This window comes from Myotis daubentonii, chromosome 7 (genome assembly GCF_963259705.1).
Source record: "Myotis daubentonii chromosome 7, mMyoDau2.1, whole genome shotgun sequence".
Lineage (NCBI taxonomy): Eukaryota > Metazoa > Chordata > Mammalia > Chiroptera > Vespertilionidae > Myotis > Myotis daubentonii.
The window spans coordinates 30663191-30915698 of record NC_081846.1 but is presented as its reverse complement, the minus strand read 5'-3'; the positions used below and the strand labels follow the sequence as shown (position 1 = coordinate 30915698).

Sequence of the window (252508 nt, the reverse complement as noted above, 5' to 3'; positions counted from 1 at the left end):
TAGCTCTCATTCTCCCTCCGCTTGTGAAACTGATAACGACATGCCTAATGGACCATTGCCTTCTTTGCCTCATGAAAATAATACGGAGCAAAAAAGGAAAGATTTTGAAGAGAAGTTGGAGGGATATGAAGATATAGAAGGGACTGATAAAGAGGGCATCCAGGATTTCTCAGAAAGTGAAACTAGTAGCACTGATTCTAGTGGTAGCGAACGGAAGAGATTATTAAAAAAGAAAAGCAAAACAAGGGATGACAAACAAGAGTTATTAACAAATTTGCTGATTCATATGAAGGCTTTAATATGTGGTATCCCACCGCCTCATGTTAAACCCACTAATAAGTTACAGGAATTAATCAAAAATGCTTTTCCAGTTCAACAGCCACTGTTAGAGGAGCCCGGAGTAACTCCCACGGCTCCTCCTCCAGACCCACCACATTATTCCACAGGGGCACATCGGCAATTCCAGCTGCCCTTGCCTACTGAAATAAGCAAAATATTATTAGATTTAGTGTGGGGATCCTGACTGACCATACTGAGGATGGCCCTGGCGCTAGGGTTGAGCAAGGGTGCGGGGTGCTCCCTGCCTGCTCCCCTTGAATAGGGTTGAGCAAGGGTAGGGGCACCCCCGCCTGTTCCCCTGGCACAGGTGAGTGGTCCTCAGGAAAGGTCAGGAAAGGAGTTGACGTAGAAGAAAGTAGGAAAAGATGTCAAGGAACTTTGAGGATAAAACAATGTGTATTAAGATTGCTTAGTCGGCGTGACTCCCAGATTGGCTTGCAGCCACATGAAGTTGGAGGAACTCCCAGAAAGAATTGTATAAAGGTAGCAGCAAGCGAAAATAAAATTGCCATTAGCCATTAGCAGAAAGCAGTTATGGTCCTCCCAAACCCCGCTGTTCTTGTCTTATTTTTCTCTGAAATCTGTCTTGTTTTTTCTTAAACCTCTCAGGGAGAGAGAGTTTTTGTACTTATCTGAACTATGCTGGACTCAAGGCTGCAAGCTGCTACTAAGCACAACAAGTTTCACTCTGCCCCGTTTTGTTCTCTTTAACCCTTCCTAAAGAAAAATAGAAGCGCTACACCAACTAATTAAAGAACAATTAGACCAGGGTCATATTGAATATTCCTCTAGTCCCCGGAATTCACCTGTGTTTGTTATTAAGAAAAAATCTGGCAAGTGGAGAATTTTAACTGATCTACGGAAAATTAATGAAGTTATACAACCAATGGGACCCTTGGGATTCCTAACCCCTCGCTAATTCCTAAACATTGGTCCATTGTCATAATTGATTTAAAAGATTGTTTCTTCACTATTCCTTTGCAACCTCAAGACTGTGAGAAATTGGCATTTACTGTCCCAGCTTTAAATCAGGCTCAACCCACTCAACGGTATCAATAGAAAGTCTTACCACAAGGAATGTTAAATAGTCCCACTATGTGTCAGGCATATGTGCATCAACCTTTAGAAATAGTCAGAAAAAGATTTCCTAGTGCTCTAATTTATCATTATATGGATGATATTTTAGTAGCTTCTGAAATTCAATCACAATTACAAGAAATATACCAATACCTCCTTGAAAAACTCCAAGACTATGGATTAGAAGTAGCCCCAGAAAAGGTACAATGGCAGGAGCCATGGAACTATCTTTATTTTTTGTGTGTGTGTGTGCATTTTTCCTTTTTATAAGGGAAGTGTCACTTTTCTGTGTGTCTATTCAGTACTTTGGTGAGGGAAAGTTAAGGGATAAAAATTTCGTCAGCTTTCGTGGTAAAGTGCTAATGATCAAGATTTCTATACCGAGAAAATCCTGTAAATCTAGTTAGAACACTAAGAAGGAATCATTTTAAAAATCCAGAATTCCCCCACTCACTTTTTTTTTGCTTTTGAGTTTTTTGATTTTTTTTGTTTGTTTCTTGTTTTGTTATTATTTTTGGTTGTTTGTTTTTTAGTTAATATATTTTGGAGACGTGTTTTAAATAATCTAGTTGACCAAAAGAAATTGGTTTCTTAAAATGAAAGGTCATCCCTTTCTTCAAGCAACTGGCAGCCACCTGGTTAGACTATAGGTTTGGGAGGGGGGGAGGGGGGAGGGGAAGGGGGGGAGGGCAGATGGTGTTGGTAGCAGCACCTTTTAAGTCTGAGGCACTTTTTAAAAAATACATATTCAAATTTTTAGCTGTTGCTAGGACAGACCGATTATGGTTCTCATTTTAGGTTCAATAAAGAATTTATATTTTTAACTATGACACTGATTTGAAATCACTGTGTCTTTTTTTAGCTCCAACATCTATTTAACAAAGTTTTCTAATGGCTTTATAACTGTCACATTCACATCTGTATCGACTGATTTTTAAAGGTGTAGTGAGCAGTTCTCATTTTATATGGTTAATACCATAGATTCAAGAAAATAGCTGGAGAGGTCATTCACAGCTGAACACGGAACGGGAGAGGCGTCCCAGGTGGCGTGTTCCTCTGGGGCTCGGAGCCTCCCGCGCAGGTCTGTTCCCGCTGAAGGGCGCCAGTGGGTGTTGGTGTGATGCCCACATTTCACAGATGAGGCAGCCGAGTCTCGGGTTTCTCATTGAAGGGCGCCTGTGGGGTGTCGGTGTGATGCCCCCATTTCACAGATGAGGCAGTTGAGTCTCGGGTTCCATTTTACCTGGAGAAGTGATGAAGTTGGAATTAGAGTGCAGACTCCACAACTTGAGGCCCTGATGACCCGACTGTGCCACCTTGCCATGGAAATATCTTGGGTAAAAATTAACAGATGTCTCCATTATTCCACAGAAGGTTCAAATTAGAAGAGATAGTTTAAAGACTCTAAACGATTTTCAAAAGTTATTAGGAGACATTAATTGGTTGAGACCCAGCCTTGGTATACCTACTTATCAATTGACTAATTTATTTCAAATCCTAGAGGGGCCATCTGAATTAGATAGTCCCCGTGTTTTAACCCCTGCTGCAGAAAAAGAATTAACTTGGATAGAACAGCATGTACAACAAGCACAATTAGATAGAATTCTTTCCATGGACAATTTTAAATTATTAGTTTTCCACACTTAGCATTCTCCTACAGGGTTACTTGTTCAAGACAGTAATGTTGTTGAATGAATTTTCTTGCCTCATAAATCACAGAAAAAATTACAGACTTATATTCAAAAAATTTGCCAAATTATTTACAAGGGAAGATTAAGACAATTATGTGGTTTAGATCCAGAAGAAATTATAGTACCTTTTACTGTCAAGGAAATTCAAGAATTGTTTCAAATATGCGATGATTGGCAAACTGTTTGTGCTCATTTTTTAGGGAAAATACATAATCATTATCCTACAGATAAAAGGTTACAATTTCTTAAGAAAACTCAGTGGATATTGCCTCGTATTATAGCTAATGAACCAGTTCAAGGCCATACTGTTTCTAGCGATGCTAACAAGCTAGGAATAGCTGGTTTTCATTCTGAACAGCTAACAAAGGTAATTCAATCTCCATACACTTCAGTGCAACCGGCAGAACTATTTGCCATTGTTTTATTACTGCAACATTTTCCTCAAGCTGTAAATATTGTCACTGATTCTCAATATGCAGAATTCACTTAAAAATATTGAGACTGCCACTATTCCCATTGATGAGTCAGAGCTGCATGGTTTATTTCAACAACTCCAAACTTTAATTAGAAATCGCGCTTTGCTTATATTCATTACACACATCCGAGCTCACACGACCTTACCTGGTCTTATGACTAAGGGTAATGCTTATATTGATTCTCTCATAGGAATTGTTCAAACTGCACAACAGGAGCATCAACACTATCATACAAATGCTCGTAGCCTAAAAAACAGACATAACACTACCTGGAAACAAGCTAAAACCATGCTGCCTTCTTGTACCCAGTGTCAATCTATTCAAGCTCCGACTCTTCCATTTGGAGTAAATCCCAAGGGTACATGCAGAAATGCTCTATGGCAAATGGATGTAACCCAAGTAGCAGAATTTGGAAAACTGAAATTTGTACATCACTCTGTGGATACATATTCACACTTTTCTTGGGCTACTGCAGCGACGTCTGAGAAAGCAGATGCAGTAATTACTCACTTAATGGAAGCTTTTGCACTGATGGGAATACCTCAAAATATTAAGACTGATAATGGTTCTGCACATCTATCTACAAAATGTCAAGCATTTTTTCAATTTCATCATATCACTCACATCACTGGCATCCCTGGTAACAGTATAGGACAAGCTATTATTGAAAGACAAAATCGCACCTTAAAAGAAATGCTCAAAAAACAAAAAGGGGGAGAGTCCCCTAAACGATGACTATTAACTGCTCTATTTACTTTAAATTTTTTAAATCAACATGAAACTGACAGCACTGCTGCTCAGCGACATTGGGTAAAGGAGGTTTCACAAGAATTGAATCAACCTGTGTTTTATCATACTGAGTCCTCTCAGTCATGGGATCCTGAATGGGTCCTACGGTGGGGGTGAGGTTATGCTTATATTTCCACAGGTAAAGAAAAGTTCTAGGTTCCTGAGAGGCATCTTAAGCTGAGACATGGGAACCAAAAGGAAGTTCTACCTAAGTGACCTGACCAAGGATTTCTCAGAAATGACGTTGATGGGGCCTCCTCTACGGTCAACGCAACGTTCATCTCTGAGAAATCTGTACCAACCTGGGGTCAGGTGAAGAAGCTTGCCCAAGAGGGAGAACAACTGGTTCGGCATCATGGTAAAGAAGTGACGCCACCTACTTTGTTCCTTACTATGCTTGAACTAATAACCACTCAGGTAAATGCTGAGAATCATACATACTGGGCTTATATTCCTAATCCCCCACTAAATAGAGGTGTTTCTTGGTTGGATTCAAAGGTTTGAATTTATGTTAATGACTCAAATTGGTTACCCAGACCTTATGATGATCGAGGTCCATTAAAACCAGAAGAGGAAGGTAGAGTCATAGAAAATTATACCATTGGAACGCAGGGAGTGCCAATATGCTTAGGTCAAGGAGACCATTGTTTAACAATACAGGCACAAGCCTGGCTGAGCATTTTGGAAAACACTACTACTGAAACAAAAAACAGGCATTTGTTTCTTCTGAGTGCCCATGGGTTTAAAAATGTTAGTTGGGATAACAATAGTACCTCTCCATTACTTCCACCATGTCATGTTCCTACATTTATGCACTTGTCCAATTGGGTCCATTGGGAATTCTGTCGAGGAGAGATGGTTCGGGTTTTATCTAATACTTCCTATGGAAGTGTCATTGATTGGGGCCCTTCAGGTTCTGCCCATTCCAAAGCCAATGGAGCTGATCTACGATGGCATAGAGGAGAGAACAAGTCCATGTCCATGCCCAGGACAAGGCACGGGACACGTCCATCTATATCGCTGCCATTTTCCCCCTAGAATTTTTAATCTTGGCAAAAAAGTTCTTTCTGTATAGTGTGGCTCAGTTGGTTGGAGTGCTGTTCCTTGCACAGAAAGGCTGTGTGTTTTATTCCTGGTCAGGACACATAACTACGTTGCAGGTTTGGTCCTTGGTCAGTTGGAGCCCATACAAGAGGCAACTGATTGATATTTCTATGTTTCTCTTACACATGGATTTCTATCTACTATCTATCTGTCTATCTTTCTATCTATCATCTATATCTATATATCTACATCAATCTATCATCTATCTATTTTCCTCTCTCTATAGAAATATCAATAAAAAATTCTTTCAAATAAAGGCAAATTTGCACATATAACACTTAGATACCCTCACTAAAAGAACCAAGGATTTATTCAGCTAGACCAAGGTTGAAACCAAAAAAAGAAACAATGGTGAGGGCATAAAATGATGAAAAATTTAAGTAAATGATTATGTTTTAAAATTTATAATGAGAAGAAAATTAGTAACAAAATATTAAAATACAATAGCTAAATGATTGAGATGGGATGTTGAATTTGAGGGAATCCATGATAAGATTTTTTTCATCTGTTGAGATTATGGCATGGTTAAAGAAATTTTATCTCCAGTTTCCAAACCAGTGGGGAGAAAAGGTAGAATATAGAATTCTATCTCAATCATTCAGAAAGTAGGAAAGAGACACAGAAACACACAAAAATAATGGTTAGCAATAATATAGATGTATAAGTCCACATATATCAGGGATCATAATGAAAATACGAAATAAAACATAACTATTTAAAGATGAGGATTGTCTGAGAAAATTACAAAAAAACTGTGTCTTTACAAGAGACATAAAACAAAGCTGCATGGGGTGGCTTATGAAAAGGAGTAAAAACTATAGAAGTTAATGTAGCAATATTAGCATCCTGAAAAAATATTTGAAGGCAAAAAGCATTAGTAAGGATAAAGGGGAAATATAAAATAAGAAGGTATCTAAGTTATAACAATCATAAATGGCATCAAAAATTTTAAAGTAAAACAACAGAACATGGAGGAGTTGGCAAATGCAATCATTTGGAAAACTTAACACATCTCTATCCAACATGATGGAACAAATACAACCTAATTTGCCACTGATCCAGTAAATTTAAACAGTGTGCTTGATAAAGAGCACATATAAAGGGAGAAGCCAGAAACCAGCAAGGAGTTCAAATGTACATATTTTAAAGTGACCTAGAACATTTACAAATATTGGTTACAGAGGTTCCAAAGGGACTTTCAACACATCTTAAAGAGTTACTGAAATAAATTCTTCATGTAATGTTCCAGATACCCATTTTAATTCCTAATTTACTAACAGAATATCTGCATTCTCAGAGATGTCAGAGTCCAGACAAAACACCATAGTTCATAACTTCCCTAAGAGTTGGCAGGATCACCAGCTTAAGATTTGTTGAGTAAGATGAGAACAAACTATTTTTGTGGGATGAGGGAAAATATAGGAAAGCTTCACACAAAACGGATAGCATTCTGCAAGAAGATATATTTTGCTTTTCTCTATTTATCTTTGGGTGGCCTAGAACAGTGGTCAGAAAACTGTGGCTCGTGAGCCACATGTGGCTCTTTGGCGCCTTTAGTGTGGCTCTTCCACAAAATACCGACTTCTGCGCATGGGCCATGAAGTTTCAATTGCACTGTACATACGTGCCTGCATGTGATATTTTGTGGAAGAGCCACACTCAAGGGGCCAAAGAGCCTCATGTGGCTCGTGAGCCACAGTTTGCCGACCACTGGCCTAGAATATAGCCACATGGTGGAGCTCAGTAGGCACCTTAGAAAATGATGTGATCTTAAAAGTGGCTAAAATGGCCCCAGCCAGTTTGGCTCAGTGGATAGAGCATTGGCCTGCGAACTAAAGGGTACCAGGTTCAATTTCAGTCAAGGGCATGTGGCTAGATTGCCGCTCCATCCCCAGTAGCGGGTGTGCAGGAGGCAGCCTTCAGTGATGCTCTTTCATCATTGATGTTCTATCTCTCTCTCCCTCTCCCTTCCTCTGTGAAACAAATTTTTAAAAAGTGGCTAAAACTAAAGATAGAAGAACCTTACAAATGCTCAGAGCCTAAGAGAGCTGAAAGCATTTTGAAAAAGAGAAACAAAATTGGAGGCCTTTTTACCTGATTTCAGGACTCATTATAAAGCTACAGTAATCAAGATCCTGACATAATGGTAGATATATAGGTAAATGGAACAGAAAAAGAATTCCAGAAATACACTCAAAGTCATACGGTCAATTTATTTTCAAATGGATGTGAAAGCAAATTAATTCAATGTAGAAAGGATAGTCTTTTCAACAAATGCTGCAGTGACAATTGAATATCCCTATGCCAGGAAAAAAAAGTGATTAGCTAACATCATAAGCAAAAATTAACTTAAACTGGATCATAAAGCTAAATGTAAACATTAAACCATAAAACTTCTTGAAGAAAACAGGATCTCAAATTAAGCAAAGATTTCTTAAATAGAACCTCAACTTACAGATTATAAAAGGAAAATATTGTTAAATTAGACTTCATCAAATATTAAAACTTTTGTTCTTCAACAGATAGTGCCAAGAAAATGAAAAGGTCTGCTTTTTCAAACTATAAGACATAACCAACAAAGGATTTGAATCCAGGACATATAAGTAACTCTTTCACCTACAAAAGAAAAAGAAAAGAAAAAAGAGAAATAGCTCAATTAAATAAGGGTAAAAGATTAGTATCAATAGATACTTCATCAAATGGGATCTGTGCATAATGGCAAACGAAAAGATACTTGCCATAGACCAATTCCAGCATGTCATAATTTTAAGAGTTTCATCAAAAGGTTGATGAAACTTGGGGACTCAACAGAGTTGAGTCACACATGTAGTCATCTGTTGGGAATGGCTAAAGGCATTCCCCCAAACCTGAATAGGAAACTGATTGTGGCTGCCAGACAGTTAAAGGGCATCTTAATCTACATGTTACTGCCTTCTACTGGCCAAACACCTGAACAGCCGTAGACTATTCCCCAAACTGACAGTGGTTCTGTACCCTTTGAAGTATATTATCTCCACCTTGCCTTAGGACAAATTGTGTTAATAAAAGCAAGGGTCCTAGGCAAGGAGGGACTCTTCAGTTCCTTTAGCTTAAGGTCCTCTGACCCCCAATGCCTTTCAAAATTATAACTCGTCTCGGGACTCTTTATTAGTCTCTGGATTTCTATGTCATCTGTGCACAGCCTTTTCCAGATTCCTGAACCCTTCTTGATGCTGGGACATGAACCCCGGAATAAATGGTGTCCCGAACTGGGGCTTTCAGAACCCTGGAAGCACCAACAGATGCTCAGTACCATGAATTATTAGAGAAATACAGATTAGAATTACAAGAAAAACCATTATATGCCTACTAAGAATAGCTACAATTAAAAAAACAAAACTAACAATACCAAGTACTTGTGAGTGTGTAGAGAAACTGGAACTTTCAGACATTTCTAGTGGAAATATGAAAGGGTACAACCACTTTGAAAAATACTTTGGCAGATTCACAAAACATTGAACATGCACTTATGTTCAATTAATATGACTTAGTAGTACTTCTTTTAGGTATTTATCCAAGAAAAATTAAAAATATGTCCACCCAAATATTTGTATGAACATGCTTCTCAGTTCCCCCCGCCCGAAACTGGAAATAGCTCAATGCCTATGAACAGGTGAATAGATAAATCAACTTCTCAGTCATACAAGGATACTTCTCAGCAATAGAAATGGAGTAATTGCTGATACACACAGTAATATCAATATGTCTCAACAGCATTATGCTTTGTGAAAAAAGAACAGACATAAACTATATAGTGTATGAATTCATGTATATGAAATTTCAGGGAGAAAAATACAGTGATAAAAACAGATCCACTATTTCAAGATCAGGGGGTGCAAAGAGGGACACAAGTGGATATTTGTGGATGATGGAAATGTTCTATGTCATAATCATGGTGGTTTACATAACTATCCACATGTGTTGAAACAATTCAATTAAACCTTTAAAGTTGGAATCTATTGTATATAAATTATATCTCAGCAAATCTAACAGGAAAATTAAAAACATGCACAATCTATAGAAAGAAAACTATAACATTTTGTAAGAGCAAAAAAGAAGACGAATAAATGCATAGGTCATTATCCTTTAAAAATGTTTAATTTCTACCCCAATTAATCTTTAAATTCATTGTACTTTCAAATTTCCAAAGGAATTTGGAGGTTTTATATTAAATTCTTGATTAGATTCTGAACACACAGAGGTTCAACATCACTGAACCTCTAAAATCTTTGTCTTTTCTATGTCTCCTCAATGTATCTTTTTTTTTTTTTCAACAGAAACTATAGTGGGTAGGAAAAGCAAATTTTACTTTAAGCCTTTGTAATTAAGCCAATTTTGTACTGAATTAAAAACAGACTAGTTTTTCAGAGTAGAATTCTATTCACAGGTCCATGAGTACAGGGAAAATCACATGAAAGGGCATTTCAATTCATGAAAAAAAAGTGTTGGGGTAATTTCTTATAATTACTATCTCACATCATACACAAGGAGGTGAATGCTGTGTGAACTACAGATTAAGATCACCCACATTCACTATTCCCTTCCTCCATCTTAAAAAAAATCTTTTATTGATTTCAGAGAGGAAGGGGGAGGGTGAGAGACATAGAAACATCAATGATGAAAATCACTGATTGGATGCCTCTTGCACGCCCCCCCACTGGGGATCAAGCCCATAACCCCGACATGTGCCCTTTACCATAATTGAACTGGGACCCTTCAATCTGCAGGCTGACACTCTATCCACTGAGTCAAACTAGCTAGGGCCCTTCTTCCATCTTCAGAACCACAATATTGTGTCTCTCTGACCATTCTTCCTCTCTCCACACCAAAGAAAGATTCTCCATTTTTTTAAGGACTAGGGGAGTGTATTGGGGCCACCCTGGTAATCCAGGATAATTGCCCGAAGCCAGTCCACCTTGCTGCTTGACACAGTTGCTGCTGGGAAGAAACATCTGCACAGCTTATGTTTCAATGGACCTGGCATATATGGCATATGTTTGCTCCCCTTCTTAGCGCCATGTGTTTTTACCAGGGTCACCTCTCCGAGAAAGGTTGTTTCCCCAGGTGGGGATTTTGCCCTGGAGTTGGGGATTAACAGGACTAAGGAAGGGAATAAATCAGTAAAACCCCTTAACTAAGTGCCAGGCCGGTAATTAATCACTTTAACTACGAACAATCAAGCTTAAGCTACATAATCTTTACTCCCTGGAATGGAGATAACACACACCCTAACCTTTGGAATAGAATGGATAGGATTAAAATCAACTGGTATAAATACAGATGTAATAGGACAATAAAGAGAACCTGGCTGGAGAACCTGGAGAGAACCTCGCTATGTTGATCAACTGAAAGCTGTGCCGGTGTCATTCCTTCTTCGCTGACTCCATCCACACCTTTGGGAACCCCTGGGCCTGCTGGGGCTGGACCCCAAAAGATGGTGCCCGAACAGAATTCCCCTAGGTAAGCCCCCCCACATTGAGAACCCCCACACTCGGGACGAATAGGACCTCACCAGGGTGCTGCAGATGCCCCTATAGAGGATAAGTAGGGTAAGAAGGTGGATAGTACAGAACTTAGATTGAGAAGATGTGCCACACTTAGTCTAAGGAAAAAAGACTCCGTATTGATCTTTTAACACATATGCTTGCTAGCAGAGGAGTTAAGGTTACTCCCAGTCAGACGGAACATTTTATACAAGAAGTGTGTCTATGCTTTTCTGAGGAAGGAAAGATAAATGTAAAGGCATGAGAGAGGTTAGGCCCAAGGAGCCGTATCCTTAACCCCACTGCAGCCTTTCTACTCCGGGAAAGTTCAGGATTGGCAAGCTCTCCCTGGGGTGATAGATCAGGACTCAGGTAACAGCAGAAAGCGCCAATCCTACTCTTAAAATGGATATAAGAGAGCATTTGGGGTTTTTCTTTTTAATGCCTGCTTTGGATTGAGTAAATGCATTTTACTTAGTTTTAACACATCAAAGTTAGCTCTTGACACAAAAAGAAAAACTGACAATTCCATTAATATAAATCTTTTCTATAAAAACAAAAAGGGGAGAAGAATGTTATATGTTAAATTTTTAAAAAATACAATGCAGAGGGTTGTACAGCAGCCAAAAGGCATCGGGCCTCCTGTACAATAACCTCTGTTTTACTATGGTTGCAAAGGTCAAAAAATTTTTATATGTGACATGGCACCAGAGTTCAGTTACGGTTTTTCAAAATACTGACATGCCAAGCTCAAAAGGTTCGCCATCATTGCTTTATAACGTATTTTTATATATGGGTGTATGCAGGGGGCAACCAATTAATGTATTTCTCTCACATCAATATTTCTCTCTGTCTTTTCCTCTCTCTTCCACTCTCTCTCTAAAAATCAATGGAAAAATATCTTCAGGTGAGGATTTAAAAAAGAAAAGTTAGAAAAATGGGGCCTGGGAGACAGGTCCAGGGGGTTAGCCCAGGATGAGCTGCCATTTCCCAGGGCTCCCCTGGTCACAAGTCTCACGGGGCCCCTTAGAGTTTAGGAGAAAGAGAACAAAAGAACATGCCCGAGAAAAGGAGGAGTGTGGGCATGCTCCAAAGAGGAACATGAGCTGACCTCCTTTATCTTGAGGGTTTTTATGTTTTCTGAAGGTGGCAATTTTAGAGAAGGCCTCAGGTAAGGATCTCAATAAGCTATCAGCTTCTAGGTGTGCCGTTCAATATGCTGATTCATCAGAATGAGTGTATAAAGAGATCTGGGTCATTCTCCGGTCAGTTTCACCTTCAAAGAGCATCACGGAAGAGGGACCAGGACCAAGGTAGGTCTGCCCCTACACGGCCTGGAATGTATAAACCATTTGCTCCTAAGTGTCCTTGGTTTGGGAAGAGAAGACCTTGCGATTTTTTAGCTGGCTGACTAATTTGTTCAGCTATCTGTCTGTTTCCTCATTCCACTTGCCAAGAAATACTAGTATTCCTAGCTTCTTACTATCCTACCTCATGTCCATTGTTCTTGTGCATCTAGGATAACACATCTTTGAAATACCAGAAGTAATATTCTCAAAGTGGGTCATCAGTCAGCAAGAGAGCACATAATGCATAACTTGCTTCCTCCCATCTCCATGTATGCTCCTTCCTTAATTTCAAATGCATAAAATAAGCTGCAAAACTGTTGTTCTCCAGAGCATTTGAGAGTTTGCTTCCTGGTAATGTTGTCAGTTTGGCTCAATTAAATACTTATAAAAATTATCTCCAGGTTTGGGCCTTTCTTACATGGACAATGGCATCCGAGAAGTAGCTGCCCCCTGCCCCCTGTCCCCTGCAGGGCCACTGCCTTTGCCCTATGTTGTGATTCCCGTGATCGTGCTAACAACATGGCTCAAACTGGCAAAGTGCACAGGATACTTAATGCATTTGGCATTGAGAGGTTTTATCTGACATTCTCTTTTATGGCAAGATACGCTTTTTTTACCCAAAATGTAGATATAGTTATATTTCAGTAGTCTCACTGCTGTGTAAGCTGGCGAGGACATGGCTCAAAGCCTCTAAAGGGTGGGTGACTGTGGAGGATAGCAGTGATGACAGGGAGCATCAGGCACAAGGGAGAAGGCAGAGAAACAAATAAGGACAGTGTACCAGGTAGAGGGCACAGATGGAGCGTTTAGCAGAAGACAGTCCAATGGGAGCAAGAGAGAGAGGCTGAGATTAAAGGGAGGCAAGGAGAAGCTGGGACAGAGTGAATGAACCTAGGAAAGGAGAGACAGTGGTCTGTACCTTCCCTGACCAATTGAGTTCCCGAGCCCCGTGGGAACTGGCTGGGCTGCAAGCAGGAGGACTTGGACATTCTGAGCAGTACTGCCCCCAGGGACAACCCAAGCAGAGTGGATTCCGTGAGCACAGGGCACTGCCACCGCCCCCCACATCCACCCTCCAGCTTCTCAGTGTTCCCAGCAGGATGGAGCCCCCAGGGGTCCACTCCCTCCGGGCCAGGCCGTTTGTTGGCGTTTTCTTCCTCCCCTGTCCCACATGTGTGTCCTAGTCCGTCTCTCAAATAAATGCCTTGCCTCATTCCCAAGCAGGGGATGCAAAACCTTACCTCTACCACCTTAGGTTTTAAGCTGGGGCTCTTTCAGAACAGATTAACGAGAGCAAAACCGCTTGTTAACTCATGCAGTGCCCATCATCCTGTGGGTAACTAACTCAAGCAGGTGGCTTAGAACCCTGGTTCCTTAACATCTTCAACAAAGAACAAAGATCTGCAGAGAAATGACAGGACGAAGTGCCGGGGTCCAGCCCCAGCGGGTCCAGGGGTTCCCAAAGGCGTGGACGGAGTTGGCGAAGAAGGAAGGGCATGGAGACAGTGTTCAGTTGATCAGCACCCTAGCCAGGATCTCTAGCCAGGATCTCCAGCCAAGTTCTGGTCTGGATCTCCAGAGAGGTTCTTCTTCGGATCTCCAGCCAGGTTCTGTCCAGGTTCTCCAGTCAGGTTCAGTGTCCAGGTTCCAGTCAGGTTCTCCTGCCAATCTCTGTAGTCAGGTTCAGTCCAGGATCCCTTGCCATGTTCTCCCGCTAGGCTCTGTCTCTAGGCTCAGAGGCCAGTCCCTCTCCAGGATCCTCCGGCATGTTCTCTCCAGCAAAGTTCTTCTGTCTCTAGGCTCCGTGTAGATTCTGTCTTCTTGATTCTGTTCTAAGTTCTGAGTGTTTCTGTCTTCTGAGTTCTGTCTCTTTCTGTCTTGTTACAACTGTATTTATACCAGTTCATTTTAATCCTGTCAATCTCTATTACAAAGGTTAGGGCGTTTCTTATCTCCATTCCAGGGGGTAAAGATTATGTAGCTTAAGCATGATTGTTTGTAGTTAAATTGATTAACTACCCCCCTGGCACTTAGTTAAGTAGTTTCATCCCCTCCCTAACTTCAGGGGAAAATCCCTACCTGGGGATTCAACCTTTCTCAGAGAGGTGACCTTGGTTAAAACACAGCGCCAAGAAGGTGAGCAAACACATTAAGAACCGTATGCCATATATGCCAGGTCCCTTGAAACAGCAAGGATGGACCGGCTCCCGGCAACGAAGGAAAGCAGTTTTTAACTTCCAAGGGTGGCTACTGCGGGGAGGTAAATGTAAAGGAGGCAAATGGTGGAGGAAGGTTTGTTTGCAGGTTCCTCTGGTGCAGATAAGAGTCTGCGCTGATAAGAGCCTGTTTCCAGTACAAGGAGAATTTATATCCTGCCTGTAGGCAAAAAAGGGGAGGGTAAAGAGAACTTTTCCTATGTTTGCCACTTCTTAATTATCTTCAACTCAAATTCATTTTTATGTCAAAGATATATAAGCAGCAGTTCTCAGCCTGTGGGTTGAGACCCCTTTGGCAGTCGAACGACCCTTTCACAGGGGTTGCCTAAGACCATCCTGCATATCAGATATTTACATTATGATTCATAACAGTAGCAACATTACAGATATGAAGTAGCAACGAAAATAATTTTATGGTTGGGTCACAACATGAGGAATTGTATTTAAAGGGCCAGAAGGTTGAGAACCACTGGATATAAGGATTCCGAGCGAGTCACCTAAAATGGGCTTCTGTGATATGTGGATAATTTTGAGTTAAAGGCAACCGAGACCCTGTGGACTCAAGACCCCTATCCCCTTTAACTACCTGCAAGAATTTAAATTAGGGGCCTTGCCCATAATAATAGTTATTACCAGAAATGACTTTTTATGACCTATACTGGGGGTGGGGCAAACTACTAACTTCTAAACATTTGCTCTTCTTATCATCTTGCAATGACCTTCCTCCCCTCTGAAGTCCCAAGGCATCTTACCTCATCCTTAGCTCAGAATGTCATATGTACCTTGTGGACAAAAAAGGGGTTTTATGGAAAATCACCTCACAGGGTCATCTGACCATAAATGCCTGCCTGGGGAGGTAATGGTTGGTAGTCATGCCCCAGGCATATAACATTTTTAGTAAAAAAGTGATCTTTGCCTTAACTTCAAGCACATAAAAGAAACAGCAAACTTATTCCTGGAAGCATTTTCCTCAGTCTGTTGAGATCTTGCTTCCAGGTGTACCCTTTTTTTAGTTCAAATAAATTTTTAGTGTTTTTTTTTTAAATGTTCTTATGTCTACACTCATTTTCTCTTCTGTCTCAGAACCTCTCATGTACCTAGGATCTCTGATTGTCTCCTGTATGTGGGGTTCCCGTCTGTATGTATGTAATTAAATTTGGTTGTTTTCTCTTGTTAATTTGTCTCATGTAGATTTAATTATTAGTCTGACTGAAAGGACCTAGGATGGCAGAGGAAAGTTTTTGCCTCCCCCACAGTCGGTGCTGTGAGCAGGTTATTCACCGGCTGGGCGCTGCTCACCCCCCAGCTGCTCTAGGAGAAAAGTCCTGGGACCATTAACCTGAGCACGCAAAGATCGGAATTCTTGCCAGGTGAGACTCCCTGGTCTGTACCCTGTGGAGTTCAGTGGAGGCAGAGTGATGAGAGTCCTTTCTTTTCCCTTTAAAATTTAGGTTATATGGTTAACAAGGGGTTCTGTAGTAAAGCTGACTGGAAGTGCAGTGGTGGGAAGTCACCTCACAGGGTGATCTGATCATAAATTCCTAACTGGGCAGCTCATAGTGGGTAGTCATGCCCCAGGCAGGTAACTTTTTTTTAGTGAAATGTTAACCTCTGCCTTAAGCAAGCCCTGCTCACTGTTCTTGTGCATCTGGGTTAGCACACCTTGGAAATGCCAGCGTAATCCTCTTTTTGAAGCTTCAAGAGAGCAATTAAAATATGTTTTCTATTTGTCCTGACTAATTTTATAGCTGGCGTGTTTGCTAATTGTGCGGACAAAAGATTAATTTAGGAGTATCAAAGAATTCTCCTCTTGGCCATCTTATATTAATAGGAGGCTTACTGTCCCGGTGTTTGTTGGGCTCAGAGGCACAATTCCCTGTGCTAATTTTAGTTTTTCCTTTGGGATCTGTAGAGCCTGAACAAACTTCTAGAGAAAACCAGCCTTTACACACACGTCTCTGGAAGAGCCAAATGTGGTGGAAATCCCTAGGGGATTGCTTCATGCCCTAGAGCAGTGGTTCTCAACCTTCCTAATGCCTTGACCCTTTAAAACAATTCCTCATGTTGTGGTGACCCCCAATTTCATTGTTACAAATTGAACATAATTAAAGCATAGTGATTAATCACAAAAACAATATGTAATTATATATGTGTTTTCCGATGGTCTTAGGCGACCCCTGTGAAAGGGTGGTTCGACCCCCAAAGGGGTCGTGACCCACAGGTTGAGAACCACTGCACTAGAGGAAATTTTTCCTTAGGCAACTCCTCAAAGACTCCTAGTCATCTAAAAAGACCCCAGCAAGGGCCAGCGAGAGCTTATGCTTGGATGCCACCAGAACCACGATGCTTTCCAAGGCATGGGCCCCTCTTTGGGGGTGCCCTGCCCTTCACAAAGAACTCTTTCCGAGGAGGCCGCTGGCTTCAGAATTGTTTGTGTTACCTCACTGGATGCCCGACAGCACCCACCTCCACTACTCCGGATTCTGGACTCCACAACAACTATCGTCACCCCATTGGCTATTTGGACTGGGAAAGCAAGTGTCCTTCCTTTTGGGGAGCTAGAGTTTTCTTTCTCATTTGACCAGCAAAGATTTTGTTCAGACCCTCAGTAAGCGATCCAATTAAAAAACTGAAATTAAAATCAGCCACCCATTTTTCTTGTCCTTTCCCTTTCTCAACCCTTACGCACCTTAAGCGATTTTCCACCCAATGTGAGGCCGGGAGCCGGTGGGGCACAATGGGGCCATGCTGGTACCTAACACTGGGTACCAAGGTGGTCCTGGGTGGGCTGACTCTGCCAAGTAAATGCTGATTTTGTTTTTCTCTGTTTGTCTGGTATCTCTCCTTTTGTCTTGTTATGTCCTAAGAAACATCTGAGACTGTAAGAAAGTTTTATAATATTTTGTTTGAGCCAAACTGACAACAATGCAGGGAAGCAAAATCTCAAATGCTCCCAAGAATGACAGTTTGTAGTTCTTCTACACATTTGGAATTAAGGAGGGGATGTAAGGAAGCTTAAATGAAGGTGGAAGAAAGCCAGGTGAGAACTGGATTATAGGATAGTTAACTCGATTATGTGTTCTCTTGAGGATGGTCTGATTATTCTGGCATTTCAAAGGTGTTTTTACCAAGATACACAAGAACAATGAATAGGGCTTGTTTAAACAAAGATAAAACTTTTACTAAAAAAGTTATAGGCCGGGGGCAGGACTACCCACCATAACCTGGACAGTTAGGAATTTATGATCAGATCCCTTACAAAGTTACTTCTATTGGACTTGTCAGTTCTATTACAGAATCACTTTTTTGTGTGTGTTCACAATTAGCAGGAGAAAATATTTGTAAAATTAGTTTCTTGGTCTTAATGATTCTTGGTTATTTGGTACTAGAGGCCCGGTGCACAAAAATTTGTGCACTCGGGTGGGTCCCTCAGCCCACCCTGTGCCCTCTCGCAATCTGGGGCCCCTTGGGGGCCCCTTCCCCTGGCTGCTGGCACCAGTTTTCCTCCGGTGCCCGGAACCCAGGCCTTCGCTGTTCGCTGGGAGGGGCCCACACGGTGGGCGAGGGGCTTAGCTCTTTTAAAAATACTTCTGAATGTTTGGTAAATAACCCTGTAGGAATCTACTTTCTGAAACATGCTGGTTGTTAAGGGCTGATTTGGGTAATCAACAAAATGTATGTTAAAATCCTAATCCCCAGAACCTCAGAATGTACCTGTATATGGAGATAAGATCTTTAAAGAGGGGATTACATTAAATTGTGGCAGTTCCAGTGGGACCCTTAGCCCATCTCACTGAAGTCCTTATAAGAAGAGGAATGTTGGGGTCCAGCCCCAGCAGGTCCAGGGGTTCCCAAAGAAGGAATGACACAGAGGCAGCGTTCAGGTTATCATCATAGCCAGGTTCTCTTTTTATTGTCCTGTTACATCTATATTTATACTATTTGATCCTATAAACATGCCTCTATAAGCTTTTTTTTTTTTTTTTTTGCATCGGGTCCATTTATTGGGGGGTCAGTCAAAGGGGGAGCTGGCTAGGGTGGGGTAGGGCAGCAGCTTGTCTGGCCCCCGAGAAACCCAACTTAAGTCCAGAGCCTCTAGGGCTTAGAAGCCAAAGTCTTCCTCCACCTTTATCTGCATGGGGGCCAGCTCCCGAGTCAGCGGGACTCCTGCCCAGTGCCCTTCCTATGGCACTCGCCGCCTCTTCCAACTGCTGGGCCCCTCGCCAGGGGCCGGGCTGCTGGCTTCTGTGGGCGCTGGCGTCCTCCTGGGCGGGGACAGCCCCTCTTTCTCTGGAGGCTCGTTCTCAGCGTTGCCTGGGTTGGGGGTGTCTCTGCCCTGGCTGCCCTCCTCTTCCAGTAAGATGGTGAACTGGCTGGCCCGGTAGTTGTCACCGTAGGAGTCCAGCACCTTCATGAGGAACCTCCGCTCCTGCTGGAGTCTCCATGTTATCCTCTATATCTGATGGAGCCTGTTCAGGACCCGTTCCTTCGCCTGCTCAATCTCCCTGCAGCGCCGATCCAGCGCCTGGTACTTCCTGCGATTGAGTTCCTGTTGGCGCCGCCCTTGCTGGCCTCAGGCTGCCTCCTCCTCTTGTCTCGCTCCTGGAGGCTGGAGCTGCCCAGACCCCCAGACACGAACTCCACTTCGGTCTCAAGCTCGCTCTCCAGGATGTGACCACCGAACAGTGGAGGCAGCGCCAGCTCCCAGGCGGGAGGTGCTGAGAACTCCTCAAAGCCCACAGCTGCCATGGACCCCTCTCTCTGCTCCAGCTCCATTTCTCCCTGGCTCCCGACGCAGAACTTCCAACCTTGCAAGCCTCTAGTTTAAAGTGGCTTGCGAAACTACAGCCCATCCGATTTCACAGCCAGGCACCCAGGCCCTGGCCGCTAAGCCTCCTGGGAGTTGTAGTTCTCTATTTCCGGCTTGCCTCCCTCGCCCCACCCCCACCCCAGTCCCAACTGAAAGGCCCTGCTGGCTGGTCTAACCCTGTGGCCAGGCATCTGAGTCACCTCGGGTCTTTATTCCTGTCCAGACACCACGCCATCTGACCATGGAGACTCTCCTCTTGCGAGGCCCCTGGGTCTCCTTCTGGGTCTCCTCAGCCCAGGTACTGGATCATGTGCCCCAGCTGCGACGCAGCCCCGGGCCCTGGGTCTCCTCAGCCTGGGCACCGGATTGCGTGCCCCAGCAGCAAAAACAGCCCCGGCGCCTGGGTCTCCTTCTGGGTCTCCTCAGCCCAGGCACTGGATTGCGTACCACAGCTGCAACTCAGCCCCTGGCCCTGGGTCTCCTTCTGGGGCCTGGCTGCGTCGCCCCTGGGGTCCAGCTGGTGTCCCCAGGCAGCTATGCAGCCTGGCCTCTGGCCCCGCCTCTGGGTGTTCTCCCATCACTGGTGATCAGTGATCTGAGAAGCCAGGCAGACATCCGCCTCTTCCCTGCCCCACCCAGCTTCTCCCATTACTGGCCCAGGGCCGGCAAAGGCGGCCAGGTTCTCTTATCACAGAAGCCGGCAAAGGAGGCCTGGCTTCTCCGAGCAAAGGCAGCTCGGTTCTCTGGCTCTTGGCTGCCGCCTGGGTTTCCGATTGCAGTCAGCAGCAGGCAGCTTCTTCCCTCCTTCCCCTTTCGCCTCCCAGCACTACGCCTATGTTGGCAGTTAACTGCCAATCTTAGTTGGCAGTTAATTTGCATATAGCCCTGATTAGCCAATGAAAAGGGTATCAATGTATGCCAATTACCATTTTTCTCTTTTATTATATAGGATGAGTTTTGTTAATTTTGCTTTTCTCCTGTCTCTGTCTAGTATCTATGCTGTTGTCTTGTTATGGCCTGAGAGCATGGTCTTTATGATCAAAACCATTGATAAAGTCCTAATGGGACTGTAGTTAAGAATTTAAGAGCTGATGGAATTAAGATAAACATTTACAGGTGAATTGGTGTACTCTGGGTAGGCTTTCTAGGCAGTGATTGCATCTCTTTTCCCTGGTTGCAATGTGGAGTAGACATTGTGTCTCCCTGGGGAACATTCCCTTGACTAATACTGTAAACAGAAAACATAAATGCACCCTTCAAGCAATATTAATCAGATATGCTAAAGAAAAAGCTAAATAGTTTCATCCAAAGATAAAAAGTATCTAAAACAGAAGACTGTAAAACTGATTTACAGGTGATTGTCCTAGGATATCTTTCACTCCTTGGTCCAAGGCCAACTTCAGGGCAATAATTAAAGTATTTCTTCAACCCAGGGAAGACTCTGCCTCCTCCCCAAAGTGAAAATAAAACTATACGCCCAGAGGAAAGAAAGCAAATGAGGGATTGTGTAGTTAGACAGGTAGGTCAACTTATAATGTCAGTAAATTACAATCCGATTTTGAGAGCAATTTTACAAATTTTTGCAAAACCAGAAATGTGGCTCTAGGAGCAGTTCAAACCCTCCCACCTCCATCTTTATCATTCCCAATTCCTAAGACTAAAGAAAAAAAAGGAGACGAGGGTTATTTTGAAAGCACAAACTGCTTCTCTGGCTCCAAGTCCCCCTCGCCAAGAACACATACAAATCCTAATTGTCTTCTCCACAAATATTAATATGAAAAAGCCTTAGCCATCTGAGTGGATAAACAACTTATTGCTCATCTCACAGCAGCAATTTTTATTTTTTAAAAATATGTTTTTTTAAGTTGATTTCAAAAAGAGAGAGGGAGAGGGAGAGAGAGAAACATCAACATCGATTGGTTGCCTCCTGCACACACCCCACCTAGGGCCTGGGAATCCAAGGAGAGGATGCTCAACCAACTGATCCACAACTAACCAGGAATCATGCAGCAATTTTATTTATTTATTTATTTATTTATTTATTTATTTATTTATTTATTTATTTATTTTTATTGATTTCAGAGAGGAAGGGAGAGAGAGAGGAACATCACTGATGAGAATCGTTGATCGGCTGCCTCCTGCATGCCCCTCACTGGGGATCAAGCATGCAACTCGAGCCTGTGCCCTTGACCAGAATAGAACCCGGGACCCTTCAGTCTGCTTGCTGCCGCTCTATCTACTGAGCCAAACAAGCTAGAGTAATGGCAATTTTAAAATGAAGGCCAGGAGGTCCCTGTGTGTCTGTCTGTCTGTATGTTCATGTGTGTTGTATAGTATTTTATACCTCTGGATGACAATGCTAACTTGCTAAAAAGCTTCATTTAATTAGCTTAAATACAAATGCATATAAAAATAATCTAAAAAAATATGACAGAAACTAACCTAAATGCTTTTCAGGACCATGTAATCTAGGTAAATATATATTATTAAAGCTGGTTTTGTTAGCAGAGAGAAACATGTAGGAGTGGGGTTCTTGTGATATTCTGAGAACAGGGATTTTCTAAGACTCACATGGGAGGATATGATATGGTAGACAGCTTTATTTAAACCCTGGGTTTCCGAAGTCCCATCTCCCTTAGTCCAGTCATAGAAGTGTAGCTGGGGTTTCAGCAGGGCTAAAATCAGAGCCAGTGTACAGAGTTTCCGTTCCATGTTGCAGCTGGGCCCAGTACAGCATCAGGCCAGCTGCAGTCCCTTCGTCCATTGTGTGTGGGGGGTCTGCATGGCTGTGGGCCACATGGGAGAATGCCAGGAAACCAAGGGCGAGCAATGAGCCAAGTGTGCCAAGAGGAACCAAGGGAGTAAACTTCTTTGCTCAGGGGATTATACAGCCCAAATTTCTGAGCACTTGCAGTGGCCATGCTCATTCTGGCTAACCATCTCTATCCCCAGGTGTGATTGACAAGCAAATACCTTCCCTATGTCATCCCAACTTTACTCAGCATGTGTCTATCTTCCCTTTGTTGGATCCCTCCCCCAGTGTTTTGCAGGGAACATGGCCATGTGTGGATCTTCCCTGTGCTCCTTTCTTATTATTAATAACTAGGGGCCCAGTGCACGAATGTGTGCACCTTGAAAGGAACTGTGGGCCATGAGGTGGTGGGTCTTGGCCCATTCTCTGCGTCCCTACCCAGCCCCTCCTGCTGTGACCCCCGTCCCCTCTCTGCTGTCAGCCCCGCACCCACTGCCGCTGCTCCCATGTGCTGACAGCGCCAGTTGCACTTGCACCCCCTGACAATGCCTGAGCCGCTGCTCGCACCCACTGCCAGCACCTGGAGCTGGTCCCGATCGCTTGGTGCCGACAGCGGTGTGAGAGGCGGCTGCTGGCCCTGATTGACCCTCAGGAGAAGGTGGAGGTGGAGAAGCCCTGAGGGGCTATCAGGACCGGCAGCTGCTGCTTGCACCCGCTGAGCGATTAGGACCACCACCAGGTGCTGGCAGCAGGTGCAAGTGCCGGGTGGGACTGTGGTGCGAAGGAGCAAAGAATTTTCAGTAACCACCAGAGGCTCACCCTGATGACAGTGACTGGTGCCCTGCCTTGGTCTGGTGCCCCCGCTCACCTGCTCCACCATCCCGCCGCGGCCGATGCCCACCATGTTCTGTGCATGCCCCCTGGTGGTCAGTGCACGTCATAGCAACTGGTTGTTCCACTGTTTGGCCTATTTGCATATTAGCCTTTTATTATATAGGATGAGTTAATTACAATGGTATCAGTTTGAGTTTGGTTTTGTTAAATAGATATATTTTAAAAATTAATTTTTAAAAAAATATTTTTATTGATTTCAGAGAGGAAAGGAGAGGGAGAGAGAGATAGAGACATCAATGATGAGAGAGAATCATTGATTGGCTGCCTCCTGCATGCCTCCTACTGGGGATCGAGCCTGCAACCCAGGCATGTGCCCTTAACTGGAATCAAACCCAGGACCTTTCAGTTCCCGGGCGATGCTCTATCCACTGAGCCAAACCAGCTAGGGCTAAATAGATGTCTTTAGAGTTATGACAATTAAATATAATACTTTTATTCTACCTAGTTTTATTAGTTAAATAAATTCTTATCTGTGTTTCAAAATTTGCCATCAGGAAAAATACCTTTGAATAATAACTGACTTTGATGTCTCATGAAATTTCATAAGTAACCTAAACATAATTGTTAAGGACTAATGAATTAAGTAGATGTAAGTAACCTAAACATAATCGTTAAGGACTAATGAATTAAGTAGATGTAAGTGGGATAAGAGTTTTTTGGGTGGACTTTAGCAAATTATATTTTATTATATGTATACTTAAAAATAGTTTCTAAAATATTTTGTAATCTGAAACTTTAGAGTTTTGCTAAATTAAATGATAGAAATATATTACATATCTAGAACATTTCCTAAAAATATAAAATGGAACATTAATTATTAAATGCAAATTTATATACTTTTGGTTCCCTACTGCCAAAAAACAACAACAAAAAAACAAAAAAATGAAACAAAATACACACACACACACACACACACAACAAAAAACTAAAAATATACATTTGGATCTATTAGCAAACATGTGTTATGCCATGCTGAAAAATTTTTCTGTGAAAAAGCACTTATTTTTAGCAATTATGAGTAATATTTATAAATTTGCTAATGTAAAGACAGTTCATAATTGCTTACTTTTTAGTTTTTGCTAGAATTTGAGGTTTTTAAAAATTCTAATATATTCTACTGGAAATAAGAAAAGGGGGCAACTGTATGTGAGGACAGTAGAATGTGTTTTTAACCAAGAAAAGGTGCGAGGAATGAAGATGCGTTTTTGCTAAGGAAAATGAGAGTAATTATGTTTGAACTAGAACTTCTGGTTTTTAAGGGCAAACTAAAGGCCCATAGAAAGTGGGAGAGAAAATTTTACTTTGTGTAATGAAGCTGACTACAACTGAAGTGTTATTATAAGGGTTTTAAAATTAATCTTTAATATCAATGGTGTGCTTATATAAAGCTAATACTTGGTTTTCTTGTACCTGCTAAAAGATGCTTCTTTTCTAGTCATCTGCTGAGAAAGCAATGATTTTGTGTTTTATGGAAATACATTTTTTTTTGGTGTGTTTTATGTTGTCTTAATCAGGTCTTTGTTTACTTAAGAAAACGAAATCTCCTCAATAGGAAGAGCTAAGTTTTGCTTACAATTATGTATTTGTTTTTAAAATCTTTGTTACTTTGGTAAAATGGGTAATTAAGCATTTTATAATGACATGATCCTAATTTAGTCAATTATCCAAACCTTTTGTTATATTTTGATAAATTTCCACAAAATTCAAATTATAAATAGAATCTTTTCTTGACCTAGAAATAACTTTGAGGAATTCCAGAGGGCCCCTGAAATATCTCAAAAGATTTGTTTTCTCTCCTTACAAAAGAGAAATTTAAAACTAATTAGACTTGCTCTAGCTGGTTTTGCTCAGTGGATAGAGCGTCGGGCTGTGGACTGAAGGGTCCTGGGTTCAATAGCAGTGAAGGGCACATGCTCGGGTTGAGGGCTCCATTCCCAGTTGGGGGTGTGCGGGAGGCAGACAATCAATGATTCTTTCTTATCATTGATATTTCTATCTCTCTCTCCCTATCTCTTCCTCTCTGAAATCAATAGAAATATACTAAAAAAGAATTAGGCTTATTAGGTATGTTAAATTGCATGGGAAGAATTGTCAAATCACTGGAGGCTGTCCATGATGATAAACTTCTAGGGTATACAGGTTGGGGCAGAAGTACATTTACAGTTGCTCATATAGAAGCTAATACAATAATTAATCCTATTAATAAAAGGCAAATATGCAAATTGACCAAATGGCAGAACAACTGGTCCCTATGATGCTCACTGACCATCAGGGGGCAGATGCTCAATGCAGGAGCTGCCCCCTGGTGGTCAGTGCGCTCCCACAGGGGGAGCGCTGCTCAGCCAGAAGCCCTGAGCTGGGCTCCCAGCTGGTGAGGGCAGCGGAGGAGGCGGAATCTTCTCCCACCTCTGTGGCAGCACTAAGGATGTCCAACTGACAGCTTAGGCCTGCCCCCTGTCTAAGTGGTCAGTCAGACATCCCCCGAGGGCTCCCGGACTGTCAGAGGGCGCAGGCCCGGCTGAAGGACATACATTCCCCACCCCCCTCACCCTGCCCCAGTGCACAAATTTTGTGCACTGGGCCTCTAGTAAAGAATAACACAAGAATAAACTCTGTGTTTCTTGTACTCACAACTGTAAACCTACTTTTGCCCCACCCGTATTGTATGGGTAAACAATGGCTGTAAATTAAATGAATAGCTGGGGCAATGGGAAATCCAAGATGGCCACTCGCATCTTCCCCACTCCCTAACAAACCCCATATTTAGGTGTTTGGGTTCCTTCATCCACCATAGTGCATTTAAGCTGGAATGCATTCAATGCCACTCAGTATGGGCTATCAATATGTTCTCATTGTTGCATGTATGTTTTCCAGATGGGTTGAAGCCTTCCCCTGCCACAAGGCTGATGCCCTCACAGTGACAAAGAAACTGTCAGAAAATGCATTTCCCACTGGGATATGCCTTCCTCAGTCTCTAGTGACTGAGGCACCCTCTTCACGGAGGAACTCATATGAGCCTTGGTGGATAGCCCTGAGAACTTCTTGGGATTACCACATACCCTGCCACCTTCAGTTATCAGGCAAGTTCGAGAGAACTAATGGACACCTGGGTTTGAGGCAGTGGAGGGGACTTTCCTCAGGTCCTGACCCTGGGAGCATCTTCCTGTTTGTGCTTCTGCACAGGGCTCCAGCTGGTAGGGTTGTTGCTATTCCCCTTTCTTTTCTTCTCCATCAACTGCTTCTTTAAACACTAAATGTTTTCTTCCAATTAATCTCTTTTCAGGCCTGCCAAACTAAGCTTGGAGACCATCGTTCCATAGCCAAAAACTCACTAATGTATTTCCTTACCCTAAAGGACATCTCTGCTCAGCATCTTCTAGCATCTTCGAGCATTGCAGTGCACCAGGAGAAACCCTGAACTTTTTATTTTTATAGTGGGCAGGGTAAATTTGTTGGCAGACTTGCTGCTACGATTCCCTCCTTTGTACTCCTCCCCAAAAACCTTACACATCTTAGAAGGCAAAAATGACTTCAGTGAAGTTATTTTTTCTTCACTGAAAGGAAAAGTCTTTTCTCACAGGAAGAAAGAGTGTACACAGGTGGAGAAAGAGACTTGCAAAGCCGCCCCTGGGGATCACATTGAAATGACTCTACAGGTTTGACTGCAAGTGTCTCTGGTTAACATGGCTGTCTTACCGGTAGATATTACCTGGAGGGTTTTCTAACTCAAGACTTCAAAAGAAAAAACAAAACAACACACACACACACACACACACACACACACACACACACACACACACACACACCACAATGGACATGGTGAGGTTGAAAAGAACTTCTGACTCCTCTTCTTGCGTGAAAGCTTCACTGAACAGGACTCTGGAAACCAGGCCCCAGTTGGATTTCTCTTAGGTTCTGTTCCGGCTCAGCCAGTTTTGTCTGTGTGTCCTACTGGGATAGTGTCCTGCTGCATTCTGTGCTGTGTAGCTGCTTCCCTCTACTGGGCACTTATTCAATGGCAAGAAAGCCTCAGTCTCTTTACCGGCACCTGCTCCAATTGGGCAGGGAGACGAAGAGTGTTTTGCTCCAGTGCTCTCTGCAAAAAGACTTGTTATTTATAAATTTGAAAATGATTTACCCCCTATTTATTCCTTTATTTTTTTAAAAAACCATAACATATAAATACAACCTATTCACCCCTCCACGATTGCTTCGGAGTCAGCTGGGCAGAAGGTAAGGAAGATGTGAGCTAACAACATTTAACATGGGGTGGGGTGGTGGAACTCTTCAAAAAGCCATATGGAGAGAGTACTGGTAATAAACATTTGAAAAGGTCACAGTATTTGTCCAGTAAAACATTTAGGATTTATAAAGGCTTCTCAATGTTCGTGCAGAGGAGGAACATATTAAGGGTTCCTTTGTTCCTTGGGATTTTAACTTTCAGGAACTGTGACACGAAGTTCTTTTGTTTACCGACTGCTTCCCCTTCACGAGGCAGGGGAAATGGGCACTGCTGCATCTGCTCGCAGCCCTTGGTTGCCCCTGGTGGGTGCTCTATATCAGTGGTTCTCAACCTTCCTAATGCCGCGACCCTTTAATACAGTTCCTCATGTTGTGGTGACCCCCAACCATAAAATTATTTTCGTTGCTACTTCATAACTGTAATTTTGCTACTGTTATGAATCGTAATGTAAATATCTGATATGCAGGATGTATTTTCATTGTTACAAATTGAACATAATTAAAGCATAGTGAGTAATCACAAAAACAATATGTAATTATATACGTGTTTTCCGATGGTCTTAGGCGACCCCTGTGAAAGAGTCGTTCGACCCCCAAAAGGGTTGTGACCCACAGGTTGAGAACCGCTGCTCTATATAGATATTGTTTCCTGGGGCCACAGCCATGATGCCATCTTCGTTCTGGTTGTCAGTCCGACAAGAGCCACCGTGTTCTCTGTACGGGACCCTCATGAACACACAAAGTTCAGGTCTGTCTGCCAAATACACAGGTCACAGAGAGCTCCCACTGGCAGAGAGGGCCCTCGTGCTGTTGCCTCTGGTGTGGAGCCGCTTCAGTACCCGTCACTTCCAGAGCAATGGTCAGGTGCTGCGCGTTAACTCACGCTGGAAGAGAAGACAGTGAGTGATGCCCTTCCCATGATGATGTCCACTTACAACAACCCACCTCCGGTCTCCCCTTGCAAGACAGCTGTCTGCTGTGTTTATGCTCACTGTGATGCCCAGCCTTCCTTCTCTGTTCAAGCCACCTTGCAGGAAGCACTCACAGAGCGCAGAATCTGGAGGGGCAAGCCATTGGAAGCCAACAGGCTCTGCACGCCGGGGAGGCTGTCCTGGTGGGTGTCCAGGTGCCACCTCACCGCTCTGCAACCTCAGGCCACTCCAGCCTGTGGGGGAATCCAGAGGGCAGATGCCTTGACCTTAGTGAGACCTATGCCCAATGAAGGCCTCAGGTACCTAGGAAATGGGACAGCTCAGAAAAGAGGTAGAAAGAGTCAAACACACAGGGCCTCCCTCACAATTTGTAATACAACTTCTTTGTCTAGGACTAGGTCATAAACCCATTTATGGGCATATGAACTGCCAAACAGGACAACCATGTCATGCACCAATTGTTTATGTTATTTCACCCTTCATTGTAAGGAAATATGGTACTTCCGATCTTAATTTTGAACTATTTGGTTAAAGGTTTGAGATGAGAGTTCTATTTTCCCCCACCACAGGACAACAGGATGAATTCAGAGGGGAAAAGGGGCAAAATACTTCTACAGGGGACTTGAAATATCCACACTCTGCCACCAGAGGGCAGTGTAGACCAGTGTAGAACCCGGAGAGTGGCCTGGCTACAGAGAGAAGCAAAAGTTAAAAAGCAAATTTAAAATGAAGTTTCACTTGCTAAAATTAGAATAAAAAAAAACCCGGTGAACACTGGCGAACACTGATCCTTACCGAAGGTTGTTGGATCCGGTTCCCGGAGGAACCCCTGCCATTAGCTTCCTGATTGGGGTGGTCTGTGAGGTAGGGGTTAGGGGGGATGGACCTGTGGGAGGCGCTTGTAGGGTCTTGGGGCATCGGCTCTTCACTATCTGGGTCAAAAGCATGTTCATACTTTATCAGTAGTATGGCTGTAGTAGAAAGAGCGTTCTACTTGAGGTCAACCCAAGAGGGGAGGGTGCTTTTGGAAGTGGCTGGGCTCTCAGCCAGCTGCCGGGGCCAGCAGCTGAATTCCCGTAAGAGCCCTTGTGCAAGAAAGAGGAGGCCGCCCGGTTTTTTGTTTTTTTTTGTCCGGCGTTGACTGGCAAACCCCCTCTGCCTGACTTTTGTGTTACCAACTGCTGCCTGGGCTTCAGTCAGTGGCCCAGCCCAGGTCCAGGAAGGGACTGGGACAGATAAGGTTTATGTCCTTTGGGGAAGAGTGAGGAGCTAGAGGACAGGACGTCCTGCTCAGTTTGAATCTCTCCCCCTTTGTTTTCTGTCAAACTATTCAGTTTAAGAGCCAAACCAGGATGTGGCTGAATTTAGGGAGGGGAGGAGCAGAGGCTGGGAAGCCTGGCTTCAAGCTGACACCCAGTGCCTTTTGCCACTGGGTCTTTGCACACAGTCGGAACATGCAGAGTAAGAAGTTCAGATGTGGCTCTGAAAAGTTTCTGATATTCTTCATGAATATCATACGCGTTATCTACAAGACCACATTCACCACTAAGCTGAGAATTCCCCCCGCCCCTTTTTACTGTGTGTACTTATCTTTTGGATATGTAGTTAGAAGGGAAATTGCTAGGTCATATGGTAGTTCTGTTTAATTTTTTGAGGAGCTACCAAGCTGTTTTCCACAGTGGTTGTACCGCTTAAAATACCCACCAACAATGTCTGAGGATTCCAATTTCTCCACATTATCACTGATACTTGTTACTTTTCTTTTTAAAAAGATGATTTTATTGATTTAAAGAGAGAGGAAGGGAGAGGGAAGGAGAGAAACATCAATTCGCAGTTTTCTGCATACCCCCTCACTGGGGATCCAGCCCAGAAACCCCAGCATGCGCCCTGACATCTCAGTGCATGGGAACGGCACTCAACAAACTGAGCCACACCAGCCAGGGCGATACTTGTTCCTTTTTGTGTATGGGTTTGTTTAAAAAACTAAAAAGTTTTTTATTATAGCCATCCTATAGGAATGAAGTGATATTTCATTGTGGTTTTGATTTACATTTCCATCATGAGTAATGATGTTGAGCATCTTTTCATGTGCTTACTGGCTATTTGCATATCTTCTTTGGAAAAATGTTTCCTCAAATCCTTTGCCCATTTTTGAATAGAGTTGTTTGTTGTTACTGAGTTTTGGGAGTTGTTTGTAGACTCTGAATATGAATCCCCTATCAGATACGTGATTGCAAGTATTTTCTCCCATTATGTAAGTTGTCTTTTCACTTTCTTGAAAGTGTCTTTTGCTGTACAACATTTTTAATTTTGATGACGTTCAGGTTATCTAATTTTTTTTTTTGCTGTCTGTGCTTTTGGTGTCACATCCATGAAATCATTGCCAACTTTAGTGCCATGAAGATTTTCCCCAATGTTTTCTTCTAACGGTTTTATAGCTTTGCATCTTCATGTTAGGTCTGTGATCAATTTTGAGTTAATTTTTGTATGTGGGGTAAGGTATGGGCCTAAATTTATTCTTTTGCATGTGGATATTCAGTTTTTTTCAGCATCATGTGTTGAAAAGATTATCCTTTTTTCATGGAATAATCTTGGCACCCTGGTTGAAAATCAATTGACTATATGCATGAAGGTTTATTGATGGTTTTTCTATTCTATTTCATTGATCCATATTTCTGTCCTTTTGCCAGTATATACTGTTTTAAATACTGTAGTTTTGTACCACATTTCAAAGTTGGGAAGTGTGAGTCTTCCAACTTTCTTCTCTTTTAAGATTGTTTTGGCTATTCAGGGTCCCTTGCAATTCCATAGGAATTTGAGGATCAGCTTTTCTATGTTTGTGAAAAAGGCTGTTGGAATTTTGATAGGGATTGTGATGATTCTGTAGAGTGCTTTGAGTAGCAGTGACTTCTTAACATTGTATGTCTTCCAATCCATGAACATGGGATGTCTTTCTGTTCACTTAAGCCTTCTTTAATTTCTTTCAAGGATGTTTTGTAGTTTTCTGCATGCAGATCTTTCATGTCTTGGGTAGATTTACTCCCAAGTATTTACTTCTTTTAGATGCTATTGTAGATGGAATTGCTTTCTTTTTGTTATTTTTTCAATAGTTGAAGAATATCTCTGTGCTGGGGATCAGCTGGAGGAGAAAGCTTAAGTTCTTTTCCTATTTTTTTTTGAGCCTGCATCTGTCTATGGGCATGTGCAATTGTTTTCTAAATTGCCTTGTGTATGTGGTTGATTTTGAATGTCTAATCTTACATGTCTGGCTTTCAAAAGGGGAGAAAGGGAAAAAATAAAAATATAATAAAACAAAGAAATCCAGGTGCAGCTCCTTTAAATCCCCAGAAAACCACCTCAGCCAGTGGGATTGCAATAGTGGCTGCCTATCTCTGTGCCTGCACCTCAGAGACGGAAAGCAGTGAGCAGCAATCAGAAAACAGACCCCTGATGTTTGGGGGACTGGTTCCTTATTGTCCACTCTGGCTCTAGCAAGCCATATCAGGAATTCGAACACAGCTGCCTGCCACTAGGCTAGGGGTGGGGGGTAGGTACCAGTACAGCACTAAAGCCTGAAATTAGCCCAAATCAATCACACTTTACCAGTCACGCTTTCTCCTGCAAGTTAAAAGCTTTTCAACAGAGTTCCAAAATTGTGACTTCAGACACTTTCTGCTAGTACAGTTGTTGCCTAAATGGAGAGACAGATTCCTGGTGTTTCCCATTGGGCCATTTCCCGTGACGTCCCCTCCCATTATTAAGCCTTGATATCTAACACCTCTTGATTTCCATTTGTCCTTTGAGCTTCGTGCTCTGGCACACCAATGGTGAATCAGTGTTGGACCTGTCTAGGGAGGTTTCATTTATAATAGGCACCTCTCTGAGCAAAGACTATAGCTACATATCTCAGTTGGTTTTTGTGGGGACTCAAGGAGGGCCCCACAATAACACCTTACATGTGCTTGATTTTAGAGCCACTTAAGAGAGAGATAAGAAGTCAGGTAGTTGGAGATCATAATATCTGTCTTATTATTAATCAAAACGACAATGGAGGAAACCCACCCCGGCCAGGCAAGGCCAGCTCTCACAATGACTGTACCTGAAGCATCAGTCTAGAGGCCTACTCTGTACCCCCAGGCTGGCTTCTCTTAGCTTGTGTTCTTTCTTCAGAAACATCTAAGAACTTACCTCTCATGGGGAGGAGGAGGGTGCAAGGGAGAAACCAGGAGTGTCACACTGATTGATGTCTTCTCGCCCCCTTCCTCTCCCAGGAAGAAAACATTAGGAGCTGGGAATGAATGTTCCCACCTGAAGTTCTCAGGCACCTGTTCTTTGCTTCCAATTCTCATTCACAGGCGAAAATCTGTGAGCAGTGCAGCTGCCACTGACTCCTGTATTTGAATTCAGGCCCAGGAAGTCTTTTCCTCTGAATGATAAACTGCTGTCTCAGCTCACCCCTCAATCCTGAACTGAAGCCATTTTTGGTGAAGCTTACAGAGACGACTACCTCAGTGGTGCTATCCCCAGTTGTGAATCTTTCTCTGCTTCGGAGGGTTTGAGGCCTTGAACAATCTACTCTGTTTCTGTGGGGTCAGAAGCGTCACATGTCAGTTTTGTTATTACATACTTCCTTCAAGTTGATCCAGCAGAATTTTTCAGAGTTAGTTCTGCCTTTGTCTTCTACATGTGGGTCTGATGGGATCAGAGCATCTTTTTCTTTCCCCCTCTTCATGTCTTGATGACTAGACCAACACCGATCTCTTTTTATTTCTTCTAAAGCCTTTTTTCTTCGCAAATGGAATTCTGAAGATTAAAAAAAATTGAAGTATAATTGACCTACAACATTATATTCGTTTCAGGTCTACAACATAATACTTTGACATTTGTATACACTGTGAAATGATGACCACATAAGTCTTGAATCTTAACATTTAATTTTCTCATTCTATTTTTTCCCTTAGGATGTTTTCAACAGTTCAGCACAAAGAGACAACTTCCCATGAAATTTTTTTGACTCACTTCAAGAAAAATAAGGCGGAGATAGTGAATGCAATAACAAAGCCATTTCCTTTCTTTGAGAGCCTCAGAGACCACTCCCTCATCACTGAAGAGCTCTATAATGTAAGAGAAGTGAATTATATCTCTCCATGGTACCCTAGCCTCACATTAATTTGTGTTTGGCATCCTAGATTAAAAATCTAGCCCTTTATAGTTTTCATGGCAAGACTCTACTAAATTAGTAAATCATCCTGTAAGGTTGAGGGTGACAGGGCAAGAAGATATCATTAACAATACTTCTATTCTAATTGAAGCCTTTCTCTCCTTTTAAAAAAAATGTATCTTTATTGTTGAAAGTATTACAGATGTCCCCCTTTTTCCTCATTGACCTCCTCCATCCACCCAGGCCTTTACCACACTATTATCTGTGCCCATGAAGCCCTTCTTGTCTGTGGGGCATGTTGGGGTATGTGTGTGGGGTGGAGGGTAATGCTGAAATGGTTGGATTGAAACGGATATGCTTTGCAGATGCATAGCAATTTACAGGGTATAGCAAAATGAAATAAAATTAAAATAATTGAAAGAATTGGGACAGTATTTCATCATCATATCCACTTATTTCAAATGAAATCCACAGGGAATTTGTGCCATTATAAATCAAATTTTGGTCTTGTGGCTGTCTCCTCCAAAGTGTTTAAACTTTATTAGGTAGTTTGTGAATCTTGGAATTCAATCAAATTTGATTAGTGGATCCTCTTGGAGACAGAGAAGGAATTTAACTCGTCACCATGTGATTGTGCGTTGTGCATCTCCCTGCATCCTAAAGTCTTATCAGGACTTCTCATACCCGCAGTTGCTATGCAAAGATCCATTATTGAAACAGCCTAGGCAGGATGAAATTTCGAAAGTCAAGAGGAAGGCTCCATTTGTGGTCTTAAGCAATTGATCAAATATACTAGAAGTTCTAAAATATGACATGGAAATTATAATCTACACTGAAAAGGTAGACTGAGTTTCTATGCAATTACTTCCTTGATGGTTGTTTAACTTTAAAACTATCACTTTATGTCGAAACTGGTTTGGCTCAGTGGATAGAGCGTCGGCCTGCGGACTGAGAGGTCCCAGGTTCGATTCCGGTCAAGGGCATGTACGTGGGTTGCGGGCACATCCCCAGTAGGAGATGTGCAGGAGGCAGCTGATCAATGTTTCTCTCTCATCGATGTTTCTAACTCTCTATTTCTCTCCCTTTCTCTCTGTAAAAAATCAATAAAATATATTTAAAAAAAAACTATCACTTTATATATTTTTTTCCATTGCACTGTTTTAAAGGATTCTCAAGAAGCTTGTAAAGACTTGGTTCCTGTAGGAAGAGTGGTGTATCATATTCTCTGCCACCTTGAGAAGATGTTTGATTGGTCACTTCTACAAGCTCTGTTCAGCAGGGTTCATCTGAAGGAGTATCCTGATTTAATTCAGGTTCATAGAAGCTTCAAAAATGGTAATCAATTTTCTTCCCTCCCTTTTGGGGTCCAAGTCTACTTTACATTCATTCATTAACTCAGTCACTCATTTAACAAGTATTTATGAAATGTTTACCACATCTCAGGCCCTATGTTAGGCAGTATGAATGGAAGTAACTGTGAACAAAACTGCCATGTAAAATAACCTGCCAAGTGACTACTGTACTAGGGCTTAATTTGGGCTTAATAATGTCCTTTTTTCTTCTTCGGGAATAACTAGCTCTCTTAATGAGAAAATTCCTCTGTTCTTCTCTAAGGTTTGTACAGTTCACAGAGACATTCCACTTATAGAATTTATATTGAGAATGCTTTTACTCCTCTCTGATTATCTTGTTGGGTGATTAATTACTTTAGTAACTTTTCCAGTTTCACCACCATCCTTAAACCCAAGACTCATTGCCATAGAATTTCAGTGTTGTTTCTCCCCACCCCGTTCATTGCCCCAGGGGAAGGGATAAGCAACACCAAGTCAGGAGCCATTGAGATTCACTGACCCAAGGGCCAGAAGTCCCCCCATTGAAAGACATGGATTCATTGGTCACCTAGACACGTAATTATGAGTTGGTGTCCCTAATTACCTACCTGCAACCTGTAATTAATTTCTTTCCTTTGTTCAGTGATCCAAGACAAACATTTTTCCTGGGAAAGTGATAGAGAAGAGACACACGAAATGTCCAGCACTCAGCCAAGCTGTGAACGAGGTAATTATGAGAAGACACAAACTTTGCTGTCTTATGACTAAGAGGAAAAAATAGATAAAGGAACCGAAAGGAGTCGGTGGTGCTGGGGAAGGAATACCAGGAGAACATGGGGTGGTAGATGACTGTTACTTTGAGTTGATTCCAAAATGACCTGATTCTGTGTGGAATCCAAGGGTATTAGCAAGAGGTGGCAGAGAGAGACTCTTTGCCCAGTAACCTGGAGGGTGGATTAAGATCCCAAGTGTAAATTATGAGTTTCCATAGGAAACCGTCACTGTGAAACTGTGAAGGGCTAAGAACTATGGGCCCATAGTCAACATCAACCTTGAGGATGGAAGAAGGGACAAATTTAAATGTGGGGGATGTTATTTAAGAGCAGAAATATGCAAGAAGAAAGGACGTCATATAGAAAAAAGAGGAAGTGGTAGGGGTGTGGGGAAGGAGATGTGGGCACTGAAAGAGAGAGAGAGAGAAAGAGAGAGAGAGAGAGAGAGAGAGAGAGAGAGAGAGAGAGAGAGAGAGAGAGGGAAATGAAAGACAGCAAGAAGGTATAAGAATAACATTATTAAGAGCTCATTTGATTGAACATCTATTTGGTAGTTGTGGGTTTAGTGCTCACACCTGCATTTAAAGGTTAGTATCACTTACATGTCTATCATGCACATAAGACAACTGAAATCTCAAGAGACCATATACGCAATTGGCCTGGGTTCAAATAAGCAAGGATGAACCCAGGCATTCTGAAGCCAGAGCCTCTGTTCCTTTTTCCTTTTTAAATGGAGGTAAAAGTCACATAACATAAAATCAACCATTTAAAAGTGTGCAACATTGTGCAAGCATAACCTCTATCTAGTTCCAAAATAATCTGAGCCCCTCAAAAGGAAACCTCATATCCTTTAAGCTGTCACTTCCTATCACCCTCTTTCCACTGCCAGAATACATTGATAAAACTAAAAAGTGCATCTTTTGTTTCTGTGGGTTAAGTGGGGAAATCACAGAGACAGAGAGAACAGGAAGGGAACCCGACATATAGGTGGGGAGGTGTAGGGGAAGAGAGCTGGGAAGGAAAATAGAGATATCAAGGACTGAGCTGGAGAGCATCTCCAGAAAGAAGAAGACAAAACAGGGGACAGGAGAAGTCAGGGAGACAGAGGCCAGTGGCATCCCGGATGCAGAAATACCTTCCTAGGTAGAAGCAGCAATGCCTGGAGATTGGACCCTGGTAGAAAATTGAAAAAGGGAGAGAAAGAGGTAGAAGGGGGTTTGGTTGGATTTGAGGTGGGATTCTTGGAGCGGCAGTATTTCTTTACAAGGAGCAGCTGACTTTAGTTTCAATCTCAGAGCTCAGGATGGTCACACCTTAGCCTTTTTCCTGGTCACTGGCTCTGGTCTCTCCTTTCCTTTGATCTCTCTTAAGTGCCTGGTAAATCCAAAGCTCCTGGAATAAAAAAGGAGAGAGAGTCAAAAGAGTTGCTGAGCTTACTGCTGAATGGTGAACAAGGTAACTGTGATTGATTCCTACATTTTAAATAACCAGTTACCTGGTTAAGTCATGTGGAGGGAGGAAGGGACACACACACACACACACACACACACACACACACACACACACACGCGCCCAGTCTCTGGCTACTTTCTAAAGTGTGAGGGAAGCAAGCAGGCTGAGACATGTGAGAGGCTTAGGGCAATTTTTTTTTTTAAGTTAAGGAGATTATTTTACTCAGACTATTGCAATAAGGAGAACATTCGTTAATGAGGACCATCTCAAAGAAAAAGAAGGAAGCCTGGGGTTTTATAGAGGAAGGTAAACAAGAGAGTCATCTTAGAGCCTTATGGGTGTTATGAGTCAGAATGGAGATGAAACTCTGAGGAGAGTGTTAGCTGGTTTGTCATTTCTGAAACACCAAAGGGGGGGATTTCTTAACTATTACTGTAACAATCAGACTCCCTGTTTCTTCAGCATGAATATTGTTTGTCACTGAGCAACTCAGGGGTAAGCATAAGCCTCCCAAATGGGATGAAGCAGGGCCTAAGAAATAGTCTCTCCAGGATTCTTGCTGCTGTTGTTCCTATAAAACTAGTTGAGAGGTGGTGGTGAATGACATTTGTTTTAGGGTCCAAGAGATTAGACATCTTAAAAGAGGGATGCCTGAAATAGAGAAATAATAGTACAAATGTTGTATTAAAGTCAAGAGCCAGGAGTTGAACCTTGACAATTAACCAGTCCAGTCCTGGCTAATGTGGCTCAGTTGATTGGAATGTCATCCTGTACACCAAAATGGGGGGGGGGGGGTTGATTCCTGGTCAGGGCACATAGCTAGGTTGCAGGTTCGACCCCCTAACTGTTGGGGTGCTGAGGGGAGGCAACTGATCAATATTTCTTTCTTCCGTTGATGTTTCTCTCTCTTTCCCCGCCTCTCTCTAAAAATTAATGAAAAACATATCCTTGGGTGAGGATTAAAATAAAAAAAGAGAATTACCTAGCCAGTGGACACAGATATCAGCTTTAGAAAATTGTATAGCACGACTTCTTGAGTTCCTTGTTTTATGTTTGTTTGTTTGTTGTGGTACCAAGTCTTCAAAACTCAGTGTCATTTATGTTTACAGAACCTCCTCAAATTCCTTGAAGTTAAGATCTCTATGCTCTTGGTGATTTGTGCATAGTCTTAGTTACCTCCCATCCAAGGGCATGGGTGGCCCATTTTTTTGGACTTCCTTAGTGTCCATCAGCACTTGTCCAGGGAGAATTGCAACTTCATGCATGGTCTGCTGCAGTGCTGGTTCCTTCAAGGTCAATGCCAAATCACCAGTCTTCAGTTCACAGTGCTTCTTTGGACTGTGAGGGAAAGACCACCTGCAGAACAACCTGGAGTCTGGTAGGGATCTGAGCAGTCAAGTCTTTAGTTCTTGGTGATGCTGAGTCAGGCAAGTAGAAGAAAAATGTGAAACATTCGATTGGAGGATTGTAGTTGGATATCGAAGAAAACTGTAAGGTTGGAAACTTTGTAAGCCAGGTACAAGACCCGTTCTCCCAATAAGGCTGGTACTTGTTTCCCATTGGCTCCATAAAGTCAACCTTAGTTCCTAAAAGTATAATGTCATTTCTGATTAAATGAGCATTATTCTCAAATACGATATTCCAGGCAAAGCCTTGGGTTTGTAACCAATGTTTCCAATTACATCGTCCACTGCCTTCATGTTGAAACTGTCTTCTTAGGGTACATAATTTAAAAAGATATTCACTTGCACAACCTAAGAGTAAGTGCCTTGGTGTTAAGTTTGGCACTTTAGGTCCCTTCGTTGTTTCACCTTAGTCCTGACCCAGAGGCAAGACAGAAAAGAAAGCTGAATTCTTCAGTGGAGGAAGGTTCTCTGGGTAGGAATGTGAGGAGAATAAATATAGAAGAGATAGATAGAGTGGGCCATTGAATCATGAGTAATAGGAGTGAGCCCAGCCTAAAGGGACATGAGATCCACAACTTTTCCAGGCTGGTGAAGGGTTGGCAGGGAGCTAATTTTATTTGTAATTATCAGAAGTTGTCATAGGAACATGCAAATAATATGTGTGATTGTCAGATTGACAAGTAGGAGAGATGATTGTGGAAGACCTTTAGATGGAGAAGGTAGGGGGAAGGGGCTCTGGTGGTAAGGCCAAAGCCAAAAGAAGAGACTTGTAGTCATGGAGGGATAAGGACAGTACATAGGAAGACAACAATTGGGAGAGTAGAGACAGACAGAGTGTCAACATAAACCTTTGAGAAACAGAGACAAAGGGGAGGAAGTGAAGGAAACAGCAGAGAGGAGCTAAACTGACAACTCTAAAGAGGGACAGTGACAAAAATTACATGGAGAGAGAAACATTGGGGGCAAAGTAAATACCAAGAAAAGAGAAAGTGGGGGAGAAGCACAAAGAAATCATGAAGACAGAGTGTTAAGTGAGGGTGAATGAAAAAGTGGAGAGGGCAATGTGATGAAGGAGAGAGGAGACATTGAAATATTTAAAATTTGAGGGAGAGTCACTGGACAAGCTGCTGATACAGGAGGTTGTCCTCTTTAACAGTGAGTTTTCAGGATAAAGTGTCCCCACTTTTCAAAGTGACATTTGTAATCTGTTCAGATTAAATAAACCTCCCTTCAAACTGCTATGTCTTCTGTCAACATGTATAGCCATGACACCCAATCCATATGGCCGGATGATCTGTCTTCTCAGCTTATTCGTCTAAGAGCCTGAAGGACATCTCACTGGGATATCCTTCAGGAACCTCAGATTTAATGCTTCCAAAATGGATCTCATCATCTTCTTCCATGAAACCAGATCCTCTTCCTCCTCTTCTTTTGCCACTCCTCCCCCACCTTTTTTTTTTTTTGTTGTTAATTCTCATTTGAGGATACTTTTCCATTTATCTTTTAGAGAGAGTGGAAGAGAGAGGTAAAGACAAAGATAAACATTAATGTGAGATAAACACATCAATTGGTTGCCTCCTGCATGCTGGGACCAAGGCCCAGGCTGGGGAGGAACCTGCAACCAAGGTACGTGCCCTTGACTGGAATCAAACCCGGGACCCTTTGATCCGCAGGCGGAGGCTCTATCCACTGAGTCAAACCAGCTATGTCCACTTCCCTTTTTAGTAAAAGCGTCATTCCTGTCTAGTTTTCTTAAGCAGGAAACTCAGGAGGACTCCTCCCAAGTCCTCCTCTCCTTTAACCCTCATACCCCATCAGTCACCCAGCCCTGAGACTTGACCTTGGCAGTATTTTCAAACTGACCATTTCTCCATCGCAAATGCCATGATGCTAATCAGATCTCTGAAAACTTTCCTTTGACCATCAGCTGATGAAGGTAACGAAAGTGTGGATGTGTTCATGCCGTTGTCCTATCTAAACTCCAGTGATAGGACACTTGAGATTAAGTCACTCTCCTTCCTGAAGCTTCCAAAGCCACAGGCCATAGGATTCTCTCCTGTTTCTTTAGCCTCTGTTCTCTCACTCCAAGTCTTAGTCATGCTGACTTTCTTTATTTACTTGAATTGCCTTTGCCCATGCTCTGTCCTCTATTTAGGTCTATTTCCCTTCTCACTCCCTCCCTAAACTGGCAACCTCCTTGTTATATGACACTTTCTTCAAAAGCCATTTTCTGTTTCTAGGATGGGATTCATTCCTCTGTCTGTATGTTCTCAGAGCACTTTGTACTGGCTGTGGGATGACACTCACACTTCATCGTGATAATGCAGTTAGTTTGTGGCATCCATTGTAGACTGTGATTTTGAGCCAGGGACCTCATCTGTCTTGTACTTGCTGTGTCCCTGACCTGAGCATGGTGACTGGCACATAATAAGAGCTCAATTAAGTCCAGCCAGTGTGGTTCAGTGTTATGTCTTTTTTTAGAAATATATTTTATTGATTTTTTACAGAGAGGAAGAGAGAGGGATAGAGAGTTAGAAACATCGCTGAGAAAGAAACATCTATCAGCTGCCTCCTGTACGCCCCCTACTGGGGATGTGCCTGCAACCTAGGTACATGCCCTTGACCAGAATTGAACCTGGGACCCTTCAGTCTGCAGGCTGACTCTCTATCCACTGGGCCAAACCCATTAGGGCAGTGTTATGTCTTGACCTATGAACCAGGAAGTCATGGTTCAATTCCCATTAGAGCACATGCCCGGGTTGCAGGCTCGATCCCCAGTAGGAAGTGTGCAGGAGACTGCCAATCAATGGTTCTCTCTCATCACTGGTGTTTCTATCTCTCTCTCCCTTCCCCTTCCTCTCTTAAATAAATAACAATAATTTTTTAAAAAAATGCTCAATTAACATTTTTCAGGAAAGGAAAGTCCTCATGTTTCTGTGCTCTAAAGGGGATCAGATGTTTTGGCAAACATTACATTACTGATATATTTATAGGAAAACTTTACAAAATAGTTCTCAAAATTACATTTATATATGTGTGTAATAAGCTACCTTTGTGGAAAAGAGCCTAACTTACGAATAAACACAAATTCAGCCAAAATTATTATCAGTTAGTGAGTGAGACTAGCAGGTAAAGGGAAAAGAGAAAACCCAAAAGGTAGATTCAAGGTAAAAAGAAAAGCACTTGAGAAATGGATAAGGAAGACACAAATACAGAGGTAGGCAGTAGGTGAGAAGATGAGATTCCTCACGAGAGTGAGCCTCTCAAGGGACACGGGGAGAGTGGGAAGAAAGGGAGCTACAAGGCTCTTTGAGGGGGACAGAGGAAGATTCCTCCTGAATCCTTATTTTAGGGGCAGAGCTATACACACATGAAAGTCTAGCGCAATCTTGTGCTGTGGGTCTGATGGATATGCAGAAGACAATTTCATCGTGTCCCCCCGAGATGAACGAAGGAGGCCAGCAAGCAAGGCCAGCACGTGACCAAGTACCTGAAATAATTGGTAAGGCTGGCTAAGGGAGTCTGGCATGTGATGGCACTGTGTATGTCACAGCAGAGGTGACAGGAGGTGGCCGAGGGAGCACGGGGGTGGAGTGGGGTGAGGTGGTGGTGGTGCAAGAGAGGGAGACTGTGGTGCTTAGTGCAGGGAGCTTCTACCAGTGCGAGTGACTGAAGCACCAGGATTCCCTGGGAAGACAGACTGTCTGGTGCAGGGACATTCCTATCTAGAAATTCTGCAAGCTGCTGGGTCTTTCCTGGAGTCCCTTTATTATGGGGTTTTCTGCTGCCTCATGGGCCCCACACTGAGACTCCTTAGGGGTTTTGTTCCTTTGCGCAGTGATCAGCAGTGAATCCAATGGCCAGGAAGTGCCTCCAGAAGCCCAGAAATCAGCACCAAGATGTGGACCTGGTGAGGAGTGTGAGGATGGCCAGCCTCAGCCTGCAGAGCACCTGGCATCTGAATTCAGAGCTCCTGTTTCTTGACGTGATTTACTTTTAAAAAAAATAATAGTTTTTTAAAATTGATTTCAGAGAGAAGAAGAGAGAAAGTATCATCAGTGAGAGAGAAACATCAATCGGCTGCCTCCTGCACATCCCCTACTGGAAATTGAGCCCATAATCCAGGCATGTGCTCCGACTGGGAATTGAACCAGCGACCTCCTGGTGCGTGGATCGACCCTCAACCACCTGAGCCACACCAGCTGAGCTTGATACATTTCACTTTGAGTGCACTCCACAGACCATGGTTCACTTAATCCTGGGAACCCATTCTTGGGAAATGTGGGAGGCAAGGCTCTATTTATTGCACATGGGTTCATATGTTGACATCGGAATAGAAACAAGATAGCATGCCTATAATAAAAAATACGTATTTGGCCTTTGTCTCTAGTTCCTGGCACAGAGCTCCCCCAAACCCAAAGTTCACTCCTGCAAGTGTTCTCTGTTGTTTTCAGTACCAAATAAGTCAGGACTTGCTAGCTTGTGTGGTGACCATAAACAATGTTCAGTTCCACTGGCTTACACAAATAAGTTCACTTCTTGCTTACTCGAAGCCCACGGTGCATCTGGGAGCCCCTCTGAGGTGGCAGTAAGTACATGAACGAGGCTGTTTCAGTCTTTGGGCTCTGTCCTCTCAAAACCAGGCTTCCATAATCAACGTGGTAGGAGAGAGGGTGCATGGAGAATTCTCACTGCTCTCCTATGAATTAGTTTGCAAATGACACATGCCACCTCTGATCATAGCCCATTGGTAAGTGTATTAGTCAGTCCTAATGCAAGGAAATGGAAAAATTTGGAGGATATATGCAATATTTGGTGAACACTACTATCTCTGCTACAAATGAAAAATGATAGACTGGAAAAACCACCAATTCTAGATAATAATGATGCATCACTGAATCCCCCTAACCCAACAAAGCACACAAAAAGAAGTTAAAAGGGGGAAAAACCCCGAGTCAGAATTTAGACTGCAAGCCTAAGTGAAAAATATAACTTTTTTAGGAGCTAAAGTATTGAAAATAGAATATGCTACAAGAAAGAGCTTCAAGGATAAAATATTTTGCTTGGTGTGTGATGGAATTTATCCATTTTTCTAAATAACTGTAGTCCCAGAAAGAAAGTTTATTCTCTGGCAGGAACTCTGAACATTTTACATATTTAGGTGACCTCCTTTTACAGTTATGACATCAGTAAAGGAAGACAGAGCTGCAGACACGTTTATTTTTGAATCATCCCTAAATTATTCCATCAATTGTAAAAAGAAATGTTTTTTGATTAAATCGACCATGAGATAGAAATTGCATTTAACACCTAACCTGTTCTGCTAGGTCATTATGGCATTTCGGCCTCTAGAATTAGCTGCGGATTCTTGTTCAATAATCCTTTAAGGATATGGGTATTTTCCTTTTTCCATTAACTTGGAAAATAGACATTGGTCTCTTTGGGAAGGGCTAGGAAACGTGTCAACCTTGGTTTTCATGGCCTCCATTTGTTTTCGTTTCCATCAACTAGCTGAATGGACAATGAGAACTGCTGTCTTTTGCTTGAATTAACATGTTGAATACAGAATCCCTACTGTGTGTAGCCACGATGACACATTCATGTATTTCAGACATGATTTTGAACATTTGACATTTATAAATTCATTTAATCTTCAACATTTTCTATTCCAATAACAAAATCTTATTATTGAATGGTGACGTGGTGCATTGGAGCCAGCTGGAGACAATAATTCCTGAGGCTGAGGTACTTTTCTGAATGGTATAATGTAGTGGTTCTCAACCTTCTGGCCCTTTAAATACAGTTCCTCATGTGGTGACCCAACCATAAAATTATTTTCATTGCTACTTTATAACTGTAATGTTGCTACTGTTATGAGTCATAATGTAAATATCTGATATGCAAGATGGTCTTAGGTGACCCCTGTGAAAGGGTCATTCAACCCCCAAGGGGTTGCGATCCACAGGTTGAGAACCGCTGGTATAGTGTATACTCTGAACCAGCTATCAATATGTGGTATTCTTTTTCCTATAACCGGAATATTTTGGGTCTGAGAACCTGTCAAGCAAAGCTAAAAGATTTGACTGGTAAAGAAATGATGCACTCTTTTACTATTCAGACAGTTTGATACTTACATAGACAACAAAAGCAAAAAAAGCAAAGGTACTAGCTTCCCATGTCCTCTGTACCATAGGATGGTACCCAAACAAAAGGATTGTGGATGCCTTATGGTGTGACATGAGTGATGGTCCACATTCATGTTGCAGCCAGCAGTTGTATAGCCTCCAGCTGTGCCCTAAATAAAGCATCAGAAGGCTTCAGACCTCATCAGAACTTGGAATGAAAGGAGAGAGAGTCATGATAGCGTCTGGAAGATAAGGCGATGAATGGAAAATGGCTTTGTAGCAGCTCCTCACAAGTCTCCCATGCTCTCATGTTTTGGAAAAATCACCGGGCATTCTTCCAAGGCCTAAATCAGATCAGTTGCATTTAAGTCTTGCCTATGTGTGCCGTGTGGAGACATGCAAGGTCACCAGGATGTCATGGCAGAGCTATTCCCCAACAGAACCAAGAAGCGTCAGAGGTTTTAGTGCGTGAGGGACGCTTTTTTTTTTTTAAATCAGCTGTACCAATTAGGATTCTGACCCTATGAATTAAATGTTGAAAACAGTATGCTATGCTATGTGGGTAAAAGGCAAAAAAGTACTCAGAATGGTAATCAGTAACCAAACTATATAAATAACACTGGCTTTACCAAAATATATAAGTAACAGTAGTTTTCTATAACAGGCAACAATAAGTAAGAAACTGTAATAGGAAAAAGGTCACTTTCATAATAACAAGAATTAGTATAAAATACCTGACAGTAAAAAGAAAAAGCAAGAAATGAATAAGTTCTATGTGGGGAGGAGGAGAGGAGAGAAAACGTTACTAACAACATAATAATTTAAATAAATGGAAGCACATGATATGATTCTTTATAGAAAGACTCAATATTTTTATTGTAAATTTCACTCCAATTTATTTAATAAGAGATCTGGACAAAGCAATTTTACATTTTCTATTTAGAAAAATAAATGAGCTGAAATGACGACAAAATAAGTTTGAAAAAAGAAGTGTGATATGATTGTTTTCTCATATCATTAGGCAGAATGGTCAGCGGGACCACGTGCACTTGACCATGTACTGCTGGAGGCTCTGAAGGGGGAAACAGAAATGGACAAAAATCACAAAGTAATGGGCTCAGACTGAGAACTGTTCTTGCTGATTTACTGAATTCCAAAAATGTCTTTGAAGTTTTTCTCAAATTCGGCCTCTATTTGAATTCCCAGCATGATGAATTTCTGGCCCTGAAAAAACGAAGAGAAAAAGAATTAGCCATTGCCAATTACCCAAAGTTTCAGGTAATCAAGATCTTCATTTTAGGCCACCCTCAAATGTTAAGTGAGACTTCATCCAGTTAGGAATAGCTAATGTTCTCTGATAGCTTGATCATTTCTCTTTATCTGGAAGACAGAGAAACAAAAATAGTACTATCTTGCAGCCTAATTCTTTACCAAAAATTGATTGATTTAATTTGACAAAATAGAAGTTATTTGAGTTTTGAGCACAGCACATATTATTTGCAATAATATAGTAGTATGGAAATGTCTACAGTAAATTCATTGTGCCTTCCTCTTCCTTCATTCTCACCCCTTGAGGCAATCCTTGTTAATGTGTGTGTGTGTGTGTGTGTGTGTGTGTTAATCCTCACCGGAGGCTATTTTTTCGTTGATTTTTGTTGTTGTTGGTTTTTGGGAGAGTGGAAGCAAGAGGGAAAGACAGAGAAACATAGATGTGAGAGAAACACATTGATTGGTTGCCTCCTTCACGAGCCCTGACCAGACCCTGGGCCTGCAACTGAGGTACTTGCTCTTGACTGGAACTGAGCCTTGGACCTGTTGGTCCACAGGCTGACGCTGTATTCACTGAGCCAAACCGGCTAGGCTGCAGTGGTCTGCAAACTCATTAGTCAACAGAGCCAAATATCAACAGTACAACAATTGAAATTTCTTTTGAGAGCCAAATTTTTTAAACTTAAACTATATAGGTAGGTACATTGTAATTAACTTAATTAGGGTACTCCTAAGGCTTAGGAAGAGCCACACTCAAGGGGCCCAAGAGCCACATGTGGCTCGGGAACTGCAGTTTGCCTACCATGGGCTTGGGCCTTGTTAACTTTTTGACACAGCACTAGGGGATTTGGATATAAAGAAATCCAAGATTTTGAAATTTGAGAAATTTGATTTGGTATCTTCCTTTAGAGAAGAGAAACACTGGTTGCCTTTAAAAAGCACTTCTGTTTCCTGTGGACTAGATCTGCAGTCTACTGTTTTCTGGGAGAAAATCGGCTATCTAGCAGTGAGCAGACTCTGAGGTCCTAGGACAGTGTTTGCAATGATACCTCTGGTTGATTATTACATTTTCACCTCTGTAGACCACAGGGCTTTTAGAATCCTTCTTGAGTTTTTACTTGTGTGTGCTTGTCGCATGATGAGGAAAGTTGTAACATTTACCTGATATGAGAAGAGGAAAGGCAAAGTGACTTAATCGAAAGAAAAAGGGATGCAGGGACAGCCACTTACCTCATAAATTTTCCTGTGGTTCTGAAAGATGAGGCGCATGTCCTGCACAAACTCCTTCACTTGGAGGTACAACTTTGAAGCCAATGTTTCTCTGATTTTGTTTAACCACATGCACTTCGTCAGGCTCTGAGATCGCTTTTTACTCTGTGGATGAAAGTGCCAAAGGGCAGGCTATTGGCATGGTTCCAAGTCTACTTTCTATAGACTCTCACTGCTATGACTGTGTATGTCCCTCCCCCCACAAACTCAGATGTTGAAATTCTAACTCCCAATGTGATGGTATTAGGAGACGGGGCCTTTGGGAGATAATTAGGTCAGGAGGGTGGAGTGCTCATGAATGGGATTAATGCCCTTTGTAAGGGGACCCCAGAGAGCTCTCTCCCTGTTTCTACCATGTGAGGACACAACATGAAGTTGTCAGTCTGCAACCTGGAAGAGGGCTCTCATCAGAATCTGACCATACTGGTACTCAGATCTTGGACTTCCGGCCTCCAGAACTGTGAGAAACAAATTTCTGTGGTTGAAGCCACCCAGTCTGTGGTACTTTGTTATAGCAGCCTAAGCTGCTAGGGGCTGACTAAGCTGACTGAGACATCCATCAACAAGGCAATGATAATGGCAACTTGTACCTATTGCATTCATATCACAAATTTGACAAATGCCAGTTTTGGGCTTTGTTGCTATTACTTACATAATATGGTTTTTGGATAAAAAAGGAGCTTTTTGACCAGTGACAGACCTTCAAGAGGAGGAACTCACATTTCTGCAAAAGATAGAGGAGATCTTAAGTGAAAAGCAGCTTGGAGAGAATGAACTGCTCTGCATGTTCAGGCAGAATGCACAACGCCCAAACCCATGGACTCTGAAACAAACACAGAACGGGGATCTCCTTTGGATACAAATTTCGGTGTTAGGTGTGATCAAAGCACAGAGAAAGAAGCACAGATGCTTGCCTCGGGGCACCATTCCTCCAGCCCCTGCAAGACTGCTTCTTCTCTCAACTGAACAGAAAGGAGGAGGCTTCAGCTTCCCCTTGCAACTCACCAAGTACTCCTCATGCAGCATCTTCCTTTCTAGGATCTCTGACTCCTGATGACATGGCTGACTTTCTGGACACATTTTCTGAATAAACTTTATCTCGCAGAAGATGCAACTCCATGGGACCCTGAGAGGCAGGACATGAAGTGAGCAGGGCCGGGTTCTCTGTGAAACAGCCGTTGTTCCTGCAGCTGTTGAAGTCCTCAAAAGGACTGTTGGTTACCACCTTGAAGCCAACTTTTCTCTGGAAAACCCCTCTGCACTAGAGTCCCATTTAGACTCAATTACCAAAGACACCCCTCCCATAAGTAGACCGTTGAGTTAGGTGCCATAGTGGGTGATGGACTCTCATTCACCTCAACACTTAGGGTTTCTAATTGAGCCACTGTGAGTATGGTAACGATCCCTGTCTGCCACAGTTGTGTATTGGCAACCAGTACCATAAAGACCAAAGTATTGGGCCTTGATGAACCATCAGGCCAGAGGAAAAGTTGGAAACAAGCTCTTGTCTCCCAACTTTGCTGAATAAGCACAGAGCACAAGCCATGGGCATCCTCCCCTCTGGCATTGCCATATCTATACCTAGAAACTGTGCTGCAGAGACTTCTTGGAAAGGAACCCTACCAACAGAGTGTCAGAAATTCTATTTTCCTTGAGAGCCCTCTCTCCCAGGTTCTCTGTGCTGGGAGGCTCTCCACAATCAGGTGGAGACAATGATTCATCTTAGAGATATCATTTAGCTTCTCCCCAGGGCCACTTCAGTCCTTTCTCAGAGGCCCATTACAAATTAAGACGTACAAATTGTCAGTTATAAAAACAGTCATGGGGATGTAAAGTATAGCATAGGGAACATAGTAACATTATGTTAACTATGTATGGTGTCAGATGGGCACTACACTTATTGAGGACATCAACAGGTAAATTATATAAATGTCTATTGACTATGTTATACACCTGAAATGAATTATATAATGTTGCTTGTCAATTGTAATTGAAAAAAAGAAGCCCATTACACAGTGTCCATGGTTCAGGGATGGGGACTATCTGTGGGTTCAACAATAAAGTGGATCTGTCTTCTGCCTCTGCAGATTGCCTGACCGACCAGAGAGGTTTATGCCAAACCCCTTAGGTGGCACCACTGCCTGGGAGCTACCTGAGAGCAGCTGGGTTACGTTAGATTCCGCCCATTATGGAGGGCAATGCTCTGTCCTCATGGGGATACACACATTCCTGGTAGCCATCCTCTGCCCACACCACCACTTATAGATGCTTTACCAATCTCGATGTTAGCCTGCATACCATCACCTCTGACCAAGGATACATTTTACAGCAAAGGAAATGTAGCAGTGGACTCACCCTCAGAATTCATGAGTCTTATTATGGACCCTGTCACGCAGTGTCAGCTGATTTGGTGGACTGTGGGGATGCCTTCAGAGGACTCACCACAGCCCCAGCTTTGCCAGCTTTGAGATGTTCCCAAGGCAGGTGGTTTATGCTTCCAATTGGCAGCTAATGCACGGTGTCACCATCCCATCAAAGTGTATGGTTAGGGAACAAAGCAGAGGAGGTGGTGGTGACACCTCTTTCTATTCCCCCTAAAAACCACTTGAGGAATTTTCACTTCCCATGAATCTACTGCTGCCAGCACAGTTAAATAGCTCTGGATCATAATTCTGGATCCTGATACTTAAGGGCCCTGCTCCTTCTGCATCAAGACACATACAACCAGATAAACTTTGCAGGCTGAGTGTGCATGGTGGGAAGAGCTCTACCACAAGAAGGAAGGGTAAGAGGGGACCAAGTGTCACTAACCTGCCAGGATCAATATGACGGATGTGGCATGTCTCATGAAAGGATCTTGGACAAGTATCACAGCAAAATAGCGTTCCTCCTTTATGGCACATCTCACATATATTTGAGTTTTCTGGCTAGAAAGGGAGATAATGTAGAAATCACTGGGATCAGTGAGATTCCAGAAGGACAGTGAGATTTCACTGGACTCTAGAACACACAGATTTTGCTTGTACCAAGGTGAAACTTGTAATATTAAAGAATAACACTGAGCAGAGATATTTATTTATTCATTATTATTATTATTATTATTTTTTAATCTTTATTGTTCAGATTATTACATTTGTTCCTCTTTTTCCCCCCCCATAACTCCCCTCCTCTCAGTTCCCGCCCCACCCTCCGCCCTCACTCCCCACCCACTGTCCTCATCCATAGGTGCATGATTTTTGTCCAGTCTCTTCCCGAATCTACCACACCCCTTTCCCCCCCAAGAATAGTCAGTCCATTCCCTTTCTATGTTCCTGATTCTATTATAATCACCAGTTCATTCTGTTCATCAGATTATTTATTCACTTGATTCTTAGATTCACTTGTTGATAGATGCATATTTGTTGTTCATAATTTGTATCTTTACCTTTTTCTTCCTCTTCCTCTTCTTAAAGGATACCTTTCAGCATTTCATATAATCCTGGTTTGGTGGTGATGAACTCCTTTAGCTTTTCCTTATCTGTGAAGCTCTTTATCTGACCTTCAATTCTGAATGATAGCTTTGCTGGATAAAGTAATCTTGGTTGTAGGTTCTTGGTATTCATCACTTTGAATATTTCTTGCCATTCCCTTCTGGCCTGCAAAGTTTCTGTTGAGAAATCAGCTGACAGTCGTATGGGTATTCCCTTGTAGGTAACTGGGTTTCTTTCTCTTGCTGCTTTTAAGATTCTCTCTTTGTCTTTTGCTCTTGGCATTTTAATTATGATGTGTCTTGGTGTGGTCCTCTTTGGATTCCTTTTGTTTGGGGTTCTCCGCGCTTCTTGGACCTGTAAGTCCATTTCTTTCACCAGGTGGGGGAAGTTTTCTGTCATTATTTCTTCAAATAGGTTTTCAATATCTTGGTCTCTCTCATCTTCTGGCACCCCTATAATTCTGATGTTGTTACGCTTGAAGCTGTCCCAGAGGCTCCTTACACTATTCTCGCATTTTTGGATTCTTTTTTCATTTTGCTTTTCCCATTGGGTGTTTTTTGCTTCCTCGCATTTCAAATCATTGACTTGATTCTTGCGCTCCTCTGGTCTGCTGTCGGGAGTCTGTATAATATTCGTTATTTCAGTCCGTGTATGCTTAATTTCTAGTTGGTTCCCCAATATAACATCGAGGGTCTCATTAGATTTCTTGAGGATCTCACAACATTTATCGGCGGTCTCACCAGTCTTTTCGAGGGCCTTACTAAGTTTATCGGCAGCTTCTAGACAGTTCTTAAGAGACCTTAAAAGTGTGGTTCTGAACTCAATATCCTCCATTGACAGTTTTGTCCTGTTTCTTTGTCTCCGCATTTTTTATGCTTTCTTGGTACACACCCTAGTGGTCTTTGTGTGCAGTCTTGTTGCCTTTAAGCCTTGATTGATGTCGGCAATACCGGGGGTGAGTTGACCTCCAGGCTAACTGGCTATGAGAGTCCGCTGGGTCTGCAGTGGGAGGGCTTCTGTGCTGGATCTCTAAGGTGGTGCTAATCTAGCCTTTGCCTGAGGCTATCCGGCAAATGGTTCTGCGCAGGGCTTGGGCGGGGCGGGTCCCAGGGGATCTACAGGGTTGGCCGGAGCGAGCAGTTATGGCTGCTCTCAGTTCCTTCCCCAGGGGCTCTGCCTCTCAGAGTCCCAGCAATGGCTGCAAACCTCAGAGAGAAAGCTGCCTTCGAGTTCCGACCGAAGCCAGACAGTCCCACTTCTCCCGTTTGAGTCTTGCTCCCCAGAGACTCGCCCGGATCTGGAGCTCAGAGTCTGAAACTCCCTCCCGATTGAAAACAACAACCGCGCCCTCCGCCACCAGCCCGCTCCGCCCGCGCACTCCGCACCTGAGTATTTCACTTCAGCACTGCGCCTCCTCTGAGTCTGGGTATGATATTCTCTTTCCTCCTAGTTGTAGAATTTCCACTCAGCCAGCCTTCCTGTGGTTTTGGATGATGTCCGTTCTGTCCTTTAGTTATATCTCTGAAGTGGTTGTTCGAGGCAGCGATCTCCTGCGTTAACCTACGCCGCCATCTTGGTTTCCCTCCATTATTATTTTTTTATTGTCTAAAGTTTTACATATGTCTCCTTTTCCCTCAATCAACCCCCCCACCCCCCGCCCCCAAGCCATTCCCGCTCTGGACAAGCTCCTGCCACCCCAGTGTCTGTGTCCATTGGTTATGCTAATATGCATGCATACAAGTCCTTTGGTTGCTCTCTAACCCCCATGCCCTACCATTTGTCTCTAGATTGATCTATTCTTGTTTATCAAATTATTTAAATCATTATATTCCACATATGAGTGAGATCATGTGATATTTATCTTTCTCCGACAGGCTTATTTCGCTTGGCATAATGCTCTCTAGTTCCATCCATGTTGTTGCAAATGGTAAAAGTTCCTTCATTTTACAGAGCCATAGTATTCCATTGTGTAGATGTAGCACAGTTTTTGAATCCACTCATCTGATGACGGGCACTTAGGCTGTTTCCAAATCTTATCTATTGTGAATTGTGCTGCTATGAACATAGGGGTGCATATATCCTTTCTGATTGGTGTTTCTGGTTTCTTGGGATATATTCCTAGAAGTGGAATCACTGGGTCAAATGGGAGTTCCATCTTTAACTTTTTGAGGAAACTCCATACCGTCTTCCACAGTGGCTGCACCAGTCTGCATTCCCACCAGAAGTGCAGGAGGGTTCCTTTTTCTCCACATCCTCACCAGCACTTGTCATATGTTGATGATAGCTATTCTGACAGGTGTGAGATGGTATCTCATTGTCGTTTTGATTTGCATCTCTTGGATGATTAGTGACTTTGAGCATATTTTCATATGTCTCTGGGCCTTCTGTATGTCCTCTTTCGAAAAGTGTCTATTTAGATCCTTTCCCCATTTTTTGATTGGATCATTTATCTTCCTTGTGTTAAGTTGTATGAATTCTCTGTAAATTTTGGAGATTAAACCCTTATCTGAAATATCATTGGAAATATGTTCTCCCATGCAGTGGGCTTTCTTGTTGTTTTGTTGATTTTTTTTTTCTGTGCAGAAACTTTTTATTTTGATGTAGTCCCATTTTTTATTTTATTTTCTCCTTAGTCTACATTGCCCCAGGAGCTGTGTCTGTAAAGATATCTGAGTAGAGATTTTTAGAAGACATTTTGGTCTGCAGCGACGTTCAGGAGGAAGTGGCTATATTAGGTAAGGAAAGTTTTTCCTATGGAGACAGAGATTCGGCTCGCAAAAAAGAGGGTGAATTAAAGATAATCTGAGATATTTATTATTCCGTTGGAAAAATATGGTTCAGAAATACAGTGTCTTATCTGGTTGTTTATATTGTCCCATCAAAATTGACTCATCAAAGAGTGATTTACTGAGAATTTAATATGATGGAATAAACTCCTGAGATATCACTGCACCTCATTTTTTCAACCATAAGATCCCCATGAGTTTAAGAGCCTGGGAAGGTATTACTGGATGATGGATTCTGTGCCTGGAGGGACTCTGGGCCTGTGACAGTACCTCTTGGTTGGAGAGACCCTGGGCATAGATTATAGGTAAATGCCAGGCTAGACTGAGCTCTTTAGCTCTGAGAGGCTAGGGAAGATATCCTAACTCAGCTTGGCATGAAAGGTGTGGAGGTGCCATCTCTGAATGGCCAGAGAGTATGGTAATGACAACCATTGGGTTCATGGATGATATGGTGCTTTGTTCTATATAAGGAAGATGGAAGAACCTGCAAAACTGAATGATGCTGGGTCTTCCACAATTTTAATATGCAGGTCCTTCAGCCAGATTTACTTTCATTGAGTGAAATCAATAATTTGACAGTGTTTGCATCTAAGTATTGTGGAATGAAAAATACACAGTGAAGATGGTAGAAATTATAGACAAAAGTAAGAATTGGCCAAGGAATGAATCCATTGGGCTGTGAGAAAAATCATGTTTTTCTTTATTTTGTGTGTGGATGATAATCTATGTGGCAATAACATGTGAATCTCTACATATTACATTTCTATGTATGAGGGTAATGTGTCTGTGATGGAGAATTGTCCAGAAGTTTTTGGCTCCACCTGAGCAGATAGATAACTGTTTGAGGAGAACTCTGTGGTGGGGGAATGTCTCACCCAATGTGTTGGTAACAGCTCTACACTTAGATGAAAATATCTTGTCTACACAATGGGTTAGAAGGAGGAATTCACATTGTCGTGTGATAACGTAGGTACAAAATAATGCACAGACTTGAGGACTGGCTCACTCAGTGATGGGCGGTTGAGATGCTGGTGGGTGATGAGGAAGTGGGGAGGTGACAGGAAGTGCCATTCCACTTCTTCCTTCTAGAAACACTACGCTTTGTTCTCTGACTCTCTACTCCCTTGGATTTACCCCCATAAAACTCTGCCTCTTCTTGAAGGCTCCTCATTTAGAATGTTGGAATTCCTTGGTGCTCTGTCCTACATCCCCCACTCCTTCATGCTCCCATGACCATGCTTACCTTACTTACCCTTAGACTTTAAAACTTGTGTCTCTGGTCTCCTTCTGAGACCCTAAACCTCCACACTCTACTTTCCATCTTCTCCAGTTAGAAGTCTTTCATCAAGTCTAAAATCCACCCTGTCCCCAACTATATTCCTTGTCTTCCTGTCTGTAATCTGCTCCTCTTTTAGCTCCCGTCTCACCAAGGAACCCATAATTCACCCAGGAGCCCAGAATTGAAGACGGATTCTGCTTTTCTCCACACCTAGATATCCAATCCATCAACAGTGTTGCAAGTCCAAATTTTTAAATATCTCATCTCATTCTCAGTGCTTCTGTGATTTCCACTGCTACAAGAATGTAGAGGCCCTAATCGTAATACCATCTTATTAGGAAAAAAAAAAAAGGTCTGCTACTAAAGTTACAAATCATAACAGTCAGAATATCATCTCTGGGTCCAATGAGCTTGGGTGAATTGGACTATACCCCAGTTTGTACATTCTCTTCATTTATAAGTTTAATATAAGAAGAGATACAAAACTTACATACATGTATGAGGAAATTCTAAGCTGCAATGTGTCTCTTGCCCATGTTCTCCCTTTCAATAGGAAAACTTGTATAATGCCTCATTAGGGACATCCTTGGGCACATCCCCACATGGGCCTTGCTGACTCTGGCATGGGGCCATGTAATTGTTTATCCTTTTTGTCAGAACAAATGAGACTCATGGATGCTGACCACCTATTGTTAGGCTTTTGGGTCAAGGTTTCTGAACCTTAGGTATTGTTAGAATGAATTGATGTCCTTCCAGTCTGGAACAATGACTGCCTCAGTTTTTACCTCCAGCCCGGAGCAGAGAGGCCATGGACAAACTACCCAGTTTAATCCAAGGCATAATGACCTGAGAGGTGACACCACCAGCCTCTCTGAGTGTCCTAGGGCCCCCACCCACCCCATTAGTTATTTCCCCATGTTACACAATTGGGGAACACTCAGTACATTTCTCTGCAGGACTCATGACAGGATGTACACCTTGAACTCATCAGCCTGGTGAGGCCTATTCCTTCTGTCTGATGTATGAAACCATCTTATCACTGCCTGAACCATGGAGTGGATGTTTGAGATTTTCCTTCTCTTTCCTTCTGCTTTCTTTAAAATTCTGTTATCCTCTTGAATTTGTTCCCTACCCCTAATCGGCAGGCTAGTCCTGCCCATTTCTACTTCAAGACCCATCTCTAGAGACCCCAGTGGTTTAGAGCTCTGCCTCCCATACTAATGGGAAAATAGGAAGGTTTCCACCAAACAAATGGAAAGGATGCTTTCATATTGAGACACCCAACTTCAGAACCATCTACCTCGCATGGGTGATGCATCTGCTGTTCTTTACTCATCACACATCGCGACATGTTCTAATTGAGTGTGAGCATGCTTCAGGGAAAGACAGCATGACAGAGATAATGTATTGAAAAGGCCTAGATTATTCTGGGGTTACAGGTGGCAATACTTACATATGGGTCAATAATGTTATCACTGTGAGAATCTGGTACTATCTATAGAAAACAGAGAAAGATCGAGTGACAATATTGAATACGAGTTTTCATTAATCACACATTTGAGCATACTTTTTATGCAAAGGATTCATGCCTTCCCTTTGCTTTACATCTGCTTTTGTGAGTCTATATATCTAATTGGAGAATAAAAAACATTAAATTATGTGTCAGTGATGGTTTGGCACAATGCAAATTCCATTCTGTGGATCTTAGACCCAAGGTGGCTTTTGTGAAGCCATGTAGTGAGGGAGGCTGGCCCTGGTTTTCACAGATGCAGTGGGAACTTAAATGAGAGACTCAAACTGAGGACTCATCACCCACAGCCCCCAGTGACCTCAGGGCCCAGAGTCCTGGGTGCCAAAGAAATGTTTCTGCAGACTCCACGGCCTTCTGAAGCTCTCCTGGGATACAGCGCTAAAGATAAAATGGGTAAAAAGTCCCAGTTCTGCATCTTTTCTTGAAGGTGAGTACCTCTCCACTGTCTCCTGAATCCCAAGGGCTTGCATTGACCTTGGGTATCTGTGAAATGACTGGGCCTCCTTTCAGTCTGGGGCAATGACTACCTCAGCTCTTACATTTAGCTGGGGCAGAGAGGCCATAGAGAAACCACCCAGTGGACCCAAGGCATAATGACCAAAGAGGTGGCCATATAACTGCCTGCATCTCTGGGTGTCCTAGAACCCCACCCCACCCCATGAGTTATTCTTCCATGCTAGACAATGAAGTTGAAACAATCATATAAGGTCAGCTCTGTCTCATTATCTATTTTAAAGGATTAGTCTCACCTCTATCTCTTATGTTTTAATGCTTAAAGAAGTTCTGGTCTCTGACACTGTAATGTTTGAAAGCAGCAAGTACAAAAATCCCCATATTATAAATCAAATTTTACTAGAATTAATGAAGTTAGGAACCATAGAATAAGGCCAGAGAAATGGAAAATCCACAATATTATAGGTGAGATATAGGCAGAAAGTCATGCGATAATTACCTTTCTTGTTCTTGGCGGGTCTTGTAGATATTTTTTCTGAAAGAGAAATGAGATTAATGCTATGAGGAGTCTTTGTGTCCTCTTTATACTTCTGTACTTTTTCTACTGTTTTGAGCTTGGTATTTCCAGCTGCCTCCCAGATACATTACTATGCTACTTTATTGGTCCCCAGAGCCTAAGATGGCCTCCTCTGCCCCCCATTCCCTAATTTAAATTATTTTCCTGTGACCATATTACACAGTGGCAACTACTAGTGACAGAGTCAAGGCCACAATTAATGTCTACCTTCAAAGGGAGAAGAGTTCAGGCACTTAGAATTACACTGTGATAAACTGGTCAAGATAACACCGGAGTGGAATATTAGTAATAGCATGCATTGTGACCTGCGCAAAGGAAGTCATGATGGTTTTCTGAACATCGATAAAGCTTGGAGTTTGTGAACTATGACACTCCATCCTTAATGGAAGCCCTTTGTCATTAGGATACCTGAATCAGGTATTTCAGGGGATATCCACCGCAGCGCACACTCAGCCTCCAATTCTTGGACCTTCTGTGGTTTCCTTCAATTTCAAATTCCTTGAGGGTGAGCTCCTTCCCATCATTTGTCTTTATACACTTTGCTGAGATTCCTGTGAGACCGGGCAAGACAGGTTGAGCTCCCTTTGTTGCCAGGGAGTGTCCCTGACTGTGAAAACCCTAGAACTTGGCCTCTTACCACCCATTCTGGGCTTAGAATCAGCAACCCAGAAGAGCTGAGTTCCCTCTCAGGGGCCCCACAACAACCTGAAGGGCGGTGGTAGAAGGGACTTCCTGCCATGCGTGCACACTTTCCTTTACTGTGCAATGAGAAGGGCAATAATTATTACTAACATTTACTTTTAAAAAGTATTTAATTATATTCAAAAGAGAGAGAAAAAAGTATGACTCTTAAAAAAAAAAAAAAAGACCAGGATTCTTTCCCTTCCCTTCTCTGAGACTCAGGATAGAGCCAGGCTGAATTTCAGAGAGGGCAGATGAGGGCACATAGGTGGCCAAGTGGCAGCTGTCACCACAGCCACATCTGTGTAGTCTTGTGCAATGTTGATAATCCATTTAATGGCAGCAATTATTTCTCATATTTTGGATTCATGGCTATTTTATGTGGAAAGTAATTATGGAAATGTTATGTAGTAGGAGAAGTTAAATTACTCATATGCAATATAGTCCTAGGGCACACATTTATACTTGTTGGTGCCTAAAGAACTCTATTTTGGGAGAGGGAATCAATCCTGGCTGCCAAACATTTGTGCTGTACTTTAACAATTGTAATTTGCAAGTTATTTTATATCTGTTATTCCAATTTTTCCTCATAATAATATGGTGAAGCAAGTTTTATTACTATTCCCATTTTGTAGAGGAGGAGTTTAGGATGAGAGAGAAGAATGGCTTGGTCCAGTTGCAACAGACACTCTTGATATAGCTGAAACTCAAAGCCAGGTATCCTGATTCTAAAACCTGTGCTCCTGGCTAGCATAAGGTGGTACAGGTGCCCTAACCGGTTTAGCTCAGTGGGTAGAGCATCGGCCTGCCGACTGAAAGGTCCCAGGTTCTATTCTGGCCAAGGGCATGTACCTTGGTTGTGGGCACATCCCCAGTAGGAGGTGTGCAGGAGGCAGCTGATCGATGTTCCTCTCTCATTGATGTTTCTAACTCTATCCTTCTCCCTTCCGCTCTGTGAAAGATCAATAAAATATATTTTAAAAAAAGGTGGTACAGGTGTTGCAGGGAATGGGACTGTGAAGTTGTTGTTGTATTTCTCCAATGTGTACATTTCTACCTTGATATTGAAGCACTTGTTCTTGGGTTGGGTGCTGGATGGGCATTACAGGGACCTTTTCCTTGGGGGAAAGGAGAGATGGCCTGGTAGGCTAATGTTTATGAATTTGAAAAGTGAGGAAATGTAATCTTTCCTCCAGTCTATTTGAGATGCTGTGCAGAAAAGATCTAAGAGAGCAAACCTGAGACAACTACCTTTAGAAATGTCTGCTTCCAAGGCTGATCCTTGGCTGACATCTGAAAGCCTGGATTTTGGGAGGGGTCCCACCGTTCCCATGGGGCATGCGCTGAACACTTGCTTTCCTTCTGGAAGTCTGGAATTTTGGCAGATGCGAGGTAAAGTGTACCTATGTGGCTAACTCCTGGTAAAAACCCTGTGACTCCTAGGCCAGGGCAGCTTCCCTGATAGACAACATCTCACATGTGTTGTTATGAGTTGCTGCTGGAGAATTAAATGTGTCCTGTATGACTCCACTGGGAGAGGACCTTTGGAAACTGGCACCTATTGCCTTTGGACTTTGTCCCATGTGCTTTTGCCTTTGCTGATTTTGCTTTGTATCAACTTAATAAATCATAGCAATGAGTTAGACTATATGCTGAGTCCTGTGAATCCTCTTAGTAAATCACCAAGCGTTGGGATGGTCTCGGAGACCCTGACACAGGTGTCTAGCCTGTGAACAATATAATATCCACATGGATAGTTTCCAGTTGAAAAGCGTAGAAGACCAGGTAGCTTACCTTGTTTCATTTTCTCTTTATATAACATCCCCTTTGCTGGACCACAGGTCACAGGAAGTATAGAGCGTTTAAAGTTCATATGTTTATCTCTGGGAATTCTTAGACCTGCAAGGAAGCATTATTATTATTATTATTTTCATTTCACTTTCTTCTAACTGTGCCCTCATTCTTCTCACCCATCTTGAGAGCCTTCTTTTATAAATCAAAATGTAGTGGAGGGAGTTTCCCCATGAACAACATTTTTCTTTTATGGCAGGTTAGACACACAATGATAATGTCATCCTGCATTTCTGTTCTCTGAAATCATGCATAATAGCCTCATGTGAAGGACCTGAGTTCCCAAGCTTGTTGGCCACAACTACCTATTGCACATGATTTTTCTCCTGTTTTTAAGGAAGATTTCTAGCCATATTATTGCTTGGAATTATGTGGATGGAAAGAAAACCCCTCATCTTTTAGTTGTCTCCCCACCTGAGGCCCCACTGGGGGAACAGAGAACAGGATGACAGTGGGGAACTTAGCAGGAACAGTGTCTGCCTTCCCTCCTTGCTCTCTGCCTTGTTTCACTTCTCCTTCATGTGAACTTTCTGTATGGCTCTCACTCTGTGAGTCAGGGCAGGGTGCTCTCCGAAGAAACTGCAGATTGCCCAGGAAGAGGGCCTCTGTACAGCCTTGGGGTGGGGCACTGGCTCTGATTCTGCTGATGCAGTGGGTGAAAGTCTTTTAAAAAATATATTTTTATTGATTTCAGAGAAGAAGGGAGAAGGAGAGAGAGGAACATCACTGATGAAAGAGAATCATTGATATTGATAGGCTGCCTCCTGCATGTTCACCACTGAGGACTGAGCTCGCAACCTGGGCATGTACCCTGCCGAGGAATCGAACCATGACCTCTGGTTTATAGGTTGATGCTCAACCACTGAGCCACATCAGCCAGGCTGAAAGTCTTAAAATGAACTTTAGTAGCAGTCCTTCTGGCCAACATGGAGGGGGATCCATGAAAGATATACACGAGGGCTTCTGTCTGGGACGGGCAGGGTAGGTTGTCCCTGGTCCTTTCAGAGTCAGTTCTTTTAGAGCTGGAGAGGGCCTAGGGGACCACTCAGTTGAGTTCATCTGCCACTCACCCATTTACAGAGGAGGAAATTGAGGCAAAAAGAAGAAATGACAAGCAGAAATTACATAATAAAAGGAATGTTAGAAATTTGGACACAAGTCTTGTATTACTAGTAAGGGCCCCCCTTGGTGGGCAACCGATGGGTCTCTATGTGATCAAGAGAAGGGTCAACTAAACAGCATGTTAGTCACACACTTCATATTTTTCTCCTTAAAAGTTATCAGTGTAGTGAAGGGAGCCCTACCTAGGCCCAAGGAGGCTTGTGCTCTCTCACAGGTCAACTTATCAACATCAATAAAGTGGGTGTTATGAGCAACCTGTTGTATTGTTGAAATTGCCAAGGCTGATGACTACCCTGACGTTTGTTACTGGCTCTATAAGCCAATTAAGAAATTGATTGGTCACTCGGAAGAAAGGAGAGGGAGAGAGAGGAACATCACTGATGAAAGAGAATCATTGATATTGATAGGCTGCCTCCTGCATGTTCACCACTGAGGAATGAGCTTGCAACCTGGGCATGTAAAATTTAGATGCTTAATTACTAAAAGTATATTAATCACTTCTTTTTACCTCTTTTTCTGCTTCTTTTCAAAGGCCTGGTGTTGACTGCTTTTGTCCCTAGGGGGGAAAAATAACATAAATGTCTCTTGTTTATAAAATTGCATTGCAAATAGTAGTGTTTTAGAAAAACACCCCAGCTGTATTTCCAGTCAGAACGTTAGCAGTTCAGCAGACCTGGCCCTGCCATGGCCCCTGGGCCCTGGGTTCTGTTTGTGGATTCATTACCAAGTTACTTGTTTGCAGTGTTATCTTTCAATCCCTGATGAATTTTGGGATTGACTACATCTGATCTATTCCTCAACAGTTAGTATAATTACATAAAGTGATTAGGGAAATTCATTTGTTACTCAAAGCAAAGAATACAGCAGGAGAATTTAGATGTTTTGTAATTGAAAATGTATCCATCTTTAAAAATTTTACCTTTTGGTTTGCTTCTTTTCCTTGGGACTCTGTTATTCAGAGACTGCATTCTATCTCTGCCTCTGCTTCTCACTGAAAAAAATAAAAATAAAAACAGACACTGTGAGAAGTCACATTGTCTATAATACTGCTTTTTAAACATTCCATTTTACTGTAACTTTTCAAGAGCCCAACATATAAAGAGAAATATATAACCCATAGCCTTATATTTAGCAAGCCTTAAATGTTTAAGCAAGTTTAATTTTAGATTTCATTTTCTTTACCCTCACATTAATCCTAATTTATTTATACCGACATTAATTATAAAAAGAATTTAAGACAGAGTTTAATTTGCATCTCAAGGAACACTGAGAATAATGATGATAGCTAACAGTTAACACATGCTTATTAGGTGCCATACATGAATATATATATTCATGTATGGAACATAATCCTATCTAATAATAGACAAACATGGTAATTGACCATACCTTTGCTACGCCTCACATTGGCTAATCAGCGTGGTATGCAAATTAACCCAACCAAGATGGCGGCCGGCAGCCATGCAGCTGAAGTGAGCAGGAGGCTTGCTTGCTCCAGTGATGGAGGAAGCCAAGTTTCCCCGCCTGCCACGGCCCAGCTCTGAGCCCGAAAGCAACAAAGTTTCAATTATAGAAGCTAAACAAACCCCAGATACTTGCTTTCAGCAGGCCATGCCTCAGAGCTGGAGTGAGCAGGAGCCTGGCTCTCAGCTCCAGTGATGGCAACAAAGTTTCAATTATAGAAGGGAAATAAATCCCAGAATAAAAAAAAAAAGAAAAAAAGGAGAGGCTGGGAGCTTCAGTCACCGGCCAGCCTGAAAACAGCACTCAGCCCCTCACCCAGACTGGCCAGGCACCCCAGTGGGGACCTCCATCCTAAAGGGGGTGTGGCCAGCCTGAAAACAGCCATCAGCCCCTCATCCAGGCTGGCCAGGCACCCCAGTGGGGACCCCCACCCTGAAGGGGGTGTGACCAGCTGCAAATAGCCATCAGCCCCTCACCCAGGCTGGCCAGGCACCCAAGCGGGACCCCCACCCTGATCCGGGACACCCTTCAGGGCAAACCAGCCGGCCCCCACCCATGCACCAGGCCTCTAGCCTATATAGTAAAGGGGTAATATGCAAACTGACCCTAACAGCAGAAAGACTGGGAATTACTGGTTACTATGACACACACTGAGCACCAGGAGCTGACCCTTGGTGGTCAGTGTGCTCCCACATAGGGGAGCTCTGCTCAGCCACAAGCCAGGCTGATGGCTGCCAGTACAGCGGTGGTGGTGGAGCCTCTCCTGCCTCCTCAGCAGTGCTAAGGATGTCTGACTGCAGCTAAGGTCTGCTCCCAGGTGGCAAGTGGACATCCCCCGAGGGCTGCTGGGCTGCCAGAGGGATGTCTGATTGCCAGCTTAGGCCCAATCCCCCAGGGAGCAGGCCTAAGCCAGCAGGTGGTCATCCCCCAAGGGTTCCCAGACTGTGAGAGGGCACAGGCCGGGCTGAGGGACCCTCCCCTTCGAGTGCACAAATTTTTGTGCACTGGGACTCTTGATATATCTATCTATCTCTATCTATCTATCTATCTATCTATCTATCTATCTATCTATCTATCTATCTATATCAAGGTGGCAGAAATACTCAGAAGAAATAGGCAGATTCTTCCTACCTGTTTGATGAATGAGAAACCAATTATGTGATTTAGGCCACTGTATTTTGGGTTCTCTTTGTTACAATAATTCAATCTGTAGTCTAAATAATCCATTAGCTATGAAGTTTTCTTGGTCGGCAAACTGCGCTCTTGAGCCACATGTGGCTCTTTGGCCCCTTGAGTGTGGCTCTTCCTAAGCCTTAGGAGTACCCTAATTAAGTTAATAACAATGTACCTACCAATATAGTTTAAGTTTAAAAAATTTGGCTCTCAAAGGGAATTTCAATCGTTGTACTGTTGACATTTGGCTCTGTTGACTAATGAGTTTGCCGACCACTGCCATAGGCTATTCCGGGGCTATGGCCAAGACAGGATCTGGCAAGAAGACTAGGTCTGTAGTAAGCTCACAGGTGTGAATCCTCACATTTGTTCTTACCTTTTTTGGGACTGGTTTTTTTACTTATGTGCCTTCTCTTTTTTCCTTTAAACAGAAAATAAAATAATCATTTAGAATTATAAATAGAGATTTACAAGCTTTATATGTCAGTAACCTTCAAATATTTTATTTTTGTCTATTTTTTTTGTTTTGTTTTTTTGTTAATCCTCACCAGAGGATACTTTTCCATTGGTTTTTGGATAGAGTGGAAGGGAGGGGAGAGACAAAGAGAGAGAAACATTGATGTGAGAGAGACACATTGATTGGTTCCTTCCTGCACTAGCCCTGACTGGGTATGGAGCCTGCAACTAAGGTACATGCCCTTGACCGGAAGTGAACCCGAGATCCTTCAGTCCGCGGGTTGGCACTCTGCCAAACTGGCTAGGGCTATTTTGTCTTCACTAAACTTTTGTGGGGCTAAATCTCCAGGTACCAATACACCATCTTGGTTGCCATCACACTGAAAACAATAATAGCAACAAAAACAACCTACCTTTACACAGTACCAGTTGTTTACAGTATGGTTTTGCATAGTAATATGAGGTTTTCTTATTCACAATAAGGAAAATGTAAGAGCAGCTGAAATCAGGAAGAAGCTGACAGCAAATAAAAGGGAATGTCAAGGAGATCAAGGAACAACAGATCTCAGACATCACCAGCAAAGTGTACATCCTGGACTTCAGAGGCTTGCCTTGAAAGCTAGCAGAGGTTGGTTCATGAGATTTAAGAAAGGAAGCCATCTCCATAACATAGCAGTGCAAGGTGAAGCAACAAATGCTGATGAAGAAGCTGCAGGAAGTTATCCAGAAGATCTAAGCTAAGATAATGAATGAAGGTGACTACAATAAACAACAGATTTTTCAGTATAGAAAAATCAGCTCTATATTGAAAAAAGATTTCATGTAGGACTTTCATAGTTAGAGAAGAGAAGTCAGTGTCTGGCTTGAAAGGATAGGCTGACTCTCCTGTGAGGGACTAGTGCAGCTGTAACTTTAAGCTGAAGCCAGTGCTCATTTACCATCCTGAAAACACCCTTAAGAACTGTGCTAAATCTACTCTGCTGTGCTCTATAAATGCAACAAAATAGCCTGGATGACAGCATATTTGGCTACGACATGGTTTACTGAATATTCTAAGCCTACCATTGAGGCCTACTGCTCAGAAAAAAAGTTCCTTTTAAAATATTACTGTTCACCAATAAGGCACTTGATCACCCAAGAGCTCTGATGGAGATGTACAATGACATTAATGTTGCTTTCATGCCTAAAACAATATCTATTTTGCAGCACATGGATTAAGGAGTAATTTTGACTTCCAAGTTTTATTATTTAAGAAATACATTTCATACGACTATAGCTGCCATAGATAGTTATTCCTCTGATGAAATAATCATCTATGGCAGCTATAGAAAAGTAAATCTTCTGGAAAGGATTCAGCATTATAGATGCCATTAATAACATTCTTGATTCATGAGGAGAGATCAAAATATCAACATTAACAGGGAATTTGAAAGAAGTTGACTCCAACCATCATGGATGACTTTGAGGGGTTCAAGACTTCAGTGAATGAAGTAATTGCAGATGTGGTGGAAATAGCAAGAGAACTAGAAATAGAAGTGGATTCTGAAGATGTGACTGAATTGCTGCAATCTCATGATAATTTTTGTTGTTGTTAATCCTCACTTGAGGTTATTTTCCCATTGATTTTTTTTTTGAGCGAGAGTGGAAGGGAGAGTGAGAGACAGAGAAGAAACATTGATGTGAGAGAGACACATTGATTAGTTGCCTCCTTCACACACACCAACCAGGGCTGGGGAACCTTGAACCTAGGTACGTGCCCTTGACCGGAATCAAACCCGGGACCCTTTAATCCACAGTCCAATGCTCTATCCACTGAACCAAACCGGTGAGAACTCATGATAAATCTTTAACAGATGAGGAACTGCTTCTTATGGATGAGCAAAGAAAAGTGGTTCCTTGAGTTGGAATCTACTCCTGGGGAAGTAGCTGTGAAAATTTTTGAAGTACAATAAAAGGTTTCAATAGTAAAAGAAATCAGTTGATAAGGCAGTGGCAAAGTTTGAGAGGATTGAATCCAATTTTGAAAGAAGTTCTACTGTGGGTAAAATGGCATCAGACAACATCATATTGTACAGAGAAATAATTTATAAAAGGAAGATTCAATAATTTCATGGTTGTCGTATTTTTTTAAATTGCTACAGTCATTCCAGACTTCTGCAACCACCACCCTAATCCAGTGATGGCGAACCTTTTGAGCTCAGCATGTCAGCATTTTGAAAAACCCTAACTTAACTCTGGTGCTGTGTCACATATAGAAATTTTTTTGATATTTGCAGCCATAGTAAAACAAAGATTTATATTTTCAATATTTATTTTATATATTTAAATGCCATTTAACAAAGAAAAATCAACCAAAAAAATGAGTTCACGTTGTCACCTCTGACATGCGTGTCATAGGTTTGCCATCACTGTCCTAATCAGTTAGGAGCCACCAACACTGAGGCAGCACCCTCCACCTGCAAAAAGATTATGACTCTCTGAAGGCCCAGATAATGGGTAGCATTTTTTAGCAATAAAATATTATTAAAAAAAATATTTTTGCCCTAGTTGGTTTGGCTCAGTGGATAGAGTGTTGGCCTGCAGACTGAAAGGTCCTGGGTTTGATTCCAATCTATGGCACATGCCCTGATTGTGGGCTCGATCCCCAGTGGGGGGCATGCAGAAGGCAGCCAGTCAATGATTCTCTCTCATTGAATTTTCTATCTCCCTATCCCTCTCCTTTCATCTCTTAAATAAAAAAAAATATATTTAAAAAAATTCACTCCCAGTAAGTCATCAAGATGGTGGGACCTCTGGATCAACTTTCTTTTCTGTAAATCCTTCAATTGAGGGACAAAAACTGGTAGATAGACAGGTAAAGACACTGTGTGATTAAAGAGGTGATTCAAACCACGATGTAATAGTGGAGAGAATATTTAATGATTCCCACCTCACATATACCAAAGAAGCAAAACTCAGGGATTATAGATTCACACATGAAAAATGATCAAATATTTAAAACACCCTAGAATTAAATATAGAATAATACTTTTAAAATCTTAAGCTAGAAATGGCTGTTGTAAATATGATAGTATTAAAGAGAAATATGAGAAATTTGACTACCTACAAATTTATAACTTCTCTCAGGCAAGATTATATTAATAAATAAAAAACAAAAACAAGCGGCACAACATACCAGCAACATCTATGACAAATGTTTAATATATATTATATAAGAATTTCTGTATTCATTCAGCATAGCAAGAAGACAAACACCATAACAGAAAGCACTGACATAACATTTCATGACAAAGAGTTCCACGAAGAAGTAAAACAAATGACTAAAAAAATAAAAAAATGCTCACCTGCAAAAATGAAAGTATTGCATGTTAAAGCACTTAAATAAGACTTATTATAGCTATTAAAAATATTAAATGTTTTTATTGTCTATGTATTACATATTAATTTTAAAAAGCAGGAAAAGGAGAGGTATGCATAAATTAACCTATTTGGTAAATAAAACTATATTCCAAAATGTACTAATACCTGCATAGAGAAATTCTGGAAAGACATATACTTCAAAATCAGAATAAAAACCAACATGAAGACATGAGCATTTTGAAAAAAACATAGTTACTTTAAAAGGCATTTTTTTTTTTGCCTTATGAAAGGTATCCTATCTAATAAAGAGGGAATATGCTAATTGACCCTCATGCTGTCACAAAGATGGCAGTGCCCACAGCCAACAAGGAGGGAAATATGCTAATTGACTGCCCTGCCCTCAAAGATGGCGGTGCCCACAGCCACAAGATGGTGGCACCCAGTCCTCTCAGCCCTGCCGGGGTGGCAGGTGCATGGCAAGGCTGGGCCCGCCCCGTGTGCCTGCCTTTGGGGCCCCCCAGCCCTCTCAGTCCCCCAGCAGCCCAGAGCTGTCCTGAGGTGCAGACAAGCCATGGATGGTGGCTGCCCAGCTGCCCAGGGCTGGCCCCAGGTGCAGGCAAGCCTCAGATGGTGGCTGCCCAGTCACCCAGGGCCGCCTGAGGCTCAGGTAACCAGGGCTGCATGAGGCTTGCGCTGCCGGCAGTGGTAGCAGCAGAGGTTTGATGGGGCATTAGCTTCCCCTGATTGCCGGGTCACCTCCTGTCCCTGAGGGGGCAGGCTGGGCTCAAGTACAACCCCTCTAGTGCATCAATTTTCATGCACTAGGCTCTAGTAGAAAATTATGATAATAAATGTTAGCATTAAAAACCAGTTAATTTGTAACATAAAAATCAAGTAAATTCTTATTCACTCTTACTTCGTTTCCCACTGTGTTTTTCCAAAATAGAACTGCTTCCAATATCCACAGTATCTAGAAAGTAACAGGTGGTGGTCAGAGAACTGTAATTTATAAATAAAAATTACAAATTTTATGACAATTCACATTGTGGAAAGCTTGAGTTTATAAGGATGTCTGAGTATATAAATGAATTAAACATATAAATTGATATCTAAAGTCTTGATTTCTCTGAGACTTTGAAAAAAAAACCCTCTTCACGACTTATATGCATCAGTTTCCTCATTTATGAAATGAGTAGTTAGCAAAGTTATCCTGTTCAGGCTTTAGATTTAAAAAAATGTTTTTATTGATTTTAGAGAGAGAGAAAGGGAGAAGGATAGAGAGATAGAAGCATTGATGAGGGAGAGACATCGATCGGCTGCCTCCTGCCCGCCCTGGACTGAGGATTAAGCCTGCAGTTGGACTTGTGATGGAACTGGGGACCTCATGGTTCATTGGTTGATGCTTAACCACCCATTCCAGCCAGGCAGACTTTGGATTTCTTAATGAAGATTAAATAAGATCTTATTTGCAAAAGTTAATGAGAAATCACTATATAAATCAATGGCATGCTGGAGGGCAGCCTTTAAAATTATATGTTGGTCTTAAGAATAGTTATCTGAGGTCTTTTTCCTGACAAGTAACAGGACCATTTATGTGTCTTTTGAGGTTTTTTTCAAGGTTGTAACCAAGTGACACTATTATCCACCAACAGAATACTTGGCTTTTTTTGCTCCATGAAGAAGCATGGAAGTAACTATATAAACCCAACACTTTGGTGTTGATACACTAATATAGTACACCAGATACTGTTTTTTTTTTTTTAAAAAAAAAAATCAGTGTATTTCTAGTATATCAATCCATGTAAAATCAATGGGACCCATTTTGTGATCATGGTCTGCTGCCTTCCTGCTGTTCTCAAAATGGTCAAGTCAAGCAAATGTAGAGAATGCGATTCTAACATGGATTGGACCCCTTCCTTATCCAAGTGTCCTCAGAGTCAAGGGCAGCAGGAAACAGGTACTCTGATTTCAGACTCCTGACATCCTGCAGCCTGGGTCCTGTGACTCTCACCTTCATAACTGACCTACTCCCTGCTGGTAAGATACCTCATGTTGTCCTTGAGCCCTGATCACCTATCACTGACATACCAAGGGTCTGTAGTATCTGCTGAATCACCTCCACTCCAAGATCCTTGGGTGGCCTTACCCATCTTGTCAGATGTTTGGCTACATTCAGACCTTGCTTCTTGGCCTCTTGGCACAACACTTGGTGAACACACGACACAGGAACACTTCTGATTTCCAAGTCCTTGGAGCTCTGCTCCTATTTTATGATTTGTAAAAAACTTTAATTTGCAATTTTAATTTGCACCCCTGGCCTTGAATCATCCTCCTTTCCCACTACATCAAAGAATGGCTCTACCTCTGAAATCTCTTTGTCTATTGTTGTTCCTCATTATCTCTGTCCCTTCCTTTCAATCTTTTTTTTCCTTTGATTTTCTTTGCCTCAAATCTGCATCTTTGGCTTTCCATTTTTTTATGTGCTTCTCCCATCCATTCCTTAATGACATTTTTTAAACAAATATTTGTATTTATTTTTATGTGATGTTATTCTTTTCCAGAAATACTATTACATTTATATGTCTATACACACATATATAAAATTAAATTATTAAAACAGTTTTTGTAAACATTCCATATAGATTCTCTAATAAACTAACTTTGGCCAGACAAGTTTCCAAATGTTGGAATACAGAGAGTAAACAATTATTTTCATTTGCTCAGCACATTTGTTAAGCTTCTGTTTTGTGCCAGGTGCTGAGGCGAACACTGATAACAATGCAGGACATATGACTACTGAAGTGTCAGTGCTTGTCAACTTAAGAGCAACCATGACATTGAAACATAAAGAAGTGAATATATTGAAAGTTGAAGAATGTTAGAACACAGATCACACAGAGTGCTCTGGAAGGAGGGGAGGGTACAACAGGAAGAACTAGTTTAGTCTAAGATAAGGGACCCCTTCCAGAGTATGTATCCTGGAAGCAGGAATTAGCCAGATTATGGAGGAAAGGGATCAAGACAATAGCCCCACGTAGATAGAGAAGCACGTGCAATGGTCTACATTCAGTGATTGCAAGTACCCAAGAGGAGCTTAGGGATGTCTGTATGTGAAGTAGGAAAGTTAGTGGCAATGATAACGATGGAGAAAGAGGCAGGAGCCTAAAGGTAGGTGGCTTTGGGGCTACACAAAGGAAATTTAACTTAATCCTAAAGGAAAGAGAAGGACAATGGATTTTATGTAGGAGATCAGCATGTACATATTTGCATTTTTGAAAGACCAATTTAGCTAAATAACTTACAATACATTTGTTCTGAACAAATTAAAAGCAGGAGGACAAGCAGGAGCCTGTCACTCTAGTTCCAGTGAGAAGTGATAATAGACATTGATTAAAGTGATAGCTTTGATGATGGAGATGCATGGACAGCCTGGAGACATTTAAAAGGAAGAATTAATAGAGTTATGTCACAGAGTGCCATACTGATGACTCTGAGAATATGAACTTGAAAGAACTGGTAAATTAATAGTGTGTTTTAGAGCTGGAGAACACTGGGAGCAGGTGTTGGTTTTAGGGAAAAAAATGATGTGCTCAGTTTTAGAAGAGTTGAGTTTCAAATGGAAAGACATCTAAGAGGAGAAGACTAAGGCCTTTAAGACCTTGACCAGAGGTCTTGCTAACAGTTGGATGAATAAGTTTAGAAGCTTAGAAGACAGGGCTGGACTGGAGATGTATAGGACCATTAGGTTATTGATGGTGATTAAAGTCATAAGAATGGGTGAAATGCCTGGTGACATCTCTAGTAATCTGGATGAGTTACACAGACCATTTGCATACCTGGGGACACCTTACTCTGAAAACTCACTGCTGGTGTGAACCACCCCTTGTGCAGGCATTGCTTTTGTCTTATGGTCATCTCAAATCCCACAATTTCTCCATCTCTCCCTTTCCCACTGCCCCCATCTTCTCTACCATTTCTCTCTCTTATTTTAACTCTTTCGTTACAGTTCTTTTTGTGCCTCATCTAATTCCTCTCCATTGATTACCCCCTATATACATCTCATTCCCATCTATTTTCTATGCTTCTGCCTCTGGATATGGTTTCACTATTGAAGTAATCCTCTTTCCACTGTCATTTCCCTTTTGTTCTTCTTTGCTTCTTAGCTTCCTTCTCTGTCTAATCTTGATCTTTTTGCTGTTTTTATAATTGCAATCATTGTCTTCACATTTTCTTCATCAATGTTCAGCTTAGTCTTACAGATTACTACTTTTATCATCACCAAATGCATGCTCTTTTGACACTGACTTCTCTATTGACCACTATTTCTTTTGCCAGTTTCCTCTGATCTTTCTGCATTGCAGGTCTGTCAGTCATGAAATTTCTTACCATACTAGAGGCCCAATGCATGAAATATGTGCAAGAGTAGGCCTTTCTTCTCCCAGCTGCCGGCACCAGCTTCCCTCTGGCACCTTGGACCTGGGCTTCATCCAGAAGGTCATCCAGTCTAATTAGTATATTATGCTTTTATTACTATAGATTTCTGGTAAACTTCTGAGACATATCTTGAAAGTCATCCTACTCTGCCTCACAAAATCCCCATCTGATGATATTTAGATCCCATGTCCACTTAGAAAACCTTGAAACTTACTCAGATACCTTTTCATTTGATGATCTCAGCTTATCTTTTCCATTCTCCTCACATTATCTACTCATTGTCCCCACCCTCCATTCAGGAGTCCTGCTCCTCTTTCTCTTCGGTTCCCTCAAAGTGGAGGCTGTAGTCCTAATCTGTGCTCATGTCTGTCTGTATGAGTGTGTGTTCAGTTGTGTGCACATGTGAGGCAATGTTTTTGGGGAGAGGTAAGGAAAAGAAGGAAGTGCTGAAGCGAACATGAGGCTTGCTTGCTCCAGTGATGGAGGAAGCCAAGGTTCCCCACCTGCTGCGGCCTGGCTCTGAGCCCGAAAGCAACATTTCAATTATAGAAGCTAAACAAACCCCAGATACCTGCTTTCAGCCAGCTGTGGCCTCAGAGCTGGAACTGCCAGTGACAGCAACAATGTTTCAATTATAGAAGGTAAATAAATCTCAGAATAAAAAAAAAAAGAAAAAAAAAAAGAGGCTGGGAGCTTCAGTCGCCGGCCAGCCTGAAAACAGCACTCAGCCCCTCACCCAGACTGGCCAGGCACCCCAGTGGGAACCCCCACCTTAAAGGGTGTGTGACCAGCCTGAAAACAACCATCAGCCCCTCATCCTGGCTGGCCAGGCACCCCAGTGGGGACCCCCACCCTGAAGGGGTTGTGACCAGCTGCAAGCAGCCATCAGCCCCTCACCCAGGCTGGCCAGGCACCCAAGTGGGACCCCCACCGTGATCCAGGACACCCTTCCGGGCAAACCAGCCGGCCCCCACCAGTGCACCAGGCCTCTATCCTATATAGGAAAAGGGTAATATGCAAACTGACCCTAACAGCAGAAAGACTGGGAATGACTGGTCACTATGACACACACACTGACCACCATGGGGCAGATGCTCAATGCAGGAGCTGCCCCCTGGTGGTCAGTGTGTTCCCACATGGGGGAGCTCTGCTCAGCCACAAGCCAGGCTGATGGCTGCCAGTAGAGCAGTGGTGGTGGGAGCCTCTCCCGCCTCCTCAGCAGTGCTAAGGATGTCTGACTGCAGCTTAGGTCTGCTCCCCGCTGGCAAGTGGACATCCCCTGAGGGCTGCTGGGCTGCCAGAGGGATGTCTGATTGCCAGCTTAGGCTCAATCCCCGGGGGAGCAGGCTTAAGCCAGCAGCTGGTCATCCCCTGAGGGGTCCCAGACTGTGAGAGGGCACAGGCCGGGCTGAGGGACCCCCCTCCCCCAAGTGCACATATTTTTGTGCACCGAGCCTCTAGTAACTGATAAGTAGTATCACAATTGGCTTGTCCACCACAGTCTATCAGGCTGGCATCTCTTCTGACTCTCTTCCTCTATTCATTTGAAGACAGGACACTGGACAGTGACAGGAAGTAAGAAAATAACACACAGTACATGGTGACCAGGAACGCACTTCAATGTGGTTATGCTGAATTATATTCACCGCTCAGATGAGCTAGGGAAAAGTATACCTGTTCCAATGACTACACCTCACATACAACAGATAGCTGTTTCTTTTTCTATCTAGCCATACCTCATTTTCTTATTACTTCTCAGTTTTTTTGCTCATTGCTCTGCCTTATACTTTCTGTCTCCATCCTGTCGATTTTGTGAGCTTCTCTGTCCTTGATTTCTCTTTTTAAATCAACGACACTGTTAATCTCTATTTTTATTTCTCTGTCCATTCTTTCTAGTTTTATTATTCTAGTTGTTTTGTATACCATATAGTTGGCTCTATTTCTACCTTTCTGATTCTTTATGATTTTCATATTTCCTTCTCCATCAAGATATTAATATGTTAATATCTACACCATTATAGGTGGTTATAACAATACATCACACACGTATATATGTATATGTATATATTTATTTATTGTTGTTTGCTAAATAAGTTTTCTTATATCAAGCACTGATACATTCCCTTGTGAATATGCCAAGTCCCTTGTACCTCCTCTTTGGACTTTGATCATATTGAAATAGCCCTTATTTTCCTGCCTGTAACATGCAACACTCATCCTTTTTGACCCTTATAAACTTTTACATCAATTTCCTTATCCTAAAATGGGGATAGAAAGAATTAGCCTGCCTAGCCCTAGCTAGTTTGGCTCAGTGGATAGAGCTTTGGCCCACAGACTGAGGGTTCTGGTTCGATTCCAGTACCTTGGTGTGGGAGGCAACCAATCCGTTTCTCTCTCACATCAATGTTTCTTTCTGTCTCTTCCTCTCTTTCTAAAAACCAAATGGAAAAGTACCCTCAGGTGGGGATTAACAACAACAAAAGAGTTAGCCTGCCTAAGTCTTAAAGATTTTGTGATGACTAAGTAAAATCTCATTTGCCAAAGTACTTTAAAATAACATGATATAATCCAATTACATTGTGATGGAAACCTTTACAAACTATTCTAAGTTTGAGAGTGGTTGATCTGAAGTTTTTATTTCTGTCTATAATTACATAGCAGGACCAGTTCTCTTTTACCGTTACAAGTGATATTAATGTGAACCAATATAATCTATGATCTTAATGGGCAACATAGCATGTATTTAAAAAGATGTTATCATTTTTCTATTTATTTCTTTTAAAACAGCAATGTATAATTATATACATTTAATCAATAGGACTCATCCTGTTTAACATGAGCTTGTAATTATTTCCTGCCTCCTCCCATTTTCTAAAATGCTGAAAGGAGTTGCCAGGATTAACTGGGTATAAGTTCTTCAAGATGCTCAGAGAAAAATGCATCTGGAAACAGTAGCTTTAATTTCAGATTCCTGACATTCGAAGACCAAGGCTTGGCATCTTAATCTTCGTTACCTGACCCATTTCTGAGGGCTGAACTAGAAGTTTCCTGAGGATCTTCTCCATTACTCAATTCTGAAGAGTCACCACTGCTGATCCCTGCAGAAAAAAATAAAATTCCATAAGAGTCCCAGTCTGCGTCCTAGAAACCAACCCAGCATGGGATCTTCAAAAGAAAAATTGGAAAAAGAAAGCTTGTGTTAAGAGGGGTAGGAACATTCCTACTGCCAGGCCACCCTGTGGCTCCATCTGACCTGTTGGTCAAGGTAGCTCTGTGAACCATCCCCAAAGTCAGGGACAATTTTGCCATGGAAGGCACTTCCATTTGTCATCATTTCTTAACCTTCCACTTATCTGTAGATACTTCTACTTCTAGTCTGTTTTTTCCAGGGGAACCATGGAAGCAACATTTTCTAGAAGTCAGGGCCTCTATCAGCCGCGTCCTCAATGATCGTGTGGAGCAGAGTATCCCTCCACCTCAGAACTACTTTGTCCTTTATTTGAGTGAAGAACATAAACTTGCATTGGTCGTAATGCCATTAAACTTTTATACCAATTAGCTCAGCCCACCCAATGCAAAATGTATCATGTGTATCACTTAAAATCCTAATAACTTTTTTAAATATAAAGGATATAACAAAAAATTGGCTGAAGCTTTTGTAGCAAAGAAAGCAATTTGTTACATCAAGAGTTTTGATTGTTCTTACGTCTTTTCTTATTGCTCATCTTCAGAGTAGATTGGTTTCCAATATCTGGGGAATCTAGGAGATAAGGGAAAACACAACTAGTACTCCATAAGGAAAAGAGTTAAATCTTATGACTCTTCACATTGTAGAAGGCTTTGGAACATAAAGACGGGATGATTTTTATTCGTTTCTTCCCATCTAAAGGAAAGAGATCAATACCAAGTGGAGCAAAGACCCACATCCTTTAGCCCATATGCAAAATTAGTGTTAGAAAACCAACAGAGATCAACTGAAAGACTTGTATGCATGCATATAAGCATAACCAATGGACACAAGACACTGGGGGGTAGGGGAGGCCAGGGGAAGGTCAAGGGGAGAAAAAAAAGGAGACATAAGTAATACTCTTTGTAATATTTGAAGCAATAAAACAAAATTAAAAAAAAGAAAACCAACATTTTTTTCATAGGCTGGCAGCTAACCAATTTGGCAGTGAATCTGGAGTTAGCTGCCATGAGTCTATGTAAACTATTTATCACATTTGTGATTTCCCATAATTGTGAAGCTATTTCAAAAAATATCACTCTGTAGGCCAATGTCATATTGGGGGTCATTGGACAAAAGTTGTAAATGGGATTTGATGGTAATAACCAGAAGCTGTTCCTTCTGTCAATAGAGAGTATGACCAGAGTCCACTGAGGTTTGAACAAGTTTATGACAAACTGAACAGTAGCTGCCTGTCCCACTTTCTCTGCTCTGTGCAGAATAGCTGGTGAGTATGGGAACATCACAATGTGATCCACCACACTTGGGGATGATGACAGGTCTGAGAACATGGAATAAGATTCACTGCCATCCAACAAGAGCCATTCTTTTTGGTTAAGCCAGAATTATAATGTTTCCTTTCTTTGCAGTTTTAAAGTGGCCACATGAGACCAAGGCAGGAATGGGCTCCCTGGGCCATGGTGTGTGCTCAGAGAAACAGGAACCATGAGCTCAGACTCCTGATATCCTGGAGCCCAGCAATGGCAGTCCTTACCCTCCTCAACAGGATCACTTCTCATTGTATAACTCCTGATTGCCGGGGGCATCTCATCTGCACTGGACTCAGAACACTCTTCATGATCTCTCCCTGAAGAAGAAGCAAATGTCCCTTTGAAGGTCTCAGTGTATGAAAAGGAGCCTAGAGAGGAAAAACCTGGGAAGCTCTGGAACCAGGCAAGAATGACCCTCCCTGAGACCTCCATGACCTGCCTTTTGCATTCATGTGACCTGTAGGTCAGTATTTTATCCCCCTTCCCCCCTGACCCTGGGACTAAGCTATTTCATCCCAGTGGGCATCTCTGCTTTCTCTTGACCCTCTGTGTTTTTTTTTTTTTAATACTGAATTTGCTTTCTTCTTTTACTTGGGTCTTTATGAATTTGTTGTTGCTTTTTATCTATGTTCACATTTATTTTTAGCTCTGCTCCTCTTTCAGGGCTGTCTTGGAAATCTGGTATTGAAGAAGGCAGATCTCCCCATGGGTGCTTTCCAGAATGACTTTGTGAAATAGAGCCCCACCTGCACACCATCTAATCCTCCTAGGAATGCTTACTTGAGAAAAAATTCAAATTCTATTGTGTTTGAGTCTTTGACTCTTTGTGTTTATATGTTATAGTCATTAGCCTAACTTATACAAAAGTTAAAATCCAAACCAGCTAAAATTAAAGCAAATTTATATTTTACTTTGAAGGACATGAAAAAGTTAGAATGGATATTTTGTAGAAAATACTATTCATTTATAACTATGAAGAATTTTTATTTACTCTTACCATTTTCCCAAAGTCTTTTCCTGCATGTGGGTGATGTTCTCAAATCCAGGGGCTCTGTAAAGTAGGAGGGAAGAAACAGCTCTTTGTACAACAAAGTCTTACAAATTCTATGATAAGTTACATAGCATATAGGATTTATGATAATATTGATGTTGAGATGATCATTTTCCTCTTTTCTTCAACTGAAACAAGCTCTGGTGCCCAGGGTCATAATGCTGGGCTTTCCCTTTGACACTCCATGTGAATTTATAACCTACCCTTACCCTTTCTATCTCCAGTTTTCTCATCTATAATGTGGGGATAACTTAGTTACTCTATCTCTGAGTTAAAATATTTGTGAAAACAAAACAAATCTTTATTCATAAAAGCCCTGTGAAAAATCACAATGCAAGCCCACCACTTAACTATCATTTGGGTTTGAGAGTAGTTGTGCTGAAGCTATTTTTATGTCAATAATTAAGTAGCAGCACAAATTATTCTTTGAAGACTTTCTCAGTTGGGGACTAATGACAATATTGTCAACAAATAAAGAAATGCTGTGCTTACTATGCTCTGTAGAATATAAAGCATGTTGGTAAAGACTACCTATATTATTTCAATTCTTCAGCACTAATAGATATGATAGTGTGTAGTAAAAAAGACAGTCATTTGCTAGTGTATTATTTCTACCTTTTCAATATATGAATTGATTGGGCTCATCTAGTTAAACAACAGTTTATAATGCATTTTTGCCCTCTTTCATATTCCAAAGGGTCAAAGAAGTTAAAAGCAGAAAATTGTGCCCTGGAAGTAATAGAATTAATGCATATAGAGAATGTCAGAATAAGATTTATTAGGAAATAGAGCTCTGGGTTTAGACTCTGCATATTTTTCATCTAGGAATGCAATCCTAATATTGTTAAATGTGGTGCAATCTCAGGTGCTGAGCAGGTGGCTTCTTGGATCTCTCCTTCCTCATTTGATTCTAATTAGTCAAGGTTATTGATCAGTGCAAAAAAGAATAGGATTCTTTAGATGTCTCAGTATGTGACCAAGAAACTGGTTCAGCAGGAAAATTTCTAGTACAGTGGTTGGCAAACTGTGGCTCCTTGAGTGTGGCTATTCCACAAAATACCACGTGCGGGCGCGCACGTACAGTGTAATTGAAACTTCGTGGCCACACTCAAGGGGCCAAAGAGCTGCATGTGGCTTGCGAGCCGCAGTTTGCCGACCACTGCTCTAATACAACTTGAAAAATCTTGAAAACCCATGTATACCATGGCCTACACACAGGCGCACCTGGTCTGTCCCTCTATGTCACCTGCCTTGTAGGTTAGTGATGCTCCATTCCTTGTCCTTAGAACAGAGACAAGTTACTAGCAAAGAGACCCTCTGCTCTGTTTGAACCTTACTTTCCTATACCTCTCTCCTGCCTCTTCCCCTTTCTCTTGTCATTTCACACTTCCTTTATTTGTTATTTCTTTGTGGGGAGAGCTTGGAAATCTTGTGCTAAAGGTAAAGAGCCTCCTGTACACCAACTTGAACTGTTTACAAGGCTGAGAAATAATGTTCTCTTGTGTCTGAGACATAGACCTATATCGAAATGGCCTTTTAGAGCAGTTTGCTTACACTAACACATAAGTTAGAACGCATACTCCCTGAAAACTGAAGTACATTTACATTTTACTTTGATAGATCTAGTGATCAGTGGAATGAACATATTACTTGAAATACTGATCATTTGTAACCTCAAGACCAGGTAACATTTTTATTTGTTCTCAGATCTTTTCCTAGCGTGTTTTCCTAAATGCTCTCTGAGAAAGTAGGAAGGGAAAACCAACCACCAGTTTGTGCACTAAATAGCTGTAGTTTGTGACCAGTTGTGCTGCTCATGGGATTGAGGAAACAACATTTTGTTAACCATTTCGAGCTCTAATTTACAAAGGAAATAACACAGAATCCAGTAGCCTTGTCTTCCCCTTAATTTTCATGAGGCTTTGTAGATGACCCCGAAAGGTTTATGTGATTGCATTTTCTCATTTAGAAACAAGGATAATAGTGTCCTTCCTGCTTAATCCTCAAGGCTGTTATAAAGGAAAAACTAAGACACTATTTGCAAAGGTCCTTTGAAAAATCACTCTATATATCACGAGTTGCTGAAAAACTTTAAAAAACAACACTTAGGGTTTCAGAATACTTTACTTGAAGTATTTATTTCTGCTAACACTAGAGAGCTGGATGAATTTCCTTCAGATTTGATTCAAAGTTTGTAATCAGATGACAATATGACTGTCCAATTAAGAAATATGAGGTTTTTCTTCTCTATAGAAATTACTGTAGAAATCCAGCACTTTATAGTCATAACAACTAGTTAGTGCTAGCTTATTTCTACTGTACAATCAACATAGAGTACATATGTTGACTATTAGGACCCATCAATAGATGTCATCCTCAAAAAATGTATATGTTTATTTAATAATTATATATATCTAACTATTTCTTATCTTCCTGCATTTCCCAAAAAGGTCAAGGTAAAATGAATGCAGAGAATGGTATTGTAGGATAAACTGGATCTGTGGTACAGAATAAATCAGAACTGATGCCTCAGGAAACAATAGCACTTAATTGAGGTTCCTGCAGCCCCAGCCTTGAGCTCCCACCTCCTTACCAGGCCTCCTTCTTTGTTCCGAGGTAGAGGCTTTGGGGGACTCATCTTCATCACTGCTGATCACTGCACAGAAGAGAAAAAACCCTTAGTGTCTCAGGATGGGGCCAAGGAGCCCATGGACAGAAAACCCCATAACGAGAAGCTAAGTTAACTCAGGTCTCCCTGGTCTGTACCCAAATGTGCGACCTGCAGGTTGCTCCAAGTCCTACCCAGAAGGTGGTGAAATTCATGCACAGAGACCAGCTTTGCCCATCCTGCAGCACACTTCTTCCCCCCACCCTTACTCTATCTCCTACCTCCATCTTCAGTCTACCTCCCATCCCCGCCCTCATTCCACCTCTTTTTCATTCTCATTTTACTTCACTTTCCTTTTGGCTCAGCCCATTTCCCTTAATTGACTGTCTTTCTGGGGATGTTATCTCTTTATACCTCTTTTTTTCTTCATGCATTTCTTTCTCATTTTCTCTCAGAAGTATCTTGGCTCTGATTATTTTTTCTTTTTAAAAATCTTTTGTTTTCTCTTTTCTTCATCTCCTACCACCGTACATTACTCTCTTATTTTAGAAATAGTTTCTCAGACATCAATTCTTATATCTGCAATTTCAGTTTTTTTGGCATTTTTTTCAGTTCCTAGGAACCCTCTTCTGCTAAAAATCACTGCTAAGGTGCTGGTTCCCTCTTCTTCTGCCTCCGTCCAAGGTCACCTGAATCTCCTCGGTGGACCCTGGTGACATGTGCCAGACCCTTACACAGTATCTGGGATTCATATCACACATTCTTTCAGTCAGTCTTACCTATTATGTCAGATATTTGGGTTTCCTTTTCAACATTTGAATTAAAAAATGGCTTTTCCTTCTTTATATCTACCAGACGTACAGAACAGGAATTTATTTGGATTCCATGGTTGGGTAGTTCTGCTCCTGAAGAAAATTATAATAAACGAAGAATTTTATTTGTCTCCCACAAAGGGAGAGAGCACCCTCACTACAATCAACAAGCCCTTCTCCCTGTAATTCCACCCTAGGGAAAGTTACCCCCATCCCTCTCCTTTCAGCTGCTCACCTCTGTCTTTCCTTTATGCATCTCTTAACTATCATTGTTTTTTGTTTTTACTCACTCTTCTCATTATTTGATGACGATGATTTTTATTTGCTTTTTTAAAAATAAGAATAATAATCACTGCAAACATACATGGATAAAAATGGGTAAATCATGTATTTTGAATTATTATAGAGCAGCGGTTCTCAACCTGTGGGTGGTGACCCTTTTGGGGGTTGAATGACCCTTTCACAGGGGTCACCTAAGACCATTGGAAAACACATATATAATTACATATTGTTTTTGTGATTAATCACTATGCTTTAATTATGTTCAATTTGTAACAATGAAATTGGGGGTCACCACAACATCAAGAATTGTATTAAAGAGTCGCGGCATTAGGAAGGTTGAGAACCACTGTTATAGAGGAAGCATATCTGAGTAACCATAACTTTGGTCAAGTAATAGAAGATTGACAACACCCCAGAAGCCTCTTAGTGATGACTGTTACTAACTGTTCCCACCAATCTTGCTTAAGTTAACCATCACTTTGACTTTCAATATCACAGATAATTAAGTTTGTCAGTTCTACATTTTATATAAATTTGTACAAATGGAACCATGTCTTCTTTATGTCTCTGCTTCTCTGCCATGTAGTTGTGGGGATTTGACTTATTTTTTCAACATTATGTGTGTTAAAGTCATTTGTATTTTCTTTGCACATTTATTTTCACTGCTGTACAGTATTCCATAATATAAGTTATCCATTAAAAAATAAAACCATTAAAAGATTATACCAAACTGTTATCCAAAAACATGTGTAAAGGCAGAGATTTAGTTGTGAGAGCTTGGCAAATTCAAGTAACTAAAAGGAGTTTTTTTCAATGGGAAGGTGGCATGAAGGAAGAGGAAATATGAAGCTGTGGTAGGTGTCCTTTAATCCCCACAGCATGCAGTATTGACCTAATACTGAGGGACACAAGATGGTATTGGGTTTTAAACAGTAGAGCCATAAGACCTTGTTTGAATTTTTGAAAGGTCCATTGAGCTGAAGAGTGAAGAATGGGTCTGAAAGGAGCAAGATAGGAAAAAGGAGCCCAGCAGGAGACTGTTCCTATACTGAAGTGAGAAGTGAAGGGGGTCTGGATTAGAGTAGTGTGCTGGGTATGGAAAAAATGGAAAGGTTGGAGGAGATTTGTAAAAGTTGGAATTGACAGAAGTGGCAAATAAAATCATGGTTGTTTTTTAATCCACTACATTTTGGAACTGTTTGCCACTCAGCAGTAGATAACTGATATAGCCTCCAGTAGAGATGTTCATTAGATCTTCCCATCAAGAGCTTCAGGCACTTGATCAAATGAGCATAGGTGACAGATCTGGGCTGGAGATGTGTGTTTGGAAATCAATAGATCATAAATGGTGACTGAAGTCATGGAAATAATTAGATATCTGGAAAGAGGTCATTTAAAAAAATTATCTTTTTAATTGAATTCATTGGGGTGACACCATACAACTCCACAAAACACTGTCCTCAGAGAGAGAATGTATTAGATAATAAACTGATAAAAATAGATACTACACCTGATCTTAGTCAAAAGGCCAAGAAGCAATAGGAGGCCTATTTTATCTGAGAATGTTCCAGGGCCCTTTTGATCATTGTGGACACCTTAACTTCTCAATGGTATTATGAACAGCCCCTTGTGTCTTTTTACCTGTGACTATCTCTCAAATAAAACAATATCTTGATTTGTCTGCTCTCTCTCTTTATTTGGCCATCTCTCTACTAGTTTTTTATGCATTGTTCTTTACTCATAGTTCCTTTTGTGTCTCCCTCAGTTCTTCTATGTACTGGCATTCATTTCCTTCTGTGTCTTTCTTTCTTCATATTCTTTTCCTCCACATTTTTATGTCTTTCCTTCAGGGCTCAGCAGGGTCTAGGGTGATGCAAATGAGGTGCTCAGGACACAAGAAGGTGCTGAGTGAGATCCTCCTTCTCTGTCACCTCAGATTTCCCTTGCCTCATTCTAGACCTATCTCTGCTATCCCCTAGCTGATTTTTTTAGTTCCTACATTCTCTGTTTGGTTCCCGCTTTCTTCCATTCTATCCCTGGTTTTTAATTGGTAATGGGACCTGTGTGTGCCTCTTCTGTATCAATTTTGTCTTTCCATATATTTTCCTCATCTCAAGCATGCAAATCATCACCAAAGTTGTCCCCTGTGGTTTTGTGCACTGCATAAAATCCCTCCACCTGCCACTTCATTCTAAAGGTCCTTCACCTGGGCTTCCTTAGTTGAAGATCTAACCAGCAGCATTACCCATGACTTCCATGTTTCTGTTATACATTCTAAAAGTGAAGTGCAGCTTATTTCTTTTCACCAGCTCCGCACCACGGCACTGGTTGGATTCCATGTCAATTTATGTGAACTCTATCTCACTTTTATACATTGTTGTTTGGTGTTCCCAGTCCACCTTCTCCATAGTTTCTCTCGTTGCATTTTCCTCCAGGGATGACCCTTTATCAAAGAGCTGAGTTCTCTTTCTCCCTGGCCTTTCCCCCTGTTAAAAACAGCTAGAGGCTGTGCACAAGGCTGTGTGTCTTGCCTGGTGTTTAGGTGGTTGGGGGAGATGGCTACTATGGGAGAACAAAGGAAAGCTTTTGCTCTCATAGAAAAGCAAAGATATACTTAGATCAGTGGTAAGGTAGGTAATAATTACTTTCTTCATCAGAGGGCAATGGGCTGGGCATCTCTAGTCTTGCATTTCCATTATTTCCTTGGGTGGGTACTTGTTCGTAGGACTCTGAAATAAAAAAGACAACAGCTGAGGTCCCACTGAGCCTTACTCTGCCTATTACCATTTTGTTGCGCCTTTCTGGCTTCTCTTTTCTTCTGTTCCTACTTAGAGACTGACTGCATATATTGCCACTTTGACTCAGTGAAATTGTTTGTGTTTCGTTGATTCCACAATAAAACTCTCCTTGACCTATTTTGACTTTTGTTTCTGTCTATCTTCCCCAGTGAGGCTCTGCAGCTCTTCTCTCTTTGTCTCTTATCTTAGTATTTCTCTTTCTCCAGGTCTCTCCTATCAATATATCAGGATTGATTTCTGCACTCTGTGTGTCTGTGTGATTGCCCCCTTTTTGTTAATGAATGTCTCCTTGAGTCTTACCTTACTTCATTCTCTGCCATCAGCAAATGCCCCTTGGCCTCTCCCCATTCACCAAACCCAGCCATTCAGGCTTACCTGCTGACTCAGTCTCTTGGGCACATTGTTCATTTGCTTGTTGGCTTTCTAGTGCATCATTATTGTTACTGGTTGTAACTGTTTCATTCACATTTATCTGTCCTCTTTCACGATGGTGCTCTGACAGTCCATTTTCAGGTGGGGATGTACCTAAACCACATTTTGATTAGTAGTTATTTTATTTGCTTTGAGCATCAATCAGGGTCCAACAGGAAAATATAAAGCTCTCTAAGCCTTTGGAGCAGAGGGAATTTAATCCAGGGGGTAAGTTATACATCTGGTGGAAGAGCTGACAATTCCAAATTGAAGAATAGTCAACAGGAAGCTATGGGAGGGACCAAGGGTGAGCTCATGTGTCAAGTCACCTGGTAGGTAGAAGCTGGACCATAGATGGCCGTGGCCTGCTTGGTGGGAGGTAGAGTCATGGGAGATGCAGCTATCGAGAGAATTGCTACCCAAGACAGTGATAGGGAAATACCATGCTTCTCCCTTGCTTCCACTCTCCACTGCCTTGCTGGTGTCTCCCAGTTTAGGAATCCAGCAGGAAGATGTAGCAAGAGACCTAGCAAGCAAAGCCGCAGGGGTCTGTGGCCAGAGATAGAGGGCAGAGCCGAGCAGAAGCCCATAAGGAATGAATCCCCGAGTAAACCACCCAGGACCAGTGCACCCTCTCCCCTACGGTGGGCCTCCTTGGTTCATTATTGATTCCATTGACCCATCCCACTCTGTTCCTACCAACCTCAATAGTTGTATGAATTGGTAAATATTTTTTTCAGTGCAGTTTGGATTTTTTCATTTAGTGCTACTTTCTAAGCAAAGTTATTTATGTAAAGTATGATTTAAAAATAATTCCCCTAATTTTAATACAGAATGTGAATCCTGGTGCATTGTAATGCCACATCTACAGTTCCTTAGAGCCTCCTCCTGGGGTGATAAGCATGAGACACAGCCCTTCCCTCTCCTGTGCATATCACAGTCAACCATCCCTGCTTATTGTGCATCATTTGGGTCGTAGGTTGAAATCCCTCTCTTTATTTTTATTTAAAAATTTAAGAAATTTTAAAATTTATCTTTGAAATTTGAAATTCCTCTCTTTATACTAGTATACATTGTTCCCAATCATTACGATGCTCTGGGATTTTATTTCCAAGAAGGTTCGCTCTCAGACCACATTGGGAGTCATAATGTCATTGCCTCCTCCTCCTCCCCCGCCCCTCCCCCCCCACACAAACGCACACATGCGCACATACACACACACACAGAACCCCTTCCCTGCTCACAATTCTTTCCTTTCACCCTTCCTATTACCACCAGCAGGACTGGTGGCTACATGCCTAACATTGACTCATATACTTTAAAAGATATTTTTAAATTAAACTTTTTGAGTAAATATGTTTTGCTAAAAGTATAACTATGCTTTCAAAAATAACTCTGAGAAGTTTTTCTTTTATAAAAATATATTGCTAATTTAAATATTCTTTCTTAAATAACACTTCCCACTGGAAGCTACACTGCAATGCCTTCCATAGTGAATTTTCCTGAATCTCCTCCCTGTCACTCATTTCCAAAGGAGAGTCATGCAACAAACACATGATTCTTCGTATAGGCTAGTGTGCTCTAGGGTACAGAATCTGAGGCCCTCAATTTATTTTCCAGGGCCTGAGGTTGGTATTACTGTTATCACTGATTTTCCAAATATCCCAGTTTACTGTAGTAGTTAAAAGCTTAGACTCTGGCACTAGATACAAATAATAATGATCATTAAACATAGTGATATTAACATATGCATGGAACACTGATGAGGTACCAGGCATGATTGTGAATAATTTACATCACATAACTTGTTTAAAATCCATCACCCTATGAAGTAGGTACTGTTATCACCTCCATTTTATAGATGATGAAACTAAGGAACAAAGAGGGAAATCCACTTCCCAAGGCCAGAGGGCAGTATTTAAGCCAGCCATGGGTCAACAGACTTCCTGTTCTGACACCGCCCTAACACAAGGTCTATCCCTAGTCTCAGTGGCTGAACTTGCACAAATAGCCAAAGTCTCAGTTCATTCTTTGTACTCTGAAAAATGTGGTTGATACACCATCATTGTATTTTTTAAATCCTCACCTGAGGACATGTTCATTGATTTTAGAGAAAAAGGGGGGGGGGGGGGGAGAGGGAGAGAGAGAGAGAGAGAGAGAGAGAGAGAGAGAGAGAGAGAGAGATATTGAGAAAGAAATTGCTTGCCTCCTGTATGTGCCCCAATTGGGAACTGAACCGGCAACCTAGGTATGTGCCCTGCCAGGGAATTGAACCCTCTACCTTTCCATGTACAGGATGATGTTCCAACCAACTGAGCCACACTGGTCAGGGTGATATACCATCATTTTAAGTGTTTGAGACGATTAAATAAAATATTGCCTATATCACTATAAAAGATATTGTGGCTGATTAGAAAATTAACTCTTTTTGATTAATATCTTAAATATATAATATTTTAAATAATTTAATACCATTATTAAGAGTGTTATAGATTAAGGGAAGGTCAAGAGTTGTAAACAGTGGCTATTGATTGCTAAATGACCAAAGCATTTTTTGGAGGCTGGTTAGGTGTTTGGAGGGCAGCTCCAGGCCTGCTGCTCCAGAGATGATGGGAGAGGGTTTGCTCGGGAGGCACATGGCATCCATGGTGGGGGACCCAACAGGTAAGACACCCTGGCCCAGGAGGAACACACTTATTACCCCTACCCCACCACCCTTGCTACAGTGCTGGCCACAGCTGGATGTGATGTCAAAGCAAGGCTGCAGCCAGATTCAAGCAAGACAGAGGCAGAACACTGTGAAGCCAGGTGCATGGGCAATAGGTCCAGGCCCAGGTTGTCAGGAGCTGGCAGCAAGTGCATTTCAGGAATAAGGAAGGAGTGATCCTCCCAGGCAACCAGGAAAATGAAGACTCTGTTATCTAAATCCTTGGATAAATTGCAGAAGCCAAGATGGACAATTTTGGGTGATCATTACTAAAAAGAAGCAGCCCTCCCACCATAGCACCTGCCAGATGGGACCAGAACTGCAAAGGGTCACAGAAGTCAACAGGAACAGACCATTGTAATTCAAGGGATGTGAGCAGATCCAGGTCAGGCTTTGATATGAGTTTTCACCAGTGCCTGGGGTGAAAAATGAGAAGTTTATTTCAGAAATGTCATTCTCCCCTAATTCCCCTTTAATCTTTATAAAGTAGGACTTGAGGATGCCCTCCCCCCCAGGTATCAATACAGAGCCCATCTGGACCTGGAGGATTCCACCTCACTCTTATAATCAGACCCAAGTCCCCCTTTGGACTGAAAGCGCCTTGGCCAGCCCATCTCACTAAGTATTTTCCATGAGCACCTTAGGTGACTGGCAATGGCTTTTCATGTCACCCATGGCCATAGTGAACCTGTTTTTGTTCCCACAGCTGCCCCTGACTGGTGGCCTTGCTGTAGTTCCTACAAAGTCCTGGTGCTTCATTGCACCCCTCTTTGCACCATACCCTCCCTCCCCATGTCTGTTTCTCTGTCTTGTTGGCCTTTTCATGAGGTTCAGTGTCTGATTCTCCTGTACTCCTTCCAGCTCGTAGTATTCTTCTTTCTGTGTTTCTCTGCATATATTTCCCTATTTTTGTTTCATGCTTCTGGTTTTTCCATGAGATTATCTGGATGTGTGCAGGGTTAAGAATGCCTGGTTCGTCTTGCTCATTTGACCCCAGTCCAACTACACATACCTGCCAACTACACACAGATTTTAGTCTCCTAATTGCAGAAAGAGTACATACATAATATTAACTTCTAATGGCAGCTGGGAGCACTAAGTCCACAGCTGTCAGAGTAAATATTCAATAAGTGAGCTCTTAGTAATATGGTTGTTTTATTGTGTCCTTTACCCCTTTCTTCTGTCTTTCATTTCCCCTCCTTCTTCTTCTCTCAAAATATGCATATTTCCTCTTTTCTTTCTATTACTGCCCATCTCCTTGAATATTCCTGCTCTTGAACAGCATCCCCCACATTTGAATCAGTCCCTTCTGTCATTATCAAGGATCTCCTCTGTGATGTTGACCTGGGGTCCATAGTTCCTAACCCTATATAGCTTCACACTGATCTTCTCCTACAGGATCTCTCTAAATCACAATTACTTCCAGGTTAGCATTGTCTATAAATCTGGTTTCCTGACATATTGGGTTCCTGTTCTTTTGTCTTATTTATTGATCCAAGGGTATCTTGTCATAGCTCCTACTCCTGGATCAGTTTCTGGTCAGATGCTCATAAAAACAGCGCTCCCTGCCTTCTCCATGCTCCTCAACAGTTCTCTGATTCCCAAATTTCATCAGGACTAAGGGCCCATCTCCTGTTCTCCTTTCCACTTTAGATGAGAATCAGTTTTTATGTTTGCAATCACCTTGTTCAAGACTTAGTTGGGTGTTAGGGTTCTCCAAACTCTCTTCTCCATCATTTTCTTGGAAACAAATGCTCTCACGGATTGCTGAGAAGATGGAGAGAAAATACACTTAGAGATTTCCATCAGAGACCAGGGACATCATCTCAAATTTACATGTTTAAGCATTTTTAACCCTTGGGTCACTCAGAGCTCATTGGGTCCCCATCCTCATGGTAAAGTTCTCCATCATTGTTGGGACAGAAAAAAAGAGCCCCCAACAAGCAACTATTTATATTTTGCACACAGAAAGTAGCCACTCAAATGGAAGTATAAAGAAATTGTGGAAACATAGTAAAAAAATCATATGGTTGGGAAATAAAATATCAAAATAAATACTGGAAGTTAAGTATGATTTCTGAACTGTTCCAAGTATAATGAAGAAACAGAAGGGTTTCTCAGTAGAAGGACTAGGATCCTAGAGATCTTTGTGATGAAGATAAAGCCCAACAGCTTTAAAGATGGGCCTGGAAAAGAGTAGGGTTGGATTTAATTGGGTCAGGGAGGATGAGTTTTTCCCAAAGAGATAGACCAGAGGACACTGGTGGAATTAGACCAGGGGTGGGCAAACTTTTTGACTCGAGGGCCACAATGGGTTCTTAAACTGGACCGGAGGGCCGGAACAAAAGCATGGATGGAGTGTTTGTGTGAACTAATATAAATTCAAAGTAAAGATCATTACATAAAAGGGTACGGTCTTTTTTTTTTTTTAGTTTTATTCATTTCAAACAGGCCGGATCCGGCCCTCGGGCCGTAGTTTGCCCACGGCTGAATTAGACAGATCTCCTGGGGGATTGATTTCAGAAATAAGGAAAGGACACTGAACCTGCAAACAGGGAATGACTATTTCAGCACTGGAGGATGCCTCTAGATTCTTGGACCAGGGGCACAGGAGGCTGCAGTGAGGCGGGACTAGAGCACTAATCTAGGGCCCCTGCATGTAGATGACACAATAAATGTAAGGAGGAAGTACATAAACCAAGAAGTCTGGGTGTGAATGTCTATGGGGAGTCCAGGGAGGATGAGGCACTGTGGAAGGAAATGAAGGCTACCCTAGGCTGATAATGGGAGTTCCTATTGGGACCATGCCCATTGGTTGGTAGATGAACAAGACTGTGGGAACCACGGATGCTTTGTCATTCCAGGACATGGCTATAAATCCAGGAAAAATCAGGTGGAAGATAGGAGGAGAACATAGGGCTTAAAGCCAGAAATGGTGAAAGTAACCCAAGGTCAGGTGTCCTGATGAGGGTTCGAGCAGATCTTTGAATGGATGAAGGTTGGGTCCAGGCAGCAGGAGAGTGTCACACCTCAAACCACAACCTTTAGCTTCTTGAATTTTGCATTGTTGACCTGTAGCTACATGGGCAGCAGAATATGGGAGTTGGAAGCTGCAGCCTTCCTCAGAGGTAGGTGGGCAGCTGCGGGTGTACATGTGGGTCACCTCAGAATGGGGAGCCCTAGAAACCGAGGCATGTGATTTGGGTGCGAGGCCCTGGGGAGGGAAGTTCCCGAACTCCATGGAGAGGATCAGAGACCCTAAGATGTAGGTAGTAAAGGTAACTGCCATTCCCGTCTTACCCATGTCTTGGGACATCCTGGTTACAAATATAATATTTACTTGAAATTTGTGACTAGGTATTTGACTTCCTTTACCCCTTTTTCTGACTAAATGACTTGCTGTAAAAACAACTTTGTTCTTCATTACATAAGACTGCTATTGATACAATTCAATAAGCCACATGTTTCATGCCTACTTTAAACTATTTCCTTGTTTACAAACTTCCTAGTATCTCCTTATTGCCTACTTATAAACTTCAAATTGCTTAGCTTTATATACTATACTTTGTAAAATCATCTTCAAACTTATTTCTCTTGAATTACCTCCTACAGTCTGCTTCTCACTCTCTGATTGAGCCAAATCAAATTTGTCCTTGTTTTGAAGACATACTAGTCCTTTTCACACTCATGTCTGATCCCATAGCAACCACCCTCTTAGAACATATGACCATTTTTCTTGTAATGCCTCTATCTCTTATCTGGAGAACTCCATTGAGCTTCCATTGGAATAAAAAGTTCGCTTAGGCAAGTAAATTATCTATCTATCTATCTATCTATCTATCTATCTATCTATCTATCTATCTATCTAGATACAGGAGAATATTCTCTTAACTGGGTACCATTATAAAGTATAAATTATGTCTTCTTAGAAAAATCATACCTTTTTGAGAATCATACCTATAGTGTTATATAGCATCAAAAGTAGTCCCTGGGAGAGCAATAGGTTTTGTGATTTTATGACTAATGTGTTTCACCCCTTGTGAAGAAAGTTAATAAAACCATTTCTTGATCTTTAAGAGCAAATTTGACTTTGAGCTAAATTTCTTGCTTATTATTCTGGACACCTGATGAAGGTGGCCTCTCGTCTGTGTCACTAGGCCAACACTGAGCTTATGGTAAAAAATGACCTGTGACTGTAGGTAGATAAATTGTATGTATACTAGGAAGGACTATATGTGAACTATAAGCCATGTATGATCTTTCTTCAGTATAGTGACTCTTATAACTCAGCTCTTCTTTGTGGGGTCCCTGAAAGTTACAACTACAGAATTGTTACATGAGATGTTGACTCCCATGAGCTTGGGATGGCCAAATCACAGTGGATCCCACAGCTAAGCTGTCACTAGTGGTGGGTGGTAGTCACCTTGGTGGACTGCTGTGTGGACAGCTGCAAGGGGTCCCACAGAAGAGCAGCAACTGATGCTGCCCTGTTGGGATACTGAGTTTCTTGTCATTTGTCTTTCTAAGTAGGTCTCATGCCACCACGGCTCTGGTTGTCCTGTGACCCTAAATGCCTAGTTAAGCAGACCTGCAGGTGGGTTTTTATATTGTAGCCATTTTATCAAAAACTTTGAGAGGCTCATGATATGTCTGTTTTCTTAACTGCTATATCCCTACTGCCCAGCACTGTGAGTGGTACATAGTAGGAGTTAAATATATACTTGTCAAAAAAAGTTATTCCTGTACAGCAAGAGGTAGATAATAAACTAATTACCATTTTCAAATCCTTTATAAATGTTATTTAAGGCAGGGTATTCCTGTTTGTTGTCCTCACTGAATAATGCTTCCAGGAATGATACGTCAAATGTCTTCTCCAGTTCTTCGAGCACATTGTACACCACTCTCTGTACAGGGACCAGGTTTCTACAAGATTCTTGACAATCCTAAAAATAATAAATGGAGAAAATATAAATAGGGACTTCCAAGTTACAGAAGAGCCCTAGAAAGTGATTTTTGTTGTTGCTAATCCTCACCAGAGGATATTTTTTTCCATTGCTTTTCAGAGAGAGTGGAAGGGAGGGAGGGAGTGGGAGAGGGAGAAAGAAAAAAATCATTGATGAGAGAGATACATCGACTGGTTGCCACCCACAGGAGTCCTGACTGGGGCTGGGAACCTGCAACCCAGGTATGGGCCCTTGACCAGGAATCAAACCTGGGACCCTACAGAGCTTAGGGAAATGCTCTAACCATTGAACCAGTCAGGCCATAGCTAGAAATTGATTTTGTTGTAAATGTGTTACAATTTCCCGCATAGGTATTTTTTCATGTAAAATTTAGAATTGTTATATATTTGTATGACTACTAAGTGATTGTAACATAAGAAACCTCACTTACTTCATACATTTTATTGGTGATGAGTTCACGGTCACGAAGAATCTGAAGGAAAGGAAATTCCTTTGTTATTGCTCTTGAAATCTCCACCTTATTTCTTTTGAAGTGCTTGAATATAATATCGTAGATAAAACTGTCGTCTATGCCCTGGTCTTCTGTGGACATCCTAGGGAGAAGGGGTACCATGTGAAAATGGTTATCAAGATTCTGAGATGCTAGTGGAGGCGGTTAAGAGAAATATCACCCTGCGTTATAAAACTAGTTCATAACTAAAAAGTTGTGGTTTGATAATGATATAGAATAAATTTAGCATTTCACAAGAATATCACCATTTCTTCTGGGACTTCTGCTTCGTGTTGTTATAAATCTACCTCTGCTTTGTTATATATGGTGAATTTTTTTATGCATCTAAACTTCAGAAATTGCTGTTGTTTCCAGTGAAATTAATTGTAAACCTGAGTCTGCAATTCTGGTTCTTAGTTGATCATTTTATTACTATAACAATGTTTTAACCAACATCTTGTATTTCTAAATGTTATGAAGACTCATAACATATTTTTGTCAAACCAGAAAAGTACCCAATAGGCATATACACATCAGGTAATAATAATGTCACATTATTGTTCCAAATTCCTGCAAGAAAATGTTTCTGGTTAAGGATGGGAGATGAAGAGAAGCATTTGTCTTCTCTTTTATTGAAAACCCTATTAACATGATAATGAAGGAATGTAGGTGGAGGATACTCCTAGCGGCCAGGAAAGCAACAGCATGCCCTGTGGAATCCTAAAGGCATGAAAATTGGAATGGGAGACATGGTGATTAATACCAACATGTCATTTGAAAAATGAAGAGTAGAACAACTCCACAACCCACAAGCTGACCGCTGGAGCCAGGCAGCTTCTCAGAGGCAAACATTGCTGTCCTTTTACCACCGTATGTTAATGTTGCCTCTTACTGGATTTGTACGTGGAATAATACATTGTGTATGCTTATGTGTCTAACTGCTTTTATTTATTACCTATGTTTTTGGGTAATTAGAAGTTTGTTCCTTTTTATTGTAGAGAATACTCCATTGGATGTTTTTACCACAATCTGCTTATTTATTTTCCTATTGATGAACTTTTGGATTGATTCCAGTTTGGGACTAGTGTAAATAAAGCTGCTCTGCTTTTCATTCCTCTTGGAGAAACAGCTAAAATTAGAATTGTTAGGTCATTGTGTAGCAAGATGTTTAACCATTACAGTATCTACCAAACTGTTTTTCAAAGTCTATAAAGATATACCCTTTCCAATTTTAGTCGTTCTAATGTGTGATGTGCTATCTCAAATAGCTTTAATTTGTATTTCTTTAATGACTAATTATAATGATCACATTTTCATATGCTTATTGGCGATTCATGTATCTTTATGTATTATGTATCTTCATGTAAAGTGCCTATTCAAGTCTTTGTCCTATTTAGATTATTGTGCTGTCTTTTACTCCTTATTGATGTGTAGGAGTTTGTAATATATGGCAGAAATAAGTCGTTTTTTTTTTTTTAGTTTTTTTTTTTGTTTTAAGAGGTTATATGCCTGAAGTCTTAGGGCAAATATGCTGTTAGCAATTAAACTGCACAACCCCTACCTCCAACGTCCACCCCCACCCACCACCACACACACATACACACAAAGTTAATCATGTCCATGGGCCTAGTGAGCTCTCAAGCTGCCTTCTCCCATCAATTTTATTTGCAAATGCCAACTCTGGTTCCAGCTTATATCCTTTCTAAAGACTTAATTCTTCCCCCACCACCAATTTCAAGAGCACTTCCTCTGTTCCTTTCCTATGGCACTATACCCTTCCACTCCTTTTCACAAATCCTAATTTTTCCCTCTAGTCTCAAGTTAATGGGAAGTCTATTTGGTTCATCTGGGCCTACAGAACAAAATGCAGGGCTTGGCATGTGGCAGGCCCATAAATAATCTTATATAATAAAGAGGTAATATGCAAATTAACCCTCACACCCTCACAAGATGGCTGCCTATGGTCAGGCTGGCAAGGGGGGCGGGGTTAGTGAGGGATGACCAAATGACTGAACAGCAGGCTGCGTGGGGCGACCAAGCCGGTGGGGGGCCGTGAGAGGTGACCAGGCTGGCAGGGGAAGGCAGTTGGGGGTGACCAGGCCATCAGGGGGGGCAGTTAGGGGTGACCAGGCCAGTAGGGGGGGCAGTTAGGGGCTATCAGGCTGGCACACAGAAGCAGTGAGGGGCAATCAGGCCAGCCGGGGGGAGGGCAGTTAGGGGTGACCAGGCAGGCAGGCAGGTGAGTGATTAGGAGCCAGTGGTCCAGGATTGTGAGAGGGATGTCTGACTGCCAGTTTAGGCCCAATCACTGGGATCAGGCCTAAACTGGCAGTCAGACATCCCCCAAGGGGTCCTGGATTGGAGAGGGTGCAGGCTTGGCTGAGGGGACCCATCCCGTTTGCAAATTTTGTGCACCGGGCCTCTAGCTGATGAAATAAAGCACCAAGGATATTTGTCCCTAGAGGCTCAGCTGACAAAATATGGGAGGAATTTCCTATTAAAACCTTCATAACTGCACACAGGCAAAACTGTACAATTTGGTATGAAGAGGGGTTATGAGGAGGGGTGAAGAAGGGAAAACAGGTACAAAAGTGCCTACGATCTGTGCGTTGTTAGGTAACAATAACCTGAGGAGTTATCCATCCCCATCTCTTGGGCTAGGAAGTAGAGCAATGAACTGACAAAGGGCTGGGGCCAGAAATTAAGTAGGAGGGGAAGCCCTATCACATGCCTTTCCCCACCCCCTCCCGCACCACCGCCCAACTTCTGCTGAAAGGAGTTAGCTCTGTCAGCTTCATTGGGGGGCCTCTAGGGGGCAGTGCAGAGATGAGTCAGGGGTGTACTTGAAAGTCCTAAAATCTTATGGCTGCACTCTGGCAGCTATTACCAAAGGATGCAAAAATATGTGGGGTGGGAGGGGGCGCTAGTGGCCAAAGCTTAAGGATGCAAAGCAGATGACGTTCAGGTCCCCATGGATCCTGGGAGCCCATGCACACAAGGCCTAGAAGCTGGGCAGAGTCCTGGGCTCCAAATCCGGATCTGAAAAGACCTGCGAACCCACCCCCAGGCTCCCTTCCCGCACTGGGTTTACACCAATGTGCCCAGGGCCGGCCAGGCCATTTCCTCAGATGGAAGTGCGAGGGGACCCCTGCCCTCGCACCGCACCCACCATGTTCCTGGAGGCACCATGTTTGATTTATGTATAGGAAATATTTTCTGCCAGTTTGCCCTTCATTTTCATAACTATGTGTTTTGATGAGGAGAAATCTTTTTGATGAAGCCAAATCTATTTTTTGTGTGGTTAATAACTTTAGTGTAATAAGAAATCTTTGTCTACCCTAAGTTAATGAAAATATTCAAGAAGCCATTTACATATAAGCATGGGTATGTTTCTGGATTTTTCTCTTCTGTGCTACTGATCTATTTGTCTACCCTTTTGCCAATAGCATATTGACTTAACTACTACAGGTTATGGAAGGTCTTGATGTTAATTAGGGAAAGATTATTTTGGTTTTCTAAGTCTCTTGGCTTCCACATATCTTTTATTTATTTTTCATTCCTTTTTTTAAATCTAACAAGTGTTTATTGAGGGTACTGTCCTTTTGAAAAATATTGTTTGTATTGGTTTCAGGTGTACATCATAGTGATCAGGCAATCATATACTTCACAAAGCATTCCCCCAGATAGTTCCAGTACCCAACTAGCACAATATCTTTTAAAATCAATTTGTCAAATTTTATAAGAAAAACTTTTTGGATTTTTATAGCCTTTTGCATTTTGAAACCATAGAGAAATTTGATGAGAACTGACATTTTAACAATATTGATCTCCAACCTACTCCTATGCTTCCAATCCTGTAGCCTAGCTCTATTTTTGCCATGTCCTTACTACTCCTTAATATATTAAGTCAATTATTTATAGATTTTATTTAGTTTTTATTGTCATATTCATTGTCTGTCTTCTCTCAAAAATATATATGCTATAAGCATAGGGATTGTGTCTGTTTTGTCCATTGATTTTTTGGGGGGGGGTACTTGATACACAGTTGATAATCAATATTTATTGGTTATATGCCCATAAGTACAAAAGTTTTTGTTGAAGCAAGATATAACCATAACAACATAATACTGATCCACCACACCTGAAAACAGTTTGATGGTTCATTCAGCTAAATGGTTGAGTAAATTATGGTAAATTCATATTGCTGGATACATAATTATTTACTTCTAGTATTTGAATGGAAAGGCATAGTTTTATTGATGAATGAAAACATATATTTCATACTAATATGTTATGATTCCATTTTTATACAAATCAAAGTAATAAAAGTCTTTTATTTGTGTGTGAAGTGTGGAGCAAATGTTGGGAAAGCGATGCAATGTTACACCCAGACTGTTAACACTGGCTTAGTTCAGAGTGTCAGGATTTCACCCCAGTCCCTTCAGTTCCTTGTTTTATCATTTTTGGTAACATCAGAGGAAATAGAAAAAAATAGGGCCAAAGTAAGACTTTTAGAATAAGTATATTTAATACCCCTATAGCTTATAAGATAATATTCTTTCTGTAAAACAATTGGCCGGGAAATTTAGAAATTTAAAAGTTGATTTTCTAATTAAAAAATAAAGGTGGGAAAAAAGAATAGAATTTTTAGGAATAAATTTAACAAATGGAACACAAATCTTTATTGTTGTTGTTAATCCTTGTCCAAGTATAGTTTTCCAGTTTTGAAATTCTTAATGATTTGTTGCCTGTGTGTTTGGTGTCAAATCCAAGAAATTATTGCCAAGAACAATGTCAAAATGTTTCACAGATTCAGGCTAAACTAGAGAACATTATGCTAAGTGACACAAATCAGTCACAGAAGGATTAATACTGCATGATTCCACTTACATGAGGTATCCAAAACAAAGATAACAGAATAGTAGTGTCCAGGAGTGGGAGAGAGGGAGATGGGAAATTGTTTTCCAGTGGGTATAAAGATTCAGTTATGAAAGATGAATATGTTCTAGAGATCTACTATAAAATGGTACCTATAGTTAACAAGCATAAAAATGTTTTTGGAGATGATGAACATATTTAGTACCTTGCTTGTGGTGATGGTATTATAAATGTATGGATATGTCTAAATTCATGAAGATGTATACATTAATGTCATAATTTTTGTATTTAAATAGCGCAATAAATCTTTAGAAAACATGTAATTACTTATACGGGGAAACTAGCAAGAGGCAAGCCAATTTGGGTTTCTGAATTGTGAAAGGATTCAGGAATCAGAAGCACCATTACTTCAGAAGACAGGTGGGGAGGTGAAAAGCAAAACTGGCTTATTGAAGCTCACCAGTCATCTAGAGGCATCCATTCATTAACATAGCCCTAATCAGGTGTTCATGTCTCATTTCTAAATGCGGCTGGACACCCAGTGGATGTTTGAGGGATCTCTGAGAACAAACAAATAATGGGGCAGGAACTGGGGAAAAATGAACTCTTAAAAGAACCTTGGAAGAAACAGATGAATTAAAAACATTATCATCCTCAGGAATAGAGAGAAAAGATTAGATTTACTAAAAAAGAGGATGGTATAAACCTGGCCTGCATGGCTCAGTTGGTTGAGCATCGTCCCATGCACCAAGAGATCACTGATTTGATTCCCAGTAAGGGTGCACGTCTGGATTGCAGGCTCAATCTTCAGTAGCGGGTGCGCAGGAGGCAGCTTATTGATGGCTCTCTGTCATCAATGTTTCTCTCTCTCCCTCCCTTTCTCTCTCTAAAATCAATAAACACACACACACACACACGATTGTATAAAAAAGGAGAAACATAAAAAAGAGCTGTTAGAAATTAAAAATATGGCAAAAAGAAAAAATTATCAAATATTGCCAATCAAACACAAAAACAGAAAGCTTGTAGAGGATTAACCTATGAGACCTACTATCTAACTACCAGGAATTCCCAAAAGATAGAAGAGAGAGGCAGAAGGGAAGAAATTATTGAAGAAATATTGGAAGTAAAATCATGTGAATTGAAATAAATCAGTTTCCATTTGAAAGAGCTCTAAAGTATCCAAAACAATGATTAAAACCAACACCAGAGCAAATTATCATGAAATCAAGTGATTAAAGAACCAGAAAGTCTCAGAGTCAAAGTAAGTGACATACAAAGAAAGAATCAAAATCAGAATAGCAGCAGAGCTCTCATTAGCAATACTAATGGTAGTAAAATACTAATGATAGTATTGCTAATAGTAAACTGCAAGACAATGGACTGAATTCATTTCTGGAATAGGCCTTTTTCATTACCAAATTTTCACACAAGTGTGAGGACAAAAATAATCATTTAAAAAAATCCACGAATGAACTTAAAATATATGCATACCTTCTGATTTTATTCAGGAGGCTATGGATAATGTGCAACTCAAAATGAGGGAATAAAACAAGAAAGGGGAATACATAAAACCCCAAAAACAGGGTGCAACCTGAGAGAGATCAAGCTTCAGAAGGTCAGCCTTGGTGGCCTGAAGCAATCAGATGTAATTAGAGCAGGAGAATAAAGGGTTCCAGGAGAGCTTCTCTAAGAAAATAAACAGAACTGATCAATTATCTAATGTGTCTCACCATATTGAGAAGAGTTTCATAGCTCTGTAGAGTGTTTGGGAAGAATTGGTAATGAGGACACACAAAATCCAAGTGTGTGTGTGTGTGTGTGTGTGTGTGTGTGTGTGTGTGTGTGTGCGTATACATTCTTATGAAAGACACAGGAGGATAACATTGGCAAATTGGAGTACATACAATTTTTTAAATATAATTTTTGAGTAAGGTGGAAAAATAAAACTAAAGATTAACCATATATATCCATATATCTATATATCTATATATCTATATATCTATATATCCATATATCTATATATCTATATATCTATATATCTATATATCTATATATCTATATATCTATATATCTATATATCTATATATCTATATATCTCTCCATATAAAAGACTAAGTTACTGACTGTCCATCCATCTGACAGTCCGACCAACTGGCCAGTACATATGACGCGCACTGGCAATTTAAAAATAAATGTTGACTTGCGCATGTGTGATATCTGTCCTCATCTGACACTGGCCTCCCATTTAAATTAATTCTAAGACAGTTTGCCATGATGCCATCATTTGCGATTACTAATAATAAATCACAAGGACAAACTCTAGACAGAGTAGGAATATTCCTACCTGAACCCGTTTTCGGACATGGTCAGTTATATGTTGCTTTCTCTCGAGTTAGAAGAGCATGTGATGTTAAAGTTAAAGATGTTAAAGTTCATTAGAAGAAAAATTCGTCAAGCACTCTGAAAGTGTTTTTACTCTTAATATGGTATACAGGGAGATATTAGAATAAATTTAATCAATTTATCAGTCTTTGTTTTTATCAATATTGTTTTTATATCATGTTTTTTATTTTTATATCATGTCTGTTGTTTTATCATGTTGTTATTATTTTTTTCCAAATTCATATTTCTTTTTTAAAATAAATCTTTATTGTTCAGATTATTACAGATGTTGCTCTTTCCCCCCCCCCCATAGCTCCCCTCCACCTGGTTTCCACCCCACCCCATGCCCTTACCCCCCTCAACTGTCCTCATCCATAGGTGTAAGATTTTTGTCCAATCTCTTCCTGCACCCCCTTCACAACCCCTTCCCCCTGAGAATTGTCAGTCCACTCCTTTTCTATGCCCCTGCTTCTATTATATTCACCAATTTATTCTGTTCATCAGATTTTTTTTATTGACTTAATTTTTAGATTCACTTGTTGATAGATATGCATTTGTTGTTCCTTTGCTGTTCATAATTTTTATCTTTACCTTTTTCTTCTTCCTCTTCTTAAAGAATACCCATCAGCATTTTATATAATCCTGGTTTGGTAATGATGAACTCCTTTAGCTTTTTCTTGTCTGTGAAGCTCTTTATCTGACCTTCAATTCTACATGATAGCTTTGCTGGGTAGAGTAATCTTGGTTGTAGGTTCTTGCTATTCATCACTTTGAATATTTCTTGCCACTCCCTTCTGCCCTGCATGGTTTCTGTTGAGAAATCAGCTGACAGTCCTATGGGTATTCCCCTGTAGGTAACTGTTTTTCTCTTGCTGCTTTTAAGATTCTCTCTTTGTCTTTCGCCCTTGGGATTTTAATTATGATGTGTCTTGGTGTGGTCCTTTTTGGATTCCTCTTATTTGGGATTCTCTTTGCTTCCTGGACTTGTAAGTCTATTTCTTTCATCAGGTAGGGGAAGTTTTCTGTCATTATTTCTTCTAATAAGCTTTCAATATCTTGCTCTCTCTCTTCTTCTGGCACCCCAATAATTCGGATGTTGGTACGTTTGAAGTTGTCCCAGAGGCTCCTTACACTATCTTCATATTTTTGGATTCTTTTTTACTTTTGCTTTTCCAGATGGGTGTTTTTTGCTTCTTCGTATTTCAAATCTTTGACTTGGTTCTTGGGATCATCTAGTCTTCTGTTGGATCTCTGTATATTATTCTTTATTTTAGTCAGTGTATGCTTGATTTCTGACTGGTCCTTTTCCATTTTTTTTGGCATTCTCATTAAGATCCTTGAAGGTCTCACTAAGTTCCTCGGAGGTTTGTAGAAGATTCTTGAGTAACCTTATCACTGTGGTTTTGAACTCCAAATCCAGTAATCTGCTTTCCTCCATTTCTTTCATTTGTGACATGTTTCTTTGTCTCTGCATCTTGGCCACTTCCCTCTGCTCTTGGCACCTCTGCACCTCCTACCCAGCCTCAATGCACTTTTTTCTTTCCTTCTAGTTGTAGAACTTCCACTCAGCCAGCTTTCCCATGGTTCTGGATGATCGCCGTTTTGTCATTTAGTTGTAGTTTTAATGTGGTTGTGGGGGGGGGGGAGGGGCGGCACGTACAGGTATATACCTTATGCCGCCATCTTGGTTGTCCTCATGTTGTTATTATTGATTTATTAATCAATTTATATACTATTTTTGTATACATTTTACTAATTTTCTATCATCTCTGACACTTCTATTATAGAGAAAGGGTGAATAGCGATATTAAAATATTTCTTCTAATTAATTTCCTTTCAATGTGCACGAATCTGTGGTGCATGGGGCCACTAGTAATATAATAACTATGTCTGCTGACAGTTGCATACTGAAAATATCAGTGGGAACATTTTGTAAAGTATATGATTATCTAACCACTATATGGTACACCTGAAACTCTGAAAATACACAGTAATATTGAATATAAATTGTAATTTAAAAATTAAAAAAAGTTGCAATTAAAAAAACAAATGAACACAAAAGTCTGTGGTTTAGTTAACACTGATGTACTCATGTTGGCTTTTCAGTTTTGAAAATTATACCCAATAGTGTAAAAGGATAATATAACAGGAAATGAAACTAGGTGTGCAGTATACAGAAAGTTCTGTGGTAACTTCACATCTTTAATGTAAATATAAAATTATTCCAAAGCAATCATTTATTTTTTAAAAAATATTTCCAAGTGAGAATAGCAGAAAAAGTAGAAAACAGGACGAGAAACACCTCACACATTGAAAATATCAGATGCCACTATAAAACTTCTTTAATCTGTCCAAGTTTCCATATTAAAAAAGAAAATCCACTGCAAACATTATCCATAATGGTACAATGAGAAAAAGCTTTCCCTTTGGGATTGGGCTTAAGGTATAGATGATTACTATTATTACTTGTATTCACCATAATAATGGAAGTCCTGGCCAACACAGGCAAGAAAAAGAAATAATAAGTGTACTAGTAAGAATCAGATTTGTAGAAACAAAACTGTCATTATAAATATATTATGTAAATTAATATGTATATATTTCTCCAAAGTCACTGGAAATGAAAAGAGTTTGGCAAAATTTTAATTTACTTTTATATCTTAACTAGGGGCCCGGTGCACAAAATTCGTGCACTGGGTGTGGGGGCCGGGGGGGACAGTGTCCCTCAGCCCAGCCTGCCCCCTCTCACATACTGGGAGCCCTCAGGCATTGACCCCCATCACCCTCCAATCACAGGATCGGCCCCTTGCCCAGGCCTGACGCCTCTGACAGAGGCGGCAGGCCTGGGCAGGGGACCCTCATTTCCCCCCATCACTGGTTCTGCCCCCAGCCCAGGCCTGATGCCTCTGGCCCAGGCATCAGGCCTGGGCAGGGGACCCCCAGACCCCTCCGATTGCTGGCTCTGCCCCTTGCCCAGGCCTGATGCCTTGGCCAGAGGCGTAGACCCCCATCACCCTCCGATTGCCTGATCGGCCCCTTGCCCAGGCCTGACGCCTCCGCCAGAGGTGTCAGGCTTGGACAGGGGACCCCCATCTCCCCCCGATCACTGGCTCTGACCCCCGCCCAGGCCTGAGGCCTCTGGCCCAGGAATCATGCCTGGGCAGGAGACCCCCATCTCCCTCTGATCGCTTGCTCCACCCCCCGCCCAAGCCTGACGCCTCTGACCCAGGCTTCAGGTCTGGGCAAGGGGACCATCATATCCCTCCAATCCCCGGCTCTGCCCCCCACCCAGGCCTGATGCCTCTGGCCCAGTCATCAGGCCTGGGCAGGGGACCCCCAGCCCCCCACCTAGGCCTGATGCCTCGGCCAGAGGAGTTGACCCTCATCACCCTCCGATCACCAATCACCATATCGGCCCCTTGACCAGGCCTGAGGCCTCCAGCAGAGGTGTCAGGCCTGGGCAGGGGACCCCCAGTTCCCCGCAGTTGCAGGCTCCGCCCCTGCCCAGGCCTAATGCCTCTGGCCGAGGCATTAGGCCTGGGAAGGGGACTCCCAGCTCCCCGCAGTTGCAGGCTCTGCCCATGCCCAGGCCTAACGCCTCTGGCCAAGGCATTTGGCCTTTGCAGGGGACCCCCAGCTCCCCTTGGTTGCAGGCTCCGCCCCTGCCCAGGCCTAACGCCTGTGGCTGAGGCGTCCGGCCTGGGCAGCGGGGACCTGCAGCTGCAGTGGCCCTGCGATCGTGGGCTCCGCTTTAGGCCCAGGCAAGGGACCCCTAGCTCCTGGGACTGCTAGCTTCAACCATGCCCAGCTCCCATCGCTGGCTCCACCCCTACTTCCTGCTATCACTGGCCAGGGTGGCAAAGGCCCCTGATTCTCCGATCATGGCTGGGGGGCAGGGCAAAGGTGGCCCCAGGGCAAAGGCGGCCCCAGCTCCCCACTGGGTTTCCGATCATTGTCAGTGGCAGGGGGCTTCTTCCTGCTTTCCCTTTCGCCTCCCTGCATTGTGCCTACATATGCAAATTAACCACCATCTTTGTTGTCAGTTAACTGCCATCTTAGTTGGCAGTTAATTTGCATATAGCCCTGATTAGCCAATGAAAAGGGTAGCGTCATACGCCAATTACCATTTTTCTCTTTTATTAGTGTAGATAACAAACAGCTAGAAAGTTCATTTTAAATTATGTAGATTTAATAGCCTAAATATATCAAGTATTTACAAATAAATAAATTACAAATAAATCTAGCAGAAGGAAAAAAATATAAATTTCATCAGAAAATATTTTTAATTAATAGTATACATATGCCATATTAATGAGGTAGAATACACAATATTATAAATATGTCAATTCTCTTTTAATCAATCCATAGAATCATTACGATCTTAAAAAAAAAATCTGAACAAGATTTTGACATGCTGATTTGGAGATGCAAAGGGTCATGACACTTTGAAGAAGAAAAGAAGATGGGGAGATGTACTCTACCAAGTGTCAAGAGTTCATATGGAGCTATGACAGTCGGTGAGGCATAAGGAGAGACTCTTGTGGGCCAATGACAGAGAAGAGAGAACAGAACAGACTCTGCTCATGTGGCCCCTTGGTAAGAGCAGAGGGGAAAAGGATGGTTAACCCAGATGAGGACAGTGCGAACTGGGGAAGAGGGGAGAGCTGCCTAAGTCAAGCACGACTGAAATGGGCTGTAAAACCATGGCAGGCACGTGACAAAGAGAGTGTAGCAATACAAGTGTGGTGGTTGGGGAGTGGGGTATTGGGGTATGGGTGGAGGTGAAAAGGACATAGAGGGGATAAATGGTGATGGAAAACAGACACGCAAACAATAAATAAATAAATAAATAAATAAATAAATAAATAAATCTATATAGATAAAAACCCAGTGGCCATAATGCCGTAATGACCAAAGACTGGCACGGGTGGGCAGGGCCGCATGATTTCGTGTGCTGGGCTTCTAGTAAATAAATAAATAAATAAATAAATAAATAAATAAATAAATAGAAAGAAAGTGAAGCAACACAGGCACCAAAACTGCAGACAGGGTCAATCTGGAAGAATAACCCAGAGGGTGAGGAACACATCCCCAAAGCACTTAATATCACAGAAACAACTAAATAAAGCAACTGTGCACCAATGGGCTGATATAATAACATGTGGTTTAAAGTCAAGCTTAAATAAAGTTAAAAAATAAAATTAGTTCTGTGACCATTAAAAAATAATAATAGAGTTTGCAGAGCTATTGAGGGAAATTAAGACACCCCCTCAAGAAAACACAACCAACTTAAAAAAAATATCCTATATAATACAAGGGTAATATGCAAATCAACTGAACGGCAGAATGACTGGTTGCTATGACATGCACTGACCACCAGGGGGCAGATGCTCAATGCAGAAGCTGCCCCCTGTGGTCAGTCCACTCCCACAGGGGGAGTGCCTCTCAGCTACAAGCCAGGCTCATGGCTGGTGAATGCGGCAGCCCAAAGGACAACGGAGTCTTGAGGGATCTGGATTGCAAAAGGGCGCAGTTTGGGTTGAGGTACCCCTCCTCCCCCACTTCCCCCAGGTGCACAAATGTCGTGCACCAGGCCTCCAGTTAGATATAACAAGAAACCAAAAAAAAAGACTAAAAATTAAATAACTCTTACAGAAGAAAGGTTTGAGACAAAAGAAAATAAAGAGAAAAAGAGAAGATTTATTAGGGACAGATAAAGCTGTGAAGGCTAAAGTTGCATCAATGGAAGAATAGTTTTGTCCCCAAATTAAATAAGAATACATTTTTGAAGATAGTAGAGAAGAAACTTTCACTGAAGTAAAGGTAGAGTTGACTCTGCCACCTTAAGAACACGAGAACTATGGTTGAAGATGGTGTGCATGGAATTCACCAGTAACTTTCAGCATCACTTCTATTTATTCATAATAACCAGAGTATATTTATTTTATAAAATCAATATTATAATAAGTCTTCAAATTTCAAGCTTTACAAGTAGAAGTCACCATAAACAAAATTAAAGAAAAGGAAAGTAAATTTATAAATTTCAGAATATTTAACAACCCCTCCTTTATCATCAAAGAAAAGACAATCACTTCAACTAATAGCACTGGCAATAAATAAGCCAGCAACTCACCTAAGAGGCAATTTAAATAACCAATAGACACAAAACACCTTCACCTCCCATGTAATCAGAAAATGCAAATTAACTGAATGAATCTGTGAAAATGGGTGTTGGGAAATGATTCATCTCATTCGCTATTGGTAGCAGAATATATTGGTTCAGTTCCTTAGAAAGGCAGCTTGGCAGAATATGTAAATAAGCATTAGTATTCGTTGCCTCAACAATTTGATTTTTTGGTTACTGACACAAGACAAATTCATATATCTATAATAATAAAAGGGTAATATGCTAATTAGACGAGACATCATTCCCAATATCATTCCAGATGTCCTTCTGGACAAAGCCAGGGCTGGAGGGAAGCCTGGGTCCCAGGTTACAGAGGGAAGCCAGTGCCAGCAACCAGGGGAAGGAAGGCCTACTCTTGCACGAATTTTGTGCATCAGGCCTCTAGTGTATATACATGCAAAAAAGAGAAATACATACTTGTTGTTATCACAGCTTGTTGAAATGACCTAAGTATCTGTCAATGGAAGAGAATGGTTTAAAAATTATGGCATATTACTATGGAAAACATTATGGAGTTTCCTCAAAAAATTAAAAATGGGACTCCCATTTGACCCAGTAATCCCACTTCTTAGGAATATATCTCAAGAAATAAGAAACACCAATCAGAAAGGACATATGCACCCCTTTGTTCTTAGCAGCACAATTTGCAATAGCTAAGATTTGGAAACAGCCTAAGTGCCCATCAGCAGATAAGTGGATTCAAAATCTGTGGTACATCTACACAATGGAATACTAAGCTTCTGTAAAAAAGAAGGAATTCTTATCATTCACAATAGCATGGATGGACATGGAGAGCATTATGCTAAGCGAAATAAGCCAGTTGGAGAAAGATAAATACCACATGATTTCACTCATATGTGGAAATAATGAACAACATTAATCTATGAAAAAAAAACAGATCCAGAGACAGAGAAGCATTGAACAGACTGTCAAACTTCAGAGGGAAGGCAGGGGAGGGAGGTGGGGCATAAGAGATCAACTAAAGGACTTGGATGTTTGCATATGAGCATAACCAATGGACACAGACACTAGGGGGGTGAGGACATGTGTGTGGGGGATTCGGGGTGGCTAGGGAGAGGTCAATGGCGGAAAAAGGAGACATATGTAATACTATATGTAATACTTTAAACAATAAAGAATTTTAAAAAATAAAAAAAAATAAAACTTCTTTAAAAAAAAAATTAGGGCATATTGATTCCATGGAGTAGTATGCAGCTTTTAAAAAGAATGGAGAATTGCCCTGACCGGTTTGGCTCAGTGGATAGAATGTCAGCCTGCAGACTGAAGGGTTCCGGGTTCAATTCTGGTCAAGGGCATGTATCTTGGTTGCGGGCACATCCCCAGTGGGGAGTGCGCAGGAGGCAGCTGATCGATGTTTCTCTCTCATCGATGTTTCTAGCTCTCTATCCCTCTCCCTTCCTCTCTGTAAAAAATCAATAAAAATATATTTTAAAAAAATAAAAAAATAAAAAGAATGGAGGAGATCTGTATGTTCATTAATGTGAAAAAACTTCAATATTTTCACTATTAAAATAATTAACAATGCAAAATAGCATATACGATGTAATCCTTTTTGTTAAAAAACAAAACACAAATTATATATTTGGAAAATCATTTATATGTGTGAACGCAGAGAAAGAGACGTGGAAGGCTGTGCCCACAACACTCAACAGGGCCAGGACTGACAGCTTCAGGTAGGTGGCAAGGGAAGGGGACTTTCCCCTCTGCACACTTGCATGTCATTTGAAATTTTATGAGCAAGAATATAAAATGTAATTCTTTTCTATTAAAAAAGGTTAAACATATTAAGTAATTACTAGAGAAAAGGATAGGATTTCTGGCCTTTGCCTTGTCAGAGGTATAACCCATTACAGAGCAGAAACTCAAAGTGCAGATGAAAATACTCAGCCTGCACTAGTCTTTCATGTCTTGGCCTTTTCTTTTTCTCTTACTCCCTTAGATCAAGATCCCTGGAGGGAGAGTCTAGGGCCCCAGCCAGAGATGGGACTAGGCCTGCCACTGACCCGTCTCTAGTTCAGGTATGAGACCAAGGCACCCAGAACTTTATATTTTCTAAAGTACCCTCTTTGAAAAGAACCTAGGTGAAGGCAGAGGGGCCTCGAGGGAAAATAGAGGGTTCAGAGATCATGAGAAAATAACAAATTGCGTCAGAAAGGACAGCCGAGTCCAGGTGGCCCACAGCTGAGGAGTAGCTGTAAGACAAGAGTCCTGTGGGTTGTGGCAGCTGCACTCATACCAGCAGCTGTCCGTCTGCAGTTTAAAGATCTGATTCCCTCACATGTATTCCTGCATTTCATTACATTGCACATGAGTGTTCTTGTAAAGCAGGATGAGGTCAAGGTTTACAGGAGTGTCTAATGACACACACTAAAGCAGCAGCACAACCTGAGAGAAAGTTAAAGGGAGACAGAGACTGACCTGGTGCTGAGGTCGGTGCCCTCACTGGCCATCGTCTTGCCCTGGGCCCTTTCTGGGCCTGGGGCCCTCCTGTGTCCCCAGCCTGCGTCTAGTGTGGCTGCCCAGCCCTGAGCAGGAAGTGTGTACAATCACCCGAGGAGAGCTCCTCCCAAATGGGGAAATTAGAAGTGAAACTAACTTTCTGAGTGTTTTCAGACATGTCTCCCTCCTTCTGCAGCCCCGCAGTCGTTCTCAGCCATCAGGACATGTGGCAGCAGGAATGGAGGACAAAAAGAGACAGTCAGGACCAGGAGGCAAGGGGAGGAGGACCCAAGGGGAGGGCCAGGGCCAGCCCCCAGGAGTCTTCTTGTTTGAGCAACGACTCCAAAAACAGGAAAATAGCCTAGCTATGGGGCCTGGAAACCTGGAGAGCAGGAGAGGCAGCGACTGAAAAGGGACCAGGGGCAGAGAAAACACCCAGGGGACATGCTTCCTTAGCTTCACCAGGAGCAGTTTCCATTCAGACAATAGTTGTGGGCTGAGTCTCCAGCCTGGGAGACCCTGTGGGGACAGGGTTGTCCCTGAGAGGAGGCAGAGTCCCAGACCTGAGAATTCAGGGGCAGGAGGAAGCGGAGGCAACAGCATCAGCAGCTTCTGGTGCAGAGAATGAAGACCCGGCACCTCTGCGGATGCAGAAATGGAGTGGAGGGCACCTGGGACCGAAGTGGGAGCACTCAGGCCCCACACCGATGTCCCCTTCTGGGAGGGGGCCCATCAGTCAGCAGGACTCCTGGCCCCCCTGCCCTCCCTTCTTCCTGGGAGTCTCTGAGGCTGGAGTTCTGTGAAGGTGAGTCTGCTCCTTGGTGGGTCTCCCTGGGCTCATCCTGCTGGAGGGGCCAGGGCTCTGTGCTCCTCTGAGCTCCAGTGCACAGGGACAGCGGTCTGGGTGTGGGGAATGTGTGTGGTTGATTGGAGCAGCCTTGAGCCTTGTGGATAAGCCCAGTTCTGGGGTTCAGATTGAGGAATTATTTTTTCACACACATCCAAACCATGTCCCCAGCTTTTCTGAGGAAGAACGCTGGTATTTTTCAACCCATCTGTCTCACATTTTTGCCTGTCAGTTGGTTTGGAATTCAGGTGGAAAGGCATGCATTTTTTTGGGCAGGAGTAGGGCGGGGAAACAAACACCCTGAAAGGAGTCAAGCACCTGGGTGTATGTCTTGCTCCTTGAGTTCTTGTCCATTGTGGCCTAGATGGGTAAAGAGGTGGGCAGTCATACCCCCGGCAATTGCATGGCTGTGTAGACTTGATGGCACTCAACGGCAATATTTCAGTTTTTAGGGACTGGGGTGTGGTAGAACTTAGTAGAACCTTTGTGACTGGGTTCAGTGAGGGTACAGCTGTGGACTTCTGAGTCTTCCTACAAAGCTGGTAAGAATCCAGATGGGTTGTTGGAGGGGAAATGTGATTATCTCTATAGAGAAGGCAGTGAATCCTTAGAAAAGGGGTCTGGAAGAGACATCTGGGCAGAGGAAGAAGAGGTTAAGGAGTGAGGTTAAGGCGTGCAGAAGAGGAAGAGACTATAGGGGTGCACAGTAATCCTACCTGGGCCACATTCGGAAAGTCTAGGGCTATGCATGAGAAACACCCCGCTGCAGGCCAAAGAGGAAGAAGGCTGGCTCAGGGTCACATGGCCTGTCCCAACCTGTAGTCACCACCATAACAACAGCCCTTCATTTGGAGCCCTGGGCTCCACCTCAGGGGAAGTTAGTGACCTGTATCCAGAATGGAACAAGGATAGATTTTTGTGGTACCCTGGTTACTGCTGGATAGCACCACACTTCCTGAAACCCCCTGAAACCACATAATGCCTCTCTCTCATGACCACCCAGCCTCAGACACACGGGGTGGACACAAACAAAGGAAGGAGCCTGTTACTGCCATCACATTTCTCATTTTAGCATCTAAGAGTCCCCATTACCATCAACTGGGTAGCCCTTTCCTCCCAGACTTGACTCCAACCACGCCTGCACTTCTCTCTATTGGTCGTGCATGGTATTACTGCTTCTTTAGAACTGCATCTGGTTGCCTGTTTAGAGAAACCAAAACTAACAATCCCTTATCTCTCAAGATTGTTAGACCACTGGTGGTCCACGAGGTCTGAAAGGGTCACCATGATTAGTAATGGATGAAGGGGGACATGTTATCCCTGTTCTCTCAAGATTGTGTCTATCTAAACCCTCTAAATTAGCAATAGGAGCACCATTATTTCTATCTAAATAAAGGAGAAATGACTTATGGATTTGATTCTGAGATAATTTTGATATTATTTGGCAGTTCATGAGCACAAAAACCAGCTTATGACATGGACAGAGAAGTCTGGGTTTAAAATTGGGGGGGTCCTGAAACTGTGGCCCCTCCCACCCCCTGAGAACCCTTCTGTTTCCCAGAGAGGTTCATTCTGTCCTGAAGCCCCACAGTGACCTTGCCTTTTTCACCTTCCTGGAGACAGAACTGCTCAAACCTGCTCCTCCTTGGCTTGAGACTGGCATTCCTAGGGTGCACACAAGAGAATCATTCTGACATCCCTGCCAGGCATGTTGATTTTACTAGGTGGTGAGCTATGTAGAGCAATTAAAACTATTAAACAAGTTAAAAAATGAATGACATAGAGTGACTGATTAAGAGAAAATGTGAGATTTTAAGGAAGTTGTGGGGTATCATATCTGCCATGCCCCAACCCCTGTCCCCTGAGGGATTGTCTTCACCTTCCTCCACCATTACAGTTCTCTGCCTCCTGGAGGATCGAAACCTTAGTGTCTTCACCTCACCCAACTCTTATTGACTCAGATGTCCAACTGCATGACTGAAAAATCAGGCTGACCTTTTACAAGGTTCACCATATTTAATCCTGGGAATCCTGGTGGAATGTTGCTGCCATCACTGGGACCAGGCATTTCCACATCAGACTTGTCTCATAAGAAAAATGCAAGGCTGTAGGTGTCAGTCCTGCCCTCAGGAAGGGGGAGGAATGTTTCTTGGGAGTTACCTTGACCTGGGGTTTCCCTGCGAGACCCAGAGTGTTAGCTTGGCAGGGCACCACAAGAAGCTGGGATGGGATGTACCAGTGAAGGAGGCCATTGAATGAACAGTGAAGCCCTACTCAATATTTCTGCAAGTTCCGCCTTCATCCATTACTAATCATGGTGAACCTTTCAGACTTCACGGACCACCAGTGGTCTGCGGACCATCGGTTGGCGAACGCTGCTCCAAAGGTTTCCTTAAACCAGCGGTTGCCAACCTTTTGGACCTCACGGACCTCCAGTAGTCCACGGACCACTGGATGGTGAATGTCCTGTACCTTTGGATAGCCAAGTGATGCATATGTAGCCAGAAAAGTTGTACACTTAGCTCATTCTAATTATCTCCACTCAGCACACAGAAGGTGCCCATTGGGAAGTGGCCTTTGCTTCTTTTGGCTTGTAAGTGGGTGCTTCTGTTGAGTGGAGGATCCACGGATGGGACCTCAGAGTTGCTGAACAGAACAGAAGCAGTGGAGGTGGCCCCTGCAGCTTCGTGAAGACTCAGTGGTTGTGAGACAGGAGTGAGATGTCATAGGGAGGCGCCACCAGGGGAGAAGGATCATTTAAACTGTCCCTGCACAGAGGGACTCAGAGGGATACACTCAGAGAAGGATGCACAAAGGACTTCTGCCTAAATTAAAGATTCCAGAATAGCTATTCTTATTGATTTCAATAAATTTGTTCCTGGCCACTTAAAAAGTCCTTTTTACTTATTTATTTTATTTTTTAAGACTTTAAAAATATATATTTTTATTGATTTCAGAGAGGTAAGGAGAGGGAGATAGAGATGGAAACATCGATGATGAGAAAGAATTATTTATTGGCTGCCTACCGCACTCACCCTGCCCCCTCCACTAAGGGAATGAGCCCCCAACCCAGGCATGTGTCCTGACTGGGAATAGCTAGTTGGGCTGGATTGTTTATGTAGTTTCTCTTTTTGGTTAAACTTCTCATTTGGTTTATTTATTTATTTTTTCAGTTGTCTGTCTATGACAGTGAGCTCGGCGTGTCAGCATTTTGAAAAACCCTAACTTAACTCTGGTGCCGTGTCACATAGAGAAATTTTTTGATATTTGCAACCATAGTAAAACAAAGACTTATATTTTTGATATTTATTTTATATATTTAAATGCTATTTAACAAAAAAAAATCAACCAAAAAATGAGTTCACATGTCACCTCTGACATGCGTGTCATAGGTTCGCCATAACTGGTCTATGGGTTCTTATAGTTCACTGAACTTCTTTAAGAGGATTATTCCAAATTCTTTGTCAGACAACTTATATATCCCTCCATTTCTTTAAGGGTAGTTATTAGAGTTTATTAGTTTTTTTTGTTTGTTTTTTTTTTGGAGTAGTTCGATGTTTACCCGAATATTCATGATCCTTGATTCCCTTTGTTTGGTATCAGTGCACTTAAGTAAGCAATCTCCTCTCATAGACTTTATAGGTTCACTTAACCAGAAAAATGCCTTTGTCAGTCAACTCAAGTTGGAATACAGTACAGGAGAGCTGATAGCATCCATGAGAAGATGGATATGTCATCAGGGTCTCAGTTGGGAAGGCCAGTGCCTGTGCTCTGAGGTTGGTGGTTGGATGATGGCTGAGCTCTGTGGTTTGGTGAACTTGCAGGTTGGGCTCCCTGATGAGGCACAACTGCTGGCTGTACTCTGGGGCTTGATGGGTCCACTTGCTGAGCTCTGCAGTCACCTCTTTTTGAGTGAGGTTTCAGCCTGTGTTTTGTGGTATGTTGGTGCCAAGGTTGCACTCTGTAATTTGTCAGGGTTACAGGCTGGGCTCTGCAATAGCTCCTGGTTGGGTAGAGTTTCAAGCTGTGTTCCCTAGTCTGATGGTGTCTCTGGCTGGACTTAATGCTCAGTTGGGGCTCCTATAAGGGCTTCACACTCATACTGGGCCTTCGATTGTGATCTGAGATCTGGTGATGCCGTTGGTCGTTCCCTGAAGTTGGCTGTGCTACAGGGTGGGCTTCCCAATATGTTAACTTTCTGGCTGTTCTCTGATGTTGGACATGGTAATTGGCCACATTTTCTGATTGAGTCGGGCCTCCAGTGGCAGACTGCATTGGATGGGGATAGAGACTGTTCCACATTGGGCAGAGTCACCTCCAGGATCCCTCGTTGGGTGGAGCTACAGGCTATGCTTCATGATTGTGTGGGCTCACTGGCTAGGCTGCCTGAATGGGTGAGGGCATAGGCTGTATTAGTCAATTGGATAGGGCCATTGGCGGGGCTCTGCTGCTAAGATAGAGTTATAGATATGGTTCCATGGATCACCTGAACCATAGGCTTGTCACCCTGGCTATCTGGGTTCTCTGGATGAGCTTTCTAAAGGACCAGGACTGGCTGGCCAGCATGGCTCAGTGGTTGTGTGTGGGAATGAATCCTGGAGAAACTATGTTAGAATATAAAATAGGGATGGCAGATGCCTCTTTCAACCATCTGAACATCTATTTATAATCTCTTTTGATGACATATTGTTGTCCATTACACAAATTACTCGTCTTGCTGTGACAGCACATGTTGCCAGACCTGCAGCTCTGTTGGAGTAAACTATCTCTTCAGCCAGCAGAAGAGACTTATTGTGAGAATTTTCTTGGGAGGAGGAGGGATAAGGGAAGCAGGACACTGCTTTAGTTCAGGCAAAATGGGGGGGGGGGAGTGGTAGGGCAGTGGTCTGTCTACCAACAGGGACAGGGGTCTCTCTTGCAGGACAGTGGGTTCAGAAGGATCTAGAGTTCAGAGTTCTCAGGTGCATCTACTTAGAAAGCCCCATTCTGAGTTTCAGGGCTTGATGTTTTCTTTATCAGGAATTAAGCACAATAGTCCAAGCTGAGCTTAGAATTCAGTATTCTCTGTAGTTCTATCATTCTTTTTTTAAAATATATAATCCTCACCCAAGCACATGCTTAGACGGAAGAAGAGGGAGAGAGAGACACAGAGAGAAACATCTATCAGTTGCCTCTTGTACACGTCCCGACCCAGGACCGAACACATAACCCATGAGGCAAACCTTTCTCTGCACAGGAGGATGCTCAACCAACTGAGACACTCAGCGTGGGCAGAAGTCCAACATTCTTTTTTTTTATTTTTTTAAATTAAATCTTTATTGTTCAGATTATTACATTTGTTCCTCTTTTTTCCCCCCATAACTCCCCTCCTCCCAGTTCCCGCCCCACCCTCCGCCCTCACTCCCCACCCACTGTTCTCTTCCATAGGTGCACGATTTTTGTCTAGTCTCTTTCCGCATCTCCCACACCCCTTTCCCCCCCAAGAATAGTCAGTCCATTCCCTTTCTATGTCCCTGATTCTATTATGATCACCAGATTATTTATTCACTTGATTCTTAGATTCACTTGTTGATAGATGCATATTTGTTGTTCATAATTTGTATCTTTACCTTTTTCTTCTTCTTCCTCTTCTTAAAGGATACCTTTTAGCATTTCATATAATACTGGTTTGGTGGTGATGAACTCCTTTAGCTTTTCCTTATCTGTGAAGCTCTTTATCTGACCTTCCGTTCTGAATGATAGCTTTGCTGGATAAAGTAATCTTGGTTGTAGGTTCTTGGTATTTATCACTTTGAATATTTCTTGCCATTCCCTTCTGGCCTGCAAAGTTTCTGTTGAGAAATCAGCTGACAGTCGTATGGGTATTCCCTTGTAGGTAACTGGGTTTCTTTCTCTTGCTGCTTTTAAGATTCTCTCTTTGTCTTTTGCTCTTGGCATTTTAATTATGATGTGTCTTGGTGTGGTCCTCTTTGGATTCCTTTTGTTTGGGGTTCTCTGCGCTTCCTGGACCTGTAAGTCTATTTCTTTCACCAGGTGGGGGAAGTTTTCTGTCATTATTTCTTCAAATAGGTTTTCAATATCTTGCTCTCTCTCATCTTCTGGCACCCCTATAATTCTGATGTTGGTACGCTTGAAGCTGTCCCAGAGGCTCCTTACACTATCTTCGTATTTTCGGATTCTTTTTTCATTTTGCTTTTCCAGTTGGGTGTTTTTTGCTTCTTTGCGTTTTGAATCTTTGACTTGATTCTTGCGCTCCTCTGGTCTGCTGTTGGGTGTCTGTATAATATTCTTTATTTCAGTCAGTGTATGCTTAATTTCTAGTTGGTTCTTTATCACAACATCGAGGGTCTCATTAGATTTCTTGAGGATCTCACTACATTTATCGGCGGTCTCACCAGTCTTTTCGAGGGCCTTACTAAGTTTATCGGCAGCTTCTAGACAGTTCTTGAGAGACCTTAAAAGTGTGGTTTTGAGCTCTATATCTTCCATTTCTGACATTTGCGTCCTGTTTCTTTGTCTCTGCATTTTTTTATCTTTTCTTGGTGCACCCCCTAGTGGTCTTTGTGTGCAGTCTTGTAGTTAAGCCTTGATTGTTGTCGGTAATACCAGGGGTGATTTGACCTCCAGGCTAACTGGCTATGAGAGTCAGCTGTGTCTGCAGTGGGAGAGCTTCTGTGCTGGATCTCTAGGGTGGTGCTAATCTAGCCTTTGCCTGAGGCTATCCGGCAAATGGTTCTGCGCTGGGCTTGGGCGGGGCAGGTTCCCGGGGATCTACAGGGCGGGCTGGAGCGAGCAGTCATGGCTGCTCTCAGTTCCGTCCCTAGGGGCTCTGCCTCTCAGAGTCCCGTCAACTGCTGCAAACCTCGGAGAGAAAGCTGCCTTCGAGTTCCGACCGAAGCCAGACAGTCCCGCTTCTCCCGTTTGAGTCTGGGTCCCCAGAGACTCACCTGGATCTGGAGCTCAGAGTCTGAAACTCCCTCCCGATTGAAAACAACAACCTCGCCCTCTGCCTCCAGCCCACTCTGTGCGCGCACTCCGCACCTGAGTATTTCACTTCAGCACTGCGCCTCCTCTGAGTCTGGGTATGATATTCTCTTTCCTCCTAGTTGTAGAATTTCCACTCAGCCAGCCTTCCTGTGGTTCTGGATGATGTCTGTTCTGTCCTGTAGTTATATCTCTGAAGTGGTTGTTCGAGGCAGCAGTCTCCGGCGTTAACCTATGCCGCCATCTTGGTTTCTCCCCGACATTCTTAAAATTAGGGCCTGCACCAGGCCTTCCATATTGTGTACCTTCCAGATGCAGTTGGTAGTTAATATATAAGCTTGTCATGTACTCTTTTTGACACTTTAAATGAGCTTAGAAATAGCTACCTAGCCAGGCTGGTATGGCTCTGGTTGAGCGTGGAGCCATGGTTCAATTCCTGTTTAGGGCATATGCCCGGGTTACAGGCTCAATCTCTAGTAGGAAGTTTTCAGGAGGCAGCCAGTCTATGATTCTCTCTCATCATTGATGTTTCTATCTCTCTCTCTCCCTCTCTACTCCTCCCTCTGAAATTAATAAAAGCGTATGTAAATAGTTTTTTAAAAAGAAATAGCCATCTAATCACACAGTTCTTATAGTTACTATTTCTTTGTAAATGTTAGACAATTGCCTCTTCCCCTATATCTCATTCATACAGGTGAATGTGTTTTGCAACTGCACTGTTTTAGTACCTCAGGGACTAACAGTATTCCACCTGTTGCCAGCTGGCTAGACAGTGATCCAGCTCAGAACTCCATGCTCAGGTCTGGCTTTCTAGACCATTATGTGAAGTTGGGTTCCCTAAAAACAAAGCCTGAGACAAAGACTCTTTAGTCAGTGATTTATTGTGAGAATTTTCTCGGGAGGAGAAGGGATAAGGGAGGCAGGACACTGTGCTGGGAAATGCTAAGCAAGGATGTGGTCATAGCTGAAGACTAGCTCTAGGCTGATTCCCTGAGGAGCACAGGAACATGAATCACTCCACATGGTTGGTTCATCTTTGGTGCTGGGAACCAGCCCCCAGGACAAAGAGATTTAACCTTCAGGTGAATATGCCTCCATTTGGCCCAAAGAAATACACTGGGGAGAGATGGCATAAGCAGTCAATACACATAACAGCAGGGATGAGAAATATGCCTGAAAGCGAGATTTTCCAGGGTATCAACAGCATCCACTACACCAGTGAACTGTTCTGATTTGTTTACTGAATAGCAAAGACTTTTTTGAAATTCTTCTTAAATTCCTCTTCTGTTAGGTCTGAGTCATTGTGCTGGGAAAAAACACACAGACAAAAATAATGACAATATCAGTGCCATTAGACAATGTGCTTTGGAAAATGATCAGAACTCTTGTTTTAAACATAAGTTACATTAAACAGAATAAGTTTAAAAACTCAAGCAGCTAAGCCCAGGCAGTGTGGCTCTGTGGTTGAGCGTCCACCTATGAACCATGAGATCATGGTTTACTTCTGATCAGGGCACATGCCCAGGTTGTGGGCTCGATCCCCAGTGTGGGGCGTGAAGGAGGCAGCTGATCAATGATTCTCTCTCATTATTGATGTTTATATCTCTCTCTCCCTCTGCCTTTCTCTTTGAAATCAATAAAAATATATTTAAAAACAAGCAAAAACAAACCAACAAAGCAAGACAAAACAATACAAAAATCTCAAGCTGGTAAGAGTAACTTTTGTTTCCTAATAGCATGATTAACTCTTGTTGTCTAGACAGAAATGGGAAATAATTACTATACAGAGGACTCTCAGTCATTGGTTTTGGGTTGTTTGTTTCAGTGGGAGTTAGGTCTTAGTAACAATCAAATATTACAGATGTGCAATCAGTGATCTTCCTTTCACATTGTCAATTTGATTCCCCTCGGGTGATATGTTTTATGGTTCATTAACATGCAAAGGAATCTGCAGTTTGGGACCTTTGAGAGGTCTGATTGAGTGTATTTGGGAGAGGTAAGAAGGATAACATGACTTTAGGAAGGAATTTTTTCCTTAGGTTTTGAACAGGGAGGACACCACTGTTCTCAATGGTCGCCTGTCACCTTTGAGGAGAGGAATTAGCACTCAGGGGCCTGGAGTCTGGTTGCAGGGACAACTCCTTATTCACTGTTGCTCTCTCTGGTGAACTTAAACCCTCAATTTAAAAACCCAGTCACTTCTTGAATCCTTCCTTGTATAGGCTTGTCATAGGATGAGGGAAACTCTAAAATCTCCAAGTACCAGGAAATGCAGGCAGAGTGACTCAATATATAGAAAATGAAATGGATGTAGGGAGAGCCTCTTACCTTAGGATCTTGATAGATGTTGTTCATATCAAGCACAAACCCCTCCACTTGGGCATAACATCCATCATTTAGACTATTCTTGATTTCATCCAATCTCCTAAGTGTCTCTAGGCATTGAGAAGCCTTTTGAAACTGATGAAAAATATATCAGTAGGAGCATTACTGACAAAGTTCAATGTCTACGTTCTGTGGATTCCCATAAAATCCAGAGGAAATACAAGGTAAAGGTAAAGGCAGCTCATGCACCCCCTCCCATGGGCTTCAGATCACAGATTCCCCAGTGTCTGTGTCAAGGTTGGGTAACATTATGGGGCCTATGCATGGTTTGTTGTTGTTACTCACATAATTTTCATGTGGAATATTCGGAAAAACGTTGCCCTCGAAATGGCAATAGGCCTTTAGGAGTAGGAATTCACATTTCTGCAAAGAAGGAGACTGTGAATGAAAAGCAACTTGGCAGGAGTGAGCCCAAATGCATGTCTAGGCAGATACATGAACACAGTAGTCTACTGGAAGTTTCCCCAAACAGGGATTGTTCTTGGACACTAACATGTAATAGCTGAGATTTTTTCTTTCTTTTTCTTTCTGCAAACAGGTTCTGGTGAATTTTCAGCGTGGATGAGGCATGGTCAGAAGAGTAGGCACCCTTTGAAACTCTTGCCCTCACCCATGACTGTTTGACTTCTCATGTGAGCAGAAAGGAGATGTTTTGGGTCAAATTCAACTCACCATCTTCTCTTCAGACCTCATCGGTCTTGCCAGGACCTCAGATTCACTGTCTTGCTGCTGACTTCGTGAAGACATTTTTATTTTGCAGAAGGTACATTTCCAATTGTTCCTGAGATGTCAGATATAAGTGAGCAAGGCAAGCCCCAGAAACACCTCCATTCCCACAGCTTCCACTGTTCTTTCAGACATAGCTGATGGGCACAGCCAGGGAATGAGGGGACACCTCCCAGATTCTCTAGGACTCTCATATGGTAACCCTGGCTCTTAGAGTAGAAGCAGAATTTTATTGGGTGTAATATGGAGTCTGGGTGAGTGATGGGCTCCCCTTTCTCTTTCTGAGCTGCTGGGAGCACAAGTAGCCCTGCCCAACAAGTCTTAGTGTTGGAAATGGGCCTTAACCCCTGGGGGCCTTGTGCCTCTATTACCCAGTTGAGAACATAGCAAAATGAGGAAAAATATCTTTGTTTCCTGACTTTTCTGAATAAGCACAGAACACAGACAACTAGAATTTGTGCTCCTGTGAACAGGAGTCTGGGTGGGAAAGTTCTGGAAAGGACAGTAGTGGTATGTAGGCAAGGAACCCAGCCACCAGTCTCAACCTCCCTGGGAGAGAGGGGAACATTACCCTCCTCTTGACAGTATCTTTAAACAGCTCCCCACATCATATCACTGGACCCTGTACTTCTGACCCTGCTCTTTTCCCATCAGGACACAAGGAGAGACTCTGCATTGGGAGTGTGCATGGCAGGAAGAAGGTCCATAGAAGGAGAGGGGTCTGCATCTCACAAACCTCTTAGATTCCACAGGTGGGATGTGAAAGTCCCCATGAAAGAAGCTGAAACACCAGCTGCAGTTGAAGAGCTTTCCTTCATCCCCACAGATCTTGCATTTCTCTGCTTTTTTCAGCTAGAAGATAAAACAATGTCTGTATCCCCACTGAGACCTTGAAGACCAACACTGTGGGAATCTGGAACTCATTGATTTTGTGGGAACCTTCATGGACAAGTTACGTGCTTCTCCCTGAGCTGTGAACCAATTGCATGGAGTGGAGATTCAGAAAAAGAACTCTTGGTCTGTGGTGAAGTTCAGGAGGAGTGGCCTATGTGAACAGAAAAGGTTTTCCTATAAAACCAGAGTCTCTAACACAGAAAGATCAGCTACAAAAGAGAGGATGAATTTTACAGAAATGTGAACCATTGTATTACCTTGCAAATAAAACAAGGTCCTGGAACAAAAAGATTTGCCTATACCATAATGAGTAAAATGATGCAAGGAAAGGTGGTTTATTGAGAAATTGATAAGATGGAATAAACTTCTAAGACAACATTACATCCTGTTTTCTTGGCTGAGGGCTCCCCATGAGTTGAAGGGCCTGGTAGGGGTTCCTGGACTGTGGATTCTGTACCTGGGGTACCCCTGGACCTATGACAGTGTCTTCGAATTGGAAAGACCACAGGCACAGATGACCAGGTCGTGCCAGGGAGGACAGAGCTCTTTGGCACTAGAACCCTGGGGAGATGCCCCATGACTCAGTGTGGCATGTAAGGTGTGGAGGCTCCATCCCTGAAAGGCCAGAGAGAATGGCAATTGCTTTGTTCTATAAACATAATAGGGAGGGACCTCCTTAAACAACTGATACTGGATTTCTTACCAGTCTCAGTGTGGCCTTTAACCATGCTTAATTTCATTTGAAGAAGATAAAATTTGACAGTATTTCCATCCAAATCCTGTGGTGTAACTTTTACTCATTGAACCCAACCAAATTTATAGAGCAGATATGAAGATACACTGTGTTATATACAAACATATGTATTCATGAGAAATAGCTGGCCTGTGCCTGAGCCCTATCCTAATGAAGAAAATGCAGTGTAAAGTCTAACATTAAAGTTCAACATTATGTGCTGCTGTGACATTTGGTAAAATTGAGAAGGCCTTGAACAGCCTATCTGCAAGTTCCCTTCCTGAATCTGCTCTCCTGGATAAGGTCCCACAGCTAAACAATGCTCCTTGTCAGGGGGCCACATGTAACCCTGCTCAGCCTGGAATAACAGGTTTCAGTTCCCTGTCAGCGAAAGAATTATTTAAACAAGCATGCCATAACCTCCTAGGGAAACCAGGGGATAACTCACCCTCCATAGCCCCTGGTTGCTTCCTCTGTTCCTGAGGGCAACCTTGGCGAGGCCTGCATGGCTGGCACTGCTTTCTTTCCTTGGTTTAGGAGTATATGTAACTAATAAACATCTGTCAATCCATCTGTCCAGTGACAGATGCCATTACTTGCTGTCTCCCGAACTGTGTGGTAGACATCCCTCCCTCACCAATGGGGTGAAAAGGAGGTGATTAAAACAGAAAACCCCTTTATTCTTTCTTTTAAATGAGAATCAGCATTTACATATGAATCAGGAACTATCAGGAACTATATTTGTTCCTGGTTGCTTTCCTGGTTCTGCCTTCTGAGAGAACCCAGAAGATTCTGGGTTGCTCTATAGATAGAAATATCTTGTCTATCCCATTGTCTATTGGAGAAATTCCTACCCTCTTGTGACCATCTCAGGTGACAAAAATGAGTCTGAGTTGGGGACTGGCCCCCCATTGATGAGTTCTGGGTGGAGGGAAAGTGGTCCATTGAGGAGCAGGAGGCAGGAATGACACCATCCACCTTTCTCTGCCAGGACCATTTCTCCTTTCTCCGAACACATGGGGTCAGTGCCATCACTCTCCTGGGTTTAGTCAATCAGCCTCACTGCTGTATCTGTTTCCTTTCGTGTCCTCTTCTCTTTTAAGACTTAGACAGAATCCCTTAGGTTTAGATATTTGGCCATTTGATTGCCCCAGATAATCAAATGACTCTCAAAGCTGCAGTTACATTGCCATGTCTCCAGCTCCCAAACGTCCAGCCTGTCTTCTGCATTTGTGCACATCCCTATGCTCACCCAGCATCTCCCCCTGGGCCCTTAAAGCACACCCCAAACTCATCCAGGCAAAACAATGTATTATCCTGTCCCCACACCCACTACCTGTTCTTTCCTGGTGCTTCCATTTCATAAAATATTTGCCTTTGACCACAAACCTGAGAATACATCCTGGGTCTATACTCTCACTCATATTCCAAATCCTACTAAGCCCACTCCTTTTCACAGTAACAGTTAAGCTTGTTTTGTTAGTTCCATCTCTGTAGGGTCCACTGTGTACAGGCATGCTGAGACTCTAATGAATGGTTCCACCTTAATACATAGAGAAAAGTGTTCTGTTTCTCAAAGTCTGTATTATATCTCTGTTAGCAGCACACAAAGATCACAAATGTTCATCTTGAAGTAAATGGGCACAGTAATGTGCAGCACAGCTATGTTGTTTCTCTTCATGCAGAAAGTAATAAAAGATGAAAAGTCACTCTGATTTAGGGTGAAAATTCTTATCTGGGGAGAATCAGGATTCTGGTCATTTCTTTTGCTTTTAAAAATGGCCATATATGAGAAAGTGTAAAGCTCAAGGAACATCTGGCCAACAGCTCCCATTCAGTGTTCCAGAGAATCCTGAACCGCATCCTTAATGGAGTTTGAAACTGGGTCTAACATGGAGGCCCAGGGCCATTTTCCTTCTCCTCATTGTAGGCACTCACAGACTGCTATCATCACTCTCCAGAAATTGGTGACCCACTTCCCAGAAAAATAAGGAAATAACAAATGTAATAAGTGCCCAAGAATCTTGTATCCCTATCTGTAATAAAGTCTAGGGCCTTTTCCCTTTGGCTCTTTGTCTCTTAGCTTGGCTGCACATTTGAATTGTCTGAGCCGAGTATATAAAATACTAAATTTCTGGTCCCAACATCATAGGTGCTGAATCAATTGGTCTGGTTTGAGAAACAGGCATTGGTATTCTCCTTAAGTCATAGAATGAGTAACTTACGTATCAAAATCATCTGAAGACATTTTAACAATTCTAATGTCCAAGTCATAACTCAGAATGATTAAATCAAAATTTTATCTAGAGTGGGATCAGACAATGTTATTTTTCAAAGGTCTTCAGGTGATTCTTGTGTGCAAAGTGTGGAACCTGAGTTGAGATTTAGTCTCACATGTGTGGTTATTAATGCATGAGGTATTATAAGCCAGTGCTGAATTGGGCTGTAATATCTATCCTAGGAAAGATTATTAAGAAGAGTGAGGGTACTATTGTTAAAACAATTGCCTTTTTCTCCCCATGGAGTCTTGATCATGGGTAGTTTGATCACCACCATCAGCAACTCTTCTAGGGCACTCCTCTAAAGTTAAAATGAATCCAAGCTCCTCTGTACTCCAATTCAACTTCCAGAAGGTCACCCTCATTTTCCTTTTATCCAAATCCCAAGATGGCACCTGGCTGATTTTCACAGGAAATTGACTACTGGGTACAAGACTTACATTGCTACTGATTATCCAGTAGAATGACTTGGACTTATTATCTTCAGGAAGCCTCAGCTTTTATCCCCACCTGATGCAGGGAGGTCATAGACAAGGGTGATCCACTAAAAAATGACCTGAGAAATGGTCACGTCATTGCCTGCCTCTCTGGAGAGTCTGGAATACCCTGCTCTCCATTAATTATTTATCCATGGTAAACAATGAAGTTGAAACAATTCTGGAGGTCCAGGATATTATTTCAAACTTCTGTAATGAATATTGAGCATTTTTACTGTATTAAATAATTGCATAGTGAATGAGTAAATAAATGAGTATTATTTCATGTAGGAAAAGAGATTACTTGCTATCTCTTTAGAAAATACTAGCATAAAACCAATAATAGTTGTGGATGAGTATTTCAGATATTTGACAATACAGCAGCTGTCACCAGAAAGGATAAGTGGCCCTCATCAAGAGACAGCAAGCTGTCATGTGGCGCCAAGTGTGACACTAATGTTATGAGAAACCAGGACTCCATCAGCAAGAGAAGTTCTGGGAGGCACAGTGGATCCACCGAGGTAGTAATGGGTCCTGAGATCAGACACTTCAATTCTTCATCAAGGAGACACAAAATATAGGGGTAACTGAACCTTGTTGCTGCAAAGTGTTGTACCCATGGATAAGGATAGAACCTGTGGGTTGGAAGTTGCTAGCTCTTTTAGGTACTCCAGATTGAATAACTCTAGACCAGCCATGGACAAACTACGGCCCGCGGGCCAGATCCGGCCCGTTTGAAATGAATAAAACTAAAAAAAAAAAAAAGACCGTACCCTTTTATGTAATAATGTTTACTTTGAATTTATATTAGTTCACACAAACACTCCATCCATGCTTTTGTTCCGGCCCTCCGGTCCAGTTTTAGAACCCATTGTGGCCCTCGAGTCAAAAAGTTTGCCCACCCCTGCTCTAGACACACAGAGAATAATAGAGACAGTACTATTTAAAGTAGTCACTGAATAGGTAAAAGAATAATTTATCTTCAGTAAACCCAATGGGTATAATATGCCAAGGACTGGTGGGTCAAAAGTCCTAGAACATCAGGTTATCTAAAGGCCAAGACCAGTGGTCAGCAAACTCATTAGTCAACAGAGCCAAATATCAACAGTACTACGATTGAAATTTCTTCTGATAGCCAAATTTTTTAAACTTAAACTATATAGGTAGGTACATTGTTATTAACTTAATTAGGGTACTCCTAAGGCTTAGGAAGAGCCACACTCAGGGGGCCAAAGAGCCTCATGTGGCTCGCAAGCCGCAGTTTGCTGACCACGGGCCTAGACAGCTATATGTAACCTAATGTACATACTATGAAAGTCTTGGATGGTCATTTCTACCTGGAGTATATGAGAATGACTCTTTTCACCTCCCCCTTCTTCTTAATTTCTCATTCATACTCAATCTTGAAAAAGCTATCACTTTATCCTTAAGCTACACCTCACATTATGTATTTTGTTTATTGCCTCCATAATCTTTTTCTATAGAGAGAGAAATCACTTTCATAGACAGTCAGGAGGCCTGCAAAGCCCCTGAGGTGGAACCAAAAGGGTTGGCATCAAAGTAAGGAATTTATTAGGTCATCCCCTCATGTAAGACACTTCAAGTTCCCAAAAGCTCCCTCCCAACAGCACCATCCTTAGGAAACCTTTGCCAATAAGTTTTTCCTGAGAAAGAATATTGTAAGTCTGTGTGTATATTTTATAGAAGGATGGAAGATTATGTAAAACAAGAGCAGAAAATAAATATGCTTTTAGTTTCCTATCTCAAGAAATAGTGTATGGTTTCATACATGTCTCAAGGTAGACTCAGTACTAAACCTGGTTCATCTAGATGATGGTGATCAAATTTTGCTTCATCAGATTTTATTAAAGTTAGAAATAGTATCCTTTATTAAAAATATCTGGTCTGAGTCAAAAATGAGCCTGTGACCTTATTAAGAAATATTTTTATGTATTCCATAATTATGTCTGCTTTTACAACTTGGATTCCCTGACAATATCTGCATCTGTAGCTAAAACTCAGCTATGAAATCTATTTTGATGGCTCTTTATTATCCTCATCTCAAATGGTTTAACATTCAAAGATTACCTTGCATTCAACCAGATATTCAATGGAACAAATCTGAAGGCACATACAAAATAAATAAATTAAATAAAATGAAGGGAGGAACCAGGAGAAGAGGCAACAATGTTAATTACACAACTGAGTAACCATAAAAAAGATGCTACACCATATAAAATTAGATGTGGAGAAAAAGGAACACTTGTGCACTGCTGGTGGGAATGCAGACTGGTGCAGCCACTATGGAAGACAGTATGGAGTTTCCTCAAAAAACTGAAAATGGAACTCCCATTTGACCCTGTGATCCCACTTCTAGGAATATATCCCAAGAAACCAGAAACACCAATCAGAAAGGATATATGCACCCCTATGTTCATAGCAGCACAATTCACCATAGCTAAGATCTGGAAACAGCCTAAGTGCCCATCAGTAGATGAATGGATTAGAAAACTGTGGTACATCTACACGATGGAATACTATGCTGCTCTAAAAAGGAAGGAACTCTTACCATGTGCAACGGCATGGATGGAACTGGAGAGCATTATGCTAAGTGAAATAAGCCAGTCAATGAAGGAAAAATACCACATGATCTCACTCATTCATGGATAATAGAGACCATTATAAACTTTTGAACAATAATAGATACAGAGGCAGAGCTGCCTCAAACAGATTGTCAAACTGCAGTGGGAAGGCCAGGGAGGGTGGGTGCAGGAGGTAGGGGGGTAAGAGATCAACCAAAGGACTTGTATGCATGCATATAAGCATAACCAATGGACATAAGACACCAGGGGATAGGGGAGGCTAGGGGACTGTCTAGGGCGGGGGGAAATATGGACACATATGTAATGCCCTTTGTAATACTTTAAGCAATAAAAAATAAACAAATTAATTAAAAAAACCTTTTATATTTTTTCCTTAGTTTTCATTGTCCTAGGAGATGTATTGGTAAACATATTGCTATGAGAGATGTCTGAAGTTTTGGTGCCGATCGTTTCTTCTAAGACTTTTATGGTTTCATGTCTTACATTTAAGTCTTTTATCAATTTTGAGTTTATTTTTGTGTATGTTGTTAAGTTGGTGGTCTAGTTTCATTTTTTTGCATGTACCTGTCCAATTTTCCCAACACCATTTATTGAAGAAACTGTTTCTGTTCCATTGTATGCTCTTGCCTCTTTTGTCAAATATTAATGAGTATAATGGCTTGGGTCGATTTCTATTCTATTCCATTGATCTACATTAAAACCAAAAGCTTCTGTACTGCAAAAGAAACCATCAACAAAACAACAAGAGAGCCCACCACATGGGAGAACACATTTGCAAATGATACATCCAATAAGGGGTCAATCTTCAAAATTTATAGAGAACTCATACAACTTAACAAAAGGAAGACAAACAATCCAATTAAAAATGTCAAATGACCTAAATAGACACTTCTTCAAAGTGGACATATAGAAAGTCAGTAGACATGGAAAAAATTCTCAAAGTCACTAATCATCCAAGAAATGCAAATCTAAATGACAATGAGATATCACCTCACACCTGTTAAATGGCTATCATGAATAAATCAACAAATGACAAATATTAACCAGGTTGTGGAGAAAAGGAAACCCTAGTACACTGCTGGTGGGAAAGGAGACTGGTGCAGCCATTATGGAAAATAGTATGGAGTTTCCTCAAAAAAATTAAAAATGGAACTCCCTTGCCCTAACCGGTTTGGCTCAGTGGATAGAGCATGGGCCTGCGGACTGAAAGGTCCCAGGTTCAATTCCGGTCAAGGGCATGTACCTTGGTTGCGGGCACATCCCCAGTAGGGAATGTGCAGGAGGCAGCTGGTCAATGTTTCTCTCTCATGGATGTTTCTAATTCTCTATCCCTCTCACTTGCTCTCTGTAAAAAATATATAAAATATATTTTAAAAAAATAAATAAAAATGGAACTCCCATTTGACCCAGTGATTCCACTTCTAGGAATATATCCTAAGAAACCTGAACACTCCTCAGAAATAATACATGCATCCCCATGTTCATAGCAGCACAATTCACAATAGCTAAGATTTGGAAACAGCCTAAGTGCCCATCAGCAGATAAGTGGATTCAAAAACTGTGGTATATCTACACAATGGAATACTACGTTGGCATAAAAAATAAGGAACTTTTACCATTTGCAACAGCATGCATGGAACTGGAGAGCATATGCTAAGTGAAATAAGCCAGTTGGAGAAAGATAAATATCACATGATCTCACTCATATGTGGGGTATAATGACCAACATAAACTGATGAACAAAAATAGATCCAGAGACAAGGTAGCACTGAACAGACCATCCAACCTCAGAGAGAAGGCAGGGGAAGGGGGTGGTTAGAGATCAACCAAAGGACTTGTATGCATGCATATTAGCATAACCAATGGACACAGACACTGGGGCAGTGGGGGCTTGCCCTTGTGGGTGGGAGTTGTGTGTGTGGGGGTGTCAATTGGGGGAAAAGAAGACATGTAATACTTTAAACAATAAATTAAAAATTCACATATGAAATTTTAATAAAAAAAGATTTGGAAACAACCTAAGTGCCCATCAGCAGATGAGTGAATAAAAAATGGTGGTACATTTATACAATGGAATACTATGTGGCAATAAAAAAAGAAAGAACTCTTACCATTTGCAACAGCATGGATGGACCTGGAGAATATTATTCTAAGTGAAATAAGCCAGTCAGAGAAAGATAAGTATCACATGATCTCACTTATATATGGAATCTAATGAACCAAATAAACTGATGAACAAAAAGACCCTGAGACATAGAAGCATGAACAGACTATTGAACCTTAGAGGGAAGGCAGGGGAGGGTGGGTGGGAAGAGATCAACCCATGAACTTGTATGCACATACAATTGTCTGTGGACATAGACAATTGGGTGGTGAGGGACTTGGGGGCGGTTGGGGTTGGGGTGGGGGATGGGAGCAGGCTTGAAGAGGTTAATGTGGGGAAAAGGGGATTTATGTAATACTTTGAACAATATAGATTAAAAAAAGAACTTGTATAAAGTAATAATCACCTTTTTCTTCACACCACGTGGAGGTTTAAGTAGATATCCTTGCTGAAAGATTAAAAGATCCAAGTGTATAGTTAGCCTGTGTTCATGTTTTGTGAGTCTGGCATTGCAACCTCCTCCCAAATATTTCTACTTGGATGTTCCACTGTCAGCTCAAACCAAGATGTCTAAATGAGAACCCATCTTCCCCTCCTCAATGTTATTCTAGAATTCATTAATAGTAGCTGGAAAATCCTCCTTAGAATTTTTTCCTTTCCTTTTGTGTTCTTATTTACTTAAGTTTTCATTTCCTTCACAATCTTTTTGACAGCTTTCACTTCCTTTCCATTCCCACCAGTGCCACTCAAGTTATTTCCTCACACCAGGGCTGCTCAACTTACACACACTTGTCCCACAGCTATTGGGTGTCAGATACTCTGCACAATGTTGGGCACACAAAGATGTATAAACCCTAGAGAGATCTAGGAGAGCAAGGGGTTGCATGAAAGGATAAGTATAAAACTATGAGAAAGGCTTTAATAGTGTGGTCAGGGGGCCTAGGGAAGGGATGACAAGGCAGGTGAGTCAGGGAATATTCAGAGAGGGGTGACATTGGAGCTGAGCATTCTAGGTTCACTACAAGTGTCTAGAGCTAAAAGACAGTGAAGTCATTTCCAGGCCCCATGTTGTCTGAGATACTGTTTCAAATATGTCATTTCACACCTCAGGAGACTTCCCTGGTTCTGCATTGTTTATGCTATGAGTTTAAAATCCTTAGCCTGGCATTAAATCCCTCCAAAAAACCCCAAAACCCCAATTGATAAATTATGCCTTATCACACACAATCCATCTACCTCAATCTGTGGAGCCATGTTAGTCATGGTTCTGGTTTTCACACCACTCTTTCTCAGGAGTGCCTTCTGACCACTTGTTTAACTGTAGATGGTCTCCTTTCTTTCAGTGGCTAAAGTTATCTGCAAGCACCTGAGTCATAATGACTTCTCTCTACTCCCGCACCTACTCCAACCGAGCCCCTTTGACATCAATGTGCTGCCTTGTACTGACTTAAGAGTGTGGGGCACCTCCCTCCAGGACAAGAATAAAGTCAGGGGACCTCAGAGCTCTAGCCATGACTCAACATATATTTTATGAGCAAATAGTGACCTTTTCTTCAAGTTCAAGGAAAGTCACATCTCCTGCCCCATCATTGGAATACCTGTATCATCCATTTTAGGGTTCTCCCACCACAGCACACACTGTTCTTCCAGTTACTTGATTTTTCATAGCCTCCTGCAACTTCAAATTCCCTTGGGGTGAACCAATTTCCATCCTCTCTCCTTATGCACTTCACCGTGGCTCCTGTAAGACCGGGATAATTGATCCTGAAAACCCCTTGTCCTCAGAGCTCAGACACTGGATCTACAGCCACCCAATTTGGGTTAAAGATCACTAACAGATGAGTGTGACCTCACCTTTCATACTTGAGAATCCCCAAACCCAGCCTGTAAGTCTCTTGTAAGGAGATTTCCTACTTTGGAGTGAAATCTCAAGTGGGGGCCCTGCTCTGCTGCTTACAATGACATTAAGGCAATATCTGTGCCCTGTATTACATTAATTTTCTTCCAGTTCAATGGAATTATTGAGCTGATATTTTTTTTTTACGTGAAATCATGAATAACTGACTTTAAAGTAATTGTGAAAAATTATTCATTGGAAAATTTTACTTATATATAGACTAGAGGCCCAGTGCACAAAATTTGTGCATGGGGGGTGGGGGAGAAGGTATCCCTCAGCCTGGCTAGCACCCTCTCCAATCTGGGATCTCTTGGGGGATGTCTGACTGCTTTTAGACCCAATCCCTGTGGGTAGTTGGACATCCCTCTCATAGTCCGGGACTGCTGGCTCCTAACCGCTCGCCAGCCTGCCTGCCTGATTGCCCTTAACTGCTTCTGCCTGCCAGCCTGATCATCCCCTAACTGCTCCCCTGCTGGCCTGATTGATGCCTAACTGCTCCCCTGCTGGCCTGATAGCCCCCAACTGCCCTCCCTTGCAGGCCTGATCACTCCCAACTGCCTTCCTCTGCTGGCCTGGTCGCCCCTAACTACCCTTTCCTGCCAGCCTGGTTGCACCCAACTGCCCTTCCCTGCAGGCCTGGTCACCCCCAACTGTCATCCTCCGCAGGCCTGGTCGCCCCCAACTGCCCTCCCCTGCAGGCCTGGTCACCCCCAACTGCCCTCCTCTGTAGGCCTGATCACCCACAACTGCCCTCACCTGCCGGCCATCTTGTGGCAGCCATCTTGTGATGCCACCTAGGCTTTTATTATATAGGATAAAAGATAGTCATATATGTAACAACATTATTCATTAAAAAAAGGAAATAAAAACCTTATTGAGATACCACATCACACCCTCTAGGATAGCCGTAAAGAAAAAGACAGACAATAACAATTGTTGGTGAGGATGCAGAGAAATGAGAGCACTCAGATTTTACTGGTGGGAATATAAACTGGTGCCATACTGTGGCAAATATTTTCAATTTTTTTTCAATAAGTTCAACATTGAATTGCCATGTAATCCTGCAGTTCTACTCCAGAGTATATAGTGGAAAGAATTAAAAAACTAGGTTCACCAAAATCTTTATTCAAAACAGCATTATTCATAATAGTGAAAGGGTGAGAAAACCCAAACTGATAGATAAATGCATTATTGTGTTTCAACACGATGGACTGTTATATTATTTGAAAATAAAAAAGAATGAAGTATAATGGATGATATATACATATGAACCTGGAAAACATCATGCTGAGTAAAAACCAGTCACAGAAAAGCACATGTTATATGAGTCCATTGATGTAAAATATTTAGAATGGGCCAGTTTATAGATCATAAAATATATGAATGGTTGCATAGAGCTAGATGGTGGGGTGAGGTGGGAGTGGGTATTGACTACTGAGAGACATGGTGTTTCTTTTAGTGGAGGAAAAAACTGTTCTAAAATTAGATTGTAATGATGGTTTTATAATCTTGTGAATAAACAAAACAGAAACAAAAAGCTCAACAGTGAATTCTACGCTTAAAATGGTGAATTACTAGTATATATGTGAGTTATATCTCAGTAAAGCTGTTTAAAAATAGTTTTGATGCAAACATTATTTTTTCACATACCCACATTAAGATTAATCTGATATGGGGTTCATCATTATAGACAACTATTGGAAAGCTTTATAATGTTCAAATCAGAAAACATTTTACAGTCATTATGTACATTGTCTCAAAGTCACACCAGGAGGAAGGTTTTTAATTATTATCCATTTATTAGATGAGAAGTTTCAGGCTCAGAAAAATCCCATTCTTTACTAAGTCACTCTTGGCAGAGCTGAGACTGGGACTCAGGTTTTCTGATTTTAAATTTTGTGAACTCTGGAAGTGAGCACTTAATATGCACCATTTCTTAAAATGTAAAAATATCATCTTAGAGATCCCTACCTCTTCTCAAGACAAAACTGGGGCCCCAATTCCTTAAACAATGGGTAATTTACATGGGTAATTCCATTACTTTTTGTGATTCCTTCATGGATGGGGTTATAAGTGAAAGTAGACCTTGAAATTTACCTCGTTTCAATTTTCTCTTAATTAACATGCCCACCATCTCCCCACAGGTCACAGGAAGTATTTCAGCCTTAAAATCCACAGTCTCATCTGTGCGCATTTTTGTCCCTGAAAGAGAAGACTCTTCATTGTATCTCATTTTACAACAGCACAAATACAACTTCCTCCCAAGTTGAGATTGTTTCTATAAAGACATAGGGGTACTTAGGAAAATTTATCTCACAAATCTTCAGAGTTTCAAAGTCTTTCTGTCAGTGGCATTTTTGATGCATAACAACAGAATGCCTACCTTCATCTCACCTCTTAAATATCACACAATCAGAATGCCTGAGTAGAGATATCAGGCTTCTATAAAACTATAGTAACTCTCAATGCAGTCATCCTCTCTCCTGATTCTTCCATGACAATGAAACATACAGCTGCTATCACGTTCTGAAGGAAGGTCTCCATCTATGCTCTTCCAGCGCAGTTAGGTAGCTGGAGACAATATCAGAGACTATACTTGTATCTCCCCGTTTGAGCTCTGACTCAGGGAGAGGATAATGATGAGTTAACCCTGAAGATAGTGTCTACCTGCTATTCATGTTCTCTACTTTGCCTCATTTGTCCCTCACATCAACTTTCTCCAAAGCTAAAAGAGGAGCTGAGGAAGTGCAAGAACAATCTGCAAATTGCATGACTTGCTGGACCATTACAGTCTGACAGTGGTGTGCCCTTTATAAAAGGCTACACCCAATGCTCTGATCATCTAACTCTATGACCTCATCTCTTCCTGTCCACACACTTCTCTATTATGGGTATTTTGTCACTGAAGGCAGCTTTCCCCAATCTAGACAGAAAGGGATCAGCTCCTTCCTGCATTGTGATAAGGACAAAAGTGGTGGGGAATTAATGGCATTATATAGATCAATTGTGAAAATCTGGATTCTGTTCTGACCATTGCTGGTGAGGATGCATTGTTCTTCCCCACTCTTCAGAGTGCCTACAGATTTTGGATATAATTTTGGTTATATTTTTTGAAAATGCCTTTGCCCTGCTTGTATCTGACCCTTGTGGATAAAAAATGTGAGTGACAATGGGAGATTATTGGAATGAATGATGAGGAGATGAGGTTACAGCCAATGGAATGGTACACAATATATTCCCCCCTCCATATTTTTGGTAGTGAAGGAAGAGCAAAAGACCCAGGCAACTGAGGATGAAACACCTAGGAGTTGTGGGAGGTGGAAGAGCATTAATCATATTTGTCTTTCAAGACTGTCCTGAAGGAAATCACTCTTGTCTATCTCTCCCACCACATATGTAGATGCTGAGTCTGCCATTCACCATCAGATGTGATGAAACAAGGGTTGCTGCCAGCCTCAGCATCTCCCAGGCAGAACATTTCTGGACATGGTCCCCTCACTGATTCTCAGTCATTGGATGAAGGGTTGCGGGAGACATCATGGAGAAATATAACAGATTGGACATCATGGAGAAATAGAACAGATTGGATGGACTCTCTTTCCCCCACCTCCTTCAAAAACCCATCAACAATGAACAGAGCTGAAAACTTTAAGGTTACAGGTGATCAGGGACCCAACCCTACTCATGGCTGATATGTTCCCTTTAGGAACCTGAACAATTATAAATGCTTCTTTTTCAGGATCACCATGTGTGCCCTTGGGATTAAACATCAATCAGAAAGGATATATGCATCCCTATGTTTATAGCAGCACAATTCACCATAGCTACAATTTGGAAACAGCCTAAGTGCACATCGGCAGATGAGTGGATTAAAAAACCGTGGTACATCTACACAATGGAATACTACGCTGAGGTAAAAAAGGAGTTCTTACCATTTGCAACAGCATGGATGGAACTGGAGAGCATTATGCTAATTGAAATAGGCCAATCAGAGAAAGATAAATACCACATGATCTCACTCATTTGTGGAATATAGTGAACAACATAGGCTGATGAAAAGGGATAGATCCAGAAATAGAGAAGCAGCGATAAGACTGTCAAACCTCAGAGGGAAAGTAGGGGAGGATGGGGGTAAGGGGGAGAGATCAATCAAAGGACTTGTATGCATGCATATAAGCCCAACCAATGGACACAGACAACAGGGGGGCGAGGGCATGATTGGGGAGGTTTAAGGGGGGAATGAGGTCACATATGTAACACCTTAATCAATAAAGAAATTAAAGATTGAAAAAAATATGGTTTAGGAAATTTGTTAAATTCTGAAGGAAACAATTTGAATGAATATACTACTAGACTCCAGGGATCAGGTTAATCTTGGCTGGTGGAGTGGTGTCCTCACAGGGAAATAGCCAGAATGTGCTTTGTGAGGTGAATTTGTTGGGATGCAATTCTCCATGGAATTCCACATGCCCCAGAGTATCTATTCAAGGATGTGTGAATAGCAAAGAGTTTTAGAAGGTAGAGTTAATGTAGCTCCCCTAATCAGAGGGCAAATTTGTTTTCTGACCAGTATAAAATAGAGAGCATCTCCCTCTTAATTATCCCAGGATAGTAAAGTGTCCTCCTCAGAGGAGAGCTGTTTAAGTTCTAGGGTGATGGTCATATTCTGTCTCTTGATAACAATTAGGATTTTACAGGAGAACACTTTAATCAGAATCCATAGGATGAAATATCTAGCATTTGTACATCTCATTGTAAATTTTATCAAAAAGAAAAAGAAATACAAACAAATATTGAATCTAGTTAATGATATGTGTACTAAAGTGTTTGGGGGAAAGTGTATTATTGTCTGCAACTTTAAAATGTTTCAAAGCTGAGGACGGTTAATGGATGAATAGGGAAATGAATAGAGGGACAGAAATGAGATAAAGCAGAATACATGCTAATTGTGAGTCTATGTTTACTGTAAAATTATTCAAGTTTTCAGTAGCCTTAAAGTTTTCATAATTCAAAAGTTGAAAAAAGATATTTTGGCAAGAAAAATAGCTTATTAACCAAAAAATGACAGTTAAAATACAAGAAAAATATTTATCAGCCACACAATAGAGTCTAGAAGACAATGCAGTAAGCATCTATACTTATAAAAGGGTAAAATGCTAATTAGACCAGGGGACCTTCTGGAAGTCATTCCAGACAAACCATGGTGGCAGGGCTGAGGCAGAGGCAGGTAGGGGTGATCACGCCAGCGGGGTGAGGGCATTGGGGGAGATCAGGCCAGCAGGGGGGAAAGTTGAGGGCGAGCAGGCTGGTGTGTGTGTGGGGGTGGGAGGGCGGACAGTTGAGAGCTATTAGGCTGGCATGCAGAGTGGTTAGGGGTTATCAAGCAGGCAGGCAGGTGAACGGTTCAGAGCCAGTGGTCCCGGATTGCCAGAGGGATGTCCAACTGCCGGTTTAGGCCTGATCCCTGTGGGATCCCTGTGGGATCCCTGTGGGATCCCTGTGGGATAAGGCTTATACTGGCACTCAGACATCCCCTGAGGGCTCCCAGGTTGGAGAGGGTGCAGGCTGGGCTGAGGGACGCCACCACCCTCCCGTGCACGAATTTCATGCACGGGCCTCTAGTATTAGCATATTGAAGAGAAATAAACTTTGACCTAGAATTTTTAATCTTGGCAAAAAAATTCTTTCTGTATGGTGTGGCTCTGTTGGTTGGAGTGCCGTCCCTTGCACAGAAAGGCTGTGTGTGTTATTCCTGGTCATGGCACTTAACTACTTTGCTGGTTTGGTCCCTGGTCAGTTGGAGCCCATGTAAGAGGCAACTGATTGATATTTCTATGTTTCTCTTACACATGGATTTCTATCTATCTACTATCTATCTATCTGTCTATCATCTATCTATCTATCATCTATCTATCTATCTATCTATCTATCTATCTATCTATCTATCATCTATCTATCTATCATCTATCTAGCATATATCATCTATATCTATCTATCTACATCAATCTATCATCTATCTATCTTCCTCTCTCTATAGAAAAATCAATAAAAAATTCTTTCAAAATAAAGGCAAATTTGCACATATAACACTTAGATACCCTCACTAAAAGAACCAAGGATTTATTCAGCTAGACCAAAGTTGAAACCAAAGAAAGAAACAATGGTGAGTACATAAAATGATGACAAATTTGAGTAAATGATTATGTTTTAAAATTTATAATGTGAAGAAATTAGTAACAAAATATCAACACTAATAAAAGAGAAAAATGGTAATTGGCGTATGACGATACCCTTTTCATTGGCTAATCAGGGCTATATGCAAATTAACTGCCAAGATTGGCAGTTAACTGCCAACTAAGATTGGCAGTTAACTGTCAACAAGATGGTGGTTAATTTGCATATGTAGGCACAATGCAGGGAGGCGAAAGGGAAAGCAGGAAGAAGCCCCCTGCCACTGACAGTGATCGGAAACCCAGGGGGGAGCTAAAAGCTGGGGGGCAGGGCAAAGGCAGCCCTGGGGCCGCCTTTGCCCTGCCCCCCAGCCATGATCGGAGAATCAGGTGCCTTTTCCGCCCTGGCCAGTGATAGCAGGAAGTAGAGGTGGAGCCAGCGATGGGAGCTGGGCACGGTCAAAGCTGGCAGTCCCAGGAGCTCGGGGCCCCTTGCCTGGGCCTAAAGTGAAGCCCACGATCGCGGGGCCGCTGCAGCTGTGGGTCCCCGCTGGCCGGGCCAGACGCCTCAGCCAGAGGCATCCTGCAGGGGTAGGGGTGGAGCCCGCGCGATCGCGGCGCCCCCCGCTGCCACTGCAGGTCCCCGCTGCCCGGGCCGGACGCCTAGGCCAGAGGCGTCAGGCCTGGGCAAGGGGCCAATCCTGCGATTGGAGGGTAATGGGGGTCAACGCCTGAGGGCTCCCAGTATGTGAGAGGGGGCAGGCTGGGCTGAGGGACACTCCCCCCCCCACACCCAGTGCACGAATTTCGTGCACCGGGCCCCTAGTTAAAATATAATAGCTAAATGATGGCGATGTGATGTTGAATTTGAGGGAATCTATGATAAGATTTTTGTCATCGGTTGAGATTACAGCATGGTTAAAGAAATTTTACCTCCAGTTTCCAAACCAGTGGAGAAAAAGGTAGATTATAGAATTCTATTTCAATCATTCAGAAAGTAGGAAAGAGACACAGAAACACACAAAAATAATGGTTAGCAATAATATAGATGTGTAAGTCCACATCATAATGAAAGTACCAAATAAAACATAACTATTTAAAGGTGAGGATTATCTGAGAAAATTACAAAAAACTGTGTCTTTACAAGAGACAGAAAACAAAGCTGCATGGGGGGGCTTATGAAAAGGGGTAAAAACTATAGAAGTTAATGTAACAATATTAGCATCCTGAAAAAATATTTGAAGGCAAAAAGCATTAATAAGGATAAAGGGGAACTATAAAATAAGAAGGTATCTAAGTTATAACAATCATAAATGGCATCAAAAATTTTAAAGTAAAACAACAGAACAAGGAGGAGTTGGCAAATACAATCATTTGGAGAACTTAACACATCTTTATCCAACACGATGGAACAAATACAACTTAATTTACCACTGATCCAGTAAATTTAAACAGTGTGCTTGATAAAGAGCCTTTATGAAGGGAGAACCCAGAACCCAGCAAGGAGTTCAAATGTACATATTTTAAAGTGACCTTGAGTTTCCGAAGATGGCGGCAATATAGGCAGACATGTCCCAGGTTGTCTCCCGGAGCAAATGGAGTAAGCAGCTGAAACTGATAACACCCACCCAGAATTGGCAAAATTACTCAGCTGGTGAGATGGTTTGCAGCCGGGAAGGGCAGAACTCCCCTGGAAAGGTAAAAAAAAAAACCAGGGATCTGGGCAGGAAAGTTTGCCAGACCTCTGAGCCCAGAGTGTCAGAGGGAGACCAAGTGGCAGACAGCCGAGTCCTTTGGGACAGGAACAGCCCCTGACTGGGGAAAGGAGATCCGAAGGATTCCTGGCGCCAGGGGATTTGAGAGCTGGGTTCTGTGATCACGGAGGACGGAGCCTAAAGGGGGCAGCCTGAAGAGCTGACCGGACCATGCAGTGCTGGTAAGAGAAGAGCTTACAGAAACTCAGCCTTCCCCATTTCCGCGGCCGGCGTTTGTTTGTTTGTTTTCACTGAATCCTGTTCATAAGACATTTCTGATACAGACACTCACCAGTGCTGAAGTGAGAGAGAAGGTGCAGACGAGTGGAATCTGGGGAGAGACTGAGGATAGAGGGGTGGGGGCGGGAGAGGTGGCAGCGAATTGAGTGCTGAGACACCCCTGGGCCCAGGCTCGGGGCAGCCATTCTCTCTGGAGGGTGGGACTCCCCTACCTGGCCCCCAGGCGAGGGGCACAGTCACACCCAGATTCCACCCTGAAGGAGATCAAGGATTAAAATAATCTGATCAGTCCCTGGGAGTTAACAGGGTCTGGCCTATAGAGGGATTTTCAATCCCAGCAACAACACAGAGCAGGGTAACGATTAAAGAACCAGCTCTGGATAGTTGACCTCCCCAAACTAGTTTTAAGTGCAATAGAGAAAATAAACCCTTGCTACTGGATAGATAAACCGCATAGCCTCAGAGGCCAACCCCAAAACACTGCCACCCAGAGGCCGAGCTACAAACTGACTCTTAGCTAAATACAAATTAAGGCAGTCTGGGACACAAGTACGGCCTGCTTTAAAATTAGGACTGTGGTTTACAACACGGAGGGACAGTGTATCGCAGGGAAATTCAACACTCTCCTGAATACCTGGCAGGACTAAGGTGAGCAAGACCAAGGAGTAGAAGAACCGAAGGACCTTCACTACTGCAAATATTTTTTTTTCTTTTTTCACCTTTTAACTAAGAAACCAATTTTTTTCTTCTTTTTCCATCACCTGATTTTACCCTTTTAATTACTACATTTTTATTTTTTACCAGTATTATTACTGCTACCATTTTACCATTTTTAAAGTGCCATTTTATTTTCTCCTTATTTTATTTTGGGATTAGTGTTCTCCAATCTATTTTCACCGTTCCTTTAGCATCAATTTTCCCTACCTCAATTTTATCTCTATGCTAAAACCCTCTCCCTCCCTTTTCCCCTTTTGTTGTCCTGTTTCTGTTACCCTATTCCTGCTTTAGATTTTCCCTATTCCTTCTGTTTACCTCCTGTCAAAATTTCACCCTACTTATATATCCTATTTCCAATCCACTGCTCTAAATCCTTATACAGATATCCCTTATCTTTCTTCACTATCCCCCAATTTTTTTTTCTTCTTTTATCTTTCTATTGTTTTGTTGCTGTTTGCTTGATTGTTGAGTATATTGTTGTTGTTTTTTTTGGTGTGTGTGTGTGTGTGTGTGTGTGTGTGTGTGTGTGTGTGTTAGGACTGGTTGTGAGGCTGTTTTTCTTTTTCTTTCTTTTTTTTTTTACATTCTGAGAGGTTTAACATTTCTGCTGCCTTTTTTTTCCCCTTTTTTTATTATTAGTTAAGATATTACAAATGTGTCCTCATCCCCCCCATTAACCCCCAACCTCCCCCCCACACACAAACTCATGCTCCCATCCCCCTGTTGTCCATGTCCATTGGTTTGGCTTATATACATGTATACAAGTCCTTCGGTTGATCTCTTCCCCTTACCCCCGCCCTCCCCTACTTTCCTTCTGGGGATTGATAGCCTGATCGCTGTTTCTCAGTCTTTGGGTCTGTCCCTTTTCATCTGTCTATGTTGTTCTCTATAATCCACAAATGAGTGAGATCGTGTGGTATTTATCTTTCTCTGACTGGCTTATTTCACTTAGCATAATGCTCTCCAGTTCCATCCATGCTGTTGCAAAAGGCAAGAGTTCCTTTTTTTTTTTTTTTACCACAGCATAGTATTCCATTGTGTAGATGTACCACAGTTTTCTAATCCACTCATCTGCTGATGGGCACTTAGGCTGTTTCCAAATTGTAGCTATGGTGAATTGTGCTGCTATGAACATAGGGGTGCATATATCCTTTCTGATTGGTGTTTCTGGTTTCTTGGGATATATTCCTAGTAGTGGGATCACTGGGTCAAATGGGAGTTCCATTTTTAGTCTTCTGAGGTAGCTCCATACTGTTCTCCACAGTGGCTGCACCAGTCTGCATTCCCACCAGCAGTGCAGAAGGGTTCCTTTTTTTCCACATCCTCTCCAACACTTGTTGTTTGTTGATTTGTTGATGATAGCCATTCTGACAGGTGTGAGATGATAACGCATTGTCGTTTTGATTTGCATCTCTCATATAATTAGTGACTTTGAGCAGGTTTTCATATGTCTTTCGGCCTTCTGTATGTCCTCTTTCGAAAAGTGTCTATCTAGGTCCATTGCCCATTTTTTTAATGGATTGTTTATCTTCCTTTTGTTAAGTTTCATGAGATCCCTGTAAATGTTGGAGATTAAACCCTTATCGGTGGTATCATTGGCAAATATGTTCTCCCATGTAGTGGGTCTTCTTGTTGTTTTGTTGATGGTTTCCTTTGCTGTGCAAAGGTTTTTATTTTGATGTAGTCCAATTTGTTTATTTTCTCTTTAGTTTCCATTGCCCTAGGAGCATTATCAGAGAAGAAATTTCTTCGGCATATGTTTGCAATTTCACTGCTTGTGGATTCCTCTAGTATTTTTATGGTTTCCCATCTTACGTTTAAGTCTTTTATCCATTTTGAGTTTATTTTTGTGTATGGTGTGAGTTGGTGATCTAGTTTCATCCTTTTGCATGTATCTGTCCAATTTTCCCAACACCATTTATTGAAAAGACTGTCTTGACTCCATTGTATGCTCTTGCCTCCTTTGTCGAATATTAATTGGGCATAGTGGTTTGGGTCGATTTCTGGGGTCTCTATTCTATTCCATTGATCTATATGTCTGTTCTTGTGCCAGTACCAAGCTGTTTTAAGAACAGTGGCTTTGTAATACAGTTTGATATCTTGTATTGAGATCCCACCTACTTTGTTCTTTCTCAGGATTGCTGCAGCTATTCGGGGTCTTTTTTTATTCCAGATGAATTTTTGGAATGTTCATTCTAGATTTGTGAAATATGCCATTGGTAATTTAATGAGGATTGCATTGAATCTATAAATTGCTTTGGGTAGTATGGACATTTTGATGATGTTGATTCTACCAATCCATGAACACGGTATATTCTTCCATCTCTTTATGTCTTCCTCTATCTCTTTTTTCGGTGTCCTGTAGTGCCGGGAGCTGGTCCATCCTTGCTGTTTCAAGGGACCTGGCATATATGGCATACTGTTCTTAAAATGTTTGCTCACCTTCTTGGCACTATGTGTTTTAACCAAGGTCTCCTCTCTGAGAAAGGTTGTTTCCCCAGGTAGGGATTTTCCCCTGAAGTTAGGGAGGGAATAAAACCCCTCAACTAAGTGCCAGGCGGGTAATTAATCACTTTAACTACGAACAATCATGCTTAAGCTACATAATCTTTACTCCCTGGAATGGAGATAAGAAACGCCCTAACCTTTGTAATAGAGATTGATAGGATTGAATCAACTGGTATAAATACAGATGTAACAAGACAGCAAGACACAGAACTTAGACCACAGAACTTAGAAGACAGAACCTACACAGGACCTAGAGACAGAAGAACTTCACTGGAGAGAACATGGCAAAAGATCCTGGACTGAACCTGACTACAGAAATTGGCAAGAGAACCTGACTAGAACCTGGTGACTGAACCTGGCTGGAGAACCTGGGGAACCTGGCTGGAGAACCTAGCAAGAGAACATGGCTACAGAACCTGGCTAGAGATCCTAGACAGAACTTGGCTGGAGAACTGCCTACAGAACCTGGCTGGAGATCCTGACAAGAGAACCCGGCTATGCTGATCACCTGAACACTGTCTCCGTGTCCTTCCTTCTTCGCCGACTCCGTCCACACCTTTGGGGACCCCTGGACCTGCTGGGGTTGGACCCCGGCACTGTAGTTTTCAGCATATAAGTCTTTTACCTCCTTAGTTAAGTTTATTCCTAGGTATTTTAATTTTTTTGGTGCAATGGTAAATGGGATTGCTTCTGTAGTTTCACTTTCTGTAAGTTCACTATTGGTGTAAAGAAATGCCATGGATTTCTTAGCATTAATCTTGTATCCTGCTACATTGCCGAATTCATTTATTAAGTCTAATAATTTTTTGATGGAGTCTTTAGGGTTCTGTATGTACAGTATCATGTCATCTGAAAATAAGGACAGTTTTACTTCTTTTCCAATCTGGATGCCTTTTATTTCTTCTTCGTGTCTGATCGTAACGGCTAGTACTTCCAGTACTATGTTGAACAGGAGTGGTGAGAGGGGGCATCCCTGTCTTGTTCCTGTTTTTAGGGGGAATGGTTTTAGTTTTTGCCCATTGATTATGATGTTGGCTGTGGGTTTGTCATATATGGCTTTTATTATGTTGAGGTATGATCGCTCAATTCCTATCTTGCTGAGAGTTTTTATCAAGAAAGGGTGTTGGATTTTGTCAAATGCTTTTTCCGCATCAATTGATATGACTATGTGTTTTTTTTCCTCTCAGTTTGTTTATGTGATGTATCACGTTTATTGATTTGCGGATATTGTACCATCCTTGCATCCCTGGGATAAATCCTACTTGGTCATGGTGTATGATCATTTTGATGTACTGCTGGATCCAATTTGCTAGGATTTTGTTGAGGATTTTGTCATCTATGTTCATGAGGGATATTGGCCTATAATTCTCTTTCATTGTATTGTCTTTATCTGGTTTTGGGATTAGGGTGATGTTGGCTTCATAGAATGAGCTGGGAAGTGTTCCTTCCTCTTGGATCTTTTGACATAGTCTGAGGAGGATAGGTTTTAGGTCTTCCTTGAATGTTTGGTAAAACTCCCCTGTGAAGCCATCTGGCCCCGGGCTTTTGTTTGCTGGAAGCTTTTTGATGACTGCTTCGATTTCCTCCATAGTTATTGGCCTATTGAGATTTTTAGATTCTTCCTGGTTAAGTTTTGGAAGGTTGTATTTATCTAGGAATATGTCCATTTCCTCCAGGTTGTCTAGTGTGTTGAGTAGAGTTGTTCATAGTATTTTCTAACAATCCTTTGTATTTCTATGGGGTCTGTTGTTATTTCTCCTCTTTCATTTCTGATTTTGTTTATTTGGGTCCTCTCTCTTTGTTTCTTGGTGAGCCTGGCTAGAGGTGTATCAATCTTGTTTATCCTTTCAAAGAACCAGCTCTTGGGTTTGTTGATCTTTTGTATTGTGTTTTTGGTCTCTATGTCGTTTATCTCCGCTCTGATCTTTGTTATTTCCTTCCTTCTGCTTACAGTGGGCCTTTTTTTGTTGCTCTCTTTCTAACTCTTCGAGTTGTAGAGTTAGGTCATTTATTCTCATTGTTTCTTGTTTCTTGCAGTAGGCTTGTAGAGCTATGAACTTCCCTCTCAAGACTGCTTTTGCTGTGTCCCATAGGTTTTGGATTGTTGTGTTTTCATTGTCATTTGTTGCCGTGATGTTTTTTATTTCTTCTTTGATCTCACTGGTAACCCAGTCGTTGTTTAATAGCATGCTATTTAGTCTCCATGTGTTTGATTTTTTTGGATTGTTTTTGTTGTAGTTGATTTCCAGTTTTATGCCTTTGTGGTCTGAGAAGATGCTTGATATGATTTCAATTTTCTTGAATTTGAAGAGACTTTGTCTGTGACCCAATATATGGTCTATCTTTGAAGATGACAAATGTGCACCTGAGGAGAATGTATTTTCTGTGGCTTTGGGGTGAAATGTTCTGAAGATATCAATTAATTCCATCTGATCTAGTGAGTCATTTAGGATTGATGTTTCTTTGCTGAGTTTCTGTTTAGAGGATTTGTCCAGTGGAGATAATGGGGTGTTAAGGTCCCCTACTATGATTGTATTGCTGTCAATCTCTCCCTTGATCTCCTCCAGAAGATTTCTTATGTATTTGGGTGCTCCTATATTGGGTGCATATATATTTACCAGAGTTATTTCTTCTTGTTGGATTGCTCCCTTTAGTATTATGAAGTGGCCTTCTTGATCTCTTTTTATGTCCTTCACTTTGAGATCTAATTTGTCAGATATAAGTATTGATACCCCGGCTTTTTTTTCACTTCCATTGGCCTGAAAAACCTTTTTCCATCCCTTCACCATCAGTCTGTGTGCGTCTTTTTTTCTGAGGTGGGTTTCCTGTAGACAGCAGATATATGGGTCATGTTTTCTTATCCACTCATTTACCCTATGCCTTTTGACTGGGGAATTTAATCTATTTACATTCAAAGTTATTATTGATAGAAACTTGTTAGTCACCATTTTTGTTCTTTACCGCTGCATTCCTTCTTTGTTTCCTGTTTTTTCTATTTACAGCAGACCCTTTAGCATTTCTTGCATTGCTGGTTTGGTTGTAATAAACTCCCGTAGACCATTTTTGTCTGTGAAGCTCTTGATTTGACCCTCAATTTTGATTGATAGCCTCGCTGGGTATAGTATTCTTGGATTCAGACCCTTCCTTTGCATGACTTTGTATATTTCATTCCATTCCCTTCTTGCCTGATGTGTTTCTGTTGAGAAATCGGTCGCTAGTCTGATGGGGGATCCTTTGTAGGTAAGTTTCTGTCTCTCTCTGGCTGCTTTTAAGATTCTTGCTTTGTCGTTGGTATTTGCCAATTTAATTATTATGTGCCTTGGTGTCGGTCTTTTCGGGTTCATTTTGTTTAGGACTCTGTGAGCTTCTTGGATTTGTGTGAGTTTTTTCCCCCCTATATCAGGGAAATTTTCTGTTACTATTTTTTCAAACAGGTTTTCTATTCCTTGCTCAGTTTCCTCTCCTTCTGGTACCCCTATTATTCGGATGTTGTTTCGTTTAGCATTGTCCCAGAGTTCTCTTAGGCTCTCCTCCTGCTTTTTCATTTTTTTTTTTCTAGAAGCTGTTTGGGTATTTTTTTCTACCCTGTCTTCTAGCTCGCTGATGCGGTCCTCTGCTTCTTCTAGTCTACTGTTGATGCTTTCTATTGAGTTCTTTATGGCAGTGATGTCATTTTTCTTTCTTTTTTTTAAAATTAAATCTTTATTGTTCAGATTATTACATTTGTTCCTCTTTTGTCCCCCCATAACTCCCCTCCTCCCAGTTCCCGCCCCACCCTACGCCCTCACTCCCCACCCACTGTCCTCTTCCATAGGTGCACGATTTTTGTCCAGTCTCTTTCCGCATCTCCCACACCCATTTCCCCCCTCCAAGAATAGTCAGTCCATTCCCTTTCTATGTCCCTGATTCTATTATGATCACCAGATTATTTATTCACATGATTCTTAGATTCACTTGTTGATAGATGCATATTTGTTGTTCATAATTTGTATCTTTAACTTTTTCTTCCTCTTCCTCTTCTTAAAGGATACCTTTCAGCATTTCATATAATTCTGGTTTGGTGGTGATGAACTCCTTTAGCTTTTCCTTATCTGTGAAGCTCTTTATCTGACCTTCAGTTCTGAATGATAGCTTTGCTGGATAAAGTAATCTTGGTTGTAGGTTCTTGGTATTCATCACTTTGAATATTTCTTGCCATTCCCTCCTGGCCTGCAAAGTTTCTGTTGAGAAATCAGCTGACAGTCGTATGGGTATTCCCTTGTAGGTTTCTTTCTCTTGCTGCTTTTAAGATTCTCTCTTTGTCTTTTGCTCTTGGCATTTTAATTATGATGTGTCTTGGTGTGGTCCTCTTTGGATTCCTTTTGTTTGGGGTTCTCTGCGCTTCCTGGACCTGTAAGTCTATTTCTTTCACCAGGTGGGGGAAGTTTTCTGTCATTATTTCTTCAAATAGGTTTTCAATATCTTGCTCTCTCTCATCTTCTGGCACCCCTATAATTCTGATGTTGGTACGCTTGAAGTTGTCCCAGAGGCTCCTTACACTATCTTCATATTTTCGGATTCTTTTTTCATTTTGCTTTTCCATTTGGGTGTTTTTTGCTTCTTCGCGTTTTGAATCTTTGACTTGATTCTTGCACTCCTCTGGTCTGCTGTTGGGTGTCTGTATAATATTCTTTATTTCAGTCAGTGTATGCTTAATTTCTAGTTGGTTCTTTATCACAACATCGAGGGTCTCATTAGATTTCTTGAGGATATCACTACATTTATGGGCAGTTTCTAGAAAATTATTGAAAGACCTTAAAATTGTGGTTTTTAGCTCTATATCTTCCATTTCTGTCACGTTTCTTTGTCTCCGCATTTTTTATGCTTTCTTGGTGCACCACCTTGTGGTCTTTGTGCGCAGTCTTGTTGTAGTTAAGCCTTGATTGTTGTCGGCAATACCGGGGGTGATTTGACCTCCAGGCTAACTGGCTATGAGAGTCAGCTGTGTCTGCAGTGGGAGAGATTCTGTGCTGGATCTCTAGGGTGGTGCTAATCTAGGGTTTGCCTGAGGCTATGGGGCAAATGACTCTGTGTAGGGCTTGGGCGGGGTGGGTCCTCGGGGATCTACAGGGTGGGTGGAGCAAGCAGTTATGGCTGCTCTCAGTTCCGTCCCTAGGGGCTCTGCCTCACAGAGTCCCAGCAACCACTGCAAACCTTGGAGAGAAAGCTGCCTTCGAGTTCCGACTGAAGCCAGACAGTCCCGCTTCTCCCATTTGAGTCTGGGTCCCTAGAGACTCCTCTGGATCTGGAGCTCAGAGTCTGAAACTCCCTCCCGATTGAAAACAACAACCACGCCCTCAGCTGCCAGCCCGCTCCGCATGCACTCCGCACCTTAGTATTTCACTTCAGCACTGCGCCTCCTCTGAGTGTGGGTATGATATTCTCTTTCCTTCTAGTTGTAGAATTTCCACTCAGCCAGCCTTCCTGTGGTTCTGGATGATGTCCGTTCAGTCTTTTAGTTGTATTTTTGATTGGTTGTTCGAGGCAGCAATCTCCGGCGTTAACCTATGCCGCCATCTTGTTTTCTCCTCTGTATTGATCTTTAGATTGAGAAGATGTGCCATACTGAGTCTAAATAAAAAAGACTACGTATTGATCTTTTAACACATATGCTTGCTAGCAGAGGAGTTAAGGTTACTCCCAGTCAGATGGAATGTTTTATACAAGAAGTGTGTCCATGCTTTTCTGAGGAAGAAAAGTAAATGTAAAGGCATGGGAGAGGGTAGGCCCAAGGAGCTGTATCCTAAACCCCACTTCAGCCTTTCCACCCCAGGAAAGTGCAGGATTGGCAAGCTCTCCCTGGGGTGATAGATCAGGACTCAGGTAATAGTGGAAAGCGCCAATCCTACTCTTAAAATGGATACAAGAGAGCATTTGGGGTTTTTATTTTTAATGCCTGCTTTGGATTGAGTAAATGCATTTTACTTAGTTTTAACACATCAAAGTTAGCTCTTGACACAAAAAGGAAAACTGACAATTCCATTAATATAAACCTTTTGTATAAAAACAAAAAAGGGGAGAAGAATGTTATATGTTAAATTTTTAAAAAATACAATACAGAGGGTTGTACAGCAGTCAAAAGGCATTGGGCCTCCTGTACAATTAACTTCTGTTTTACTATGGTTGCAAAGATCAAAAAATTTTTATATGTGACACGGCACCAGAGTTAAGTTAGGGTTTTTCAAAATGCTGACATGCCGAGCTCAAAAGGTTCTCCATCATTGTTTATAACATATTTTTATATATGGGTGTATGCAGGGGGAAACCAATTAATGTATTTCTCTCACATCAATATTTCTCTCTGTCTTTCCCTCTCTCTTCCACTCTCTCTCTAAAAATCAATGGAAAAATATCTTCAGGTGAGGATTAAAAAAAGAAAAGTTAGAAAAATGGGGCCTGGGAGACAGTTCTAGGGGGTTAGCCCAGGATGAGCTGCCATTTCCCATGGCTACCCTGGTCACAAGTCTCACGGGGCCCCTTAGAGTTTAGGAGAAAGAGAACAAATGTACATGCCTGAGAAAAGGAGGAGTGTGGGCATGCTCCAAAGAGAACATGAGCTGACTTCCTTCATCTTGAGGGTTTTTATCTGTTTTCTAAAGGTGGCTATTTTAGAGAAGGCCTCAGGTAAGGATCTCAATAAGCTATCAGCTTCTAGGTGTGCCATTCAATATGCTGATTCATCAGAATGAGTGTATAAAGAGATCTGGGTCATTCTCCGGTCAATTTCACCTTCAAAGAGTGTCACGGAAGAGGGACCAGGACCAAGGTAGGTCTGCCCCTACACGGCCTGGAATGTATAAACCATTTGCTCCTTAGTGTCCTTGGTTTGGGAAGAGAAGACTGCAATTTTTTAGCTGGCTGACTAATTTGTTCAGTTATCTGTCTGTTTGCTCATTCCACTTGCCAAGAAATACTAGTATTCCTAGCTTCTTACTATCCTACCTCATGTCCATCGTTTTTGTGCATTGAGGCTAACACAACTTTGAAATACCAGAATACCCTCAAAGCGGGTTATCAGTCAGCAAGAGAGCACATAATGCATAACTTGCTTCCTCCCATCTCCATGTATGCTCCTTCCTTAATTTCAAATGCATAAAATAAGCTGCAAACTGTTGTTCTCTAGAGCATTTGAGAGTTTGCTTCCTGGTAATGTTGTCAGTTTGGCTCAAATAAATACTTATAAAAATTCTCTCCAGGTTTGGATGTTTCTTACATGGATGATGGCATCTGAGAAGTAGCTGCCCCCTACCCCCTGTCCCCTGCAGGGCCACTGCCTTTGCCCTATGTTGTGATTCCCACGATCGTGCTAACAACATGGCTCAAACTGGCAAAGTGCACAGGATACTTAATGCATTTGGCATTGGGAGGTTTTATCTGACATTCTCTTTTATGGCAAGACACGCTTTTTTACCCAAAATGTAGATATAGTTATATTTCAGAAGTCTCACTGCTGTGTAAGCTGGCGAGGATATGGCTCAAAGCCTCTAAAGGGTGGGTGACTGCGGAGGACAGCAGTGATGACAGGGAGCATCAGGCACAAGGGAGAAGGCAGAGAAACAAATAGGACAGTGTACCAGGTAGAGGGCACAGATGGAGCGTTTAGCAGAAGACAGTTCAATGGGAGCAAGAGAGAGAGGCTGAGATTAAAGGGAGGCAAGGAGATGCTGGGACAGAGTAAATGAACCTGGGAAAGGAGGGACATTGGTTTGTGCCTTCCTGACCAACTGAGTTCCAGGGCCCCGTGGGAACTGGCTGGGCTGCAAGCAGGAGGACTTGGACATTCTGAGCAGTACTGCCCCCAGGGACAACCCAAGCAGAGTCGATTCCTTGAGCACAGGGCACTGCCACCTCCCCCCACATCCACCCTCCAGCTTCTCAGTGTTCCCAGCAGGATGGAGCCCCCAGGGGTCCACTCCCTCAGGGGCAGGCCATTTGTTGGCGTTTTCTTCCTTCCCTGTCCCACATGTGTGTCCTCGTCCAGTGATGGTGAACCTTTTGAGCTCGGCGTGTCAGCATTTTGAAAAACCCAAACTTAACTCTGATGCCTTGTCACATACAGAAATTTTTTGATATTTGCAACCATAGTAAAACAAAGACTTATATATTTGATATTTATTTTATATATTTAAATGCCATTTAACAAAAAAAATCAACCAAAAAAATGAGTTTGAGTGTCACCTCTGACACGCGTGTCATAGGTTCGCCATCACAGGTCTAGGTCATAAACCCATTTATAGGCATATGAACTGCCAAACAGGACAACCATGTCATGCACCAATTGTTTATGTTATTTCACCCTTCATTGTAAGGAAATATGGTACTTCCAATCTTAATTTTGAACTATTTGGTTAGAGTTTTGAGACGAGAGTTCTATTTCCCCCCATGCCGGGACAACAGGATAAATTCAGAGAGGAAAGGGGCAAAATACTTCTACAGGGGACTTGCAATATCAACACTCTGCCACCAGAGGGCAGTGTAGACCAGTGTAGAACCCGGAGAGTGGCCTGGGTACAGAGAGAAGCAAACGTTAAAATGCAAATTTAAAATGAAGTTTCACTTGCTAAAATTAGAATAAAAAATAACCCGGTGAACACTGGCGAACACTGATCCTTACCGAAGGTTGTTGGATCCGGTTCCCGGAGGAACCCCTGCCATTAGCTTCCTGATTGGGGTGGTCTGTGAGGTAGGGGTTAGGGCGGGGGGGATGGACCTGTGGGAGGCGCTTGTAGGGTCTTGGGGCATCACTATCTGGGTCAAAAGCATGTTCATACTTTATCAGTAGTATGGCTGTAGTAGAAAGAGCGTTCTACTTGAGGTCAACCCAAGAGGGGAGGGTGCTTTTGGGAAAGTGGCTGGGCTCTCAGCCAGCTGCCGGGGCCAGCAGCTGAATTCCCGTAAGAGCCCTTGTGCAAGAAAGAGGAGGCCGCCCGGTTTTTTGTTTTTTTGTCCGGCGTTGACTGGCAAACCCCCTCTGCCTGACTTTTGTGTTACCAACTGCTGCCTGGGCTTCAGTCAGTGGCCCAGCCCAGGTCCGGGAAGGGCCTGGGACGGATAAGGTTTATGTCCTTTGGGGAAGAGTGAGGAGCTAGAGGACAGGACGTCCTGCTCAGTTTGAATCTCTCCCCCTTTGTTTTCTGTCAAACTATTCAGTTTAAGAGCCAAACCAGGATGTGGCTGAATTTAGGGAGGGGAGGAGCAGAGGCTGGGAAGCCTGGCTTCAAGCTGACACCCAGTGCCTTTTTCTGCTGGGTCATTGCACACAGTCGGAACCTGCAGAGTAAGAAGTGCAGATGTGGCTCTGAAAAGTTTCTGATATTCTTCATGACACACGTTATCTACAAGACCACATTCACCACTAAGCTGAGAATTCCCCCCGCCCCTTTTTACTGTGTGTACTTATCTTTTGGATATATAGTTAGAAGGGAAATTGCTAGGTCATATGGTAGTTCTGTTTAATTTTTTGAGGAGCTACCAAGCTGTTTTCCACAGTGGTTGTACCACTTTACATACCCACCAACAATGACGGAGGATTCCAATTTCTCTGCATCATCACCGATACTTGTTACTTTTTAAAAAGATGATTTTATTGATTTAAAGAGAGAGGAAGGGAGAGGGAAGGAGAGAAACATCAATTCGCTGTTTTCTGCATACCCCCTCACTGGGGATCCAGCCCAGAAACCCCAGCATGCGCCCTGACATCTCAGTGCATGGGAACGGCACTCAACAAACTGAGCCACACCAGCCAGGGTGACACTTGTTCCTTTTTTTGTGTGGGTTTGTGTGTGGGTTTGTTTAAAAAACAGTATAATATCCACATGGATAGTTCCCATTTGAAAAGCGTAGAACACCAGGAAACTTACCTTGTTTCATTTTCTCTTTATATAACATCCCCTTTGCTGGACCACAGGTCACGGGAAGTATAGAGCGTTTGAAGTTCATATGTTTATCTCTGGGAATTCTTGGACCTGCAAGGAAGCATTACTGTTATTATTTTCTTCTAACTGTGCCCTCTTTCTTCTCACCCATCTTGAGAGCCTTCTTTTATAAATCAAAATGTAGTGGAGGGAGTTTCCCCATGAACAACGTTTTCCTTTTATGGCAGGTTAGACACACAATGATAATGTCATCCTGCACGTCTGTTCTCTGAAATCCTGCATAATAGCCTCATGTGAAGGACCTGAGTTCCCAAGCTTGTTGGCCACAACTACCTATTGCACATGATTTTTCTCCTGTTTTTAAGGAAGATTTCTAGCCATATTATTGCTTGGAATTATGTGGATGGAAAAAAACCCCTCATCTTTTAGTTGTCTCCCCATCTGAACAGGATAACAGTGGGGAACTTAGCAGGAACAGTGTCTGCCTTCCCTCCTTGGGTTTGTAATCAATGTTTCCAATTACGTCCTCCACTGCCTTCATGTTGAAACTGTCTTCTTAGGGTACATAATTTAAAAAGATATTCACTTGCACAACCTAAGAGTAAGTGCTTTGGCGTTAAGTTTGGCACTTTAGGTCCCTTCGTTGTTTCACCTTAGTTCTGACCCAGAGGCAAGACAGAAAAGAAAGCTGAATTCTTCAGTGGAGGAAGGTTCTCTGGGTAGAAAATGTGAGGAGAATAAATATAGAACAGATAGATAGAGTGGGCCATTAAAACATGAGAAATAGGAGTGAGCCCAATTTTACTTAAAGGGACAGGAGATTCAAATCTTTTCCAGGCTGGTGAAGGGTTGGCAGGGAGCTAATTTTATATGTAATTATCAGAAGTTGTCATAGGAACATGCAAATAATATGTGTGATTGTCAGATTGACAAGTAAGAGAGATGATTGTGGAAGACCTTTAGATGGAGAAGGTAGGGGGAAGGGACTCTGGTGGTAAGGCCAAAGCCAAAAGAAGAGACTTGTAGTCATGGAGGGACAAGGACAGTACATAGGAAGACAACAATGGGAAGAGTAGAGACAGACAGAGTGTCAACATAAACCTTTGAGAAACAGAGACAAAGGGGAGGAAGTGAAAGAAACAGAAGAGAGGAGCTAAACTGACAACTCTAAAGAGGGACAGTGACAAAAATTACATGGAGAGAGAAACATTGGGGGCAAAGTAAATACCAAGAAAAGAGAAAGTGGGGGAAAGGCACAAAGAAATCATGAAGACAGAGTGTCAAGAGAGGGTGAAATGAAAAAGTGGAGAGGGCAATGTGACGAAGGAGAGAGGAGACATTGAAATATTTAAAATTTGAGGGAGAGTCACTGGACAAGCTGCTGATACAGGAGGTTGTCCTCTTTAACAGTGAGTTTTCAGGGTAAAGTGTCCCCACTTTTCAAAGTGACATTTGTAATCTGTTCAGATTAAATAAACCTCCCTCCAAACCGCTATGTCTTCTGTCAACATGTATAGCCATGGCACCCAATCCATATGGCCAGATGATCTGTCTTCTCAGTTTATTCATCTAAGAGCCTGAAGGACATCTCACTGGGATATCCTTCAGGAACCTCAGATTTAATGCTTCCAAAATGGATCTCATCATCTTCTTTCATGAAACCAGATCCTCTTCCTCTTCTTCTTTTGCCACTCCTCCCCCACCTTTTTTTTGGTTAATTCTCATTTGAGGATACTTTTCCATTTATCTTTTAGAGAGAGTGGGAGAGGGAAAGACAAAGAGAAACATTAATGTGAGATAAACACATCAGTTGGTTGCCTCCTGCATGCTGGGACCAAGGCCAAGGCTGAGGAAGAACCTGCAACCAAGGTATGTGCCCTTGACTGGAATCAAACCCGCGACCCTTTGATCCGCAAGCCGAGGCTCTATCCACTGAGTCAAACCAGCTAGGACCACTTCCCTTTTTAGTAAAAGCGTCATTCCTGTCCAGTTTTCTTAAACAGGAAACTCAGGAGGACTCCTCCCGAGTCCTCCTCTCCCTTAACCCTCATACCCCATCAGTCACCCAGCCCTGAGACTTGACCTTGGCAGTATTTTCAAACTGATCATTTCTCCATCGCAAATGCCATGATGCTAATCAGATCTCTGAAAACTTTCCTTTGACCATCAGCTGATGAAGGTGACAGAAGTGTGGATGTGTTCATGCTGTTGTCCTATCTAAACTCCAGTGACAGTCAGGACATTTGAGATTAAGTCAATCTCCTTCCTGAAGTTTCCAAAGCCATAGGCCATAGGATTCTCTCCTGTTTCTTTAGCCTCTGTTCTCTCACTCCAAGTCTTAGTCATGCTGACTTCCTTTATTTACTTGAATTGCCTTTGGCCATGCTCTGTCCTCTATTTAGGTCTAATTCCCTTCTCACTCCCTCCCTAAACTGGCAACCTCATGGTGATATGACACTTTCTTCGAAAGCCATTTTCTGTTTCTATGTTCTGTCTGTATGTTCTCAGAGCACTTTGTACTGGCTGTGATATACTTCATCGTGATAATGCAGTTAGTTTGTGCCATTGATTGTAGACTGTGATTTTGAGCCAGGGACCTCATCTGTCTTGTACTTGCTATGTCCCCTGACGTGAGCATGGTGACTGGCACATAAAAAGAGCTCAATTAAGTCCAGCCAGTGTGGCCCAGTGTTATGTCTATTTTTAGAAATATATTTTATTGATTTTTTACAGAGAGGAAGAGAGAGGGATAGAGAGTTAGAAACATTGCTGAGAGAGAAACATTAATCAGCTGCCTCCTGCACACCCTCTACTGAGGATGTGCCTGCAACCTAGGTACATGCCCTTAACCTTAATTGAACCTGGGACCCTTCAGTCTGCAGGCTGACGCTCTATCCACTGGGCCAAACCCATTAGGGCAGTGTTATGTCTTGACCTATGGACCAGAAGGTTATGATTCAATTCCCATTAGAGCACATGCCTGGGTTACAGGCTCGATCTCCAGTAGGAGGTGTGCAGGAGACTGCCAATCAATGGTTCTCTCTCATCATTGATGTTTCTATCTCTTTCTCTCCCTCTCCCTTCCTCTCTTAAATCAATACAAATAATTTTTAAAAATAATGCTCAATTAACATTTTTCAGGAAAGGAAAGTCCTCATATTTCTGTGCTCTAAAGGGGATCACATGTTTTGGAAAACATTACATCACTGATATATTTATAGGAAAACTTTACAAAATAGTTCTCAAAATTACATTTATATATGTGTGTAATAAGTTGCCTTTTTGGAAAAGAGCCTAACTTATGAATAAACACAAATTCAGCCAAGATTATTATCAGTTAGTGAGTGAGAATAGCAGGTAAAGGGAAAAGAGAAAACCCAAAAGGTAGATTCAAGGTAAAAAGAAAAGCACTTGAGAAATGGAGAGAGAAAGACACAAATACAGAGGTAGGCAGTAGGTGAGAAGGTGAGATTCCTCACGAGAGTGAGCCTCTCAAGGGACATGGGGAGAGAGGGAAGAAAGGGAGCCACAAGGCTCTTTGAGGGGGAGTCTTCCTCCTGAATCCTTACTTATTTTAGGGGCAGAGCTATCCACACATGAAAGTCTAGTGCAATATTGTGCTGTGGGTCTGATGGATATGCAGAAGACAATTTCATCTTGTCCCCCCGAGATGAATGAAGGAGGCCAGCAAGCAAGACCAGCACGTGACCAAGCACCTGAAATAATTGGTAAGGCTGGCTAAGGGACTCTGGCATGTGATGGCACTGTGTATGTCCCAGCAGAGGTGACAGGAGGTGGCCGAGGGAGCATGGAGGTGGAGTGGGGTGAGGTGGTGGTGGTGCAAGAGAGGGAGACTCTGGTGCTTAGTGCAGGGAGCTTCTACCGTGTGAGAGGGTTCCCTGGGAAGACAGACCATCTGGTGCAGGGACATTCCTATCTAGAAGTTCTGGAAGTTGCTGGGTCTTTCCTGGAGTCCCTTTTTTATGGGGTTTTCTGCTGCCTCATGGGCCCCACATTGAGACTCCTTAGGGGTTTTGTTCCTTTGCGCAGTGATCAGCAGTGAATCCAATGGCCAGGAAGTGCCTCCAGAAGCCCAGAGATCAGCACCAAGATGTGGGCCTGGTGAGGAGTGTGAGGATGGCCAGCCTCAGACTGCAGAGCACCTGGCATCTGAATTCAGAGCTCCTGTTTCTTGATGTGTTTTTCTAAAAAAAAAAATAGTTTTTTTAAATTGATTTCAGAGAGAAGAAGAGAGAGAGTATCATCAGTGAGAGAGAAACATCAATCGGCTGCCTCCTGCACATCCCCTACTGGAAATTGAGCCCATAATCCAGGCATGTGTTCTGACTGGGAATTGAACCACCGACCTCCTGGTACGTGGATCGACCCTCAACCATCTGAGCCATACCATCTGGGCTTGATACATTTCACTTTGAGTGCACTCCACAGACCATGGTTCACTTAATCCTGGGAACCCATTCTTGGGAAATGTGGGAGGCAAGGCTCTATTTATTTATTTATTTATTTATTTATTTATTTATTTATTTTTAATTAAATCTTTATTGTTCAGATTATTACATTTGTTCCTTTTCCCCCCCCCCATAACTCCCCTCCTCCCAGTTCCCGCCCCACCCTCCGCCCTCACTCCCCACCCACTGTCCTCATCCATAGGTGCACAATTTTTGTCCAGTCTCTTCCCACATCTCCCACACCCCTTTCCCCCCCAAGAATAGTCAGTCCATTCCCTTTCTATGTCCTTGACTCTATTATAATCAACAGTTCATTCTGTTCATCAGATTATTTATTCACTTGATTCTTAGATTCACTTGTTGATAGATGCATATTTGTTGTTCATAATTTGTATCTTTACCTTTTTCTTCCTCTTCCTCTTCTTAAAGGATACCTTTCAGCATTTCATATAATCCTGGTTTGGTGGTGATGAACTCCTTTAGCTTTTCCTTATCTGTGAAGCTCTTTATCTGACCTTCAATTCTGAATGATAGCTTTGCTGGATAAAGTAATCTTGGTTGTAGGTTCTTGGTGTTCATCACTTTGAATATTTCTTGCCATTCCCTCCTGTCCTGCAAAGTTTCTGTTGAGAAATCAGCTGACAGTCGTATGGGTATTCCCTTGTAGGTAACTCGGTTTCTTTCTCTTGCTGTTTTTAAGATTCTCTCTTTATCTTTTGCTCTTGGCATTTTAATTATGATGTGTCTTGGTGTGGTCCTCTTTGGATTCCTTTTGTTTGGGGTTCTCCGAGCTTCTTGGACCTGTAAGTCCATTTCTTTCACCAGGTGGGGGAAGTTTTCTGTCATTATTTCTTCAAATAGGTTTTCAATATCTTGCTCTCTCTCATCTTCTGGCACCCCTATAATTCTGATGTTGGTACGCTTGAAGCTGTCCCAGAGGCTCCTTACACTATCCTCGCATTTTTGGATTCTTTTTTCATTTTGCTTTTCCGGTTGGATGTTTTTTGCTTCCTCCCATTTCAAATCATTGACTTGATTCTTGCGCTCCTCTGGTCTGCTGTCGGGCGTCTGTATAATATTCGTTATTTCAGTCCGTGTGTGCTTAATTTCTAGTTGGTTCCCCAATATAAGATCGAGGGTCTTATTAGTTTTTGTGTAGATCTCATTAAGTTTATCGGCAGCTTCTAAACAGTTCTTGAGAGACCTTAAAAGTGTGGTTCTGAACTCTATTTCTTCCATTGACAATTTTGTCCTGTTTCTTTGTCTCCGCATTTTGTTATGCTTCCTTGGTGCACCCCCTAGTGGTCTTTGTTTGCAGTCTTATAGATAAATCTTGATTGTTGTAGCTAATTCCAGGGAGGGTTTGACCTCCAGGCCAAGTGGCTATGAGAATCAGCTGTGTCAGCAGTGAGAGAACTTCTGTCCTCTAGGGAGGTGCTAATCTAGCCTTTGCCTGAGGCTATCTGGCAAATGCCTTTGCCTGAGGCTATCCGGCAAATGCCTCTGTGCAGGGCTTGGGCGGGGCGGGTTGCACAGGATCAACAGGGTGGGCCGGAGAGAGCAGTTATGGCGGCTCTCAGTCCTGTCCCAAGGGGCTCTGCCTCTCTGAGTCCCAGCACCCGCTGCAAAGCTCAGAGAGAAAGTTGCACTCGCTCTGACCGAAGCCAGACAGTCCCGCTTCTCCCGTTTGAGTCTGGGTCCCTAAAGACTCGCCCAGATCTGGTGCTCAGAGTCTGCGACTCCCTCCCGATTGAAAACAACAACCGCGCCCTCCGCCGCCAGCCCGCTCCACGCACTCCGCACCTCAGAATTTGACTTCAGCACTGCGCCTCCTCTGAGTGTCCGTATGCGTTTCTCTTTCCTCCTAGTTGTAGGACTTCCACTCAGCCAGCGTTCCTGTGGTTCTGGGTGATGTCCCTTCCGTTTTTTGGTTTCACTTTTGAAGTAGTTGTTCAAAGCAGCAAACTCCGGCGTTAACCTATGCCGCCATCTTGGTTCTCTCCAAGGCTCTATTTATTGCACATGGGTTCATACGTTGACATCAGAACAGAAACAAGATAGCATGCCTATAATAAAAAATACGTATTTGGCCTTTGTCTCTAGTTCCTGACACAGAGCTCCCCCAAACCCAAAGTTCACTCCTGCAAGTGTTCTCTGTTGTTTTCAGTACCAAATAAGTCAGGACTTGCTAGCTTGTGTGGTGACCATAAACAATTTTCAGTTCCACTGGCTTACACAAATAAGTTCACTTCTTGCTTACTCGAAGCCCACGGTGCATCTGGGAGCCCCTCTGAGGTGGCAGTAAGTACATGAATGAGGCTGTTTTAGTCTTTGGGCTCTGTCCTCTCAAAACCAGGCTTCCATAATCAACGTGGTAGGAGAGAGGGTGCATGGAGAATTCTCACTGCTCTCCTATGAATTAGTTTGCAAATGACACATGCCACCTCTGATCATAGCCCATTGGTAAGTGTATTGTCCAGTCCTAATGAAAGGGAATGGAAAAATTTGGAGGATCTATGCAATATTTGGTGAACACTACTATCTCTGCTACAAATGGAAAATGATAGACTGGGAAAACCACCAATTCTAGATAATAATGCATCACTGAATCCCCTAACCCAACAAAGCACACAAAAATAAGTTAAAAGGGGGAAAAACCCCCAGTCAGAATTTAGACTGTAAACCTTAGTGAAAAATATAACTTTTTTAGGAGCTAAAGTATTGAAAATAGAATATGCTACAAGAAAGAGCTTCAAGGATAAAATATTTTGCTTGGTGTGTGATGGAATTTATCCATTTTTCTAAATAACTGTAGTCCCAGAAAGAAAGTTTATTCTCTGGCAGGAACTCTGAACATTTTACTTATTTAGGTGACCTCCTTTTACAGTTATAACATCAGTAAAGGGAGACAGAGCTGTAGACACGTTTATTTTTGAATCATCCCTAAATTATTCCATCAATTGTAATAAGAAATGTTTTTTGATTAAATCAACCATGAGATAGAAATTGCATTTAACACCTAACCTGTTTTGCTAGGTCACTATGGCATTTCAGGCCTCTAGAATTAGCTGAGGATTCTCGTTCAATAATCCTTTAAGGATATGGGTATTTCCTTTTTCCATTAACTTGGAAAATAGACATTGGTCTCTTTGGGAAGGGCTAGGAAACGTGTCAACCTTGGTTTTTATGGCCTCCATTTGTTTCCGTTTCTATCAACTAGCTGAATGGACAATGAGAACTGCTGCCCCATCACTTCTCGGCCTTTTGGCTAAGATTAAGTGAGAACTGCTGCCTTTTGCTTGAGTTAACATGTTGAATACAGAATCCCTACTGTGTGTAGTCACGATGACACATTCATGTGTTTTAGACATGATTTTGAACATTTGACATTTATAAATTCATTTAATCTTCAACATTTTCTATTCCAATAACAAAATCTTATTATTGAATGGTGACATGGTGCATTGGAGCCAGCTGGAGACAATAATTCCTGAGGCTGAGGTACTTTTCTGAATGGTATAATGCAGTGGATCTCAACCTTCTGGCCCTTTAAATACAGTTCCTCATGTTATGACCCAACCATAAAATTATTTTCTTTTTTTATTTATTTTTATTTTTTTAATTTAATTTTATTTTTTTATTGCTTAAAGTATTACAAAGGGTATTACATATGTATCCATTTTATCCCTCCGCCCTAGACAGTCCCCTAGCCTCCCCTATCCCCCAGTGTCTTATGTCCATTGGTTATGCTTATATGCATGCATACAAGTCCTTTAGTTGATCTCTTACCCCCCTACCTCCTGCCCCCCAACCCTCCCCGGCCTTCCCGCTGCAGTTTGACAATCTGTTTGAGGCAGCTCTGCCTCTGTATCTATTATTGTTCAAAAGTTTATAATGGTCTCTATTGTCCATGAATGAGTGAGATCATGTGGTATTTTTCCTTTATTGACTGGCTTATTTCACTTAGCATAATGCTCTCCAGTTCCATCCATGCCGTTGCACATGGTAAGAGTTCCTTCCTTTTTACAGCAGCATAGTATTCCATCGTGTAGATGTACCACAGTTTTCTAATCCATTCATCTACTGATGGGCACTTAGGCTGTTTCCAGATCTTAGCTATGGTGAATTGTGCTGCTATGAACATAGGGGTGCATATATCCTTTCTGATTGGTGTTTCTGGTTTCTTGGAATATATTCCTAGAAGTGGGATCACAGGGTCAAATGGGAGTTCCATTTTCAGTTTTTTAAGGAAACTCCATACTGTCTTCCATAGTGGCTGCACCAGTTTGCATTCCCACCAGCAGTGCACAAGTGTTCCTTTTTCTCCACATCCTCTCCAGCACTTGTCGTTTGTTGATTTGTTGATGATAGCCAGTCTGACCGGTGTGAGATGGTACCTCATTGCTGTTTTGATTTGCATCTCTCAGATGATTAGTGACTTTGAGCATGTTTTCATATGTCTCTTGGCTTTCTGAATGTCCTCTTTTGAAAGGTGTCTATTTAGGTCCTTTGCCCATTTTTTGATTGGATTGTTTATCTTCCTTTTGTTAAGTTGTATGAGTTCCCTATAAATTTTGGAGATTAGGCCCTTATCAGATATGTCATTGGCAAATATGTTTTCCCACACAGTGGGTTTTCTCGTTGTTTTGTTGATGGTTTCTTTTACTGTGCAGAAGCTTTTTATTTTGATGTAGTCCCATTTGTTCATTTTTTCTTTAGTTTCAAGTGCCCTAGGAGCTGTATCAGTGAAGAAATTGCTTCGGCATATGTCTGAGATTTTGTTGCCTTTGGATTCTTCTAGAATTTTTATGGTTTCCTGTCGTACATTTAAGTCCTTTATCCATTTTGAGTTTATTTTTGTGTATGGTGTAAGTTGGTGGTCTAGTTTCATTTTCTTGCATATATCTGTCCAATTTTCCCAACACCATTTATTGAAGAGACTATCTTGGCTCCATTGTATGTTCTTGCCTCCTTTGTCAAATATTAATTGAGCATATTGGTTCGGGCCGATTTCTGGGCTCTCTATTCTATTCCATTGATCTATATGCCTATTCTTGTGCCAGTACCAGGCAGTTTTGAGAACAGTGGCTTTGTAATACAACTTGATATCTGGTATTGAGATCCCACCTACTTTGTTCTTTTTCAGGATTGCTGCAGCTATTCGGGGTCTTTTTTTATTCCAGATGAATTTTTGGAAAGTTTGTTCTAGATCTCTGAAGTATGCCGTTGGTATTTTAATGGGAAGTGCGTTGAATTTATAGATTGCTTTGGGTAGTATGGACATTTTAATGATGTTGATTCTACCAATCCATGAACACGGTATGTTCTTCCATTTGTTTATGTCTTCCTCTATATCTTTTTTCAACGTCCTGTAGTTTTCTGAGTAGAGGTCTTTTACCTCTTTAGTTAAGTTTATTCCTAGGTAGCTTAATTTTTTTGGTGCAATGGTAAACCGGATTGTTTTTATAATCTCTCTTTCTGAAAGTTCACTATTGGTGTATAGAAATGCCCCAGATTTCTTGGGGTTAATTTTGTATCCTGCTACATTGCCAAATTCATGTATTAGGTGTAGTAGCTTTTTGATGGAATCTCTAGGGTTTTGTATGTATAATATCATGTCGTCTGCAAATAAGGACAGTTTTACTTCCTCTTTTCCAATTTGGATGCCTTTTATTTCTTCTTCTTGCTGAATTGCAATGGCTAACACTTCCAGTACTATGTTGAATAGTAGTGGTGAGAGGGGGCATCCCTGTCTTGTTCCTGTTCTTCGGGGAAATGGTGCTAGTTTTTGTCCGTTGAGTATGATGTTGGCTGTGGGCTTGTCATATATGGCTTTTATTATGTTGAGGTATGATCCTTCTACTCCCACCTTGCTGAGAGTTTTTATCAAAAATGGGTGTTGAATTTTGTCAAATGCTTTTTCTGCATCAATTGATATGACCATGTGGTTTTTTTCTTTCAATTTGTTTATGTGATGTATCACGTTTATTGATTTGCGGATATTGTACCATCCTTGCATCCCTGGGATAAATCCTACTTGGTCATGGTGTATGATCTTTCTGATGTACTGCTGGATCCGATTTGCTAAGATTTTGTTGAGGATTTTGGCATCTATGTTCATGAGGGATATTGGCCTGTAATTCTCTTTCATTGTGTTGTCTTTACCTGGTTTTGGTATTAGGGTGATGCTGGCTTCATAGAATGAGCTTGGAAGTGTTCCTTCCTCTTGAATTTTTTGTAGTAGTCTGAAGAGGATAGGTTTTAGTTCTTCCTTGAATGTTTGGTAAAACTCCCCTGTGAAGCCGTCTGGTCCGGGGCTTTTGTTTGATGGAAGCTTTTTGATGACTGCTTCCATTTCTTCCATAGTTATTGGCCTGTTGAGATTTTTAGATTCTTCCTGATTGAGTTTTGGAATGTTGTATTTTTCTAGGAATTTGTCCATTTCCTCCAGGTTGTCTAGTTTGTTGGAGTAGAGCTGTCCATAGTATTTTTTAACAATCATTTGTATTTCTGTGGGGTCTGTTGTTATTTCGCCTCTATCGTTTCTGATTTTATTTATTTGGGTCCTCTCTCTCTGCTTCTTGGTGAGTCTGGCTAGAGGTTTGTCAATCTTGTTTATCCTTTCAAAGAACCAGCTCTTGGTTTCATTGATTTTCTGTATTGTTTTTTTGGTCTCTATGTCATTTATTTCTGCTCTAATCTTTATTATCTCCTTCCTTCTGCTCACTCTGGGGTTTTCTTGTTGCTCTCTTTCTAATTCTTTGAGTTGTAGAGTTAGATGATTTACTACCATTTTTTCTTGTTTTTTGAGATAGGCCTGTAGAGCTATAAACTTCCCTCTCAGGACTGCTTTCATTGTGTCCCATAGGTTTTGGATTGTTGTGTTTTCATTGTCATTAGTTTCCAGGATGTTTTTAATTTCTTCTTTGATCTCATTGGTAACCCAATCAATATTTAATAGCATGCTATTCAGCTTCCAGGTGTTTGAGTATTTGGGGTTGTTTTTATTGTAGTTTATTTCTAATATTATGCCATCGTGGTCTGCGAAGACGCTTTTTATGATTTCAATCTTCTTGAATTTGGGGATACTTTGCTTGTGACCCACTATATGGTCTATTTTTGAATATGTCTTATGAGCATTTGAGTAGAATGTGTATTCCCTGGCTTTGGGGTGAAGTGTTCTGAAGATGTCTATTAAGTCCATCTGATCTAGTGAGTCATTTAGGATTGCTGTATCTTTGCTGATTGTTTGTTTAGAGGGCTTATCCAGTGCTGTCAGTGGTGTATTAAAGTCTCCTACTATGATTGTATTGTTGTCGATCTCTCCTTTGATATCTTCCAGGAGTTTTTTTTATGAATTTGGGTGCTCCTACATTGGGTGCATATATGTTTACCAGGGTTATATCTTCTTGTTGTATTGATCCCTTTAGTATTATTATGAAGTGGCCTACCTTATCTCTTGTTATGGCCTTCACTTTGAGGTCTATTTTGTCTGATATAAGTATTGCTACCCCAGCTTTCTTTTCCTTTCCATTTGCCTGAAAGATATTTTTCCATCCTTTCACTTTCAGTCTGTGTGAGTCCCTTCTAATGAGGTGGGTTTCTTGTAGACAGCAGATGTATGGGTCATGTTTTTTTATCCATTCAGCCACTCGATGTCTTTTGTTTGGAGCATTTAGTCCGTTTACGTTTAAAGTTATTATTGAAAGGTACTTGTTTGTAGCCATTTCTTTTTTTTGTGTGGCTGTTTTCTTTCTGAGCTTTTTTTCTTCTTATTTTTATACCAGTCCCTTTAGCATTCCTTGCATTGCTGGCTTGGTGGTGACAAACTCCCTTAGCCGTTTTTTGTCTGTGAAGCTTCTTATTTCCCCTTCAAGTTTGAATGATAGCCTTGCTGGATAGAGTATTCTTGGATTCAGTCCTTTGCTTTGCATCACTTTGTAAATTTCAGTCCATTCTTTTCTGGCCTGATGTGTTTCTGTTGAGAAATCATTTGACAGTCTAATGGGAGATCCCTTGTATGTAACTTTCCGTCTCTCTCTTGCTGCCTGTAAGATTCTCTCTTTGTCCTGAACATTTGCCATGGTGATTATGATGTGTCTTGGTGTGGGTCTTTTCGGGTTCACCTTGTTTGGGACTCTCTGGGCTTGTGTGACTTTTTTCTTCCCCACCTCAGGAAAGTTTTCTGATATTATTTCTTCAAGTAGGTTTTCTAATCCTTGTTCATCCTTCTGTTGTTCTGGTACTCCTATTATTCGTATGTTGTTTCGTTTCATGTTGTCCCAAAGCTCCCTTAGGCTCTCCTCCTGTCTTGTAATTTTTTTCTCCAATTGCAGTACATTTTGGGTGTGTTTTGCTTCCTTGTCTTCTAATTCACTAATTCGGTCCTCCGCTTCTCCTAGTCTACTGTTGATACTTTCAATGGAGTTTTTCATTGCAGCTATATCACTCTTCATTTCTTCTTGGGTCTTCCTTAAGTTGTTGATTTTTTCATCTGTTTCTTCTAGCTTCTTCCATATGTTATCGATTTTTTCATCTGTTTCTTCTAGCTTCTTCCATATGTTATCGATTTTTTCATCTGTTTCTTCTTGCTTCTTGCAGAGGTTGTCGATTTTTTCCTCCATCCGGTTTATGCACTCTAGGACCCTTATTCTGAATTCTTTATCTGTCATGTTGCATGCCTGTGTATTACTTAGCTGCTTTTCTGGAGAGTCCTCCTTCTCTTTCCTTTGGGGGTTTCTTTGTCTACCCATGTTTGATCTCACTGACATATCTAGATGTTGAGTCGTTCAGTGGTTGCTCCCTTGGTGGCAGTGATTCCTTGGTCTGTGGTTGCTCTTCGGGCGGTTGTGATAGCAGCTGCTCTTCAGTTGGCAGCAGCTCCTCTGGTGGGTGCGGTTCACAGCTGTGGTGGCTCTTCTGGCTGGTGGGGCGAGGTTTCACGTACAGCTGCTGTTCCTCAGCAGAGGATGTGGTGCTCAGGAGGTTGCTGTTGCTTGGATCTGCTTTCCAGGGGAGTTCTGTTCTTCCCTGGTGCAAACCCTCTCACCAGCTGAGCAATTTCGCCAATTCGGTGTGAGTGTTACTAGTTTCAGCTGCTCACTTCATTTGCTCCGGGACACGACCTGGGACGCGTCTGCCTATATCGCCGCCATCTTAGTTCTTCTCTAAATCCTGGGTGTTGAGGATATCGCAGTGAACAGCACAGCTAAAGTTGTGTCCTCTTATGGAGAATATATCCTGGATGAACTGCAAACTGTAGCTGCCCATTGACTGCCCATTGCTGTCCTGACTGCAAGCCTTGCAGGTCCTTTAGAGTTTAGGAGATGAATGACTGTGGTGGAAGAAGGCAGGGAGAGGAAAGGCACAGGCATGCTCTCTGGAGGAGCCATAAAATTATTTTCATTGCTACTTTATAACTGTAATGTTACTACTGTTATGAGTCATAATGTAAATATCTGATATGCAAGATGGTCTTAGGTGAACCCTGTGAAAGGGTCATTCAACCCCCAAAGGGGTTGCGACCCACAGGTTGAGAACCGCTGGTGTAGTGTATACTCTGAACCAGCTATCAATATGTGGTATTCTTTTTCCTATAACCGGAATATTTTGGGTCTGAGAACCTGTCAAGCAAAGCTAAAAGATTTGACTGGTAAAGAAATGATGAGTGCATTTTACTATTCAGACAGTTTGATACTTACATAGACAACAAAAACAAAAAAAGCCAAGGTACCAGCTTCCCATGTCCTCTGTACCATAGGATGGTACCCAAACAAAGGGATTGTGGATGACTTATGGTGTGACATGAGTGTGGTCCACATTCATGTTGCAGCCAGCAGTTGTATAGCCTCCAGCTGTGCCCTAAATAAAGCATCAGAAGGCTTCAGACCTCATCAGAACTTGGAATGAAAGGAGAGAGAGTCATGATAGCGTCTGGAAGATAAGGCGATGAATGGAAAATGGCTTTGTAGCAGCTCCTCACAAGTCTCCCATGCTCTCATGTTTTGGAAAAATCACCGGGCATTCTTCCAAGGCCTAAATCAGATCAGTTGCATTTAAGTCTTGCCTATGTGTGCCATGTGGAGACATGCAAGGTCACCAGGATGTCATGGCAGAGCCATTCCCCAACAGAACCAAGAACTGCCAGAGGTTTTAGTGCGTGAGGAATGCTTTTATCAGCTGTACCAATTAGGATTCTGACCCTATGAATTAAATGTTGAGAATAGTATGCTATGCTATGTGCTTCCTGATGCCATGGGGTAAAAGGCAAAAAAGTACTCAGAATGGTAATCAGTAACCAAACTATATAAATAACACTGGCTTTACCAAAATATATAAGTAACAGTAGTTTTCTATAACAGGCAACAATAAGTAAGAAACTATAATAGGAAAAAGGTCACTTTCATAATAACAAGAAATAGTATAAAATACCTGACAGTAAAAAGAAAAAGCAAGAAATGAATAAGTTCTATGTGGGGAGGAGGAGAGGAGAGAAAACGTTACTAACAACATAATAATTTAAATAAATGGAAGCACATGATATGATTCTTTATAGAAAGACTCAATATTTTTATTGTAAATTTCACTCCAATTTATTTAATAAGAGATCTGGACAAAGCAATTTTACATTTTCTATTTAGAAAAATAAATGAGCTGAAATGACGACAAAATAAGTTTGAAAAAAGAAGTGTGATGTGATTGTTTTCGCATATCATTAGGCAGAATGGTCAGCGGGACCACGTGCACTTGACCATGTACTGCTGGAGGCTCTGAAGGGGGAAACAAAAATGGACAAGAATCACAAAGTAATGGGCTCGGACTGAGAACTGTTCTTGCTGATTTACTGAATTCCAAAAATGACTTTGAAGTTTTTCTCAAATTCGGCCTGTATTTGAATTCCCAACATGATGAATTTGTGGCCCTGAAAAAACGAAGAGAAAAAGAATATTAGCCATTGCCAATTACCCAAAGTTTCAGGTAATCAAGATCTTCATTTTAGGCCACCCCCAAATGTTAAGTGAGACTTCATCCAGTTAGGAATAGCTAATATTCCCTGATAGCTTGATAATTTCTCTTTATCTGGAAGACAGAGAAGCAAAAATAGTACTATCTTGCAGCCTAATTCTTCACCAAAAATTGATTGATTTAATTTGACAAAATAGAAGTTATTTGAGTTTTGAGCACAGCACATATTATTTGCAACAATATAGTAGTATGGAAATGTCTACAGTAAATTCATTGTGCCTTCCTCTCCCTTCATTCTCACCCCTTGAGGCAATCCTTGTTAATGTGTGTGTGTGTGTGTGTGTGTGTGTGTTAATCCTCACCCGAGGCTATTTTTCCAATCGAGGCTATTTTTCCGTTGATTTTTGCTGTTGTTGGTTTTTGGGAGAGTGGAAGTGAGAGGGAAAGACAGAGAAACATAGATGTGAGAGAAACACATTGATTGGTTGCCTCCTTCACGAGCCCTGACCAGAGCCTGGGCCTGCAACTGAGGTACTTGCTCTTGATTGGAACTGAACCTTGGACCTGTTGGTCCACAGGCTGACGCTGTATTCACTGAGCCAAACCGGCTAGGCCGCAGTGGTCTGCAAACTCATTAGTCAACAGAGCCAAATATCAACAGTACAATGATTGAAATTTCTTTTGAGAGCCAAATTTTTTAAACTTAAACTATATAGGTAGGTACATTGTAATTAACTTAATTAGGGTACTCCTAAGGCTTAGGAAGAGCCACACGCAAGGAGCCGAAGAGCCACATGTGTCTCGGGAGCCGCAGTTTGCCTACCACGGGCTAGGGCCTTGTTAACTTTTTGACACAGCACTAGGGGATTTGGATGTAAAGAAATCCAAGATTTTGAAATTTGAGAAATTTGATTTGGTATCTTCCTTTAGAGAAGAGAAACACTGGTTGCCTTTAAAAAGCACTTCTGTTTCCTGTGGAGGGACTAGATCTGCAGTCTACTGTTTTCTGGGAGAAAATCGGCTATCTAGCAGTGAGCAGACTCTGAGGTCCTAGGACAGTGTTTGCAATGATACCTCTGGTTGATTATTACATTTTCACCTCTGTAGACCACAGGGCTTTTAGAATCCTTCTAGAGTTTTTACTTGTGTGTGCTTGCCGCCTGATGAGGAAAGTTGTAACATTTACCTGATATGAGAAGAGGAAAGGCAAAGTGACTTAATCGAAAGAAAAAGGGATGCAGGGACAGCCACTTACCTCATAAATTTTCCTGTGGTTCTGAAAGATGAGGCGCATGTCCTGCACAAAATCCTTCACTTGGAGGTACAACTTTGAAGCCAATGTTTCTCTGATTTTGTTTAACCACATGCACTTCGTCAGGCTCTGAGATCGCTTTTTACTCTGTGGATGAAAGTGCCAAAGGGCAGGCTATTGGCATGGTTCCAAGTCTACTTTCTAGAGACTCTCACTGCTATGACTGTTTATGTCCCTCCCCCCACAAACTCAGATGTTGAAATTCTAACTCCCAATGTGATGGTCTTAGGAGACGAGGCCTTTGGGAGATAATTAGGTCAGGAGGGTGGAGTGCTCATGGATGGGATTAATGCCCTTTGTAAGGGGACCCCAGAGAGCTCTCTCCCTGTTTCTACCATGTGAGGACACAACATGAAGTTGTCAGTCTGCAACCTGGAAGAGGGCTCTCGTCAGAATCTGACCATACTGGTACTCAGATCTTGGACTTCCAGCCTCCAGAACTGTGAGAAACAAATTTCTGTGGTTGAAGCCACCCAGTCTGTGGTACTTTGTTATAGCAGCCTAAGCTGCTAGGGGCTGACTAAGCTGACTGAGACATCCACCAACAAGGCAATGATAATGGCAACGTACCTATTGCATTCATACCACAAATTTGACAAATGCCAGTTTGGGGCTTTGTTGCTATTACTTACATAATATGGTTTTTGGATAAAAAAGGAGCTTTTTGACCAGCGATAGACCTTCAAGAGGAGGAACTCACATTTCTGCAAAAGATAGAGGAGATCTTAAGTGAAAAGCAGCTTGGAGAGAATGAACTGCTCTGCATGTTCAGGCAGAATGCACAACACCCAAACCAATGGACTCTGAAACAAACACAGAACGGGGATCTCCTTTGGATACAAATTTCGGTGTTAGGTGTGATCAAAGCACAGAGAAAGAAGCACAGATGCTTGCCTCTGGGCACCATTCCTCCAGCCCCTGCAAGACTGCTTCTTCTCTCAACTGAACAGAAAGGAGGAGGCTTCAGCTTCCCCTTGCAACTCACCAAGTACTCCTCATGCAGCATCTTCCTTTCTAGGATCTCTGACTCCTGATGACATGGCTGACTTTCTGGACACATTTTCTGAATAAACTTTATCTCGCAGAAGATGCAACTCCATGGGACCCTGAGAGGCAGGACATGAAGTGAGCAGGGCCGGGTTCTCTGTGAAACAGCCGTTGTTCCTGCAGCTGTTGAAGTCCTCAAAAGGACTGTTGGTTACCACCTTGAAGCCAACTTTTCTCTTGAAAACCCCTCTGCACTAGAGTCCCATTTAGACTCAATTACCAAAGACACCCCTCCCATAAGTAGTCCGGTGAGTTAGGTGCCATAGTGGGTGATGGACTCTCATTCACCTCAACACTTAGGGTTTCTAATTGAGCCACTGTGAGTATGGTAACGATCCCTGTCTGCCACAGTTGTGTATTGGCAACCAGTACCATAAAGACCAAAGTATTGGGCCTTGATGAACCATCAGGCCAGAGGAAAAGTTGGAAACCAGCTCTTGTCTCCCAACTTTGCTGAATAAGCACAGAGCACAAGCCATGGGCATCCTCCCCTCTGGCATTGCCATATCTATACCTAGAACCTGTGCTGCAGAGACTTCTTGGAAAGGAACCCTACCAACAGAGTGTCAGAAATTCTATTTGCCTTGGGAGCCCTCTCTCCCAGGTTCTCTGTGCTGGGAGGCTCTCCACAATCAGGTGGATACAATGATTCATCTTAGAGATATCATTTAGCTTCTCCCCGGGGCCACTTCAGTCCTTTCTCAGAGGCCCATTACAAATTAAGACGTACAAATTGTCAGTTATAAAAACAGTCATGGGGATGTAAAGTATAGCATAGGGAAAATAGTAACATTATGCTAACTATGTATGGTGTCAGATGGGCACTAGACTTATTTAGGACATCGACAGGTAAATTATATAAATGTCTATTGACTATGTTATACACCTGAAATGAATTATATAATGCTGCATGTCAGTTGTAATTGAAAAAAAAGATGCCCATTACACAGTGTCCATGGTTCAGGGATGGGGGCTATCTGTGGGTTCTACAAAAAAGTGGACTGTCTTCTGCCTCTGCAGATTGCCTGACCCACTAGAGAGGTTTATGCCAAACCCCTTAGGTGGCACCACTGCCTGGGAGCTACCTGAGAGCAGCTGGGTTACGTTAGATTCCTCCCATTATGGAGGGCAATGCTCTGTCCTCATGGGGATACACACATTCCTGGTAGACATCCTCTGCCCACACCACCACTTATAGATGCCTTACCAATCTCGATGTTAGCCTGCATACCATCACCTCTGACCAAGGATACATTTTACAGCAAAGGAAATGTAGCAGTGGACTCACCCTCAGAATTCATGAGTCTTATTATGGACCCTGTCACGCAGTGTCAGCTGATTTGGTGGATTGTGGGGATGGCCTTCAGAGGACTCACCACAGCCCCAGCTTTGCCAGCTTTGAGATGTTCCCAAGGCAGGTGGTTTATGCTTCCAACTGGCAGCTAATGCACGGTGTCACCATCCCATCAAAGTGTATGGTTAGGGAACAAAGCAGAGGAGGTGGTGGTGACACCTCTTTCTATTCCCCCTAAAAACCACTTGAGGAATTTTCACTTCCCATGAATCTACTGCTGCCAGCACAGTTAAATAGCTCTGGATCATAATTCTGGATCCTGATACTTAAGGGTCCTGCTCCCTCTGCATCAAGACACATACAACCAGATAAACTTTGCAGGCTGAGTGTGCATGGTGGGAAGAGCTCTACAACAAGAAGGAAGGGCAAGAGGGGACCAAGTGTCACTAACCTGTCAGGATCAATATGACGGATGTGGCATGTCTCATGAAAGGATCTTGGACAAGTATCACAGCAAAATAGCATTCCTCCTTTATGGCACATCTCACATATATTTGAGTTTTCTGGCTAGAAAGGGAGATAATGTAGAAATCACTGGGATCAGTGAGATTCCAGAAGGACAGTGAGATTTCACTGGACTCTAGAACACACAGATTTTGCTTGTGCCAAGGTGAAACTTGTAATATTAAAGAATAACACTGAGCAGAGATATTTATTTCTTCATTATTATGTTTTTATTGTCTAAAGTTTTACATATGTCTCCTTTTCCCCCAATCAACCCCCGCACCCCCGCCCCCAAGCCATTCCCACTCCTGGCAAGCTCCTGCCGCCCCAGTGTCTGTGTCCACTGGTTATGCTAATATGCATGCATACAAGTCCTTTGGTTGCTCTCTAACCCCCATCCCCTACCATTTGTCTCTAGATTGATCTATTCTTGTTTATCAAATTATTTTGATCATTATATCCCACATATGAGTGAGATCATGTGATATTTATATTTCTCCAACTGGCTTATTTCGCTTGGCAAAATGCTCTCTAGTTCCATCCATGTTGTTGCAAATGGTAAAAGTTCCTTCATTTTATAGCGACATAGTGTTCCATTGTGTAGATGCACCACAGTTTTTGAATCCACTCATCTGATGACGGGCACTTAGGCTGTTTCCAAATCTTATGTATTGTGAATTGTGCTGCTATGAACATAGGGGTGCATATATCCTTTCTGATTGGTGTTTCTGGTTTCTTGGGATATATTCCTAGAAGTGGAATCACTGGGTCAAATGGGAGTTCGATCTTTAACTTTTTGAGGAAACTCCATACTGTCTTCCACAGTGGCTGCACCAGTCTGCATTCCCACCAGAAGTGCAGGAGGGTTCCTTTTTCTCCACATCCTCACCAGCACTTGTCGTATGTTGATGACAGCCATTCTGACAGGTGTGAGATGGTATCTCATTATCGTTTTGATTTGCATCTCTTGGATGATTAGTGACTTTGAGCATATTTTCATATGTCTCTGGGCCTTCTGTATGTCCTCTTTAAAAAAGTGTCTATTTAGATCCTTTCCCCATTTTTTGATTGGATCGTTTATCTTCCTTGTGTTAAGCTGTATGAATTCTCTGTAAATTTTGGAGATTAAACCCTTATCTGAAATATCATTGCAAATATGTTCTCCCATGCAGTGGGCTTTCTTGTTGTTTTGTTGATTTTATTTTTCTGTGCAGAAACTTTTTATTTTGATGTAGTCCCATTTTTTATTTTATTTTATCCTTAGTCTACATTGCCCCAGGAGCTGTGTCTGTAAAGATATCTGAGTAGAGATTTTTAAAAGACATTTTGGTCTGCAGCGACGTTCAGGAGGAAGTGGCTATATTAGGTCAGGAAAGTTTTCCCTATGGAGACAGAGATTTGGCTAGCAACAAAGAGGGTGAATTAAAGATAATCTTAGATATTTATTATTCTGTTGGAAAAATATGGTTCAGAAATACAGTGTCTTATCTGGTTGTCTATATTGTCTCATCAAAACTGACTCATCAAACAGTGACTTACTGAGAATTTAATATGATGGAATAAACTCCTGAGATATCACTGCACCTCATTTTTTCAACCATAAGATCCCCATGAGTTTAAGAGCCTGGGAAGGTATTACTGGATGATGGATTCTGTGCCTGGAGGGACTCTGGACCTGTGACAGTACCTCTTGGTTGGAGAGACCCTGGGCATAGATTACAGGTAAATGCCAGGCTAGACTGAGCTCTTTAGCTCTGGGAGGCTAGGGAAGATGTCCTAACTCAGCTTGGCATGAAAGATGTGGAGGTGCCATCTCTGAATGGCCAGAGAGTATGGTAATGACAACCACTGGGTTCATGGATGATCTTGTGCTTTGTTCTATATAAGGAAGATGGAAGAACCCACAAAACTGAATGATGCTGGGTCTTCCACAATTTTAATATGCAGGTCCTTCAGCCAGATTTACTTTCATTGAGTGAAATCAATAATTTGACAGTGTTTGCATCTAAGTATTGTGGAATGAATAAAACACAGTGAAGATGGTAGAAATTATAGACAAAAGTAAGAATTGGCCAAGGAATGAATCCATTGGGCTGTGAGAAAAATCATGTTTTTCTTTATTTTGTGTGTGGATGATAATCTATGGGACAATAACATGTGAATCTCTACATATTACATTTCTATGTATGAGGGTCATGTGTCTGTGATGGAGAAATGTCCAGAAGTTTTTGGCTCCACCTGAGCAGATAGATAACTGTTTGAGGAGAACTCTGTGGTGGGGGAATGTCTCACCCAATGTGTTGGTAACAGCTCTACACTTAGATGAAAATATCTTGTCTACACAATGGGTTAGAAGGAGGAATTCACATTGTCCTGTGATAACGTAGGTACAAAATAATGCTAAGACTTGAGGACTGGCTCATTCAATGATGGGCGGTTGAGATGCTGGCGGGTGGTGAGGAAGTGGGAAGGTGAGAGGAAGTGCCATTCCACTTCTTCCTTCTAGAAACACTATGCTTTGTTCTCTGATTCTCTACTCCCTTGGATTTACCTCCCATAAAACTCTGCCTCTTCTTTTTTTTTATTATTAGTTAAGGTTTTTTTTTTAAATTAAATCTTTATTGTTCAGATTATTACATTAGTTACTCTTTTTTCCCACCATAACACCCCTCCACCCAGTTCCCACCCCACCCTCCGCCCTCACTCCCCACCCACTGTCCTCATCCATAGGTGCACGATTATTGTCCAATCTCTTCCCTCACCCCACACCCTTTCCCCCCGACCAAGAATAGTCCATTCCCTTTCTATGTCCCTGATTCTATTGCAATCCGCAGTTCATACTGTTCATCAGACTATTTATTCCCTTGATTTTTAGATTCACTTGTTAATAGATGTGTATTTGTTGTTCATAATTTGTATCTTTACCGTTTTCTTCTTCTTCCTCTTCTTAAAGGATACCTTTCAGCATTTCATATAATACTGGTTTGGTGGTGATGAACTCCTTTAGCTTTTTCTTATCTGTGAAGCTCTTTATCTGGCCTTCACTTCTGAATGATAGTTTTGCTGGATAAAGTAGTGTTGGTTGTAGGTTCTTGGTATTCATCACTTTGAATATTTCTTGCCACTCCCTTCTGGCCTGCATGGTTTCTGTTGAGAAATCAGCTGGCAGTCATATGGGTACTCCCTTGTAGGTAACTGATTTTCTTTCTCTTGCTGCTTTTAAGATTCTCTCTTTGTCTTTTGCTCTTGGCATTTTAATTATGATGTGTCTTGATGTGGTCCTCTTTGGATTCCTTTTGTTTGGGGTTCTCTGCATTTCCTGGACCTGTAAGTCTATTTCTTTGACCAGGTAGGGGAAGTTTTCTGTCATTATTTCTTCAAATAGGTTTTCAATATCTTGCTCTCTCTCTTCTTCTGGCACCCCTATAATCCGGATGTTGGTACGCTTGAAGCTGTCCCAGAGGCTCCTTACACTATCTTCGTATTTTTGGATTCTTTTTTCATTTTGCTTTTCTGGTTGGGTGTTTTTTGTTTCTTCATATTTCAAATCTTTGACTTGATTCTTGCGATCCTCTGGTCTGTTGTTGGGAGTCTGTATATTGTTCTTTATTTCAGTCAGTGTATGCTTAATTTCTAGTTGGTCCTTTATCACAACATCGAGGGTCTCATTAGATTTCTTGAGGATCTCACTACATTTATCTGCGGTCTCATCCGTCTTCTTGAAGATCTCACTACATTTATCGGCGGTCTCACCAGTCTTTTCGAGGGCCTTATTAAGTTTATTGGCGGCTTCTAGACAGTTCTTTAAAGACCTTAAAAGTGTGGTTTTGAACTCTATATCCAGCAGTTTGCTTTCCTCCAATTCTGTCATTTGTGTCCTGTTTCTTTGTCTCGGCATTTTTTATGCTTCGCTGTGTCGATAGAGTTCCTTTCTGTGCTAAGTGTCCCAATTACCTGAGGTAGACACTCTTGGTGCACCCCCTTGTGGGCTTTGTGCACACTCTTGTTGTAATTAAGCCTTGATTGTTGTAGTTATCACTGTGAGGAATTGATCTCCAGGCCAATTGGCTGTGAGAATCAACTGTGTCTGCAGTGGGAGAACTTCTGTGCTGGAGACACCCCTCTGGGGCTAGACTTGCTTCAATGGGGCTTTGGTGCTCAATGAGTCTTCCCCCTGAGTGTGTCTTTTATGGTTCCACAGAACTTCAAACTGGATGGTCCCACTCTGACCTCTGGGCTTCCTGGTTCCTGTATCTCTAGGGAGGTGCTAATCTAGCCTTTGCCTGAGGCTATCCAGCAAAAGACTCCCTGCAGGGCTTGGGCGGGGTTAGCAATTATGGCTGCTCTCAGTCTTGCCCTCAGAGGCTCTGATTCTCAGTGTCCCAGTAATTGCTGCAAGCCCCACGGAGAGAAAGCTGCCCTAGGGTTCTGAGTGATGCCAGACAGTCTGGCTTCTCCTGTATGAGTCTAGGTCCCTAGAGACTTGCCAGGAGCTGGAGCTCAGAGTCTGAGACTCCCTCCCGATTGAAAACAACAACCACGCCCTCAGCTGCCAGCCCGCTCCGCATGCACTATGCACCTTAGTATTTTACTTCAGCACTGCGCCTCCTCTGAGTCTAGGTATGTTTTACTCTTTCCTCCTAGTTGTAGAACTTCCACTCATTCAGTTTTCCTGTGGTTCCGGATGATGTCCGTTCCGTCTTTTAGTTGTATTTTTGAGGTGGTTGTTCGAGGCAGCAAATTCCGGTGTTTACCTATTCCGCCATCTTGGTTTTACCCCTCTGCCTCTTCTTGAAGGCTCCTCACTTAGAATGTTGGAATTCCTTTGGGCTCTGTCCTACATCCCCCACTCCTTCACCACTCCCATGACCATGCTTACCTTACTTATCCTTAGACTTTAAAACCTATGTCTCTGTTCTCCTTCTGAGACCCTAAACCTCCAAACTCTACTTTCCATCTTCTCCAGTTAGAAGTCTTTCATCAAGCCTAAAATCCACACTGTTCCCAACTATATTCCTTGTCTTCCTGTCTGTAATCTGCTCCTCTTTTAGCTCCCATCTCACCAAGGAACCCATAATTCACCCAGGAGCCCAGAATTGAACATGGATTCTGCTTTTCTACACACCTAGATATCCAATCCATCAACAGTGTTGCAAGTCCCAATTTTTAAATATCTCATCTCATTCTCAGTGCTTCTGTGAGTTCCACTGCTACAAGAATGTAGAGGCCCTAATCTTAATACCATCTTATTAGGAAAAAAAGGTCTGCTGTTAAAGTTACAAATTATAACAGTCAGAATATCATCTCTGGGCCCAATGAGCTTAGGTGAATTGGAATATTCTGAAGTTTATAAATTCTCTTCATTTATAAATTTAATATAAGAAGGGACACAAAAGTCACATATATGAGGAAATTCTAAGCTGCAATGTGTCTCTTGCCCATGTTCTCTCTTTCAATAAGAAAACTCGTAAAATACCTCATTAGGGTCATCCTTGGGCACATCCCCACATGGGCCTTGCTAACTCTGGCATGGGGCCATGTAATTGTTTATCCTTTTCATCATAACAAATGAGACTCATGGATGCTGACCACCTATTGTTAGGCTTTTGGGTCAAGGTTTCTGAACCTTAGGTATTGTTAGAATGAATTGATGTCCTTCCAGGCTGGAACGATGACTGCCTCAGTTTTTACCTCCAGCCCAGAGCAGAGAGGCCATGGACACACTACCCAGTTTGATCCAAGGCATAATGACCTGAGAGGTGACACCACCTGCCTCTCTGAGTGTCCTAGGACCCCCACCCACCCCATTAGTTATTTCCTCATGTTATACAATAAAGTGGATCCATAAAGGATCCACTTGCCCTGAGTACATTTCTCTGCAGGACTCATGACAGGATGTACACCTTGAACTTACCAGCCTGGTGAGGCCTGTTCCTTCTGTCTGATGTATGAAACCATCTTATCACTGCCTGCACCATGGAGTGGATGTTTGAGATTTTCCTTCTCTTTCCTTCTTTATTTTTTTATATGTCATATATATTTTTTATTCTTATTTTCTATTTTTTACATTAAATCTTTATTGTTCAGATTATTATAGTTGTTCTTCCCCCCCCCATAGCTCTCCTTCACCCAGTTCCCACACCACCCTCTGCCCTTACCCCTCCCACTGTCCTCATCCATAAGTGTACGATTTTTGTCCAGTCTCTTCCTGCACCCCCACACCCCATTCCCCCCAAGAATTGTCAGTCCACTCCCTTTCTATGCCCCTGGATCTATTATATTCACCAGTTCACTCTGTTCATCAGATTTTTTATTCACTTGATTTTTAGATTCACTTGTTGATAGATATGTATTTGCTGTTCAAAATTTTTATCTTTACCGTTTTCTTCTTCCTCTTCTTAAAAGATACCTTTCAGCATTTCATATAATCCTGGTTTGGTGGTGATGAATTCCTTTAGCTTTTTCTTATCTGTGAAGCTCTTCATCTGACCTTCAATTCTGAATGATAGCTTTGCTGGATAAGTAATCTTGGTTGTAGGTTCTTGGCATTCATCACTTTGAATATTTCTTGCCACTCCCTTCTGGCCTGCATGGTTTCTGTTGAGAAATCAGCTGGCAGTCGTATGGGTACTCCCTTGTAGGTAACTGATTTTCTTTCTCTTGCTGCTTTTAGGATTCTCTCTTTGTCTTTTGCTCTTGGCGATTTAATTATGATGTGTCTTGGTGTGGTCCTCTTTGGATTCCTTTTGTTTGGGGTTTTCTGTGCTTCCTGGACTTGTAAGTCTTTCTTTGACCAGGTGGGGGAAGTTTTCTGTCATTATTTCTTCAAATAGGTTTTCAATATCTTGCTCCTTCTCTTCTTCTGGAACCCCTATAATTCTGATGTTGGTGTGCTTGAAGTTGTCCCAGAGGCTCCTTATACTATCTTCATATTTTTGGATTCGTTTTTCTTTTTGCTTTTCTGGTTGGGTATTTTTTGTTTCTTCGTATTTCAAATCTTTGACTTGATTCTTGGGATCCTCTTATCTGCTGTTGGATCTCTGTATATTATTCTTTATTGCAGTTAATGTATGCTTAATTTCTAGTTGGTCTTTTTTCATATACTCCAGGGTCTCACTAAATTTTATCAGTGGTTTCTAGAAAATTCTTGAAAAACCTTATAACCGTGGTTTTGAACTCTATGTCCAGTCGTTTGCTTTCCTCCATTTCTATCATTTGTGACCTGTTTCTTTGTCTCCACATTTTTTATGCTTCCCTGTGTTGGTAGAGTGGCTTTGTGTGCTATGTGTCCTATAGGGCCCAGTGGCTCAGCCTCCCCAATTACCTGAGGTGGACACTCTTGTTGCACCCCTTTCTGGGCTTTGTGCACAGTCTTGTTGTAGTTAAGCCTTGCTTGTTGTAGGTATCGCTGGGAGGAATTGACCTCCAGGCCAATTGGCTGTGAGAATCAGCTGTGTCTATGGTGGGAGAACTTCTGTGCTGAAGACACCCTCATGGGGCAAGACTTGCTTCATTGAGGCTTTGGTGCTGAGTCTGCCCACTGAGTGTGTCCCTTATGGATCTTAGGAGTTGTAATCTGGATGGTCCCACTCTGACCGCTTGGTACACTGGCTCTGGGATCTAAGGAGGTGCTAATTTAGCCTCTGCCTGAGCTACCCAGCAGGAGCTATGAAGAGATCTGCAGATTCCCCTTCCCTGTTTGGGGTTTGGAGGTGCCCAGATGAGGCCCAGATGTGAAGCAATGCAAGCTGCTGTGGGGCCTTGAGCCTTCTCTTGGAAGTTCTGGGTCTGTCTGGCCCAGCTGCAATTTGTTAGGTAGTTTTCAGATTGCAAAGGGCCTGGGCATTCATATGCAAAAGCCTCTGAGGCAGCTCGGGTGGGGCGGGGTCTCAGGGAATCAACAGGGCGGAGCAAGCAGCTATGGCTGACCCTCAGCCCTAAGAGGCCCCGAACTCAGTGTCCCAGTAATCATTGCAAGCACCTTTGAGGGAAAGCCGACCTCGAGTTCCGAGTTCTGCCCCCTGCCAAACAGTCCAGTTTCTCCCCGTGTGAGTCTGGGTCCCCAGAGACTTCCCAGAACTGGAGTTCAGAACGGTTGGGGGCTTGTGACTCCCTCCCAATTCAAAAAGACAGCCGAGTCCTCAGTTGCCAGCTCTTGCGGCATGCGCCTCCATACCTCTGCACTTCCGCACCTCCTTTGAGTCTCAGTGTGCTTTTCTCTTTCCTTCTAGTTGTAGAATTTCCACTCAGCCAGTCTGGATGATGTCTGTTTTGTCTTTTAGTTGTATTTTTGAAGTTGTTGTGGGAAGCAGCAATTTCCGGTGTTTACCTATGGCGCCATCTTGGTTTCTCGCTCTTCTGCTTTCTTTAAAATTGTGTTATCCTCTCGAATTTTCTCTCTACCCCTACTCAGCAGGCAAGCCCTGCCCATTTCTACTTCAAGACCCATCTCTAGAGACCCCAGTGGTTTAGAGCTCTGCCTCCCATACTAATGGGAAAATAGGAAGGTTTCCACCAAACAAATGGAAAGGATGCTTTCATATTGAGACACCCAACTACAGAACCATCTACCTCGCATGGGTGATGCATCTGCTGTTCTTTACTCATCACACATAGCGACATGTTCTAATTGAGTGTAAGCATGCTTCAGGGAAAGATAGCATGACAGAGATAATGTACTGAAAAGGCCTGGATTATTCTGGGGTTACAGGTGGCAGTACTTACATATGGGTCAATAATGTTATCACTGTGATAATCTGGTATTATCTATAGAAAACAGAGAAAGATCGAGTGACAATATTGAATATGAGTTTTCATTAACCACACATTTGAGCATACTTTTTATGCAAAGGATTCATGCCTTCCCTTTGCTTTACATCTGCTTTTGTGAGTCTATCAGTGGTTCTCAACCTTCCTAATGCTGCGACCCTTTAATACAATTCCTCATGTATTGGTGACCCCAACCATAAAATTATTTTTGTTGCTACTTCATAACTATAATTTTGCTACTGTTATGAATCATATTGCAAATATCTGATATGCAGGATGTATTTTCATTGTTCGTGACCCACAGGTTGAGAACCGCTGAATTGGAGAATAAAAAACATTATGTGTCAGTGATGGTTTGGTCCAATGCAAATTCCATTCTGTGGATCTTATACCCAAAGCGGCTTTTGTGAAGCCATGTAAGGAGGGAGGCTGGCCCTGGTTTTAACAGATGGAGTTGGAACTTAAATGAGAGACTCAGACTGAGGACTCATTACCCACAGCCCCCAGTGACCACAGGGCCCAGAGTCCTGGGTGCCAAAGAAATGTTTCTGCAGACTCCACGGCCTTCTGAAGCTCTCCTGGGATACAGCGCTAAAGATAAAATGGGTAAAAAGTCCCAGTTCTGCATCTTTTCTTGAAGGTGAGTACCTCTCCACTGTCTCCTGAATCCCAAGGGCTTGCATTGACCTTGGGTATCTGTGAAATGACTGGGCCTCCTTTCAGTCTGGGGCAATGACTACCTCAGCTCTTACCTCCAGCTGGGGCAGAGAGGCCATAGAGAAACCACCCAGTGGTCCCAAGGCATAATGACCAAAGAGGTGGCCATATAACTGCCTGCATCTCTGGGTGTCCTTAGAACCCCACCCCACCCCATGAGTTATTCTTCCATGCTAGACAATGAAGTTGAAACAATCATATAAGGTCAGCTCTGTCTCATTATCTATTTTAAAGGATTAGTCTCACCTCTACCTCTTATGTTTTAATGCTTAAAGAAGTTCTGGTCTCAGACACTGTAATGTTTGAAAGCAGCAAGTGCAAAAATCCCCATATTATAAAATAAAATTTTACTAGAATTAATGAAGTTAGGAGCTATAGAATAAGGCCAGAGAAATGGAAAATCAATAATATGATAGATGAGATATAGGCAGAAAGTCATGTGATAATTACCTTTCTTGTTCTTGGTGGGTCGGGTAGAAATCCTTTCTGAAAGAGAAATGAGATTAATGCTGTGAGAAGTTTTTGTGTCCTCTTTGTACCTCTGTACTTTTTCTACTGTTTTGAGCTTGGTAATTCCAGCTGCCTCCCAGATACGTTACTATGCTACTTCATTGATCCCCAAAGACTAAGATGGCCTCCTCTGCCCCCCATTCTCCAATTTAAATTACTTTCCTGTGACCATATTACACAGTGGCAACTACTAGTGACAGAGTCAAGGCCACAATTACTGTCTACCTTCAAAGGGAGAAGAGTTCATGCACTTAGAGGATTACACTGTGATAAACTGGCCAAGATAACATTGGAGTGGAATGTTAGTCAGTAATAGCATGCATTGTGACCTGCGCAAAAGAAGTCATGATAGTTTTCTGAACATCAATAAAGCTTGGAGTTTGTGAACTATGACACTCCATCCTTAATGGAAGCCCTTTGTCATTAGGATACCTGAATCAGGCATTTAAGGGGATATCCACCGCAGCGCACACTCAGCCTCCAATTCTTGGACCTTCTGTGGTTTCCTTCAATTTCAAATTCCTTGAGGGTGAGCTCCTTCCCATCATTTGTCTTTATACACTTTGCTGAGATTCCTGTGAGACCGGGCAAGACAGGTTGAGCTCCCTTTGTTGCCAGGGAGTGTCCCTGACTGTGAAAACCCTAGAACTTGGCCTCTTATCACCCATTTTGGGCTTAGAATCAGCAACCCAGAAGAGCTGAGTTCCCTCTCAGGGGCCCCACAACAACCTGAAGGGAGGTGGTAGAAGGGACTTCCTGCCATGCGTGCACACTTTCCTTTACTGTGCAATGAGAAGGGCAATAATTATTACTAACATTTACTTTTAAAAAGTATTTAATTATATTCAAAAGAGAGAGAAAGAAAGTATGACTCTTAAAAAAAAAAAAAAAAAAGACCAGGATTCTTTCCCTTCCCTTCTCTGAGACTCAGGATAGAGCCAGGCTGAATTTCAGAGAGGGCAGATGAGGGCACATAGGTGGCCAAGTGGCAGCTGTCACCACAGCCACATCTGTGTAGTCTTGTGCAATGTTGATAATCCATTTAATGGCAGCAATTATTTCTCATATTTTGGATTCATGGCTATTTTATGTGGAAAGTAATTATGGAAATGTTATGTAGTAGGAGAAGTTAAATTACTCATATGCAATATAGTCCTAGGGCACACATTTATACTTGTTGGTGCCTAAAGAACTCTATTTTGGGAGAGGGAATCAATCCTGGCTGCCAAACATTTGTGCTGTACTTTAACAATTGTAATTTGAAAGTTATTTTATATCTGTTATTCCATTTTTTTTCCTCATAATACTATGGTGAAGCAAGTTTTATTACTATTCCCATTTTGTAGAGGAGGAGTTTAGGATGAGAGAGAAGAAAAGCTTGGTCCAGTTGCAACAGACACTCTTGATATAGCTGAAACTCGAAGCCAGGTATCCTGATTCTAAAACCTGTGCTCCTGGCTAGCATAAGGTGGTACAGGTGCCCTAACCGGTTTAGCTCAGTGGGTAGAGCATCGGCCTGCCGACTGAAAGGTCCCAGGTTCTATTCCGGCCAAGGGCATGTACCTTGGTTGTGGGCACATCCCCAGTAGGAGGTGTGCAGGAGGCAGCTGATCGATGTTCCTCTCTCATTGATGTTTCTAACTCTATCCCTCTCCCTTCCGCTCTGTGAAAAATCAATAAAATATATTTTTAAAAAAGGTGGTACAGGTGTTGCAGGGAATGGGACTGTGAAGTTGTTGTTGTATTTCTCCAATGTGTACATTTCTACCTTGATATTGAAGCACTTGTTCTTGGGTTGGGTGCTGGATGGGCATTACAGGGACCTTTTCCTTGGGGGAAAGGAGAGATGGCCTGGTAGGCTAATGTTTATGAATTTGAAAAGTGAGGAAATGTCATCTTTCCTCCAGTCTATTTGAGATGCTGTGCAGAAAAGATCTAAGAGAGCAAACCTGAGACAACTACCTTTAGAAATGTCTGCTTCCAAGGCTGATCCTTGGCTGACATCTGAAAGCCTGGATTTTGGGAGGGGTCCCACCGTTCCCATGGGGCATGTGCTGAACACTTGCTTTCCTTCTGGAAGTCTGGAATTTTGGCAGATGCGAGGTAAAGTGTACCTATGTGGCTAACTCCTGGTAAAAACCCTGTGACTCCTAGGCCAGGGCAGCTTCCCTGATAGACAACATCTCACACGTGTTGTTATGAGTTGCTGCTGGAAAATTAAATGTGTCCTGTATGACTCCACTGGGAGAGGACCTTTGGAAACTGGCACCTATTGCCTTTGGACTTTGTCCCATGTGCTTTTGCCTTTGCTGATTTTGCTTTGTGTCAACTTAATAAACCATAGCAATGAGTTAGACTATATGCTGAGTCCTGTGAATCCTCTTAGTAAATCACCAAGCGTTGGGATGGTCTCGGAGACCCTGACACAGGTGTCTAGCCTGTGAACAATATAATATCCACATGGATAGTTTCCAGTTGATAAGCATAGAAGACCAGGTAACTTACCTTGTTTCATTTTCTCTTTATATAACATCCCCTTTGCTGGACCACAGGTCACGGGAAGTATAGAGCATTTAAAGTTCATATGTTTATCTCTGGGAATTCTTGGACCTGCAAGGAAGCATTATTATTATTATTATTATTATTATTATTATTATTATTATTTTCATTTCACTTTCTTCTAACTGTGCCCTCATTCTTCTCACCCATCTTGAGAGCCTTCTTTTATAAATCAAAATGTAGTGGAGGGAGTTTCCCCATGAACAACGTTTTCCTTTTCTGGCAGGTTAGACACACAATGATAATGTCATCCTCCACTTCTGTTCTCTGAAATCCTGCATAATAGCCTCATGTGAAGGACCTGAGTTCCCAAGCTTGTTGGCCACAACTACCTATTGCACATGATTTTTCTCCTGTTTTTAAGGAAGATTTCTAGCCATATTATTGCTTGGAATTATGTGGATGGAAAGAAAACCCCTCATCTTTTAGTTGTCTCCGCATCTGAGGCCCCACTGGGAGAACAGAGAACAGGATGACAGTGGGGAACTTAGCAGGAACAGTGTCTGCCTTCCCTCCTTGCTCTCTGCCTTGTTTCACTTCTCCTTCATGTGAACTTTCTGTATGGCTCTCACTCTGTGAGTCAGGGCAGGGTGCTCCTAGAAGAAACTGCAGATTGCCCAGGAAGAGGGCCTCTATACAGCCTTGGGGTGGGGCACTGGCTCTGATTCTGCTCAAGTAGGGTTTGAAAGTCTTTTAAAAAATATATTTTTATTGATTTCAGAGAAGAAGGGAGAAGGAGAGAGAGGAACATCACTGATGAAAGAGAATCATTGATATTGATAGGCTGCCTCCTGCATGTTCAACACTGAGGATTGAGCTCACAACCTGGACATGTACCCTGCTGAGGAATCGAACCGTGACCTCTGGTTTATAGGTTGACAGTCAACCACTGAGCCACATCAGCCAGGCTGAAAGTCTTAAAATGAACTTTATAGCAGCAGCACCTACTCCTGTCCTTCTGGCCAACAGTGAGGGGAATCCATGAAAGATATACATGAGGGCTTCTGTCTGGGATGGGGAGGGTAGGTTGTCCCTGGTCCTTTCAGAGTTAGTTCTTTTAGAGCTGGAGAAGGTCTAGGGGGACACTCAGTTGAGTTCATCTGCCACTCACCCATTTATAGAGGAGGAAATTGAGGCAAAAAGAAGAAATGACAAGCAGAAATTACATAATAAAAGAAATGTTAAAAATTAGGAGACACGTCTTGTATTACTACTAAGGGCCCCCCATGGTGGGGAACTGATGGGTCTCAATGTGATCAAGGGAAGGGTCAACAAAACAGCATGTTAGTCACACACTTCATATTTTTCTCCTTAAAAGTTATCAGTGTAGTGAAGGGAGCCCTACCTAGGCCCAAGGAGGCTTGTGCTCTCTCACAGGTCAACTTATCAACATCAATAAAGTGGGTGTTATGAGCAACCTGTTGTATTGTTGAAATTGCCAAGGTTGATGACTACCCTGACGTTTGTTAGTGGCTCTATAAGCCAATTAAGAAATTGATTGGTCACTCGGAAGAAAGGAGAGGGAGAGAGAGGAACATCACTGATGAAAGAGAATCATTGATATTGATAGGCTGCCTCCTGCATGTTCACCACTGAGGAATTAGCTTGCAACCTGGGCATGTAAAATTTAGATGCTTAATTACTAAAAGTATATTAATCACTTCTTTTTACCTCTTTTTCTGCTTCTTTTCAAAGGCCTGGTGTTGACTGCTTTTGTCCCTAGGGGGGAAAAATAACATAAATGTCTCTTGTTTATAAAATTGCATTGCAAATAGTAGTGTTTTAGAAAAACACCCCAGCTGTATTTCCAGTCAGAACGTTAGCAGTTCAGCAGACCTGGCCCTGCCATGGCCCCTGGGCCCTGGGTTCTGTTTGTGGATTCATTACCAAGTTACTTGTTTGCAGTGTTATCTTTCAATCCCTGATGAATTTTGGGATTGACTACATCTGGTATATTCCTCAACAGTTAGTATAATTACATAAAGTGATTAGGGAAATTCATTTGTTACTTAAAGCAAAGAATATAGCAGGAGAATTTAGATGTTTTGTAATTGAAAATGATCCATCTTTAAAAATTTTACCTTTTGGTTTGCTTCTTTTCCTTGGGACTCTGTTATTCAGAGACTGCATTCTATCTCTGCCTCTGCTTCTCACTGAAAAAAATAAAAATAAAAACAGACACTGTGAGAAGTCACATTGTCTATAATACTGCTTTTTAAACATTCCATTTTACTGTAACTTTTCAAGAGCCCAACATATAAAGAGAAATATATAACCCATAGCCTTATATTTAGCAAGCCTTAAATGTTTAAGCAAGTTTAATTTTAGATTTCATTTTCTTTACCCTCACATTAATCCTAATTTATTTATACCGACATTAATTATAAAAAGAATTTAAGACAGGGTTTAATTTGCATCTCAAGGAACACTGAGAATAATAATAATGAGAGCTAACAGTTAACACATGCTTATTAGGTGCCATACATGAATATATATATTCATGTATGGAACATAATCCTATCTAATAATAGACAAACATGGTAATTGACCATACCTTCGCTACACCTCACATTGGCTAATCAGCGTGGTATGCAAATTAACCCAATCAAGATGGCGGCTGGCAGCCATGCAGCTGAAGTGAGCAGGAGGCTTGCTTGCTCCAGTGATGGAGGAAGCCAAGTTTCCCCGCCTGCCACGGCCCAACTCTGAGCCCGAAAGCAACAAAGTTTCAATTATAGAAGCTAAACAAACCCCAGATACTTGCTTTCAGCAGGCCATGGCCTCAGAGCTGGAGTGAGTAGGAGCCTGGCTCTCAGCTCCAGTGATGGCAAGAAAGTTTCAATTATAGAAGGGAAATAAATCCCAGAATAAAAAAAAAAGAAAAAAAGGAGAGGCTGGGAGCTTCAGTCGCTGGCCAGCCTGAAAACGGCACTCAGCCCCTCACCCAGACTGGCCAGGCACCCTAGTGGGGACCCCCACCGTAAAGGGGGTGTGGCCAGCTTGAAAACAGCCATCAGCCCCTCACCCAGGCTGGCCAGACAGCCAAGTGGGACCCCCACCCTGATCTGGGACACCCTTCAGGGCAAACCAGCCAGCCTCCACCCATGCACCAGGCCTCTATCCTATATAGGAAAAGGGTAATATGCAAACTGACCCTAACAGCAGAAAAACTGGGAATGACTGGTCACTATGACACACACTGAGCACCAGGGGGCAGATGCTCAATGCAGGAGCTGACCCTTGGTGGTCAGTGTGCTCCCACATAGGGGAGCTCTGCTCAGCCACAAGCCAGGCTGATGGCTGCCAGTACAGCGGTGGTGGTGGAGCCTCTCCTGCCTCCTCAGCAGCGCTAAGGATGTCTGACTGCAGCTTAGGTCTGCTCTCAGGTGGCAAGTGGAAATCCCCTGAGGGCGGTTGGGCTGCCAGAGGGATGTCTGATTGCCAGCTTAGGCCCAATCGCCCAGGGAGCAGGCCTAAGCCAGCAGGTGGTCATCCCCCAAGGGTTCCCAGACTGTGAGAGGGCACAGGCCGGGCTGAGGAACCCTCCCGTTCGAGTGCACAAATTTTTGTGCACTGGGACTCTTGATATATCTATATATCTATCTATATCTATCTATCTATCTATCTATCTATCTATCTATCTATCTATTTATCTATCTATATCAAGGTGGCAGAAATACTCAGAAGAAATAGGCAGATTCTTCCTACCTGTTTGATGAAAGAGAAACAAATTATGTGATTTAGGCCACTGCATTTTGGGGTCTCTTTGTTACAATAATTCAATCTGTAGTCTAAATAATCCATTAGCTATGAAGTCCATAGGCTATTTCCAGGCTATGGCAAAGACAGGATCTGGCAAGAAGACTAGGTCTGTAGTAAGCTCACAGGTGTGAATCCTCACATTTGTTCTTACCTTTTTGGGGACTGGTTTTTTTACTTATGTGCCTTCTCTTTTTTCCTTTAAACAGAAAATAAAATAATCATTTAGAATTATAAATAGAGATTTACAAGCTTTATATGTCAGTAACCTTCAAATATTTTATTTTTGTCTATTTTTTTTGTTTTGTTTTTTTGTTAATCCTCACCGGAGGATACTTTTCCATTGGTTTTTGGATAGAGTGGAAGGGAGGGGAGAGACAAAGAGAGAGAAACATTGATGTGAGAGAGACACATTGATTGCTTCCTTCCTGCACTAGCCCTGACTGGGTATGGAGCCTGCAACTAAGGTACATGCCCTTGACCGGAAGTGAACCCGAGATCCTTCAGTCCGCGGGTTGGCACTCTGCCAAACTGGCTATGGCTATTTTGTCTTCACTCAACTTTTGTGGGGCTAAATCTCCAGGTACCAATACACCATCTTGGTTGCCATCACACTGAAAACAATAATAACAACAAAAACAACCTACCTTTACACAGTACCAGTTGTTTACAGTATGGTTTTGCATAGTCATATGAGGTTTTCTTATTCACAATAAGGAAAATGTAAGAGCAGCTGAAATCAGGAAGAAGCTGACAGCAAATAAAAGGGAATGTCAAGGAGATCAAGGAACAACAGATCTCAGACATCACCAGCAAAGTGTACATCCTGGACTTCAGAGGCTTGCCTTGAAAGCTAGCAGAGGTTGGTTCATGAGATTTAAGAAAGGAAGCCATCTCCATAACATAGCAGTGCAAGGTGAAGCAACAAATGCTGATGAAGAAGCTGCAGGAAGTTATCCAGAAGATCTAAGCTAAGATAATGCATGAAGGTGACTACAATAAACAACAGATTTTTCAATATAGAAAAAACAGCTCTATATTGAAAAAAGATTTCATGTAGGACTTTCATAGTTAGAGAAGAGAAGTCAGTGTCTGGCTTGAAAGGATAGGCTGACTCTCCTGTGAGGGACTAGTGCAGCTGTAACTTTAAGCTGAAGCCAGTGCTCATTTACCATCCTGAAAACACCCTTAAGAATTATGCTAAATCTACTCTGCTGTGCTCTATAAATGCAACAAAATAGCCTGGATGACAGCATATTTGGCTATGACATGGTTTACTGAATATTCTAAGCCTACCATTGAGGCCTACTGCTCAGGAAAAAGTTCCTTTTAAAATATTACTGTTCACCAATAAGGCACTTGATCACCCAAGAGCTCTGATGGAGATGTACAATGACATTAATGTTGCTTTCATGCCTAAAACAATATCTATTTTGCAGCACATGGATTAAGGAGTAATTTTGACTTCCAAGTGTTATTATTTAAGAAATACATTTCATATGACTATAGCTGCCATAGATAGTTATTCCTCTGATGAAATAATCATCTATGGCAGCTATAGAAAAGTAAATCTTCTGGAAAGGATTCAGCATTATAGATGCCATTAATAACATTCTTGATTCATGAGAAGAGATCAAAATATCAACATTAACAGGGAATTTGAAAGAAGTTGACTCCAACCATCATGGATGACTTTGAGGGGTTCAAGACTTCAGTGAATGAAGTAATTGCAGATGTGGTGGAAATAGCAAGAGAACTAGAAATAGAAGTGGAATCTGAAGATGTGACTGAATTGCTGCAATCTCATGATAATTTTTGTTGTTGGTAATCTTCACTTGAGGTTATTTTCCCATTGATTTTTTTTTTTTGAGAGAGAGAGTAGAAGGGAGAGTGAGAGACAGAGAAGAAACATCGATGTGAGAGACACACATTGATTAGTTGCCTCCTTCACACACACCAACCAGGGCTGGGGAACCTTGAACCCAGGTACGTGCCCTTGACCGGAATGAAAAAAACATAGTTACTTTAAAAGGCATTTTTTTTTTTTTGCCTTATGAAAGGTATCCTATCTAATAAAGAGGGAATATGCTAATTGACCCTCATGCTGTCACAAAGATGGCAGTGCCCACAGCCAACAAGGAGGAAAATATGCTAATTGACTGCCCTGCCCTCAAAGATGGCGGTGCCCACAGCCACAAGATGGTGGCACCCAGTCCTCTCAGCCCTGCTGGGGCGGCAGGTGCACAGCAAGGCTGGGCCCGCCCCGTGTGCCTGCCTTTGGAGTCCCCTAGTCCTCTCAGCCTCCCAGCAGCCCAGAGCTGTCCTGAGGTGCAGACAAGCCATGGATGGTGGCTGTCCAGCTGCCCAGGGCTGGCCCCAGGTGCAGGCAAGCCTCAGATGGTTGCTGCCCAGTCACCCAGGGCCGCTTGAGGCTCAGGTAACCAGGGCTGCCTGAGGCTTGCACTGCTGGCAGTGGCAGCAGCAGAGGTTTGATGGGGCATTGCCTTCCCCTGATTGCCGGGTCACCTCCTGTCCCTGAGGGCTCCCAGACAGTGAGAGTTGGCAGGCTGGGCTCAAGTACAACCCCTCCAGTGCATCAATTTTCATGCACTAGGCTCTAGTAGAAAATTATGATAATAAATGTTAGCATTAAAAACCAGTTAATTTGTAACATAAAAATCAAGTAAATTCTTATTTGCTCTTACTTCGTTTCCCACTGTGTTTTTCCAAAATAGAACTGCTTCCAATATCCACAGTATCTAGAAAGTAACAGGTGGTGGTCAGAGAACTGTAATTTATAAATAAAAATTACAAATCTTATGACAATTCACATTGTGGAAAGCTTGAGTTTATAAGGATGTCTGAGTATATAAATGAATTAAACATATAAATTGATATCTAAAGTCTTGATTTCTCTGAGACTTTGAAAAAAAACTCTCTTCACGACTTATATGCATCAGTTTCCTCATTTATGAAGTGGGAAGGTAGCAAAGTTATCCTGTTCAGGCTTTAGATTAAAAAAATGTTTTTATTGATTTTAGAGAGAGAGAAAGGGAGAAGGATAGAGAGATAGAAGCATTGATGAGGGAGAGACATCGATCGGCTGCCTCCTGCACGCCCTGGACTGAGGATTAAGCCTGCAGTTGGACTTGTGATGGAACTGGGGACCTCATGGTTCATTGGTCGATGCTTAACCACCCATTCCAGCCAGGCAGACTTTGGATTTCTTAATGAAGATTAAATAAGATCTTATTAGCAAAAGTTAATGAGAAATCACTATATAAATCAATGGCATGCTGCAGGGCAGCCTTTAAAATTATATGTTGGTTTTAAGAATGGTTATCTGAGGTCTTTTTCCTGACAAGTAACAGGACCATTTATGTGTCTTTTGAGGTTTTTTTCAAGGTTGTGACCAAGTGATACTATTATCCACCAACAGAATACTTGTCTTTTTTTGCTCCATGAAGAAGCGTGGAAGTAACTATATAAACCCAACACTTTGGTGTTGATACACTAATATAGTACACCAGATACTTTTTTAAAAAAAAAATCAGTGTATTTCTAGTATATCAATCCATGTAAAATCAATGGGACCCATTTTGTGATCATGGTCTGCTGCCTTCCTGCTGTTCTCAAAATGGTCAAGTCAAGCAAATGTAGAGAATGAGATTCTCACATAGATTGGACCCCTTCCTTATCAAAGTGTCCTGAGTCAAGGGCAGCAGGAAACAGGTACTCTGATTTCAGATTCCTGACATCCTGCAGCCTGGGTCCTGTGACTCTCACCTTCATAACTGACCTACTCCCTGCTGGTAAGATACCTCATGTTGTCCTTGAGCCCTGATTACCTATCACTGACATACCAAGGGTCTGTATTATCTGCTGAATCACCTCCACTCCAAGATCCTTGGGTGGCCTTACCCATCATGTCAGATGTTTGGCTACATTCAGACCTTGCTTCTTGGCCTCTTGGCACAACACTTGGTGAACACACGACACAGGAACACTTCTGATTTCCAAGTCCTTGGAGTTCTGCTCCTATTTTATGATTTGTAAAAAACTTTAATTTGCAATTTTAATTTGCACCCCTGGCCCCGAATCATCCTCCTTTCCCACTACATCAAAGAATGTCTCTACCTCTGAAATCTCTTTGTCTATTGTTGTTCCTCATTATCTCTGTCCCTTCCTTTCAATCTTTTTTTTCCTTTGATTTTCTTTGCCTCAAATCTGCATCTTTGGCTTTCCATTTTTTTATGTGCTTCTCCCATCCATTCCTTAATGACATTTTTTACAAATATTTGTATTTATTTTTATGTGATGTTATTCTTTTCCAGAAATACTATTACATTTATATGTCTATGCACACATATATAAAATTAAATTATTAAAACAGTTTTTATAAACATTCCATATAGATACTCTAATAAACTAACTTTGGCCTGACAAATTTCCAAATGTTGGAATACAGAGAGTAAACAATTATTTTCATTTGCTCAGCACATTTCTTAAGTTTCTGTTTTGTGCCAGGTGCTGAGGCGAACACTGATAACAATGCAGGACATGAGACTACTGAAGTGTCAGTGCTTGTCAACTTAAGAGCAACCATGACATTGCAACATGTGAATATATTGAAAGTTGAAGAATGTTAGAACACAGATCACACAGAGTGCTTTGGAAGGAGGGGAGGGTACAACAGGAAGAACTAGTTTAGTCTAAGATACGGGACCCCTTCCAGAGTATGTATCCTGGAAGCAGGAATTAGCCAGATTTTGGAGGAAAGGGATCAAGACAATAGCCCCACGTAGATAGAGAAGCACATGCAATGGTCTACATTCAGTGATTGCAAGTACCCAGGAGGAGCTTAGGGATGTCTGTAGGTGAAGTAGGAAAGTTAGTGGCAATGATAACGATGGAGAAAGAGGCAGGAGCCTAAAGGTAGGTGGCTTTGGGGCTACACAAAGGAAATTTAACTTAATCCTAAAGGAAAGAGAAGGACAATGGATTTTATGTAGGAGATCAGAATGTACATATTTGCATTTTTGAAAGACCAATTTAGCTAAATAACTTACAATACATTTGTTCTGAACAAATTAAAAGCAGGAGGACAAGCAGGAGCCTGTCACTCTAGTTCCAGTGAGAAGTGATAATAGAGATTGATTAAAGTGATAGCTTTGATGATGGAGATGCATGGACAGCCTGGAGACATTTAAAAGGAAGAATTAATAGAGTTATGTCACAGAGTGCCATACTGATGACTCTGAGAATATGAACTTGAAAGAACTGGTAAATTAATAGTGTGTTTTAGAGCTGGAGAACACTGGGAGCAGGTGTTGGTTTTAGGGAAAAAAATGATGTGCTCAGTTTTAGAAGAGTTGAGTTTCAAATGGAAAGACATCTAAGAGGAGAAGTCTAAGGCCTTTAAGACCTTGACCAGAGGTCTTGCTGACAGTTGGATGAATAAGTTTAGAAGCTTAGAAGACAGGGCTAGACTGGAGATGTACAGGAACCATTAGGTTGTGGATGGTGATTAAAGCCGTAAGAATGGGTGAAATGCCTGGTGACATCTCTAGTAATTTTGGTGAGTTACACAGACCATTTGCATACCTGGGGACACCTTACTCTGAAAACTCACTGCTGGTGTGAACCACCCCTTGTGCAGGCATTGCTTTTGTCTTATGGTCATCTCATATCCCACAATTTCTCCATCTCTCCCTTCTCTCCCTTTCCCACTGCCCCCATCTTCTCTACCATTTCTCTCTCTTATTTTAACTCTTTCTCTACAGTTCTTTTTGTGCCTCATCAAATTCCTCTCCATTGATTACCCCCTATATACATCTCATTCCCATTTATTTTCTATGCTTCTGCCTCTGGATATGGTTTCACTATTGAAGTAATCCTCTTTCCACTGTCACTTCCCTTTTGTTCTTCTTTGCTCCCTTCCCTTTCTTATCTTGATCTTTTTGCTGTTTTTATAATTGCAATCTTTGTCTTCACATTTTCTTCACTGATATTCAGCTTAGTCTTACAGATTACTACTTTTATCATCACCAAATGCCTGCTCTTTTGACACTGACTTCTCTATTGACCACTATTTCTTTTGCCAGTTTCCTCTGATCTTTCTGCATTGCAGGTCTGTCAGTCATGAAATTTCTTACCATACTAGAGGCCCAATGCATGAAATATGTGCAAGAGTAGGCCTTTCTTCCCCCAGCTGCCGGCACTGGCTTCCCTCTGACACCTGGGACCCAGGCTTCATCTTAGCAAATCGGATCCAGCAGTACATCAGAAAGATCATTCACCATGACCAAGTAGGATTTATCCCAGGGATGCAAGGATGGTACAATATCCGCAAATCAATAAATGTGATACATCACATAAACAAATTGAAAGAAAAAAACCACATGGTCATATCCATTGATGCAGAAAAAGCATTTGACAAAACTCAACATCCATTTTTGATAAAAACTCTCAGTAAGGCGGGAGTAGAAGGATAATACCTCAACATAATAAAAGCCATATATGACAGGCCCACAGCCAGCATCATACTCAACGGACAAAAACTAACACCATTTCACCTAAGAACAGGAACAAGACAGGGATGCCCCCTCTCACCACTCCTGTTCAACATAGTACTGGAAGTGTTAGCCACTGCAATTCGGCAAGAAGAAGAAATAAAAGGCATCCAAATTGGAAAAGAGGAAGTAAAACTGTCCTTATTTGCAGACGGCATGATATTATACATACAAAACCCTAGAGACTCCATCAAAAAGCTACTAGACTTAATACATGAATTTGGCAATGTAGCAGGATACAAAATTAACCCCAATAAATCTGAGGCATTTCTATACACCAATAGTGAACTTTCAGAAAGAGAGATTATAAAAACAATTCCGTTTACCATCGCACCAAAAAAATTAAGCTACCTAGGAATAAACTTAACTAAAGAGGTAAAAGACCTCTACTCAGAAAACTACAGGACGTTGAAAAAAGATATAGAGGAAGACATAAACAGAAGGAAGAACATACCGTGTTCATGGATTGGTAGAATCAACATCATTAAAATGTCCATACTACCCAAAGCAATCTATAAATTCAATGCACTTCCCATTAAAATACCAACAGCATACTTCAGAGATCTAGAACGAACTTTCCAAAAATTCATCTGGAATAAAAAAAAGACCCCGAATAGCTGCAGCAATCCTGAAAAAGAACAAAGTAAGTGGGATCTCAATACCAGATATCAAGTTGTATTACAAAGCCACTGTTCTCAAAACTGCCTGGTACTGGCACAAGAATAGGCATATAGATCAATGGAATAGAATAGAGAGCCCAGAAATCGGCCCGAACCAATATGCTCAATTAATATTTGACAAAGGAGGCAAGAACATACAATGGAGCCAAGATAGTCTCTTCAACAAATGGTGTTGGAAAATTGGACAGATATATGCAAAAAAATGAAACTAGACCACCAACTTACACCATACACAAAAATAAACTCAAAATGGATAAAGGACTTAAATGTACGACAGGAAACCATAAAAATTCTAGAAGAATCCAAAGGCAACAAAATCTCAGACATATGCCGAAGCAATTTCTTCACTGATACAGCTCCTAGGGCACTTGAAACTAAAGAAAAAATGAACAAATGGGACTACATAAAAATAAAAAGCTTCTGCACAGCAAAAGAAACCATCAACAAAACAACGAGAAAACCCACTGTGTGGGAAAACATATTTGCCAATGTCATATCTGATAAGGGCCTAATCTCCAAAATTTATTGGGAACTCATACAACTTAACAAAATGAAGATAAACAATCCAATCAAAAAATGGGCAAAAGACCTAAATAGACACCTTTCAAAAGAGGACATTCAGAAAGCCAAGAGACATATGAAAACATGCTCAAAGTCACTAATCATCCGAGAGATGCAAATCAAAACAACAATGAGGTACCATCTCACACCGGTCAGACTGGCTATCATCAACAAATCAACAAACGACAAGTGCTGGAGAGGATGTGGAGAAAAAGGAACACTTGTGCACTGCTGGTGGGAATGCAGACTGGTGCAGCCACTATGGAAGACAGTATGGAGTTTTCTTAAAAAACTGAAAATGGAACTCCCATTTGACCCTGTGATCCCACTTCTAGGAATATATCCCAAGAAACCGGAAACACCAATCAGAAAGGATATATGCACCCCTATGTTCATAGCAGCACAATTCACCATAGCTAAGATCTGGAAACAGCCTAAGTGCCCATCAGTAGATGAATGGATTAGAAAACTGTGGTACATCTACACGATGGAATACTATGCTGCTGTAAAAAGGAAGGAACTCTTACCATGTGCAACGGCATGGATGGAACTGGAGAGCATTATGCTAAGTGAAATAAGCCAGTCAATAAAGGAAAAATACCACATGATCTCACTCATTCATGGACAATAGAGACCATTATAAACTTTTGAACAATAATAGATACAGAGGCAGAGCTGCCTCAAACAGATTGTCAAACTGCAGCGGGAAGGTCGGGGAGGGTTGGGGGGCAGGAGGTAGGGGGGTAAGAGATCAACTAAAGGACTTGTATGCATGCATATAAGCATAACCAATGGACATAAGACACTGGGGAATAGGGGAGGCTAGGGGACTGTCTAGGGCGGGGGGATAAAATGGACACATATGTAATAGCCTTTGTAATGCTTTAAGCAATAAAAAATTAGCATATTATGCTTTTATTATTATAGATTTCTGGTAAACTTTTGAGATATATCTTGAAAGTCATCCTACTCTGCCTCACAAAATCCCCATCTGGTGATATTTGGATCCTATGTCCACTTAGAAAAAGTTGAAACTTACTCAGATACTTTTTCATTTAATGACCTCAGCCTATCTTTTCCATTCTCCTCACATTATCTACTCATTGTCCCCTCCCTCCATTCAGGATTCCTGCTCCTCTTTCTCTTCGGTTCCCTCAAAGTGGAGGCTGTAGTCCTAATCTGTGCTCAAGTCTGTCTGTATATGAGTGTGTGTTCAGTTGTGTGCACATGTGAGGCAATGTTTTTGGGGAGAGGTAGGGAAAAGAAGGAAGAGCTGAAGTGAACATGAGGCTTGCTTGCTCTAGTGATGGAGGAAGCCAAGGTTCCCTGCCTGCTGCTGCCCAGCTCTGAGCCTGAAAGCAACAATGTTTCAATTATAAAAGCTAAACAAACCCCAGATACCTGCTTTCAGCCCGCCTCCGCCTCAGAGCTGGGAGTGCCAGTGACGGCAACAATGTTTCAATTATAGAAGGGAAATAAATCTCAGAATTAAAAAAAAAAGAGAGAGGCTGAGAGCTTCAGTCACTGGCCAGCCTGAAAATGGCCCACAGCCCCTCACCCAGACTGGCCAGGCACCCTAGTGGGGACCCCCACCCTGAAAGGGGTGTGACCAGCTGCAAACAGCCATCAGCCCCTCACCCAGGCTGGCTAGGCACCCAAGTGGGACCCCCACCCTGATCCGGGACACCCTTCAGGGCAAACCAGCCAGCCTCCACCCATGCACCAGGCCTCTATCCTATATAGGAAAAGGGTAATATGCAAACTGACCCTAACAGCAGAAGGACTGGGAATGACTGGTCACTATGACACACACACTGAACACCAGGGGGCAGACTCTCAATGCAGGAGCTGCCCTCTGGTGGTCAGTGCGCTCCCACAGGGGATGCTCTGCTCAGCCACAAGTGAGGCTCATGGCTGCCAGTACAGCGGTGGTGGTGGGAGCCTCTCCTGCCTCCTCAGCAGCGCTAAGGATGTCCGACTGCAGCTTAGGTCTGCTCCCCAATGGCAAGTGGACATCCCCTGAGGGTGGTTGGGCTGCCAGAGGGATGTCTGATTTCCAGCTTAGGCCCAATCCCCTAGGGAGCAGGCCTAAGCCAGCAGGTGGTCATCCCCCGAGGGCTCCCAGACTGCGAGAGGGCACAGGCCGAGCTGAGGGATCCTCGAGTACACAAATTTTTGTGCACTGGGCCTCTAGTAATTGATACATAGTATCACAATTGGCTTGTCCACCACAGTCTATCAGGCTGGCATCTCTTCTGATTCTCTTCCTCTATTCATTTGAAGACAGGACACTGGACACTGACAGGAAGTAAGAAAATAACACACAGTACATGGTGACCAGGAATGCACTTCGATGTGGTTATGCTGAATTATATTCACCGCTCAGATGAGCTAGGGAAAAGTACACCTACTCCAATGACTACACCTCACATACAACAGATAGCTGTTTCTTTTTCTATCTAGCCATACCTCATTTTCTTATTACTTCTCAGTTTTTTTGCTCATTGCTCTACCTTATACTTTCTGTCTCCATCCTGTTCATTTTGTGAGCGTCTCTGTCCTTGATTTCTCTTTTTAAATTAATGACACTGTTAATCTCTATTTTTATTTCTCTGTCCATTCTTTCTAGTTTTATTATTCTAGGTGTTTTGTATACCATATAGCTGGCTCTATTTCTACCTTTCTGATACTTTATGATTTTCATATTTCCTTCTCCATCAAGATATTAATATGTTAATATCTACACCATTATAGGTGGTTATAACAATACATCACACACATTTATATGTATATGTATATATTTATTTATTGTTGTTTGCTAAACAAGTTTTCTTATATCAGGCACTGATACATTCCCTTGTGAATATGCCAAGTCCCATGTACCTCCTCTTTGGACTTTGATCATATTGAAATAGCCCTTATTTTCCTGCCTGTAACATGCAACACTCATCCTTTTTGACCCTTATAAACTTTTACATCAATTTCCTTATCCTAAAATGGGGATAGAAAGTATTAGCCCGCCTAGCCTTAGCTAGTTTGGCTCAGTGGATAGAGCTTTGGCCCACCGACTGAGGGTTCTGGTTTGATTCCAGTACCTTGGTGTGGGAGGCAACCAATCCGTTTCTCTCTCACATCAATGTTTCTTTCTGTCTCTTCCTCTCTTTCTAAAAACCAAATGGAAAAGTACCCTCAGGTGGGGATTAACAACAACAAAAGAGTTAGCCTGCCTAAGTCTTAAAGATTTTGTGATGACTAAGTAAAATCTCATTTGCCAAAGTACTTTAAAATAACACGATATAATCCAATTACATTGTGATGGAAACCTTTACAAACTATTCTAAGTTTGAGAGTGGTTGATCTGAAGCTTTTATTTCTGTCTATAATTACATAGCAGGGCCAGTTCTCTTTTACTGTTACAAATGATATTAATGTGAACCAATATAATCTAAGATCTTAGTGGGCATCACAGCATGTATTTAAAAAGATGTTATCATTTTTCTATTTATTTCTTTTAAAACAGTAATGTATAATTATATACATTTAATCACTAGGACTCATCCTGTTAAACATGAGTTTGTCATAATTTCCTGCCTCCTCCCATTTTCTAAAATGCTGAAAGGAGTTGCCAGGATCAAGATGCTTAGAGAAATTGCATCTGGAAAAAGTAGCTTTAATTCCAGATTCCTGACACTCGAAGACCAAGGCTTGGCATCTTAATCTTTGTTACCTGATCCATTTCTGAGGGCTGAACTACAAGTTTCCTGAGGCTCTTCTCCATTACTCCATTCTGAGGAGTCACCACTGCTGATCCCTGCAGAAAAAAATAAAATCCTGTAACAGTCCCCGTCTGCATCCTAGGAACCAACCCAGCATGGGATCTTCAAAAGAAAAATTGGAAAAAGAAAATTTGTGTAAGAGGGGTAGGAACATTCCTACTGCCAAGCCACCTTGTGGCTCCATCTGACTTGTTGGTCAGGTAGCTCTGTGATCCATCCCCAAGGTCAGGGACAACTTTGCCATGGAAGTCACTTCCTTTTGTCATCATTTCTTAACCTTCCACTTATCTGTAGATACTTCTACTTCTACTCTGTTTTTTCCAGGGGAACCATGGAAGCAACTTTTTCTAGAAGTCAGGGCCTCTATCAGCCGCGTCCTCAATGATCGTGTGGAGCAGAGTATCCCTCCACCTCAGAACTACTTTGTCCTTTATTTGAGTGAAGAACATAAACTTGCATTGGTCGTAATGCCATTAAACTTTTATACCAATTAGCTCAGCCCACCCAATGCAAAATGTATCATGTGTATCACTTAAAATCCTAATAACTTTTTTAAATATAAAGGATATAACAAAAAATTGGCTGAAGCTTTTGTAGCAAAGAAAGCAATTTGTTACATCAAGAGTTTTGATTGTTCTTACGTCTTTTCTTATTGCTCATCTTCAAAGTAGATTGGTTTCCAATATCTGGGGAATCTAGGAGATAAGGGAAGACACAACTAGTATTCCATAACAAAAAGATTTAAATCTTAGGACTCTTCACATTGTAGAAGGCTTTGGAACATAAAGATGGGATGATTTTTATTTCTGTTTCTTCCCATCTAAAGGAAAGAGATCAATACCAAGTGGAGCAAAGACCCACATCCTTTAGCCCATATGCAAAATTAGTGTTAGAAAACCAACAGAGATCAACTGAAAGACTTGTATGCATGCATATAAGCATAACCAATGGACACAAGACACTGGGGGGTAGGGGAGGCCAGGGGAAGGTCAAGGGGAGAAAAAAAGGAGACATAAGTAGTACTCTTTGTAATCCTTTAAGCAATAAAACAAAATTTTAAAAAAGGAAAACCGGCATTTTTTTCATAGGCTGGCAGCTAACTAATTTGGCAGTGACTCTGGACTTAGCTGCCATGAGTCTATGTAAACTATTTATCACATTTGTGATTCCCCATAATTGTGAAGCTATTTCAAAAACTATCACTCTGTAGGCCAATGTCATATTGGGGGGGTCATTGGACAAAAGTTGTAAATGGGATTTGATGGTAATAACCAGAAGCTGTTCCTTCTGTCAATAGAGAGTATGACCAGAGTCCACTGAGGTTTGAACAAGTTTATGACAAACTGAACAGTAGCTGCCTGTCCCACTTTCTCTGCTCTGTGCAGAATAGCTGGTGAGTATGGGAACATCACAATGTGATCCACCACACTTGGGGATGATGACAGGTCTGAGAACATGGAATAAGATTCACTGCCATCCAACAAGAGCCATCCTTTTTGGTTAAGCCAGAATTATAATGTTTCCTTTCTTTGCAGTTTTAAAGTGGCCACATGAGACCAAGGCAGGAATGGGCTCCCTGGGCCATGGTGTGTGCTCAGAGAAACAGGAACCATGAGCTCAGACTCCTGATATCCTGGAGCCCAGCAATGGCAGTCCTTACCCTCCTCATCAGGATCACTTCTCATTGTATAACTCCTGATTGCCGGGGGCGTCTCATCTGCACTGGACTCAGAACACTCTTCATGATCTCTCCCTGAAGAAGAAGCAAATGTCCCTTTGAAGGTCTCAGTGTATGAAAAGGAGCCTAGAGAGGAAAAACCTGGGAAGCTCTGGAACCAGGCAAGAATGACCCTCCCTGAGACCTCCTTGACCTGCCTTTTGCATTCATGTGACCTGTAGGTCAGTATTTTATCCCCCTTCTCCCCTGAGCCTGGGACTAAGCTATTTCATCCCAGTGGGCATCTCTGCTTTCTCTTGACCCTCTGTTTTTTTTATACTGGATTTGCTTTCTTCTTTTACTTGTCCCTTTATGGATTTGTTGCTGCTTTTTATCTGTGTTCACATTTATTTTTAGCTCTGCTCCTCTTTCAGGGCTGTCTTGGAAATCTGGTATTGAAGAAGGCAGATCTCCCCATGGGTGCTTTCCAGAATGACTTTGTGAAATAGAGCCCCACCTGCACACCATCTAATCCTCCTAGGAATGCTTACTTGAGAAAAATTCAAATTCTATTGTGTTTGAGTCTTTGACTCTTTGTGTTTATATGTTATAGTCATTAGCCTAACTTATACAAAAGTTAAAATCCAAACCAGCTAAAATTAAAGCAAATTTATATTTTACTTTGAAGGACATAAAAAAGTTAGAATGGATATTTTGTAGAAAATACTGTTCATTTATAACTATGAAGAATTTTTATTTACTCTTACCATTTTGCCAAAGTCCTTTCCTGCGTGTGGGTGATGTTCTCAAATCCAGGGGCTCTGTAAAGTAGGAGGGAAGAAACAGCTATTTGTACAACAAAGTCTTACAAATTCTATAATAAGTCACATAGCAGATAGGGTTGATGATAATATTGATGTTGAGATGATCATTTTCCTCTTTTCTTCAACTGAATCAAGCTCTGGTGCCCAGGGTCATAATGCTGGGCTCCTGCCTGGCTCTCCCTTTGACACTGCATGTGAATTTATAACCGACCCTTACCCTTTCTATCTCCAGTTTTCTCATCTATAATGTGGGGATAACTTAGTTACTCTATCTCCCAGCTAAAATATTTGTGAAAACAAAACAAATCTTTATTCATAAAAGCCCTGTGAAAAATCACAATGTAAGCCCACCACTTAACTATCATTTGGGTTTGAGAGTAGTTGTGCTGAAGCTATTTTTATGTCAATAATTAAGTAGCAGCACAAATTATCCTTTGAAGACTTTCTAAATTGGGGACTAATGACAATATTGTCAACAAATACAGAAATGCTGTGCTTACTATGCTCTGTAGAATATAAAGCATGTTGGTAAAGACAATTATGGGGAATCACAAATGTGATAAATAGTTTAGACCTATATTATTTCAATTCTTCAGCACTAATAGATACGATAGTGTATAGTAAAAAAGACAGTCATTTGCTAGTGTATTATTTCTACCTTTTCAATATATCAATTGATTGGGTTCATCTAGTTAAATAACAGTTTATAATGCCTTTTTGCCCTCTTTCATATTCCAAAGGGTCAAAGAAGTTAAAAGCAGAAAATTGTGCCCTAGAAGTAATAGAATCAATGCATATAGAGAATGTTAGAATAAGATTTATTAGGAAATAGAGCTCTGGTTTTAGACTCTGAATATTTTTCATCCAGAAATGCAATCCTAATATTCTTAAATGCGGTGCAATCTCAGGTGCTGAGCAGGTGAGAGGTTTATGTGATTGCATTTTCTCATTCAGAAACAAGGATAATAGTGTCCTTCCTGCTTAATCCTCAAGGTTGTTATAAAGGAAAAACTAAGAATATATTTGCAAAGGTCCTTTGAAAAATCACTCTATATATCACGAGTTGCTGAAAAACTCTAAAAAACAACACTTTGGGTTTCAGAATGCTTTACTTGAAGAGTTTATTTCTGCTAACACTAGAGAGCTGGATGAATTTCCTTCAGATTTGATTCAAAGTTTGTAATCAGATGACAACATGACTGTCCAATTAAGAAATATGAGGTTTCTCTTCTCTATAGAAATTACTGTAGAAATCCAGCACTTTATAGTCATAACAACTAGTTAGTGCTAGCTTATTTCTACTGTACAATCAACATAGAGCACATATGTTGACTATTAGGACCCATCAATAGATGTCATCCTCAAAAAATATATATGTATATTTAATAATTATATATATCTAACTCTTTCTTATCTTCCTGCATTTCCCCAAAAGGTCAAGGTAAAATGAATGCAGAGGATGGGATTGCAGGATAAACTGGATCCGTGGTACAGTATAAATCAGAACTGATGCCTCAGGAAACAGTAGCATTTAATTGAGGTTCCTGCAGCCCCAGCCTTGAGCTCCCACCTCCTTACCAGGCCTCCTTCTTTGTTCCGAGGTAGAGGCTTTGGGGGACTCATCTTCATCACTGCTGATCACTGCACAGAAGAGAAAAAACCCTTAGTGTCTCAGAATGGGGCCAAGGAGCCCATGGGCAGAAAACCTCATAAAGAGAAGCTAAGTTAACTCAGGTCTCCCTGGTCTGTACCCAAATGTGCGACCTGCAGGTTGCTCCAAGTCCTACCCAGAAGGTGGTGAAATTCATGCCCAGAGACCAGCTTTGCCCATCCTGCAGCACACTTCTTCCCCCCACCCTTACTCTATCTCCTACCTCCATCTTCAGTCTACCTCCCATCCCCGCCCTCATTCCACCTCTTTTTCATTCTCATTTTACTTCACTTTCCTTTTGGCTCAGCCCATTTCCCTTAATTGACTGTCTTTCTGGGGATGTTATCTCTTTATATCTCTTTCTTTTTTAAATATATATATTTTATTGAGTTTTTACAGAGAGGAAGGAAGAGGGATAGAGAGTTAGAAACATCAGTGAGAGAGAAACATCGAACAGCTGCCTCCTGCACACCCCCTACTGGGGATATGCCTGCAACCAAGGTACATGCCCTTGACTGGAATCGAACCTGGGACCCTTCAGTCCGCAGGCTGACGCTCTATCTACTGAGCCAAACCGGTTTCGGCTATATCTCTTTTTTCTTCATGCATTTCTTTCTCATTTCCTCTCAGAAGTATATTGGCTCTGATTACTTTTCTTTTTAAAAATCTTTTGTTTTCTCTTTTCTTCATCTCCTACCACCGTACATTACTCTCTTATTTTAGAAATAGTTTCTCAGACATCAATTCTTATATCTGTAATTTCAGTTTTTTGGCATTTTTTTTTTTCAATTCCTAGGAACCCTCTTCTGCTAAAAATCACTGCTAAGGTGCTGGTTCCCTCTTTTTTTCTGCATCAATTAATATGACTATGTGGGTTTTATCTCTCAATTTGTTTATGTAATATATTATGTTTATTGATTTGCAGATATTGTATCATCCTTGCATCCCTGGGATAAATCCAACTTGGTCATGGTGTATGATCTTTCTGATGTACTGCTGGATCCGATTTGCTAGGATTTTGTTGAGGATTTTGGCATCTATATTCATGAGGGATATTGGCCTGTAATTCTCTTTCATTGAGTTGTAGGGTTAGGTCTTTGGCTGGTTTTGGTATTAGGGTGATGCTGGCTTCATAGAAGGAGCTGGGAAGTGTTCCTTCCTCTTGAATTTTTTGGAATAGTCTGAGGAGGATAAGTTTTAGTTCTTCCTTGAATGTTTGGTAAAACTCCCCTGTGAAGCCGTCTGGCCCTGGGCTTTTGTTTGCTGGGAGCTTCTTGATGACTGCTTCAATTTCATCCATAGTTATTGGCCTATTGAGATTTTTAGATTCTTTCTGATTAAGTTTTGGAAGGTTGTATTTTTCTAGGAATATGTCCATTTCCTCCAGGTTGTTTAGTTTGTTGGAGTAGAGTTGTTCATAGTAATTTCTAATAATCCTTTGTATTTCTGTGGGGTCTGTTGTTATTTCTCCTCTTTCATTTCTGATTTTGTTTATTTGGTTCCTCTGTTTCTTGGTCAGCCTGGCTAGAGGTTTGTCAATCTTGTTTATCCTTTCAAAGAACCAGCTCTTGGTTTTGTTGATCTTTTGTATTGTTTTTTTTGGTCTCTATGTCGTTTATCTCTGCTCTGATCTTTATTATTTCCTTCCTTCTGCTTACACTGGGCTTTTCTTGTTGCTCTCTTTCTAACTCTTTGAGTTGTAGGGTTAGGTGATTTATTCTCATTGTTTTTTGTTTCTTTCAGTAGGCTTGTAGAGCTATGAACTTCCCTCTCAGGACTGCTTTCGTTGTGTCCCATAAGCTTTGGATTGTTGTGTTTTTATCGTCATTTGTTGCCATGATGTTTTTTATTTCTTCATTGATCTCTTTGGTAACCCAGTCATTGTTTACTAGCGTGCTATTTAGTCTCCATGTGTTTGATTTTTTTTGGGATTGTTTTTATTGTATGGATTCATATACTTTAAAAGATATTTTTAAATTAAACTTCTTGAGTAAGTATGATTTGCTAAAAGTATAACTATGCTTTCAAAAATAACTCTGAGAAGTTTTTCTTTTATAAAAATGTATTGCTAATTTGAATATCCTTTCTTAAATAACACATCCTATTGGAAGCTACATTGCAATGCCTTCCATAGTGAATTTCCCTGAATCTCCTCCCTGTCACTCATTTCCAAAGGAAAGTCATACAACAAACACATGATACTTCTTATAGACTAGTGTGCTCTAGGGTACAGAATCTGAGGCCCTCAATTTATTTTCCAGGGCCTGAGGTTGGTATTACTGTTATCACTGATTTTCCAAATATCCCAGTTTACTGTAGTAGTTAAAAGCTTAGACTCTGGCACTAGATACAAATAATAATGATCATTAAACATAGTGATAGTAACACATGCATGGAACACTGATGAGGTACCAGGCATGATTGTGAATACTTTACATCACATAACTTGTTTAAAATCCATCACCCTGAGAAGTAGGTACTGTTATCACCTTCATTTTATAGATGATGAAACTAAGGGACAAAGAGGCAAATCCACTTCCCAAGGCCACAGGGCAGAATTTAAAGCCAGCCGTGGGTCAACAGACTTCCTGTTCTGACACCGCCCTAACACAAGGTCTATCCCTAGTCTCAGTGGCTGAACTTGCACAAATAGCCAAAGTCTCTGTTCATTCTTTGTTCTCTGAAAAATGTGGTTGATATACCATCATTGTATTTTTTTTAAATCCTCACCTGAGGACATGTTCATTGATTTTAGAGAAAAAGGGGGGGGGGGGAGAGAGAGAGAGAGAGAGAGAGAGAGAGAGAGAGAGAGAGAGAGAGAGAAATTGAGAAAGAAATTGCTTGCCTCCTGTATGTGCCGCAATTGGGAACTGAACCAGCAATCTAGGTATGTGCCCTGCCAGGAAATTGAACCCTCCACCTTTCCATGTACAGGATGATGTTCCAACCAACTGAATCACACTGGCCAGGGTGATATACCATCATTTTAAGTGTTTGAGAAGATTAAATAAAATATTGCCTATATCACTATTGTGACTGATTAGAAAATTAACTTTTTGATTAATATCTTAAATATATAATATTTTAAATAATTTAATACCATTATTAAGAGTGTTATAGATTAAGGGAAGGTCAAGAGTTGTAAACAGTGGCTATTGATTGCTAAATTACCAAAGTATTTTGTCACTGAAGGCAGCTTTCCCCAGTCTAGACAGAAAGGGATCAGCTCCTTCCTGCATTGTGATAAGGACAAAAGTGGTGGGGAATTAATGGCATTATATAGATCAATTGTGAAAATCTGGATTCTGTTCTGACCATTGCTGGTGAGGATGCATGTTCTTCCCCACTCTTCAGAGTGCCTAGAGATTCTTGATATAATTTTGATTATATTTTTTGAAAATGCCTTTGCCCTGCTTGTATCTGACCCTTGTCGATAAAAAATGTGAGTGACAATGGGAGATTATTGGAATGAATGATGAGGTGATGAGGTTACAGCCAATGGAATGGTACACAATATATTCCCCCCTCCATATTTTTGGTAGTGAAGGAAGAGCAAAAGACCCAGGCAACTGAGGATGAAACACCTAGGAGGTGTGGGAGGTGGAAGAGCATTAATCATATTTGTCTTTCAAGACTGTCCTGAAGGAAATCACTCTTGTCTATCTCTCCCACCACATATGTAGATGCTGAGTCTGCCATTCACCATTAGATGTGATGAAACAAGGGTTGCTGCCAGCATTAGCATCTCCCAGGCAGAACATTTCTGGACATGGTCCCCTCACTGATTCTCAGTCATTGGATGAAGGGTTGTGGGAGACATCATGGAGAAATATAACAGATTGGACATCATGGAGAAATAGAACAGATTGGATGGACTCTCTTTCCCCCACCTCCTTCAAAAACCCATCAACAATGAACAGAGCTGAAAACTTTAAGGTTACAAGTGATCAGGGACCCAACCCTACTTATGGCTGATATATTCCCTTTATAGAACCTGAACAATTATAAATGCTTCTTTTTCAGGATCACCATGTGTGCCCTTTGGATTGCATTTCTTGTGTGAAAGCCAGGCATTCACTTGCCTCCCTCATGCAACCATGGTGACTTGCACCATAGAGGTGGTCATAGGAGACTTAAACACCAATCAGAAAGGGTATATGCATCCCTATGTTCACAGCAGCACAATTCACCATAGCTAAGATTTGGAAACGGATAAGGGCCCATCAGCAGATAAGTGGATTTAACACTGTGGTACATCTACACAATGGAATAATATGCTTCGTTAAAAAAGGAATTCTTACCATTTGCAACAGCATGGATGGAACTGGAGAGCATTACACTAAGTGAAATAAGCCAGTCAAAGTTAAATACATCATGATCTTACTCATTTGTGGAATATAGTGAACAACATAGGCTGATAAAGGGATAGATCCAGAGACAGAGAAGCAGCGATAAGACTGTCAAACCTCAGAGGGAAAGTAGGGGAGGATGGGGGTAAGGGGGAGAGATCAACCAAAGGACTTGTATGCATGCATATAAGCCCAACCAATGGACACAGACAACAGGGGGGCGAGGGCATGATTGGGGGGGATTTAAGGGGGGAATGAGGTCACTATGTAATACCTTAATCAATAAAGAAATTAAAGATTGAAAAAAATATGGTTTAGGACATTTGTTAAATTCTGAAGGAAACAATTTGAATGAATATACTACTAGACTCCAGGGATCAGGTTAATCTTGGCTGGTGGAGTGGTGTCCTCACAGGGAAATAGCCAGAATATGCTTTGTAAGGTGAATTTGTTGGGATGCAATTCTCCATGGAATTCCACATGCCCCAGCGTATCTATTCAAGGATGTGTGAATAGCAAAGAGTTTTAGAAGCTAGTGTTAATGTAGCTCCCCAAGTCAGAGGGCAAATTTGTTTTCTGACCAGTATAAAATAGAGAGCATCTCCCTCTTAATTATCCCAGGATAGTAAAGTGTCCTCCTCAGAAGAGAGCTGTTTAAGTTCGAGGGTGATGGTCATATTTTGTCTCTTGATAACAATTAGGATTTTACAGGAGAACACTTTAATCAGAATCCATAGAATGATATACCTAGTATTTATATATCTCATTGTAAATTTTATCTAAAAGACAAAGAAGTACAAACAAATATTGAATCTAGTTAATGATATGCATACTAAAGTGTTTTGGGGAAAGTGTATTATTGTCTGCAACTTTAAAATGTTTCATAGTTGAGGACGATTAGTGGATGAATAGGGAAATGAATAGAGGGACAGAAATGAGATAAAGCAAGCACAATACATGCTAATTGCGAGTCTATGTATACTGTAAAATTATTAAAATTTTCAGTAGCCTCAAAGTTTTCATAAATCAAAAGTTGGAAAAAGATATTTTGGCAAGAAAAATTGCTTATTAACCAAAAAATGACAGTCAAAATACAAGAAAAATATTCATCCGCCACACAATAGAGTCTAGAAGACAATGCAGTAAGCATCGATACTAATAAAAGGGTAATATGCTAATTAGACCAGGAGACCTTCTGGAAGTCATTCCAGACAAAGCCATGGTGGTGGGGCTGAGGCAGAGGCAGTTAGGGGCGATCACGCCAGCGGGGTGAGGGCATTGGAGGAGATCAGGCCAGCAGGAGGGGCAGTTGGGGGCGAGAAGTCCAGCAGGGGGGAAAGTTGAGGGCGAGCAGGCTGGTGTCGGGGGACAGTTGAGAGTGATTAGGCCGGCAGGCAGAGTGGTTAGGGGTGACCAAGCAGGCAGGCAGGTGAATGGTTCAGAGCCAGTGGTCCCAGATTGCGAGAGGTATGTCTGACTGCCGGTTTAGGCCTGATCCCTGTGGGATCCCTGTGGGATCAGGCTTAAACTGGCTGTCGGACATCCCCTGAGGGGTCCCAGATTGGAGAGGGTGCAGGTTGGGCTGAGGGACGCCCCCCACCCTCCTGTGCACGAATTTCATGCACGGGTCTCTATTATTAGCATATTGAAGAGAAATAAACTTTGACCTAGAATTTTTAATCTTGGCAAAAAAATTCTTTCTGTATAGTGTGGCTCAGTTGGTTGGAGTGCCGTCCCTTGCACAGAAAGGCTGTGTGTTTTATTCCTGGTCAGGGCACATAACTATGTTGCTGGTTTTGTCCCTGGTCAGTTGGAGCCCATGTAAGAGGCAACTGATTGATATTTCTATGTTTCTCTTACACATGGATTTCTATCTATCTACTATCTATCTGTCTATCTATCTATCTATCTATCTATCTATCTATCTATCTATCTATCATCTATCTAGCATCTAGCATCTATATCTATCTATCTACATCAATCTATCATCTATCTATCTTCCTCTCTCTATAGAAAAATCAATAAAAAATTCCTTCAAAATAAAGGCAAATTTGCACATATAACACTTAGATAATACCCTCACTAAAAGAACCAAGGATTTATTCAGTTAGACCTAAGTTGAAACCAAGGAAAGAAACACTGGTGAGTACATAAAATGATGACAAATTTGAGTAAATGATTATGTTTTAAAATTTATAATGAGAAGAAAATTAGTAACAAAATATTAAAATATCATAGCTAAATGATGGAGATGGGATGTTGAATTTGAGGGAATCCATGATAAGATTTTTGTCATCGGTTGAGATTACAGCATGGTTAAAGAAATTTTACCTCCAGTTTCCAAACCATTGGAGAAAAAGGTAGGCTATAGAATTCTGTCTCAATCATTCAGAAAGTAGGAAAGAGACACAGAAACACACAAAAATAATGGTTAGCAATAATATAGATGTATAAGTCTACATATATCAGGGATCATAATGAAAGTACCAAATAAAACATAACTATTTAAAGGTGAGGATTACCTGAGAAAATTACAAAAAACTGTGTCTTTACAAGAGACACAAAACAAAGCTGCATGGGGGGCTTATGAAAAGGGGTAAATCTATAGAAGTTAATGTAGCAATATTAGCATCCTGAAAAAATATTTGAAAGCAAAAAGCATTAATAAGGATAAAGGGGAACTATAAAATAAGAAGGCATCTAAGTTATAACAATCATAAATGGCATCAAAAATTTTAAAGTAAAACAACAGAACATGGAGGAGTTGGCAAATACAATCATTTGGAAAACTTAACACATCTCTATCCAACATGATGGAACAAATACAACTTAATTTACCATGGATCCAGTAAATTTAAACAGTGTGCTTGATAAAGAGCCTTTATGAAGAGAGAAACCGGAACCCAGCAAGGAGTTCAAATGTACATATTTTAAAGTGACCTAGAACATTTACAAATATTGGTCACACACGTTCCAAAGAGACTTTCAACACATTTTAAAGAGTTAGTGAAATAAATTCTTCATGTCGTGTTCCAGATACCCATTTTAATTCCTAATTTACTAACAGAATATCTGCATTCTCAGAGATGTCAGAGTCCAGACAAAACACCATAGTTCATAACTTCCCTAATAGTTGGCAGGATCACCAGCTTAAGATTTGTTGAGTAAGATGAGAACAAACTATTTTTGTGGGATGAGGGAAACTCTAGGAAAGCTTCACACAAAAGGGCTAGCATTCTGCAGGAAGATATATTTTGCTTTTCTCCATTTATCTTTTGGGTGGCCTAGAACATAGCCACATGGTGGAGCTCAGTAGGCACCTTGGAAAATGATGTGATCTTAAAAGTGGCTAAAATGGCCCCAGCCAGTTGGCTCAGTGGATAGAGCATTGGCCTGTGAACTGAAGAGTCCCCCGTTCAATTTCAGTCAAGGATATGTGCCTAGGTTGCGGGCTCCATCCCCAGTAGGAAGTGAGCAGGAGGCAGCCTTCCATGATTCTCTTTCATCATTGATTTTTCTATCTCTCTCTCCCTCTATCTTCTTCTCTGAAACCAATATTTTTTTTCTAAAATAATCTCTGTGGGAGGAATTAGGGTTCTCCTACATAGAGGTTTTTTTTTTATTGATTTTTTACAGAGAGGAAGGGAGAGGGATAGAAAGTTAGAAACATCGATGCGAGAGAAACATGGATCAGCTGCCCCTGCACCCCCCACCCCCCACCACTGGGGATGTGCCCGCAACCAAGGTACATGCCCTTGACCGAAATCGAACCTGGGACCATGGAGTCCGCAGGCTGATGCTCTATCCACTGAGCCAAACCGGTTAAGGCTGAGACCAATTTTTAAAAAGTGGCTAAAATTAAAGATAGAAGAAGCTTCCAAATGCACAGGGCTTAAGAGAGCTAAAAGCATTTTGAAAAAGAGAAACAAAATTGTAGGCCTTACTGCCTGACTTCCAAGACTCATTTTAAAGTTACAGTAATCAAGATCCTGACATAATGGTAGATATATAGGTAAATGGAACAGAAAAAGAATTCCAGAAATACACTCAAAGTCATAGGGCCAATTTATTTTCAAATGGATGTGAAAGCAAATTAATTCAATGGAAAAAGAATAGTCTTTTCAACAAATGCTGCTGGGACAATTGAATATCCCTATGCCAGAAAAAAAAAGTTCTTAGCTAACATCATATGCAAAAATTAACTTAAATTGGATCATAGAGCTAAATGTAAACACCAAACCATAAAACTTCTTAAAGAAAACAGGATCTCAAATTAAGCAAAGATTTCTTAAATAGAACCCCAAATCACAGATTACAAAAGGAAAATATTGTTAAGTTACACTTCATCAAATATTAAAAATTTTGTTCTTCAAAAGATAGTGCCAAGAAAATGAAAAGGTAGGCTTTTTCAGACTATAAGACATAACCAACAAAGGATTTGACTCCAGGACATATAAATAACTCTTTCACTTAAAAAAGAAAAAAAAGAAAAAAAAAGAGATAGCTCAATTAAATAAGGGTAAAAGATTTCAATAGATACTTCACCAAATGGGATCTGTGGATAATGGCAAATGAAAAGATGCTCAGTACCATTAATTATTAGGGAAATGCAGATTAGAAGAAAATTACAAGAAAAACCATTATATGCCTACTAAGAATAGCTACAATTAAAAAAACAAAACTAACAATACCAAATACTCGTGAGTGTGTAGAGAAACTGGAACTTTCAAACATTTCTAGTGGAAATATGAAACGATGCAACCACTTTGAAAAATACTTTGGCAGATTCACAAAGCATTGAATATGCACTTATGTTCAATTAATATGATTTAGTAGTACCTCTTTTAAGTATTTATCCAAGAAAAATTAAAAATATGTCCACCCAAATATTTGTATGAACATGCTCCTCATAGTTTTTTTTCCCCCAAACTGGAAATAGCTCAATGCCTATGAACAGGTGAATAGATAAATCAACTTCTCATTCATACAAGGGATACTTCTCAGCAATAGAAATGGGGTAACTGCTGATACACACAATAATACCAATATGTCTCAACAGCATTATGTTTAGTGAAAAAAAGAGATGTAAATAAACTATATATTGTATGAATTCATGTATATGAAATTCCAGGGAGAAAAATACAGTGATAAAAACAGATCCACTGTTTCAAGACCAGGGGGTGCAAAGAGGGACACAAGTGGATATTTGTGGATGATGGAAATGTTCTATGTCATGATCATGGTGGTTTACATAACTATCCACATGTGTTAAAACATATTCAATTAAACCTTTAAAGTGATGGAATCTATTGTATATAAATTATATCACAGCAAATATAACAGGAAAATTAAAAACATGCACAATCTATAGAAAGAAAACTATAACATTTTGTTGAAGAGCAAAAAAGGTGACAAGTAAATGCACAGGTCATTCTCCTTTAAAAGTGTTTAAATTCTACCCCAAATAATCTTTAAATTCATTGTACTTTCAAATTCCCAAAGGAATTTGGAGGTTTTAGGAGAAAAATCTTGATTAGATTCTGAACACACAGAGGTTCAACATCACTGAACTTCTAAAATCTTTATCTTTTCTATTTCTCCTCAGTGTATCTTTTTTTTTTTTTAACAGAAACTATAGTGGGTAGGAAAAGCAAATTTTACTTTAAGCCTTTGTAATTAAGCCAATTTTGTACTGAATTATAAACAGACTAGTTTTTCAGAGTAGAATTCTAGTCATAGGTCCATGAGTACAGGGAAAGTCACATGAAAGGGCATTTCAATTCATGAAAAAAAAGTGTTGGGGTAATTTCTTATAATTACTATCTCACATCATACACAAGGAGGTGAATGCTGTGTGAACTACAGATTCTTAAGATCACCCACATTCCCTATTCCCTTCCTCCATCTTAAAAAAAATCTTTTATTAATTTCAGAGAGGAAGGGAGAGGGTGAGAGAGATAGACACATCAATGATGAGAGAATCATTGATTGGATGCCTCTTGCATGCCCCCCACTGGGGATCGAGCCCAAAACCGGGGCATATACCCTTGACCGGAATTGAACTGGGACCCTTTAATCTGCAGACTGACGCTCTATCCACGGAGCTAAACTAGCTAGGGCCTTTCTTCCATCTTCAGAGCCACAATATTGTGTCTCTCTGACCATTCTTCCTCTCTCCACACCAAAGAAAGATTCTCCATTTTTTTTTAAGGACTAAGGGAGTGTTATTGGGGCCACCCTGGTAATGCAGGATAACCTCTCTAATTTTAAGTCCTAGTTTAATTAAATCTGCAAAGTACACTTGCCATGAAAGAGAACAGATTACAGGTTTCAGGAATTAAGACATGGACATCTTTGAGGAGCAATTGTTCTATCTACCACAATATTGTAAATAACAATAAAGATGATGAAACACTGGCATTATAAAATTATTTCTCGCATCAAAATCAAATAAAATCTTATTCTTACTTCTTCTCCTCTTGGCTCTTTCTGAAATGGAGTTGTTTCCAAAATCCACAGTACCTACAACAAACAGGTGGTGGTGAGAAAATGGAAATGATTAAATAAAATTTACAAGTTTGTCCTTGCCGTGGTTAAGGCATCAATCTATGACCAAAGGGCCGCTGGTTCAATTCCTGGTCAAGAGCATGTACCTCGGTTGCAGGTTTCATTTCTGACCCCACTTGGGGCAAGTGGGGGAGGCAACTAGTCAATGGCAATGTTTCTCTCTCTCTCTCTCTCTCTCTCTCTCTCTCTCTCTCTCTCTCTCTCTCTCTCCCCCTTCCTCATTCCCTTTCACTCTCTCTAAAGATCAATGGAAGAAATATTCTCCAGTGAGGATTGAAAAAATAGTTACAAATTTTAGGATGGTTCATACTGCAGAAGGCTTGAGTTTATAAAGGTGTTTGATTTATTGCTTCTTTCTTCTAAAGTAACCACAAACCTACTACATTGAGAAGTAGGACTTCAGAATTGGCCCTGGGTCTTCCTTTATTTCTCAATAACATTTTGAAAAATACTCTTAAACACCTTTGTAGTCAGAGGTAAGACCATGTCTCATATCCTTAAGATTTTTATGAGGAGGTTTGTGCAAAAGTTTGTATGACATCACTGTATAAGCCTGTGACATGTTAGAACACACACACACATAAAAAGTATGTGCTGGATTGCCTGGCTGGTGTGGCTTAATATTTGAGTGTTGACATATGAAATAGTTCAATTTTAGGTCAGGGTGCATGCCTGGGTTGTGGGCTGATCCCAAGTAAGGGGTGTGCAGGAGGCAGCCTATCCATGATTCTCTTTCATCACTGATGCTTCTATCTCTCTCTCCCTCTCCCTTCCTTTCTGAAATCAATAAAAAAATATATTTTTAAAAAAATGTGCCTGGTTAAGAATAGTTGATTTGATGTTTTTTTCCTAACGGTTTAGTGGTAGAATCAGTTGTCTTTTGAGACTTTGCTAAGATTGTGACAAAATGACACTATTATTGAGAAGCAAAAGAATACTTGGCTTTTATGGGTTCCACAGAATGTTGGTGTGTTATGGATGACTATCACTGTACAAAATGAAGACTTTATTAATTTTTATTATTACAGTGATTATTGTTAATGATTAATTCAGTGATGTAGAAAGCTAAATACTTCCACTTTAGGAGTGTATTTCTACTACATCTCCTGTGACAATCAACAGGGCCATGTTAGTCATGACTTTATAATGATATCTTGTTTTCCTGCTAGTCCCAAAAGAATCAGGCTAAGCAAAAAGAATGGGATTCTGCCATGAACTGGACCCATTTTCTGTCAGTGTGCTCAGAGTCAAGTTCAACAGAAAATGGAGCTCTCATTTCAGACTTCTGACATTCTGCTGCCCCAGTCCTGTGACTCTCACCTTCATAACTGACCCACTTTTCGCTGGTGAGCTGCCTGATATTATTGATTCTTGATCACCCATCACTGACATACCAATCATCTATGGTAACTGCTAAATCACCTCTACCCCAAGACCTTCGTTAGCTTTGCCCCTTATGTCAGATGCTTGGCTACTTTCAGTCCCTGCCTCTTGGCCTCTTGGTCTCTTGGCCTCTTGGCATACCTTATGATGAACAAATAATGCAGAAACACTTCTTATTTCCAGGTAATTCTAATTGTCATGTACAGACAGTTATTCTTTGACTCTGATAATTTCACAAAAATGTTCCCTACAGCCCAACCAGTTTGGCTCAGCGGTTGAGAGTAGATCTATGAACCGGGAGGTCGATTCCTGGTTGGGGCAGATGCCTGGGTTGTGGGCTTGATCTCCATTGTAGGGCATGCAGCAGGCAGCTGACCAATGACTCTCTCTCTCATCATTGATGCTTCTATCTCTCCTTCATTTCTCTTTGGAATCAATAAAAATATGTTTAAAAATATTTCCTACAAAAATGCTTCAACTTCAAAAATATTCATTTCAAAAAGATTTATTTCAACAGTTCAGTACTTACTTACCTGGACTGTTGAACCAACAGAAGAATTAAATTTAAAATTACTAGGAAGTAAAGCAGATGAAATCTATTGTGGATAACTAACCCAATATTCTAGGCCAGGCTTGCCTGTATAGTCTACACCCTCATATTTCCTTTTTTCCTTATTTAGTCCCTTCTTACCTCACAAATAATATAAGAGGCCAACCACTCACAATAACAGTTAATGTTTCCTTTTATTCTTAATTTCTGACTGGAAAGAACTTTGGGCATCATCTTTAAACCTACTTCATAGGTCAAAATATAAAATTGATTATACATATAGTCAAGTATGTTGAATACCTGGTGATATCAGACCAAATAAAGATTTGAAAGAATACTTTTTCCTCTTGGATAGGAATTGCAATGACCACCCCAAAAACAGACAACCAGAAAAATGTTTAAATTTCTTTGCATGCGTTACATTAGACAACAGAATTACTTTTGACCAAATCTTTCCTGAACAAAGTGGGATTTGCTCTATTGCTAATACCTCCTATTATACTTGGATGAAACATTTCTGATAAAATAAAAATTAATCTAGATAAAATGTAGGTATAAGCAAAATAATTACATACAATGTTCACTGATACCACATGTTTGTTTAATATTTTCATGTGACTGCCTGTGGCTCAGTGTCATAAAGATGCTACTCTAATAGTGGTTGCTCAACCTTTTTTAAATGATCACTAAGGCCTTTGAGACTTCATATGAGAAACCTCAAGGGAAGATAGATGTTTTCCCTTAAAGAAACATGACAGGAAAGCCTTCCTCTGTTCTGATGCTCTTGTGGCTCAAATGTGTCCTATCGCTCCTAAGAAAAGAGAAAACCACTCTTTTTCCTATGTGACATGCAATACTGGGAATGAGCCTTCCTGGCGATGAGGGACCAACAATAGCATAACATTCCCAAACTGAGCCATCTGACAATGGAGAACCAATGATGCTTTTAATAACTGATCAGTGCTGCTTTCTTTTTTTTTTCTTTAAAAATATTTTTATTGATTTCAGATAGGAAGGTAGAGGGAAAGAGAGATAGAAACATCAATGAGGAGAATCACTGACTGGCTGCCTCCTGTATGCCTCACTGAGAATTAAGCCAGCAACCCAGGCATGTGCTCTGACTGGGAATCCAACCATGATTTCCTGGTTCATAGGTTGACCCTCAACCACTGAGCCACATCAGCCAGGTGATCAGTGCTGCTTTCTGATAATTAATCAGTTATGCTTTCAAGGAAAGCTCTTGATCAAAAGGTAAAATTTGTAAAATTATATATAAATGAAGCCACTTTAAATTGCCATGCCAGAAGAACTGCATTGCATGTCTTATGCTTCAAACATGTGCACTGTTAAAACAGGGCAAAATACCCTTGGGACTGGACTTAAAGCAACATTGTGTCTCAAAGAATTGTTTTCAAGGATAGCAAGAAAACAGACATGACTTTGGGACTGGTGACTATCAAGCTGAAAATTAAAAACATTGCTTATAATTAGCATCACTATATTAGCTCATCTTCACCAATAGAAATGCCTTTCTTCTATTGATGTAAATATTCCCCTTCCATTTCTCATAAATATCTCTGGACTTTGTCTCCTCATTGGAACACTTTTTATGCTTCTGCCTGAATAAGTGCTTTTCTGAATCCTTTGACCTCAAATAAGTGCTTGTTGCCTCTCACTTTGTAAAGCATTTTATTTTCAGGTAAACAGTTTCCTAGAAGTAATAGAATGAAGGCATATGGAGGATACTCAGAAAAAGATTCCTGAGGAAAACAAAGCTCTAAATTTTGATGCTGGATAACTGTCATCTAGGAGTGCAACCTTAATATTAATATCTTGTTAGCATTGTATGCAGAGGGCTTCTTGGGTTGCTCCTCGCCCACTTGTTTCTAACGAGTCCAGGGTATTGATCACTGCATAAAGGAATAACATCCTTTGTGTGTCTCAGTGAGTGGCCAAGGAACCAACCCCACAGGAAATTCACTAATGAGAAAACTTGGAAAAATCTTGAATACCATGTCCTGCATCCAGGCTACCTTGTCTGTCCTTTTAAGTCACTTGCCTTGTCGATTAGTGATGCCCCATTTCCTGTCCCCAGAGCAGAGACAAGTTGCTGCTCTGTTTGAATATTACTTCCCCATACTTCTCTCACTTCTTCCTCTTTCCCCTTCTATTGTCATTTCACACTTCCTTCATCTGCTTTTTCTCCAGTGTGGAGACCTTGGAAATCTTGTGTTGAAGGTAGAGAGCCTCCTCTCCCCACTGGTGTATCTTGAAATGTTTGCAAGGCTGAGAAATAATTTCTTGTGTCTGAGCCATAGACCTATTTGGGACCACCTTTCGGAGCACTTTACCTGCACTAGTTAGAAGGTACACTCTTTAAAAACACTGAAGAAAATTTGCCATTTACATTGATAGATATAGTTATGCATTGCAACAAATGTATTATTTACAATGTTGTACTTTTGTAACATCAAGACCAGGTAACATTTTTATTTGTTTATTATTTTTTTTTTTTTAGTATATTTTCCTAAATAGACCTGTGTCCAATATCCTCTGAGAAAGTAGAAAGGGAAAACCCATCACCAGTCTGTGCACTGAAGAGCTGCAGGTCTTATGACCACTGGTGCTGCCCATAGGATTAGGGAAACAGTGTTTTGTTAACCATTTTGAGCCCTAATTTTATAACGAAAGTAACACAGAATTCAGGATAGTAGCCTTCTCTTCCCCTCTATCTCCCTGTGACTTTGTAAATGACCCCTAAAGATTTATGTGATTGTGTGAGGTCATCCAGAAACAAGGATAAAAAGATCCACCCTGCTTACCCCTCAGGGCAGCTATAAATTAAAAAGTGAGACACTATTTGCAAAGGTCCTTTGAAAAATTATTCTATATGTCATGGCTTGCTGAAGAACTGTCAAACCCAAAACTCTGGGATTATGAAATACTTTATCCATTTCTGCTAACACTAGATGGATTAGTTTTCTTTTGACACTACTTAAGGTTTGTGATCAGATGACAATATGACCCTCCAGTAAAGGAATATTTAGCTTTCTCTTTTCTTTAGAAATAAATATATAAATTAACACTGTATAGTCATAGCAATTAGGTAATTTTAAAAGAAACTCATTACTTTGCTGGTCTACTTCTATTATCTAGTCAGTATTTGATGCCTAAATTTATAAGACCTATCAATAAGTAGCCTCATTTTAAAAAATATAAATATAATAATTTCTTTTTGCCCTGCACATCCCCAAACTATTATAATGCAGAGAATGGGATTCTAGGATAAACTGGATCCATGGTACAGGATGAAGTCAGAATTGATGCCTCAGGAAATAGTAGCTCTTAATTTAGGTTCCTGTATCTTTCTTAACTGCCCCCTCCCCCTGCTTCAATGTTGAGGTGGAAAATTTGGGGCCTCATCTCCATCAATAAATTCTGCAGATTCCTCATGGCTATTAATCACACAGAGGAGAAAAATCCCTTAATTTCTCAGGGTGAGGCCAAGGAGGCCACAGAGAGGAAACCCTTGATGAGAGCACAAGGAAGATCTAGAAGCTAAGTTAACTCAGGTCCCCCTGGTCTGTGCCTGATGTGCGTGACCTGCAGGTTGCTCCAGGTCCTAGCCAGAAGGTGGTGAAATTCATGCACAGAGGGCAGGTTTGTCCATCCTGCAGCACTTTTCTTACCCCCACATTCACTCTATCTCCACCTCCATCCTCAGTCTACTTCCAATCCACAAACTCTCTACCTGCCCCACTCTCTACTTGTTTCATTCTCATTTTACTTCGTCACTTTTCTATTGGCTCAAATAATTTTCACTAATTATGCCTATGATGGTATCACTTTATAACTCTCATTCTCTGCATTATTTATTTTTCTCTCCTCTAATGAATATCTTGGCTTTTCATTTTTCTTCCTTTTCTTTGACTCCTACACCCATCACTTTCCTCTCTTGCATAGAAATAGTCTCTCTGACATCAATGCTTAAACCAACCATTTCTGTGTTTGTGTAATTTTCCAGTTACTGGGGACATTTTTATGCTGAACACACTGCTTAAAGCACTTGTTCCCTCCCCTTTCTACCTCTATGAAGGCCACCAGGACTGTCTCCATGGGCTCTGATGATACGTCCCAGATCCTTGCCAGGGACTGGGATTCACATCACACATTCTTTCAGGAAGTCTTGCCTATTGTGTCAGATGCTTGGTTACAGTCATTCCTTGCTTGGGTTTTCCATTCAACTCCTGAATTAATAAATGGCTTTTCCTTCTTTGTACCCACCAGGTGTACAGAGCAGATATTGATTTGGTTTCCATGGTGAGGTAGCTGCTCAACTCTGTCCTTTCCTGCTGCTCAACTCTGTCCTTTCTTTGTGTCTCGATTAACTGTGGGTTTTTATTTGCACTTTCCTGGGGAGGGGCCTATATTTATCTGACTGGGTTCCAGGGCCATTTTTATTTTGTGGACACCTTACCTTCTCAATGGGGTTAGGAACACTCCTGTGTGCCTTCTTTGTGGTGACTTCTCAAACCATACAATGTCTGGTCCTCTCTCTCTACCTGCCCCACTTTCTACCAGTTCTCCATTCATTATTATTTCCTCATTCTCAACATAGTTCTCTTTGTGTCTCCCCAATTCTATTTATTGATTTTCATTTCCCTCTCTATCTTTCTCTCTTCATACTTATTTCTCTACATTATTCTATCACTAGAGGCCCAGTGCACGAATTCGTGGCCTGTGGGATCAGGCGAAACCGGCTCTCCTACATCCTCCGAGGGGTTCCGGATTGCGAGAGGGTGCAGGCCAGGCCAAGGGACCCCACGGGGAGGGAAGCAGGAGGTTGGCCAGCTGGGGAGGGATCATGGGAGGGCTCCAGGGTATGTCCAGCCTGTTTTGCTCAGTCCTGATCAGCCGGACCCCAGCAGCACGCTAACCTACTGATCAGAGCATCTACCTCCTGGTGGTCAGTGCATGTCATAATGAGCAGTTGAGTGGCCTTAGCATATCATTAGTGCATTACACTTTGATTGGTTGAACGGCCAACCAGTCAACCAGACACTTAGCGCTGGAAGCCAATTCCAGCATGTCATAATTGCAAGAGTTTCATTAAAAGGTTGATGGAACTTGGGGACTCAACAAGGGCTGAGCCACATATGTTATTGCCTGGTGGGAATGGCTAAAGGCATTTCCCCAAACCTGAAAAGGGATGATTGCTTGCTGCCAGACAGCTCAGGGCATCTTAATCTACATGTTATTGCCTCCTACTGGCCAAACACCTGAATAGCCATAGACAAATTCTTCCACTCTGACAATGGATTCTGTACCTAACCCTACCCTTTAAAGTATATATCTCCACCTCGCCTTGGGACAATTTGTGTTAATAAATAGCAAGGGGTCCTGAGACAAGGAGATTTTAGTTTCTTTAGCTAGGCTCCTCTGACTCCCGATAATGCCTTTCAAAATTATGCTTCATCTCTGGACTGTTTATTAAGTTACACACAGCCCTTCTCCAAATTGCTGACCCTTCTAGATGCTGGAACAAGAATCCCGGCACTTAGCATATTATGCTTTTATTATATAGGATTGCCCACCCAACCCCAGCAGGGTCTAGGGTGAAACACTGTAGGTGTGTAGGGCAGGAGAGTGAACTCCTCCTTACATATGTCCTAAGTTCTCCCTGCCTCCCCCAAGACATGGCCTTTCTGTTCCACCTAATTTTTCAGTTTATTCATTCTCTGTTATGTTTCCTACTTTCTCTTATTCTGTTTCTTAATAATGTCTGTGACCTGTGAGTGCCTCTTCTAGTCTTTTTTTTTTTTTTAGTTTCTCCATCTTAATCATTCCCATCATTATCAAAGTTCTGCCCTGGTGACTTTATACACACCAATCCCTCCACCTGGCAGTTCCCCTTTACCACTCATCAAACCCAGGCACTCAATCTTACCTTCCTGCTCAGACTCTTGAGCACATTTTTCATTTCCTTGTTGGTTTTCTAGTGCATTATTGTTGTCAGTGGTTGTGCTTGTTTCATTCACATTTATCTCTTGTGTTTCACAGCAGTGCTCTGAGAGTCCATGTTCAGGTAGGGCTATACCTAGATCAAGTTTTGATTCATAGATATTTTATTTGCCCCTTACATCAATCAGAGTCTAACAGGAAAAGTCAAAGCTCTCCAAGCTGTTGAGGCAGAAGGAATTTAATCAAGGTGATTAGTTATACTGTACAGCTAGTGGAAGAGCTGACAATTCCAAATAGAAGAATAGTTAACAAGAAGGTATGGGAGGGAGAGGACAAGGATGAGCTCATGTGTTGAGTCACTGGGGAGGTAGAAGCTGGACCATGGCCAGCCTGCTTGGTAGGATGTAGAGTTATGGGAGATGTAGCTATTGCAAGAATTGCTGCTCAAGACAGTGATGGGGAAATACTATGCTTCTCCCTTGCTCCCCCTCTCCACTCTCTTGCTGGTGTCACCCAGGTTAGTAGCTTAGCAGTAAACAGTAACATGGGAGCTGGCAAGCAAGTCTGCAGTAGTCTGTGGCCAGAGATAGAGGGCAGAGCAGAGCAGGAACCAATGAGGAATAAATTCCTGAATAAACCATTGAGGACCAGTACACCCCTTCTCCATGATGAGCCTCATCTTTTCATTTTTTATTCCATCTACTCATCCTACCCTGTTACCACCAACCTCACTAGTATATGAATAGATACAGATTTTTTCAGTGGTGCTATTTTTTTGAGCAAAGTACTTTATGTAAAGATGATTTAAATATTAATTCCCACAATTTTAACATAGACCCTGGTGCATGTTTTGTGCCATATCCACTGTTCGTTGGAGCTTCCTCTTGCGGAAGGGGCATGAAGCATAGCTTTTCTCTTGCCTGTGCTGGTCACAGTCAACTATTTCAGCTGAATCAGACTTTTCAACACATTTATTAGTGGTTTATTGTGCATCAACCTATATAATAAAACCCTAATATGCAAATTGACCAGTTGGCAGAATGACCAATCACTATGATGTGCACTGACCACCAGGGTGCAGACGCTCAATGCAGGAGCTGCCCACTGGTGGTCGGTGTGCTCCCACAGTAGGAGCACCATTCAGCCAGGAGCCAGGTTCACGGCTGGTGAGCACAGCGGCAGTGAAGGGAGCCTCTCTCACTTCCGCTGCAGGTGGGTGGTAAGGAGTGAGAGGTCCTGGACTGCGAGAACACTGGACTGCGAGAGGGATGTCTGACTGCTGGCATAGGCCTGATCCCCATCCCCTGAGGGGTCCCAGACTGCTAGAGGACACAGGTCGGGCTGAAGTATACCCCCGCCCTGCCCCTAGTGCATGAATCTGTGCACTGAGCATCTAGTTTGGGTTATATCATTTCCTCCTCCCCCCACACCCACACCCTGCACACACACAAGCACACTCTGAATCTCTTCTCTCTTCATTACTCATCACCATTCCTCCTCTCACTCTTCCTATTTCAACCAGCCGCCCTGGTACATGAACTGTATATAGATTGATGCATGTTGGATATTTTATATTCTTAAATACTAACTTTTTTTTTTTTTTTTTTTTTTTACTAAATGTGATTTGATAAAAGTATAATGGTGCTTTCAAAATCATTCTGAAAGATTTTTTTCTTTTATAAAATGCATTACTAATTTAGAACAGCCTTTCTTAAATAATGCATCCCAGTGCAAGCTACATAACAATGACTTCTATAGTGTTTTTAGAGCATCTCCAGGCCTGCTGCCCCAGAGATAATGGAAGAGGGTTGGCTTAGGAGGCACATGGCATCCATGGTTCTGTGTGAGGGACCCAATAGGTGAGAGACCACTAGCCCACCACCCTTGCTTCAGTGCTGGCCACTGCTAACATGATATCAAAGCAAGGCTGCAGGCAGATTCAAGCAAGACAGAGGCAGAACACTGTGAAGCCAGGTGCAAGGGCAGTACGTCCAGGACCAGGCTGTCAGGAGCTGGCAGCCAGTGTATTTCAGGAATAAGGAAGGAGTGACCCTCCCAGGCAACCAGGAAAATGAAGACTCTGTTATCTATAAATCCTTGGAGAAATTGCCAATGCAAAGACTTACTATTCTGGGCAATTAGTACTAACAGGAATCAAACCTCCCACCATACAAACCATTGTAATTCGTGGCATCTGGGTCTAACCATATCGGTCTTTGATATGAATTACCACCAGTTCCTGGGGGAAGAAATGGGAGGTTTATTTCAAAAAATTGAAGTATATGCTATGCCATTCTCCACTAATCTCATTTAATCTTTATAAATTAGGAATTCAAGATCCCCTCTCCCAGGTATCAATACAGAACCCATCTGGAGCTGGAGGATCCCACCCAACTGTTGCCGTCAGCTGCCCTCTGTTGCCAGTCAGGCTATCTCACTGAGATCATTCAGGAGCCACTCAGTAACCAGCAATGCCTTTTCTTGTCACCCATGGCCATAGGGAACCTGTTTTTGTTGCCAGGGATATCCCTGACTGGTGGATTCACCCTACTCCCTGCAAAATCATGTCTCCTTTCCCATTCCCCTTCACACCACACCCTCCCTATGCATGTCGGTTTCTCTGTCTTGTTGGCCTTTTTATGAGATTCAATGTCTCCTTCTCCTATGTTTCCTCTAGCTCCTGGCATTCTTCTTTTTGTATCTTTCTTTCTGCACATGTTTCCCTTCTTTGACTCATGTTTTTGTCTTTTCCATGAGAATATCTGGGTCAGTATAGGGTTAAGTACAAAGGCTCTGGGTTCAGAAAGTCTGGATTCATTGTGATCATTTGATCTCAGGCCAACTACTTACACGGTCTCTTGAGATTTCAGTCTCCTTTTCTGCAAATGGACAAAGAGTGATACTTCCCCTCACGGGCAGCTGTGAGCACTAAGCCCACAACTGCCAGAGTAAATGGTCTATAAGTAAGCTCTTAGAAATATGGTTGTTGTTACTGTGTCATTTAACCCTTTCTTCTGCCTTTCATTTCCCCTCCTTCTCTCTCTCAAAAACCACTTCCTTCCTTCCCTCCCTATATGACTGCCCATCTCCTTGAATATTCCTGCTCTTGAACAGCATCCCCCACATTTAAATCAGTCCCTTCCTTATCACCCAGGATCTCCTCAGTTATGTTGACCTTGGGCCCATAGTTACTAGCCTTTCACAGTTTCACACTCACCTCCTGCAGGGTCTCTCTAAATCACAATTACTTTCAAGTTAGCATCATCTTTAAATCTGGTTTCCTGACACACTGGGTCCTGTTCCTCTGTCTGGTTATTGGGCCAATGGTTTCTTGTCATAGCTTCTCCTCCAGGATCAGCCCCTCGTCAGATTCTCATACAAACAGCCCTCCCTGACTTCTCCATGCTCCCCAACAGGTCTTCCCTGATTCCCAGACTTCCATTCTCCTTTCCTCTTAGCAGAAGAGAATCAGTTTTTATCTGTTTGCAATCACCTTGTTCCAGGCTTAGTTGGTTATTAAGCCTCTCCTCATTTTCTTCTTTATCACTTTCTAGGAAGGACTTTATGTCTGGTATCACTGAAGAGAGGACAAGAGAAGAAGACAATTAGAGATCTTCATGGAGTGGGAGTCATGTGAAATTACATGTTTAAGAATTTCCACTCCTTGGATCACTCAGTGCTCAGTGGGTAACTATCCTGTAGATACTGTTCCCCCTTCATTCCTGGGTCAGAAAAAGAACAACCAGCAAAGGAGCTCTTAGGCTTCCCACATAGAAAGGAGCCACTTGAATTTCAAGATAAGGAGGTGTGGGGGCATCATAAGCTTGTTACTCATGTGAAAAAGTTCAGCTGGCCAGGAAAGCATATATCAAAATAAATAATAGTTTGCTGAACTGTTCTAACTATAAGGAAAAACAGAGGGGTTTCCTTGGGAGGAAAACAAAATTCCTATAGAGATTTACGTGAATAAAAGGGTAAAATTTCAAATCTTTAAAAATGAGGCTGGACAAGAGAAACTTTTGGCTTAACTGAGTCAGGGCGGATAGCTGCTTCCCAAATAGACAAGTCAGAGGACCTGGGAACACCTGAAGAGACTTCCCAGGGGTACCAGATCCCAGGACAAAGAGGAATACTCTTTGAAGCTGCAATCAGGAAGTGAATATTGTGGCAATGACAGCCGTCCCAGGATGCCTGGACCAGCATCTTCGAAGGCTGCCAGTGAAAGGAGGGCCCCTGCATGTAGGTTACTGAGCTCACATGAAGGAATACTTGGTGTAGGTCTCGGCAAGGAGTCCGGGAGGAGACTGAGGGAATCAGAGAATGCATATAGTACAGGGCTGATAGCAGGGGTACCTCCTGGTGCAATAAACATGTACTTATAAACCTTATTAACCTGTACTATCTCTTTACTGTGTGGTAAATAACATTAAATTAATTAACTTTAGAAGCCAGACCTCTCCAAATCCTTTTTTTATACTTATCCCCTTTGAATAAACTCACATAATCTGCTTCTCTGAGATTAATCTAATTTGTCCTTGTTCTGCAGACATAGGACCCTTTAATGCTCTATGCTTGTTCCTGGAATATCTGAATTCCTCAGTGCATGTAATTTTTCTTTTCAATTCTCCAGAATTATATGGAGATCTTTTTGAAACCAAAAGTATATAGAATAAAAAAATTTTCTAGGCAAGGTAAATAAAAGTTATTGGAGGACACTTTCTTTACTGAGAACCTATTTAAAAGATACAAAATCATGCATCTCAGGGAAAAAGTAGACAATCAAACCAGTAGTATTGTATACTACTAAAAAACACCTCTGGCAGAGCAATTGGTGTGATTATTTGATTGTTGATCACACCTGTTATGGAGAATGAGTTAATAAAAACATTTCAACTTCTTCAAGAGCGAATTTCAACTTGAATTAATTTTCTTGCTCATTACTCTGGAAACTTGATGAAGGTGGCCTTTCTTCTGTGTTAGTAGGCCAACATTAAGCTTAGAGTTAAAAATGACCAGTGACTGTAGGTGGGTAAAGAGGGACTAGATGTGGACTATAAGCCACTTTTTGCCTTCTTTCAGTGTGGTAACTCTTTTACCTCAACTATCCCTTGTGCTGTCTTTGAAAGTTATGACTACAGAGTTGTTACATGAGGTATTGACTCCCCTGGGCATGGTGTAGCCACATCAGGATGGATCCCGCACCCATAGCTATGCCAATACTTGAGGAGGGTTGTAGTCAGCTTGGTGGACTGCTGTGTGAACCCCTGCAAAGGGTTCCATAGAAGAGGAGCAACTTATGCCATCCTTTTAAAATTTGGGGTTACCTGTCATTTGTCCTTCTAAGTAAATCTGATGTCCCTGTGGCCCTGATAGTCTTGTAACTTTAAATGCCTAGTTAAGCAGACCTGCAGGTGGGTGTCTGTACTCTAGCCATTATATCATAAGCTTTGAGAGACTCATGATTTGTCTGTTTTCTTAACTGCTACATCTGCCCAGCACTGTCTGTGGCACATGGTAAACAGTCAATATATACCTGTGGGAATAAACTTGCTCTGGACATCAAAATGTAGGTAATAAACATAATTACCTTTGTAGAATATTTTATAAATGCGAAATAAATTAGGGTATTTATCCATGATGATCTTGCTGAATAGTGCTCGCAGAACAGAAATGTCAAATTTCTTCTCCAGTTCACTGAGAATATCATATATGACTTCATGTACAGAAAACCGTTTTTTAAAAGATTCTTGAGATTTCTTAAAAATAGATAATGAGGAAAATATAAATACAGACTTCCAAGTTACAGAAGATCCATAGAAAGCGATTTTATTGTTAATGCATAATAATTTCCCAACATAGGTATCTTCTCACATACAGTTTTAGAATTTCTCTATAGTTGTGTGGCTACTAAGTGGAACAACTAAATCCTTCCTCCTAGAAAACACCAATTTGTGAATCTGAGCTCCTCACCCTTGTTTACATGAGACGGAATAAGGAGACATTAGGAAGAACAAAAATGGTTTCAAGTGAAGTGATATGTAGCCCTTTCAGGGCCTGGCTAAATGTTTTAGGAATAGACTTGCTGGGTGATGAGCTGCTATTCTATTGACTGGACAACCCTTGTCCCTTCCCCAGGACTGACTTGGCCTGGAAGCTCCTGTGAACTTTGCCATAGAGAAAGCCTATGCATAGGGAAGTGAAGACTTGCATCTCCATATCTTCCACCTACGTCTTTTGCTAAAATTAACCTAAATTCTAAGACTCCAGAAATACCAAAAGAAAAGGGGAAAAACAGAAAGGAAACTGAAAACTGTTGTTGAAAGAATAGCAAGCGTCTATTTTCAAATTTGTCCTAACAAGACATTAATTCTCTGTGGATTTTAATGTTCTCAGGTCTAAGTATGTAAATTGTTGCTCATTTAAATGAAATGTTGTGTCAATGACTATTTCATTAAATGGAGGCATTCTACTTATTCACCCATTCATTAAGATTATGTTTAATTTCAAGTTTATACTATATTTTATATATAACTAGATGCCCAGTGCATGAATTCATGCACATGTGGGGTCTGGCCAGCCTGGCCCCCATCAGGGCGGATTGGTTCTGTGCCTGTCAGGAGGAGGAGTTGGTGGGAGGTTGTCCAGCTGGCCCGCTCAGATTGGGGCCAGCTGGGGGAAGGGGTCATGGGTGATTGGCCATCAAGCCCTGCCTCTGATTGGGGTTGGGGGGCCAATTGGGGGCGGGGCAGGCCATGGGGAGGGGCTATGGGCAGTGGGCTGGCCAGCCCCACCCCCAAATGGGGTGGGTGGGGGGTGCCGATCAGGGGACAACAGCCTGGGGAAGGGGACATGGGTGGTTGACCGGCTGGCCCTGCCTCTGATTGGGGTGGGGAGGCTGATTTGGGGTGGGGCCTGGCAGGGGAAGGGGCTGCAGGAGATTGGCCAGCCAGCCCTGCCCTCTATTGAGGTAGGGTGGAGATCAGGGGTGGGGTGGCCAGGGGGAGTGGCTGGAAGAGGCTGTCCACCCAGCCCGGCCCCCTATTGTGGTGGTGTGGGCTGATTGGGGTGTGGCTGGCTGGGGGAAAGGGAGGAGGCATTTGGCTAGCAGGCCCTGCTCTTGATTGGGGTGGAAGAGTCTGATCAGGGGCAGGCCAGCAGGGGGGAGGGGCCGCGAGGTTGGCCTCAGGCCCCACCCCCTGATTGGGCTGGTTCTCTGGCCACAGTGGGCTTCATAGCCACCAGCTGTTTGGTCGTTTTGGTAGTGATGCCTCTTGGCCTTTTATTATTAAGAACAGAGGCCCGGTGCACAAAAATTTGTGCACTCGGGGGGAAGAGGGGGTCCCTCAGCCTGGCCTGTGCCCTCTCCCAGTCTGGGACCCCTCGGGAGATAATGCCCTGCTGGCTTAGGCCTGCTCCCGGGTGGCAGAGGGCAGGCCCAATCCCTAGGTGCAGCCCCTGGTCGGGCTCAGAGCAGGGCCGATTGGGGAGTTGGGGCACCGCCCCCTGTCACACTCAAGGAAGGGTCGATGGGGAGGTTGCGGCGCCACCCCCTGTCATGCACAGATCAGGGCCAATCTGGGGGCTGGGGCGCTGCCCCCTGTCACACACAGAGCAGGGCCCATCAGGGGGGTTGGGGCTCCTTACCCTGTCACGCACAGAGCAGGGTCGATCAGGGGGTTGGGGAGCTCCTCCCTGTCACACACAGAGCAGGGCCGATCAGGGGTTTGGGGTGCCACCCTCTATTACCCACAGAACAGGGCCGATCAGGGGGTTGGGACGCCGCCACTGTCACACTCAGGGCAGGGCCGATGGGCAGGTTATGGCTCTACCCTGTCACACACAGAGCAGGGCCCGTGGGGGGGGGGGGTGGGGGGTTGGGGCGCCGCACCCTGTCACACACAGAGCCATAGGGCACTCAGAGGTTGGGGAGCTCCCCTGTATCAGGCACAGAGCAGGGCTGATCAGCAGGTTGGGGCGCCTTCCCCTGTCACGAACAGAGCAAGGCGAATAGGGAGGTTGTGGCCCCGCCCCCTGTCACACACAGAGCTGTAGGGCAATCAGGGGGTTTGGGCATTGCCTGCTGTCACGCTGATCCCAGTGCTGGGAGGCCTCTTGGCTCTGCTGATCCTGGTGCTGGGAGGCATATTATCCTTTTACTATATAGGATAGAGGCCTGGTGCATGGGTGGGTGCCGGCTGGTTTGCCCTGAAGGGTGTCCTGGATCAGGGTGGGGGTCCCCACTGGGGTGCCTGGTCAGCCTGGATGAGGGAATGATGGCTGTTTGCAGCTGGTCAAACACCCTTCAGGGTGGGGGTCCCCACTGGGGTGCCTGGCCAGTCTGAGTGAGGGGCTGAGGGCTGTTTTCAGGCTGGAGGGTGACGGAAGCTCCCAACCGCTCCTTTTTTTCTTTTTTTTTTCTTTTTAATTCTGGGCCAGCTTTAGCTCTGAGGCTCCAGCTCTTAGGCCTCCGCTGCTGAAAGTAGGTATCTGGTTTGTTTCGGTTCTATAATCGAAACAATGTATAACTCCAGCTCTGACTCCAGCTCTGAGATCCCAGCTCGCTGAAAGCAGGTTTCTGGGGTTTTGTTTAGCTTCTATATTTGTTAAAATGTTTCAAACTGCAGGCTCAGAGGCCTGCAAGGCACGCGGGGAACATTGGTTTTCTCCGTCACTGAAGCAAGCAAGCCTCATGTTAGTTTCAAGCTGCCTGGCTGCCGGCCCCCATCTTGGCTGGCAGTTAATTTGCATATCGCCTTGATTAGCCAATGGGAAGGGTAGCAGTTGTATGCCAATTACCATGTTTCTCTTTTATTAGATAGGATTTCTAGAAGGCATTATACACCTACTTCAGATCCAGCCTATCTCCAGAGTTATTCACCCAATTCTAGGGGGCATGACAGAGCCGAATCCTTCCGTTAAGAGCAGAACTATCTCCAGCAATGCCTACTTCTCTTCTCTTTTGACTTTATAGAAATACTTAGCAGTACTTGAGAAAGTCCCCACTCATAAGTGACTCCTCAGTAGCCCAAATGTGCTCTGAGGTTTAATTACAAGATACCAAAAAGTATAACTTAGTTTGGGTTGTTTTATCAGATTGTGATATAATAAACCTCACTTACTTCATACATTTCATTGGTGATGAATCCACGGTCCCGGATAAGTTCAAGGAAAGGAAATGTTGTTGTTATTGCGCCTGAAATTTCCACCTTATATTTTTTGAAGTATGTGAATGCAATGTCATTGATATGCTTGTTTTCTATGTTCTCATCTTCTGCAGACACCCTAGGGAGAAGGGATACCATGATACAATGGCCATCAAGGTTTTGATATGCTGTAACATTTTATATGTGAAGGATAGATTGGCTTGAAGAACCAACATAAATAAATTAAGTGATCCTGAGAAGTGATTAGGACAAATAAAATTGAAGCAATAGACAAAACTATAATAAAATGAAGCATGGCGGATTAGAGAGACATAATAGTATTGAAAAATGCTAGTCTGTCATGATCACAGCCATTGTAAAATTATTTTGTCCCTAACATATCTGGAAGTTTTATGAAAACATTTTAATTTGTACAAAAGTGAGATGGAGCAAACAGATCATCCATAAAGGAATAAGAAACAGTGGTATAACAATAGAATGTAAACTTAAAAATGTATCTTAATTAACAACTAAGAGAAAATAAATCTCAAAAAGATTAAAACATGGTGCTCCCTCCTTGTCCTACAGCAGTTAAGAAATACCATCCTGAATTATAAAACTAGTTCATAAATGGTAAGATGTGGTTTAGTAATCATATGATAAGGCATAAACTAAAATTTTGTAAGAATATCAATAATTTTCCTGTAACTTCTGCTTTATTATATATCTGTCTTTGATGGGGATAAATTTTAATTTTAGTGAAGTCCAATCTACCTATTCTTTTTCTTTTGTGATTAGTAACTTCAATATGCTAAGAAATCTTTGCCTACCCCAAGTTTATAAAAAACATACAAAAGCTAACATGTATAAATCTTCTGTACCATTGATCTATTTGTTTACCCTTATGCCCAAAGCACATTGGCTTATAGAATTCTTTAATTAAATTGGAAAAATATTGTCTTGACTTTTCTAGATATTTTGATATCATAACAATATTGAGCACTGTATTACTCTTCATTTATGTAGTTTAAAAATGTCTTAGCTGAGAATATTTATAATTTTCATTGTAGATGCCATGGGCTTCTATATTCATGCAGCATTATTTAGAAGAGCTAAGATCTGGAAACAATCCAAGTGCCATTAATAGATGAGTGGATAAAAAAGCTGTGTTACACTTACACAATGGAATACTATGCAGTTATAAGCAAGACGGATTTCTTACCCTTTGCACCCACATGGATGGACCTGGAGAGTATTATGCTGAGTGAAATAAGCCAGTCAGAGAGAGACAAATATCACATGAGCACACATATAAGTGGAATCTAATGAACATAATAAACTAACAAACAAAATAGGCCCTAGAGGCATGGAGGCATGGAGAAGACTGACATACCTCAGAGGGGAGGGAGGGAGATGGGAAGAGATTAGCTAAATAACTTATATACATATATGCATAACCAATGGGTATAGAGGATAATGTGGTTAAGGCTTGGGGTGGGGCAGTGGGTGAGAGAAGGCGGGTAAAATGGGAGGAAATTGGGGAATATCTGTAATTCTGTCAACAATAAAATAAAATATAAAGTAAATGGGAAAAGAAAAAAGTAAATAAATCTATATTAATAAAAGGGTAATATGCTAATTAGACCGGACATCTTCCAGACATCTTCTGGACATCTAGACAAAGCCATGGTAGCAGGGGCAGAGGCAGAGGCAGTTAGGGGCAATCAGGCTGGGAGGGGAGAGCAGTTAGGGGGCGATCAGGCCAGCAGTCAGAGGTGGTTGGGGGTGATCAGGCAGGCAGATGAGCAGTTAGGAGCCAGCAGTCCTAGATTGTGAGATGGATGTCTGACTGTGGGATTGGGCTTAAACCAGTAGTCAGAAATCCCCTGAGGGGTCCAGGATTGGAGAGGGTGCAGGTTGGGCTGAGGGACCCCCCCCCCCCATCCCATTCATGAATTTCGTGCACCGGGACTCTAGTAAAATATAAATAAAACAGCTTGCATTTTAAGACAAAAAAAATAGTAAGAAGTATAAAAATTGAAACAAGATGAAAATATGAAAAACATATTTAAAACACTAAATGTAAATGAAACAATGTTGGTATTGGAAGGCACAAGATCAAAAATGAAATTCAACAAGAGACACAAGGAAGACAAAGTGCCACAAAATTTATTAAAATAAAAAATAGGCAAGTTACAGCATGCAGATGTCAACAACAAAACAAAAATGATCTCATAGTTAGAGGCTATTTTGAAAAAGGGGAATAAAAGAAAAAGGGAAATATAGTCAAATCTTGGTTCTTGAAAGTTTCCCATCTCAAACTTTGAAAAATAGACACAGTTCCACAAACCCTTCAAAAGACCTCATTAACCTGGCCTTTAATGTCTTTAATAATAGATATGAGGAGACCCAAATCTAAAAACAAAGGCAAGATCAAGCCAAGGCTGAGGCCCAGATGGAGACCTTCCAGCTCTTAGCCACCACTCTCATGATCCCAAATAAAGTTCCGGTCCTCCAAGCAAGGGTAAATCAGGAAATAAGCCTCCTCAGGGCTCATGCTTCAAATGCAACAAGGAAGGACACTGGAACAAGTCCTGCTCAAACCCAAGACCTCTACCTGGGCCCTGAAAATCAGACTGTAGTCTGGCCCCTTCAGGTTGGACCTCAGCAAGGCCACCCTCTGAATCCGGTTTGGAGTTCCCAGACCTCTTGGGACTGGCCACCAAAGACTGAAGTTACCCAGGCCATGATAGGGCCCCATAGACCTACATCAACAGGACTGAGCCTTGGTTAATGATTGTGGTGGCAAGTAAGCTGATCTCCTTTTTAATTGATACTGGTACCACTTATTCTGCCCTTCCCAAATTTGCTGGGACCCTTGTCCCCTCCTTAGTCTCTATTATGGAGGTTAACAGATTAATCTCACAAACATTAGCCACCTCACCTTTATACTGCATCTTACTAGACACACCCTTTATCCACTCTTTTCTTGTCTATGTTGGTGCCCAACTGGAGTTACTGTGCATCCCCTCATAAAGCCCAATTGTCCCAAACCACAGTCAACTACCTCAGTTTCACTCTCTCAGCCCAGAAGGCCAAGGCATTCCTTGGATTGTAAAAGCCTTATCTCCTAATCTCCTCCATGACTGTCCTCTCATCTGGACAAGAAATGGTCTCCTTTCTTGGGCTTGCTGAGTACTTTTGCCTCTGATTCCCAACTTTAGTCTTCTCACAAAGCCCCTCTAGGACATGGTGAGGAGACCCTCACTGAGCCTTTAGGTCCCAAGGCCAGCATTCTCACCCCCTTTAATGCTCTAAAAAGTGCTCTCACTTCAGCACTTTCTTACCCTCTCCCCTCCCAAAGAACAGTTTCTTTACTAAAACTGCAAATGCTTACTTAACAGTGTGGCTACTATGAGAAGCTGAACTCATTATCACTCAAACATTAGCTTGTTATCTCTAAGGAAAAATGTGGCAGTTTTAAATCCAAGCAGTTGGATGTCTGGCAACTGCAGTCCTAGAACAGGCTGCAGGGCCTGCTCTCTCCCCACTCAGCCTTTTCTCCAGCCTCATATGCCTATACACAATTTTCCAAAGTCTTCTTTGACAACTTAAAAGCTTTGGAGAATTGCTGGGTTAAATGATAAACAGCTGAATATTTTTAATAAGTTTTAAGTTCTCTTGATTTTAGCTTTTGTTACAAAAAAATCTATAAAATAGATTTAGAACTGTTAATGTAATGTCTTGTGATTTGTTAAAGGTATGTTTCTTGAAAGTGAGAATGTTCATAAATGTCAGTCTAAGAAATGCTGGCTGAAGGGGATCCAAGATGGCAGCTGACAGGACAGCAGTGAGGGAGATTGCCGGGAGCCGGTCCATCCTTGCTGTTTCAAGGGACCTGGCATATATGGAATACTGTTCTTAGTATGTTTGCTCATCTTCTTGGCACTGTGTTTTAACCAAGGTCACCTCTCCGAGAAAGGTTGTTTCCCCAGGTAGGGATTTTCCCCTGAAGTTAGGGAGGGAATAAAACCTTTTAACTAAGTGCCAGGTGGGTAATTAATCACTTTAACTACAAACAATCATGCTTAAGCTGCATAATCTTTACTCCCTGGAATGGAGATAAGAAATGCCCTAACCTTTGTAATAGAGATTGATAGGATTGAATCAACTGGTATAAATACAGATGTAACAACACAGAACTTAGAACACTGAACTTAGAAGAGAGCCAAGAAGACAGAACCTACACAGGACCTAGAGACAGAAGAACTTCACTGTAGAGAACATGGCAAAAGATCCTGGACTGAACCTGACTATAGAACATGGCAAGAGAACCTGACTAGAGCCTGGCGACCAAACCTGGCTGGAGAAGTCCCCGTGTCATTCCTTTTTCGCTGACTCCGTCCACACCTTTGGGGACCCCTGGACCTGCTGGGGTTGGACCCCGGCAGGAGATAGTGTGAGTGAGTGAGAGAGCAAAAGGAGAGTGCGTGGACATGCGGGGAGTGTGTGTACGTGTGAGTGAGGGACAGTTATATTGCACAGAACTGTTGGGGACTGGCAGACCAGGCTCCTCTGACAGGACAGCCTCTGCCACAGCTGAAATCCATCCCAGGGCACCTGGCTCTGCCACAGAGTCCGCACCATCTTGAAGGGGAGAATGGCTGTCATCAGAAGCCCAGCCTTACCTTCAACCAGGGAGACCTCTGATACCACACAGGACCCTACAGCTACAACATCCAGGGACTAGCTGCCTTGGCTGTGAACCCATGAACACCGAGACTCCAGCCTTCCTGGCTGTGGGCACCTAAAAAGTTTGTCCAAGGGGAGACAAGGTGGCAGCCAAATAGGCGAACAGGTCCTGTGCCTTTTCACAGAGCAGATAGAAGAAACAGCTGGATTAAATAACTTCCACCTGGAATTGGTGAATTAAACAGGACTGGTGAGGCAATCCATGGATGGAAAGATCAGAGATTGTCTGGAGAGAGGTTGGATCGAGCATCTGGGCTAGAGGGAGAAACATGCACAGCTGGGTCTCTAGAGTCTCAGAGGGAGACTGTGCTGCACCAAATCCACATCCCTTGGAGTCAGTGAAGCCCTCGAATGTGGAAGGGGGACCATAGGGCTGCTGGTAGCAGGGTGCTCTAGATCTAAGCCCACGGTCATGGGAGGCTGTGCCCAGAAAGGCAGCCTGAAGTTCTACACAGGCCACACAGTGTCCAGAGGAGAAAGACGTGAGGTGGTGCAGTTGCTCTGTCTTTATAATTTTCTTGCTTTCACTTGCTAAACCCAGTACATAGGTTCTTTCAATTAAAAACACTCACCGAGACTGAAGGGGAAGGTGGTTTTTGTGGAAACTGGGGAGCAGAATAGGGAGAGACGATCAGGGACAGTCCATCCCTCTAACCCTGAATAGACATTTTTCTCCAGAAGACCAGGCTCCTCCTAGCAGTACAGCCATACCCAGTCTTGAGCATGGCAGGAAAAGGAAGATTCTAAATACCCCCAGGGAGCTCTGGGGGACTGGGTGGAGGGGTCATTTAGTCCCAAAAACTAATACAGAAACACCGCCACCTAGGGGTCATGTCAGAAATAGACACTTGTGTAAATATGACTGAAAGCAGGCAGAAAAACAAACTGGGCAGATTGAATCTCGCTGCTTGAAACCAAGGTTGTGGTGTATGACACAGAGGAGCAGTAGATCTCTGGGAACTTCAACACTGTGCTGACTACCTGACAGGAAACAGATGTGACAGGCAGAACAGTAGAGAGGGGTCTTAAACCAGCACACATGGGACACTGAAGCTCTGCTGAAGCGAATGAATTTCACTACTTCACTTTTTTATTTTTTATCTTTTACTTAAGAAACTAAAATTTTTTCACTTTATGTTATTATTATTTATTTATTATTTTTTAACCTTTCTTTTTAAAATTTTTATTTATTTTGGATTACTGTTCTACAATCTATTTTTATTTTTATCATTATTTTACTCTCTCATTTTTTGTCTTTATGCCAACACTTTCTTCCTCACTATCCCCTTTCTCATCCTGTTTCTTTTCTCCTGATCCTGCTTTAGTTTTTCTCTATCCTTTCTTTTTACTCCTTGTTAAAAATGGATCTTCTTTATCTGCTTTATTGACACATTACTATTAAAGTAGTCTCTGTTGGCCTACTCATATATCTAATTTCCTCTCCCCTACTCCAAGTCCATGCACACTTCTCTTTTTCTTTCTTCGCTAGCCAAATTTCTTTTATTTTCTTTCTTTCTTCTTTCTGTTGTTTGTTTGATTGTTAGTCTGTTTTTATGGTTTTTTATTTTATGCTTTTGTTTTTCCTCTCCTCACTTATTTTCTTCTTCTACTAATAGCTTAATTAGCTTCAATCAACAACTCAGGCCTCTCTACTCTCTATTCTCCTTTTCCAAAAATAGATGAATACATAAATAGATAGATTAAAGAAAGGGGAAATATATATATATATATATATATATATATATATATATATATATATATATATGTATAAATTTTCTTTTATATATATTTTTAATATATATTTTAATTATTTTTTCAATTATTTTTTCTATTTTTTTGAGTATTTTGTTTTTTACTTTTCTTCTTATACACTCGTACTCTTTCTACCTCCTATATACTGAATCGTGGCCATTTCCCCATTTATTCAATTCCTGTATCTTACCTTATGGAAATAAGCTCTGCCTCGTCAGATTCAGCTTCCCTCCTTCTTTTCTGGGTGTTTGTTTTTTGCACTTTTTCGATTAGTTGTTGGTTTTTTGGAGTTTTATACCCATATAATATATTTCCCCAATCTTTTTTCTTCTTTTTCTTTTCTCTTACCTTTTTTTTCTTTTCTCAATATCATTTTTGTGCTCTTTACTCTCCCCTAATACTCTTTTCTCTGGTGGTCACCTTTATTTAGGGTTATTGGTATCATGAATACATTTGTGTTTTGTGCCCTCTGTGTTGTGTCTTGTTGAGTTGTATTTTGTGCCTTTAAGTCATGGTAGAGAGTGAGTTACATAACCAGACACCCTGAGAGGAGCGAAAATGGGAAGTCAAAGAAATAGCCCCCAAACGAAAGAAAAGAAGAAATCAACAGAAAGGAAGTAAACAAAATGGAGGCAAGCAATTTGTCAGAGAAGAATTCAGAGCAATGATCATAAGGACACTGAAAAGGATGGAAGACAAATTCAACAACATGTGTAAGAACCAAGAGGAAATAAAGAACCAAGAAGAAATGAAGAATGACATAGCTGCAATAAAGAACACAATAGAAAGCATCAACAGTAGACTAGAAGAAAAGGAGGACTGCACCAGTGAGCTACATGACTAGGTAGGAAAAAACACCAAAGCAGAGCAGCAACTGGAAAAAAAAAAAACAACCTTAAAAAACAGGAGGAAACCTAAGGGAACTTTGGTGCCAGAAGGAGGGGAAATTGAGCAAGGAATAGAAAACCTGTTTGAAGAAATAGTGACAGAAAACTTCCCTGATATTGGGAAGAAAAAACTCACACAACTCCAAGAAGCTCACAGATTCCCAAACAAGATGAACCCCAAAAGCCCTACACCAAGACACATTATAATTAAATTGGCAAACACCAATGACAAAGTAAGAATGTTAAAGGCTACCAGAGAGAGACAGAAAGTTACCTATAAGGGATTGCCCATCAGACTGTCAACTGATTTCTGAATGGAAACACATCAAACCAGAAGAGAATGGAATGAAATATACAAAGTGATGCAAAAAAAGGGTCTGAATCCAAGAATACTATACCCAGCAAGGATATCATTCAAAATTGAAGGTGAAATAAGGAGCTTCACAGACAAAAAAAGGACTAAGGGAGTTTATTACCACCAAATCAGCAATGCAAACAATGCTAATGGGACTGTTGTAAAAAGAAGAAATATGAAGGGAAGAAGGAACACAGGCATAAAGAATAAAAATGGTGACAAACAAGCACCTATTAATAATAACTTAAATGTAAATGAATTAAATGCCCAAATCGAAAGACATAGGGTAGCTGAATGGATAAGAAAATATGACCCATATATCTGCTGTCTATAGGAGACCCACCTCAGAACAAAGGATTCACATGGACTGATAGGAAGGAATGGAAAAAATTTTTTCAGGTATATAAAAATGAAAAAAAAAATCTGGGGTAGTAATACTTATATCTGACAAATTAGACTTCAAAGTGAAGGCCATAACAAGAGATAAGGAAGGCCACTTCATAATACTAAAGGGAGCAATTAAACAAGAGGATATAACTCTGGTAAATATACATACACCCAATGCAGGAGCACCCAAATACATAAAAAACTCTGGAAGATATCAAGGGAGAGATTGAAGCAATACACTCATTATAGGGTACTTTAATACCCCACTAACACTACTGGATAAATCCTCTAAACAAAAAATCAACAAAGAAACATCAATCCTAAATAACTCACTAGGTCAGAAGGAATTAATTGACATCTTCAGAATATTTCACCTCAAAGCAACAGAATGTACATTCTTCTCAAGTGCACATGGGACATTTTCAAAGATAGACCACATATTGGGACACAGGCAAAGTCTCTTCATATTCAAGAAGATTTAAATCATATCAAGCATCTTCTCAGATCACAGTTGCATAAAATTAGAAATCAACTACAATAAAAACAATAAAAAAAATCAAACACCTGGAGGCTAAATAGCATGTTATTAAACAATGATTGGGTTACCAAAGAGATCAAAGAAGAAATAAAAAGCATCCTGGTAACAAATGACAATGAAAACACAACAATCCAAAACCTATGGGACACAGTGAAAGCAGTCTTGAGAGGGAAGTTCATATCTCTACAGGCCTACCTCAAAAAATAAGAAAAATTGGTAATAAATTATCTAACCCTACAACTCAAAGAATTAGGAAGAGAGCAACAAGAAAAGTCCAGCGTAAGCAGAAGGATGGAAATAATAAAGATCAGAGCAGAACTATATTACATAAAGACCAAAAAAACAAAACAAGACAAAAAAACAAAAGATCAACAAAACCAAGAACTGGGTCTTTGAAAAGATAAGATTGATGAACCTCTAGCCAGACTCACCAAGAAATAAAGAGAGAGGACCCAAATAAACAAAATTAGAAATAAAAGAGGTGAAGTAACAACCAATCCCACAGAAATACAAAGGATTACGAAAAAATAAAGGGTGTCCTAAAATTCACGCAAGAAGTAATTTTTATAGAAAACACAGGTTTATAATTAAAAATGGTAAATTTTTTATTGATTCATAAAGTATACAGTATAAGGTTATGTATGGAATAGTGTATCAGTTAAATGGCTTCCACGGCTTTGCTGGCACATATGCACTCTTTTGTTGAAATTTTCCGTGACCATTTCGCATAAATGTGGCTGAATTTTGATGAGGCTCACTTTCATCTTGATGGCTTGGTTAATTGGCAAAATTGTCGCATTTGGGGTTCAGAAAATCCATGAGTGATTGTTGAGAAACAAATGCATCCACAATGTGTCACTGTTTGGTGCAGATTTTGGGCTGGAGGCATCATCAGACCATTCTTCTTCAAAAATGCGGCTGCTCAGGCAATAACAGTTAATGGTGCTCGCTATTGCGACATGAAAATCCATTTTTTTGTGCCTAAATTGCAAGATATGGATGTGGACGACATGTGGTTTCAACAAGACAGTGCCACATGCTATACAGCCTGAGAAACAATTCAATTGCTGCATGAGTCATTTCCTGGTCGTGTAATTTCCCGTTTTGGTGATCAGAATTGGCCGCCCAGATCATGCGATTTAACTCCATTGGACATTTTTCCTTTGGGGTTTTTTGAAGTCTAAGGTTTATGCTAACAAGCCCACGACCACCCACACCTTGAAGGAGGAAATTGAGCACTGTATCAATGAAATTCAGCCACATTTATGCAAAACGGCCATGGAAAATTTCAACAAAAGAGTGCATATGTGCCAGCAAAGCCTTGGAGGCCATTTACCCGATATCTATTTCATACATAACCCTATACTGTATTCTTTATGAATCAATAAAAATTTTACAATTTTTAATTATAAACCTGTATTTTCCATCACAATTACTTCTTGCGTTAATTTTGGGACATGCTTTACTTTAAACAACTCTATTCTAACAAACTGGACAACCTAGATGAAATGGACATATTCTTAGAAAAATACAAGCTCCCAAAACTCAGTCAGAAAGAATAAAAGAACCTGAATAGGCTAATAACTACCAAAGAAATTGAAACAGTAAGAAGCAGTAATCAAAAATTGTCCAGCAAACAAAAGCCCTGGTCCAGATGGCTTTATAGGGGAGTTCTACCAACCATTCAAAGAACTAAAACCTATCCTTTTTAGACTATTCCAAAAAATTCAAGAGGAAGGCACACTTCCAAGCTCTTTCTATGAAGCCAGCATTACCCTAATTCAAAAACCAGATAAAGACATCACAAAAAAAGAGAACTACAGACCAATATCCTTGATGAATATAGATGCTAAAATTCTCAACAAAATTCTAGCAAAATGGATCCAGCATTATATTAGAAAGATCATGCACCTTGACCAAGTGGGATTTATTCCGGGGATGCAAGGATGGTACAATATCTGCAAGTCAATAAATGTGATACATCACATAAATAAATTGAAAGATAAAAATCACATAATTATATCAATCGATGCAGAAAAGCATTTGACAATATCCAACACCAATTCTTGATAAAAACTCTCAGCAAAGTGAGAATAGAGGGGTCATACCTCAACATAATAAAAGCCTTATATGACAAACCTACAGCCAACATCATACTCAATGGGCAAAAACTAAATCCATTTTACCTAAGAATAGGAACAAGACAGGGATGCCCACTTTCACCACTCCTTTTCGATATAGTACTGGAAGTGCTAGCCATAGCGATCAGACAAGAAGAAGAAATAAAAGGCATCCAAATTTGAAAAGAAGAAGTAAAACTGTCCTTATTCGCAGATGACATGATAGTGTTCATAAAAATCCCCAAAGTCTCCATCAGAAAACTACATGAATTCAGCAATGTAGCAGGAATCAAAATCAACACCCAGAAATCTATGGCCTTTTTATACACCAATAATGAACTCACAGAAAGGAAATGAAAAAAACAATCCCATTTACCATTGCAACAAAAAAATTAAGATACCTACGAATGAACTTAACAAAGGAGGTAAAAGACTTGTACTCGGAAAACTATATGACATTGAAAAAAGAGATAGAGGAAGACATAAACAAATGGAAGAACATATCGTGTTCATGGATTGGTAGAATCAACATCATTAAAATGTCCATACTACCCAAAGCAATCTACAGATTCAATGCAACCCCCATTAAAATACCAAGGGCATATTTCAATGACCTAGAACAAACTCTCCAAAAATTCATCTGGAATAAAAAAAGACCCTGAATAGCCACAGCAATCCTGAGAAAGAACAAAGTTGGAGGGATCACAATACCAGATATCAAGCTATATTACAAAGCCATGGTTCTCAAAATTGATACTGGCATAAAAACAGATATATAGACCAATGGAACAGAATAGAGGACCCATAAATTGAACCAAGCCATTATGCTCAATTAATATTTGACAAAGGAGGCAAGAGCATACATTGGAGTCAAGATAGTCTCTTCAATAAATGGTGTTGGGAAATTTGGTCAGATACATTAAAAAAAAATGAAACTAGATCATCAACTTACACCATATACAAAAACAAACTCAAAATGGCTAAAGGACTTAAATGTAAGATGAGAAACCATAAAAATCTTAGAAGAATCCATAGCAGCAAAATATTAGACATACGTCATAGTAATATCTTTGTCGATACAGCTCCTAGGGCAATGGAAACTAAGGAGAAAATAAACAAATGGGACAGCATCAAAATAAAAAGCTTCTGCACAGCAAAATAAACCATTAATAAAACTACAACAAAGCCCACTGCATGGGAGAACATATTTGCCAATGCTATTTCAGATAAGGGTATAATCTTCAAAATTTACAGAGAACTCATACAACTTAACAAAAGGAAGATAAACAATCCAATCAAAACTTTGGAAAGGACCTAAATAGACACTTTTCAAAAGAAGACATACATAAGGCCAATAGACATATGAAAACATGCTCAAAGTCACTAGTCAAAACAACAATGAGATAGCATCTCACACGTGTCAGAATGGCTATCATCCACAAATCAACAAACGACAAGTGCTGGCGAGGATGTGGAGAGAAAAAAAAACACCCTCTTGCACTGCTGGTGGCAATGCAGACTGTGCAGCCACTGTGGAAAACAGTATAGCGTTTCCTAAAAAAAATTAAAAATGGAACTCCCATTTGACCCAGTAATCTCACTTCTAGGGTTATATCCCAAGAACCAGAAACACCAATCAGAAAGGATATCTGCACCTCTGTGTTTATAGCAGCACAATTTACCATAGCTAAGATTTGGAAATAGCCTAAGTGCCCATCAACAGAGGAGTGGATTAGAAAACTCTGGTACATCTACACAAAGGAATACTACGCTGCTATAAAAAGAAGGAACTTTTACCATTTGAAACAGCATGGATGGAACAGGAGAGCATTATGCTAAGCAAAATAAGCCAGTTGGAGAAAGTTAAATATCACATGATCTCACTCATATGTAGGATATAATGATCAACATAAACGGATGAACAAAAGTAGATCCAGAGACAAATGACAGGGGAATTGGGGTTAGAGATCAGCCAAAGGACTTTCATGCATGCATATTAGCATAACCAATGGACACACACACTGGGGTGATAGGGGCTTGCCCTCAGGGGTAGGAGTGGCGTGGGGAGGGGATCAATCAGGAAAAAGAGACATATGTAATACTTTAAACAATAAAATAAACAATTTAAAAAGAGAAAGATATGCTGGCTGTTTACTTTTTGGTTATCATTGGAAAATTAAGATTTCTAAGAGTTGACAATAGAAGAATAAGGCATGGACATGCATTCTGAAGGAAAAAGAGAGTAAGTTAAAGTTGTAAGAATATTCGTGAAAGTTTTAGAAGGAGAAATGTTAAAACAAGCAGAACAGGGAAACTGAGATAGTATAACAGCAGTTTGCAACCCTCTAGAAAATTCAGATACCAAGCAGTTTGTAGACATCTAGAAAATCTTATCTTCCTTAAACCAAGGACACTTAAGAGTAAATGATTTGAGAATAAACCTCATTTTGGTATATTAGACGACAACCCTCCAAATTAATGTCTCTTTCCCTCCAGCAGACCATTTGTCACTATTCTTGTTCTAGCTTTTGCCTCAATAATACTAAAATTATAAAATAGTTTGTCTCCACCAGGTTACAAGCCCTACTTGTACTCAGGAAATACCACCCCTAGACTCCATCACAACCTCCTTTTGTGCCCAGGCCTCATCATCCCTCTGACCCCCAAAGCAAGGAATTTGGGCCAGGTACAGGTATAGAAACTCACCAGGGCAGAAAGCTCCAGATGCCTAGCAAGGGTTAAAACTGGGAAAATAAGAACCTTGCCCCCAGGGTAAATTACCCTCCCCCAGCAAATAACTAGTCAGGCAAATAAGACCTCTGATCTTTTCCTCCCTAAGATAACCCTAAGTTGTATCACCCTAAGATAACCCCAGGCCTCAGTTGTATTTCAGCTCCAGGCCCAGAAGAACAGCAAAACCAAACAGGTGACACTGTGACAACCTCAGGACCAGCTTTTACTTTCTGTTACTCAGCAGGACTACTTTCAAGCTTTCACCACCCAGTTTCCTGGGGGAAATCATGCTGCTTTGACCACTCATCCAGCTGACTACTATCAAAGTCCAATCCTCTGTGATCTTGATGTCACCCTCAGCAGGAAGTAAATACAGAAGATATGAACTTTGTCCCTATTCCATAAAACAAAAAAGCTGGAATGTTAGGTTTGATCGAGCAATTGAATCCATACCCTTCCCCTGAGAACTGACTTTGTGCACCAGGCCTCTAGTCTATAATAATAAAAGTGTAATATGCTAAATACACTGGACAGCTGAATGACCTTCTGGACATCATTCTGGACGTCCTTCCAGATGAAGCTGCTGCAGTGGGGGCCAAGGCGGAGGTGGTTAGAGGCGATGAGACAGGCAGGCAGAGGCAGTTAGGGGTGATCAGGCAGGCAGGTGAGCAGTTAGGGGCGATCTAGCTGGCAGGTGAGTGGCTAGGGGTGATCAGGAAGGCAGGCGGATGAGCAGTTAGGAGCCAGCGGTCCCGGATTGAGAGGGATGGCCAACTGGCAGTTGAACATCCACTGAGGGGTCTCGGATTGTGAGAGGGTGCAGGCTGGACTGAGGGACCTCAGTGTGCATAAATTTCATGCACCAGGCCCCTAGTCCTATATAATAAAAGGCTAATATACAAATAGACTGAAAGGCAGGACAACTGAAGAACCAAACAACCATTCACTATGGTGTGCACTGACCACCAGGGGGTGTGCATGGAACATGGCAGGCATTGACAGTAGGTGGCAGAGTATGGAAAATAGCGGGCATTGGCCACGGCAAGATGGTAAAGCAGGTGAGCAGGGGCACCAGACCAAGGTGGGGCACTGGTCACTATCATTGGGGCAAGCCTCTGGTGGTTATTGAAAATCCTTTGCTCCCACATGCCGTGGTCCCTGCTGGCACTCGCACCTGTTGCTGGCATGGGCCCTGCTCATACCTGCTGCTGGCCCTGGAACCACTGCTGACACTGACTGCTGGTGCCGGCCCTACTTGCACCCGCTGCTGGAGCCTGGGGTTGATCCTGATTGCTCGACGCTGTCAGCAGGTACGAGCAGGGTCAGCACTGTCAGCACATAGGAGTGGCAGCAGTGAGAGCGGGACTGCTGGCAGACAGGAAATCAGGGTCCATGGTTGGAGGGGAGGATGGACTGAGCCCCACCCCTGTGCACATCACAGCCTCATGGCCCACAGTTCCTTTCAAGGTGCACTAATTCATGAACTGGGCCCCTAGTTTGTAATAATAAGGGTGCATCTATTTTATAAAATCAGTACTATAATAATTTTTTGCTCTAAATTTGAAAGCTTTAATAAGATATAAGCCACCATAAAACAGTTAAAAGACAAGGAAGTATATTTATAAAGTTCAGACTACATAGCAAGCAAACACTCTCTTTTTTTATTTTTTATTGATTTTTTACAGAGAGAAAGGGAGTGGGATAGAGAGAAACATAGATCAGCTGCCTCCTGAACACCCCCTACTGGGGACGGAGCCCGCAACCAAGGTACATGCCCTTGACTAGAATCGAACCTGGGACCCTTCAGTCCACAGGTTGACGCTCTATCCACTGAGCCAAACTGGCTAGGGCAGCAAACACTCTCTTACCATTAAAGAAAGGACAATCATCTCAACTGATTACATTGGCCCAAAATAAACCAGCAATTGACAGACCAGGCAATTAACTGTAAATGGCCAATAGGCACAAAAACCTGTTCAACCGACCATGTAATCTGAGAATGCAAATGAACAGGATGCATTCCCTTATTTGGCACCTCTGTGAAGTCTGGGTGTGGAGAGATGGCTCATGCCTAATGGTAGCAGAATATAGTGGTTCAGCCACTAGGAAGGAAATTTGGTAGGCTCTGTAAACAATTAAATATTAGTACTCCTTACCTCAACAATTTTACTTTTTGGTTTTTGACATAAGACAAACAATTGTACATAAAAAAAAAACACAAAGAAATGTATAATTGTTATTTATTGCGATTTGTTGGTAACAGTAAACAACTGAAATGAACATAAATGGTTTAAATGGAACATAATTTAAAAATTTTGGTATATCAGTTCCATGGTGTAATATGTAGCTGTCAAGAGTGAGGAGGATCCATATGTTTATTAACATGAAAAGACCTCTAATAATTTTAATATTAAAAAATGTTAAATGTAAAATGCAGAATGGTTTCTAGAAAATAATCTTATTCAACAAAAAACAAGACACATATTATTCTTTAGGAAAATAAGTTATATGTGTAAATGTGAAGAGAAAGCTATTAAATGCCATGCCCACAATACTCAACAGGACCAGAATTGGAAGCTACAGTGGGGTGGGTGGTGAAATAGAACTTTTCCCTTCTACATACATCCATGTCATTTGAAATTTTATGACCAAGATTGTGTAATGTGTTTCTTTTGTATTAAAAAGATATCCAATCAAACATATTAAGTAACTAGAGGCCTGGTACACGAAATTCATACAGGGGCGGGGGGGTACCCTTCAGCCCAGCTTGCACCTTTTCCAATTTGGAACCCTTCGGGGGATGCCCAACTTATAATTCGGGACTGCTGGCTCCCAACTGTTCACCTGCTTGCCAGCCTAATCACCGCCTAACCACCCCCTGCCAGCCTGATCAAAGCCGAAGCCTAACTGCTCCCCTGCCAGTCCAATTGCCCCTAACTGCCCTCCCATGTAGGCCTGGTCCCCCCCAACTTCCCTCTCTCCCCTTCTGGCCTGAACACCCACAACTGCCCTCCCCTGCAGGCCATTTTGTGGCAGCCATCTTGTGACCACATGGAAGTGACCATCATGTGTAAGGGCATGATGGTCAATTTGCATATCACTGCTTTATTATATAGGATGTTATTTCTGACCCATTACTAGAGAAAAGAACAGAATTTCTAGCCATTGCCTTGTCAGAGATATAACATAATACTAAGCAGAAATTCAAAGTACAGATGAAAATACTCAACCTACATTATTCTTTCCCATCTTGCTTTCCTTTTCCTTTTACTCCCTTAGATTAAGATCCCTGGGGGAAGAACCCAGACCCTTAGCCAGAGATGGGAATAAGCCCAGGCTGACCACTTCCCAGTAAAGGTAGGAGACCATGGCATCCAGAATTTTATATTTTCTAAAGTACCTACTTTAGAACAGCCTAGGTTAAGGCAAAGGGGGACTGAGGGAAATGAGAGCATTCAGACATCATTAAAAAATAACAAATCACTGTCTCAAAGCATCAGAAATGACAGCTGAGTCCAGATGGGCTGCCAGCTGAGCAGTAGCTGTAAGACAAGAGTCCTGTGGGTTGTGGCAGCTGCACTCACACCAGCAACTGTCCCTCTGCAGTTTAAAGATGTGATTCCCTCACTTGTATTCCTGCATTTCATTACATTGCACATGAGTGTTCTTGTAAAGCAGGATGAGGTCAAGGTTTACAGAAGTGTCTAATGACACACACTAAAGCAGCAGCACAATCTGAGAGAAAGTTAAAGGAAGGGAGACAGAGACTGACCTGGTGCTGAGTTCAGTGCCTCCACTGGCCATCGTGTTGCCCTGGGCCCTTTCTGGACTTGTAGCCCTCCTGTGTCCCCAGCCTGCATCTAGTGTGGCTACCCAGTCCTGAGGAGGAAGTGTGTATAATCACCCAGGGAGAGCTCCTCCCAAATGGGGAAATTAAAAGTGAAACTAATTTCTGAGTGTTTTCAGACATGTCTCCCTCCTTCTGCAGCCCCCCAATAGTTCTCAGCCATCAGGACATGTGGCAGCAGGAATGGAGGACAAAAAGAGACAGTCAGGACCAGGAGGCAAGGGGAGGAGGACCCAAGGGGAGGGGCAGGGCCAGCCTCCAGGAGTCTTCTTGTTTGAGCAACGACTCCAAAAACAGGGAAATAGCCTAGCTACGGGGCCTGGAAACCTGGAGAGCAGGAGAGGCAGCGACTCAAAAGGGACCGGGGGCAGAGAAAAAACCCAGGGGACATGCTTCCTTAGCTTCACCAGGAGCAGTTCCCATTCAGAGGATAGTTGTGGGCTGAGTCTCCAGCCTGGGAGACCCTGTGGGGACAGGGTTGTCCCTGAGAGGAGGCAGAGTCCCAGACCTGAGAATTAAGGGGCAGGAGGAAGCGGAGGCAACAGCATCAGCAGCCTCTGGTGCAGAGGATGAAGACCCAGCACCTCTGCGGATGCAGAAATGGAGAGGAGGGCACCTGGGACCCAAGTGGGAGCACTCAGGCCCCACACCGATGTCCCCTTCTGGGAGGGGGCCCATTAGTCAGCAGGACTCCTGGCCCCCTGCCCTCCCTTCTTCCTGGGAGTCTCTGAGGCTGGAGTTCTGTGAAGGTGAGTCTGTTCCTTGGTGGGTCTCCCTGGGCTCATCCTGCTGGAGGGGCCAGGGCTCTGTGCTCCTCTGAGCTCCAGTGCACAGGGACAGCGGTCTGGGGTGGGGGGAATGTGTGTGGTTGATTGGAGCAGCCTTGGGCCTTGTGGATAAGCCCAGTTCTGGGGTTCAGATTGAGGAATTATTTTTTGACACATATCCAAACCATGTCCCCAGCTTCTCTGAGAAATAAAGCTGATATTTTTTTCCCCATCTGTCTCACATTTTTGCCTGTCAGTTGGTTTGGAATTCAGGTGGAAAGGCATGCATTTTTTTTTTTTTTTTTTTGCGGAGGGGTGGTGGAGGGGGCAGGGAAACAAACACCTTGAAAGGAGTCAAGCACCTGGGTGTATGTCTTGCTCCTTGAGTTCTTGTCCATTTGTGCCCTAGATGGGTAAAGAGGTGGGCAGTCATACCCCAGGCAATTGCATGGCTGTGTAGACTTGATCGCACTCAATGGCAATATTTCAGTTTTTAGGGACTGGGGTGTGGTAGAACTTAGTAGAACCTTTGTGACTCAGTTCAATGTGGGTATAGCTGTAGACTCCTGAGTCTTCCTACAAAGCTGGTAAGAATCCAGATGGGTTGTTGGAGGGGAAATGTGATTATCTCTATAGAGAAGGCAGTGAATCCTTAGAAAAGGGGTCGGGAAGAGACATCTGGGCAGAGGAAGAAGAGGTTAAGGAGTGAGGTTAAGTTAAGGTGTGTAGAAGAGAAGGGGACCATAGGGGAACATACTAATCCTATCTGGGCCACATTCGGAAGGTTTAGGGCTATGCACGAGAAACACCCCTCTGCAGGCCAAAGTGGAAGGGGGCTGGATCAGGGCCACATGGCCTGTCCCACCCCACAGTCGCCACCATCACTACAGCCCTTCATTTGGAGCCCTGGGCTCCACCTCAGGGGAAGTTAGTGACCTGTAGCCAGAATGGAACAAGGATAGATTTTCGTGGTACCTGGGCTGTGCTCCATATCTGGCACTTCGGCCAGGCAGGGCATGCTGTGCTCTCTGTTCCTAAAACACATAGATAGGGATGTGCTGGGGCCCAGGCCAGGTGGGGCACGCTGTACTCTCTGTTCCTAGGGCACATAGGTAGGAAGGTGGTCACTGTACTGATGATGTACTGTGTCGGGAACAAATTGTGTAAACAAGGCTTTGTAACTAACTTTGTGGTTTTTGCAAATAAAAACGCTGTAACTCCGGTAGTAAGCACTGCAGTTCAGTCTTTGCTTCGGCAGGTTGCTGTAACTGTAGCCTCTGGCCAGCTTAATAAAGGCTCCTAAATCTTGATCTGAGTCCCTGGTGGTCTTCTCTGCAGGTCGCCCCATTACAGTACCCTGGTTACTGCTGGTTAGCACCACACTCCCTGAAACCCCCTCAAACCACATAATGCCTCTCTCTCATGACCACCCAGCCTCAGACACATGGTGTAGACACAAACAAAGGAAGGACCCTGTTACTGCCATCACATTGCTCATTTTAGCATCTAAGAGTCCCCATTACCATCAACTGGGTAGCCCTTTCCTCCCAGACTTGACTCCAGCCACATCTGCACTTCCCTCTATTGGTCCTGCATGGTATTAGTTATGGATGAAGGGGGAACTTGCAGAAATATTAAGAGTGGGGCTTCATTGTTCATTCAATGGCCTCCTTCACTGGTACATCCAAGTTTCTTGTGGTGCCCAGCCCAGCTAACACTCTGGGACTCACTGGGAGACCCAGGTTGATGTAACTCCCAAGAAACATTCTTCCCTCTTCCTGAGGGCAGGAATGAAACCTACAGAACTGCATCTGGTTGCCTGTTTAGAGAAACCAAAACTAACAATCCCTTATCTCTCAAGATTGTTAGACCCTTGGTGGTTCACAAGGTCCAAAAGGGTCACCATGATTAGTAATGGATGAAGGGGGGACATGTTATCCCTGTTCTCTCAAGATTGTGTCTATCTAAACCAGCCTTGGGCAAACTACGGCCCGCGAGGCGGATCTGGCCAGTTTAAAATGAATAAAACTAAAAAAAAAAAGACCGTACCCTTTTATGTAATGATGTTTACTTTGAATTTATATTAATTCACACAAACACTCCATCCATGCTTTTGTTCCTGCCCTCCGGTCCAGTTTAAGAACCCATTGTGGCCCTCGAGTCAAAAAGTTTGCCCACCCCTGAACCCTCTAAATTAGCAATAGAAGCACCATTATTTCTATCTAAATAAAGGTGAAATGACTTATGGATTTAATTTTGAGGTAATTTTGATATTTGGCAGTTCATGAGCACAAAAACCAGCTTATGATATGGACAGAGAAGTCTGGGTTTAAAATTGAGGGGGGTCCTGAAACTGTGGCCCCTCCCACCAACTCAGAGCCCCTCTGTTTCCCAGAGAGGTTCATTCTGTCCTGAAGCCCCACAGTGACCTTGCCTTTTTCACCTTCCTGGAGACAGAACTGCTCAAACCTGCTCCTCCTTAGCTTGAGACTGGCATTCCCAGGGTGAACACAAGAGAATCATTCTGACATCCCTTCCAGGCATGTTGATTTTACTAGGTGGTGAGCTATGTAGAGCAATTAAAACTGTTAAACAAGTTAAAAAATGAATGACAGAGTGCCTGATTAAGAGAAAATGTGAGATTTTAAGGAAGTTGTGGGGTATCATATCTGCCATGCCTCAACCACTGTCTCCCTTGGGGATTGTCTTCACCCTCTTCCACCATTAGTGTTCTCTGCCTCCTGGAGGATCAGAACCTCAGCCTTAGCCTCACCCAACTCTTATTGACTCAGATGCCCAACTGCATGACTGAAAAAACAGGCTGAACTTTTACGGGGTTCACCATGTTTAATCCCGGGAATCCTGGTGGAATCTTGCTGCCATCACTGGGACCAGGCATTTCCACATCAGACTTGCCTCATAAGAAAAATGCAAGGCTGCAGGTGTCAGTCCTGCCTCAGGAAGGGGGAGGAATGTTTCTTGGGAGTTACCTCGACCTGGGGTCTCCCAGCGAGACCCAGAGTGTTAGCTGGGCTGGGCACCACAAGAAGCTGGGATGTACCAGTGAAGGAGGCCATTGAATGAACAGTGAAGCCCTACTCAATATTTCTGCAAGTTCCCCCTTCATCCATTACTAATCATGGTGACCCTTTCAGACTTCACGGACCACCAGTGGTCTGCGGACCACCGGTTGGCGACTGCTGCTCCAAAGGTTTCCTTAAACCAGCGGTTGCCAACCTTTCGGACCTCACGGACCTCCAGTGGTCCACGGACCACCGGTTGGTGAATGTCCTGAACCTTAGGATAGCCAAGTGATGCATATGTATCAAGAAAAGTCGTACACTTAGGTCATTCTAATGATCTCCACTCAGCACACAGAAGGTGCCATTGGGCAGTGGCCCTGCTTCTTTTGGC

At 41.8% G+C, this 252508-nt stretch overlaps 4 protein-coding genes, 1 long non-coding RNA gene and 1 pseudogene across 21 annotated transcripts; 2 read left to right on the top strand and 4 right to left on the bottom strand.

Annotated features, from left to right (window-relative positions):
• The first annotated feature begins 28947 nt into the window (after positions 1-28947).
• LOC132238330 (nuclear body protein SP140-like protein) lies at positions 28948-155885 on the top strand. Of its 5 annotated transcripts, none has more exons than XM_059703488.1 (6): positions 28948-29057; positions 33155-33314; positions 34521-34689; positions 35329-35412; positions 41669-41818; positions 42134-42693. In XM_059703488.1, the coding sequence occupies exons 2-6, from the start codon at positions 33156-33158 to the stop codon at positions 42298-42300; spliced, it is 729 nt and encodes a 242-aa protein (XP_059559471.1). In that variant the 5' UTR covers positions 28948-29057; position 33155; the 3' UTR covers positions 42301-42693. The 5 variants fall into 5 exon arrangements, with proteins under 5 accessions (XP_059559471.1, XP_059559470.1, XP_059559474.1 ...); XM_059703487.1 differs by lacking the exon at positions 28948-29057 and adding an exon at positions 29364-29771; XM_059703490.1 differs by lacking the exons at positions 28948-29057; positions 41669-41818; positions 42134-42693 and adding exons at positions 29365-29771; positions 154956-155105; positions 155428-155885.
• SP100 (SP100 nuclear antigen) lies at positions 45290-108253 on the bottom strand. Of its 13 annotated transcripts, XM_059703460.1 has the most exons (27): positions 108126-108253; positions 92177-92339; positions 91557-91725; positions 88466-88549; positions 87136-87198; positions 84040-84189; positions 83512-83595; positions 80552-80677; positions 79758-79820; positions 77111-77164; positions 76338-76430; positions 75323-75376; positions 74631-74714; positions 69329-69445; positions 68099-68152; positions 63743-63787; positions 61649-61720; positions 61238-61285; positions 59551-59655; positions 57484-57626; positions 56998-57033; positions 55968-56009; positions 49791-49906; positions 47985-48105; positions 47632-47703; positions 46941-47084; positions 45290-45665 (listed from the first exon to the last, which is right to left on the bottom strand). In XM_059703460.1, exons 1-27 carry the CDS (start codon positions 108155-108157, stop codon positions 45585-45587), a joined length of 2415 nt encoding a protein of 804 aa, XP_059559443.1. In that variant the 5' UTR covers positions 108158-108253; the 3' UTR covers positions 45290-45584. The 13 variants fall into 13 exon arrangements, with proteins under 13 accessions (XP_059559443.1, XP_059559444.1, XP_059559447.1 ...); XM_059703461.1 differs by lacking the exon at positions 63743-63787; XM_059703464.1 differs by lacking the exon at positions 69329-69445.
• On the bottom strand, positions 82290-82406 carry LOC132239008 (U2 spliceosomal RNA; annotated as a pseudogene).
• Positions 108669-120271, top strand: LOC132238334 (uncharacterized). Its single transcript, XR_009453767.1, has 3 exons — positions 108669-108951; positions 118901-119125; positions 119743-120271. It is a non-coding gene; the product is annotated as an uncharacterized LOC132238334 (long non-coding RNA).
• LOC132238332 (nuclear body protein SP140-like protein) lies at positions 116840-248376 on the bottom strand. The gene is made up of 15 exons (XM_059703493.1): positions 248253-248376; positions 230933-231095; positions 227401-227569; positions 225307-225390; positions 223990-224052; positions 221800-221949; positions 213821-213874; positions 132172-132276; positions 129776-129918; positions 128584-128625; positions 119825-119940; positions 119035-119143; positions 118648-118725; positions 118306-118437; positions 116840-117283 (listed from the first exon to the last, which is right to left on the bottom strand). Exons 1-15 carry the CDS (start codon positions 248282-248284, stop codon positions 117215-117217), a joined length of 1509 nt encoding a protein of 502 aa, XP_059559476.1. The 5' UTR covers positions 248285-248376; the 3' UTR covers positions 116840-117214.
• Positions 166465-203049, bottom strand: LOC132238333 (nuclear body protein SP140-like). Its single transcript, XM_059703495.1, has 18 exons — positions 202931-203049; positions 201296-201349; positions 200532-200624; positions 199513-199566; positions 198823-198906; positions 191204-191320; positions 189988-190041; positions 187437-187481; positions 185605-185676; positions 185195-185242; positions 183470-183574; positions 181397-181539; positions 180905-180940; positions 179693-179734; positions 170916-171031; positions 169109-169229; positions 168756-168827; positions 166465-168210 (listed from the first exon to the last, which is right to left on the bottom strand). The coding sequence occupies exons 3-18, from the start codon at positions 200554-200556 to the stop codon at positions 168028-168030; spliced, it is 1317 nt and encodes a 438-aa protein (XP_059559478.1). The 5' UTR covers positions 200557-200624; positions 201296-201349; positions 202931-203049; the 3' UTR covers positions 166465-168027.
• Positions 248377-252508: the final 4132 nt, after the last annotated feature.

Bases quoted from the DNA above. Each gene is read 5' to 3' on its own strand.
- LOC132238333 (XM_059703495.1), bottom strand. From the start codon at position 200,556: ATGAGAAGTGATCCTGATGAGGAGG. The intron at 183,575-185,194 runs GTAAAAAGAAGT...GCTTCCTTGCAG, and splicing joins GAAAAGAAGCAGAAAAAGAG to GTCCAAGAATTCCCAGAGAT. The intron at 168,211-168,755 runs GTAAGTAATAGC...TTTCATCCACAG, and splicing joins TTATCCAAAAACCATATTAT to AGTAAAAAGCGATCTCAGAG.
- LOC132238332 (XM_059703493.1), bottom strand. From the start codon at position 248,284: ATGGCCAGTGGAGGCACTGAACTCAGCACCAG. The intron at 231,096-248,252 runs GTCAGTCTCTGT...CCTTCTCCCTAG, and splicing joins GGCACTGAACTCAGCACCAG to GGTGTCTGCAGAAGATGAGA. The intron at 132,277-213,820 runs GTAAGAATAAGA...CTTCTCTTTCAG, and splicing joins AAGAGCCAAGAGGAGAAGAA to GGACAAAAATGCGCACAGAT.
- SP100 (XM_059703460.1), bottom strand. From the start codon at position 108,157: ATGGCCAGTGAGGGCACCGACCTCAGCACCAG. The intron at 57,034-57,483 runs GTATCCTAATGA...TTTCTCTTTCAG, and splicing joins CCCTGAAATACCTGATTCAG to AAAAAATATCTACAAGACCC. The intron at 56,010-56,997 runs GTAATTATCGCA...TGTTTTCTATAG, and splicing joins ACCCGCCAAGAACAAGAAAG to ATAGTACCAGATTCTCACAG.
- LOC132238330 (XM_059703488.1), top strand. From the start codon at position 33,156: ATGTTTTCAACAGTTCAGCACAAAGAGACAACTTCCCATGAAATTTTT. The intron at 33,315-34,520 runs GTAAGAGAAGTG...ACTGTTTTAAAG, and splicing joins TCACTGAAGAGCTCTATAAT to GATTCTCAAGAAGCTTGTAA. The intron at 41,819-42,133 runs GTAAGGCTGGCT...GAGACTCCTTAG, and splicing joins CCAAGTACCTGAAATAATTG to GGGTTTTGTTCCTTTGCGCA.